Raw genomic sequence first — 261,740 nt, 5'->3', positions numbered from 1 at the left:
CTCCAATTGACGTATATCTGTATCACGGATACATGTATACATATCCTCGATACCCCCAGAAGTTATGTTCACTCCTAAGATAGAGTATTGTGATTGTAATGAATTTCGTGGTTAAACCCCGCCTACTAGAAAAACTACACTATTCTGTACGTCAATCAAATGTTTTTATTCACACTTGTGATGTGGTATCGCTGGCACAGCTCGTTACAATACAACCTGAGGGTGTCTGGAGCAGTGAAGTGGAGCAAAGTAGAGTGTGTGTGCTCCTAGTTTCTAATTAAAATTTTAAAACCATTCAATTACCTGGTGAATCAAAAGTAGAATGTGTTGAAAATTACCAATAGCTTTAGTTGAAGTATCTTCTACGATCAAAACTTTAGGGGGAAAAAAAGATAGTGTATGACATATGGTGAATTTTATATGTGTCACTAAACAGTACAGATAGTCTACAAATTTAATGTTGTGTCTCCTGGTTAAGATGTGAAAACATTGGGGTAAGAATTCATAGAGACAAAACTTGTAAGTATACTTTTGAGACGAAGGTCATTAAGATATCTCACAATGTGTTTGTTATATGTGTCTTTTAAATTCATGGATTCTGTTTGTTCTCGTTAATGAATGTATAGAGGCCTGAAGGTAATATAGTACATAAAAATATCATATCAATTTATAAATCCTAATTAATACCTCTGCTTGATGCCGAACACTCAGTTTACTCTAGGCTTTATATTGGAGGGATTTTTCACTATAGCAATATTATTACTATTGGGGAGATATATCAGCACTATTGTTAAATATGGTGGCCAACTAGTGTGATACCAAGATACTATGACAGTATGGAATGGGAAAATGTGAGGACAGTATGTTTTAGAATCAGATATTTAAAGAAAGGAATAAATGGATTGATGTCAGATAAAAGAGATAGAATGGAAGACAGAATGTTAAGAACAGGGTGTTATTGTTAGATAATGTATGATGTAAAAGAAAGGCAGGAAGCTGGATGAAAGAAGGAGAGAGATTGGCATCATTATGTATAATTAAAAAGGTATGGGTTAGCCTGGGAAACTCTGGACAGAGTAGTGGACAATGGACCACCTAATAGCTGTCCATCTCAGGAAGATAAGCCCACACATATCATGTAGTTAACCAATAGAAACATCAGTCAGATCATTTGCATTTCAAGTAAATCCTAACTTAAGTAAAACTTGAAGAGAGTCTGAGAGGGAGAGAGTAGCAAGACAGTACGAGTAGCAAGACAGTACGAGTATAGCAAGACAGTACGAGTAGCATGACAGTACGAGTAGCAAGACAGTACGAGTATAGCAAGACAGTACGAGTATAGCAAGACAGTACGAGTATAGCAAGACAGTACGAGTAGCAAGACAGTACGAGTATAGCAAGACAGTACGAGTATAGCAAGACAGTACGAGTATAGCAAGACAGTACGAGTATAGTAAGACAGTACGAGTATAGCAAGACAGTACGAGTATAGCAAGACAGTACGAGTATAGCAAGACAGTACGAGTATAGCAAGACAGTACGAGTATAGCAAGACAGTACGAGTATAGCAAGACAGTACGAGTAGCAGGACAGTACGAGTATAGCAAGACAGTACGAGTATAGCAAGACAGTACGAGTATAGCAAGACAGTACGAGTATAGCAAGACAGTACGAGTAGCAAGACAGTACGAGTATAGCAAGACAGTACGAGTATAGCAAGACAGTACGAGTAGCAAGACAGTACGAGTATAGCAAGACAGTACGAGTAGCAAGACAGTACGAGTAGCATGACAGTACGAGTAGCAAGACAGTACGAGTAGCAAGACAGTACGAGTAGCAGGACAGTACGAGTATAGCAAGACAGTACGAGTATAGCAAGACAGTACGAGTATAGCAAGACAGTACGAGTATAGCAAGACAGTACGAGTATAGCAAGACAGTACGAGTAGCAAGACAGTACGAGTATAGCAAGACAGTACGAGTAGCAAGACAGTACGAGTAGCAAGACAGTACGAGTAGCAAGACAGTACGAGTAGCAAGACAGTAAGAGTAGCAAGACAGTACGAGTATAGCAAGACAGTACGAGTATAGCAAGACAGTACGAGTATAGCAGGACAGTACGAGTATAGCAAGACAGTAAGAGTAGCAAGACAGTACGAGTATAGCAAGACAGTACGAGTAGCAGGACAGTACGAGTAGCAAGTCAGTACGAGTAGCAAGACAGTACGAGTATAGCAAGACAGTACGAGTAGCAAGACAGTACGAGTAGCAAGACAGTATGAGTAGCAAGACAGTACGAGTAGCAAGACAGTACGAGTATAGCAAGACAGTACGAGTATAGCAAGACAGTACGAGTAGCAAGACAGCAAGACAGTACGAGTATAGCAAGACAGTACGAGTAGCAAGACAGTACGAGTATAGCAAGACAGTACGAGTATAGCAAGACAGTACGAGTATAGCAAGACAGTACGAGTATAGCAAGACAGTACGAGTATAGCAAGACAGTACGAGTATAGCAAGACAGTACGAGTATAGCAAGACAGTACGAGTATAGCAAGACAGTACGAGTAGCAGGACAGTACGAGTAGCAGGACAGTACGAGTAGCAAGACAGTACGAGTAGCAAGACAGTACGAGTATAGCAAGACAGTACGAGTAGCAAGACAGTACGAGTATAGCAAGACAGTACGAGTAGCAAGACAGTATGAGTAGCAAGACAGTACGAGTAGCAAGACAGTACGAGTAGCAGGACAGTACGAGTAGCAAGACAGTACGAGTAGCAGGAGAGGGAGAGTACAAGTAGCAGCTAGGAGAGACAGAGGCAAAAGTCAGAAGGGATAACATCAGGATTAGATTGTCATGCTTGTCCAATATTGAGAGAGTGAAGCAAGAGATAGATAGGATAACATCAGGAGTAGATTGTCATGTGTGTCCAATATTAAGAGAAGACCAATAAAAGCTGGAACTGGAAATATGACTTGAGTAATAATTCCCCTGACCAGACAGACACCCAACAACAACATACAGCGTCTGGTCACAATACTATTGGGACTTACATGGCAATCACTGTAGGTTCATTTAAGTTTTGTGTCTTTCATAAGCAAATATAAAGAAATAGATATAATGGTTTTTCTTTTCTGTATCATCTCCTTTTTTCAGGAATCCAAAATGTTCCTACTCAGCTGAATCTTTAATGAAGTATTTTCAACTTTAATTGTCCTAGACAACAAACACTGAGACTAATTAAGCCTGCATTGATTACTGCACTTGACACATGTATATATTGAACTTAAGAGAAGATGTGCCGCAGCAAAATTAATACAGCCAATTTTTTGTTCCTGTGTCAATCCTACTCCATTAGATACTTCTATCGTAGTTTATATAGAGGAGGCAATTCGTATTTTCAAATATCTATGTATATTTTGACAGATTTAGAAGAATGAAGGAGAGGCCCAAGGCAGACCACCATGCAAGGACCTTTACAGCCCCTTCACCTCCCCTTCATCATGTCCCAGCCTCTACATGCTGTACACAATGTAAGTTGGTTTGGTTTTATTTGTTTAACGTCCTATTAACAGCTAAGGTCATTTAAGGATGGCCTCCCGTGTTTGCGGCATGCATGCGTGGGTGAGCTAGTGCGTATGTGTTTTTTGGTAGGCTGCGGTATGTTCGTGTTAAGTCTCCTTGTGATAGGCCGGAATTTTTGCCGATTTATAGTGCTACCTCACTGAAGCATACTGCCGAAGACACCCAGCAGGACACCCCACCCGGTCACATTTTACTGACAACGGGCCAGCCAGTTGTACCACTCCCAAAATGCTGAGCGCTAAGCAGGAGTAGCAACTAGCAACTACCATTTTTAATGACTCTGGTATGTCTCGACCAGGGGACAGAACCCAAAGCATTCCCGACAGGGGCGAACGCTCAACTGAAGACCAAAAGTGAGGCATTGTCAAGGGAGACATTAGGAAGAAGAAAGTTGTTAAGAAGGAAGAGAAAAGATAAGATCCCAAATTTAGTTGCCTCTTACGTAACGATCATGCAATAGGGGCGTCCTACCTGCAGTGCTGACAATGTAAGTACTTGTTTATAGTCTTCTGTAAAATTTATTGCAAATCAGAATTGAATGATTATCGATTAATTGACGAGTGAATTATAAGCAAAACCAATCTTTGAGCATGTGGATATTACCAAAAATTGGTTTCCAAATGTCTCGATTGCATTGACTGATAAGCGTTCATGGCCTTAATGAACACCGAAAAATCAGGCATATTGCCTTCCTGTCTGTCTGTTCAATACATATTTTCCAGAGATATTCTCTTTCAGTTTTTGACCATAGAATCCGTCAACACTGTTACCACAACATTTAAATGTTTTTAGGTCATCTGACCTAAGGGGTCAAGATGAACTATATTTTGCCAATTGTTGTAGCTTCATTCATCATTCATGGTCTGCTGTACAATGTTCATAAACTTTTTGAACTTCTAAGTTCCTCTTGTAGGATTCAGCTCAGATTTGCCTGAAATGCTGATGAGATGGTCTTGACCAAGTGTTGTTACTTTTAAGATTGATCTGAAATCCAAGATGGCCATCATCTTGAAAAACATATTTCTTCTTTTCCATTTCCACTGCATGGTGCCTTTGAACTGAAAATTGGAGGGAATGTAAATGAAGGGAAGCAGACAAATTATTGTCCTTGTGAAAACTTTGACATGGCAGCCACTGCATCAATTTTGTAATATGATTGCACCAGTTCCACCAGTTGGATTCAGCTCAAACTTTCGTGAAATATTCCTGGGATAACACTGATGAAGTGTTACTATTTTCCAGGTTGGCCAGATATCAAAGATAGCTACATGTAACAGTAGCACTATACTTAGTACTATTAAATACAAAGTCCTGTATCATTTAACATAGTGTGTACTAGCACACATCCATGCTTAACTGGCAAATCTATCCAATGCTCAGAAATTGTCAAATCAATTTAACTTATAGATAGATTTAACTGAAGTTGACATGTGACAAGTTCTTAAACCGTCCATGAAAAACACATCTCGTTTTAAACAATTAGATATACCAGTAATTCAGATTATTGGATAGTTGTAATAAACAGGTACATGTATGTGGGCTACATTTTTTTCAGGCATTGAAAAGCAGATGCTACGTTTGCAAGTGGCAGAATGAATAGTGAATTAATTTATATCCAAAATATGTAGACATTTAGTATGGAGGAATTAAGTAATACATACATCACACTTTAAAGGGAGATTAATATAGAGATCGGATCATCATTTACCTGTTTGATATAATTACAGATAGGGGAGACAACTCTGACATGCCTCAGCACAGTAGTAGAGAGTGTACCAACTGTTGATTGTTGAAAAAATCGAATTATTAAAGAGACCAACCAACCAATTGTTTTCCCATAGGCTTTAGTGTTAACGTTTTGGATTATTTCATTCAAATTCTTGAATTGAATATGACGATTATGGTTTATAACAAAAGTTTAGGGTCTGATATAACACCTAATCAAAAAAAAAAGTTGGGTCCTTCAGCTCATATTTTCTCCAGGGTAGCCATTTTGAAAATAGGTGAATTTCGCAGTAAAAATTTTCAAAAATCGTAAATGTTTACCTGTTTACTATTATTACGTGAACTTTTGGGAAAAAAACCAATCGGACTTACGAAATTTATATCAACATTTCTTATTGATGGTTACCTATCAGGCTACATATCTATTTTCTCACTTCATAACATACTGGCCAATCAGTGGCTGCCAGACATTTTATCCTTGGCTCAACGTTCTATACACAGGGGCTGTTTCAAAAATATATTTTTTCAATTGGTTGGTTGTTCCCTATAAAGGATTTTTGTAAAACAGTTTACATACAGGAATTTTCTCGATTTCTTTTCTGGTATCATTGAGCCTGTTTTTATAGATTTATTGATGACCATGTAGTGAATTCGGGGGATTTGGACCTACTTTATATATATACTCTCACTATTAAACCTTGTTGACTGATAAATGCATGCATGGTTATGGAGAGAAATCTAGGAAATTAAAAATTTAGGAATGTCAATGAGGTGATTTAATTGAACCTTTTACTCAAATTTAAAGTCATGGGCCAAAGTTGTGAAAATGAGCCTGCTGCTAATTCTGTATTGGGCCAACAGAGACCACTATACACTTGGATCATAACCCTTGCCTTACAACAAATAGAAATATACCTTCAGGATAGATATTCTGGCTTGGATGAGGTAATGTACATAACAAAATGAAAAAAACAAGTTAAACTACATGTATGTATTTGCTTTGGTTTCTCCATGAAGTCTATCATCTGAGCAAATATTGACTCAGATTTCTGACATATATACCAATACTTAACTTAGAGTAGAGGATAGTTTTGACCAAACAATTATTATTCTAAGTATGATGTGACAGCCTAGTCCTTGGTCGAGTTTAAAAATGTACAGGTAAGTGCTTAAATGGGTCCATCTATCTCTTATGACATATTGTCATGGGCACCTTCGTCTTATGTACAGATTGTTTTATTAAATAAATTTCTGTTCTTGGCTTTGATCTACTTTCTCAAAACTGTTAAATTTAGTTATAGAAGATTTTAAAGGACATCATAGTGTTTTATTAAAGAAAAGGTTTAGAAAGTTGAGGTTAAGTTGAGGGGGTCATCTCATAACACTCTGGAAACAAGGTATGTACGTAGTAGGTAGTTACAACCACAATATGCACCTGTTGTCTGTTAAAGGAGAGACATTTTATTGACAACAAGGGAAATTTGGCCAGTCCAGAAGGTAAGCTGTCATGGTGGAATATTTTTAAAAACAATTCATATACTAGTATACATATTTATTTATAATTTTAAAGAAATATCTACATCATCTTAATGTAAAACCAGTCATTGAGTACATTTTAGTCGTATATATGTTTACTAAAATTTATAATTCTGTCATCCACACTGAGTAATCTCTTGTGGCATTCATGTCAATGTTCAGAAAATTTGTTTTACTGAATTTCTCAAAGTAACTATAGCAACTTACTTTAGTATGTAGGTAATATTAAATCATAGGATGTTACAATTCAAATCAGGACTAAAATGTACAATTGAAAGATTTTATCATTATATATTTTAAAGGATAGAAAAATGATACATGCAAAATTAAATTTAAAATAGTCTATTGTCAAAATTATGACAATGAAATCACAATCTCAGGAATTTTTTAGGTTCATGTACGTATTGACTTGAGTTCTTTCTCTGAAAACTGGACATGTATATGTTTTTTTTTAATATCGTGGATCCTATGACCTGAAGGAATGTTGAAACCAAATCATGTCAAAGTTTATAAGTAAATTGGGGAGAATGTGTTGCTGCAATGAACCCCAATATATCATGCTGGTGTCACTTTTATTACATTGTGACTCTATAGGTAGGGGACCTGGGACCTTCTCTAATCTTTATATGCATTAGAGAGTTATTTGTGAGGGAGGATAAGATAAATGATCCCAATAAGTGTGATAGCTTTATTATAAAGGTAACTCTACGCCTTGTTTATATCAACATTTCTTTTCATAAATCAATGTGAAATTGTCCTGCTGACCGTATTATAACATTGTATCTGATCCTTCACTCTTAATAATAGTCCTTTCTTTCTGTGATGTTTCTAGTAAGTTAGCTTCAAATGACCCAGTATACAAGGATAATAATCTAGGTCGATTTTTTTACTGTTTATGGGTAAAACTCAAAGAATTCTCTAATGATACCTCATAAAATTCCCTCTTTAAGTTTACAACTAACATGGGAGTGTGATATGGAAATATATTATAGTAACTTAAATTTGTCCTCTTTTTTGAGTGATTACAGTTAATTAGCCCACCATCATCAGGTAGTGGGCTATTAAAATTTCCATACGTCCCTGGTCCGTTGTCCGTCCATCCGTCTATCCCTCCATAAACAATTCTTGTTTGCTATTTCTCAGAAAGTACCAAAGGGATCTTTATCAAATTTCATGTAAGTTTCCATTAGTCTGTAGTTGTGCATATTGCATTTTGGGACCGATCTGAAAAGAACATGGCTGACACGCACCCATCTTGCATTTTGACAATTGAAGTTTGTTATTGCTATTTCTCAGAAAGTGCTGAAGGGATCTTTCTGAAATTTCATATGTAGGTTCCCCCTGGTCTGTAGTTATGCATATTGCATTTTGGGAGCAATTGGAAAACAAAACAGTTTCTCAAACACTTGTAGGTTTGCAAAGATGTTCAACCCTGGACAATGTAAAACATCAAATATCATACTGACTGTATATGAAGAAAAGATACGATGATGATACTGTATTTGATCTTAAACAAGCATACAGAGTACCCATTCAAAAACACAAGCACTTCATAACACAACAACCATTTACAGTAAAATGTTTTATGTGAAGGTTTAGATAAAACAAAAAAAAATCATAAATGAATTGTGAATATCACCTCTCTGGAAAAATCTGTTCACAAGGAGTTATTAGACTGTATATTGAATGGCATACATACAAAATGTATTGTTGTACAAATCATTGAGACAAACAAACATCAACAATTTCTTCAAACAACTTCTCCTTCTCTAGCAATTTAAATGTTCAAACCCAACAGGGAATTGAAGGGTGGAGCCAAAGTGGGGTAATTAGGCTATATTACTATAAACAACTTCTCTGGAGCTAAGCAACTTGACTCATATTTTACTTGTAGCATCCCTACAATATAGGTGGTAGGGATAATGTGCAACTAGTGGGTCTGGTCACCCAGGGGTCTGAGAGGTCCAGGAGCCAAAAGAAGACAATTTGTCTATTGTTGTCCTCTAATTCTCACAGGATGCAGACAAATTGAATAACCTCATTGACCTACATTACCACATTATGATTAATTTGTCACCAATCCTAAGCTGTGATAAATATAGGACCACAACTTTCCAAAGAAGGCAGTGTAATACTTATATTTCCATTCTAAATTTCAGTTTTTCTTACAACCAACCTTTAACAGTGTTAGTGCATTCCAAAGTCGAATTCCGCGCTGTCAATGGGACCTGTTCTTGTGATGACATGACTTATGTTGCTGAATATATACAATATTCATATAGATAATTATGAACATTCCTTTTCGTGCTATTTTCATTGAACTTGTATTAAGACCTGGGGTCATATGTACATTTTTTATTGTCTCCCTTGGAAGGTCGATCTGAGGTCATATGTAAACTTTTTATTGGCTCCCTTGGAAGGTTGTATATGTCAGGTTTAAATGAGATGAAGTGTCAGTACCAGCTGCAGACATGTTACAAACACAGGAAGCTGTGCCTGAACTAATTGACAACCTTATGTGGTCTTCAACAACCTTTGTCGTGGTCATATCGTATAGAGGTCGTACTGAGAACTGTATTGACGTAGAAAGAAAGCTAAAAACGCAATTAGGTTTTGGTTATATCATCACTACATCAATGGTGTCCTTCCTACGTCATATTTGGTTGCTACATCCTGATTCAACCACGTCTAGACTTTCTGAAATGTTTAAGTTCATCGACCTCCACAAAGGGTACACTGCAGCCTTATCCATTTCTACTGTGCTCTACTATGTTGTACAATTTCTTACTCATTCCATCCTCCAAAATTTTCCAGGACATGACTGGATGCAGAGGAAATGTGGCTGAGTCAGTGATGGGGGTTGGATGCAGAGGAAATGTGGCTGAGTCAGTGATGGGGGTTGGATGTAGTCTAGGAAATGTGGCTGAGTCAGTGATGGGGGTTGGATGTAGTCTAGGAAATGTGGCTGAGTCAGTGATGGGGGTTGGATGCAGAGGAAATGTGGCTGAGTCAGTGATGGGGGTTGGATGTCGTCTAGGAAATGTGGCTGAGTCAGTGATGGGGGTTGGATGTAGTCTAGGAAATGTGGCTGAGTCAGTGATGGGGGTTGGATGTAGTCTAGGAAATGTGGCTGAGTCAGTGATGGGGGTTGGATGTAGTCTAGGAAATGTGGCTGAGTCAGTGATGGGGTTGGATGCAGAGGAAATGTGGCTGAGTCAGTGATGGGGTTGGATGTAGTCTAGGAAATGTGGCTGAGTCAGGGATGGGGGTTTGATGTAGTCTAGGAAATGTGGCTGAGTCAGGGATGGGGGTTTGATGTAGAGGAAATGTGGCTGAGTCAGTGATGGGGGTTGGATGTAGTCTAGGAAATGTGGCTGAGTCAGTGATGGGGGTTGGATGTAGTCTAGGAAATGTGGCTGAGTCAGTGATGGGGGTTGGATGTAGTCTAGGAATGTGGCTGAGTCAGTGATGGGGGGTTGGATGTAGTCGAGGAAATGTGGCTGAGTCAGTGATGGGGGTTGGATGTAGTCTAGGAAAATGTGGCTGAGTCAGTGATGGGGGTTGGATGTAGTCTAGGAAATGTGGCTGAGTCAGTGATGGGGGTTGGATGTAGTCTAGGAAATGTGGCTGAGTCAGTGATGGGGGTTGGATGTAGTCTAGGAAATGTGGCTGAGTCAGTGATGGGGGTTGGATGTCGTCTAGGAAATGTGGCTGAGTCAGTGATGGGGGTTGGATGTCGTCTAGGAAATGTGGCTGAGTCAGTGATGGGGGTTGGATGTCGTCTAGGAAATGTGGCTGAGTCAGTGATGGGGGTTGGATGTCGTCTAGGAAATGTGGCTGAGTCAGTGATGGGGGTTGGATGTAGTCTAGGAAATGTGGCTGAGTCAGTGATGGGGGTTGGATGTAGTCTAGGAAATGTGGCTGAGTCAGTGATGGGGGTTGGATGTAGTCTAGGAAAGGTGGCTGAGTCAGTGATGGGGGTTGGATGTAGTCTAGGAAATGTGGCTGAGTCAGTGATAGGGGTTGGATGTAGTCTAGGAAATGTGGCTGAGTCAGTGATGGGGGTTGGATGTAGTCTAGGAAATGTGGCTGAGTCAGTGATGGGGGTTGGATGTCGTCTAAGAAATGTGGCTGAGTCAGTGATGGGGTTGGATGTCGTCTAGGAAATGTGGCTGAGTCAGTGATGGGGGTTGGATGTAGTCTAGGAAATGTGGCTGAGTCAGTGATGGGGTTGGATGTAGTCTAGGAAATGTGGCTGAGTCAGTGATGGGGGTTGGATGTAGTCAAGGAAATGTGGCTGAGTCAGTGATGGGGGTTGGATGTCGTCTAGGAAATGTGGCTGAGTCAGTGATGGGGGTTGGATGTAGTCTAGGAAATGTGGCTGAGTCAGTGATGGGGGTTGGATGTAGTCTAGGAAATGTGGCTGAGTCAGTGATGGGGGTTGGATGTAGTCTAGGAAATGTGGCTGAGTCAGTGATGGGGGTTGGATGTAGTCTAGGAAATGTGGCTGAGTCAGTGATGGGGGTTGGATGTAGTCTAGGAAATGTGGCTGAGTCAGTGATGGGGGTTGGATGTAGTCTAGGAAATGTGGCTGAGTCAGTGATGGGGGTTGGATGTAGTCTAGGAAATGTGGCTGAGTCAGTGATGGGGGTTGGATGTAGTCTAGGAAATGTGGCTGAGTCCGTGATGGGGGTTGGATGTAGTCTAGGAAATGTGGCTGGGTCAGTGATGGGGGTTGTAGACTGACAATGTTATTTAAGGTTGCACTTCATAATTAATTCTTCTATCGATACATGTAGACCATTAACTGAAGTGTACCCACAAGCAGTACTTTGTGTACTACATCATCAAAAATGGCATCTTTTTTTTATCTATCGCTTACCGGTAATAAAACAAACAATTAAAATGTGCAAACAAAATCAAATTATTGAAAAAGGAGCAGTTTGGCTTATTAAGGTAATTTAAATTGAGAACTCCTTTAAGGACAACAGAGTTAGTTTTCAACAGCTAGGCAGATTTTTATAATGATTAAAGAGAATATTAACAAATGTAACAAGTTACTGGGGTTAAGCTGAGTATTCTTTTGACAACAAGTCAAGACTAATACTGCATGTTGATGTGTTGTTTAGGGCAAATTAATACTTGATGACTGGCATCTCAAATAACTACAGATCAATGAGTTTGTGTGAAGTGGCCCAACCATTGCTATACTGCCACACTGTCCAGTCATTGATCCTGTATCTTAGACCACAGCAATGTATATATACAGCTGATAAAAACTCCTTTTCTACTTCTAGTCAGTATTTCTCAAAGGATGATGAAAACATCTTTCAGAAGATAGGAAGAATTAATTGGAGTGCCTTAATTCAGGATTGACAACCCACATAGATATGTAAGTGTTTAGTTTGTGTACAGTTCAGTCCTGTTAATGTTTCTGAAGGAAAGCCATCTGCATGGTCAACACTGTAAATTATATTTTATATTGTACATCATAGCTACAATTTACATCATTAACAATAGACAAAATATATAAGCGCTTTGGTTAAAATGAAGCAGGTGGGTGTGGCTTGTATATATAGTGTAAAATATGGTCTTTCTGTCACTCAGCTGATGGATCTGTCAATCAGCAACAGAGCATGCTTCTTTAAATTGGGTCATTTGATACAGTCACAGAATCGTCAAGACAGAGATCCAGGTTTGATTAAAGTCAAAACTCTAAAACCACCTGTGAACTCAAATTCAATGGTGTATCGATTCATTTGGCTTTAGTTTAAATTTCAGTGTCAAATCTTCATATGTAGGAATATATTGGAGAATGTCCATACTGGTGTCAAACTTTCGACCAGCTCACTCTCATTATACCATATTTCATTTCTATACCCATTTCTTCCCCCACACCTAGGTAGCATTTACCTGTAACATGCTGAAGGGTAGTAAATACCGTCACTTTATTTGTACTACCTCTATATCCCACCAAAGACTGCTTCCAAGTCTTGAATAATGAATAGTCTTCTTCTATGTCAAATACATGCTGATGATCGAACATTGTATATATAGGATTGCCAGGTTAAATTCAGCTCATTTTTTGAGTTTAAACGTATTTTATTGTAACAAATTTACAACAGGATTGGGCACAAATTATTACATTTTTATCCCCCAACCAAAGAGAAGTCCATAGAATATAGTGTTAATAAAACTACCCCAGGCCAGTGTCCATGTATCTTTCCATCCTCACAACAGTGTAAAAGTTTTGTAGAGTTTTTCATTCAATCATTAAGTGTGATAGAATGCCAGCCTTTTTGGGTTGATCTCTGCAGTCAACTTGGATTAACTTTTTTCTCATTTTGACATCCTTGTACTTCCATGTTGGCCATAATTAGCTGGGTTGAAGGTTCTTGTTAAAATGTGATGTTTGCGGCCTTCTATACATAATTGGGGCAACCAACTACGACTCTGTTACTTCAGGTGAAGATCTGAGGGCCATGGTACGTTCCTTGCATGAAAGTTATTTAAGGTAAAACATCAATGCTTTTTAAAACATGTTTTAACTGCCTTCAAATGATACCTTATAAACAAGACAGTCTACACAATTTTGAACAGTCTTATCAAAAGTATATATGGTGTTAATTGGGATATTTAATGTTGGCAAATATTGTATTTTCCCCTGGGCACATATATCACACATATCTATTCCTATACATAGTCATGGTATAGCCAGTGCAAGTGGCAGAAACCTGATAATTATTGGATCACAGAATCAATCAAATCAGTGGGTCAACTTGCTAGAGCTACAGTACAAACAAAGCTCATGTTTACACAAACAACATTGCAAACAAATTTGAATACCATACTTTTTTTGAAGAATACCAAAATGACACTTTTTATGCAAAAATGCCAATAATTAAAACCAAATTACCTAATTATCAAGTCAGAAAATGGTGCATCTGGAATATTCAGCATTTATATCGACAATGGTGTTATTTGGTTACTTAAATATTGGCACTTTCATGCCAGATTCTAAATAAAACAAAATATAACCACAGCCAAATATCCCAATTATGTCCAGTCAATAAACCACTCTTATAATGAAGTAAAAGTGTTAATATGTACTTTTAATTATCCTGCAACAAACCCACCCGTTACTTTGAGTTATGATATATATGTCTCTAAGGTCGACTCATTACTGGATAGTTACTGTAAAGAAGTACAGGAAGGTATAGTCACAATGACCTTTAAATAGCAGTGATATAAATCCTAATTTACAGCTATAGGTTGAAATATATAGATAGACGAAGTCATTGAAGAATAAACAATCACGTTGTTTACAGATCAATGGATAGCACATTGTTAAAATACTTATCTATATATAGCATCTGTAAGGTAATGGGGGAGTGTATCAGTATAATAGGAGGCACTCAGAAATCTTTAGTAACACATACTTTAAACAGTTGTAAATTTTTAGTTACAAGATTTTGAAAACTGTTGTAGTGAGTAATTTCATTTATTTGCACAAGCGCAAATAATGTGGTGTTCGTATTTTTTTGGAATTTTTTTTATTATTTTTCATTTTGATTTGTTTGAAAGACATTGAGGTGTGTGTACCCTGTGGACCTTAATGTTTGAATTGATGTCACTCCGTCCACTCGGGAGACAAAATGATGTATGCATGTAACGGAAGTCAGACAATCTTATAGTCATGGTAGGGAGTACCATTTCTGTTACATGGAAATAAGTCCAGTTTTACGGGAGGAATTACAAGTAAGAGACACATACTCAGCAGCTTGGTTATCTATCGCCCATTGATGCAGGAACCCCATTACTGTGTGGACACAATTAGGTAACAAAACACCTGCCTGACTACATAGGATCAACATGTAGATACTCTTGTGATTGGTATCATCATCCTGGCTTACCTTGATATGGTCCTATCAGAGTCCTTACATCTGTGGAGTGGCCAGCAATGATGTTGACATAAAAAGTGTTCTACATGTACAATGACTGTTAAAGGGAGATAACCAACAGGTAACCATGGGTTAACGGAAGAGAAAATACATCATGTAGTTGTCGTATATCTCAGATGAGGTTAGATAGACAAGGGAACTTCCATGGGCTCAGCTAGCTCAGACATGGCATCTGGTGACATTGCCACAACAATGAGAGGTAGTATCCAAGGAGTTTACATCAAGACAAGTTTATACGATGTAGGTATTTCAATGGTATTATTGAAAAATAAATTATGCTATCAAGTCTGTTTGATAAGTGACCTTGAGAGTGCAAGGCTGAAATTTTAAAATAGTTAAAACAACCTCTTCTGAATAACCAAATGACCCAAGGTTGTTGTATTTGGATCGTAAAATATTGGGATGAAGGGCTATAGCTATCAAGTTTATTCAAAGGAATGATCTTGACCTTCTCTCAAGTTCCCAGATCCTATTGGTGTTGTGATGTACCCATAAAGAGGTTCATAAGATTAGTAACAGGTGAAATATTACATGTCCATTGGGCCTCTTGGTTTTTCATCTGTTAAGTGCTGTTGATGTCCAGGTAACAGCTAGTCCACAGTACAACAGGCTAGATCTTGAATCAGGGGATCATTTATGTAATTTATGTTTGCTACATTAAGTATAATACACTATTTTAAAACAAATGGTGTGTGACAGTGCTATTCTTAAACAGGCTGGGATTAAGGATGGTAATTTATTTCTTATAATTATTATAATGTCAAATAATATGTTGAATGATCTCTAGTAATGATTGACATGCAAAAAGTCATAATAAATAAAAACGTTAATGTACCCCATATACACTAATAGACACAACAATATTCTATATATTGTTAATAAACCTAATTACATAAATTCATTAGTATGATTTGTATGTGTGAGACACAATGAGTGTATGTGACAGTACATGTATGTCTACCTGTATGACATCATGAGTGATGTTAGGTGTGTTTATGACACTTCTGTGACACATTAACATATAGGACTGATTGATAATTAGGCCTCAACACCAGCTAGGCATGCATTAGGATAGCTATATTTTATCTGAAAAATGATGGAGAAGTTGTAAAAATGAGAAGATGGTTTATTTGTGGATTTATCAACTGACAATGTAATTCCTGTAGACTAAACTTGTCCGTAATGTTGTATAAATGTGTCTTTGGAGAATGTGTTGGGACACCAGAAGCTGCACATGTGAGTATGATGTTTATAATCATATTCAGTTCAGTAAAAAATATTGTTCAATGATAAATCTCTGTTGGAATAATTTTATATAAACACTACCTAAGTTAATTTAAATGACATGCATGTATTCAAGTGGAATTTACTAGGATTTTCCCCAATTTTACATTCAGCAATGTTATTTTTGTGAAATTGATATGCGAGTGCATTTCCATTTGTGATATATTCATGTGAGATTTTCCTGGGTTTTACTTTAAAAAATTACATACACTATGATATTTTTGTAAGATTTACCCATAAAGTTATATCAATGCGAAATGTGGAATTTACCTAGATTTTGCCAGAGTAAATTACATCAGTGTTTACTGAGTAAATTCATCAGTGTGATATTTATATGAAATTTAACTTACTATATACCAATATAATATGTGTTTTACCTGAATAAATGTGCTATATTATGATACTTCAGTGAAATTACATAAAATACCTATATATCTAGCTGGCAATGTTATTTGCTGGTGTAAGAATATTAATGAGACCTTCAGGTTGTTGATATTTTTGGGTCTTTTAGGACTCCATTGTCTGGATGACCATACATTATATGTAGCCTCTGTGAGTCCTTGATTTTGACCTTTAATCTCACCAGATTTGTATAGTTGAATTTCATGTTATAAGTCCATACAAATTAATCCCTGACTTGCTGAAATTTAATTGTTACACAAGTCACCTACTTTATCTAACACAACACAGTCTTGACTAGACTTTCATTTGTAGAGGTAGTCAGTGTTAAATGATTCAAACTTATGTAACAAATTACTTACTTTAAAACCTCTACCTATTTTGATGGGGGATTCTTGAATTTTGGACCCAATTTAAAACATAAATTATCAGGAAAACATTTTCATTGTTCAAGATTTCAAAAATCCAATAAGTTCATCAGAGAGGGCAGTTGTTTAAAGTGATTTTTCTTGAGGCTTAATTAATTAAAATTGTTAATTTGGGCATCCCCCCCCCCCCCCCCCCCCCCCCCCCCAATTGCAGAGAGAAAACCACAAGTTCTTCTAACCTTGAAGTATATAACTAGAAAGGTGCTACAATTCCAGGCCTTAGGAAGGTTTTAGGTCATTAAAATCAAATTATATCTATAAATCTAGGTTTCAGCTATTTTTATGTTGATTAGACTACATGTACAACTGGTGATAATTAGTTATCACACTACAATGTAGGATTAAGTATAGCTGTGTCCCGCACAAACTGACAAATACAAGATTTATTGATACTAAACCCAGCAGTGTTTCCCTGTCTATTATATAACTTTATATAATTATTTAAGCCTTATTTTTCCCAAACAAAATTTCCAATTCCTAATTAATTGTAATGCTTATTTAGAACTCTGACAAACCCAAAACATGTGATGGCAAAGTATAAGCATGAAATAAAATAAATGAAAATGCCATATATATCCGTTAGAACTAGTGTTTACACTGTCAACGGACAACAATATTGCAATATATCTTGTAAAACTAGTATTGACACTGTGCACTGCAAAATGAGTGTAAAATTTTATCAGTTCAGCAAATTTGATTTCCCTAAATAGCCAGGATATACACTGAGACATATTTGACACCAGAAGAACTTGGCCGAGTACTGTGGTGGCCGAGTACTGTGGTGGCTGAGTACTGTGGTGGCCACGTGGGGAGAGTGGATCGATCCACCGAGAGTTTGGTGGTTGTTGGTTTGAGTCCCAGTCTGGTCAGCTTTTACTGTTGTGCCTGTTACTAGACATTGTTTTCAGTACATGTTATGATGTATGTTTTGATTAGGGCATACCCAATCAAATGTTTGTTATAATCAGGCCCCGTTTCATCAACATTCCTAATTAACCTAAGGAAATCTTTTAACCCAGATTTTCAACATAGGATAGCAAATATTGGAACTTTCTTTAAATTGGATAATGCTTTCCTATTAATTGAAAAATTATAAGTTCAGAATTTTCTTACGGTTTTAAAACATAATGAAATGAGGACAGTGATGAAAACTTTGAAAACGAAAGAAAGAATAAATTTAAATTCTGTTTTGGTAGTTCACTGACAAGACACAATGTCTTTATAAAGGATTAGTCAGTTGGAAAGTAAGTCAAGTACAGAAATATTGTGGAAGTCCAATTTTTAGACCACTCTATACAAGTTCCTTTTTTCATACATATATGGACTATATACATCCATATAGGTTCCTATGTGAAGCAGCCATACACAATATACACCTATATATCTAACCAGTCTCATGTGGCTACTTAGTGGTCAGTTAGTGTATGTGGCCTAATGAATAAGTAATTCCCTAAATCTGCTTGCTCCACTCCATGATCCATTGTATAGTTATTAGGAGCATGCTATTTCACTGTCGAGGTTTAAATGTTAAGCACCATAGAAAACTGGTCCTGCTTAGTAGCAGAGTAAACATTGTAGAAATCAGAAATTCTTTTATTTTTACTGCGAGTTTGTATGATTTCTTATCAACAACAGCCGTTATAGACCTTTGTTTGGGTTGGAGTGGAACTATTTGAAACATTGTTAGTATTGTGTTGTTGATTCATAGTCAAGTAAAATATTTGGTTAAAAGTGTTACCTGGAGAAAACATCTTCAATGAGGAACAAAGACGATGCATGAATCGATTCATCGAAAACAGGTGAGTATTACTGAACTTAATGTTTAAATTATATACTGGTGATAATGGAGTGTCTGCAAACTCCACATGTCATGTGAGATTTGAATATCAGGGTCTCTCAAGACACTAAGACATGGGATTTAGATGTCAGTGTCTCTCTAGACTGTGTGACAGGATGTTGGAAGTGTCTCTCTAGACTGTGTGACAGGATGTTGGAAGTGTCTCTCTAGACTGTGTGACAGGATGTTGGAAATGTCTCTCTAGACTGTGTGACAGGATGTTGGAAGTGTCTCTCTAGACTGTGTGACAGGATGTTGGAAATGTCTCTCTAGACCGTGTGACAGGATGTTGGAAATGTCTCTCTAGACTGTGTGACAGGATGTTGGAAGTGTCTCTCTAGACTGTGTGACAGGATGTTGGAAATGTCTCTCTAGACTGTGTGACAGGATGTTGGAAGTGTCTCTCTAGACTGTGTGACAGGATGTTGGAAGTGTCTCTCTAGACTGTGTGACAGGATGTTGGAAGTGTCTCTCTAGACTATGTGACAGGATGTTGGAAATGTCTCTCTAGACTGTGGGACAAGATGTTGGAAGTGTCTCTCTAGACTCTGTGACAGGATGTTGGAAGTGTCTCTCTAGACTGTGTGACAGGATGTTGGAAATGTCTCTCTAGACTGTGTGACAGGATGTTGGAAGTGTCTCTCTAGACTGTGTGACAGGATGTTGGATGTGTCTCTCAAGACTGTGTGACAGGATGTTGGAAGTGTCTCTCTAGACTGTGTGACAGGATGTTGAAAGATCAGTGTCTCCAGACTGTGACAGGATGTTGAAATATACGTGTCTCCAGACTGATTGACAGGATGTTGAAATATACGTGTCTCCGGACTGTGTCACTTGATTGTTGTGTATTCCAGTGTCTCTGGACTGTGTGACATGATCATTGTATATATATCAATGTCTCCGGACTGCCACAGACCTGTCAAGTTCTCATGAACAAAATGCAGGTCATTACTCATAAAAATGCAGGTCATAGCACTCCAATGCAGGTCATTGCGCGTAACGGCATTTCACTTGAAATAAAAATAATAAAACTGAAAAAATTTATCAACATGTGTCATTTAATAAGCATTTCTATGCACACTTCATTCATCTGAATCACATATAACACGGGATTCTGGAAATCCAACATGAAAGTTAAGATAGAGACAATATTTTTTTTCATTTGCCCAGGGCAAGTACACCAACATTTTTCACTTGCCCGAACTCAAAAACTACTTGTCCCGGGCGTCGGGCAAGTGGATTTTTACACCCCTGTTAAAAATTTAGTATTAACACTTACCTGTGCAAGCCTTCGTACAAGCCATTTTTGTTGTTGTTGGATTATCTGTTCTTTGTCTCAAATTGTGTTCTTACGCGTCAAAGAAAAAATCCGAGGTAGCTCGAACGAAAACGAGATCTTACTGAAATGCGGGAGATTCAAAACACCCGTCGGGTGCTATTTCTGTCTGCGGGTTATAGACCAATTTTGCGGGAGTGACCCGCAAAATGCGGGGCACTTGACAGGTCTGACTGCGTCACATGATCGTTGTATATTCAAGTGTCTCTGGACTGTGTCACATAATGTACATAATGAATTAAAAAGAGTTCTTCATTGACGTAGCAGATGCTCCCTTTCTGGAAAGAGCTTGCTCTTGAGTTTTCCAGGGACAACACAGTAATGCATGTGAAAGGAGGATGGGCAGTTTTGTCAATATTTCATAATTTTCTACATGAAAAAGAGGTCCATTAATTAATATACACATTTTTCAATCCATACGCTAAGTTTTGAAACCATGACCCCTGGCTTGCTAGATAGTAATGTAATGCTACTTAATGAACTTCATAGGAATTCTCAGCTGCCAAGTTGGTAGTAAGCAGCTCACTCTGGGAGCTATTATCAAGGGCGACATATTCATATTTGTTGAAAACATCCCAAGCTGTCTCAGTTTTTGTTTGTCCTAATGGTTGAGTATTAGATTATTTTAGTGTATACCAAAACTGTTAATGTCATGTGACCCAAATACCAATACCAGACCTGTATTACTATAAATTCTACTAATATTGTGAACTTCTGTGGTGATTTTTACCATCTGATGAATGTCTTGTAAATATAATTAGACCAAACACTATATACAGCTTTATTGTATTAGCTTACCTTTTGGCTTTTTTATGATTGAGCTAAGCACATTATTTATCTTCCTTCCAATCAATACAGCACTCGTTAGTCTTGAATTCTGCTAATCAATGTTGAGTTCTGTTACATTGGTAGATGGTTGATCTTAATGTATGATGTATGTGACTTAAGATTAAGGACTGTCATTATATATATATATACATGTATAGTGAGGATCCAGAAGCTCACTTAGAGATGCCGTTGAGTGGGTGTCTTCAGCGGTATGCTTCTTATGAGATAGCACTTTAAAGTTGGCATTAGTTCTGGGCTTCTATAAAGACACAAACAAACTGCAGCCTGTCAAAATTACATACATGAATTCACCACATGCAAATATGAGTCCATCTTTAAATAACCTATAGCTCAAACCAAACATCCAGGCTTACATTTGGTCCATTTGTATCCTTATACAGTGAACTTGTAATCCACACTCTCGCTATCTGTTTGTTCCACTGTTTGTGTGACTTAATATGATTTATATATATTTTATATCAGTTTCTATTAATGTAGTTTGATTAAGATATAAGGTATATTGTTAAGTCAGATCATATTTGATAGTATTGTGACTGCTCCACATGTTTGTACTAAGAACATTTCAAGGGAGACAACTGCAGAATATTACATTATAAAATGTAAGCTAAAGATATAGTGACAAGGTTTAGTGACCCCAAGGTTAGATATCCTGTAAAAAATAGAGGTGTTTGATGTGTGATCTGGTGTTGTGATATCTATACACACATAAAGACACGTTAGAAACTGGTTAGACATGTAGAGATAACTTCAGATAATAGTGGAGGTGTGAAGACATATACTTTGGAAATGTGTAGACACCTATTTACATGTGTAGACACCTATTTACATGTGTAGACACCTATAGACAGGTAAGACACTAATACATGTAGACACCTATAGACATGTGATATCACTAATACATGTAGACACCTATAGACATGTGATATCACTAATACATGTAGACACCTATAGACATGTGTAGACACAAATACATGTAGACACCTATAGACAGGTAAGACACTAATACATGTAGACACCTATTTACATGTGAAGAAACAAATACATGTAGACACCTATAGACATGTGTAGACACAAATACATGTAGACACCTATTTACATGTGAAGAAACAAATACATGTAGACACCTATAGACATGTGAAGACACAAATACATGTAGACACCTGTAGACATGTGTAGACACTAATACATGTAGACACCTATAGACAGGTGTAGACACAAATACATGTAGACACCTGTAGACAGGTGTAGACACAAATACATGTAGACACCTATTTACATGTGAAGAAACAAATACATGTAGACACCTATAGACATGTGAAGACACAAATACATTTAGACACCTGTAGACATGTGTAGACACTAATACATGTAGACACCTATAGACAGGTGTAGACACAAATACATGTAGACACCTGTAGACAGGTGTAGACTCAAATACATGTAGACACCTGTAGACAGGTAAGACACTAATACATGTAGACACCTATAGACAGGTGTAGACACAAATACATGTAGACACCTATAGACATGTGATATCTCTAATACATGTAGACACCTATAGACAGGTGTAGACACCTATTTACATGTGTAGACACCTATTTACATGTGTAGACACAAATACATGTAGACACCTGTAGACATGTGATATCTCTAATACATGTAGACACCTATAGACAGGTGTAGACATCTATTTACATGTGTAGACACCTATAGACATGTGTAGACACTAATACATGTAGACACCTGTAGACAGGTGTAGACACCTATTTACATGTGTAGACACCTATTTACATGTGATATCTCTAATACATGTAGACACCTATAGACATGTGATATCTCTAATACATGTAGACACCTATAGACATGTGTAGACACTAATACATGTAGACACCTATAGACAGGTGTAGACACCTATTTACATGTGTAGACACCTATTTACATGTGTAGACACTAATACATGTAGACACCTATAGACAGGTGTAGACACAAATACATGTAGACACCTATAGACAGGTGTAGACACTAATACATGTAGACACCTGTAGACATGTGATATCACTAATACATGTAGACACCTATAGACAGGTGTAGACACTAATACATGTAGACACCTGTAGACATGTGATATCTCTAATACATGTAGACACCTATTTACATGTGTAGACACAAATACATGTAGACACCTATAGACAGGTGTAGACACAAATACATGTAGACACCTATAGACAGGTGTAGACCCAAATACATGTAGACACCTATAGACATGTGATATCACTAATACATGTAGACACCTATAGACAGGTGTAGACACAAACACATGTAGACACCTATAGACATGTGATATCTCTAATACATGTAGACACCTATAGACATGTGATATCTCTAATAGATGTAGACACCTGTAGACATGTGATATCACTAATACATGTAGACACCTATAGACAGGTGTAGACACTAATACATGTAGACACCTGTAGACATGTGATATCTCTAATACATGTAGACACCTATTTACATGTGTAGACACAAATACATGTAGACACCTATAGACAGGTGTAGACACAAATACATGTAGACACCTATAGACAGGTGTAGACCCAAATACATGTAGACACCTATAGACATGTGATATCACTAATACATGTAGACACCTATAGACAGGTGTAGACACAAACACATGTAGACACCTATAGACATGTGATATCTCTAATACATGTAGACACCTATAGACATGTGATATCTCTAATAGATGTAGACACCTGTAGACATGTGATATCACTAATACATGTAGACACCTATAGACAGGTGTAGACACTAATACATGTAGACACCTGTAGACAGGTGTAGACACAAATACATGTAGACACCTATAGACATGTGATATCTCTAATACATGTAGACACCTATAGACATGTGATATCTCTAATAGATGTAGACACCTGTAGACATGTGATATCACTAATACATGTAGACACCTATAGACAGGTGTAGACACAAATACATGTAGACACCTATAGACAGGTGTAGACACAAATACATGTAGACACCTATAGACAGGTGTAGACACAAATACATGTAGACACCTATTTACATGTGTAGACAGCTATTTACATGTGTAGACACCTATAGACATGTGATATCACTAATACATGTAGACACCTGTAGACATGTGTAGACACTAATACATGTAGACACCTATTTACATGTGAAGAAACAAATACATGTAGACACCTATAGACATGTGAAGACACAAATACATGTAGACACCTGTAGACATGTGTAGACACTAATACATGTAGACACCTATAGACAGGTGTAGACACAAATACATGTAGACACCTATAGACAGGTGTAGACTCAAATACATGTAGACACCTATAGACAGGTGTAGACACAAATACATGTAGACACCTATAGACAGGTAGACACAAATACATGTAGACACCTATAGACAGGTGTAGACACTAATACATGTAGACACTTATAGACAGGTGTAGACACTAATACATGTAGACACTTATAGACAGGTGATATCACTAATACATGTAGACACCTGTAGACAGGTGTAGACACTAATACATGTAGACACCTATAGACAGGTAATATCACTAATACATGTAGACACCTATAGACATGTGTAGACACTAATACATGTAGACACCTATAGACAGGTAATATCACTAATACATGTAGACACCTATAGACATGTGTAGACACAAATACATGTAGACACCTATAGACATGTGTAGACACAAATACATGTAGACACCTATAGACAGGTAAGACACTAATACATGTAGACACCTATAGACAGGTAAGACACTAATACATGTAGACACCTATAGACAGGTGTAGACACTAATACATGTAGACACCTATAGACATGTGTAGACACTAATACATGTAGACACATATAGACATGTGTAGACACTAATACATGTAGACACCTATAGACAGGTGATATCTCTAATACATGTAGACACCTATAGACATGTGTAGACACAAATACATGTAGACACCTATAGACAGGTAAGACACTAATACATGTAGACACCTATAGACATGTGATATCTCTAATACATGTAGACACCTATAGACAGGTAAGACACAAATACATGTAGACACCTATAGACATGTGTAGACACAAATACATGTAGACACCTATAGACAGGTGATATCACTAATACATGTAGACACCTGTAGACAGGTGTAGACACTAATACATGTAGACACCTATAGACAGGTAGACACAAATACATGTAGACACCTGTAGACAGGTGTAGACACTAATACATGTAGACACCTATAGACAGGTAATATCACTAATACATGTAGACACCTATAGACATGTGTAGACACTAATACATGTAGACACCTATAGACAGGTAATATCACTAATACATGTAGACACCTATAGACATGTGTAGACACAAATACATGTAGACACCTATAGACAGGTGATATCACTAATACATGTAGACACCTATAGACAGGTGTAGACACCTATAGACATGTGATATCACTAATACATGTAGACACCTATAGACATGTGTAGACACTAATACATGTAGACACCTATAGACAGGTAATATCACTAATACATGTAGACACCTGTAGACAGGTGTAGACACTAATACATGTAGACACATATAGACAGGTAAGACACAAATACATGTAGACACCTATAGACATGTGATATCACTAATACAAGTAGACACCTATAGACAGGTAAGACACTAATACATGTAGACACCTATAGACATGTGTAGACACAAATACATGTAGACACCTATAGACATGTGTAGACACAAATACATGTAGACACCTATAGACATGTGTAGACACAAATACATGTAGACACCTATAGACAGGTGTAGACACTAATACATGTAGACACCTGTAGACATGTGATATCACTAATACAAGTAGACACCTATAGACAGGTAAGACACTAATACATGTAGACACCTATAGACAGGTGTAGACACTAATACATGTAGACACCTATAGACAGGTAATATCACTAATACATGTAGACACCTATAGACAGGTGATATCACTAATACATGTAGACACCTATAGACATGTGTAGACACAACTACATGTAGACACCTATAGACATGTGTAGACACAAATACATGTAGACACCTATAGACATGTGTAGACACAAATACATGTAGACACCTGTAGACAGGTGTAGACACAAATACATGTAGACACCTATAGACAGGTGTAGACACTAATACATGTAGACACCTATAGACATGTGTAGACACTAATACATGTAGACACCTATAGACATGTGTAGACACTAATACATGTAGACACCTATAGACATGTGATATCTCTAATACATGTAGACACCTATAGACAGGTGTAGACACAAATACATGTAGACACCTGTAGACAGGTGTAGACTCAAATACATGTAGACACCTGTAGACAGGTAAGACACTAATACATGTAGACACCTATAGACAGGTGTAGACACAAATACATGTAGACACCTGTAGACATGTGTAGACACAAATACATGTAGACACCTATAGATGGCTAAGACAGGTGTAGACACAAATACATGTAGACACCTGTAGACAGGTGTAGACTCAAATACATGTAGACACCTGTAGACAGGTAAGACACTAATACATGTAGACACCTATAGACAGGTGTAGACACAAATACATGTAGACACCTGTAGACAGGTGTAGACTCAAATACATGTAGACACCTGTAGACATGTGTAGACACTAATACATGTAGACACCTATAGACATGTGATATCTCTAATACATGTAGACACCTATAGACAGGTGTAGACACAAATACATGTAGACACCTATAGACAGGTGATATCACTAATACATGTAGACACCTATAGACATGTGTAGACACAAATACATGTAGACACCTGTAGACATGTGATATCACTAATACATGTAGACACCTATAGACAGGTAAGACACTAATACATGTAGACACCTATAGACAGGTGTAGACACAAATACATGTAGACACCTATAGACAGGTGATATCACTAATACATGTAGACACCTATAGACATGTGTAGACACAACTACATGTAGACACCTATAGATGTGTGTAGACACTAATACATGTAGACACCTATAGACATGTGATATCTCTAATACATGTAGACACCTATAGACAGGTGATATCACTAATACATGTAGACACATATATACATGTGGTATCACTAATACATGTAGACACCTATAGACATATGTAGACACAAATACATGTAGACACCTATAGACATGTGATATCACTAATACATGTAGACACCTATAGACATGTGATATCACTAATACATGTAGACACCTATAGACAGGTGTAGACACTAATACATGTAGACACCTATAGACATGTGTAGACACAAATACATGTAGACACCTATAGACATGTGTAGACACTAATACATGTAGACACCTATAGACAGGTAAGACACAAATACATGTAGACACCTGTAGACAGGTGTAGACACAAATACATGTAGACACCTGTAGACAGGTGATATCACTAATACATGTAGACACCTATAGACAGGTAAGACACAAATACATGTAGACACCTGTAGACATGTGTAGACACAAATACATGTAGACACCTGTAGACATATGAAGACACTAATACATGTGGACACTTATAGACAGGTAAGACACAAATACATGTAGACACCTATAGATAGGTGATATCACTAATACATGTAGACACCTATAGACATGTGTAGACACAAGTACATGTAGACACCTATAGACATATGTAGACACTAATACATGTAGACACCTATAGACATGTGATATCACTAATACATGTAGACACCTATAGACATGTGTAGACACTAATACATGTAGACACCTATAGACATGTGATATCACTAATACATGTAGACACCTATAGACAGGTGTAGACACAAATACATGTAGACACCTATAGACATGTGTAGACACAAATACATGTAGACACCTATAGACAGGTGTAGACACTAATACATGTAGACACCTATAGACATGTGTAGACACTAATACATGTAGACACCTATAGACATGTGATATCACAAATACATGTAGACACCTATAGACAGGTGTAGACACTAATACATGTAGACACATATAGACATGTGTAGACACAAATACATGTAGACACCTATAGACAGGTGTAGACACTAATACATGTAGACACATATAGACATGTGTAGACACAAATACATGTAGACACCTATAGACAGGTGTAGACACTAATACATGTAGACACATATAGACATGTGTAGACACAAATACATGTAGACACCTATAGACAGGTGATATCACAAATACATGTAGACACCTATAGACATGTGATATCACTAATACATGTAGACACCTATAGACAGGTGATATCTCTAATACATGTAGACACCTATAGACATGTGTAGACACAAATACATGTAGACACCTATAGACTGGTGATATCACTAATACATGTAGACACCTATAGACATGTGTAGACACAAATACATGTAGACACCTATAGACAGGTAAGACACTAATACATGTAGACACCTATAGACAGGTGTAGACACTAATACATGTAGACACCTGTAGACATGTGATATCTCTAATACATGTAGACACCTATAGACAGGTAAGACACTAATACATGTAGACACCTATAGACAGGTGTAGACACTAATACATGTAGACACCTGTAGACATGTGATATCTCTAATACATGTAGACACCTATAGACAGGTAAGACACAAATACATGTAGACACCTATAGACAGGTAAGACACTAATACATGTAGACACCTATAGACATGTAGACATGTTAGCACCTACAGAGATTTGTATATATATATATATATATATTGGCACAGGTAGCATGTTAAGTTTGGACACTACTGGAGATTAATATGTAGGTATGGTATACAAGTTAGCGATGTTAAGTTTGGACACTACTGGAGATTAATATGTAGGTATGGTATACAAGGTAGCGATGTTAAGTTTGGACACTACTGGAGATTAATATGTAGGTATGGTATACAAGGTAGCGATGTTAAGTTTGGACACTACTGGAGATTAGTCTGTAGGTATGGTATACAAGGTAGCGATGTTAAGTTTGGACACTACTGGAGATTAATATGTAGGTATGGTATACAAGGTAGCGATGTTAAGTTTGGACACTACTGGAGATTAGTCTGTAGGTATGGTATACAAGGTAGCGATGTTAAGTTTGGACACTACTGGAGATTAATATGTAGGTATGGTATACAAGGTAGCGATGTTAAGTTTGGACACTACTGGAGATTAATATGTAGGTATGGTATACAAGGTAGCGATGTTAAGTTTGGACACTACTGGAGATTAGTCTGTAGGTATGGTATACAAGGTAGCGATGTTAAGTTTGGACACTACTGGAGATTAGTCTGTAGGTATGGTATACAAGGTAGCGATGTTAAGTTTGGACACTACTGGAGATTAATATGTAGGTATGGTATACAAGGTAGCGATGTTAAGTTTTGACACTACTGGAGATTAATATGTAGGTATGGTATACAAGGTAGCGATGTTAAGTTTGGACACTACTGGAGATTAATATGTAGGTATGGTATACAAGGTAGCGATGTTAAGTTTGGACACTACTGGAGATTAGTCTGTAGGTATGGTATACAAGGTAGCGATGTTAAGTTTGGACACTACTGGAGATTAATATGTAGGTATGGTATACAAGGTAGCGATGTTAAGTTTGGACACTACTGGAGATTAATATGTAGGTATGGTATACAAGGTAGCGATGTTAAGTTTGGACACTACTGGAGATTAGTCTGTAGGTATGGTATACAAGGTAGCGATGTTAAGTTTGGACACTACTGGAGATTAATATGTAGGTATGGTATACAAGGTAGCGATGTTAAGTTTGGACACTACTGGAGATTAGTCTGTAGGTATGGTATACAAGGTAGCGATGTTAAGTTTGGACACTACTGGAGATTAATATGTAGGTATGGTATACAAGGTAGCGATGTTAAGTTTGGACACTACTGGAGATTAGTCTGTAGGTATGGTATACAAGGTAGCGATGTTAAGTTTGGACACTACTGGAGATTAATATGTAGGTATGGTATACAAGGTAGCGATGTTAAGTTTGGACACTACTGGAGATTAATATGTAGGTATGGTATACAAGGTAGCGATGTTAAGTTTGGACACTCACTACTGGAGATTAATATGTAGGTATGGTATACAAGGTAGCGATGTTAAGTTTGGACACTACTGGAGATTAGTCTGTAAGTATGGTATACAAGGTAGCGATGTTAAATTTGGACACTACTGGAGATTAGTCTGTAGGTATGGTATACAATGTTAGACTATTGTTATAGTGGCTGTCAGGCTTTTCAATGTAGACACAAACCTTTATAATCTCTTTCCTGTATTTGGATTATACCCGATAGGTTGTAACCGTTCAAACATATAAAATAATTAACTCATATCCAATACACATCCTATTATATATGCAGAGTTCAAATATTCAATTAAAAAACAAAACTGTGTTTTTCAATTTGAAGTAATTTGTGTTTTGTTGACACAGTGTTAAGCTGCCTATTCCTTGTTAACAGAGACTCCAGACAGAATCAATGCATTGTCTCCGTATGAAAAATATACATTTAGTCTTCATGTATACCACCAGTGTATTGTCTCACATGCTAAATAGGCAGGGAACAGTATAAAGACCATCTCAATCCTAGCGTGAACAATTCAATACCATATCGTCATGATCTGGGCACTGCAAAATGGCCTACCCATATATACCCGATAATAGGTATTGATGTTAGACCGTTTGCTCACACAGTTTGTAAAACTGTTAATGAATTTAGATGGATTTTTTCGCCCTTCATCTAAGTATATACCCTTGGGATATCATTTCTAGGTAAACTGAAGTACTGTACCTACAGGAATTTAAAAGAAAACTTAATAGTCATTCATCCATAGAATGATCTGTATTTTTGTGCGGACTGATTGATTTCTATCGATATCGTATCAGTGTATTGTGAAGTTATTGTATTCAGAGAGATATTATATGGCTAAGTTGATGTGTTGGGTGACACATCGTGAGTTGCTTGACGTGGCCTTACGTTTCACATTCATTAGCAAGTCTCAATAACAGCTTTAAATCACCTGCTGTCCTGGATATCTGTTTATACTGATGGCAGTTTCTCAAAATACATATACATAAGGATGGTTACCAAGGAAGCTGAGGAACACTTCTATGTGTGATACCTCTACAAGACAAAGCTGAAATGTAGTCAGCTGAATCTACAATCTCAACGTGATACTTCAATGGATTCCCTATGAAATTTATCAATTTTTATCAAAATTGATTTAATATTTGGACATTCAAAATTGCGGGGTTAAAGCCTGTCGACACTTACGGAATGCGGCTTCCCCTAGTGGAAACAAGCCGGAGGCGAAAGCCAGAAGGGGAGGCTAGTAAGCCAGCACTGATTGATGTCAATGTTGTAAGTATCTATTGTCACTTTTTTTGTATATATTTATCCTCTGCTACTTTTCTGAGTTGTCTGACTATCCAGTCAGTGTTGTAGAAGTTTTGACTTGTATTTGATAAGAAATTGATAGAGAAATCAAGCTGTTTCATAATACAGTTATTTTTGTTTGGAACTAAGGTGCCTGGATTACAAATACATGTTCTCCATTGTAGATTTACAATAGATTCATGTTATACTACAATAGAAAGTGTCTATGCCTTAACCTGAGTGTCAAAAGGAGGAAAGCTCATGTTGGGTAATATTGTCACAAACACGTCAAATAAAGCTGATGTTGGGTAATATTATCAAAAACACGTTGAGTAAAGTTGATGTTGGCTGATATTGTCACAAACACGTCAAATAAAGCTGATTTTGGGTAATATTGTCATAAACACGTCAAATAAAGCTCATGTTGGGTAATATTGTCATAAACATGTTCAGTAAAGCTGATGTTGGGTAATATTGTCACAAACACGTCAAATAAAGCTGATGTTGGCTGATATTGTCACAAACACGTCAAATAAAGCTGATGTTGGGTAATATTATCACAAACACGTCTAATAAAGCTGATGTTGGGTAATATTGTCACAAACTCATCTAATAAAGCTGATGTTGGGTAATATTGTCATAAACAAGTCTAGTAAAGCTGATGTTGGGTAATATTGTCACAAACAAGTCAAATAAAGCTGATGTTGGGTAATATTGTCATAAACACGTCAAATAAAGCTGATGTTGGGTAATATTGTCATAAACACATCAAATAAAGCTCATGTTGGGTAATATTGTCATAAACATGTTCAGTAAAGCTCATGTTGGGTAATATTGTCACAAACAAGTCAAATAAAGCTGATGTTGGGTAATATTGTCATAAACATGTCTAGTAAAAGCTGATGATGGGTAATATTGTCACAAACATGTCTAATAAAGCTGATGTTGGGTAATATTGTCACAAACAAGTCTAGTAAAAGCTGATGTTGGGTAATATTGTCACAAACATGTCTAATAAAGCTGATGTTGGGTAATATTGTCACAAACTCGTCTAATAAAGCTGATGTTGGGTAATATTGTCATAAACACGTCAAATAAAGCTGATGTTGGGTAATATTGTCATAAACATGTCTAATAAAGCTGATGTTGGGTAATATTGTCACAAACACGTCTAATAAAGCTGATGTTGGGTAATATTGTCACAAACAAGTCTAATAAAGCTGATGTTGGGAAATTATTGTCACAAACATGTTGAGTAAAGTTGATGTTGGCTGATATTGTGACAAACACGTCAAATAAAGCTCATGTTGGGTAATATTGTCACAAACAAGTCTAATAAAGCTAATGTTGGGTAATATTGTCACAAACACGTCTAATAAAGCTGATGTTGGGTAATATTGTCACAAGCACGTCTAATAAAGCTGATGTTGGGTAATTATTGTCACAAACATGTCTAATAAAGCTGATGTTTGGTAATATTGTCACAAACATGTTCAGTAAAGCTGATGTTGGCTGATATTGTCACAAACACGTCAAATAAAGCTGATGTTGGGTAATATTGTCATAAACACGTCTAATAAAGCTGATGTTGGGTAATATTGTCACAAACTCGTCTAATAAAGCTGATGTTGGGTAATATTGTCATAAACACGTCAAATAAAGCTGATGTTGGGTAATATTGTCATAAACATGTTGAGTAAAGTTGATGTTGGCTGATATTGTCACAAACACGTCAAATAAAGCTGATGTTGGGTAATATTGTCATAAACACGTCTAATAAAGCTGATGTTGGGTAATATTGTCACAAACTCGTCTAATAAAGCTGATGTTGGGTAATATTGTCATAAACACGTCAAATAAAGCTGATGTTGGGTAATATTGTCATAAACATGTTGAGTAAAGTTGATGTTGGCTGATATTGTCACAAACACGTCAAATAAAGCTAATGTTGGGTAATATTGTCACAAACAAGTCTAGTAAAAGTTGATGTTGGGTAATATTGTCACAAACTTGTCTAATAAAGCTGATGTTGGGTAATATTGTCACAAACTCATCTAATAAAGCTGATGTTTGGTAATATTGTCACAAACATGTTCAGTAAAGTTGATGTTGGGTAATATTGTCACAAACACGTCTAATAAAGTTGATGTTGGGTAATATTGTCACAAACACGTCTAATAAAGCTGATGTTGGGTAATATTGTCACAAACAAGTCAAATAAAGCTGATGTTGGGAAAAATTGTCATAAACATGTCTAGTAAAAGCTGATGATGGGTAATATTGTCACAAACATGTCTAATAAAGCTGATAATAGGTAATATTGTCACAAACAAGTCTAGTAAAAGCTGATGTTGGGTAATATTGTCACAAACATGTCTAATAAAGCTGATGTTGGGTAATATTGTCATAAACATGTTGAGTAAAGTTGATGTTCGGTAATATTGTCACAAACATGTTCAGTAAAGTTGATGTTGGATAATATTATCTCAAACTTGTCTAATAAAGCTGATGGTGTGGGTAATATTATCTCAAACTCATCTAATAAAGTTGATGTTCGGTAATATTGTCACAAACATGTTCAGTAGAACTGATATTGGGTAATATTATCACAAATAATTAAATTGCTCCCTGACAAATTCTTTAATGAAATCACAATGATCGTCTGGCATTGAGGTAATTGTACCCATAAATACCATGCTCTGTAAATGATTTGTATGTTAATTCATTCCTGCATGTATCCCCTGGAGTTCATTATACGAGTTTAATGTAGAGAATTAATTTCCTAGGTCTTCTCAGGCCAGGCCCGTGATCAACTTGTATCATATGTCCTGTCAACAGTGTTAATAGATCCAGGGAATTTATATAAAGTATATCTTATTAGATAGATCATCCTTGTTTCTGTCTATTGCAAGATTTTATCATAACTGGCTGAAAGCTATGACGGTTAATTAAAATAACTGATTCCTATCCTGCTGTATCATCCCTGTAGAGACAGGACTAGGACACTAATGTCCACTTCTATCCCCACCTCCTTAGCTCCACCCCCTCCTTATCTCCACCCCCTTATCTCCACCCCCTCCTTATCCCCACCTCCTTATCCCCACCTCCTTATCCCACCTCCTTATCCCCACCTCCTTATCCCCACCTCCTTATCTCCACCCCCTCCTTATCCCCACCTCCTTTTCGATCCCCACCTCCTTATCCTCGATCCCCACCTCCTTATCCCCACCTCCTTATCCCCACCTCCTTATCTCCACCTCCTTATCGATCCCCACCTCCTTATCTCCACCCCCTCCTTATCCCCACCTCCTTATCTCCACCCCCTCCTTATCCCCACCTCCTTATCTCCACCCCCTCCTTATCCCCACCTCCTTATCCCCACCTCCTTATCTCCATCTCCTTATCCCCACCTCCTTATCTCCACCCCCTCCTTATCCCAACCTCCTTATCCCCACCTCCTTATCGATCCCCACCTCCTTATCCCAACCTCCTTATCCCCACCTTATCCCCACCTCCTTATCCCCACCTCCTTATCGATCCCCACCTCCTTATCTCCACCTCCTTATCTCCACCTCCTTATCCCCACCTCCTTATTCCCACCTCCTTATCCCCACCAACTTATCCCCACCAACTTATCCCCACCTCCTTATCGATCCCCACCTCCTTATCCCCACCTCCTTATCCCCACCAACTTATCCCCACCTCCTTATCCCCACCTCCTTATCCCCACCTCCTTATCGATCCCCACCTCCTTATCCCCACCTCCTTATCTCCCCCCTCCTTATCCCCACCTCCTTATCGATCCCCACCTCCTTATCCCCACCTCCTTATCCCCACCTCCTTATCGATCCCCACCTCCTTATCCCCACCTCCTTATCCCCACCTCCTTATCGATCCCCACCTCCTTATCTCCACCCCCCTCCTTATCCCACCTCCTTATCCCCACCTCCTTATCCCCACCTCCTTATCCCCACCTCCTTATCCCCACCTCCTTATCCCCACCTCCTTATCCCCACCTCCTTATCCCCACCTCCTTTTCTCCATCCCCTCCTTATCCCCACCTCCTTTTCTCCATCCCCTCCTTATCCCCACCTCCTTATCTCCACCCCCTCCTTATCCCCACCTCCTTATCCCCACCTCCTTATCCCCACCTCCTTATCCCCACCTCCTTATCTCCATCCCCTCCTTATCCCCACCTCCTTTTCTCCATCCCCTCCTTATCCCCACCTCCTTATCTCCACCCCCTCCTTATCCCCACCTCCTCCTTATCCCCACCTCCTTTTCTTAACTGGTGGTCTCTAATTACAGGTAATATCTAATGACAGGTGACCTCTTATAACTGGTGGTCTCTAATGACAGATAATATCTAATGACAGGTGACCTCTAATGACAGGTCATCTCTTATAACTGGTGGTCTCTAATGACAGGTAATAACCCAATGACATGTGACCTCTTATAACTGGTGGTCTCTAATGACAGGTAATAACCCAATGACAGGTGACCTTTAATGGCAGAATCTCTAAGGACAGTTAATCTCTTATGACCGGTGATATCAGATGACAGGTGCTCTCTAATGATGGGTGGTCTCTTATGACTGGTGACCGCTGATGACAGGTGACGTCTAATGACTGGCGACCTCTAATGACAGGTGACCTCTAATGACTGGTGACCTCTAATGACAGGTGACCTCTAATGATTGGTGGTCACTGTTCACAGGTGACCTATAATGGCAGGTGACCTAATGACTGGTTGTCCCTGTTGACAGGTGACATATAATGAAATGTGATCTCTAATGAATGGTGGTCTTTAATGACAGGTCATCTTGTATGACTGGTGGTCCCTGTTTAATGGTGACCTCTAATGACAAGTGACCTCTAATAACACGTGATATCTAATGCTAGGTTGTTGTCAATACAGATGACTCTATATAGAAAGTATCTTTTTTGTAGAGCTACTATTTTTTTTTAATTCAAGATCACCTGCATATACATACCTGAATTTAGTACTCACACTACCTTTCCACAGGTAGAACAAATATAATCTGATATAATCTACTGGATCTGATATACATATGATGAGATATTACGATTAGACATTGTACAATTCTACCTAATGCTCTTAGTATTGTGTTTGTGGATTAAAAACAGAAACGTTTGTTTGGAGAATAGATGCTTTGTTCAAAATTACAAAGTGTGAAGCATAGAGATGATTAAGTTTACAAGGTTTTGTCGACCTGAGCACGGACAAGGATATTGACGTAGACTGGCCACACACAGAAGGGCTACTGTGGGGAGCCACAACTTAATTCACACTTACTCTCACACATTATGTCGGTAGTCAGCTTCGGTTCACCTAAGGAACTAGGTAACCTTATGACACGGCACAATATTTATCATCCATCTATGTAATTTTCCTAAATCAATCAATTTTCGTATTTTTTAAAGCCCTGTCCTCATGAAAAGAATACATCTTAAGAGAAGTTCCTATTTATTATCTTAGATATTTTACTTAAAATACAATAATGCTTTTTACTATAGAATAGATTTAACTTAAGGAATGTTCTTAAATTACATTGATGAAATTGGGGGCCTGATTTGTTAAGAAATTTAGGTAAGAATTAATTAGGGCCCCATTGTCCAGTGGAGTCAATTACAGAACCAATAGTGGAGAGTCAATTACAGAACCAATAGTGGAGAGTCAATTACAGAACCAATAGTGGAGAGTCAATTACAGAACCAATAGTGGAGAGTCAATTACAGAACCAATAGTGGAGAGTCAATTACAGAACCAATAGTTGAGAGTCAATTACAGAACCAATAGTGGAGAGTCAATTACAGAACCAATAGTGGAGAGTCAATTACAGAACCAATAGTGGAGAGTCAATTACAGAACCAATAGTGGAGAGTCAATTACAGAACCAATAGTGGAGAGTCAATTACAGAACCAATAGTGGAGAGTCAATTACAGAACCAATAGTTGAGAGTCAATTACAGAACCAATAGTTGAGAGTCAATTACAGAACCAATAGTTGAGAGTCAATTACAGAACCAATAGTGGAGAGCCAATTACAGAACCAATAGTGGAGAGTCAATTACAGAACCAATAGTTGAGAGTCAATTAGAACCAATAGTGGAGAGCCAATTACAGAACCAATAGTGGAGAGTCAATTACAGAACCAATAGTGGAGAGCCAATTACAGAACCAATAGTGGAGAGTCAATTACAGAACCAATAGTTGAGAGTCAATTACAGAACCAATAGTGGAGAGTCAATTACAGAACCAATAGTGGAGAGTCAATTACAGAACCAATAGTGGAGAGTCAATTACAGAACCAATAGTGGAGAGTCAATTACAGAACCAATAGTGGAGAGTCAATTACAGAACCAATAGTTGAGAGTCAATTACAGAACCAATAGTGGAGAGTCAATTACAGAACCAATAGTTGAGAGTCAATTACAGAACCAATAGTGGAGAGCCAATTACAGAACCAATAGTGGAGAGTCAATTACAGAACCAATAGTGGAGAGTCAATTACAGAACCAATAGTGGAGAGTCAATTACAGAACCAATAGTTGAGAGTCAATTACAGAACCAATAGTGGAGAGTCAATTACAGAACCAATAGTGGAGAGTCAATTACAGAACCAATAGTTGAGAGTCAATTACAGAACCAATAGTGGAGAGTCAATTACAGAACCAATAGTGGAGAGTCAATTACAGAACCAATAGTGGAGAGTCAATTACAGAACCAATAGTGGAGAGTCAATTACAGAACCAATAGTGGAGAGTCAATTACAGAACCAATAGTTGAGAGTCAATTACAGAACCAATAGTGGAGAGCCAATTACAGAACCAATAGTTGAGAGTCAATTACAGAACCAATAGTTGAGAGCCAATTACAGAACCAATAGTGGAGAGTCAATTACAGAACCAATAGTGGAGAGTCAATTACAGAACCAATAGTGGAGAGTCAATTACAGAACCAATAGTGGAGAGTCAATTACAGAACCAATAGTGGAGAGTCAATTACAGAACCAATAGTGGAGAGTCAATTACAGAACCAATAGTTGAGAGCCAATTACAGAACCAATAGTGGAGAGTCAATTACAGAACCAATAGTTGAGAGTCAATTACAGAACCAATAGTGGAGAGTCAATTACAGAACCAATAGTGGAGAGTCAATTACAGAACCAATAGTGGAGAGTCAATTACAGAACCAATAGTGGAGAGTCAATTACAGAACCAATAGTTGAGAGTCAATTACAGAACCAATAGTGGAGAGTCAATAATTCTCTGAGTGACACAGCAGTTAGAAGTTCAGTCCCCTGTGACTGACAGAGCTCAGTTGACGACCTTAGAAACAATGATAATTCACGTTAATATCTTATAGATTGTGCAATAACTATACACGTATGTGGTGTTCACAGCTATGTCTTGTTATAAAGTTATAAAATTGTCGGATACTTCATACCTTACAGGTTAGTAAATATACACATGGATACGTACAGTTCCTTTATACAAACTCTAATTATATCACTGAATTAAGGTCACCTAAACACTTTCGGAGATTTAGGGGCAATGTAATCCTCTGGACATGGATTCAATCACAAGTTTACATTGGGAAATTGATGGATTTGCGAACTTATTTATTGGGCCATAGAATATTGTGTTAATCCTATAAGTACATTAAGGCGCTATAACGGGGTATGTTTCATATACTTTCAGATTGAAAATAATTTATCCAAGTGGATATATACATGATCCTTGCGTCATTTTGATGTAATTGCCTTGTGGTAATTGTAAAAATTCAGTCTGAATTGGATTATAAGTATAATCTTTTAAATTATTTTTCATTGGTAGAAAAATAGTCCCATTTGGCTTTTTCTTCATGCATAACAATAGCTGTCCTCTTTTGCTTTTACATGTTCTAGATATTTTTTCAAATATGCATGATGAGATGATATCATTAATTCTATGATTTCCATTGAATATAATTTGGATATCATTGATTGTGATAGTAAACAACTTTAAATATTTCCATAACGAAAATTGAGAAATCAAATTATATGGGAAATTAAATCTTTAATTTGTGTATATATGTGTGTGCAAAATATTAAGATATTGTTTGTAATACCAGATGAAATAGAAAGAAATATAAATTAATATGAATTAACAGAAATTAACAGAAATTTAATTGAAATTTGAAAATTGGTGGTTGCAGTGGTAACAGTGTCGTTCACCTTTAGACTTCCCAGTCTGTCTGGAGACCATACAGGGTTTGATTACCTGATTGGACATGAAAAGGTTCATGTACAATTAATGTAACTGTGGTCAACAGCCCAGTGTTGGCACCACATACTTACTCCAGGTTACTACCACAACAGCCCAGTGTTGGCACCACATACTTACTCCAGGTTACTACCACAATAGCCCAGTGTTGGCACCACATACTTACTCTAGGTTACTACCACAATAGCCCAGTGTTGGCACCACATACTTACTCCAGGTTACTACCACAATAGCCCAGTGTTGGCACCACATACTTACTCCAGGTTACTACCACAATAGCCCAGTGTTGGCACCACATACTTACTCCAGGTTACTACCACAATAGCCCAGTGTTCGCACCACATACTTACTCCAGGTTACTACCACAACAGCCCAGTGTTGGCACCACATACTTACTCCAGGTTACTACCACAACAGCCCAGTGTTGGCACCACATACTTACTCCAGGTTACTACCACAACAGCCCAGTGTTGGCACCACATACTTACTCCAGGTTACTACCACAACAGCCCAGTGTTGGCACCACATACTTACTCCAGGTTACTACCACAACAGCCCAGTGTTGGCACCACATACTTACTCCAGGTTACTACCACAACAGCCCAGTGTTGGCACCACATACTTACTCCAGGTTACTACCACAATAGGACCCCGTTTTTCCATCTGAACCAACAAAAGTGATAAATATAAGTTGATGTTACTTGTTAACTAATTGTTGTAAAATTGGGAAAGTTTATAGAAAGTTGGAACTTTAAAGGGAAACTTGACAAGGGGCTGTGAGAGATACATGTGTAGATATAATGTATTGAGACCAAAGTGCCTCCAGGAATACCAACGAGTATTGTATCTGATGGTTTTTAAATTAACTAGTCAAATATAAAATCCAGCCCCAATACCGAGTAATTCTGTTTAAAGTGCCATTGATATTGGTATCTGTTTATGTTACAGATAACATGTACTTTTAGTAACAACGGCCACTGACCTTCACCTTTATCTCACTGGGGATTATTTAAAACACATGCTTACTTTATAAACACAATGGTAGAAGAATGTAATTGTATGTTCCAAAACCTAATTTTCATTTCAGTAATACATTACCATAACTTTATTATGCATTAGTCCACCAGTACCCCATATATTTGTATAAGAAAATACAAGGTAGAAATCCCACACACACACCCCTTGGGAGGCCCCACTAATCCTAGGATGTGCACACATACCCAGGGTACTCCCTCTTCTTTTTATGGCCACCATTTTGGGAAGACCTGTCTCAACTCTCTCCTGCTATATGAGCCGGATAACTGATACAGATAAGTTTTTCAGGGTCAATTGGTATCCTTTTGTGAATTTGACCTCTTATACAAAGCCCCATACCAAATTTGTTACTGTGCCTATAGTTTTGGCTTGTTTGTTACTGCCGTGTATCTACACGTGGTGGTGACCTATATAAAACTCACCTGTGATTTTCACTGTGTGGTATACCACTCACAGGTCTTTTTTGTTATTGTATTGCAGCACAACTGTTTCCTTCATTCTTACAGTGTGTTTACATTGTAATTATTTGAATTTACAGCAGTTTATTAAATTTTATTTTATAAATAAATTGTTGTCAGTTTTGTTGTGTTTGGGTCTTATTTAGATATAATATGTCCCATTCTGGTCTCCGGCGTGGCTCTGCTCATGGGTGCACTCACTTCTTCAGTGATATGGACCCTCATGAGTCTTGTCAACAGTGCCGGTCCTGTAATGAAGATGCGCCATGTGATGTTTGTTTGCTGGCTCCTCTTGATGAGTTACCCAAACCCTCTAACCCTCCTAGGAAACCCAGGGTTTCTGAGAAGGTTAGGGGTAAGGGTAAACGTAAGGTTTCCTCGGAACCCTCCAAGGAGGGACCTTCGAGGGACCTTATTTCTGTCCCCTCCTGTCCTGTGTCTTCAGGTTTAGTAGGTGAGTCTCAGGTGGCCCCTTCCTCCCAGCCTCAGTCTGGTTCTTGGGAGGGTCAGCCTAGCATGGGGTTGGCACGCCCTTCAGCTGAATTGACTGGGACTCCTCGTAAGCCTTTTCAGAGCTTGCCTTCGGGTAGAGTGATGTCCCAGTCACCAGTCGCTGGTTTTTCCGGTGGCTCAGGTGTTCCGGTTGCTTCTGGAATCGGGGTAGGTCCTTGTCAGGACCCTGGTTTGGCACGACCAGGCCCAGAGGTTCTCTCTTGCAACCCCTCGGGTTTGCAGTTAGCTCCTTTGGTCAGTGTTGCAAGGCAACCTGATGTCCATGCAGGTCCTCAGCCTTCTTTCCCCCCCAATTATTCTTTGCCTGGTCCTAGTCACACTGTGTCTGCTCCAGGTGTATCGGTGATTGGGAACCCGGCGTATTCGTCGGGCTACGGGTCAGTCGGTCAGTCGGGTGGTGTCCACCCGGCGCCCTCCCCAGGCTTTGGGTTTAACTCTGCGGGTTCGCAGGCGTTCCCGGGCCATCCAAATCAGCCTGCGAGTGGTTTGGAATTCCAGAATCCTAGCAGTTGCGGACAGGGTCCGTACATGTCTGGGTTTGCAGCTGGAGGGAGTGGCGGTTCCTCTTTGTCCTTTGGGCAGGGGTTCCAGCCCCAGTCTCAGGCAGGTCAATTTGACCATTCCTGGGGTCACTCCCAACCCATGGGACCTCCAGCCTGCCCTCCGGGGTTTGGTTTCAACCCATATGTTTTTCCTCAGTGGAATCCTTGGGGTTTGGTCCCTCCCTCGCAGCAGCGTTTTAGTGGTTTGTTGGTTCCCCCTCCACAACAATCCTCTAGTTCGGGAGCCTTTAAGGCTGGTTCCAGTAGACGACACCGGTCTTCTGGTGCTTCCGCTTCTCAGACGGTCCCTGCTGCTATGCAGTCTCTAGGAAAGGGTGTGACTCGGACTAAATCTATTTTTGTGTCACGTCCCAAGGCCAAGGTGGGTAAACGTTCACAGAAGCGTTCCCATTCAGAGGCTATGTCTGAGCCACGGCTCCAGATAGCCCCTTTGGTTAATTCCTTATCTCCTTTAACAGTCCAGACTGAAGTTTTGGACTCTCCGGAGACCATGGATTGCGAGGGATCGGGTCAGGCAGAGCATGACATTCTGCATCTGTCCCCTGGTTGTTCCGATTTGGACAACTCACAATCGGTTGCTCCATCTTCTGATGGTCAGTCTTCTGATGATGAGTCTAGGGAATCAGATCAGGCCGAGGATGTTGTGGCTGAAGCCTCCCATCTTGTTGCCGGCATGCGTCAGCTCCGTGCTGACGTTGCTTGCATTCTCGGCGAGAAGGATTGCCCACCTCCTTCTATGTCATCGGTCCCTGAGGCTACTACCTTGCTTAGCTCGGTGGTTCCTCCTAAGCCGGCTCCTAGGAGCCACGGGACCCTGCCCGAGGGCACTATTGTGTCCTCTGCTTTGGCCGCTGCCCAGGGTAGGGTCGTTGAGAAGAATTCTTCTTCTACCCGTTTCCCTGGTTTTCCCGGTCTTCAGATTGGATTGGCAGATTTGTCTGAGGTTAAACCGTCAGATTATGCTATCCATGATGGGAAGCTTTCCCCTCATCCAGCCAAGCTGGAATCGAGGGACTTTGCTTCTTGGCCAGGGAAGCAAGTCGACCAGGTGGTCTTCCAGCCTAAGGAACACCACAAGGTGGAGAGAATGCTAAGACTTTCTCTCCATGTCCTGTCTTATGTGGACTTTTTCACGGTTTCCCTCTATAGGATATCCGATCTGCCTGAGGATCGTTTATCCGAGGAGGAAAGACAGGACATGCAGGACAGACTTACATCTGCCCTGAATGCTGCATTGAGGACGGTAGCTGCTCTGCAGTGCTCCCTCCTCTGTAATGTAGTTCTCGCCCGACGCTTCTCTGTCCTGAAGGGCATTGAAGTGAGCGAACCTTACCGCTCTCGCCTCTTGACGGCCCCCTTCACAGGTTCTTCTTTGTTTGGGGGCACTTTGCCTTCCGTTCAGAAGGATCTGAAGGAGGATTCTGTGGCTTCAGGCGTTCTTTTTGCCAAGCCTAGTCAGACTCCTAGTTCCTCGCAGGGTGCTGGGTCTGCTGTGAAGAAGGCTAGACCTAATCCTAAGCGTCGTGCCTCTGGGACTAAGTCTAAGCCTCTCTTCAAGGCCAAGGGCAAGAAGGGTAAGGGTGGCAAGAAACCTCCTTCAAAGGGCAAGCAGGGTTCCTGACTGTCCCTCCGTCCACCCTCCAGCTGTCGCTTCCAGTCTCGGTTCGGGTCCAGCTGCACTCGTTTCCGATCCTTGGAAGGGGTTAGACGTTCCCTTACCAGATTTACCGGTAGGCGGTCGTCTAACTTCCTTTCTTCCTCAGTGGAAGGAGATCACCCAGGACAGCTGGGCCTTGTCGGTGGTGTCAGAGGGTTTGGGGATTCCACTCGTGTTGGAACCCCCTCTGTCAGCAGAGCCAATTTTCTTTTCTCCGCCAGGAGATCCAGAAAAGGCTCTTGCCCTGAGGGAGGAAGTAAGGACCATGCTTCTCAAGGGTGCGGTCGAGGAGATTTCTTCGACGGACTGCACACCCGGCTTCTACTCCAGGATGTTCCTGGTTCGCAAGAAGTCGGGTGCTTGGCGTCCGATTATCGATCTCAGTGCTTTCAACAAGCACGTGGATTCTCCTCACTTCAAGATGGAGACCCCCAGGGGCATTATTGCCGCCGTTGGGGATGGAATGTGGGCAACTTCAGTAGATCTGAAGGACGCGTACTTCCATATTCCTATCAAGAAGTCGGCACGGAAATACCTTCGTTTCACTTGCGAGGGCAAGGTATTTCAGTTCCGGGCCATGCCTTTTGGGCTCACCACTGCTCCCCTGGTTTTCACCAAGCTGTTGCAAGTCCTGGTGAGTTACCTTCACTCCAGAAGCATAGATATCCATATCTACTTCGACGATTCCCTCATGTTACACATGGTTCGGGACTCGTTAGTGGAGGATACTCGATCGGTTCTGAAACTCTTCCTCAAGGTCGGTTTCATTCCTTCCAGAGAGAAGTCAGAGGTGGTTCCTTCCCAGGATTTTGTCTTCCTGGGCAACCGTTTCAATACGGTCCAGGGTATTGTTTTGCCACCAGAGGACAAGTTTCTGAAGGCTCGAGATTTGGCTCTTTCCTTCATGAACATGCCTCGGGTTCAGGTTCGTTGGTTCCTCAGATTTCTGGGGTTCATCAACTCCCTGGCAGATGTGGTCCCTCTGGGACGGCTTCACATCCGGCCCCTGCAGATGTTCCTTCTTTCCAACTGGGTCCCGGCTTCAAGGGACTGGGAGGCTATGCTTCCCTTAACCCAGTCAGTAAAGGACTTTGCAGCCTGGTGGACACTTCGGGACAATGTCCTTCAAGGGGTACCTCTGCACAAGCCAAGCCCTACCATGACCCTGTACACGGATGCGTCCATGTCGGGCTGGGGTGCATATCTGAACGGTCGATCCCGTTCAGGTGTTTGGACCGGCAATCAGCTTTCGGAGCACATAAATGTGCTGGAGATGAGGGCGGTTTTGTTGGCACTGCAGTCTCTTCGGCAGGTTCTGCAGTCTCAGGTGATCTGTCTTGCGACGGACAATTCGACAGTTGTGGCCTATCTGGAGAGGCAGGGAGGCACCAGGTCTCATGTACTGTGCGCTCTCGCTATCCGAGTCCTTCTTTTGTGTCAGGAGATGAATTTGACCATCCAAGTCAAACATCTTCCAGGCAGACTGAATGTCTTGGCCGATACCCTCTCCAGGCGTCGTCAGCCAGTTCTGACGGAGTGGCAACTGAAGCCTGCTGTGTTCAGGGCAATCTGTCAGGTGTGGGACAGACCTCACATAGATCTGTTTGCTACCTCCCTAAACTTTCAAATTCCGACCTTCGTCTCCCCGATTCCGGATCCTATGGCTTGGGCAGTAGATGCCCTCTCTCTCGATTGGAACGGGATGAGCGCCTATGCGTTTCCTCCCTTCAATTTGGTGGGCAGGGTGCTTCAGAAGTTCATGGAACATCCATGTTCACTGCTTCTGATAGCACCGTTATGGCCGAGGCAGCCTTGGTTTCCACAGTTGCTGTCCCTTCTGGTAGATCAACCTCTACAGTTACCTCCCAGTTGGGACCTTCTCCGGCAGCCTCGGTCAAGGTCAATGCATCCACACCCAGGGATCCTCCACCTTCACGCGTGGAGGCTATCAAAGAAGGCCTCTCTCAGGCAGGCTTTTCTTCAGAGGTGTCGGATCGCATCGCACGATCTCTTCGATCTTCCTCATCTGCCATCTACCAGTCCAGATGGCGAATCTTCTGTGATTGGTGTGGTGGACGGCAGGTTGCTCCAGTCAAGGCCTCTATTCAGTTGATAGCAGATTTTCTGCTTTCTCTGTTCAGAGACAAAAGCCTTGCCCCCGGTACCGTTGCTGGTTACCGTTCGGCTTTGGCTAGTGTTTTTTCTGTTCTGGGCAGACCAGAAGTGGGCTCTTCTCCCTCTTTGTCTGCCATGATCAGAGGCTTTAGCCTTGACCGGCCCAGAGTCAGGCAGTTAGCCCCACAGTGGGATCTGTCTTTCGTCCTGGATTCCTTGACTAAGGCTCCTTATGAGCCGCTAGGCAGTGCTTCCATGAAATTCATCACTCTTAAGACTGTTTTTCTTGTTGCCCTTGCCTCAGGTCGTAGACGTAGTGAAGTACATGCTCTTTCTTGTCTTCCTTCCTGTCTTCGATGGTCTCGGAATTTTTCTGCCGTGTCTTTGTGCACTGATCCTGGTTTTTTAGCCAAGAATCAGGTTCCTGGATTTTCTCCTGAACCCATCAAGATCCCTTCTTTGAATTCTGTAGTCAGCTCTGCTAATGGGGACATTTTGCTTTGTCCTTGTCGGTCCTTGAGGTTTTATCTTGATAAAACCAGGGGGGGGCGGGGCTCTCGAACTCGTTTGTTCTTGCCTATTAAGCAGGGTCAGAAGAACATTTCTTCGCAGTCTATCTCCAGATGGATTTGCGAAGTAATTCGTCTAGCTTACGAAGCTTCAGATGAAGGGACACTTGATGGAGTTCAAGTTAGAGCTCATGAAGTTCGGGCCCTTGCTTCGTCTTGGGCACTTCTTTCTGGCTCTTCTTTTCAGGAAATTATGTCTGCTGCCTTTTGGCGTGGCCAGACCACTTTCACTGACTTTTATTTGAGATCTATGGCATCAGTTTCTGATGACCTATTCTCTCTTGGTCCGGTGGTAGTTGCACAGCAGATTGCAGCTCCCCCTTCCTCTAGTCAGTAGGTTTTTTGCGTTTTCATGTCCCACGTTGTTTAACCACGGGCAGTTTCAAACATCTGGGTTTGCTTTTTGGTTTCCCCTTTTGTTGGCCCTGGAGTGATGTTATTGTTCGGCTGATGGCGCTGGGATTCGGAGTCTCCTCTACGGTAAGACGAATTCGCATAATAAAGTTATGGTAATGTATTACTGAAATGAAATTGAGGTTTTTCTTGTAAAACCAATTTTCATGATGTAATACTTACCATAACTTTAGTGAGTCCCACCCTTTTACATTCCTCCCCTTGACTCACTTTATCCTACGCTTCATCAGTTCCATGTTGGGATAATGAAGAGGAAGTACCCTGGGTATGTGTGCACATCCTAGGATTAGTGGGGCCTCCCAAGGGGTGTGTGTGTGGGATTTCTACCTTGTATTTTCTTATACAAATATATGGGGTACTGGTGGACTAATGCATAATAAAGTTATGGTAAGTATTACATCATGAAAATTGGTTTTACAAGAAAAACCTCAATTCTGTTTATAATGGCAATTTGAGGAATTCTGATGACTGTGTTTCCCTTTTCTTTTCCAATGGCCTCTGACTTTCAGCTTTTGTAGTTAGTTGGGAGTTATAGCCTGTCCATTTCTGGGCACTGAATGGTATGTCGTAATTCTCACATCCTACAACTAATCTCAAAGAATTTTTCACATCTGTCACTAAAGATTAAGATGGCAGTATATGTCTATAATAGCCTTCTTAAAAAGTCTATAGCTTTCATATTGTTTAGTAATCTTCTCTTTGTCTTTACTACATGTATGCTGAGGATAAGTTTGTTTGTGGTACAATGATATATCAATAAAAATGTCACCTTATTATTAGATGTTATTTATACCTTTTTAGTACCTTTTCTGTACCTTTTTCAAAGGTTATAACTTTTTATAACTTATTTTGGTATAATCATATTTCTTTATATTTTACTGAAATATTTTTTCAGTTGTTTCTGAAGTTGGATATAATCATGCAGATTCATTTAGGGGGGGTCAGAATTACTCAAGGTATTACAAACCAGGGGGTTAAGTGATTGTGAGCGAGGCGATTATATGTTATACATTGAAGCTTTCTTTTCTCACCTGTCTGCTGTGATATTGTACAGGTGGGCTGTTTGTATACTGGATTAAGATTGACACATGGAATGGACATGTATATAATTACATGTCATATAATCTGTGTGCTCAACAGTGCAGTCTGTCTGTTAAAAAATATTTGTGTCCCTCGATTGTGCTGGCTTACATTGGGCAACTTAAATGCAGAGGCATTATAAAATGGACTTCTATGAGTAAAGCCAACAATTAGAAGATATGTTTAACTGAAATGTTGATGATCAATATTGATGGTGGAGATTTGTATACACATAAAGAAATTTGGGAGTTTCCACACAGATCTGTGGCCATTGCTCAGAGTGCCAACTCTATGTAATGGGAATGATATAGCCATGAGGGTATATTTTAGACTGAATTCAAACTGCTGGTGAAAATGACACGAAATGACACGTACTGCTGATGATTTCTGATAATATCATGCATTTGGAAATGTACTGATATCTGTTTTCATGTGTGATCAACTTGATGCATGAATTAATTAATGTATTATATGAAGATTTAAAAGCAAATACATTACCTCAAAGGAAGTGTATTGTATGGGTGCAAACACTACAGACTCCCAGAGGAAATGTGATTTATCAAATAGAGAAAAAACGTCTGTGCTCAAAACCTCCACAAAGTGCCATTACAAAATGTCCATCCAGGGAGGAAATCTTAAGAGTGTAATCACCAAGACCATACCAAAATAAAGAAGAGAACTGCATACAAAACTTCTTAGAGTGCTAGATCTGGAGAAAGCAGGATTCTAGGAAAACAGGATGTGGGGAACATAGAATATTAGAATTCCAGAAAAACTACAAAAACTTCATGCCAAGCTGCTACCAAAATATTATAAAATGTAGTGTCTTTGAGATACAGGGATTTGGAAATATTGAAGGATTGTTAGCAAAACAATATTGTCAGCAAATACTACGTGTTGTACGCCATTGAAAAAAAATGGAATTAATTCGTTTGGATAAAACAGGGTTTTAGGAAAATAGGATTGATACTTTATCTTAGGAAAAGCTGGGTGACCTCAGAATAAAGGATCTGAAAGTACAAGATTCTAGTATAACAAAATTCTCAGCAAATTACAGGTCTGATATTGTACCTTAACAAGGAATATTATCCATAAACCAGATGACAGGATTTTCAGAAAACGGAACGTTCTAGGGAAGGTAGAATGTGTGCTGCATGCCATGGTCTTGTTTAAGATCCATTCAAGGAATCAGCCAATCTGTATAAAAACTTTGTCAGTTGTTAAATCAAGATTGAAGTTATTTATTACAAAATTTTAAAGATTTTATCTTAAAATTTAAAAAGGGAATAAAATTTATAATCTGGGAAATAGGAACCTGAATGAACATCGATGAGGACTTGACTTGAATGTGTAAGAGAGTGTTACTTTGATAAATGACCTGGCATTGGATGATTGGTAGTGGAGGATTCACTGTGTACTAAACCTTCAATCAAACTACATGTAGATGTAGGTAGTGTATTAATTTTTAGAATTGGAACAAAGCAGTTATTTGGTTAATTAATTTAGATTTACCATAATTAGTCTTGATCTGCGACTTCCAAAAGGGGCACTGAACCATATAGGCAGTTTTAATGATCTATTGTATCTGTTAGACTGACTTGTTTTTATAGAATTGTGTTATGGTCAAAAGATAATACTCAATATTATCCCTGTCAAACTTCAAATTCAATACCCTCCTTTCTAACTTAATAACAGGATATTATTGTTTACTGTACAGATAAAATCATCAAAAATCTAATTTAATTTAAGAAACATCTTAACGTCATTACTGTTTATTACTGTTATTATATATTGATCAAGGTCAGTGTAACGTTTTGAGAAAAGCAGGATTACTGTAGATAAATGAAAAAATCATTTTACGAAAGTAGTATTGAGTTATATCCATAATTTTGATATCTAGAACTTCAAAAAGTTCCTAGGCTGGTTTTGGTAATGAAAGATGATATATTATTGTACAGTATGAGGATAGATTTGTTGTTAGGGAATATATATAAGGTTAGAACGTCAGAAATACTGTATTAAGATTCATATAATCTGTTACTGCTTCATGAAATATTGCTTGTGACTTAAAAAAATTGATGATGAGGAGTTATGACACGCATTCCAGGAAGAAACTGTATAGGTATGTTATAGGCATGCCTCAAAGTAGCTCCTTTTAGCCTGGGCTATTCCAAATTTTGTAAGCATCTTTAATGGTATACAATAGAAACTTTCTTTTGAAGATGACACTTTAAGTAGCCGAGAAAACTGGTGCTTAAGTTCAAATCTGCAGATGAGAAGAGATTGAAGGTTGTGTTGATAAAAATAATAGTGCTTATTATGATCAATATAAGATAGAATTACTGGACATAGATTTTGTCTTTTCATCCCTGGATATAACAATAAACAATGACAGAAATACGACTCCTGAAGTTATCAGTGTCCACACGAGATTTACACTCGGCCCTCCAACGAAATTATGGCCGGGGATCAGTAAAAAAGGAGCGAAAGGAACCTCTGTCCATCCAAGGTCATCTGGGTCTTCTTAAACAGGTACAAGCTTAATTAAGATTGAAACAACAATGTTAGTAGAAATATTTGTTTTACTTGTTCCAATTTTGATAGTTTAAAACATACAGTTATCACATCCAAGAAAATAGTCATTTCTTGTGAACAACAATGATTACTTAATTAAAGTCTTTGAGAGAGATCCAACAGCTCTGTAAGTATGTGAATAACATCCTGATAAGCTGAAGGAAAATGGTATCATAATTGTCCACCGTCACAGCCATCAAATCTATCTACATAGGAAATAGGAGGGTGTGGATATGGCATCAGGGCAGATTTATTATTTTCTTTATTTTCTTCAGGTTGTTCAAAACCTTTTTTGAATTATTTCAATAAGTATTTGCACTTAATTTTATAATGCGTTCTGTTTGTACTGTTAGTGCTCCTTATTACCAGTATACTATGTTTTTCCCTAAAAAATGGTGAAAATTGATTTTCTAGTCTTGGTCAGAGACTAGTGAGAAATTATATCCCCCTCCTTTGAGAAGTGCCATAAACATGTTGTAATGATTTCTAAGTTTGACTTTATTCCTGGTCTGTAATGAATTCATTGACATTGGGCCACTAATGTTCGTCTTATGGTGAAGATCCATGCAAGGCTACCAGACTGATTTGTAACTGAGCCCTATGTTATTATAACAGAGTAGATATTTTGGGCAAACAGTCTCTCAGCATTTAAAAATAATACAGTTTGATCTCATCAATGATATGACAGCATAACTCAGGTGGAGTTAGGTTACATGGTAAATACTGGTAGGAAATTCGGTGAGCTTTTATTGTGAGGCCATTGTTTTGTTATAGAATCTCTGACATGGGGACAAAGAACATGTACCTACATATAGACGGGCCTGTGGTGGCCTGGTTAGCTTTAACATATAGCTTAACAAATGTGTAATACTTAGGTTTATTATATTGTTTAATGTCATATTAACAGCCAGGGTCATTTTTAATACATTTCATATTTATTTCTTGATGTTTATGAAAAAGATATGTTGTTTAGAAAAAAAAAAATATTCATATTGGGAAAATTGTAAATATATTTTAAAGGAAAAAAATTAATTACAAGTTAAATTTCTATAACTTCGTGGCTATAATAACATGGTAAAATTTGAAACCATTTTTTTTTTCACTTAATGTAAGACTTTTATAAAATTTAATTGATAGTGCTAGTTGGGTTATTCAGTATAGATATTTGTGACTGAGATGGTGTCGAGTTTCTATACCCCTATACATGTTACAACTCGGGCACTTGAGGGACATGAATTGGCAATTTTTTATTACAATGTTTTATTATACTTCAAATTTATTCAAATCATACAGGACCAAGGTATTTTTCATGAAATGTATACATTCTATTACTGATATCCAGGGACCATGCATAATCTATGGAAAGGTAACTTCAAGCTGGTATCAAATTGTTCTCAAACCTCACCCTACCAGTAGTAGTTTAAATATGACTCTATATAATTTATCAGATTTATTTTTTTTGTAATTAAGAAATAGCTAAGAAATTCTAGAATGAAAATAGAAAAAGATGTGTTTAATATCATCAACTCTGATCAACTCACATGCATTACATAAAAAAGAGATATTTTCAAATAAAAAATTATAGAGAAGTAATTTTCACTTTTCATGAAGATATTTCTTCATGAAAAGTGAAACTTCTCTATAATTTTTTGTTCCTATAAGCTTGAAGTTTTAGTAAAAAATTGGAAACATTGAAAAAAGCATCCTATTTAGCTGGTGTAGTTATCATACACCAAACACTAAACCAAGTTGGCAACCTCAGTACCTCGCGGACTATCAAATAGATTACTGTTGTGTATGGTGTGTAGGCAGGGGAGGTAAACGTTATACATGTAAATTGTTATACAAATTATTATATAAATTGATGAAAAATGTCAAAGTTACACAAAACTTTCAAATTAATTAAACTGAAATATATAATGTTCCATCATTTATGTAACAGTGATAGCAACAAATATAGTTGTTTATTTTACAATAAATATAAAACCTAGTTTCCTCTATCTGACCATGATGGTTTTGGATGGGAGAACTAAGAGAATATGGTGATATTGTCAGGTAACTTCACAGTTATTCATGTCTAGCTAACCAGAAATGAGAAGTCTGACTATCGAGAAGTCTGAATATGATATATTTGGTCATGTTGATGAGAATTGACTTTGCTTTCTGTCCACTCTGAGTCATGAAAGAGATTTCCCCTAAAATCTTTTATTCTTGTTTTACAAAATAGTATGGTAGTAAATGATGGATGAGCGAGAAAACTCAATTTAGTTTTTTATATCAAGCAACAATACTTCTAAAACATGAAGGGCACAAAGAATGTAGTGAAACTAGCGGATGGGAGATAACTCAAATTTATGTAACAATTGAAATTTGGAGGCAGTATAGGCTAAAGATATCCGAGAAAAAGACTTATTGTCATTTTCTGTTATCTACATGTCTTTGATATCAATATAATGATAAGCCCAACCAATACTTTCCTACTAAGAATCCACTTTAAAACTGTTGTTTTTACAGTAATAGTGTGTAGAGCATGAGCTTGTGGTTTAATTAATTAATGGTTGGTCGATTTACTACCAGAATTCTGGACATAAACCTCCTACAATATAGGGACTCACTGAGATGTATGAACTTTACACGGGTGATTTACACTGTTTTACTATGTAAAGTCTGACATATTGACTACTCCTGAGACAGGTGGTGGACACATTATATCCACTGGTAATAACACATCTATTTTGTCTTAGATCAATGACTTCCACAGACCTCCTATAATTGAGGGGTTGTAGACTTTGAGGGGGAGACAAGGGGCTTTGGATTTGAAGGAAGGAATAGGGGAAACAAGGCCAGTTTCTATAACTGAGTGGCTTCAGATTTTGAAAGAGGAAATAAGAGGCTTAAAATTTGGATTTGAAGGCTGGAAGAGGGAGAAATAAGAGGTTGGGAGTTGGAAGTTAGGTTCTGAAATTGAAGATATAGTTTAAGGGGTGGGTAATAAAGGGTTGAGAGGCTCCTGTATTTTACAGAGAGAGAAGGGGGAAATGAGGGGCAGTAAACTAAATGTACAGATAATAGGTGGAAGTGCAATTGGTGTAATTAGAGGTTCAATGGAGAGAGGGATAGAGGAGCTCCTATGTCATGTCAGGGATATGTAGGGGGCTCCAATGGAGAGAGGGATAGAGGAGCTCCTATGTCATGTCAGGGATATGTAGGGGGCTCCAATGGAGAGAGGGATAGAGGAGCTCCTATGTCATGTCAGGGATATGTAGGGGGCTCCAATGGAGAGAGGGATAGAGGAGCTCCTATGACATGTCAGGGATATGTAGGGGGCTCCAATGGAGAGAGGGATAGAGGAGCTCCTATGACATGTCAGGGATATGTAGGGGGCTCCAATGGGGAGAGGGATAGAGGAGCTCCTATGTCATGTCAGAGATGTAGGGGGCTCCAATGGAGAGAGGGATAGAGGAGCTCCTATGACATGTCAGAGATATGTAGGGGGCTCCAATGGAGAGAGGGATAGAGGAGCTCCTATGACATTTCAGAGATATGTAGGGGGCTCCAATGGAGAGAGGGATAGAGGAGCTCCTATGACATGTCAGAGATATGTAGGGGGCTCCAATGGAGAGAGGGATAGAGGAGCTCCTATGTCATGTCAGGGATATGTAGGGGGCTCCAATGGAGAGAGGGATAGAGGAGCTCCTATGACATGTCAGGGATATGTAGGGGGCTCCAATGGAGAGAGGGATAGAGGAGCTCCTATGTCATGTCAGGGATATGTAGGGGGCTCCAATGGAGAGAGGGATAGAGGAGCTCCTATGTCATGTCAGGGATATGTAGGGGGCTCCAATGGAGAGAGGGATAGAGGAGCTCCTATGACATGTCAGAGATATGTAGGGGGCTCCAATGGAGAGAGGGATAGAGAAGCTCCTATGTCATGTCAGGGATATGTAGGGGGCTCCAATGGAGAGAGGGATAGAGGAGCTCCTATGTCATGTCAGGGATATGTAGGGGGCTCCAATGGAGAGAGGGATAGAGGAGCTCCTATGTCATGTCAGGGATATGTAGGGGGCTCCAATGGGGAGAGGGATAGAGGAGCTCCTATGACATGTCAGAGATATGTAGGGGGCTCCAATGGGGAGAGGGATAGAGGAGCTCCTATGTCATGTCAGGGATATGTAGGGGGCTCCAATGGAGAGAGGGATAGAGGAGCTCCTATGACATGTCAGGGATATGTAGGGGGTTCCAATGGAGAGAGGGATAGAGGAGCTCCTATGACACGTCACAGATGTAGGGGGCTCCAATGGAGAGAGGGATAGAGGAGCTCCTATGTCATGTCAGGGATATGTAGGGGGCTCCAATGGAGAGAGGGATAGAGGAGCTCCTATGTCATGTCAGGGATATGTAGGGGGCTCCAATGGAGAGAGGGATAGAGGAGCTCCTATGTCATGTCAGAGATATGTAGGGGGCTCCAATGGAGAGAGGGATAGAGGAGCTCCTATGACATGTCAGAGATATGTAGGGGGCTCCAATGGAGAGAGGGATAGAGGAGCTCCTATGACATGTCAGGGATATGTAGGGGGCTCCAATGGAGAGAGGGATAGAGGAGCTCCTATGACATGTCAGAGATATGTAGGGGGCTCCAATGGAGAGAGGGATAGAGGAGCTCCTATGTCATGTCAGAGATATGTAGGGGGCTCCAATGGAGAGAGGGATAGAGGAGCTCCTATGACATGTCAGAGATATGTAGGGGGCTCCAATGGAGAGAGGGATAGAGGAGCTCCTATGACATGTCAGAGATATGTAGGGGGCTCCAATGGAGAGAGGGATAGAGGAGCTCCTATGACATGTCAGAGATATGTAGGGGGCTCCAATGGAGAGAGGGACAGAGGAGCTCCTATGACATGTCAGAGATATGTAGGGGGCTCCAATGGAGAGAGGGATAGAGGAGCTCCTATGACACGTCACAGATGTAGGGGGCTCCAATGGGGAGAGGGATAGAGGAGCTCCTATGACATGTCAGAGATATGTAGGGGGCTCCAATGGAGAGAGGGATAGAGGAGCTCCTATGTCATGTCAGGGATATGTAGGGGGCTCCAATGGAGAGAGGGATAGAGGAGCTCCTATGTCATGTCAGGGATATGTAGGGGGCTCCAATGGAGAGAGGGATAGAGGAGCTCCTATGACATGTCAGAGATATGTAGGGGGCTCCAATGGAGAGAGGGATAGAGGAGCTCCTATGACATGTCAGGGATATGTAGGGGGCTCCAATGGAGAGAGGGATAGAGGAGCTCCTATGTCATGTCAGGGATATGTAGGGGGCTCCATTGGAGAGAGGGATAGAGGAGCTCCTATGACATGTCAGAGATATGTAGGGGGCTCCAATGGAGAGAGGGATAGAGGAGCTCCTATGACATGTCAGGGATATGTAGGGGGCTCCAATGGAGAGAGGGATAGAGGAGCTCCTATGACACGTCACAGATGTAGGGGGCTCCAATGGAGAGAGGGATAGAGGAGCTCCTATGTCATGTCAGGGATATGTAGGGGGCTCCAATGGGGAGAGGGCTAGAGGAGCTCCTATGTCATGTCAGGGATATGTAGGGGGCTCCAATGGAGAGAGGGATAGAGGAGCTCCTATGTCATGTCAGGGATATGTAGGGGGCTCCAATGGAGAGAGGGATAGAGGAGCTCCTATGACATGTCAGAGATATGTAGGGGGCTCCAATGGAGAGAGGGATAGAGGAGCTCCTATGACACGTCAGAGATGTAGGGGGCTCCAATGGGGAGAGGGATAGAGGAGCTCCTATGTCATGTCAGGGATATGTAGGGGGCTCCAATGGAGAGAGGGATAGAGGAGCTCCTATGTCATGTCAGGGATATGTAGGGGGCTCCAATGGAGAGAGGGATAGAGGAGCTCCTATGTCATGTCAGGGATATGTAGGGGGCTCCAATGGAGAGAGGGATAGAGGAGCTCCTATGTCATGTCAGGGATATGTAGGGGGCTCCAATGGGGAGAGGGATAGAGGAGCTCCTATGACACGTCACAGATGTAGGGGGCTCCAATGGAGAGAGGGATAGAGGAGCTCCTATGACACGTCAGAGATGTAGGGGGCTCCAATGGAGAGAGGGATAGAGGAGCTCCTATGACATGTCAGGGATATGTAGGGGGCTCCAATGGGGAGAGGGATAGAGGAGCTCCTATGACACGTCACAGATGTAGGGGGCTCCAATGGAGAGAGGGATAGAGGAGCTCCTATGACACGTCAGAGATGTAGGGGGCTCCAATGGAGAGAGGGATAGAGGAGCTCCTATGTCATGTCAGGGATATGTAGGGGGCTCCAATGGAGAGAGGGATAGAGGAGCTCCTATGACATGTCAGAGATGTAGGGGGCTCCAATGGATATGAATTGAGATTGGTTTCAATTTATTTCCCTAGGGATTTATGTTGAAGACAAAATGAATGTTGAGGAGGGTTGATGGAGAAAGGTTTCCAGCAGGGAGGCATAAGTATAAAAGATTGAAAGGGTGGTGATATGAGAGGATTTGAGAGTAGAGTGAGGATGATAGTAAGATAATAAGAAGGATAATATTGGAACTATAGAAGGAAGGATCAGGTAGAGATATAGAGATGATGGAGATTTTAAATGACTTGTTGTTATGAGAATGTTAAACCTTAAACAAGCCTGTGATATAGGTGAAGATGCTATTTTGGGCTCCAGAAGATACATGTAGGGGGAAAGAACCATATTATTATTCTGGATTTTAATTTTTTTTTTTAATATTTTCTATTTTACTTGAAAATATTATATATATATTTATATAGGTTTTTTAAATGTGACAACTGAAATTTGAATAAAAGATATATTTTGGAGATTCTGTTGATTAGATTGCTATTTACAGTACCATATAATGTAACTTATAATTAGCTACTGGTAGGTTACATCAGCAACATTTACCCTGCTTTAGCCTCACATAAGTAAAGAATCAGGGGAAATATTGACAGAGACCAGATAGATCTGCATTAGGATTCAGAAAGAAACCTTGAGATTAAACTTGACACTTTGTTATTGAGGAGGCTTAGTGTTTTATCACACCTACACCATGTGTTTTGAGTCTGAAGTTGCAGCATTTAATCCTGATATTCCATGGCTGATCCATCTGGGCAGGAACTTAACATGTGTTAGAAGCAATGGTTTCATTAATTTGGCATAGCCCATTTAATCTCATTAACCGAAAGGAATCTAGTATATTTGGATTGGTAAAAAACTGGAGTTTATCCGTGTAGACATTTTTTCTAGTGTACGATAGTGAAGAAAATTGTCCTGGGGTATGATACACGAGATTCAGATATGGCCTGGTTAGTCGATGTTTGGATGATATTATCTTATTCTTTTGAAAATGTCATTGTCCCAAGAAAAAAAGGCATGTCATCTACTGTGGAAATGTTTTCAGTAAGATTCTAGAATGGTCTAGAATGATTTTGGGTATGAAATTAGACAAGGGAAACTAGAAATATTTGTATGTAGTGTTTTAGCATATGTTTGGTGGACTCTGTAACCTTTACTGTTATATATATTTGTGTCATGTAGTTTGGTTATAGTCTGACATATTGAATATAAACACAATTTGGCACCCATCCTTGTAAAACAAGCCACATGCTGATGTTGCTGAGGTTCTATGCCCTCCTCGTCATCACCTTCACTAAACAGCTGGTTTTTACTGCCATTGTCCATATGTAATAAATCTCTCGGGGTATACCATTACTTTACCATTTACAATTTGCCCTGAACATCTCAAGAGACCATCTTAAGTGACCACCTGTGTTCTGGGACCACCAGTATTAAGAGACAACCTTTAAGATATTGTTCACAATTTGCAGATGTGATACTCTTTAATTATTTAACAGTGTAATATTTATCATCATTCATTACTGAAATGATCTTTTTATTCTCCATATTTTGTCTCCCAAAATAAAATTATTATTTTCAGGTAAAGCTTCTCAACTTAGCTAGAATTCCTTTTGACCACCAAACATTTACAGGGAAATCTTTTTATCCTTCTATTGAAATAATCACTTTTTTTTTATTCCATGTTTTTTTTCGAAAAAAAGTCTTGATTTTGTGAATATTGATATGGAAAGTCATAGTAATTTCTTTGCAACATTATTTCCTGACTGTGTTGTCCCCTTGATCAGAGAATAGGTAACATAATTTTATCTTCTGTAAGCTCCACTGTGCAATCAAGTGCAGTTTATATTTTCCTATCATTCTCTGAAGTCTGGCAGATTCCACATTTTTGTTTCACAAGAGATGGTCACATTCTGGATGTGTGTTATGCCTCTTGGTTGTGTTGTGTGAGCTAATAAGATTTCTGTGTCCACCCAGCTGTGGCTTGTGTGATTCAGTGCAGGCTGTAATTGACATAAACTTCCCATTGAAGATAGTTACAAATGAATAGCATTTGCTGCACAGAGAACATCATAATCTCTATTACAATTAGGAGCAAACCACTTGTCTGTATGGTAAAATGTGAAATAAGAAATAGTTTTGTTACATGATGCAGTCATTTTCTCATCAACGAAACGTGCAAACTAATGGTTAACACTGTCATGGCTGGTATGGGCATTAGCTAGACTGGTCCCTCCTCCTCCTCCTCCTCTCCTCCTGTTATTTCTCTACTTTTGAACACCCAGAGGAAATCTGGGCTGGAGAATTCTAGAGTCATGACTTTCACTGTCTGTCAGATTGCTGGTTGTTTTTGTGGGAGGCAGTGAGGTGAAGTGGGGTTGAAAATTAACAGTGTTAGTGCTGGTGTATGTATGATTAGCAGATCACTCGTCAGTCATCACCAATGTTTATATATATTTATAGTATTGGAGAGCTAAGTAACCAATGTAACAGGGGGGGGGGGGGGGGGGGGGGGGGGGGGGGGGGGGGGGGGGGGGGGGGGGGGGGGGGCTAAGTAACCAATGTAACAGGGGGGGGGGGGGGGGAGAGAGATTGTGGTGAATTAAGGCCTGTGTGCATATTCAGTGTTGGGCTGGTACTGGCCTAAGTTTTCATACAAAGAATTGTCCAGCTAAATTCCTACACTAGAAGCTTTTTTCCTCCTCAATTTGAACTCAAGATTATATAGCTCAATTTCATTTATAAATTTAATATTAGAGATATGAGCCAATCTAATATACTGTATAATAAGACATTTGTAGGTACTTAATTGTATAGTTTAAGATTTCTAAAGATTTTCATATTTTGACTAGCTTGTGTTTTTATCCGTGTATATCTTGTTATATTTCTTGATTTGATATATCTGCCTGACATTCAACATTATCTTTCAACTTCTTTGACATGTTTTACAATAGAGCTTCATCCTTCATATCCCACTGTGACTTCTGCCCCAATTCATTTATAATCACTTGCTGATTTACATGCCAAGCTCCTCATCTTAGCTGCATGCTTCCCCTACATACAGATAGGGCAGCAGCATTTCGTATATAGCCGGGGAGAGGCCAGTACATAATGTGAGAGAGGGGTGGCACTGTGATAGTGGCATTGTGATAGTGGCATTGATGGTGATGTGGTGGTGTGGTGGCAGTGATGTAGTGGCTTAAAAGTGACATCGTCTCAGGTGGTGACAGGATATCTCTCAGTGACATCGTCTCAGGTGGTGACAGGATATCTCTCAGTGACATCATCTCAGGTGGTGACAGGATATCTCTCAGTGACATCATCTCAGGTGGTGACAGGATATCACGCAGAAACTAACCAATTCTTTAATCAAGAAATTTACAGAAAGAAATATCATGGCTTCCAAAATTTATGTTATATTGGAAATAAGAAGATGATTTAATTTTCATTTCAAGGATACCTTATCACATTTCATATGAAGTGATAGTCAATTTAGGAGCTTCATTTAGACCAAGGCACATTGTCATTGATTCATGGAGAAAATGCATTTTTGAAGGATAAGGTCCGGCAATTGCATTTCTACATCTGAAGAAAGTATAGTCTTCTAGTTTAACACTGGTATACCATCTGTCTGATCATCATACACTTCAACTACCAAACTTGCTTGTTAGTTAAATATCAACTAAGTTTGTATGTGTCACTCAACATTTTACTTTGTGCATTATTAGTAATTAAAACTAATGTGTATTAGACCTAAATGTTTTTTAAAGAAAGATTACAAAACATTTGCATTAAAAAAATTCCAAAGTAATTGTATTTTCAAGCTTCATGGTACTTTAAAAATGTTTTTTTTTTTAAATCTACATTAAAAATGCAATTTCCACAATTATAAAAAATTGAATTAAATTAAAATAGACATTCATCTTTTTTTCTTTTGAATGTAAAGCATAAAAAATTAGCCAAATTAATACAGAGACTAAATCATGTTTTAAATTTTATTAAAATCTTCACACAAACTTTATATAAAAGGTTTAGTTTCTTCATCTGATTTATAAAAACCAACGTCAAAATTGGATTTTGGAAAAATCAAGAAAATTGGTTTCAGTGATAGAAGGAAATGGTTTTTTTTTAACTTATGAGAGGATGTTCATATCTATTCTTTTTGATAATATTCTTATATATCTTATCTTAGTATATGTCACAAGTACCCAAGGTGAATTGGCCTTGTTGATGTGTGGTAAAGTCTTAAGTTTGGACAGGTACAAATACTGACAACTTCAACTATTTCCGTTTTGTACAAGTTGAACCCTTGTTTTTAAAAGTTGAGATTAAATGTGAAGTGGGTAGAATGGATGTTGACTGATATTGTACAACTTGAGATTCAGAGGAAGGCCAACATATAAACTGGTGACATCAGCGATATAGACTTGAGATCAAGTTCACACAGATTACACTTAATTTAAGGCTTTCTCAAAAGCTGGAACACAAGTCTGTGTGACAATTCTTAAAGTCTACATGTTTTGACAATATATACAACAACTGGATGCTAGCTAAGCATTTGTGATAGTGATTATGAGGGAGTGACAATCTGATCAATTCTTGGACATATTTATCCTGGAATAATACATGGATTTGTTTGGAAGTCTGAACACTGGCCCAGGTTGGAAGATATCTGTTTCCTGTATCCTTTACTAATGTACACTATGAATACAGTAATAGAAGCATGTGGGGATAAATATAATTACAGGTTAGTAACAACAGTCTATAGGGAAACTTTACAGCATATTAACTTAAACTCCTTTTGCCATCTATATTAGCTATGATGAGGCAAGTTTTTGTCTGTAAAAAAAAGTTGAAGAAAAATGATTTTTGATGCATTTATGTCAAGAATACATGCAGTTCTTCCCTGCTATATTAAGTTTTGTAATCATAATAATAATTCGTTGTATGATACATAATTGAATTTAATTCAGATGCATTGAATTCTACTGATTTCTGAAGTTAAAAATAAGGTAGAAATGTTCTAATTCTATATCTGTATTAGTGCGTCATAGATTCCCAGTTGGGATATAATATGACAAAATTCTATCTACCTCTATAAATAAAGGGAAACTTCTGCTTTACCAAGAACATTTTGATCATCCCAAATGTATTACAAGTTATAATGGTACAACAGCAAGTACATCAACTACGTTAAGTAACATTAAATTATACTGGCATAATATCGTTTTATGCTGTACTAGTATTCAGCTACCATGCAATTAAGGTAATTTAACAAATTCTATTTTTCCAATTTTTTTTATTTTTTTTTTTTCAGAAAATGAAACTTAAAATCATGCCTAAAATTTACCGTAAGCAAATGGCTATGTTATTTAACACATGTATGACGTACGTATACGTAGGCAAGCTTAACTCTTTGATATAAAAAGTTGAAATGTCCCTTTTCACAGTGACATGATGAGGATGGTTTCCTGTCAGTAGCAAATATTGAACTATATAAACATAGAACATATTATCCAATAAATGTTTAAGACATTAGTTGTATTTGCTTGAAAAAAAGCAACAAAAACATGGCACAAAGGTTTTAGATTGTAAAACAATAATCTGTTCTTGTCAGTGTTTGTCTTGTTCCTCTTTTGAGACATGTGTTACCAGGGGTTACCAGGGGTTACCTGGGGAGCACTAATTTGATGGAATCTGGTATTCTAGTTAAGCCCTGGGAGTAGAGAGCAGAAGGATTATTTTTGGTTAGCTAACACCTGAATAAATAAAATAAACGGAGTTATTCTTTGTAAATAAGAAAAATGGATGGCGAAGTTGTGAAGGTGCAATGTCTGCTCTCTCCAGAGGCATGTTCAGGATGGCACGTGCTCCCGAAAGTGCTCGCATGACAATAAATCGGTGATCCTGAATGGTAGAGTGTGCTCGTGCATACATTCAAAATTGTGGCCTCCTTTGTAGGTTAACAGTGTAAGTACATGGTGAGGTGTTTTTGTTATTTTTCCAGTGAAAAATTCATTTATAGTGCATGATCATGAGTGGCGTTATTTTTAACAGTAAATCCTTCTTACTGGAATGACAGCGGCCACTGATTTCGACGGTCACAAAAATTGCATATGATAAGATACCGTCATCGCTTTTTAAGTCAGTTTCTCCCTGTTCAATATATTGGTCACCATCTTCGTTTTTCTGGCGAACAGTTTGGTGGGTTGGTACACATTGCCAACGCTCGCATGTACATCAGAAGTCAGCGCTCGCTTTCACTTGCAAGTGCTCGCCGTCCTGAACACGCCTCCGGATTGTGGATTAGACAGTCCTTGTTTAGGTGCTGTAACAGCTGTCCCACAATTTTGTGTTTGACCATCAATATCTATAGCACCTTTTATATTGGAAAGAATTCCTTTGAATGAAATTATATATTGACAAAACAGTTTAAAGGTAAAATGCAAACCTTGTTTTTTTATCAAAATGGCTGACTACATGTCTTATTGATCTGTTTTGTTTCCTTAACTGTGCCCAGTTATACAGAAAGACTGACCAGTGGATTGGACAGACTCTAGAGTCAGTGAGACTGCACTGGATTCAATAGATGTTTCATGAGGAAGATAGTCTTACAGAAAATGATTGATGCAATGAACTAGAAAATCTGATTTTGAATTTAACAGTGATACACGCGCTGTACTTTATTCTAGATTCTCTAATGATGATTCTAGATAATACTGACCAGTAATCAAAGAGACGTGTCTAAAGATAATACTGATCTGTCATCACAGGGACTTGTCTGTAAATAATATTGATCTGTCATCACAGGGACTTGTCTGTAAATAATACTGATCTGTCATCACAGGGACTTGTCTGTAAATAATACTGATCTGTCATCACAGGGACTTGTCTGTAAATAATACTGATCTGTCATCACAGGGACTTGTCTGTAAATAATACTGATCAGTTAACACAGGGACTTGTCTGTAAATAATACTGATCAGTCTGTATAGGGAGTTGTCTGTAAATAATACTGATCAGTTAACACAGGGACTTGTCTGTAAATAATACTGATCTGTCATCAAAGAACTTGTCTGTAAATAATACTGATCAGTCATCACAGGGACTTGTCTGAGGGTAATTGGTACTGATTCCTGTTTATTTACCTGACATTACAATGAAGGGGAATGGCACCAGGAATTTGTAATACAGTGTATATAATACAGTGCATGCAGACTCAGATCAATTGAATTGACCCTCTGGAAATTCTCCATTCAGACCCTATTGAATTGTTAAATAATTGACAGAAATCAATCAGGCTCACATCCACCAGAGGATAAACAGCGCAGTAATTTGTGCTAAAGTTTGTGCCGACCTGACATCTGTTGGAGGAGAACAGGTTGAAGCAATTTGTGATCAGTATTAGACCTGAGTTTGTCAATGAGTGATGGTGATGTGTTGGAGGACATTACGGAGGTTAACTATCTCATAGAGGTGATTTGATTGGTTGATTGGTGGTCACATGGAATTATTGACACTGGTGTTATAATATGAGATATTTTCTTTATATGTTGGAATTGTTCCAAAATTTGCTAGAATTGGCCTAAAATTTGGATATCTATATGACAACTTTTGATTATCTATATGTTGACTGTGTTGATGAAATATTTTCATTTTGATAAGATAATACAAAATATATTGATAAAACCTTCAGGATGTTTAGAGATATATGACATGTTTACTGTGTACTTCAGTTTATGATGAGATAGTACTCAGAATTGTAAAGGTCACATACACAGAATATGTACTGTCGAAACCTGTTGGAACGTTTGAGTCACCTGTTTTGTTTTTAGTATCGGTCAGTAAAATTTGAAAAGTAACATTTCTTCCAAGTAAAATAAGTTTTAACATAATTTCAGATTGTAATATATTGTAAAGATTTTATGATGAAAATTATGTTTGAAGTGCATGTGGTTTTCTTCTGTGATGTTTAAAGTCATTGACCCAATGGATAAACAAGAATATTTGGCTGAACATCAGGCCATCAGGCCCAGGGCTGGTACAAGGCTTTTCAGACAACAACAGCATAGGCGCTTTGGGCAAAGAGGTCTGGATAATTTAAATTCCTCTAAGGATACAATATTGACACCAACAAATGCTGGAAGTGCTTCTGAGAAACAGCCTGGCAAATTAAAAGAATTTAAAGATTGTAGAAATAGAAATCATATTTTAAAAACACCTTCTCATGAAAGGCTTGTCAATAAGTATTTAGTGTTTATTGAACACAAGAGTAAATTTACTTCAAAACTAGATAGTTCAAACTCTGACAAAGGTCACTGTGATTTAAACTCACCAAGTAGCACTCTTGCTCAAAGCACTAACATAAATGGTCTAAAAATAAAATTACAGTCTAAAAAAATTCAAGGTCATCAAAACTGTCCTGATATTGGGTCCAAGACAGAAAACAAAACAAAACAGTTCTTTGGAAAGTTATTGAAATACTCATGTACAGGACAAAACCAGAAAGATACGAAGTGTAAGAAAATTAATCAAACATTTTCTAAAAGTAAATTGAAGAAAAATAGATGTTGTGATGAACAAAACAAGTATGACACTGACCTTGGTGGCTTTGACCTTCAGAAGGAGTCTGAAGATCAAGAGCTATGGTCAGTAGTCTCTCCAGAGAGTTATGGTAGTGACAATACAAGTTTGGGTGAGAAAGTGTATGATCAGGCAGAAAACATTCAACAGGAAAGTCCAGGACAATATTACCTTTGTTCTGATGAAGTTGACCTTGTCTGGGTCAGAAAAGGTCAAATACCAAAGCTCAAACATCAGGATTTTATTGTTCAGAAGAATGTTACCAGAAAAAGTGGTATTCAAACATGCAGGAATATGATTCGATCTGAAAAGGCATATGATGATCAATTAAGTAATCCTGACATTCAAATTGAAGATAAGAGGCATGATGATGACCTGGAAATGAAGGTCAGATATTGGAAGGAGACATGTAAAGATGGTAGCTTCAGTCCTTCTCTGGGAGAACAAACACGGAGTAGTGATGACCATTTACAGCCGGACAAGAGAAAACAGAGCAGCAGTGTGTACAAACGTGTTAGGCCAATTCTGTCACCTTTGTGTAACAACATTTCTTACAGAGAAAGTCAAGGATTTGTGAACAATGGCAACAGAACTACTCATATTTCACCAATACAGCAGAGGAGGAGTGGGAATGGAGACTTTCATGGGTCATCCCTAGTAAGACCTATGATGGTATTTGATCGGGGATATCAAACATGGTCCAGGACATCACAATTGATCCACACAAATCGGAGTGATACCTGTCAGGATATAGATAATGGTCACACACAGAAAAGATATGTAGATGGCTTTGAGGACAATGTGTGGAGGAAAAGTATGAACACAGGTGATTTGAATTGTGATAGCAGCAATTCACAGAAAGGCTCTCTTGACAGAGTCTATAGTGGAAATGAGACAGAGACCAGTGTCAGGTGTGGCCCTAGTCTTTACAGGGTTAGGAAGGTCAGGAGGCCAACCATCTCCACCTATGATCAGAAGTCAGGACTAAACCAAGGAATATACAGCACAAACACATTAACTGGCCAGGAGTCATGGCATGGACAAGGCAGTACTAGTCATGAACTGGGTCACAGAGAACAAAGTGTGTCGTCTGACAAAACACACAGCACAGACACATTAACTGGCCAGGAGTCATGGCATGGACCTTGCAGGACAAGTCATGAACTGGGTCACAGAGAACAAGGTGTGTCCTGTTTTTACCATACCAATAGCTCAATAGATTCTGGGTATGATACTTCATGCCACCAGAGGGATTCTGTAGAGCTGGTTGGGGAGAGGATCTTGCAGTTGATGGATGGCTGCAGCCCTAATCTTAGCTGTTGTCAACCAAATCTAAGCTGGCAAAGGCAGATTTCCACAGGATCTGATTGCTTAAGTGACCAAGAGATATTTAAGGGGAAGTACCCATCTCACACTCCAGATAATGTAACAGTCTTTCCGGATCCATCCTGTCCAGCGTCATACCACCAGCAGCAAGGATGGCGTACCACAAGCCACACACCACATCACCACCAGCGAGGCTTAAATACCCAGTGGCCTCAGGATCAAAGTCCTGGAGTAGACCAAAAGTCACCACGATTATGCATTCTTTGTCCTGAAAATGTTTGCCGTCATCATACACATGGTCATTTTGGGATGTATGGAAACCACTTTCGAGATTCTGGAAATGAGAAATTCAACATCCTGCCAAAAATCTCAAAATGTCACCATCACAGCCAAGTAGCAAGAAATGACGAGCAGACCAGGGGCATCTATCCTGGAAGCCCTAGCACAGGTCATACAGAACCTTGTATTGGTCAGAGAGCAAGGAGCTCTCATGGCAACACAAGTGAAAATTACAGGGGTGATTTCTACAGGAATCAAACAGATTGTCTGCCCATGATGACTGATGCAGTTACTTCATCACAGAAACAAAATTTCAGAAGAAAACCGTCAAAATACAACTTTGACAAATCTAATGTATTGAAATCGCCCTCTCAGCAACATTTTGATGTGGATACTTCAGAGTACAACTCACTCTGTAGAAATAAGTCCCCAGCACTACAATCTTCTGTCTGCAGCAATTGTAGCAGGAACTTTCGAAACGGGCAGAACAATTTTGGCTCCTTGTCAAAGGTACACTTGGCATGAGTTTTGCATGTCTGAAAAATAAATGTGGATTCTTGATTGGATAATGATGCAAAGCTCAGAATCAGTCGGATCCTAATGGATGCACTTGTACTGCTGTTTGAGGTTAATTCTGTATACAACATGTGTTTATAAACCAATTCGATTTTAGGTCAACTTCATATTACACTTATAGATCTGTGTCATGAAAGAACAGTAAAACAGTAAAAGCAGATAATTATTTCAACATATTAAGGGTTCATGTTACCTCACCTTTTTATAATATATGTTTCTCCTTTACCAAAGAGTTTTTATCTAAGAATCTGTTAAATATCAGAAATCAGTTAGTGACAATAACTAAAAAGATTCATTTTAAGAGTGTACTCTTTGTACCGATGGTATATATATTTCATGAATATGAATATGAATCATTCAATGAAATAATGACACATTTCAAAGTGCAAGCAGTTCTGATAATCCTTGGTAAATTGTACAAGATCAACTGAATTACATGTAATGTTTGCCATACATAATGTTTGATACAAACAAATCTTTGTGAAGTTACTGTCTAATTCCTATAAAGAAGGCTATTGTTTCATTTCTATATCTTTCAAATTCTATGCAGATGCTTTACAATTATGTTGACCGGACACTGTTGTCACTGAGGGATAGGCTGACCTATGGTCAACTTCACAATAGTAATGTTTATTGTGACTACCTAAAAACCCTTGAGAATTCGCAGCATCTGTTGTGGTGATGAACTGGATTAGATCCCTTAATTGTCAATAATCATTTGATTGTACTCTGTGTATAGCTCGTAGAGTTAGCACAGGAACATAACGATTATCTGTGCATTACTGAACTTGTATAATCTCTGGTCATTGTTCATGGTGGCTACCTAACAGCAATACAGAATTGACAGTAGGTATTTTCCGAATATATCATTTATGTATCCAAAAATTGCATTTTCATATTTTGATCCACCTTAAGTCTGGAACATGATTTACTTTCAGATTTAAGTTTATCTACTCGGTACATTTTTGCACATGTTCATTTTGGTTTTATTTGATTGCAGAGCCCACAGCATGCTAATATACAGCGCTCCAATAGGCTAAATGGGGAGGGCAAATACCAGTCACAGGTCAGTGTGTCCAGTCACAAACCATCCTCGAAACACAAGGCAGGAGTCATCCATCAGGAGGTATGCTATCAGGTCAAGGGTCAGACACTCTGGTTAGGATCAGAGGTCATCTATATAAAGATTCAGGTATTCATGTCAGAGCTGCAGGTCACATATAGTCTTTCACTCGGAACGAAAGTCAAAGGCAATTGTTGAAAGGGTCATGGGTTATAAATAAGACAGTTCTAATCTGTAGCTCAGAAAAAAGGTCAAATGTCAATGTTCAAGAGGTCAGGATAATATAGATAGATTCAGCACATATCCTTCTGAAGTTTTGTTAGTTTTTTTTGTTTGGAAATGTCACTTTTAAAAAGAACTGTGATTTAAATATTTTATTATTGAAATGTGATTTTTTTTTGCAGATTAGAAAATACTCATGTGTTCTTCATACTTATTTTCAGGGTGGTAAGCTAGTTGCCACTGTCGCACCCACCACACTGCCTCATCTTAGCCACCAGAAAGATCACCATCATAGCCACCACAAACATGGTCACCATGACAACGATTCCAATACATTGCCACAGCTGAACAAGTCGCAACCCGAATCAGTCACGCGGCAAAACTCCTTCTCCACCACCGCCACGCCCGATCGCACAAAACGCGATCAATATGGCAACAAGCTTCCTATGTCTCCATCAGGTATGGCGATGTCTTACTTTATGTTAACAACAGAGAATATTGGCATCAAACAAATCTGTGATTCTTACCCAGAATCAACAAAATGAGTGAAAAATGTAAGCAAACAAATATAGATTTACATGGAGACCCTTTAAAATGTACAAGGAGGTTAAGATCAGGTGTTTGGGAAGGGTCTTCTGCTTCCGTGGTGACAACCTTGAACCATGACCTTTAGGGCTGGGTATTGTGACATTGTATAATTGCATTATACTGTGGGAACCGTTCGCAGTGATTTTGCTCTGATTTGTTACTGTTTGATAGTTGATTTTGGAGTTGGTTTACTTCATATACTTGTCTATTATTAATGTAAACCTGAATATGTTTTCTTATTCTCAAAATTAACAGAAATGGTGATGTGAAAAATGAATTATCATGAATGATAAAATTTCAGCTATTTGATAGTTTTGTTGCTCTTACCCATTGCCAAGCATATCTCTGTTAGTGCTGTTCTGTTGCTATTATCATTGTCCTGCATTTCTCTGTAAAGGTTTGCCACTTAAGAGCAAGACTAGAATCTAGTAACTGTCCCAGACAATTTTACAACATTATGCCATTCAGATTTGGTTCAATGTGCTGGCGACGAATGTTGAATATGAGATAAGTAGTTCCCTAAAGCATTTTACACATCTGTTTTTTTAACGCATACATTGGTATCATCTTAACGAAATCTTCCCATCAACTTCTTTCAGTCTGAGGTGTCTCCATTGTTTTATTTAACACGTTTTTTCAGCTTCACTATTTCATCGTTCTGTATGTTGAGGAAGCCGATTTCCGGTTATAAACTCCGTCTCAGAGACACTTGATTTAGGTATATCTTCAGTGTTAAACGAATGTTACGATGACCAAGATGAAAAGGGTCGTCCAATGTTTGATTTTGAGAATGAAAATCAACATTTCTCATTGTTTTTACCATGTAAACACACAACAAAATGGCAGTCAGGGTATATTTTATATATATTGTATTGACCTTGTCATATTGCAATATACTGATTTTTCAATAATACTGCCCGGCTCTATTGAGTGTAAAACTAAGTGGGATACGATACTTTTGTTCAAAATCAATTACTTTTGCTAATGAAATATAACTATAATTCCTTGTAGGTACGTATTCCATGTCATATCTAACTGTCCCTTGAGTGGAGTTATGTTTTCTGAATTTCATTGGCAAAACTCTGGTCCCAACCCCTGGAATATTGATAGATCAAATTATTCTTCTACCAGACATGTATCACAAAAACCTTTTAAAAAGCAATCATGTCTCTAATAGAAAAAGAAATGGTCTCGGAGTCCTTGCAATTGTCCGTAGGCAAGAGCACAATAAAAATGTTAGGATTTCAAATGATCAATGCCATATACAGAAAGATGTTATAACTTTGATTTCAGAGGCCCTAAAGCTGTACAGGAACAAGCTTACGGCCTTTGAGCAGACAGAAATCCTTGACTACCCTGAGATTTGGTTCTTGGGTTTGGAAGCGAAGAAGATAGAGGGCGTTCCGGGCGGTGCGCAGAATAATGGATACGATGATGAAAATGGGTCTTACATCAAGGTACATCATGTTTTATTGTCCGAAATCCCACATCAGATTTCTGATTTAAGATTTTGCCGATAGTTTTATTTTTTCTGTACCTTCTCAAGTAAGCAAGTTATAAATGAATCATTTTATGATGAATTATTATTTTGACGGAGAATTTCAAATTCAATATGGACACTTTAGCCTCTGATTTTCCAAAAGTATTTTTTTTTCTGGCCCTGACTATGTAAGTGTTGTTGCTATTTATACAAATGATAATCAAAATTGGCTGCCTTTCCCTTGATCAGTTCAGACATGTGCTCTGATTGACTGAGATAAATGTATAGTCAAACCTGTTTATAAAGGCCTTTGTAGGGACTGGAGAAAAAATACCTTAAGGGTCATATATATGGACAATCAATCGTGATACATTGGAAACCTAAGCAAGTGGTCTTTATAGACAGGCTTTGTTGTATACACGTGTCCTTTATAGATCAAATTTTATCATATGAAAGTGACTTTTAGGACAGGATTCAACTATACGAATCTTCCAAAGCAACATATATTGAACCATAGTCTTATTTACAAATTTATTTTTAGCTTGTTAACGACCATCTTGCATTCCGTTATGAAATTTTGGAAGTTCTGGGAAAAGGATCGTTTGGTCAGGTGATCAAGGCTATTGATCACAAAAAGGGTTCAGAGGTCGCAATCAAACTTATCAGAAATAAGAAGAGGTAACATTAGATAGTGTGTATACCTAGCTGTACTCCTCGCTGGACATAGTTTATGTTTATAACCTAGCTGTACTCCTCGCTGGACATAGTTTATGTTTATAACCTAGCTGTACTCCTCGCTGGACATGGTTTATGTTTATAACCTAGCTGTACTCCTCGCTGGACATGGTTTATGTTTATAACCTAGCTGTACTCCTCGCTGACATGGTTTATGTTTATAACCTAGCTGTACTCCTCGCTGGACATAGTTTATGTTTATAACCTAGCTGTACTCCTCGCTGGACATAGTTTATTATAACCTAGTTGTATCCGCTGAATGGTATGTATAACTAGTGTACCTTACAGTTGTTATAACTATGTGACTCCTCGTGAATGTTAGATAACCTAGCAGTACTCTTGTAGGACAGGCTTTGTTGTAAACCTAGCTGTCTCTGTGGACATAGTTTATATTTAACCTAGCTGTACTTCGTAGGACAGGTTTAGTTTAAACTACTGATCCTCCTAAGACATATTTGTATACCTAGCTTATTTGACAAGTTTATTTTATAACCTAGCTGTTCCAAGCTGACCATAGTTTATGTTATAAATGTATTTGGACAGTTTGTTAAACAGGATCCTCGTTGATCAGTTATGTTATAACAGGACTCTGCTGGATCAAGTTTATTTTAAACAGGGTTCCAGTATAACCTAGCTGTACTCCTCGCTGGACATAGGTTTATGTTTATAACCTAGCTGTACTCCTCGCTGGACATAGTTTATGTTTATAACCTAGCTGTACTCCTCGCTGGACATAGTTTATGTTTATAACCTAGCTGTACTCCTCGCTGGACATGGTTTATGTTTATAACCTAGCTGTACTCCTCGCTGGACATAGGTTTATGTTTATAACCTAGCTGTACTCCTCGCTGGACATAGTTTATGTTTATAACCTAGCTGTACTCCTCGCTGGACATAGTTTATGTTTATAACCTAGCTGTACTCCTCGCTGGACATAGTTTATGTTTATAACCTAGCTGTACTCCTCGCTGGACATAGTTTATGTTTATAACCTAGCTGTACTCCTCGCTGGACATAGTTTATGTTTATAACCTAGCTGTACTCCTCGCTGGACATAGTTTATGTTTATAACCTAGCTGTACTCCTCGCTGGACATAGTTTATGTTTATAACCTAGCTGTACTCCTCGCTGGACATAGTTTATGTTTATAACCTAGCTGTACTCCTCGCTGGACATAGTTTATGTTTATAACCTAGCTGTACTCCTCGCTGGACATAGTTTATGTTTATAACCTAGCTGTACTCCTCGCTGGACATAGTTTATGTTTATAACCTAGCTGTACTCCTCGCTGGACATAGTTTATGTTTATAACCTAGCTGTACTCCTCGCTGGACATAGTTTATGTTTATAACCTAGCTGTACTCCTCGCTGGACATAGTTTATGTTTATAACCTAGCTGTACTCCTCGCTGGACATAGTTTATGTTTATAACCTAGCTGTACTCCTCGCTGGACATAGTTTATGTTTATAACCTAGCTGTACTCCTCGCTGGACATAGTTTATGTTTATAACCTAGCTGTACTCCTCGCTGGACATAGTTTATGTTTATAACCTAGCTGTACTCCTCGCTGGACATAGTTTATGTTTATAACCTAGCTGTACTCCTCGCTGGACATAGTTTATGTTTATAACCTAGCTGTACTCCTCGCTGGACATAGTTTATGTTTATAACCTAGCTGTACTCCTCGCTGGACATAGTTTATGTTTATAACCTAGCTGTACTCCTCGCTGGACATAGTTTATGTTTATAACCTAGCTGTACTCCTCGCTGGACATAGGTTTATGTTTATAACCTAGCTGTACTCCTCGCTGGACATGGTTTATGTTTATAACCTAGCTGTACTCCTCGCTGGACATGGTTTATGTTTATAACCTAGCTGTACTCCTCGCTGGACATAGTTTATGTTTATAACCTAGCTGTACTCCTCGCTGGACATGGTTTATGTTTATAACCTAGCTGTACTCCTCGCTGGACATGGTTTATGTTTATAACCTAGCTGTACTCCTCGCTGGACATGGTTTATGTTTATAACCTAGCTGTACTCCTCGCTGGACATGGTTTATGTTTATAACCTAGCTGTACTCCTCGCTGGACATAGTTTATGTTTATAACCTAGCTGTACTCCTCGCTGGACATAGTTTATGTTTATAACCTAGCTGTACTCCTCGCTGGACATAGTTTATGTTTATAACCTAGCTGTACTCCTCGCTGGACATAGTTTATGTTTATAACCTAGCTGTACTCCTCGCTGGACATAGTTTATGTTTATAACCTAGCTGTACTCCTCGCTGGACATAGTTTATGTTTATAACCTAGCTGTACTCCTCGCTGGACATGGTTTATGTTTATAACCTAGCTGTACTCCTCGCTGGACATAGTTTATGTTTATAACCTAGCTGTACTCCTCGCTGGACATAGTTTATGTTTATAACCTAGCTGTACTCCTCGCTGGACATAGTTTATGTTTATAACCTAGCTGTACTCCTCGCTGGACATGGTTTATGTTTATAACCTAGCTGTACTCCTCGCTGGACATGGTTTATGTTTATAACCTAGCTGTACTCCTCGCTGGACATAGTTTATGTTTATAACCTAGCTGTACTCCTCGCTGGACATAGTTTATGTTTATAACCTAGCTGTACTCCTCGCTGGACATAGTTTATGTTTATAACCTAGCTGTACTCCTCGCTGGACATAGTTTATGTTTATAACCTAGCTGTACTCCTCGCTGGACATAGTTTATGTTTATAACCTAGCTGTACTCCTCGCTGGACATAGTTTATGTTTATAACCTAGCTGTACTCCTCGCTGGACATAGTTTATGTTTATAACCTAGCTGTACTCCTCGCTGGACATAGGTTTATGTTTATAACCTAGCTGTACTCCTCGCTGGACATAGTTTATGTTTATAACCTAGCTGTACTCCTCGCTGGACATGGTTTATGTTTATAACCTAGCTGTACTCCTCGCTGGACATAGGTTTATGTTTATAACCTAGCTGTACTCCTCGCTGGACATAGTTTATGTTTATAACCTAGCTGTACTCCTCGCTGGACATAGTTTATGTTTATAACCTAGCTGTACTCCTCGCTGGACATAGTTTATGTTTATAACCTAGCTGTACTCCTCGCTGGACATAGTTTATGTTTATAACCTAGCTGTACTCCTCGCTGGACATGGTTTATGTTTATAACCTAGCTGTACTCCTCGCTGGACATAGTTTATGTTTATAACCTAGCTGTACTCCTCGCTGGACATGGTTTATGTTTATAACCTAGCTGTACTCCTCGCTGGACATGGTTTATGTTTATAACCTAGCTGTACTCCTCGCTGGACATAGTTTATGTTTATAACCTAGCTGTACTCCTCGCTGGACATAGTTTATGTTTATAACCTAGCTGTACTCCTCGCTGGACATAGTTTATGTTTATAACCTAGCTGTACTCCTCGCTGGACATAGTGCTTGCTGCATCCTAGTCTGTAGGACACCAGTAGCTATGTAGAATTGTGTAGTAGAGAGTGAAAAATATCCTGCCTATCAATATACACATGTAAATATCAAATAGTTCTGTTCTCGTTGTCTTCTGCCTGCATATAGATATCTGAAATCTGAAAAAATGAGTGTTGAGGGTGATTACCTTCTGATTGTAGAGATGTGAAAATATGAGTGTGTGTACAAGGTGAGGGTGATTAAACATGTACCTACTGTTTGTATATAGAGATGTGAAAATATGAGTGTATTTTCTGTCAATAAATATGAGGGCTTCAGGTGCAAGATGATGGAGATTATCGACTTTGTGTGGGTATAAAAACTTAAATACAGTGTAATGTGAGTGACACTATCTTTTGTTAGTCCCCTGCCGTTTGAAAAACGGGGGGACTATAGGTTTACCCTCCGTCCGTCTGTCTGTCTGTCTGTCTGTCTGTCCGTCTGTCTGTCACGCAATAGTTGTCCGGACAACTCCTTCTAAAGTACTACTCCGATTTTAATGAAACTTGGTATACATGATCAGTATAACATGTAGTTGTGCATACCACATTTGTTGTTTCGAAAAACCAATTTTCAAAATGGCCGCCGGCTTCTCATTGGTTAAGGCTGGTCCGGACAACTCCTCCGAAAGCACTACTCTGATTTTAACGAAACTTGGTATACATGATCAGTATAACATGTAGTTGTGCATCCACCATTGTTTTTTTCGAAAAAACAATTTTCAAAATGGCCGCCGACTTCTCATTGGTTGAGACTTGTCCGGACAACTCTTCCTAAAGTACTTCTCCAATTTTAACGAAACTTGGTATACATGATCAGTATAACATGTAGTTGTGCATCCACCATTGTTTTTTTTGAAAAACCAATTTTCAAAATGGCCGCCGACTTCTCATTGGTTGAGACTTGTCCGGACAACTCTTCCTAAAGTACTTCTCCAATTTTAACGAAACTTGGTATACATGATCAGTATAACATGTAGTTGTGCATCCACCATTTTTTTTTTCGAAAAACCAATTTTCAAAATGGCCGCCGACTTCTCATTGGTTGAGACTTGTCCGGACAATCCTAAAGTACTACTCCCATTTTAATGAAACTTGGTATACGTGATCAGTATAACACGTAGTTTAAAAAATGGGAAATAAATAGTTGCACCCCTGGGTCAGGCAGGGGACTTTGTATTGCAGTTGCAATACTATCCATCCTTGTTTGTAATATTGTAGATGCACAGTCCTCATTAACAGAATACCTGGGGTATAAATACCTGGTGTATAAATACCTGGTGTATAAAATACCTGGGGTATAAATACCTGGTGTATAAATACCTGGGGTATAAATACCTGGTGTATAAATACCTGGGGTATAAATACCTGGTGTATAAAATACCTGGGGTATAAATACCTGGTGTATAAATACCTGGGGTATAAAATACCTCGGGTATAAATACCTGGGGTATAAATACCTGGTGTATAAATACCTGGGGTATAAAATTCCTGGGGTATAAATACCTGGGGTATAAAATACCTGGTGTATAAAATACCTGGGATATAAATACTTGGGGTATAAATACCTGGGGTATAAAATACCTGGGGTATAAATACCTGGTGTATAAGATACCTGGGGTATAAATACCTGGGGTATAAAATACCTGGTGTATAAAATACCTGGGGTATAAATACCTGGTGTATAAAATACCTGGGATATAAATACCTGGGATATAAAATACCCGGGGTATAAATACCTGGTGTATAAAATACCTGGGGTATAAATACCTGGGGTATAAAATACCTGGGATATAAATACCTTGGGTATAAAATACCTGGGGTATAAATACCTGGGATATAAATACCTGGGGTATAAAATACCTGGGGTATAAATACCTGGGGTATAAAATACCTGGTGTATAAAATACCTGGGATATAAATACTCGGGGTATAAAATACCTGGGGTATAAATACCTGGTGTATAAAATACCTGGGGTATAAATACCTGGTGTATAAGATACCTGGGGTATAAATACCTGGGGTATAAAATACCTGGTGTATAAAATACCTGGGGTATAAATACCTGGTGTATAAAATACCTGGGATATAAATACCTGGGATATAAAATACCCGGGGTATAAATACCTGGGGTATAAAATACCTGGGGTATAAATACCTGGGGTATAAATACTTGGGGTATAAAATAACTGGTGTATAAAATACCTGGGGTATAAATACCTGGGGTATAAAATACCTGGGATATAAATACCTGGGGTATAAAATACCTGGGGTATAAATACCTGGGATATAAATACCTGGGGTATAAAATACCCGGGGTATAAATACCTGGTGTATAAATTCCTGGTGTATAAAATACCTGGGATATAAATACTTGGGGTATAAATACCTGGTGTATAAAATACCTGGGATATAAATACTTGGGGTATAAATACCTGGTGTATAAAATACCTGGGGTATAAATACCTGGTGTATAAATACCTGGTGTATAAAATACCTGGGATATAAATACTTGGGGTATAAATACCTGGTGTATAAATACCTGGGGTATAAATACCTGGGGTATAAAATACCTGGGGTATAAATACCTGGGGTATAAATACTTGGGGTATAAAATACCTGGGGTATAAAATACCTGGGATATAAATACTTGGGGTATAAATACCTGGTGTATAAAATACCTGGTGTATAAATACCTGGTGTTTAAATACCTGGGGTATAAAATACCTGGGATATAAATACCTGGTGTATAAATACCTGGTGTATAAAATACCAGGGATATAAATACTTGGGGTATAAATACCTGGGGTATAAAATACCTGGGATATAAATACTTGGGGTATAAATACCTGGTGTATAAAATACCTGGTGTATAAATACCTGGTGTATAAAATACCTGGTGTATAAATACCTGGTGTATAAATACCTGGGGTATAAAATACCTGGGGTATAAATACTTGGGGTATAAAATACCTGGTGTATAAATACCTGGTGTATAAATACCTGGGGTATAAAATACCTGGTGTATAAATACCTGGTGTATAAAATACCTGGGGTATAAATACCAATACTTGGGGTATAAAATACCTGGTGTATAAATACCTGGTGTATAAAATACCTGGGGTATAAATACCTAGGGTATAAATACCTGGGATATAAATACCTGGGGTATAAATACCTGGTGTATAAATACCTGGGGTATAAAATACCTGGGATATAAAAACTTGGGGTATAAATACCTGGTGTATAAAATACCTGGGGTATAAAATACCTGGGATATAAATACTTGGGGTATAAAATACCTGGGATATAAATACCTGGGGTATAAATACCTGGGGTATAAAATACCTGGGATATAAATACTTGGGGTATAAATACCTGGTGTATAAAATACCTGGGGTATAAATACCTGGGATATAAATACCTGGGATATAAATACTTGGGGTATAAATACTTGGGGTATAAAATACTTGGGGTATAAAATACCTGGTGTATAAATACCTGGGGTATAAATACCTGGTGTATAAAATACCTGGGGTATAAATACCTGGTGTATAAAATACCTGGTGTATAAATACCTGGGGTATAAAATACCTGGGGTATAAATACTTGGGGTATAAAATACCTGGTGTATAAATACCTGGTGTATAAATACCTGGGGTATAAAATACCTGGTGTATAAATACCTGGTGTATAAAATACCTGGGGTATAAATACCAATACTTGGGGTATAAAATACCTGGTGTATAAATACCTGGTGTATAAAATACCTGGGGTATAAATACCTAGGGTATAAATACCTGGGATATAAATACCTGGGGTATAAATACCTGGTGTATAAATACCTGGGGTATAAAATACCTGGAATATAAATACTTGGGGTATAAATACCTGTGTATAAAATACCTGGGGTATAAATACCTGGGGTATAAAATACCTGGGATATAAATACTTGGGGTATAAATACCTGGTGTATAAAATACCTGGGGTATAAATACCTGGGGTATAAAATACCTGGGGTATAAATACCTGGTGTATTAATACCTGGTGTATAAATACCTGGGGTATAAAATACCTGGGATATAAATACCTGGGGTATAAATACTTGGGGTATAAAATACCTGGGGTATAAATACCTGGGGTATAAAATACCTGGGGTATAAATACTTGGGGTATAAAATACCTGGTGTATAAATACCTGGGGTATAAATACCTGGTGTATAAAATACCTGGGGTATAAATACCTGGTGTATAAATACCTGGGGTATAAAATACCTGGGGTATAAATACCTGGGGTATAAAATACCTGGTGTATAAAATACCTGGGATATAAATACTCGGGGTATAAATACCTGGGGTATAAAATACCTGGGGTATAAATACCTGGTGTATAAGATACCTGGGGTATAAATACCTGGGGTATAAAATACCTGGTGTATAAAATACCTGGTGTATAAATACCTGGTGTATAAAATACCTGGGATATAAATACCTGGGATATAAAATACCCGGGGTATAAATACCTGGTGTATAAAATACCTGGGGTATAAATACCTGGGGTATAAAATACCTGGTGTATAAATACCTGGGTATAAAATACCTGGGTATAAATACCTGGGTATAAATACCTGGTGTAAAATACCTGGTGTATAAATACTGGGGTATAAATACTGGTATAATACCTGGGTATAAATACCTGGGGTATAAAATACCTGGGGTATAAAATACCTGGGATATAAATACTTGGGGTATAAATACCTGGTGTATAAAATACCTGGGGTATAAATACCTGGTGTATAAAATACCTGGGATATAAATACCTGGGGTATAAATACCTGGTGTATAAATACTTGGGGTATAAATACTTGGGGTATAAAATACCTGGGGTATAAATACCTGGGGTATAAATACTTGGGATATAAATACTTGGGGTATAAAATACCTGGGGTATAAATACCTGGTGTATAAAATACCTGGGTATAAATACCTGGGTATAAATACCTGGTGTATAAAATACCTGGGATATAAAATACCTGGGGTATAAATACCTGGTGTATAAAATACCTGGGTATAAATACCTGGGGTATAAATACCTGGTGTATAAATACCTGGTGTATAAAATACCTGGGATATAATACGTGGGGTATACAATACCTGGGTATAAATACCTGGGATATAAATACTTGGGTATAAATACCTGGTGTATAAAATACCTGGGGTATAAATACCTGGTGTATAAATACCTGGTGTATAAATACCTGGTGTATAAATACCTGGGGGGTATAAATACCTGGTGTATAAATACTTGGGGTATAAATACTGGGGTATAAATACCTGGGGTAGTAAATACCTGGGGTATAAATACGTGGGGTATAAATACCTGGGGTATAAAATACCTGGGGATATAATACTTGGGGTATAAAATACCTGGTGTATAAATACCTGGTGTATAAATACCTGGTGTATAAATACCTGGGGTATAAATAACCCTGGGATATAAATACCTGGGGTATAAATACCTGGGGTATAAAATACTTGGGGTATAAAATACCTGGGGTATAATACCTGGGGTATAAATACCATTGGGGTATAAATACCTGGTGTATAAATCCTGGGGTATAAATACCTGGTGTATAAATACCTGGTGAATATAAAATACCTGGGGTATAAATACCATGCGTTGGGTATAAAATACCTGGTGTAGAAATACCACTGGGTATAAAATACCATGGTGTATATAACTACTTGGGGTATATACCTGGGATATAAAATACCTGGGGTATAATACCTGGGGTATAAAGATATCTGGGGTATAAATACCTGGTGTATATACCTGGTGATATAAAATACCTTGGGGTATAAATACCTGTTGATATAAAATACCTGGGGTATTAAATACCTGGGGTATAAAATACCTGGGGTATAAATACCTGGGGTTAAATACCTGGGTGTATAAATACCTGGGTATAAAATACCTGGGATATAAATACCTGGGGTATAAAATACTTGGGGTATAAAATACCTGGGGTATAAATACCTGGGGTATAAAATACCTGGGTATAAATACTTGGGGTAATAAATACCTGGTGTTATAAATACCTGGGGTATAAATACCTGGTGTATAAATACCTGGGGTATAAATACCTGGTGTATAAAATACCTGGTGTATAAATACCTGGGGTATAAAATACCTGGGGTATAAATACCTGGGGTATAAAATACCTGGGATATAAATACTTGGGGTATAAATACCTGGTGTATAAAATACCTGGGGTATAAATACCTGGGATATAAATACTTGGGGTATAAATACTTGGGGTATAAAATACTTGGGGTATAAAATACCTGGGGTATAAAATACCTGGTGTATAAATACCTGGGGTATAAATACCTGGTGTATAAAATACCTGGGGTATAAATACCTGGTGTATAAAATACCTGGGGTATAAAATACCTGGGGTATAAATACTTGGGGTATAAATACCTGGTGTATAAATACCTGGGTATAAATACCTGGTGTATAAATACCTGGTGTATAAAATACCTGGGGTATAAATACCAATACTTGGGGTATAAAATACCTGGTGTATAAATACCTGGTGTATAAAATACCTGGTGTATAAATACCTGGGGTATAAAATACCTGGAATATAAATACTTGGGGTATAAATACCTGGTGTATAAAATACCTGGGGTATAAATACCTGGTGTATAAAATACCTGGGATATAAATACCTGGGGTATAAATACCTGGTGTATAAATACTTGGGGTATAAATACTTGGGGTATAAAATACCTGGGGTATAAATACCTGGGGTATAAATACTTGGGATATAAATACTTGGGGTATAAAATACCTGGGGTATAAATACCTGGTGTATAAAATACCTGGGGTATAAATACTTGGGGTATAAATACCTGGTGTATAAAATACCTGGGATATAAATACCTGGGGTATAAATACCTGGTGTATAAAACCTGGTGTATAAAATACCTGGTGTATAAAATACCTGGGGTATAAATACTTGGGGTATAAAATACCTGGGGTATAAATACCTGGTGTATAAAATACCTGGGGTATAAATACCTGGGGTATAAAATACCTGGGGTATAAAATACCTGGAGGAGGATTTGTTTCTTCCCTACAAGCATTTCATTCTACTAAAATTGTTCATGCTTCTTCTATTAATTATATGATATCTTTGATAGATAAAACAAAAACTAAATTCAGAATATGAAGTGATTAGTATTGGAACATTTGAATGGCTGACAAACCATCATACACCATAAGCTATAGTCACCAGGTATCTAATGACTGAAATTGGCCTTAACATAGATTTAACCAAGGGAGACCTGGTTATTTTATTTATCGAGTAATATGAGCTCTGGAAACCAATTTAACATAAAACATTTGATTGAAAATAGGGACAGGGTTATACTCAAGGACAATGAAATAGATTTTGACTTGAGTAGGCTTATAACCAGATATGGCTCAGTATAATTATAAATGGCACATTATTGGATTACCATCCTTTTGATTGGCCTTTCCAGATATTTGTAAATGAAATTAAGATGTACAGATGACCATTAAAGAACAACACCAGTTGCAGATGAGGTATTTAAATGATAATCCATTCCCCAGGTGAAAGTGAGGCTGAGAATCTTATTTGACAATTTGGTATGGGTACCTATAGATTAAACTGATATTATCTATAGAAGTTTGTTATTGAACTTAAACTAACCATTTCTGCAACTTGTATGCCCACTTGCACAATATACATAGCTTTTTCCTGTATATGCTTGCCTGTTTACATGACCTTGACCTTCCTGTATATGCTTGCCTAGTTATTACCTTGCTGTTTTGCACTTGTTTTGAAGGTCATGCATGACCACATGGTGTATCGCTATGAGATCCTGGAAGTCCTGGGCAAGGGGTCATTTGGTCAAGTGGTCAAATGTTATGATCACAAGACTGACCAAATGGTAGCAATCAAAATCATACGAAACAAGAAAAGGTTTGTAATGTACATGTTTTTTGTTTGAATGCTGATTGTTTAAAAAAGAAAAAGTTGGTTGTACTGAGAAATAGGAAATGTGTCAACTTTAACTTGTTTGTTTACATAAATGTCCTAATTAAATCAAAGGTCTGAAAGTAATGAGGTTCCAATTGAAGAGCAAATTTGGAAAAAAAGAGAAAAGAGTTGTTTTACTGTGTTCTCAACCAGTGGGCAAATTCACAGAACAATTCTCTAGCTAGATTTTGTTTTCAATGTTAAGTCTAATTGAAAAATGGCTTCTTAAGTATTGAATGATTAGGATTTCTACTGAACACAGCAAAGTAAGCTTTTAGCTATCATTGCATCTGGTTATAGATAACCTCTTCTTATGCACATCTATGAATCACTTGTATTAAGATAGATTGAGCATGTTTCTTGAGTTTAAAATCCACCTGATAGTGATTACAATGTTCTAAAAACAGCCAAATTACACTTGTACGCTGAAAATCCCAATCATGATTACATGTACATGTGCTGTAAGTGTATACATATGATAGTGGAAATGATATGTTTGTGCTTTGGAAGCATCGAGCTAAATTATGTGTTTGCTAATTATGTTTCTGTATACATTGTACTCTATTACTATAGCAAATCAGGTAAAGGTGCCGTATCATTTTGATTATCTATTTTATTTCAAACAATTAGAACCGAAGACAAAAATTAGTACTTGGTATTTTTGTAACCTTGATTACAGTATAATTTGTAATATATTCGCAGCCATTAGATTTAGTGTGAAAATGAATAAATATATACACACAATTATATACTGATAAAGCATGTGTGTAGTTTTGTCACATGTAAGGTTACAAAATGTAGTTAGTTTACCTCACATATAAACATCAGGCGAGGAGGTAGAATATATAGTAATTGAACAAATTGCTGGATAGTATGAGTCAAATTTGTACCTGTATGTATTTGTTTTGACATCCTCTGATGAACCTGTCTCATGTTTAATATATGTTGTGATTCTCCAAGTCTCCAGTAATGTAAAATCTGGAGACACCATACAAGGCTTCCCCCTGGTAAAAATAAAATAATGATGTAGGCTCCCCACACCCAGCCAGATTGTCATTGTAGTAATGTATGATCCTAACCCTTCGATAAACACCTCAAAAATGTATTGCCTCCAGATTAATTCTTCAATGATGTAAATAACTTCTCTTCCTAAGGTAAACACCTCAATAACATATGTCTGGACTTCCATGCTCTCGATTCCCAGATAAATTCCTCAATAATGTATGCTCCCTACCCCCAAGATAAATTCCTCAATAATGTATGCTCCCTACCCCCAAGATAAATTCCTCAATAATGTATGCTCCCTACCCCCAAGATAAATTCCTCTATAATGTATGCTCCCTATCCCCAAGATAAATTCCTCTGTGTTGTAAGCTCCCTACCCCCAAGATAAACTCCTCTATAATGTATGCTCCCTACCCCCAAGATAAATTCCTCCATAATGTATGCTCCCTACCCCCAAGATAAATTCCTCTATAATGTATGCTCCCCATTGGCAGGTTCCACCACCAGGCGTTGGTGGAAGTGAAGATCCTGGATGCTCTGAGGCGTAAAGACAAGGACAACCAGTTTAACATCATACACATGGGGGAGTACTTCTGCTTCCGTAATCACTTGTGTATCACCTTCGAGCTCATGGGGTAAGTGTCTTCTTCTGTGTGATTATGACTGTCTGATTTATCGCACCTCGGACAGAATTATTGTGTTTGATTGGTTAAGATTGGGTCATGTGATGACCCACTATGAGACTAAAGGGGTCAGTAAAATATCTTGGGGGCAATATGGCGGCCCTTGTCTGTCGCTTCAAAATTAAAACAAATCAGGTCTTACATACCTTTCCAAACATATCCCTGGAACGAACACATTCTTATGTATTTTTTCGTGTAGAATCGTCCTGAAATGGTTGGAAACATTGATAGGGGTTGTCTCTCCTGTTGATGTCTGGTACTATCTGAGAGGGTCTCAGCACCTCAGCATGTTGACAAATATTGCACGATTTCGGCAGACAACACGAGTAGAAATTGATGAAAAAAAGGAAAAGATTCATATGTAGGAGACAATGAACTGAAACAATCATTCTGCAAAAAGTGAAAGGGGGACAGGATGTAGAGCTTGAGAACATCAATAAGATGAAGCTCAATAACGTATTTAAATAACGTATTTACCTGGATGCTAGAAAGACTGATGGAATGGGTTAAATACACAGATTTATCAAAAAAGGGCAAGGGGTATAAGAAGGTCCTTGGTGCGATTAATTCGTTATATGGTATCGGCTGAACCTTCTATACATTTGACATGCCCTCTTTGGTTCCATAGTAGGTCAGCAACAAACCATATAACTAATAGTATTTGTTGAAATCATTTGATTCTGTTAGACAGAAAACTGAAGTAAGTGTCTGTTGTGTCTGAGTTTCTAAAGCATTCTCCATTCAACAGTAAGACATCTTGGTATTCCATTTCCAAAGAATGAAGATAAATTTGTTATTGTTGATCTGGACCCTGTTGCTCTTAAGGAGAAGAGGCTAATTGCAGTTTGACCATAATTTAATAATGATTTCTAGTAAAACTAACTTACCGAAATGTTACAAAACTCTATAGCAGTCTTCAGTTTCTCCCTGCCTGTCTGAAGGAATATACATACACAGGTTTTGAGGTAAAGGAGAAATGAGATTTTAACTAATCACCAATCAAGTAATCTAATCACCTTTTGAACACCTTGGCCCTGATCTGTTAGTTTTGAATATAAAATTGACATTACCTGGGTCTTATTGGCTGTTATGGGCTGTAATCCTCAGCTCTGATTGGCTGATGGGCTGTAATCCTCAGCTCTGATTGGCTGATGGGCTCTGATTGGCTGATGGGCTGTAATCCTCAGCTCTGATTGGCTGATGGGCTGTAATCCTCAGTTCTGAAATTGGCTGATGGCCTGTTATCCTCAGCTCTGATTTGCTGCTGGGATGTAAGCCTCAGCTCCGATTGCCTGATGAACTCTATATGATTCCTAATTCGATGATGGATTCTTCTATTTTCCTTATCAATTAAATAATGTGATTCGTCAAAATTCTGTCTGGCTGACTCCAATCTTTAGATAATATTTATTGGTTGTCCTGGACTCGCTGACTGATTTCTTATTTGCTGGTTGATTCTTCCCTAGCTCTGAATTGCTAGCCCAGGCATACTTAACTCTGAATGTCGGATTGTCTGTTATCTCTGATTTGCTGGCCAACACTTTCTAACCCTGAATGTGTCATTGACTCTTCCTTATCTCTGATTTGCTGGCCAACACTTTCTAACCCTGAATGTGTCATTGACTCTTCCTTATCTCTGATTTGCTGGCCAACACTTTCTAACCCTGAATGTGTCATTGACTCTTCCTTATCTCTGATTTGCTGGCCAACACTTTCTAACCCTGAATGTGTCATTGACTCTTCCTTATCTCTGATTTGCTGGCCAACACTTTCTAACCCTGAATGTGTCATTGACTCTTCCTTATCTCTGATTTGCTGGCCAACACTTTCTAACCCTGAATGTGTCATTGGCTCTAGCTAGCTTCCTTATCTCTGATTTGCTGGCCAACACTTTCTAACCCTGAATGTGTCATTGACTCTTCCTTATCTCTGATTTGCTGGCCAACACTTTCTAACCCTGAATGTGTCATTGGCTCTTCATTATCTCTGATTTGCTGGCAATACGTACTTCCTTAACTCTGAATTATTTCTGATTGGCTATTCCTTATAGATCTGACAAGTGAATAACAAATAGAATTCTTCCTAGGTCAAGAGGATTTCTTAATTCTGATTGGCTTTTTAAAATCATGATTTCAGTCTGTTAAACAAATATGATATCCTTTAACATTGGTTTTTTTTGTGTTTTTTTTTTATAGTAAATCCATCATTAAAGCTTTGTGTGTTTAAGATGACTTTTCTTGTTGACAGGATGAATCTGTATGAGCTGATTAAGAAGAATAACTTCCAAGGTTTCAGTATAGCACTGATACGCCGATTTGCCTTCTCCCTACTACAGTGTCTCAAGTTGCTGCAGAGGGACCGTATAATCCACTGTGATTTAAAACCAGTAAGTAACTCTGTATATCATTTTTATTACAGATCTAAATACTGTTCTATAGGCTTGAAGTTTAAATTTGATCCCCAAAAGTTTGTTTCCTCAAATTAATCATGATATTATATGGACACTGTCTTCAGGTAACATTAGTGTTAATGTAAAACCCCAACAAATAAATCATGGTGTATCATTATCATAGGTAATGTGTACAATTTATACTGTATATATCTGGCAATACTAGGGATTTGTACTGTGTCCGTCACCTGTCCATCCATCCGTCCGTTTGTCCATCCACATATTATCTTATTCAGGCTCTAGCTATCTCCTAGTACACTACTTGACAATAGAATTCTATTCTTGAGATGTAGGTCAACCTAGGTGATGTGTCAAAATTAGGTGACTGACCTACATTTTGACATTTGACCTACATAAAAAAAAAAAAAGTTTGTCAGTGCTGTATCTCTTGGAACAAGCTTTCTTTGTTTGGAATATATCATCTTTCTTAATGCATTCTTGGCATATAATTATACATCTCCCCCTCGGTAGTGGGGGACTTATTTACTGAATTGTCTTGTTGGAAATATTATACTACATTGTGAACTTCAATTTAAATACTTTTATCTGTATTGCAATTCTTTCTCTTTTTCATAGGAAAATATTTTATTACGGCAGAGAGGTCAAAGTTCAATAAAGGTCATAGACTTTGGGTCAAGTTGTTATGAACATCAAAGAGGTAAGTATATTTCTGACAGCTGGTTCAGTGTCACAGTTCATAAAGGTCAAGGTCACAAACATGTATTGATTTATATCTGAAAGAATATTTTTTGCAAGTTTTGCTTATAAGGAATCTTACAAAATGTCAAATAAGTTAAAAAATTTTTTTTCAAGGTATAATTAGCTTTGAGTTTATTATTATAGTAAGAAGTATTTGATAATTTTTACTTTCTTCTTTACAGTATACACCTACATTCAGAGTAGATTCTACCGCTCCCCTGAAGTGATCCTTGGCTACCCCTACTCCATGCCTATAGACATGTGGAGTTTTGGCTGTATCCTGGCAGAGCTATACACTGGTTACCCACTTTTCCCAGGGGAAAATGAGGTGGAACAACTTGCCTGTATAATGGAGGTGTTAGGGTTACCTCCGTCACAAGTCTTGGACCAGGCCACCAGGAGGAGACTGTTCTTTGGTAGGTTGCCTCTCCTCATACACATAACATCCTTAATACAATATTTTTTTAAAAACTTTTCAGGTTAGTTTCGAACCCTTTTCCAAAATTTTGATGATTCCAAGTACTAACAGATATAGTGGAAACATTCTAGGCCCTGGCAGGGGGAGATAAATCCTTGTTTTTCATAAACCTGGACAACCAGGGGAAATTACTTTTTGTTTTTCATAAACCTGGACAACCAGGGGAGATTACTCTTTGTTTTTCATAAACCTGAACAACCAGGGGGAGATAAGTATTTGTTTTTCATAAACCTGGACAACCAGGGGGAGATAAGTCTTTGTTTTTCATAAACCTGGACAACCAGGGGAGATTACTCTTTGTTTTTGATAAATCTTGACAACCAGGGGGAGATAAATCTTTGTTTTTCATAAACCTGAACAACCAGGGGCGATTACTCTTTGTTTCTCAGAAACCTTGACAACCAGGGGGAGATTACTCTTTGTTATTCATAAACCTGGACAACCAGGGAGAGATTACTCTTTGTTAATCATAAACCTTGACAACCAGGGGGAGATTACTCTTTGTATTTCATAAACCTGGACAACCAGGGGGAGATTACTCTTTGTTTTTCATAAACCTGGACAACCAGGGGGAGATTACTCTTTGTTAATCATAAACCTTGACAACCAGGGGGAGATTACTCTTTGTTAATCATAAACCTGTGCAACAAGGGGGAGATTACTCTTTGTATTTCATAAACCTGGACAACCAGGGAGAGATTACTCTTTGTATTTCATAAACCTGGACAACCAGGGGGAGATTACTCTTTGTTAATCATAAACCTTGACAACCAGGGGGAGATTACTCTTTGTATTTCATAAACCTGGACAACCAGGGGGAGATTACTCTTTGTTAATCATAAACCTGGACAACCAGGGGGAGATTACTCTTTGTATTTCATAAACCTGGACAACCAGGGGGAGATTACTCTTTGTTAATCATAAACCTTGACAACCATGGGAAAGACTACCATTTGTAAGGTCCTTAACCTTGCCACCAGGAGATCATACATCTGACCCCAAATCACTCAACAGGAAAACTTTGGGCATATAACTGATCTTCACTGTTTTATTACAATATATTTGAGGTTTGTTATAGTTTAACTAGACAACTGAACAATGTATATCATCATGTAATGATAATGTCTAAATGTCTATATTGTATACCTTGTTGTAGACTCCAAGTGCAATCCACGGTGCATCACCAACAGTAAGGGTAAGAAAAGACGTGTGGGCTCTAAGGACCTGCAGCAGGCAGTCAAGACCAGTGATGCTAACTTCTTGGACTTCATCCGGAGATGTCTAGAGTAAGTCACAGTACTGTGAAACACAGACAGATCTTTGTAACACTGTTTAGAGTGCAGTGTTGCTAAATTATACTAGCCATCATATCATACACGAATTTATATCCTAAGCCCATGCTCATGAAACCATTCTCATGTTCAAACATGAGATCTGTACTCGACCCAACATTCTCTGAACTCACTTAAATGAGGAAATAGCAGTTTAAAAGAAAAATCTATTAAAATATTACAAATAACCTACTTGTCTTCCCAATTAAACATTGAAAAAATAGCTCGCCTGTCTTCCCGATATTCCTTTAAATCATTGAACAAATACTAATTCAGATATCAGATTCATACCCAAATATACTTGAGCTTGAACAAAAAATGTGAATTTGATTATGAGAATAGTTTGATGAATATGCAATTGGAATTTGAGATTTATGTAGTCAACCAATTGATTTAACTTGTTAGTGATATTTGCTATTGCTGTTTATAGGTGGGACCCCAGTATAAGACTAACACCAGAGGAGGCTCTTCAACATGAGTGGATCAAAGAAGGACTGGTTCATCGGCGTGGACGAGAGTCTAACCGTAACCAGAAGTCCACACATCGAACATCTCCAGCTGTGTCTGAATCCACTAATGCTTCGGAGGCTTACAAGCCTGATCCTTATAAGGTTCCAGCACAACCCCCTGTCAAAGGTTACTACATATAGTTCTAACAAACCCTTTGACCCCTGATTTTAAACTCGGATATCCTTTTATCTGGAATGAATCACAGATTTTTAGTGGAGTGAAAGTATTTATGTTTACAATGTACATAATGCAATGCTATGTAAAATGGTATGTAATAAGATTTTAAAGCAAAATTTGAGCACTAAAGTTCAGTTAACATTGCAAAAAATCAGAAACTATGAAAAAGTGACAATCAAAGCACCATAAAGTCCCCTTCTGCTTCACTATATACCTTTTATAGATTGAAAACAACTAACTCTAGAATGACTATCGTAACTTTTTTCATGGTCCCTAGAATTTCTGTTTTGACTGTAAACAACTGTTGAAATATGGTAGATTATTTTTGTAGCATGTTGGACGTTTGTCTGTTTATAGAACGTCAAAAGAGCGGGGAGAACTGGAAGGTGAATCTAAAGGAGAGAAAGAGTGCCAAAGTACGAGAACGTGTTCCTCCGGTGGGAGCATCAGCTGAACAAAAACATGAGGAAGTCGCTCGAGGTATGTAGATTAATAAATTGGAAAAAAATTCCTCATAATCAATCGGATTTAAAAAAAAAAAAAAAAATATTATCATTTCCTATAAATATTGGAAAATAATTGATGTCTTGTCAGCCTGGTTATAAATATGTCAAATGTAAGTGTAACATCTGCAATAATTACTGTTAACTATTGTGATCTTTGAACTTTGTACAAATGTGTCATTTGTGACGTCACTATACTTATCCAAACCTTTTAATTGTTCTAATAAACCTATCCTTATCGTTATCCTTTGTTTAAATGTACTAACCACCTGTTCATACCATAACCAAAACGTTACCTTTATCATAAGGTCACTTTGACCTTTGATATAACTAATCAATGTTTTGACCTTTGTGTAATGTTGTTGACTGTCAATATTGTTACTGAATTTTTACTTCGACTGTTTGATCACTATATACTGTCTACTTAATAGATTTTAATTATTGTGTTGACCTTTATGTTTCTAATGCTGACCTTGACTTTTGTTACTAACTCAGACTTTGACCTTTATGTTTCTAATGCTGACCTTTACTTCTGTTACTAACTCAGACTTTGACCTTTATGTTTCTTATGGTGACCTTGACTTTTGTTACTAACTCAGACTTTGACCTTTGTGTTTCTTATTCTGACCTTGACATTTGTTACTAACTCAGATTTTGACCTTTGTGTTTCTTATTCTGACTTTGACATTTGTTACTAAGTCAGATTTTGACCTTTGTGTTTCTTATTCTGACCTTGACTTCTGTTGCTACAAAAAAATAACTTAGACTTTGACCTTTATGTTTCTTATGCTGCCCTTGACTTTTGTTACTAACTCAGACTTTGACATTTGTTTTTCAACTGCTGACCTTGACCTTTGTTATTTACCCTGACCTTGACCATATTTACTAGCCCTGACCTTGATTTTTGCTACCAACCCTGACCTTGACCATTCTTACTAACCCTGACCTTGACCTTTATGTTGTAGACTGTCTGTTGTTTTCCTGTCACATTATAAGTACGTAACGTTTCTGAACACTGTTGCTCATCTGCAACACCTTTAGCTCCTGAATTTTTAGACCTTGTAGATAGAAATTGCATAGTATATGTGAAAGCTTCATTTTATCTGCTTCGTATATTATATCCAATCACTATCTTTCTTTGGTATAATTATTTATATGCTTAATGTAAAATTTGATAGAATTTAGTAAACAGAATATTTTTGTTTTTTGAGATTCTAGTCTTTTATCCTGAAGAAATTTAGAACATTCCCACAACATTAAGTGTCATTTGAGATGCTCTATCAGATTAAAAGCCTTCAAAAGCTTAAGAGGATGAGGTTATATAATTAGCTAGGTTGCTAGGGAGAAATAAACCACATATATCAATCGTAAAGAATCACTTTTATGACAATGACTGAGAAAAGAATCTTATCTAATTAAGGGAAAAAGCTGTAAGAAGAGGAAAAGGTAGAATGTTTGTGTTGGATTGGAAAGTGATTGATTGGCAATGATTGATTACATTAAGATTTGTTGTGTCAATGATAACATAGGTCATATGGGTTTGTGTCTAGATAATGTGGGTGTACAGGTGTCTGATGTTTAGAGTTTGGCTTGTTTAATGACTAACTCTTTATTAGAGCTAAACTGTCTTAATAGAGACAGAATTCCTTACATATACATAGAATTGTATGTTTAAATTCCAGAAATAAAATGAAACAACTACCAGAGATATTATGGCATTAACTTACAATTGCATAAATGGAAAAACAACATTATCAAATGAAAGAAAATGATCTCAACTGAAATAAGAGTAACCTAACAATATTATCTAATGAAAAGATATGATTTCAACTGAAACAAGAGGAATCTACACAGCTATGATAGTCATAACTCCAAAAGTTGTTACCGACGTGTGGTACGGCCATGTGTGGTACGTTATATATTGATGTTAGTGGGTGTTATGATACAGAAGTACCGATTACAGGGAATAAAAAAACATACACGCGATGTACACATCAGTCAACAATCTTATCAGATCACACTGTTTAAATCTTGTTCCATCTCTGTACATCTTTCTCTTTTTTTTATAGGAGTTAAATGTCTACATAGTCCAAATCATTAACATAGTTTATTTTGAGATTATTCTAATTCAGCTATTTTGTGACTTGTTGCCATTGTATAACTTACTAATACTGATTTAACATGGAATATATTTCTACTTGACAATATATTTAAGAAAACTAAACATACATATCTGTTACAATTCCATTTTAAAAGAATGTTAACTTCTCAAAAGTATATTCATTTATATTATGTTCTAGTTTCTTGTACGAGTTAATTATCTTTCACAATATATTCTTTCTTTGGTTCTATCAATATTATTTTTATTTCTTTTGTTCTCTTAAGGAAAGATATTGTAATAAATTTAATTAACCTTAATCAAACATGTCAATCAAATTAAAATTTTAGATTAAATTAGATTATGAATGTTTGAAACTTTACATTTGAATATTTTGATATCAAAGAATATTGAGTCATTAAATTAATTAAATATCTTAAATTAATATATCAACTCAATCTTATTGAAATTTAGAAGAAGTTTTTGCAATAGAGAATTTGTTTCAAGATATATTTCATGAAATTATGGCTTATTCATTTGAATTCAAACTATCTTTCCAAAGAGAACATGAATTTTTGAACTGCTTGTTTTAGATTCTTGGCTTTGCTTTAGTACTGATATCTTAGCTCATTGGCCTGTGTATAGAATTTAAGGTGGTGTTCACTATAGGAGGTACAGTTCTATTGTAAAGTTACAACCTGTCCTGTTGAGCTTGTTTGATGGGTTTCCTGCCCAGTAAACACCCAGTGTCATTTTAAGGCAGAGTCTCCCTAAAAATCATCAGCTTACTGAGAAACAAACTACCAATAGTCAGCTAAAGTGGGTCTGTAGAGCAACATCTTCAGACAAGCTTCAATTCACTTTTCTGGAAGAATTTTGGAAGATGAGATATCTATCTGAAACAATTGCTATGTTTCCACATTCCTTAAATAAACATGTGCTATAGATGTGTTTACACCAAATTTTTTGTCATATCTGGATCAATAAATGCTAGAGCATTAAGTGAGGATTAATTCCTGTGGTAAACTCAAAAATTCTCACTCTCCTTTCACCAAAGGAGACTCTAGGGTCGGATTCCCTGATTGGCCATGAACAAATTTGTAATCAAACTTAGATGTCCGACTATATATGGTTTGTCACATAGAACTCTCGTTCCTTCCCATGTAAGACTCTGCATTCTTGTCATCCATGTCAATTAGAGTGATGAAGAGTTTAGAATTAGTGGGCTGTAATGTGTAGTACCAAGGTTTGATTGCTGGGCTTACCACCCAGTGAACTGCCAGGGTCTTCTTGTAGGTGACATCCAGGTTTATACCTCACTGAACGACATACCTGTATGGTACAAAGGGCCTGTCACATGATATCCATAGTAATTGCACCACGTGACAACACATTTTATAGATCAGTTCACGATCTTAGTTTCCCAAAAAAACAACCGCTCTGGTTATAGGGTCGACCGTACCACATACTGCAGCCTCTCTCCTGAGAATGCATTGTCTGATACTCTACAAACTGAATTATGGTGGCCCCTGTAGCCAAGGTTGAAAAAAGAGGCATAAAAGGACTGTATCTCTATAGTGCCAATCGACACAAGGCCAGCGAGCTGAGATGTTTTAGTATTCCCTGCATGTGCATGCTTGGTGGTGGCGTTGTTACAGTTGTGTTGTTCCTACTCTGTTTTTATACAGGCCCGAATTACTTTACAGCTCCTAGTGCTAAGTCGGTCACCAAAAGTGCTCGCAAACCCGCAGTCAACACGTCCGACACCGATACCGGAGGTCAAGTGGTCACTGAGGAGGTGGTCAAACTCAATCTCAGTCAGCAGCTACAGAAACAAGACAGCGGATTGGCTGATGATTCTTCGTCCAATAAATTCTTGCCACCCATTGGGAAATAATTTTAAAAACAAGCTCACATTGTATGTGTTTAAACTGAAGGAAATGTTTCATATCCTAATGACATTTTATGTTCTGCAAACTGTCATTATATATAAAAAAGATATAATTTCACCCCGAGTTTATTTAGAGATGATTTGTACGAATGATCTTATTGAAACTGTGGACTACCACAGTTGAAAAGGCATAATTGTATTAAAATGTAATTGCTTTTTATGGTTTTGAAGTTTTTTAAGGATTTTGAAGCTTAATCCATTTGTTTAGAACATTATATGAGCAGGGAAATACAATATTTCAACTTGTGATATGTTCTAAGTTTCACCATTATTAAACGTATACATTTTATACCAGTCCCGCCCACGACATCACAGCAGTCTAGAGTATTATATATCGATATCATTTTGCAGTGCAAGAGGCTGGCCAATTAGTTTTATATATAGCGCAAACACTAGCTAATAACACTGGACAATCTTTGGATGACAATCATATTTTTACCACATTTGTTGTATTTAAGGTACACTCATGAATGTTTTATTATGTTAGAAGATCATATGTACATGTTTTTGAATGTTCAACAGTTATATGTATATATATTCAAGGTTTTATGATTATTTTTCTTCGCATATATTGTGCATATTTAAAAATAACAGGGAACATGTTTATATTTGACATACCTAACATAGTAAATATTCAAATACATTACTGTATTCTAAGAAAAATTGTTTTACTTTCAAAGTAAATATTCAAATACATTACTGTATTCTAAGAAAAATTGTTTTACTTTCAAAACAAGTTTGATGCAGTGCTAGTCCACCATGCATCTGTTTAAATTGTTGTCCATGGTCTGTCTGTTGTCTGTATCAGAAACCCTTGTTATCGCTGTCTCTCAAGTCCTTCATCAAGCTTTCTCATATTTCATTGGGTTGTTTCTTCTTGTCCCTAGTTGTGCATTTTGAATTTTGAGGTTGATCAGAAAACAAAATGGCTGACAGTTGAAGTTTGGTTATTGCTATTTCTCAAATCTCTTCCCTTTATCTCTGTTATATAGTTATGCATATTGAATATGGAGGCTGATCGAAAAACAAAATGGCTGACAAGTGGCTATTTAAAATTTTTGACTGTTTAATTTTGATTACTATTGATCAGATCATTTGAATTTGGAAGTTGATCATTATCTCTCAGAAAGTTCATGGATCTTTCTCAAATTTCATATTAAAAGGAAAAGAGGAAAAAGGAGAAAGTAGAGAAAAGATCAGTCTGCCATAGATTGGATAATGATCATTCAGGGACGAGTGCCAAGATCCCTCTGGGATCTGTTATCAAATCAAATACCATATTCAAACCTATAAGCACACCAGCCCCTATATAAACTTTTTCTTTTCTGGGAAAGATAATTAAGCTCCTTAATAAGGTACTTGATTCATTGATCTGCAAATTTATTACAGTATTTGTATGTGAGACTTAATTCTAAAGAAATTGAATAAAAAAAAAAAAAAAAAATCAAAGTTTGGTTTGGAAAGATTTCCTGTTACTGTATATGATGTCTTTTTAATTGCATCCCTGTTTTCATTAGCATATAGTGCATTTATCAGGTGGCATATGATGTTATTTTAAAGGTATATTATTGTCATTTTGTTTTTGCTAGCTATTTTGTATTGTTACCCATTAAATTCTGTGATAGCTTTGTTAATTCTGTTGGTTTTTAATCTAAAGTGATCTATTTTAGTAATGAGCATGTTGTGATTATCTGTTATCTCTGTAAGAAGCTGTATTCTAAATTACTTTTGTTTTAAGAGTATACTACCTGTTAAAGGTAATATAACTTAATGAATTAATGATAATTTGAAATTCTAATTACATAAGTTTTTATAGCTATATAGCCATCTAAAAATGGATCACAAATCCTTATACTTGGTTATTGGGTTTTCAGCAACCAGCCAATATCTGTCTCAACTCCCTGAGGAGGATACAGCCGGAGCTGCCATTTTGGCTCCTACATTTGTATAGCTTACACACAACACTTCATGCCCTGCCATACCTCACACTTCTTTACAGCCAACTGGAGCACAATGGATTATCTTGTTAAAGGATCTCATTATGGAACTACTACCACAGTGATTCCAAATACAAAGTTTTACTCTTTAATTTAACAAAAGTTACTACAGGTAATGTATGTGTAAAACAGTGAGCCCAACACAGTGGTTCTAGTGATGGCCCAATTTTATATTGGCTCTCCAATAAAAAATTGGACCTTCAATAAACCACCATGTTGGACTCGCTGTTTTACATACACCAAATACATTACCTGGATTAATTTTTTGTGGGACCTCTTGTATACACCTGAATCCATGGCTGGTTCACTTAGATTTCTGCAATATACTACCTATCTAGGACATAGTATCTACACTCCTACCCCATCTACACCCACCCACACCCCCCCACCCATCACCACCAGCACAGCCACACATACACCCCCCCCCATCTACAACACCCCCCCCATCGACACCCACCCCACCCCCCACCCCATCGACACCAAACCCACCGTCACACCCCTACCCATCTACCCCCCCAGCACACACACCACCACCCCCACTATACCCACCACCCCACTACACCCCACCCACACCCCACACCCATACCCCACCACCCCTACCCCCCTACCCCCCACCCATCGTACCCCCACCCACCAACACCCCCCACCCCATCCGACCCCCACCCCGCTACACACCCCCACCCCCTCAACCCACCACCCCCCTACAACCCCACCCATCTACCCCCACCCACCCCATCTATCAACCCACCACCCCCATCTATACCCCACCCCCATCTACACCCCCACCCCATCTATACCCCCACCCCATCTACACCCCCACCCCATCTATACCCCAACCCCATCTACACCCCCACCCCATCTACAACCCCACCCCATCTACACCCCCACCCCATCTACAACCCCACCCCATCTACAACCCCATCCTTCCAAACATCTTTTAAAGCACTAATTTATAGATTTATTGACAGTTGGATGCAAGATTAGCATAGTTTAAAGATTGTTGGATACGTTTGGTTCAAGGAAATGTTGAATACCTTTGGTTCAAGGAAATGTTGGATACGTTTGGTTCAAGGAAATGTTAGATACCTTTGGTTCAAGGGAATGTTGGATACGTTTGGTTCCAGGGAATATTGAATACCTTTGGTTCAAGGAAATGTTTGATGAGTGAGACATTAAGGTACATGTATAAGATTATATAGGACAGCGTTGTTTGTTTTTTTTCGAATGTTTCGATAAAAGCTAAATTTCGTCTATCTAATATGTAGCAAAATTACAACATGTAATTAGCACCTATATTTTTTTTCCCGCTATGTATACTTTAGATCATTTTTGATTTATTGATAAAAGACCTCTTTTATCCATGATCAGTATGATGTTTTTGGAGTTGTACTTTGCTTGAAGTTTTGCTAGCTTCATATAGTCCTACATAACCTGCTTTTGTTGTCTGTGTAGAAACTAACAGCTGAATCCAGTTCTAGGTTAGGTTGGAAAATCCAAGCACATAAGAAGCAGAGTAATGAAATAGTTTGTGCAACTTTCATAAAATTAGCTTTGATGAACAAAAAACTGCCTGTGCTTGTTTTTGTAAAGTGATAATTAAATGAGTTTGTGTTGAAGAGAAAGGATAAGTTAATATATGTTGGAGTGTGATATGGTACGCAGGATCTAGAGGGTATGAAGTGTGCTGATGAAGAATACTATATATCTTATTTAATAACCGCACTTCACTCTGAAAACAAAATCAGTATTGCTCAGTTACTTGTTAATTTATCAAAATACTAATTACGGTTTAGCTTTTGACACAAATAAATACATACACGTATACATATATGCTTTTCTTGTAGTTCCTGTAGACAATGTGTGTGTTGACTTTTATCAACTTATACAGATGTCGTAATTTGCATCATAAATCAAATTCAAAATGATTATCAATAAAGATATTTTCAGTATTATTTTCAATAATATTGAGTTTAATATACAGCTATATCACAGCAATATAACCATCTCAAAACGGTGTATAAATTATCCATGGTTATTGGCACTTTATAACAACAAACCAATATCTTTCTCAACTCCCTGGGATTTACAGCTGAGTAGACTGCAACACAATGCATTACTTTTCAAACTTTTATCATTTACGAAGATACAGCTTAAATAGAACCTCTTATGGCAAGCCACAAACATCACTAATTTTATTCAAAAACACAAAGAGTAATAGCTGGGCCTATAGATGAAGTAAAAATATGTGACCCAGAATTTGATTTTATGATGCAAAGATGACACTGTTTGGAATCCATTTACCAAAGTCAGTATTTCCTATGTACATAGATATTTTTGTTGTTATAGCCATTTTGTTATACAGACTGTAATTTTTTTTTTTTCATTTGTGTTGACCTTTGTTATTTCCCTCTTATACATGATAATTGGGAGATTTTAAATGTTATGAAAAATGTACTTGATAAAAGGGAGATGATCGAATCAAAAATTGATGTTATCATTGAAGATGATTCATTAGAAACTCATACAGCTAGAAATTGAAAGTATCCCAACACTACCATCAAAAGAAAATGATATTTTACATATCTTACACTTTTTAATCATTAAAGAAGCAACAAAGATTGTCCTATATCAGTAATTAAGGAGTCAGCAAATATTTCAAGGATTTTTTTTTTTCAATTAAAAGTTTAAACGAGAATTTTCAACCCACCTACTCCCTAAAAATGTAACAATTTAAGGCCTTGAAATGTTTTCGATCGGCATGCATATGTGATAAATGCTTACTAGGCAAAGGCAAAATCAAGTGAACTTGTCAGTGGGTTGATTTTTAAAGAGGATTACTCAAGCTAATTATACCCCCGCAACGAAGTTAGGGGGGTATACTGGAATCAGGTTGTATATCCGTCCGTCCGTCTGTCTGTAGACACATTTTGTCCGGACAACTCCTCCTAAACCGATGGGCCGATTCCAATGAAACTTCACACAAATAATAATGATCATGTGTAGATGTGTATGCCACTTGCTTTTCCTCAAAATTATGGTTGCTATGGCAACTGGTCACTATAAACAGGTTTTCAGATAAGAACCATAACTTTAAGGTTGTCCGGACAACTCCTCCTAAACCGATTGGCCGATTCCAATGAAACTTCACACAAATATTAATGATCTTGTGTAGATGTGCATGCCACTTTCTTTTTCTCAAAATTATGGTTGCTATGGCAACTGGTCACTATAGTACTGGGTTATCTTAGTTAGCCTCTATTTCCAAATCCAACCGTTCCAATTCACCATTCACTCGTGCAGATTGCGGGGGTATTATTCAGCCATCCTGGCGACAGTTCTAGTTAACTCTCCTTGATGATTTTTTCCATTTCTCGAAAAAGTAGTTGAATTGTGACATGAAAGGTTTGCTTTGAATAATTTGTATGGTAAAAGGTGAATACGTTTCTAAGATGATCAAATAATAATAGTGTGGCCGACAACCTGGATTTAATCAAGATTATACACCATATAACCTAGGTTTCCAGCCTCATTTGTCCTAGGCCTCGAGTCCATGTCCTCGCTATCATTAATTTCTAAGGAATGTCTCGCCTATCATGTCATCTTGTGTTACATCACATCAAATTAATTTTAATTAATTTATTAAAATTTGCTCAATATTAGTGTGAATTGTTTCTCAACAAAACTTGGCATTTATTATTGGTATTATATGTGCGTCTTCCTTTGTATAAAATTCAATTCTTAGTTGCAATCATTTAATGTTTAATTTGTGTGTACTTAAGACATATAGAAAATTCCAGTTGGCTTAATTGTGGTCCGTGTCTCCCCCTAGCATATGAAATACATCATTATACAATATTTATTTTCTTTAACACCATATCTACAAAATGTCATAGCTTAGTTTACACAATCACATAATTACATAATTTGTGTTAGGGTTAAGGTTTCATGCTACCTTTCACATTATACCTGTAATTTGTGTTGGGGGTTAAGGGCATATGCTACCTTACACATTATACCTGTAATTTGTGTTGGGGGTTAAGGGCATATGCTACCTTACACATTATACACATTATATCTGTAATTTTATGTTAGGGTTTAGGGCATATGCTAGATTACACATTTTACCTGTAATTTGCATTAGAGTTAAAGGAATATATGCTACCTTGCACATTATACCTGTGATTTGTGTTAGAACTAAGGTTAGATTTTATCTTACACATTTTACCTGTACTTAAGTGTTAGGATTAAGGTTATATGCTACCTTACACATTATACCTGTGATTTGTGTTAGAACTAAGGTTAGATTTTATCTTACACATTTTACCTGTACTTTAATGTTAGGATTAAGGTTATATGCTACCTTACACATTATACCTATTTTTGTAAGAGTCAATGTTATATGTTTACCTAACTATTGTTAAGAGATAGAATTGTGTCTTGAGATAAGGTTGCATGCTACCTTTCACATATTTATATTGTTATATTTAAGGGTGTATGCTATGTTAGACATATCCCACCTTTAATATATAAGATCCAGTACATTTGTTATAACTTATTTATTACCCTTCTGTTTGTCATAATTTAATTCCGTCCTTTTACAATTAAAATCCAAGTCATCTTTTGTATATTCCACAATTTTATCTTAGTGTGAAACTCTTTTTAAAGGAGACAGATGGTAGAATTTCACTATAATATATTTTCAAAGTGTCATCTTGTTAAGATGTCACAACACACAATGTCTCACAAATAGAACAATGTCATCCATTCAACTTTCACACACTACTCTAAACAAAACTAATTTAAAAGGTATTATAAAAACGATAGTTTTATTGGGTATATGCAAAGTAATTGATTGTTAGAAAAGCTAGATATTTCAAACATTTTATGCATGATCGAAATGACTTATATTTCATGTCAATAAAATTTGTATTTATAAACCCTATTTAAAAAAAAATAACTGCTTTATTTTGTGCATTTGTGCAATATTCATAGAAATACCAGTTATACCATTATATTTCTTAACATTTCCTCCCTCCGAGATCTTTGACTTTATAAACATATTCAAATGAAGATATAGATACAAGATTTTAATCCAAATAGATTTGGACTTGTTTCTTTTTCTTCAAACAGACGATATCAAACTATAGTTGCTGCACACAGAACTGTTCTCTCAGGGAAACTTACAAGTATATGTAAGGTGCATCAGTCATGATGTCACGTGATGAAACAATTTTTTTTTTAATATTAAGAAAAAATGACAATTTTGTTACAATTCCATGATATTCTATCTGAAACTGGCTGAAATCTGAAAACTAAGGTACCATTAATGATACAGAAATTTTCTAGAGTGAAAGTGATGGAATATTTTTTTAGCAATGGTTTATTTATTACTGTATATATGTAAGACATTAGTGTATATGCAATGCTGTTACGTTTGTATAATTCCGTCTCAAACTAAAATGTGGTTACAATTGTTGTCCTCTCACACAAAAACGGTATTAACTGTGTGTTACTGATGCCGACAGCCTTTTACCATGCCTGTCTATATATATATAGTCATCCGACATCTATGTCTGCAGGTCCCAGCCGAATCTTTTGTTGACATAAGGATCCTTTGGTCATAGACCACTTTGATCAAAGCAAGCCAAATTTTTAAATTAATATGTACAAAATCAATTGAAATTTGATAATACATTTCATTTTAAAATTTCAAGACATTGGAAGTATGTTTTAGGGTCACAGGGTTCTGCATTTTAACTATTTATAAATAAGTTTGGATATACAATGTACTGGGTATTTCAAGTATTCATGAATGAGTTAAGATATGCTGGGTCCTGTTCGACTGTTCACATATCGTCCGAGATACTACATGGTGTGATTTTAAAAAGATTATTATTATGTGTACTATTTCCTTTCAAAAACAGGAAATTACACTAAAATGAAAACAATTAAATGGTGTAAAATACTTAAAATCTGGTTGTTTGTTGTTTGTTTTAATTGAAGAAATGGATATCACAAAACTATCAAACAGAAGGACTAAATGACCTTGACCTTTCAAGGAAAAACACTTTGTAACACAATACTAAAACATCTTCTTCACCAGTTGTTATTTTCGACAGTTCAAATTTTCAAAGTTGTATCAAAAGTTGGAAACAAAAAGTTAAAGGATGTCTTTATTTTTTGCTTTCAAGTTATCTACAGGTACTTCTAACGGTTTTGATCCTAAACAAGAGCTGTTGGAGAATAGCATAGCTCGTCTCGCAAATGTTTGTCAATAAATTATCAAAATTTGCAGTAATAATATCTATATTGTTTACTTGATCATCAGAACTTGTATTCTGTATTCATGCAATTTTCAAAACCATACCAATATATATATATATATATATGGGGCAAAGAAGTAATTCAAACAGTGTGGACAATGAGGCTTTTTAAATTTTCGAGGCAATCAGCCCCTTTATCAAAACACAAAAAATACAAATACAATCACATAATATATATAAGAAGTACTGGAAATACAATAAAATACAATAAGAATAATGTTTTAGTAACTGGATATCTATTACTTCTTTGACCCATATATATATATATATGTAAATTATTTATTGACAAACATTTGGAAGACAAGCTATGCTGTTGTTAAATGAACAAGTATATTAAATAATTGCTTTTAGATCAATTTCTTTTAAATTTTGATAAAAACCTATTTTAATGAGTTGTCTCCCTTGAAAAATAAGGAACAGTATCAATTGTCTAACATGAGGATTTTCACATTGTTTTTTTCAGTTTCATTCCAAGAAGAGAGTGTTATCATGATCAGCACCCTAGTATATTCAACACTTTCCCAAGTTTTTTTTTTTTTTTTCCAAATCTTTCATTATAACTCCGGCAAGGGATAGTTTAACCCTCACAGGGACCCTAATACCATGGCATGTATTACTATATATGTATTGCACCAAAATCTTAACATTTGAAAAACCAACGCCGACACCGACGCCAGGTGACAACATAAGCTCTCCCTTTTCTTCGAAGAGACAAGCTAAAAAGAGAGCAAAAAGCAGACTATTATGAATGCAAAAATCTTTAAGTAATATTCCAAAGTAATATGCACACTTTTAGTTTTCATTCCAACTAGTACTACACGAGATAAATTAGGTCAAGTTTTGACAATAATTATATTTCTGAAATATAAATCATATTTTTAGTTTTGAGAATTTTCTGCCCGACCACTTGTGTAGATGTTAATACCATTGGGCCTAAAATAAATAAATACTTGTGTTCTAACCTTACTGACCCCATAGTTCTGTGACTACCATATGTTATTTTACCATTCAAAGGAAAGGCTATTAAAGTGAAGATTCCTTGTCTACACCTCGGTAAAATCGGACCATAAGATAAATAGAGGATATCTAACAGTGTATCCCATTTCTTTCCGATATGTTGCTAGAAAAGGGGCCGTGGTGGCCGAGTGGTGTCCCGACACTTTATTACTAGTCCTCCACCTCTGGGCTGCGAGTTCGAAACCTATGTGGACCAGTTGCCTGGTACTGACCGTAGGCCGGTGGTTTTTCTCCGGGTACTCCGGCTTTCCTCCACCTCCAAATCCTGGCACGTCCTTAAATGACACTGGCTGTTAGTAGGACATTAAAGTAAATAAACCAAATGTTACTCGAAATGTGTACATGTATTATTTTTCTAGGACTCGGTGAAACTGTCTACATTGTAAGGGAAATAACTCCAATATACAGATGAAGGAATTATTTACAATTTCGTCTCCTCTATTATACACTGCAATACAAGATTGTAGTGCATCACAAAGGAGCAGAACTAACAAGTCTTAAATGATTTAATTGATGTAATATTTTATTACATTTGAATTATGATATACATATATTATACAAATGTAAAACTTACAAGAAATTGCAACAATAGGGACAAAAATTTGAAAATCAATGTGAGGAATGGTCATCATATGCATTTTACCTTGTAAATGACCCGGTAGTAGTGACAAGTAGCACAAGGAATCAACACTGTATCAATGAACAGATCTAGATGCGATAAAAACAAAAACATAAAAATCATACTGAAAGAATTTTCAAGGTTATCAATTTTTATTGACATTCAAAATTTTATAACCTAATAACAAAAAGAAGATGAGACTTTTAAGGAAACACATTTACAATGACAGGTAATTATTTTCAACCTAATTATTACATAATAAGCTCGGTCTGATTCTAGCACCACGACTTAAACAAGCCTTTAACACGCAGGATAGGTTAACTTACCCTAGTTATAACAATATACATTATCATCTATTGTTCAAAATTAATCACTGTAAATAGGCTCCAGAGAAGGTTTCAGTAAAAGCATACATGTTCTGGCACTACAGGTCTGAAATAGGACCGACTCGACCCTGTACTACAGGTCTGAAATAGGACCGACTCGACCCTGTACTACAGGTCTGAAATATAGGACTGACTCGACCCTGTACTACAGGTCTGAAATATAGGACTGACTCGACCCTGTACTACAGGTCTGAAATATAGGACTGACTCGACCCTGTACTACAGGTCTGAAATATAGGACTGACTCGACCCTGTACTACAGGTCTGAAATATAGGACTGACTCGACCCTGTACTACAGGTCTGAAATATAGGACTGACTCGACCCTGTACTACAGGTCTGAAATAAGACCGACTCGACCCTGCACTACAGGTCTGAAATAGGACCGACTCAACCCTGTACTACAGGTCTGAAATAGGACCGACTCAACCCTGTACTACAGGTCTGAAATAGGACCGACTCGACCCTGTACTACAGGTCTGAAATATAGGACTGACTCAACCCTGTACTACAGGTCTGAAATAAAGGACTGACTCGACCCTGTACTACAGGTCTGAAATAGGACCGACTCGACCCTGCACTACAGGTCTGAAATAGGACTGACTCAACCCTGTACTACAGGTCTGAAATAGGACCGACTCGACCCTGTACTACAGGTCTGAAATATAGGACTGACTTGACCCTGTACTACAGGTCTGAAATAGGACCGACTCGACCCTGTACTACAGGTCTGAAATAGGACCGACTCGACCCTGCACTACAGGTCTGAAATAGGACTGACCCGACCCTGCACTACAGGTCTGAAATAGGACCGATTCGACCCGGTACTGTAGCTCTGACTTAGAACAGTATACATGTTCTGACCCGGCCTGGCACTACAGGTCTGAAATAGGACCGACTCGACCCTGTACTACAGGTCTGAAGTAGGACTGACTCGACCCGGTACTACAGGTCTGAAATAGGACTGACTCAACCAGATCCTATATATAGCTCTGAATTAAAACTGTTCACAAGTTCTGTCCTGACCTCTGATTTTTACACATGTAGACCTTGAGAATGTACAGTTTGTATATATGTATCCTGTTTAATAAAGCAACTGAATCAAGTACGTATTGCAGGTAATGACTTTTACCAAGTCTACAGTTCTTCAAGTGATCTGTAAAGGTTATGTCTCCAACCAAGTCAGTTTACATTTCAATGACAACTCCAAACATTGCTCAAAATATTCCTTGGTACAGGAACATTACACTTTAGACAGCCTAGGTCCTTATTCTGAACATGGCTACACTCCAACAATTCAATATTATCTTAAGACCCGATTTGACTTAAATTAGCAGCGCTGATCAAATGACTTAACTATACCTATCCTGATGAGTATAGTCCTTAACGAATGTTAGACTTAAAATAACCATGCCATATCACCTGACTTAACTCGGTCCTGATAACGGTAATCCTTAATGAATGTTTGACTTAACTAAGGCCAGATCACCTGACTTAACTCGGTCCTGATAACGGTAATCCTTAATGAATGTTTGACTTAACTCAGTCCCGATGACCGTAGTCTTCAATGAATGTTTGACTTAACTTATCCCAGATCCTTAATGAATGTTTGACTTAACTCAGTCCCGATGACCGTAGTCTTCAATGAATGTTTGACTTAACTTATCCCAGATCATGTGACTTAACTCGGTCCTGATAACGGTAATCCTTAATGAATGTTTGACTTAACTCAGTCCCGATGACCGTAGTCTTCAATGAATGTTTGACTTAACTTATCCCAGATCATGTGACTTAACTCGGTCCTGATAACGGTAATCCTTAATGAATGTTTGACTTAGCTCGGTCCTGATGACCGTAGTCCTTCATGAATGTTTGACTTAACTTAGTCCAGATCGCCTGATTTAACTCAGTCCAGATCACTTGACTTAACTGGGTCCTGATGACCGTAGTCCTGATGAACATAATCCTTGACATTGAGGTTGATGATCTGACACAAATGACTTTAATCCATGACATCTAACAGGTCAACAAATATGGCGTATGACAACTTGACCAGGTCTACCTTGATATCTTCTCGTCCCAGAGAAGCCAGAGTATCACAGAATTTTTTCTTCATTTCTCCTGAATTATCAAAGGGAATGAAGGGCTCTTCAAGCAAATTGCTGGCACATGTGAACCTAAACCACTGCATCGACTTAAGTTTCCCCACAGAACGAGTAATGTCCAACAGATTGTTTTCTGTAAGGATATTTCCAGAAATGTCTAAAGCTTTCAGCTTGGTCAAATTCTGTGTCAATATGGTACAAAACTCAGAGATACAGGCATCCGGTAAATGGTTTTGAGTTAAGTTGAAGATATTCACATTGGGGAAATGTTTTGTAATTCTAAGCAGATACACTGGGGAGATACGATCATTTTCGTAAATTGAGAACTGACACACTTTACTTAAATTTAACTCTCTCAGATGTTTAGCATGGTTGGACTCTGCTAATGCTGCCAAATCTTCTTCATTTAAGTCACATCCACGCACACTCAGGTACTCCAAAGGAGTTTTAAGAGCGTCTAGAAGTTCTCCGAGGCATCCTAGTAAGTAGTTAAATCCAAGATCAAGTCGAGTGAGGTGTGCGAAGGATCCTAGAGTACTGACCATCTGAAGACGACCAGACGTCCGACTTCGTGTGCGACCTTCTTGTAGGTAAATGTTACAATCTTGAAGGTCAAGGGCACGCAGGTGAGAGAATTTCTGAATGTCTGAACAAACCATAAAAAATATACCATCCTCAAGTTGCTTCAGGGAAATCCCCTCCAGATACTGCAAATGATAACAAAAGTCCAATGTTAATATGTGTAAGAAAGCGATATATTGGTCAATGAAAGCGATTTGCTTAACTATCACAAAAAAAAACCCTTAAATTTCTCATTTTCATATTAAGCCTAATGACTAAAGCCTAACTTCAATGAACAATGAAGCGATTCAGAAAGGTAATTGAAATACCAATTTAAATATTACTGATGTCATAAATCCTTTGTAGAATGACACAAATTTCAGAAAAGACACAAAAACAACTGAAACAATTGTGTTTTCACTAACATTTAAGGTAATATCATTTGCTGACACACATCATACCGTCGCAAATATTCCTCTTGCTCCATTACCTGTCAGCATGAAAGTCTATCTCTGAGAGTACAATCGTATATCACAACAAATATCAACATACAATAGGCCTATCACTCTAATAACAGTCGATATAAAATTATTTCTAGTAAAAGCTCGGTGCCCAACAGGTGTTTACACAGAGCAATTTTGATCAAAATTCATTTACCATGGCAGGCTGCTCCCAAATTATACTCCAGACTGATCGAAATTCCTCAGGCTATTCAGATGAAGTATTTTGAGTTTACCTTGAATATCCCATTTCTAAACCATAGGGAGCCAAACCCACTATTCATACAGAATTAGTTCCCTTTCACCAAAGAAGAAGTCGCTCAAACCAACTGCAATGTAACAAAATAACCCTATTGGGCACTGCCCCTTCGCCTCCTGGGAGACCAGCCCCTCCATTTGTACAATTTTGAATCTCTGACTCCCCTGAATGCTTCCAACCAAATAAGAGTGATATCAAATTTATAGTCCTAAAGAAGTTGTCCATAGGAATATAGCCATATACACATTTTGCCACACACCTCAGCCCTACAATTTGAAAAATTTTAAATCCCCACCACTTAGATACTTATATTAGTCAAGATGAAATTTCAATACATGGTAACTAAGAATAAATTGTATAATAAATTGTTGCGGTATGGACCGAAGACAGACACCAAAGTATAATCACACAATGGCCCTTTGGACGAAGGAATAAAACCAAACCTCCATATCTTGTCCTCGTAATACAATGAATGGTGCTAATGATTCTGTGATTTCATCTCCAAGTGAAGGGTCAGATCTGTAACAGATAACACATGTATACAAATATTATTATGGTATATGTTTTTTTCTCTTGACGATTCAAATTTTCTCAGTTTTACCAAAGTTTCAAGCAAATAGGATGTTTTTTTGAAAAAAATGTTGAAATAATATTTTTTCATTTATTTATATCATTGTTTAATTTTTTGCAATAACATGATTTTCAAAAGTGTACTCTGTACATCATTAAATTATCTAATGTGTGATAATGACAATGATGACAAAGTATTTTTCTTTTGCTAAAAAATATTTGTATCAAAATACATGTGACATGTACATTGTAATAAGAATTTCATGTAATTTTATATTTTAAGCAAACTTCAAAATTCACTAAAATTTCAGTATTTTTTTGAAAAGTGTTAATACTGATGCATTGCAAAACAAATATCATATTTGGCAAAATTATGTACATTGTATTCTCAAAATTCCCCTGAATATGTTTTCACCCCAAATAACACTCTTTCTGAAAAGTGAGAAGACTATTCCGATTGGGTGCTATAAACTAATTTGTAAATAAATTGGAGAAGCAATAAAGATTTTATATCAATTTCTTAAAATTGAAGGTTTTTAACCCAAAAATGTAGCAAGACATTAATTCATGTAATATGTAGGGTGTGTTGAGATGCCCATATCACAATGCAAGTATATATATTCTAGGTTTGGTTGGAACAACAGACACTTTTTGAGAAACTGAGCTAAACACAAAACTTTAAAAGTCCAAATTCCCAGCATCTCCAAGTTTTAGAGTCACTACACCATAAACTCTTGATAATATTCTGTAAATGAAGGCCGTTGAGATGTCGTCTATGGGATCTAACTTATTTTATCAAGTTTGGTTAAAGTTGGACTTCAATTTTTGAGAAATGGATCTGAACACAAAACTTCGGAAGTGATAAGTAACAACGTCACTGTCATCAATTGAAAAAATACACCATTGTCTCGCTTTGTGACTTTGTTACAGGCGAGACAATAACTATCAGAATTTCACAAAAATCTGACTGAATTACCTCCCTTGTTGGTTATGCATCAAAAAGGCAAATACAGTGGAACCTCTATAAACCGAACATGCATGGGACATGACTATTTGTTCGGTTTACAGAGGGTTCGGTTTGGAGAAGTTGATCGAAAAATGACCGGTCAAATTCCGGATATAATTGGTCGGACGATGTTTTATTAGAATGCACCCGATTACAAACCGGCACGTACACACGTAGACAATATTTGGTTTGTCTGAATAATATGCATATTATGAAAGTTAATCAATGTATATATTGCAGAATATATAAGAAAGGCAAATGACTTTAACTACAGTTTTAAACAGTTTTTTCACATGTACAACTACACTTTACGATCGACCTACATTTTGTTACATCCCGTGAAGCTTCCGTCATGTGGATGGGGCCGATAGTCCAATACGGAATATTTTACATATCGACTAATATTAAAGGGTGTGAAGATGTTTTGTTTCAATATCAATTACAATTGATCAGTTGATACTGGTCGTATTTCCGACATCGCTGTTGTCTAAAAAAACATCAGTGGCTTCTTTTACGAAAACAACCCCCTTTGGGCCTCATTTAGATTAAATGCGAAACTCAGGCTTCTAGCTCTACTTGCATTGAGAAGATAAACGAACTGACGCGCTTCAATGAAGTGTGACATTGTTTCATAATTATCGTGTTGATTATACACTAGGCCATCCGTCATAATGCCCCCTTGGGATATATATTGGATACCTGTACAAATCACCTACGTAGGTCCCGAGACAATAAGGCTTCACACAATACCCGTCACAGTTGTTGTTTCACGGTTGACTGGCCTGACCTCGTGTCATAATCGCTGAGGTAAGGCCGGTTTTCAGAAGTAATTTTTGGTATATTTTAACAGGAACCGGACGCAAAATCGGTCCGGTGTTCGGAATTCAGAGGGATCGGTATTTGGAAGTTTTTTAATACTATAATAAAGAAGGACCAATTCCGTACAATGTCAATTCGTTCGGTATTCAGAGGTGTTCGGTTTTTAGAAGGTTCGGTTTTCGGAAGTTGCACTGTATTTCAATTATGGCAACATTTTCCCCAAATGTTGTGTAAAGGTAGCAGTGGTGTCTGATAGATCAGAAAGACAGAAAATTCACAATTATCACTAAGGTTTCTGGGTCTCGTGTACGATAACTCTACATCTCAGTGGGAAGATTTGTTGAATTTATTTTCCATATCTATTCCATAAGTGTCCATACCTGATATATATGTTGGACACGGACACATAGACAGGGGTGATGCTTCGTAGACAATTACAAATGAGGTAGTCTAGAAACAATGTGTTACTGTTGGTGAACTGGATGCTGTCTAGTTTTACAACCATACGCTCTCCTGAAACAGAACAAGTTTAAGGGTCATTTGAATCCCGAATAATAAACAACACAAATTGTAATCTACTATACTATTAACATACTGTTTTGGTGCATTACCAAACCTGAACATGTTGATGAACCAATAATATTTGCTATAGAAAGTATGATTAGCATTCCATAATTTATACACAACACAACAATAAGTATGAGTTGATTACAGTGTACTTACACATGATCACTTTACTCAGATTTTAGTATGTAACTAAATTGAAATAGATTAGCAAACCACCAATATACCTTTCCAAATAATGAACCAAACTACAATTAGCACAATTATAATTCAACGAGATGTTTCCCATGTGAAAATCACTAAAATAAAATCAATGCTATTATATGTATGTTAACATCAGCAAGATTACATTTAAACTTTATTCTACATCAATTATTAAACAAGTTACATGCTATATAAATCATTCTTGTTGGCCCAGATAGATACGTGTTAATGGTTTTATTGTCCAGTCTGTCTGAAGTTACACTGACCTCGGGGAATGTGTCTTAACTCGGGGAATGTGTCTTAACTCGGGGAATGTGTCTTACCTCGGGGAATGTGTCTTAACTCGGGGAATGTGTCTTAACTCGGGGAATGTGTCTTACCTCGGGGAATGTGTCTTACCTCGGGGAATGTGTCTTACCTCGGGGAATGTGTCTTAACTCGGGGAATGTGTCTTACCTCGGGGAATGTGTCTTAATGTGTCTTAACTCGGGGAATGTGTATTACCTCGGGGAATGTGTCTTAACTCGGGGAATGTGTCTTACTTCGGGAAATGTGTCTTAACCTCTGGCAATGTGTATTACCTCGGGGAATGTGTCTTAACTCGGGGAATGTGTCTTAACTCGGGGAATGTGTCTTAACCTCTGGCAATGTGTTTTACCTCAGGGAATGTGTCTTACCTCAGGCAATGTGTCTTACCTCGGGCAATGTGTCTTACCTCGGGGAATGTGTCTTACCCCGGGGAATGTGTCTTACCTCGGGGAATGTGTCTTACCTCGGGGAATGTGTCTTACCCCGGGGAATGTGTCTTAACTCGGGGAATGTGTCTTAACTCGGGGAATGTGTCTTAACTCGGGGAATGTGTCTTAACTCGGGGAATGTGTCTTACCCCGGGGAATGTGTCTTACCTCAGGGAATGTGTCTTACCTCTGGCAATGTGTCTTACCTGGGGGAATGTGTCTTAACTCAGGAATGTGTCTTAACTCAGGGAATGTGTCTTACTTTGGGGAATGTGTCTTACCTCGGGGAATGTGTCTTACCTCGGGGAATGTGTCTTCACTCGGGGAATGTGTCTTAACTCGGGGAATGTGTCTTACCCCGGGGAATGTGTCTTACCTCAGGGAATGTGTCTTACCTCTGGCAATGTGTCTTACCTGGGGGAATGCGTCTTAACTCAGGAATGTGTCTTACCTCGGGGAATGTGGATTCTGTATCTGGGTTCTATTGTTCTATCAAACAGTAACCGTGGTAACACCTCCTCTGTCAGCTGACTTGCTGCTACACCTATGAAAGCAAAGACATAAATTTGCTAATCAAGTGTTACAAGTTGGACCACTTCGTGACTTCATATTGCCACAAAAACACAACATGAGATTGTGTTCAAATCTTCAAGTTATTTTCAATTAATAATCCAACAAAAGATTGTGATCAAACTATTTAACAATTAATAGTGACTGGATGCAGACGGAAAAGTAAAGCTTTCATTTTCATTTCCACTCCTTTGCCATGGTGGGAAAAAATGAACAGCGCTTTAACTGATTTACAGCTTGTGAAAATCTCTGAACAAACGCCATACTTATCCTCAGATAATTTCACCCTCTCCTGGTGTTAAAACCACTATTAGCTTATTATTTTAAAATTGATGATTCTGCAAAAATGAAGTGGGCTTATTTGTGGGAAGGGGCTTATTTTGGGATAAACAAGGTAAAAAATGATTTGCACTCTTACAGATATACAGTATTTACAAAAAAATATGTTAAGTGTAAAACTCAATGACCTTAATGGTGGTTTTCATCTGAAAATCGTTCAGTCTAATAATAGATATCTTACCTGCTGTTTTAGCTATGACCTTAGCTAAATACTTTGGTTTCACTTGTGACTTTTTCAATGACATAAGGGGCCACATCTGGATTACAAGCTGACAGAAAGTTGGATCTAAATAAACAAAGACAAATGGATATCATTTAGTGACAAATTCAGTAAAGGTGAGTAAGTTTTAACAAGAACCTAATAACAACATGGTATAACATTACCTTTAACTATCAATGACCATACCTGCCAAATTTTTAGAAATCTCATGGGGGGAAAAAAGTATGTGAGCGACATTTGACTCATATACCTATCACAGGTACTTGTGGACATGATTATCATGTTTTTAATCAAAATGTTACATTATAGACGAGTAAATTATTGTCCTACAATCGCATACTTAATTTGTAAAAAAAAAATTGTACCTTGGCCTTATAACAGTCATTCAGTGTTCCTTTACTCCTACTGACCGACAACACAGTTAGTAACGCGCTACTAACTGCGTTGTCGGTCGGTCGTAGGAGCAATGTCTATACCACTTCCGTAAAGGAACACTGTTGTGATCGTAGCTGAATTTGAGTTCGGATATAAATTTCCGAGCAATGTGTGCACAACAGCAAATAAATTATGGCCAACTAAGAAGAAAAACAATTTCCAATTCAGAGTTATCAAAGCTACAAGTTTATGTGTGTACATATACAGTGTATATACATTGTATAAATCATAACAGAAATATGAAAAACACAGTTAAATGCAAATTCAAACAAATCTTTGTAAATACAGATCACAGTGACCTACTAACCTACATTTCAAAGAACATTCAGTCTTATGACAATGTTTGCCTTATAATGTCAGAGTAATGGATTGAACTATAAGTTTTAAACAAAGTTTGTTAAGCATCAAATAAAGGTCATGGTGACCTACATGTTATATACATGTATTGCTATTGTGCAGCACTGCTCCTCCAGATAACAAAAGTGTTATGGATTTAAATGTAAGGTCAACCAAGACGCCATACTGAAAGACATGTGTAAGTTTTGATTTGTCTATGTGAACACAAATGTTTATTTAACCACAACCATTAAAAACCTACTGAGTTTGAACCCTCGGAAATCCACTGTAGTAATTTTACATGACTTTGTGCGGTTCCTTATCCCCCGAAACACTACCAGATCAAAGTGAAAACCAGTCCCTTCCTGGAAAATGTCTGGATGGTCCGAACCTAGGATCTCTTTAAAACTGAAACAAACAAATCACATGTATAATTATATAATAGAACTTAATGTCTCATTTGTGGATTTCAAAAAACTCTCTATTATAGATAAGCTAAAACAATAACATTTCTTATGTCCGTTAGCTGGCGAGCTTATCATCACTGTACTTCACACACTGACAGAGTGAAGTAAAGGGCAGTAACTCTGGTACAGGACATCCAGTACAATGAATATAAATTAATGTAGGTCCTTGAGAGAATGACATTGACTTCCAAAAATTAGATTTGACTCTTTGGTTTGACGGGACATATAGCTTTAGGTCTATTGTCATTTTCTGATCCTTCAGATTTCCAAGAAAAGGTGATTTGACTTCTAAAATTGCTAAAAATGTATGGTTGACTGGTGAATGCCCAGACGATACATTGAGAGAGATAATTTAAATTATAATTATCTGTCAAAAGATACATAACAAATATTGCATGTCAGCCAAACTCATACAAACATTTCAAGCAAACCATTTTAGATTATATATCATTGCTGTGATGCATGACTGAAATGAAATTATATAACTATACTTTTTTCTTACTCATTTGGCATCTCTGAAAAGAGACAAAGCAATCATAAAATAACACCTCTGGGACAGGTTTTCAAACTTCATATTAAACCAAGTCTTTTTCTGTGTTTTTTTTTTTAATCAATAATGCACCAAAATCCTAAATGAATTTGTTTCATTTTAAAGCCTACTGGTAATTATCAAAGTCTGAAGTTTACTCCTACAAATTGTCTTCACATTTCACCAATTTTCTTCCAAAAATGAAGTAAAAGGGCTCCATTACAAATAAAACCAGTGGCGGTATTAAATTTCCATATATGTATGATTGAAGAATTATAATAATAGTATTGAATAAATGTGAATATGAATGTTTAGCAAGAGTTATCAGACACATTTCTGTACTACGAATGCTTTGGTAAAATTCAGCTTTTTGAAAAATGGAAAGGATTTGCATGTACGTACATGTATATGTCTAATTGATGAATTTTTTCCAAAAGATTTTCAGTCAAAAATCTAAAGATTTCACATCATATATATATTCCCTAGTGAAAGATCAACATAGTATTAAGCATTACCATAGGTCTTTTAGGGGCCAGTTAGACAGAATAGCACTCGCTGTCTCAGACTCTTTTTTCTCTATAGCCGCTCGTAACACACACGGAGCTAAGTGGGCCGGTATGGTTTTGATTGCTCGTTCAGCATTGCTTGGGTTCTTGTTCAAGGCAAAGCAACTCAAATTTACAAGGTTGTTTGGCTTGAGAGCTTCTTTGACCTTGACAGTGTTCTGGTTCAACACAAGGTTGTCATAGTTGACTTTGTCCAGTGCCTTGAACATCTTGACTGTCCTTTGGTCTGTAATAAAATAACATTAGAAAAGCATTCTTTTAGCTACCATACAGTACCAACAAATAAATCATAGTTACACTTACCAATAAACATATATGATTCTACTGTATATTTCATGGTTGTCATTGCAGTCGGAACAAACTTATCAGCATTAAATGTTGTACATCCCCGCTGTGTAAACATTCTGCAGTAAACAGACAATTCATTAGATCTATACATTGTTATGTATATATATCATATCATTTATATTTCTCTCGGTACAACTACGACAGGAAATTCAAATCTATATCTTCGGATCACCATATACTAGTGCTATTCTGATATAGGATTGCCTCGAAAATTTAACAAACCTTATTGTTTACACTGTTTGAATTACTTCTTTGCCCCATATATATATATATATATGTGTGTGTGTCTCAAAGAAGTAATATATATTAACGGTAATAATCCAGGTTACACTGGATCCTTGTTAAGATTGTCTGCAGGATACAAATTACTTGAAATGTTAATATGGGACAAAGTAGTAATTTTAACAGTGTGAACAATGTCAAATTTTCAAGGCATTATATATATATATACAGTTGTAAAATCATATTCCCTTGATGACCTTGACCCAACAACCCCAAGAAACTTGAACTTGTCCGAGATATTATGTGACATAATCTATGTCTATGTCCCTCAGTCTAATTCAAGGAATGAAGCTCTATACAGGTGTAATGTACATACAAATACAAGACAGACTGAAAAGAAACCTATAGTGGTACTGGGTTGTGTACCAGACTCTACCAGACTGTAACTCCTTTATATGTATAGGTCTTAGCCTGTCTGATAGCAGCTAGCTATATAGCATGCAGCCTGTCAAATGTTTCATGTAGTTGAACCTCCAGATCTAACATCACTGACCATGAAGTACCAGACTGGTTCAGATAAAAGATATCATAAGAGGTGTAATTATAACTGAATTAAAATAAGTGTAGTTAGTGCATGTCATGTTGGCTAAAAGATATATTGTGTTACTTATGGTGAAACATGAGGATGTCTGTAAACAGTCCAACTCATACAGTTCACAGACTTCCGTACATTTATATAAGCTCTATAGTTTAAATTGTAACTATGCTAGACTGTCCAATCACCATTTCATAGTTCATTAGTGTATGCTTTGTTTATTAATTACTCCATGAATCAATATATACCAGATTATCAATAGACCAAGGAGCAAATCCCACTACCAGTATTCCCACTGATTTTTTTAAACAGGGGTTTTTGCACCCCATGTCCATCAAAAAGTCGGTACAGCAAATTTATTTGGGGTACAGCTTTTAAAACATGCCAAATAAGTCCGGATCTTTGAAAGTTTGTGCATCCATCCACAAAACTATTAGAACAAGTTTTAGTTTTCTCGCACAAAGTACAAAACATTACCCCCTCTGTACATCTAAGCCATGGGAATTCCTCAAGCCAGCTCGTTTGAAAAAAATGTTTTCGCTTGTTGACAGCATTTGGCAATGTCTTTGTATCATCGCTACTCTTAGACGATGAACCCTTAGAATCGTCGGACATTTCTTTAGGCTTTACTGCAGCCGTTTGGGTTTCGTCCGATCCCCACATTTTGTAGAGCGTCTGCTGTTGCTTGGACGCCATGTTTGATTTTATTCTGCGAGCATGCGTAGGGAGTGCCTAAATGCCGCATATGACCGGTAAATAGAGAATACATGGTCAGTGTCTTAAAATATAAGCTGTATTTTGGCGAGGGTAAAGAAAGACAAAAGTGGCGAGCCTTGGCACTTAAGACACTGACCATGTGTTCTATTTATCCTGCAACAGATCTAGACATAAAAATAATCATTAAAAATAATCATTTTGAAGTGAAACGGTGTCAAAAATGACAGAAATATGTTTGTCTTTTAAACGTAGTTTTACTTTGAAGTAGGTCAGTCGAACTGACGCACATGCTATGATTCCAAAATACAGCTGTTTTCCTTCACTGCCGTATACAGCAAAAATATATACGGCGGGTGTATTCCGACAATGCGGGGGCAGTTGCAGGATAACAACCAATATGACCTCAGTCTACTCGTGAACTAAATTCGCCATTTTAAATGAAAACATTAGCAACAATTTTAAATATAGACACTAGTTTACTGATAAATATTTCAAACTTAATTATCAACGATATTTTTTGTAAATGGAAATATTTTGCACAATGCCAAGTGCTGTGTGGTAGCAAACGCTTGCATAAGGCGGTCTAGTGGGTAAATATGTAAACTTAAGTGGATCAAATCAGTGTCCCGAAAGCGTTTTGAACTTACGTAAAGAGTACGTATCAGACAGAAGTCTAAGCGTGGCAGTAGTAATTATATAACGAGGCCTAAAATTCGGAACCAACTGATTATGATGCGACTGCCGAGTCCCATAAAGTTTAGATTTACATTGAATTTTATTGAGTAAGAGTTCAATCACCAGTTCTTGTTATTAAGCAGATTTTTGCATTAATAATTCTACCAGTTTTTTCGCGTGAATGCATGCACTGTCCATGTTTTCTTTGCGTGATTAAAGTTCAAATGACGTGATTCACGCAGGATCCTGCGTGTTGGAACACTGACTACCAATACATGTATATATATATATATTCAATCATATGGGCAAAACTATAACAATTTCGTTTTGAAATTGTGTGAAGCAGGAATGCCATATTGTATCCATTTGCTGATGGTAAATTAATCTGTTAAATTAGTCTGACTGGAGTTGACAGAGTGATAATCATGTTTGTCTCTATAGCTATACTAGAGCTTATACAACAACACATGCATGTAGACATATTCTTGTGTTGAAAACGTTCGTAATGAATCCAAATCCATTGGGTATATATCTGTTCAGACATTTGTAATGATCGCGAGCTTCCGTGGTTTTTGATGTTGACATAGTGAGTGTACTGCAGTAGTCTGCATCATGATGAACATGTTTTTAAAACTCAACATTTTGCATCTTTGCACAGTGATGAGGCGACAGTCTTTTATAAAAACCCTAATTCTGCAAACCATTAAAAACTTTACCTTTTCTCCAAACATGTGATAAAACAATGTAATTACATCAACAAACGTATTTTCCGACTCCGCTGCTGATCATTGTGGATTACAAACGTTTTTCCACTAAAATTTACGGTTGAGTAAATTATCAGAATCGAAAGTAATATGGAAGTATATTGGATTGTATTTTCACATACATATAAAAAATAATATTTAATTAATTAAATTATATAGACTCCTATATATGCATATATATTTTATCGATGTTTTCATTCTTGCAAATAAGATGTAAAAATATCAATGCTGATTTCGTTTCGAATATATTTTTCTAATTATGAAATAATAACCGGAAGTAAATGAATTTGTTGTTATTTGATACAAAAAGTAGGCTATGCAATTTCCCTGGAATATCATCCAATATTTCACTAGGTCTGATTTAAAACATATATAGATTGATCATTTGTATTTCGATATTCGGCTAATGCCATTTGGAAAATAGTTATAATTAACATTTCGTATGTTGAAACTATGGACATAAGTTGCACATGCGCACGTCAACTTTCGGTTTTGGAAACTCCACCATTCATTGTGTCTCCTTCCTGGAATCAATGTAACGGAGCAACATATCGGATGTTTGTAGGACGTTTTCACAGGTATAATTCAGTCTACTTAAATGTCAATTTCTACCTGTATGTTTTTTACGTAGCGTTGAAGTGGAGTACATTCATTTCTGATGGCCACTCATGATCAGTATGGAAAGTTTGTAGGCCTGGTATACGTAGCTAACAGTTAGCTACCCAGCGAATCAGGACGACAGCTATCTTTCTGTTAAGCTGTCGGATTATTAGTATGTGGCATTTGTATTATTATAGTACGTGAAGTGTTGGAAAATTGTCCTTTTTATATTATCTATAAGGTCCGAACGTAGGTCGAGAATATTTATAACATGCAGTACATTTTTAAAGTCCAGGCAATCTGGAGTTTACTTTTGAATTTCTGCGTATTACATGCTTTTAGTTTCACTCCCATATGCCTTTGTGTTGGATAATATGGTAAATGCATAGAGCTTTTGTTTTTAGGCAATTTCAGCAATTGCGAAATATATCTTTTTTAAAGCAGCTAATTATATAAATGTATTTGAAGAGCTGTGGACGCACTCGGGAGATCTACAAAACATATATTTTGTTTTAAAGTTATTTTTTATTTGTATGCATATGTGTGTGTTTGTCAGTTAAGATTACTTACTTAAACATTTAAGATACAAACACACATATTTCAATATTCGACACGTTTCCCATTTCATGTTCCCAGTTCATGTTAAAGTGGATCTGGCATCATTGTAAAATATGCTAAAACTTCAAATAATATCTGTTGCATTGTAAATGATCAAACAGCCCAGAATTATGACAATTTTACCTGTAAAAATGATTAGGTATTTATAATCCACAGTACTACAATGTAACTAAGAACTGTAAAAGTCAAGGAAACAAAATCTCCCAGCAGTATTCTGTTCCTGTACAGGTGCACAGAGCAAGACAGGTCCATTGGGCATCTTGTTCTGTATTGCTGCACTGAAACTTTAAGTATGTCTTGCAATGTCCAAAAGGACCCTAAACACATGTCTGCAATAATTCAAAAGATTTTGTTTTAATATTTTGGCTGATTTTTTGAAAAAAATGTACAGTATATATATGATGATTATGTCAGAAGAAGAGGAACAAGAAGCATGGCAAAATTATCATGATATATGACATGACATATAGTTATGTTTGAATGCATCACTTCTTTGTTTTAGATTTTAGATTTGACGTTAGCATGATACATTTCCAATTTATATGGTAACTGAAGATGGCAGGAAGGAATCCAGTGCGCGAGAAGAAACGTTGCAGAGAGATACTTGGTGTCTCAGAAGGCGCTAACGAGGGTAAGACATTACAAATTACGTTGTTGAAAAGGAGTTTCAAGACCAAAGGTCGACCAAAACTTCATGTTTAGGAATCTAAGAACAATTCACCTGCTCTTCTTATATATGAAGTTTTAGAAATATTCTTACAGTACTTCTATAAGAAATACTGAAATAGTGATAACAAAATTCAAAAATCTTATTCCAGAAGGCTGTCTGTTGGCTATTTTTGTTTTCTCAAACAGATTAAATATTGAATGTCTTCAACTAGGGAGCAAATGGAACATAATATATAGTTATTTGTGTTTGTTTTTGTTTCAGATGAGATCAAAAAAGCTTACAAAAAGCTGGCGCTTCGCTACCATCCAGATAAAGTAAGTATCAACTGCTATAAGATGTGAAGAAAATACATAATTCAAATATTGATTGAAATGTTGTAAAAGTTGTCATATGACAATGTTTAACATATAGCTGACCATAACATTAAATACATCAGAACAAATGTCTCTGTCAGATAAATATGCTTCAAGCTCACATAATATACAGAGCAACCCGCTTATTTTCATAGCCCTTTTTCCATGACAAAATATGCAAATAACCGAAGTATTCATATAGGCGGAGTTGGTTTTTGGCCCCTCTCATACATATGTAGATCGTCAGGTAGATATGATTGTTTACGTTATTTGCATTAAAAATATATTTAAAAAAAACATTATTCAAAATATAAGAGTAAATACGAAATACATGGGTTGTTATTCTTTGTAAATGTACAAATAAAAATATTTGCATACACTTCATTCTACTACTTGTCACTCTGGTTTGGATCGATGCTATAATAAATAAACAAATCTCATCAAAAGATGAGGCATAAAAATATTTTATTCAGTAATTCTGCACAATGCTACTGATATGGTCTGGATAATAACTAAATGTCGATATTGATGCATCGAACGTAACCTGTAATGACGAAGTGTGAACCAATAATTAGATAACGTTGTACATCGTGTCAAATCAATATGTAAGTTAAAACACATTTCATAAAAGTTTTATTACGGGAAAATCACACAAATACCATAAAAACAATTAAATTTTTTCGATTTTTTTGGAATTTTTATATGCATATAAGCGGGAGTCGGTGTTTTAGTCGATGCAAATACACGGGATTAAAATACAAAGATAAAGAAGAAGAAAATCGGGACCTGAGAATTTTATGCAAATAAGCAATATGGAAATAAGTGGGCTCCTCTGTATGTATAAAATTAATGTTATGCTTATTACTTTTTATTCATTTCCTTGTTGGTCCTTAAGAGGCTGTTTAAAGGTAATCTGTATATGGAGTACCAATGATGTTCCTGAAGTACATGGTATCAATCTGTATATGGAGTACCAATGATGTTTCTGTAGTACATTGTATCAATCTGTATATGGAGTACCTATGATGTTTCTGTAGTACATTGTATCAATCTGTATATGGAGTATCAATGATGTTTCTGTAGTACATGGTATCAATCTGTATATGGAGTATCAATGATGTTTCTGTAGTACATTGCATCAATCTGTTTAAGGAGTACCAATGATGTTTCTATAGAACATTGTATCAAGTAATCTGTATATGGAGTACCAATGATGTTTCTGTAGTACATTGTATCAATTTGTATATGGAGTACCTGTGATGTTTCTGTAGTACATTATCAATCTGTATATGGAGTACCAATGATGTTCATGTAGTACATGGTATCAATCTGTATATGGAGTACCTATTATGTTTCTGTAGTACATTGTATCAATCTGTATATGGAGTATCAATGATGTTTCTGTAGTACATTGTATCAATCTGTATATGGAGTACCAATGATGTTTCTGTAGTACATTGCATTAATCTGTATATGGAGTACCAATGATGTTTCTGTAGTACATTGTATCAATCTGTATATGGAGTACCAATGATGTTTCTGTAGTACATTGTATCAATTTGTATATATATAGTCCGAGTATCAAGGATGTTTCTGTAGTACATTGTATCAATCTGTATATGGAGTACCAATGATGTTTCTATAGAACATTGTATCAATTAATCTGTATATGGAGTACCAATGATGTTTCTGTAGTAAATTGTATCAATCTGTATATATGGAGTCCGAGTACTAATGATGTTTCTGTAGTACATTGTATCAATCTGTATATGGAGTACCAATGATGTTTCTGTAGTACATTGTATCAATCTGTATATGGAGTATTAATGATGTTTCTGTAGTACATTGTATCAATCTGTAAATGGAGTACCAATGATGTTTCTGTAATACATGGTATCAATCTGTATATGGAGTTCCAATGATGTTTCTGTAGTACATTGTATTAATCTGTATATGGAGTACCAATGATGTTTCTGTAGTACATTGTATCAATCTGTATATGGAGTACCAATGATGTTTCTGTAGTACATTGTATTAATCTGTATATGGAGTACCTATGATGTTTCTGTAGTACATTATCAATCTGTATATGGAGTACCAATGATGTTCATGTAGTACATTGTATCAATCTGTATATGGAGTACCAATGATGTTTCTGTAGTACATTGTATCAATCTGTATATGGAGTACCAATGATGTTTCTGTAGTACATTGTATCAATCTGTATATGGAGTACCAATGATGTTTCTGTAGTACAAAAAATATGGTATCAATCTGTACATGGAGTATCAATGATGTTACTGTAGTACATTGTATCAATCTGTTTATGGAGTACCAATGATGTTTCTGTAGTACATTGTATCAATTTGTATATACATTCTGTATATAGTCCGAGTATCAAGGATGTTTCTGTAGTACATTGTATCAATCTGTATATGGAGTACCAATGATGTTTCTATAGAACATTGTATCAATTAATCTGTATATGGAGTACCAATGATGTTTCTGTAGTACATTGTATCAATCTGTATATGAGTCCGAGTACCAATGATGTTTCTGTAGTACATTGTATCAATCTGTATATGGAGTACCAATGATATTTCTGTAGTACATTGTATCAATCTGTATATGGAGTACCAATGATGTTTCTGTAGTACATTGTATCAATCTGTATATGGAGTACCAATGATGTTTCTGTAGTACATTGTATTAATCTGTATATGGAGTACCAATGATGTTTCTGTAGTACATTGTATCAATCTGTATATGGAGTATTAATGATGTTTCTGTAGTACATTGTATCAATCTGTATATGGAGTACCAATGATGTTTCTGTAGTACATTGTATCAATCTGTATATGGAGTACCAATGATGTTTCTGTAGTACATTGTATCAATCTGTATATGGAGTACCAATGATGTTTCTGTAGTACATTGTATCAATCTGTATATGGAGTACCAATGATGTTTCTGTAGTACATTGTATCAATCTGTATATGGAGTACCAATGATGTTTCTGTAGTACATTGTATCAATCTGTATATGGAGTACCAATGATGTTTCTGTAGTACATTGTATCAATCTGTATATGGAGTACTCCTATGATGTTCCTGAAGTAAACTGTATTTAGCACAATGATAATGAAAGAATGACATACATGTTTTATTTATCTGACAAACTAGATATTGAATTTATATTATTTCATGTCTTTCTAAAATTTAACTTTAAGTCTACTTCTTCAAAACAGCTTAATTGATTTTAACTACCCAGAGTATGAGGACTATTCCTAGGCCAAGGGGACTTCATGTTTTCTGGGTCTTAGTCCTTAGTCCTTCAATATCTATATCCACTCTTTGTCTTTTACAGAATGATAGTAAAGATGCAAAAGAAAAATTTCAAGAAATCAGCTACGCATATAAATATCTTACAGAAGGTAAGTCAAAATCTTATTACCTTGTTTATCCTCAAATAAGCCCTCTCCCCTGGTGAAAAACTGAAGTACCATATTTACCCTCAAATTAGTCCCCTCCCCTAATGTAAAAGTTAAGTACCATATTTATCCTCAATTAAGCCCCTTCTCCTAGTGTAAAGTTTACCATCGATGTTGGGGAAGGATGTGTAAACCACATTAAGCTTACTATTTCCAAATCTATGATTCTGTGGCTTATTTACAGTTGAATATGGTACTTTTAGTTTACCTAAGAAGCCCTCTAAAGTAACCTTCTGAAGGCTGTGATTAAGCACACCTTTCTTCTATTCCAAAATGTATTTTGTGTGGGAGAGATGCACTATTTAGATCCAATAAAGGTTAGTTGTGGGGCGATTCATCCCCTACACGTTGTGGGGAGATTCATCCCCTACACGTTATGGGGAGATTCATCCCCTACACGTTGTGGGGAGATTCATCCCCTACACGTTGTGGGGCGATTCATCCCCTACACGTTGTGGGGAGATTCATCCCCTACACGTTGTGGGGCGATTCATCCCCTACACGTTATGGGGAGATTCATCCCCTACATGTTGTGGGGCGATTCATCCCCTACACGTTGTGGGGCGATTCATCCCCTACACGTTATGGGGCGATTCATCCCCTACACGTTATGGGGAGATTCATCCCCTACACGTTATGGGGAGATTCATCCCCTACACGTTGTGGGGTGATTCATCCCCTACACGTTATGGGGAGATTCATCCCCTACATGTTGTGGGGCGATTCATCCCCTACATGTTGTGGGGCGATTCATCCCCTACACGTTGTGGGGAGATTCATCCCCTACATGTTGTGGGGAGATTCATCCCCTACACGTTGTGGGGCGATTCATCCCCTACACGTTATGGGGAGATTCATCCCCTACACGTTGTGGGGAGATTCATCCCCTACATGTTGTGGGGAGATTCATCCCCTACACGTTGTGGGGCGATTCATCCCCTACATGTTATGGGGCGATTCATCCCCTACACATTATGGGGAGATTCATCCCCTACACGTTGTGGGGAGATTCATCCCCTACATGTTGTGGGGCGATTCATCCCCTACACGTTATGGGGAGATTCATCCCCTACACGTTGTGGGGCGATTCATCCCCTACACGTTATGGGGAGATTCATCCCCTACACGTTGTGGGGAGATTCATCCCCTACACGTTATGGGGAGATTCATCCCCTACACGTTATGGGGAGATTTATCCCCTACACGTTGTGGGGCGATTCATCCCCTACACGTTGTGGGGCGATTCATCCCCTACACGTTGTGGGGAGATTCATCCCCTACACGTTATGGGGAGATTCATCCCCTACACATTATGGGGAGATTCATCCCCTACACGTTGTGGGGAGATTCATCCCCTACATGTTGTCGGGCGATTCATCCCCTACAAGTTGTGGGGAGATTCATCCCCTACAAGTTGTGGGGTGATTCATCCCCTACACGTTATGGGGAGATTCATCCCCTACACGTTATGGGGAGATTCATCCCCTACACGTTGTGGGGAGATTCATCCCCTACACGTTATGGGACGATTCATCCCCTACAAGTTGTGGGGCGATTCATCCCCTACACATTATGGGGCGATTCATCTCCTACATGCTACAAGGCAACACTCAGTGATTGTACTGTTGTATTTTAGGACCAACTTCCATGGGAGGAGATCATGGCGGAGAGGAAGGCGAAGGTATTCCTGTAAGTACATTTTGGAGATTGATGTTTCAGTACTCAGATATTTTGGTACCCAGACATTTTGATGCCCTGATATTTTGGTACCCAGACATTTTGTTGCCCTGACATTTTGGTATTCTGACATTTGATGCCCTGACAGTTTGATGCCCTGACATTTTGGTATTCTGACATTTGATGCCCTGACATTTTGGTATTCTGACATTTGATGCCCTGACATTTTGATGCCCTGACATTTTGATATTCTGACATTTGATGCCCTGACATTTGATGCCCTGACATTTTGATGCCCTGACATTTGATGCCCTGACATTTTGGTATTCTGACATTTGATGCCCTGACATTTTGGTATTCTGACATTTGATGCCCTGACATTTGATGCCCTGACATTTTGATGCCCTGACATTTTGGTACCCAGACATTTACTTTAAGTCGCTGTTCATGTCAACAAATCAATAGATTGCTTCCATCATAACTACATTAAACACCACAAAATACATCAACACCATATATAAAGTAAAAAACAACAGCTACCAGAAGGGTCAGGATGACCTATAGCCATTGTGCTCCGTCGGTGGTCGTCCGCTGTCTGCCGTCAGCCAATGCACCGTTAGACTTTTACTTTCAAAACACTACTCCTCCTTAACCCCAAAGTTGAGTACATCCAAATTTGGTATGAAACATCATTGGGGGAAGGCAATCATATTTTTAGCCCACCATCATCAGATGGTGGGCTATTCAAATCGCCCTGCGTCCGTGGTCCGTGGTCCGTCCGTCCGTCCGTCCCTCCCTCCGTCCGTCCGTCCGTCCGTCCGTAAACAATTCTTGTTATCGCTAATCCTCAGAAAGTACTGAAGGGATCTTTCTCAAATTTCATATGTAGGTTCCCCTTGGTGCCTAGTTATGCATATTGCATTTTGGGACTGATCGGAAAACAACATGGCCGACAGGCAGCCATCTTGGATTTTGACCATTGAAGTTTGTTATCGCTATTTCTGAGAAAGAGCTGAAGGGATCTTTCTCAAATTTCATATGTGGGTTTCCCTTGGTGCCTAGTTATGCATATTGCATTTTGGGACGGATCGGAAAACAACATGGCCGACAGGCAGCCATCTTGGATTTTGACAATTGAAGTTGTTATCGCTATTTCTAAGAAAGTACTGAAGGGATCTTTCTCAAATTTGATATGTGGGTTTCCCTAGGTGCCTAGTTATGCATATTGCATTTTGGGACCGATCAGAAAACAACATGGCCGACAGGCAGCCATCTTGGATTTTGACCATTAAAGTTTGTTATTGCCATTTCTGAGAAAGTACTGAAGGGATCTTTCTCAAATTTCATATGTAGGTTCCCCTTGGTGCCTAGTAATGCATATCGCATTTTGGGACTGATCGGAAAACAACATGGCCGACAGGCAGCCATCTTGGATTTTGACCATAGAAGTTTGTTATCGCTATTTCTCAGATTGGATCTTTCTCCAATTTCATATGTAGGTTCCCCTTGGTGCCTAGTTATGCATATTGCATTTTGAGACCAATCAGAAAACAACATGGCCGACAGGCAGCCATCTTGGATTTCGAAAATGGAAACTGGTTATCACTATTACTAAGAAACTAATGAAGGGATCTTCCTGAAATTTCATATGTAGGTTCCCCCAGGTGCCTAGTTATGCATATTGCATTTTGAGACCAATCGGAAAACAACATGGCCGACAAGCAGCCATCTTGGATTTTGACAATTGAAGTTTGTTATCACTATTTCTCCGAAAGCACTGAAGGAATCTTTCTCAAATTCCATATATATAGGTTCCCCTTGGTGCCTAAATCTTAAATTTTATATATAGGTTTCCCTTGTTTGAAAAGTACTAGAGGTTTCTTCTGAGTTTACACAGATTAGTAAGACTTAGAAGAAGAGAAAAGTAGAGAAAAGATCAATCTGACATGGAACCTATGAAGAACATTCAATGGTGGGTGCCAAGATCCCTCTGGGATCTCTTGTATATAAATTCGGCTGGTCTGACCCCTGGGGCCCAAGTGGTGGGGTCCCAAAAGGGGAACTTTGATGAAATTTTGCTTTAAAACTCTTCTTCTTAACCTTTGGGTGGATTACATCCCAATTTGTTTTGAAACCTGATAGAGGGAGGGCAGTGTTGTTTTATGTAAATGAGGCCTGTGTGACCCATAGGGCCTCAATTGGTGTGGCCCCTAAAGGGGAACTTTGCTATAACTTTGCTTTCTATTTATAATAATCACTCAATTGTCGGATGACTGTAAAGGGCCTTGGCCGTCTTGTTTTGGTACCCAGAAATTTTTAGGTGAAGATGTAATTTCTCACTCCCAGATATTTCAATGCCCAGATTTTATTAGTAAATATGTACCCAGATATGCTATTTGGTGCAAAGATGTAAATTTTGGCTCCCAGACATTTCAGTGCCCAGATTTTATTAGTAAATATGTACCCATATATGATATTTCGATACAAAGATATAAATTCTGGCTCACAGCCATTTCAGTGGCCAAATGTTTGGGTTCCTAGACATACTGTAAATCTGATTGTTCAGCATGTTCGGTGTATTGATTTACATAATGTGTTTGTATACATTCAGTTTCAGATAGCTTTGCTTATTTCTTGTAACTACACTCAAGTACAGATTAAGCAATGCCTGTTTATTCAATGTTTGTTTATTTATTTTCTTGCCTTTACAGTTTGACATCCTTGTGAGGCTGTTCCCTTGGCTAATACAAGGTAAGTGTGGCCGTGTAGTAACTATATACCGTATATCGGTTTTTTTTAGCGTATGCCAAATTTCGCGTTTTCTGTACAAAATGACAAGTTTAATTTTTAGCGTATTTCATTTTTAGCGTTTTCACAACGTGTAATTCAAATTTTAGCGTACATATGTTTCATATACAACAAAAACGAAGAAGTACAGTAATAATAATGTATCTACACGTTTGTTTGCTTCAGCAAACTCAGGTCTGTCCCTGACCGGATTTTCTTTGTTCTTCCGTGTAACGATTACAAATCGTAGCATGGCCATGTTTCACTTGGCAATGCGACACTCGTTATGATTTCAAATAGATCTATACAAAGGACAAAACATATGGTCAACTGTGAGTACATTTTTATTGAATAATACAGTTCAGTCGAGTCACGGCCAATTAAGCACACCTGTATACGGCATGTGTAAACAGGTGATCGGTTCATGAAAACATCCCTACAAGGGAGCTAACTCTTACTGTCAAATGTGATCAATTTTAGCGATATCTTATAATTCGCGACCGAGTCGAAAATTAGACACTTGCTAAAAAAAAACGATATACGGTATATATACAGCTTTCTGGATCAATCTAAAATATAAATGTGATAAGTATAACATTTACAGTATAGATATATCACATTCTAAATCTAGAGTTAAAATATATGTATTATAAAACTACATAAATCACGAGTAAAAATACAATATCACAATATTATAACATAATAAATCAGGAATAAAAATACGATATCACAATATTATAACACAATATATCAGGAATAAAAATACAATATCACAATATTATAACATAATATATCAGGAATAAAAATACGATATCACAATATTATAACACAATATATCAGGAATAAAAATACAATATCACAATATTATAACATAATATATCAGGAGTAAAAATACGATATCACAATATTATAACACAATATTTTTATCAGGAATAAAAATACAATATCACAATATTATAACATAATATATCAGGAGTAAAAATACGATATCACAATATTATAACACAATATATCAGGAATAAAAATACGATATCACAATATTATAACATAATAAATCAGGAATAAAAATACAACATCACAATATTATAACACAATATATCAGGAATAAAAATACGATATCACAATATTATAACACAATAAATCAGGAATAAAAATACAATATCACAATATTATAACACAATAAATCAGGAATAAAAATACAATATCACAATATTATAACACAATAAATCAGGAGTAAAAATACAATATCACAATATTATAACACAATATATCAGGAGTACCGGTAAAATACGATATCAAAATTTAACGAAAGGAATAATTCTTGTGTTTTATCGTTTACTGCTGTGTAAACTGCATTGTTTTTACTGATATTAAAATGACATATGTTAGTTTACTCAACAGTAAACAATAAAAAACCTTCTTTTAACATATGCATTAAATTTGCATGATGTTTACACACTTGTAGACAATGTTTTCATCAGTAAGGTTATACAGTGGAACCTCTATAAACCGAACATGCATGGGACATGACTATTTGTTCGGTTTATAGAGGGTTCGGTTTGGAGAAGTTGATTGAAAAATGACCGGTCAAATTCCGGATATAATTGGTTGGACGATGTTTTATTAGAATGCACCCGATTACAAAACGGCACGTACATACTTAGACAATTTGGATTGTCTGAATAATATGCATATTATGAAAGTTAATCAATGTATATATTGCAGAATATATAAGAAAGGCAAATGACTATAACAATAGTTTTAAACAGTATTTTCACATGTACAACTACACTTTACGATCGGCCTACATTTTGTTACATCCGGTGAAGCCTCGTCATGTGGATGGGGCCAAAATCCGATACAGAATATTTTACACATCAAATAATATTAAAGGGTGTGAAGATGTTTTGTTTCAATATCAATTACAATTGATCAGATGATACTGGTCGTATTTCCGACATCGCTGTTGTCTAAAAAAACATCACGGGCTTCTTTACGAAAACAACTCCTTTTGGGCCTCATTTAAATTAAATGCGAAACTCAGGCTTCTAGCTCTACTTGCATTGAGAAGATAAACGAACCGACGCGCTTCAATGAAGTGTGGCATTGTTTCATAATTGTCGTGTTGATTATACACTAGGCCTTCCGTCATAATGCCCCCTTGGGGTATATATTGGATACCTGTACAAATCACCTACGTAGGTCCCGAGACAATAAGGCTTCACACAATACCCGTCACAGTTGTTGTTTCACGGTTGACTGGCCTGACCTCGTGTCATAATCGCCCAGGTAAGGCCGGTTTTCAGAAGTAATTTTTGGTATATTTTAAAAGGAACCGGACACAAAATCAGTCCGGTGTTCGGAATTCAGAGGGATCGGTATTTGGAAGTTTTTTAATACTATAATAAAGAAGGACCAATTCCGTACAATGACAATTCGTTCGGTATTCAGAGGTGTTCGGTTTTTAGAAGGTTCGGTTTTCGGAAGTTGCACTGTATAACAAACACACACCAGAAATGTAAATAAAATATTGTAAACCAAGAGAATAAATTCATTATTACAATATTATCACAGAGGTTTTAAGATTTTTAGTAACATATTACATCAGTTAACAACATCAACACCATAAATCAAGTATTCATATATATTCTGAATCTTTATAAAAATCAGGGTTAGTAATGTACAAAAACCTTCATATTCACAAAAAATTTGTCAGTTCATGACTTATTAAGTTACATTTTGACCGATTTAGTGTCAGACAGAATTGTTTCGAAGCCCACCCTATCCCTCTTCCTTGACTCAAGTATTGTATATACGTATGTATTGGTCTTAGCTTATTGCAGGAAAATACAATGTACAAAGTTACGGAAAACTGCTATCTTGTTGTAGATATGGGAGTTAGCTCCCCTTTCATGTTTGGTGGCCCATTTGGTGATGGTGGCTTGTTTGGAGGCAGTCCATTTGGTTTCCAGCGGACTTCAATCTTTATGGGATTCGATGAAGGCTTCTTTTTAATAGACGATGACAACGACCATTTGTTTGGAGCGCCATCAGGATTTTCTGGAAGGTCACATATACAACATTGTAACCATAGGCATTCCTCTGGATTACGCTCTTCAGGGCAAAACAGACATTCTAGACATTTTAGCAGCCTTTATTCACAGGGACAGAACATGTCTCCATCACAAGCATATGGTGCGGCAAACCCAAGGAAAACTGCAAACAAAAATGACACTAGTTCTAGTTTTAATCAGAAAGAGTTCGAAACACAGCTACCACCACAGAAATCGGCACCAGAAAACAATAGAAAGAAAAAGAAAAAGAAAAAAAAGAAATCTGCTAATCAAAATGAAGGTACTACAGTTAAGTATGCATTGTGTTCTTATTTGCTGACCTGGCCTGAAGGGTCAAGTGAGATTAATTAGGCCCATGTACATTGTATGGCCGTCCGACATCAACTTTTTCCTTTAAACAACTTCTTCTCAATAAACAAAACTCCTAGAGTCAAAATATCTGGCTGCTAGGTTCCTGGGATCAACACTGACAAAGTTTTCAAAAAGAAATGACCTTGAGCTTTATTCAAGGTTACTTGGGGCAATTTTTTTTAAACGTGCACTTTAACAACTTTTTTTCAATAACCAAAAGTCCCAGAATCAAGAGATTTAGCTGTGAGGATCCTGGGATAGCCCCCATTTGTGAAAAAAAATTACCTTGACCCATATTCAAAGTCACAGATCAAATTTGTTGAAACACTTGAATGATTTCATATGAACAACCGAAAAGCCTAGAACCAAGATATTTGGTTGAAACCCGACACAAAACAAAAAATGACCCTGAGCCATACTCATTGTAGCAGAAGTCAACATTGCTAATACACTGGAGTTACTCTTTTTGATCCACCGAAAGGTCTTGAATCATTATAAATCAATGAATAACAGATGAGCAATGTAGGCCCATTAGGCCTCTTATAATTGCATTCTTTTAAAACTCCATGGGTCAACTTTGCTTTCTCTCTCTGCTCTACTGGAATATATGAAAGACTACTTGGATTATTTGATGTAAAAGGTTGCCATACTATTAAAGTGATCTCCCATATAATTGGCCCACATTCCTAATTGTGTAAAATTCTTATTTTCCCCCATAAAGTCATCAAAGTTCCCTAAACATTTAAATCTAGTATTTTATATTTTTATAGATCCTTCCCAGATTTCATTGGCTAATGGATCCTTCTCAGATTTCATTGGCTAATGGATCCTTCTCAGATTTCATTGGCTAATGGATCCTCCTCAGATTTCATTGGCTAATGGATCCTTCTCAGATGTCACTGGCTAATGGATCCTTCTCAGATTTCATTATGTAGATTTTTCTTAGTCCATAGTTGTGTATGTTTAGTTTTGAGACTGTTTGGAAAAATAAAATGGACAATGGAATGCCGTTTTGAATTTTGACAGTGAAAGTTTGTTACCTCTATTTTTCAGAGAGTACTTTCTTAAATTTCAAATGTAGGTTTTCCTTGACCCCCATAAAATGAGTCAATATTGACTTATCATAGATGTCTTTGGATACAGTGTTTTTGTTTTAATTTGGTTTTAAGACCAATTAGGAGAAGCAGAAGAAATACCTGTTCCAGAACCACCTAGTCACCCAGAGGAGGAAAAGATTGAAACAAAAGAAGCTCCAGACAGTCCGGTATCACAAAAGCAGGAACCAGAGTCTAAAAAGGAGGTATGCTCTCGTGAATATCTTTCCTCATGAAGAAATCTCAAGGTTTGCCATTTTTAGCTCACCTAGACAAAGTCATTTTGTCAGTCATCGTGCATCTGTAAACAAACAATTGATGTTTTCAACCTCTTCTCAGAAACCCTCTCAGATAGGGATGACAGTTTGCTAACATGTTGACCCTGACTGACCCTCGGGGGCTGATACATTTCTTGTAGTCAGGGTTAAAAAGGGTCAAATTGACTGATATTTAAAAAATCTTCTCCTCAAGACCCAAATAAAGTAGAATTAAATACTCTTTATAGATGGAAGGGTCTTAAGGTGTTTTACCAAAATTATTAGTTTCATGACCCTGGTCTTACATTTGCCCCTGGGGAGGGGATCAAATCTACTATTGTTTATATAGGGAAATCACATTTTTGACTATGATTTATTGGATTTCTAATGGAATGGTTAAGAATTTCTGTAAATAATTTAAAAACAATATAAGGTTATGATGATTGATGATACTTACCTATTTGGAGGTTTTGCTGTTAGCAGTATATTTACATGATGTTCTATTTTCTTTGTACTAAAGGTTCCACAAAGACTGAATAAAAAAGCTAGAAGGAAATTACAGCGGGAACAACAGAGGAAAGAAAAGGTAAGGGTCCCCTGGTTCTTGAATTAACGTTCTTAATTTTTAAGATAAGAATGTTAACTGAAAAAGAATTAAGAATGGTTAAGAATTTCTGTAAATAATAGCTGCATTAACTTGAAACATGGGAGGAATTTCTGGTACACTTTATATTGGATAGGGAATGTGAATTTTAAGAATATTTAAGTTATTCAGAATATTCAAATTCATAACTGCATGCATTCTTTACTGCCATAATATTAGTTTTCCTTGTCACCTGTTTCAGGTGATAAAAAAAATATCACAGTCTTCAGGTGTTAACAGTTTCTATGATAGTCCTCGGGTGTTAACAGTTTCTGTGATAGTCCTCGGGTGTTAACAGTTTCTGTGATAGTCCTCGGGTGTTAACAGTCTCTATGATAGTCCTCGGGTGTTAACAGTTTCTGTGATAGTCCTCGGGTGTTAACAGTTTCTATGGTTGTCCTCGGGTGTTAACAGTTTCTGTGATAGTCCTCGGGTGTTAACAGTTTCTGTGATAGTCCTCGGGTGTTAACAGTTTCTGTGATAGTCCTCGGGTGTTAACAGTTTCTGTGATAGTCCTCGGGTGTTAACAGTTTCTGTGATAGTCCTCTGGTGTTAACAGTCTCTGTGATAGTCCTCGGGTGTTAACAGTCTCTGTGATAGTCCTCGGGTGTTAACAGTCTCTGTGATAGTCCTCGGGTGTTAACAGTTTCTGTGATAGTCCTCGGGTGTTAACAGTCTCTGTGATAGTCCTCGGGTGTTAACAGTCTCTGTGATAGTCCTCGGGTGTTAACAGTCTCTGTGATAGTCCTCGGGTGTTAACAGTCTCTGTGATAGTCCTCGGGTGTTAACAGTCTCTGTGATAGTCCTCGGTGTTAACAGTCTCTGTGATAGTCCTCGGGTGTTAACAGTCTCTGTGATAGTCCTCGGGTGTTAACAGTTTCTATGATAGTCCTCGGGTGTTAACAGTTTCTGTGATAGTCCTCGGGTGTTAACAGTCTCTGTGATAGTCCTCGGGTGTTAACAGTCTCTGTGATAGTCCTCGGGTGTTAACAGTCTCTGTGATAGTCCTCGGGTGTTAACAGTCTCTATGGTAGTCCTCGGGTGTTAACAGTTTCTGTGATAGTCCTCGGGTGTTAACAGTTTCTGTGATAGTCCTCGGGTGTTAACAGTTTCTGTGATAGTCCTCGGGTGTTAACAGTTTCTGTGATAGTCCTCGGGTGTTAACAGTTTCTGTGATAGTCCTCGGGTGTTAACAGTTTCTATGATAGTCCTCGGGTGTTAACAGTTTCTATGATAGTCCTCGGGTGTTAACAGTTTCTGTGATAGTCCTCGGGTGTTAACAGTTTCTGTGATAGTCCTCGGGTGTTAACAGTTTCTGTGATAGTCCTCGGGTGTTAACAGTTTCTGTGATAGTCCTCGGGTGTTAACAGTTTCTATGAAAGTCCTCGGGTGTTAACAGTCTCTGTGATAGTCCTCGGGTGTTAACAGTTTCTATGATAGTCCTCGGGTGTTAACAGTTTCTGTGATAGTCCTCGGGTGTTAACAGTTTTTATGATAGTCCTCGGGTGTTACCAGTTTCTATGATAGTCCTCGGGTGTTAACAGTTTCTATGATAGTCCTCGGGTGTTAACAGTCTCTGTGATAGTCCTCGGGTGTTAACAGTTTCTATGATAGTCCTCGGGTGTTAACAGTTTCTGTGATAGTCCTCGGGTGTTAACAGTTTCTGTGATAGTCCTCGGGTGTTAACAGTTTCTGTGATAGTCCTCGGGTGTTAACAGTTTCTGTGATAGTCCTCGGTGTTAACAGTCTCTGTGATAGTCCTCGGGTGTTAACAGTTTCTATGATAGTCCTCGGGTGTTAACAGTTTCTGTGATAGTCCTCGGGTGTTAACAGTCTCTGTGATAGTCCTCGGGTGTTAACAGTCTCTGTGATAGTCCTCGGGTGTTAACAGTCTCTGTGATAGTCCTCGGGTGTTAACAGTCTCTGTGATAGTCCTCGGGTGTTAACAGTCTCTGTGATAGTCCTCGGGTGTTAACAGTCTCTGTGATAGTCCTCGGGTGTTAACAGTTTCTATGATAGTCCTCGGGTGTTAACAGTTTCTGTGATAGTCCTCGGGTGTTAACAGTCTCTGTGATAGTCCTCGGGTGTACAGTCTCTATGATAGTCCTCGGGTGTTAACAGTTTCTATGATAGTCCTCGGGTGTTAACAGTCTCTGTGATAGTCCTCGGGTGTTAACAGTTTCTGTGATAGTCCTCGGGTGTTAACAGTTCTGTGATAGTCCTCGGGTGTTAACAGTTTCTGTGATAGTCCTCGGGTGTTAACAGTTTCTGTGATAGTCCTCGGGTGTTAACAGTTTCTGTGATAGTCCTCGGGTGTTAACAGTCTCTGTGATAGTCCTCGGGTGTTAACAGTTTCTATGATAGTCCTCGGGTGTTAACAGTTTCTGTGATAGTCCTCGGGTGTTAACAGTTTCTATGATAGTCCTCGGGTGTTAACAGTTTCTGTGATAGTCCTCGGGTGTTAACAGTTTCTGTGATAGTCCTCGGGTGTTAACAGTTTCTGTGATAGTCCTCGGGTGTTAACAGTTTCTGTGATAGTCCTCGGGTGTTAACAGTTCTCTGTGATAGTCCTCGGGTGTTAACAGTTCTCTGTGATAGTCCTCGGGTGTTAACAGTCTCTGTGATAGTCCTCGGGTGTTAACAGTTTCTGTGATAGTCCTCGGGTGTTAACAGTTTCTGTGATAGTCCTCGGGTGTTAACAGTCTCTGTGATAGTCCTCGGGTGTTAACAGTTTCTATGATAGTCCTCGGGTGTTAACAGTTTCTATGATAGTCCTCGGGTGTTAACAGTTTCTATGATAGTCCTCGGGTGTTAACAATTTCTATGATAGTCCTCGGGTGTTAACAGTTTCTATGATAGTCCTCGGGTGTTAACAGTTTCTATGATAGTCCTCGGGTGTTAACAGTTTCTGTGATAGTCCTCGGGTGTTAACAGTTTCTGTGATAGTCCTCGGGTGTTAACAGTTTCTATGATACAGTCTTCAGGTGTTAGCAATCTCCATGATACAGAATGCAGGTTTTAAACTTTCTGGGTACTTTTTCCAGGTAATCAAAATGTCCATATTCTTGTATCCAGGTGTAAAAACGTCCGGCAGCTGCTCATAAAAAGGAGTTTAGCTGCCCCTAAATTTCAGTTGAATCTTCTCCAAGAAATCTGTATCTGTCAATCAGTTGGTTAGTCAACTCAGTTTCCCTGTCAGAATTAACAAATTGTTTCCGTTGTCTACGACAGACTGCCAGTGATTTAGCCTATCAATCTAGTGGTGGTAACATCAAAGACAAGGAACAACAGCGCCCCCTGGTAGAAGATCTTGGTGACATAGATGATAAGGAGGATTTGATGAGTGAGGAAAGTGACAGCGATGAAGATACTAAAGACGATACAGAATCCTCAGCATCCGTAACCAACAATGACCCTGACATTATGGCTGAAGGTAGGTTATAAACAAACATTGTAGATATTTCAACAGACATTGGGGTTAGGGAATTTTCAAGTTGTCAATGTCATGCATTTAAAGAAGGTATGTATTCATTCACAAAAAAATCTAAATTTCTTGAAAGTTTTTCAGATTGTTTTATTTAGTGTCGAGGGCAATTCTGTTCTTCTGTTGCTAATACAAACTTTTGTTTCTTTTAGATCCACAGAACTTGTATGAAAAGAAGTCCAGGAGGATGAGAAAAAATGGTAAGGATAGGAATAAACTCCGTCCTTTTACTTTTTTTTTTTTTTTTTTTTCACTTTTCATCCATTCAAAAGGTTACTATAGCCGAGTGGGCTAATGGGTTAGTCTTTCAATAAATTTTAGGGGCCGCGGTGGCCGAGTGGTTAAGGTGTCCCGACACTTTAACACTAGCCCTCCACCACTGGGTTGCGAGTTCGAAACCTACGTGGGGCAGCTGCCAGGTACTGACCGTAGGCCGGTGGTTTATCTCCGGGTACTCGGCTTTCCTCCACCTCCAAAACCTGGCACGTCCTTAAATGACCCTGGCTGTTAATAGGACGTTAAACAAAAATCAAACAAAATCAAACAAACCATTCATTTGAGGAGTTTTAGTCCATCATCAGGGCTGTTCAAATCACCTTTTGTCATTGGTCCATCTGTAAGTAATGTTTGATACTGCTTTTTCTGTCTAAAGTGATGTATGGATCTTTCTCTTTATATGTAGATTCCCTATGGACCCTAGTTTCATTTTGATTCCTCTTGTATTATTTGAAGTTTGTTGACCCTTGTTCTCAGAGTTCTTGATGGATCATTCTCAGATTTGATATGTAGATTCCTCTTGTTTTCAAATGATTGACAGGAAGAAAGAGAAAGGTAAAGGATAAATCAGTCTTTCAGACATCCAATAAAGGTCATTCTATGGTAGTTATCAAGATTCTTCTTGGTTGTCTTGTTAATTTTTGATATGTTGTAAATCTCCCTACAACATTAGAGACAGGAGCGAAATTTGTTGACGTCTTATGGTTACTTCAGTTGTAATATTAACTTTGTAACAGTTTTATATGATATTTCAATAGAGACTATAGCCCTGATACAATATTCCATTTTGATTTAGACTATAGGCAAATGTTTCATTTCTGATATAGACTATAGTTTTGATACAATATTCCATTTTGATTTAGACTATAGTCAAATGTTTCATTTCCGATATAGACTATAGTTTTGATACAATATTCCATTTTGATTTAGACTATAGGCAAATGTTTCATTTCTGATATAGACTATAGTTTTGATACAATATTCCATTTAGATATTGACCATAGGCAAGTCACATTTTGAAATGTTTCATTTGATTATCATTTCTGATACAGACTATAGTCCTGATACAATCTTCCACTTTGATTACGTGTAAGGTAGAGCATAGTTTTAAAATCTGTAAGATATGGCTCCCATTGTGTAATACGTGTTCATTCCAATAAACCCAATTAACGTTTAATTCTGAGTTGTAATAGACAGTTAAAAATAAATATCCATTTGAGAAATACAGGATCTCTGGACCTCTTATTTATTTCATATAAATTTTAATTCTGGTTTTAGCTACTCCAAATGTCTCATACAACTTAAATAGTCTGTGATGTTTTTTTCCTGACTTGTCATTTTTGGCTAGTTAACCCAGCATTTTGATAGCCTGACTGTGAATCTACCAGTCCAAATGATGGACTACTAAAATCTGGGACCAAGTCTTGCTCATTGAAATACTTCAAATTCTAATGCTTTGATGAATTACTTATTATTTACGAAAGGATTTACATTAGTTCAATCTGACTAGTTAGATATTTTCATTACTAGTCCAGACTTAAATTTACTTATCGAGAACAGCAGACTTAGTGTTTTATGTCGTAGACTGCTGTAATAAACTTTTAAAATGTATAAATGTTCAAGATTTATTTTTCGTTTTACAGAAAAGAAGAAGCAGAGATCTGAAGAGGAGGATCTTCTCAGACGAAACACTGTAAATGAAAAATATAATGACTTGCTCCCTAAGTCTGAACAGGAAGAAGAGGAGATGATTCGAATTGCTCTGGAGATGAGTAAAGTGGACGACAAAACTGATGCTGAGAAGACAGGCCGACATACTTCATCTAAAAAGAAGTCAGGGAAAAATATACATGATGATACTGGCCTAAATGGAATTGAGGATATTGGAAATATCAATTTATCTGGGAATTCAGCAAACGATAATTTACTGTTAGGCGAGACATCCACTTTGCTAATTAATTGTAAAGATGTGCATAATGGTTCACAACAACATGGAAATGTAACTGGAGATGAAAATTCTCATGAGAGAAAGTGCAGGAATTGGTATGACAGTATAGGTTCTTTACCTCCTAAAGATTTGGATGATTCAGATTTTACAAAGACTTACTACAAGGAAGTAACCAGCCCAGTAGATGAGGGGGTGTCCTCTGTTGGCCTCGGTAAAGATTGGAGGACTACATCAAGCCTGTCGCGATTTTCCTCTGTTGACTCGGATTCGGGATCAGGGATCAGTGCTGCTGACTATTTTGACAATTCTGAATTCTTCAGATCTACCGGAACTCCCGACACTTGGAAAGAAGCTGCACCGAAAAACACAAAATCAAGACTCTACGAAAAAAGTCCATGGCAACCTATGCCCGAAAAAAATCAGTCAAAGGATAAAAATGATTCTCAAAATTCATCTCATGTGAATCAAGGGTATAAGCAGAATTCATATCAAAATACATACGGATTTGATGTGAGTCAGATTCCTAAATCTTCCTTTCCACGTAATCCACATAGTACAGACTACCCAACAGGCTTGAACAACGGGCCTGTTCGTACAGACTTACCTACAGGCTTGAACAAAGGGCCTGTTCGTACAGACTACCCAACAGGCTTGAACAAAGGGCCTGTTCGTACAGACTACCCAACAGGCTTGAACAAAGGGCCTGTTCGTACAGACTACCCAACAGGCTTGAACAAAGGGCCTGTTCGTACAGACTACCCAACAGGCTTGAACAAAGGGCCTGTTCACAGTCTGTCTGATGATCCTTATACCATCAACCAACCAACCAAGCCAAGTCCAATCCAACCACCCTTCACAGACCAGGGATCAGAATGTCGCACACAGAAAGCTACTTATCCATTCTTGTTCCAGACGGCTGGATCTGGAGAGACTGTTCCAGAACTGTACAGTTCACACAGTGCAAACAAGTCATTCCACACAGGGCCAAGTAGGCAGGAACAAAAACAACAAAATGCAAACAACTTCATGTTTCAGCAGGATTCAAAGAATGATCAGACCCATTTTAGTTTTTACAGAGATCCAAAAGTTTCCCCTCATAGTTCTAAAGGATTCGGGAAGGGAGAAACGCCATTAGATTTGTATGGAAGTTCTATGTATGCTCCAAAATATACCAAGGAAACAAGTACAGACATGGATGCAATGAATTTCTATAGAGATAAAATATTATTCCAAACGAGAAATTCCAGTCAAGAACAGCCAAAACCGAGTGAGTATGGCTCAGAATTCACCCCAAACACTGACATACACAGCAGAAGTAACACAACTTGTCAAAGCACTAGAGCTGATAGTGTTGAGCAATCTAAGTTGTTTGAAAACCCCTTAAGGAACCCCAACAGTCACATTGGTGACAGAAAACAGAGTAGTGGGGGATTGTTTGAGGCCCCTCAAGGGGTTCATCCAGGTATACAAATCAACATGGAACAGAAAAGTGGGGGTTTGTTTGGGGGCCCTCAAGGGGTTCATCTGAGTATACCAATCAACACGGAGCAGAAAAGTGGGGGATTGTTTGGGGCCCCTCAAGGGGTTCATCCAGGTATACCAATCAACACGGAACAGAAAAGTGGGGGATTGTTTGGGGCCCCTCAAGGGGTTCATCCAAGTGTACCAATCAACACGGAACAGAAAAGTGGGGGATTGTTTGGGGCCCCTCAAGGGGTTCATCCAAGTGTACCAATCAACACGGAACAGAAAAGTGGGGGATTGTTTGGGACCCCTCAAGGAGTTCATCCAGGTATACCAATCAACACGGAACAGAGTAGGCTTTTTGCAGGTGCTTACGGTTCAAACATCAACCTTAACAAACAGACTCCAAATACAATCACAAGTCAAATGTATGGAAGCCCCCAGGTTAATCCTCAGGGTGTCAAACAAAGTGCACCTTATAGCAACCCTGGTCATCTGAATGGTGGCTATGTACCGGGTGACACTGGCAGGCTGTATGGTAGTCAGGTCGGACCCCCAGTCAACCCTATTGGTAGGTCGTACAATGCTCAGAACACACCACACTCCATACCTGGCCACATGTATGGAAGTATGTATGGACAAAATATCAACGGTGGAGGACCTGTCGGTATGCCTAGTCAAAATGGCAGCCCTGCAGCGGCACATCACCAGCCGTATGGTAACAAGTATGGTTACCATAGCAACAATTCCACATCCGCCGTAGGTGACAACATCAAACAGATACCCACAATTCCGAGGGAGTATCCTGTTAAAAAAGGTTTGTCTGGGAAACTAACTCAGCATATGGATGATATGGACGATATAGACGATGTAAATCTCAACTTCAGTGAAAGGTCACAGCTCAGAGGTGAAAGTGGCACCGGTATGAACTCTGACCTGTCCCAGGTTCTAGGTGGTGGCAGTCTGTACATTCCCGCCGGAATACAAGAGGACATGTATAAGGGTGCATATAGAGACAAGTGATTAAAGCACTGCAATCTTGTACTTTAAATTATTTTATATCGGTTTCAATAACAATTACACATGGACAATCACAGCCTTATAACAGTAAAATATGGTGGGGTCTCAAAATGTAGTTCTCACTAACTCTGGTTCATAATTTTGATCAACAGATATTTGTCACAAAAAGTGTGAAAATTTACAATATGTGTTCCACTTGTTGGAATTAATCAATTGTATTTAAATAGAAAACATTTTTGCCTCTAATTTGTTGAACTGCATATCATTCAGGTTCAAATATTGTATTCTCCATCAACACATGGCCAGATAGAATATCTTAAGAGGAGGCAAGCATGCTTAACTTGTAGAGATATTTCCATACTGTAGTTATCCTGTAATAAGCCCAGGGGCCCAATAATAAGATTTCATTCAAAATATTGTAGTGGGGCTTAATTATCGTAAGACAAGTAAATGGTGTTGGTTAGATTACAAACCTGCAAGAGTTGGCTAATGACTGGACATGGGCCTATTTCTGGATAAATACGGTTGGTTGTATAGCATGTCTTTCCTTGCCAACTTTTTATTTTGCATATTGTTTATAGACTCTGCAGTGTAAATGATGTCATTTTTCAGTGTTCTATTCTTTTCACTATTTTGCAGGGTAAAAAAAAAATCAGAAAAGAATGGTTATCATAAAATGATATCAAGATATCTTTCTCATTTATATGAAATATCCTTTTTTTTTTAACTTTTGGTAAAACTACAAGAAAAACAATGACACAAAGAAAAACCTTTACTGTTATTTTCTTTCCTTTAACTGTGTCAAAATTTGAACTCCATTCTCATTGGTATATGATAATTTTTATATTGGTTATTTTTTCCCTATGAAGCTTCGCTCTGGTGACCTTTTCCAATCTGGTTTTATCCATCGTCAGTTATCCATTGTAAGTTAACATTTTCACATTTTCGAATTCTTTTCAAAAACTTTTGAACCAATTTTGTTGAATTTTTGCAGAAACTTTCCAAAGGTCAACCAAAGTTGTAAATTATATGGCCCCATGGTTTCAAGTTTTCTCCTGGGTAAACTTTACTTTATAGAGGAAAACCACATTTTTGTGCTTAATTGTTTTCACTTCTATTGGAAATCATTCAAAGTTTATTAGAATTATTAGTATATAATTAGCAGTTTGTTGGGGTGCACATAATGACCCTGGCTGCCCGCAGGGGATTGAGGGGCAGGGCCAAAAAGGATCAAATTGACTGAAATCTCAGAAATCTTCATCTCATTAACACAATGTTGTAGAATCATATTCTTTTTATTGATGGAAGGACCTTAAGGTTCTTAACCAAAATTATAAATTTCATGGCCCTGAGTTTCACATTGTAAATACATTTCGACTCTTGTGACTGTTCAGGCTCATGGGCCTATTGTTTTCACTGCTGCACAAATAAAAAAAAAATTGTCAAGTGACAATTTCCAAAATGGCCAGGAAAAACTTTGAGCGGACACTGAAATACCTTCTAGTTTTTTTTTTTTTTATATACCGGTATATATATTGTTTTCTTTGTTATATACTTCAGCATTACATAAATAAGGTGTTTTATTTGAAATAAATTACTGAGCCAAAAAACATTTTATGCAAGTCTGCATGTTCTTTGAATGTGTGAGTATATAGTATGAAATTTTTATCATGGAATCAAGCTTAAGTTTGTCAATTTTTTTGATGTGTAATGACTTTTTAAATATTCATAAGATTGGTATGGTCTATCAGGAATCAATGAAATTATCAAGTCAGTATATAAAAAATGATGTTGATGTAGGATATTTTATATATATTACATGTCAGCCACCAACTGTCAAACTGGTTTTGGTGTTAGACTCATTATAGACATCCATTTGACTTTTATGTTGAAGTGTTTTTAAGTCTATGGGAATCTTTTCAGACATTTGTTTGTCAACTGCACATGCTTGAATTTTTGTCATGCTTTTTCCCCCCAATAGAAATGCTCTTCATTAGCCTTGTATCCTCTTTCAGTAACACAAGATCATAAAAAACACACAAAAAACTGTTTACTCTTGTTTCTAACCATACAATGTTAAATTACTCTTGTTTCTAACCGTACAATGTTAAAGTTTACCAGTGTAGATCATACCTTCTTCACTATTGGTCTATGTGTGCCAAATTGTGTCAACATCAGATTCACAGCTTTTGGCAAGATGATTGGTTGTCTAAGATAACAGTAATTACATTTTTGTATTCCTTTAGATCTTGCTAATGTTACTGGAAAATCAGCAGGTGGTATAGACCATTTGTAGCATAAAGTTTGTGAAATAATTTATCTTTAGTTAAAGAAATGATCAATTCTTGCTAGGGATTTCATAACCTACAGCTTGTACATCCAATTATTTTGACCAAAATATAACTATGTAGCAGAACTGATTGTGCTGAATGGTCAGGTAGCATGAATGGTCAGATCACTTGTCTAGAGTGCGGAGGTCCTGTGTTGGAGTCCCTGTCTGGTTGTTGCATTTCCTCTCTTCTGTTACATTAAGCACCCATCTAAATACTCACAGAGGTGGTATAGGGTCTTGTGTGTCTTCATGGTCGAAGACTTTGTTGAAGCAAGGAAGAATGTAGCAGAACTGGACTGGCTTGAATGTCAGTGGCCAGGTAGCTCCCATGGAATGAGGGTATCTAGTGTTTGGAGGTACAGAGTTTGAGTCCGAGTCTGGTCGTTGCATTTTTAGCTCACCAGTTACGAGTAACCGAGAGCTAATGCTGTCACCCCGGCATCTGCGTCGGCGTCGGTGTCGGCGTCGGTGTCGGCGTCGGTGTCAGCGTCCCACCCCAAAACTTTAAGGTTTTTGGGGTAAGTTTTTGGAAAGCTCGTAAGTCCAAAAGTATACACCTCATGCCCTTCTAATTTGGTTTATACATCATTAGAGGTAGAGAAATGATGTTATGGACAATTCATGCAGAAAAAAATTATGATTTTTTCGCATTTTACCATTTTGTGGACTTAACTTACGTTTTTGACACCAAAACTCACTTTAAAGTTTTTGGGGTAAGTCCAAAAGTATACACCTATCACCCTTCTAATTTGGTTTATACATTCATTAGAGATCCAGGAGTGATGCTGTGGCAAAATCATGCAGAAAAAATTGTAATTTTTTTTGGCATTTTACCATTTAATGGACTTACTTTTTTTGACACAAAAACCCACTTAAAAAGATTTTGGGGGTTAGTTTTGGAAAGCTTGTAAGTCCACACCCTTCTTATTTGGTTTATACATCCATTAGAGGTCTAGGAGCAATATTATGTGACATACAATTTCAAAATGACATACTTATACATACATAAAAAATGAATGCATAGTGTGATTGCTGTCGCCGGTGAGCTTTCGCAATCATTGATTGCTCTTGTTTCCTCTCCTGTAACATTTGGAGCTCAACTAATGGTATAAGATCTTGTGTGTATGTTTGGGAAAAATTACTTTGTTGAATGGAGGAGGAATATAGCAGAACTGGACTGTGCCTAACACATGTGTACGTAGGTAAAACTGAAATTAGTAAGGTAAAGCTGAAATTAGTAAGGTAAAGCTGAAATTGGTAAGGTAAAGCTGAAATGGTATCAGGTTTGAAGTTAGGTAAAGCTGAAATGGTCTCCGTTTCTAGTTAGGTAAAGCTGAAATGATCTCCGGTTTCTAGTTAGGTAAAGCTGAAATGGTCTCCTGTTTCTAGTTAGGTAAAGCTGAAATGGTCTCCGTTTCTAGTTAGGTAAAGCTGAAATGATCTCCGGTTTCTAGTTAGGTAAAGCTGAAATGGTCTCCTGTTTCTAGTTAGGTAAAGCTGAAATGGTCTCCGTTTCTAGTTAGGTAAAGCTGAAATGATCTCCGGTTTCTAGTTAGGTAAAGCTGAAATGATCTCCGGTTTCTAGTTAGGTAAAGCTGAAATGATCTCCGGTTTCTAGTTAGGTAAAGCTGAAATGATCTCCGGTTTCTAGTTAGGTAAAGCTGAAATGATCTCCGGTTTCTAGTTAGGTAAAGCTGAAATGGTCTCCAGTTTGAGTCCAGGTCTGGTCACCTGTTACATAATTCCAGTTGTGTTTTACTATATTTGTTATGAAAGTACAGACCAGAGTTTCCAGACACAGGGACCAGGAAAATTGGTTTCAGTCTTTTGTCCTCCTCAGGTGTTATAACATCGTTAGAAATGTTAGAGATTACATCAACATATCATGAAATGACATATTTTATGTCTGTATAAAAATACATAAAGACTGTAACAAATTCTCAGGTCCCTGTGCTTCCAAATGATCACATCACTTTAGGCCTAGAAGTAAACAACTTCAGTGTTAAATACCTTACCTAGCTAGCACGCAGGTTAGTGATCTATGTTTCTTACCAGTAAAATAATTTAGCCCAGAAAAAAACTTTGGTATTAACTTTTATGTATGAGAAGGGCTCTGAAGTGAGTATATCAATTAAATGTGAAATGATTTGATATAAATTGTACCATGTACTATAGGAAGATCAACTGATATTATAATTGTTTGATTTGTTGGTGTTACCCATGTATGACATATGACAACCAATAAACTATCGAAAGATTTACATCACGAAGAAAAGTTGTTGATGATTAGTATTAGAGAGAGATGCTAAATGTTTTATAGGAAAGGTGATAAGAAAATTCAGCGTGATGGAGGAGAAAATTCAACAGGATGGACAAAAACATCCACACGTCAGAATAGATAGAATGGTCACCAGAGAGAACAATTGTATGTACACATGACTGTGGACGATATTTCCCAGTGAACGATCAAACATATGTTTTCTGGTAAGATATTGTAGCAGCTGGTGGCTACACCAATGAACAACAAACAAGAAGTCCATTGCATGTTCTCCAGATCACTTACTGCCCAAGAACAAAACCACAACACCGGCGGCCTGTGATCATGATCGACTTCCTGAGAAACACCAGCCGCCCAGAGTAGCAATTGAAGTTTTTTCCCCGAGACCCAATGTCCTATGTTCTACATACAGAAATTCTCTATCAGACTATTTCATAAGTATCAATGGCTTTTTGAACATGTGACTGCAGGATTTATAAAATATAAATATCAAAACAGAAACGTTGGCAGAAAGAGCAAAAAATATACTGAACTTTGTAGTATTGTCAGTACAGTACAGACTATATACTATGGGCCAATCTCTCCGCCTCTCCAGCTCTGCCTTGATAAACTTTTTCTAGGTCTTCCCCTGTCTCTTTTCCTTGTGAGAACTTGAACTTGAAGCTGAGCACAGATTTTCTAAGGATATGTCTGATCCAGCCCTAGAACGAATAGTCATACCCCGTCATCACTGCTCTCTGGCAGGTCACCAGCTGCCGTCCAGATAGATCTTTATGTTAACCGGGGTGTCAATTTTACCAAATTTTAATCTAGTCACTCAAACAGTCTCACAATGTGCTTTTCACACAAGGGAAGGTCCAAATATATGTTGACTGTAACTAATTCTCAAGTCCCTGTGATACACACAAGGGAAGGTCCAAATACATGTAGATTGTAACTAATTCTCAAGTCCCTGTGGTATACACTAGGGAAGGTCCAAATATATGTTGACTGTAACTAATTCTCAAGTCCCTGTGGTTCATACAACAATGGTCGCCATATATTTGTCACTTTGGGATCTTGTTTTTGTTTAACTTTGAATTGTAATTGTTTTCTGTTATATTAAATTTCTTTGCAATTACAGCTCATTTCATCAATCTATATAACTAATTCTTACATTGTTCAAATTAAATGATAGCAATTTCATGATGAACAAACAAGAAAAAAGAAGGCGATGTCAAAAGTTCAATGGAAGTGTATCTATGCCCAAACAAAAATGAGCCCATACCCCAAGTGTACCCATACCCCAAGTGTACCCATACCCCACGTGTACCCATACCCCACGTGTACTCATACCCCACGTGTACCCATACCCCACATGTACCCATACCCCAAGTGTACTCATACCCCACGTGTACCCATACCCCAAGTGTACCCATACCCCAAGTGTACCCATGCCCCACGTGTAATCATACCCCAAGTGTACTCATACCCCACGTGTACCCATACCCCAAGTGTACCCATACCCCAAGTGTACCCATACCCCACATGTACCCATACCCCAAGTGTACTCATACCCCAAGTGTACCCATACCCCACGTGTACCCATACCCCACGTGTACCCATACCCCAAGTGTACCCATACCCCGTGTGTACCCATACCCCACGTGTACCCATACCCCAAGTGTACCCATACCCTACGTGTACCCATACCCTAAGTGTACCCATACCCCAAGTGTACCCATACCCCACGTATACCCATACCCCACGTATACCCATACCCCACGTATACCCATACCCCGTGTGTACCCATACCCCACGTATACCCATACCCCGTGTGTACCCATACCCCAAGTGTACCCATACCCCACGTGTACCCATACCCCAAGTGTACCCATACCCCACGTGTACCCATACCCCGTGTGTACCCATACCCCGTGTGTACCCATACCCCACGTATACCCATACCCCACGTATACCCATACTCCACGTGTACCCATACCCCACGTGTAATCATACCCCACGTGTAATCATACCCCAAGTGTACCCATACCCCACGTGTACCCATACCCCAAGTGTATCCGTACCCCAAGTGTACCCATACCCCGTGTGTACCCATACCCCACGTGTACCCATACCCCAAGTGTACCCATACCCTACGTGTACCCATACCCTAAGTGTACCCATACCCCAAGTGTACCCATACCCCACGTGTACCCATACCCCACGTGTACCCATACCCCAAGTGTACCCATACCCCACGTGTACCCATACCCCAAGTGTACCCCTACCCCACGTCTAATCATACCCCAAGTGTACTCATACCCCAAGTGTACCCATACCCCAAGTGTACCCATACCCCACGTGTAATCATACCCCAAGTGTACCCATACCCCACGTGTACTCATACCCCAAGTGTACCCATACCCCAAGTGTACCCATACCCCACGTGTACCCATACCCCACGTGTACCAATACCCCGCGTGTACTCATACCCAAAGTGTACCCATACCCCACGTGTACCCATACCCCACGTGTACTCATACCCCAAGTGTACCCATACCCCAAGTGTACCAATACCCCGCGTGTACTCATACCCCACGTGTACCCATACCCCAAGTGTACCCATACCCCAAGTGTACCCATACCCCACGTGTAATCATACCCTAAGTGTACCCATACCCCACATGTACTATACCCCAAGTGTACCCATACCCCACGTGTACCCATACCCCACGTGTACCCATACCCCAAGTGTACCCATACCCCAAGTGTACCCATACTCCACGTGTACCCATACCCCACATGTACCCATACCCCAAGTGTACCCATACCCCAAGTGTACCCATACTTCAAGTGTACCCATACCCCAAGTGTACCCATACCCCAAGTGTACCCATACCCCACGTGTATCCATACCCCACGTGTACTCATACCCCACGTGTACCCATACCCCAAGTGTACCCATACCCCACGTGTACTCATACCCCAAGTGTACCCATACCCCACGTGTACCCATACCCCACGTAATCATACCCCAAGTGTACCCATACCCCAAGTGTACCCATACTTCAAGTGTACCCATACCCCAAGTGTACCCATACCCCACGTGTACTCATACCCCAAGTGTACCCATACCCAAACAAAGATGAACTCTTACCACAAGTGTACCCATACCACAAGTGTACTCATACCCCACGTGTACCCATACCCCAAGTGTACCCATACCCCGTGTGTACCCATACTCCACGTGTACCCATACCCCACGTATACCCATACCCCAAGTGTACCCATACCCCACGTGTATTCATACCCCAAGTGTACCCATGCCCAAACAAAGATGAACTCTTACCACAAGTGTACCCATACCACAAGTGTACTCATACCACAAGTGTACCCATACCACAAGTGTACCCATACCACAAGTGTTCTCATACCACAAGTGTACCCATACCACAACTGTACCCATACCACAAGTGTACTCATACCACAAGTGTACTCATATCCGAAGATGAACTCGTACCCCAAATGTACTCATACCCGAAGATGAACTCATACCCCAAGTGTACCCATGCCCTGAACTCGTACCCCAAGTGTACTCATACCCGAAGATGAACTCATACCCCAAGTGTACCCATGCCCTGAACTCGTACCCCAAGTGTACTCATACCCGAAGATGAACTCGTAACCCAAGTGTACTCATACCCAAACAATGATGAACTCGTACTCCAAGTGTACTCATACCCGAAGATGAACTCATACCCCAAGTGTACTCATACCCGAAGATGGACTCGTACCCCAAGTGTACTCATACCCGAAGATGAACTCGTAACCCAAGTGTACTCATACCCAAACAATGATGAACTCATACCCCAAGTGTACTCATACCCGAAGATGAACTCATACCCCAAATGTACTCATACCCGAAGATGAACTCGTACCCCAAGTGTTTTTTTTCCCATTAAAATAAACGTGCACGCAACTACGTTTTTACGTCAATGGGAGCTACGCAACTCCTTTAAGATAAGAGCTTATGTCTGCCTCAATAGATTTATTTTGGAGTTACCTGTTCTAAGGATAACAGATTACAAAGAAAGAATTTATTCATCGTAAACGTATATCCCCCATTTTCACATCAGGTAAATATATTATCTTCTCCATCGCGAATTACAGAAGAAAATACAACAATAAACCATGAAATTTCCTATTAAGGAGAACATTTTACCGATCGAGTTTGTACGTATAAGAGCCAACGATAAAAACCACGACATCGTGATAGAACATGTCTTAAAATCGAAACGCGTGGACAAAGGTAAAAGATAACGGCCCCTGTCCTATTGTCATATGTTACGGCCAGAACGATTCCCAAGGATCATAAGATATACTTTCATGACGATTACAATAGATAATTATTGTTCTCCTAGGCGTCAGACATGAACGGATTGGCTTTGAGTATTGTCTTCTGTGCTGTTATAGGTAAGTAATCACTTCGCCTGACTATCTACTTAACTAATAAAAGATCAAAAGGAAGATTCCTTGTCGTAATTTGCAGATAAATTAAAAAAGTATATGTAAAACACTAGACTGGATGGAAATGGAACAAAATGCTACTTTGAGGTTACATTTTTGAATCGTCCCCTTTTCCTTCCTGTAAACTAATTCTTATCACTACTTTTAAACGTACGTGTGAATGACATGTGTGGCGTATTATTTTGTTATAAATTTATGTGTTATACATAAATGCTGTTTATGAACTAAGACGATCTGTTGCTAATATCTACGATCCTTGTATCATGCATGTATAGTAGTAAGATAGTTAGTAGTAATAGCAGAGGATACATAGTGATTGGTCAGCTTGATAGCAAGTACGTGATTGGTCAGTCCAGTCACGTGATTGGTCATTCTCTTCAGCAGTTTTTTCGGTGAAGATAGAAGTTTTGCGAAAAAATTATTATTGCCACTTTTCTTGTGTTTATGAACGTATTTCACATCACGAGTTACACTAGTTACACTGAAGTGTTTGTAGTGTCTTCGACGAGTGCCTAGAGGAGTTACGATGCTAATTTGTGCATAATGGAAATTAACGTAATTACACCAGTTTGCAGAAGTGCATAAACAATGGCCGGACGATCGCGACGCGCTAACAAAAGACTCAGTACGGAGCAGTTGTATGATATGGAAAATCCAAACAATTGGACCGTGGGTGTTCTACGACAAAAACTGCAAGACATGGGTATTTGGACACCTTCATCCATGTCTAAAGCAAATCTCAAAATATTGTTCATCGAAAATTCTAAACAAAGGGAGGACTCGCAGTCGTCAAACGCATCGGTTTCGACAAATAATCGGCCAAGTGGTAATGTACCGGTTGCACGAACAGGAATAACACAACCTGATACGAACAATGTTACACAACCAGATACGAACAATGTTGGGGCAAATGACGATAATTCTAGATCTGTGTACGAAAATTCTAGAGACTATACTGTAACTCGGGCGGAAGTGCGTGTAGCAGATGGTAGTGACAGCGTTGCGCGCGCATCCAATATGGCGGCGCCCATTACAAATTCACTTGAGCAACTACAGGCCACGGTAAACCTGTTACTGCAGCGAGATTTGGAGCGTAATACGACAAGCAAAGATAATGCAGACAACTCCAACAAGCTAGACGCGGCGATGAACCTATTACAGGGAAACAATACGGCGACAGACCAACTGGGGAGACGAGAAATCTTAACCACAGGTGCGTACTCACATGCGTCGTATGGCATACCCCCCGACTCCCTGCCTCCCATGGATATTATGTCAGACAATGTTAGAAAGCAGATATTGGAAGGTAGGGATGTTAATTTAGCTTCATTACTCATCCCGGATTTCGATGTGGCTCGAGACAGGGTAGTACATACTGAGGGGGTCCAGCTGAATATCAAAGCCCCAACAGACCCACGTCTCTGCAAAACTTTAACAATTAGTGAATTCATCACCGCTTTTAATAAATATAAGCGTGTTATGTGTGACAGACATCCAAACCGGCGCATAGAATTGGATCGATATGAGGAGAATATCATAGAAATCCACAACTTATATGGCTCAAAATTTTATGAATATCATAAGTTTTTTTCGGCCAGAAGTGCATATGCCCTGCATCATCTAAATCTCAAAGTGGACTGGTCCTTGAAAGACAATCAACTCCTCTCTATGTTAATGGCAGGGGCCAAAACTTTGGCTTGTTCCTGTGGCTCTAGTGCACACACACAGCCATTTTGTCCAGGGCTACAAGGAAACCAGCAATCCAAACTACCCGTATCCAACAATATACACAGTCAATCAGCTAAAGGGGACCAGGATAGATATGGGAGAACAAGAGTGGTTGTGGAAGGATTAGAACTGTGTAATAATTTTAACAATGGCAAATGTGTCAGAGCTGTGTGTCGGTACAGTCATGCCTGTAAAAATTGTAAGAATGGAGCACATCCAGCTGTGGCCTGCCCACTAAAGAAGAGGTGACTGGAGAGTTCAGAAATTCCAATTACAGTAACCACACCTATCAACGTGGTCAATTTGAGAGCAGAACTTTCTAATCACCCTGATCAAGATTGGGTCAAATATCTGTGCTCTGGACTAGAACAAGGTTTCGATACAAAGATAAGACCGTGTGTAGAACTTCAAAATAAGGAATGTAAAAATTTGAAATCAGCCTTAATGGAAGAATCAACAGTGACAGACTTAATTCAACAAGAAATTAAAAAAGGCTTTCTATCAGGACCATTTCAAATACCACCATTTAAACAGTATCGTGTTAGTCCTATCGGGCTTGCGACCGGTAAATATTCTGGCAAAAAGAGGTTAATTGTGGATTTGTCTGCCCCGCATGAAGATGAGAACAACCCCAGTGTTAATGAACTTATCAATAAAGAGGAATGTTCTCTTTCTTATGTACGTATCGAGGATGCTATCGATATCATAAAGAAAATAGGACCTGGTGCAGTGATGTGCAAAACAGACATATCCGATGCATTTAAATTGATACCTATACAGCCATCACAATGGCATCTTTTCTGTGTTAAGTGGGACAATCAGTATTATTACTACAAGCGCTTAGCCTTCGGATGTAGGTCCAGCCCTAAAATATTTGACAATCTATCACTAGCTATTTGTTGGATAGCAAGTGAAAATTACAAGGTGCGGAATATCTTGCATCTGCTAGATGACTTTATAACTATCAATTCACCAAAGGTAGATGGCAAGCTCACCATGGATACTTTATTGCACATATTTGAGACTTTAGAAATTCCTCTGGCGTCTCACAAAACTGAAGGTCCTTGCTGTGAGGTGGAATATTTAGGAATTGTGTTAGATTCAGTAAAGATGGAAGCTAGATTGCCTGTTGTTAAACTTGAGAGGTTACTTCAGATGTTGAAAGAATTCGACGGAAGAAAATCACTGACAAAGTTAGAGTTGTTGCAGTTACTTGGGCATTTAAATTTTGCTTCGCGTGTGGTTCCTGTGGGGAAGTCTTTCATCTCTTACCTGATCACACTTTCGACAACAGTAACTTCTATGAGACATCATGTCAGACTGAATTTTGATTGTCGAGAAGATATCCATATGTGGATCTACTTTCTGACACATTGGAACGGGATCTCTCTTTTTCGTGATTCCAATATATCACAGGCAGCAGACATGGAACTGTATACGGACGCTTCGGCCACTTTAGGTTTTGGAGGATACTTCCAGGGGAAATGGTTTTCTTCGGAATGGCCAGTTAACCTACAACTGCACGGCAAACAGTCTAAAAAGGCTAGCTCAGTGTCTATAGCATACAGAGAGCTTTATCCTATAGTAGTAGCTTGTATTCTGTGGGGCCGTTATTGGGAGAGGAAACAAGTGTTATTCTGGTGTGACAATATAGCTACGGTAGATATTATAAACAAAGGTAGATCTAAAGCCCTGAATATGATGCCGCTTATGAGGAAATTGACTTTATGTGCTGCTCAGAACAATTTTACTGTATTAGCTAGGCATATACCGGGTGTACATAATGACATTGCTGACGCCTTGTCTCGTTTGCAGATGACCCGTTTCAAGAAACTCGCCCCTGGTGCAGATCAGTTTCCATACAGAGTCCCACCTATGGAGGAGGTGTTATGGAGCTCGAAGCAGTAGTACAGTCTTTGTGGAGCAGTTCAGTGGCACAACGCACAAAGGCAGCATATGAAACAGGATTTAGAACATATCTCAATTTCCTGTTAATGCAGGGAATCGTTGCTGTTATTTTACCACAGCAAGCCCCTCCAGTCACAGAACAACTACTAGTCTTGTTTGTTGCCTATTGTTACCAGGTGTTAAAACTGAGTTATACCACAATTAAATTATACATGTGTGGCATCAAATACATGTGCATGCAGTTCAGTAACTGTCCAGAGTTTTTCAACAAATCTCAAGTTTCCCCTCGACTTACAGTAGTCCTCAATGGTGTTAAGAAAGCACAGGGATGTACAACAAAAACAAGACTTCCTATTACAGCTGACATTCTAGCACAGCTTTGTGCTAAATGGAAACAAGGTTTTCTTGGAGAGTTCACCGATCTTCTTATGGAAACAGTATGTACAGTAGCCTTTTTCGGATTCCTTAGGTGCGGTGAATTCACGTGTACACAGAAGTTTGATCCCAGGGTAAATTTATGTTTAGGTGATGTGTGTATTAAGGATGATCATATTGAAGTGCACTTGAAATCGTCAAAAACAGACCCTTTCCGTAAAGGGGTAAATGTGTGTTTATTCAAAACAAAGAAAAGTATATGTCCATTTGACAGTATATCTAGGTACCTCAGTGTGCGAAATGTTTCAACTGCTCATCCACGTGATCAACCATTTTTTGTTACCAACAAGCTTAAGGACAATGCAGCTTTAACACGAACTATATTTATAGGTTATTTGAAAGACACACTGACAGCTATAGGGTTAGACCCTGAACTCTACAACGGACATTCGTTCCGCATCGGGGCAGCCACATCAGCAGCCTCTAGTAATGTACAGGACCACTTAATTAAGACTTTAGGACGTTGGTCGAGTGATACATACTGTAGATACATTCGTACCCCTAGACACACCTTAAAAAATGCACAACATGCCATGGCCAAGACTATACATTGATTGCTGTATCTCAACAATACAGTCCAGTGAAGTTATGATAGCAAACAGGCGTTACATAATTTGTTTTAGTGGTGACCGCAGTTGCCATCCCTTAGTATTAGTTAGTGGTGACCGCAGTTGCCAGCCCTTATGATATAGTTAGTGGTGACCGCAGTTGCCAGTTTTCGTTTAATTTGATTTAGTTGTTGTTATAATGCATAGGGTGACCGCAGTTGCCAGTCCTTATTTATAGTGGTGACCGCAGTTGCCATTCTTTGTTTATAGGGTGACCGCAGTTGCCAGTCCTTGTTCATATTTTGATAGTGACCGCATGCGCAGTTGCCAGTTCTTGATATAGTGGTGACCGCAGTTGCCGGTCCTTGTTCATATTTTAGTGGTGACCGCAGTTGCCAGTCCTTGTTTATAGTGGTGACCGCAGTTGCCAGTCCTTGATATATGGTGACCGCAGTTGCCAGCCCTTGTTTATAGTGGTGACCGCAGTTGCCGGTCCTTGTTCATATTTTAGTGGTGACCGCAGTTGCCAGTCCTTGTTTATAGTGGTGACCGCAGTTGCCAGTCCTTGATATAGTGGTGACCGCAGTTGCCAGTCCTTGTTATATTTTAGTGGTGACCGCAGTTGCCAGTCCTTGTTTATAGTGGTGACCGCAGTTGCCAGTCCTTGATATAGTGGTGACCGCAGTTGCCAGTCCTTGATATAGTGGTGACCGCAGTTGCCAGTCTTCGTTTATAGTGGTGACCGCAGTTGCCAGTCCTTCTTCATAGTTTAGTGGTGACCGCAGTCGCCAGTCCTTATTTTAGTGGTGACCACAGTTGCCAGTCCTTATTCTAATTGTGACCGCAGTTGCCAGTCCTTGTGTATAGTGGTGACCTCAGTTGCCAGTCCTTGTTCATAGTGGGGACCGCAGTTGCCAGTCCTGGTTATATTTTAGTGGTGACCTCAGTTGCCAGTCCTTGTTTATAGTTTAGTGGTGACCGCAGTTGCCAGTCCTGGTTATATTTTAGTGGTGACCGCAGTTGCCACTCCTGGTTTATATTTTAGTGGTGACCGCAGTTGCCAGTCCTGGTTATATTTTAGTGGTGACCGCAGTTGCCACTCCTGGTTTATATTTTAGTGGTGATCGCAGTTGCCAGTCCTGGTTTATATTTAGTGGTGACCGCAGTTGCCAGTCCTATTGATGGTTTAGTGGTGACCGCAGTTACCAGCCCTTACTCTTAGTTTAGTGGTGACCGCAGTTGCCATCCCTTACTCTTAGTTTAGTGGTGACCGCAGTTACCAGCCCTTACTCTTAGTTTAGTGGTGACCGCAGTTACCAGCCCTTGTAGATAGTAAGTGGTGACCGCAGTTACCAGACCTTATTAATAGTTTAGTGGTGACCGCAGTTGCCAGACCAGACCTTATTGATAGTTTAGTGGTGACCGCAGTTGCCAGACCTTTGATAGTTTAGTGGTGACCGCAGTTGCCATTCCTTATCCGTACTAGAGTTGACCGCAGTCCTCAGCCCTTATGGATTGATGGTGTTGTGGTGACCACAGTTACCAGTCCTTATTGATAGTTTCATATGGTGTTAACCGCAGTTGCCAATCCTTTATTATATTAGATTGTGTATTTTTGTTTGGTTGGAACTACAGTATACATTATAAGTAATATATATATATATATATATGTAGTAAGTATGTATGCTTGTACGATTCCTCTGCAGTTCAATGGCATGTTGAACTTTTGGTTTTAATAATAACATGTACATTATTAACCCTCTAGTATTATTGTATCACCTGACTTGGTCGTCTGTTATAATTATTGTATGTTCAATTAGGTACTTTGTTTGATACTTTATAGCATTATTCTATTCTTGGGGGTATTTCAGCTGTGGTCCATCTTCAATTTGGGCATTTTACATCATTTGTAATTCGTAAGTCCCCCAAGAATTCGTTTATATCTACTAATAAGTTCACTCGACTCAGTTACATGGCCTGGCCAACAGGAACAGCTTTTCTATATATATAGCTACATATACAGTCTACGCTAGCTTAAATTCAGTTTTAGTGTAAATGTATCTATTATAATTATATTGGCCAGGTCATCTACAAGAGAGAGTTAAGCACCACAGCTGTTATAGCCCTTTAGCCCAATGTATTAGTATAATAAATAGTCGTATAACTTCAGTCTGTGTTTGAGTTCTTTGTTCATAAATATAAATTTATGTGTTATACATAAATGCTGTTTATGAACTAAGACGATCTGTTGCTAATATCTACGATCCTTGTATCATGCATGTATAGTAGTAAGATAGTTAGTAGTAATAGCAGAGGATACATAGTGATTGGTCAGCTTGATAGCAAGTACGTGATTGGTCAGTCCAGTCACGTGATTGGTCATTCTCTTCAGCAGTTTTTTCGGTGAAGATAGAAGTTTTGCGAAAAAATTATTACCGCCACCTCCCCACCACACGACCATTTCAGGTGATGCCTGGGGTTATAGCAGCTGTTTTTCTATTCGAAATTCATAAGGCAGTCTAAGTGAGTAAACACTTGCCAGCTGTTTCCGAGCATGGACAAATCGTACCGTTTTTCCCCCTTCCTTATTAAGGGAGTTAGGGTTTATGGCACCCCGCTCTGCAGCAATTAATGATTACCGAGTGGGGCATTTTACATCATTTGTAATTCGTAAGTCCCCCAAGAATTCGTTTATATCTACTAATAAGTTCACTCGACTCAGTTACATGGCCTGGCCAACAGGAACAGCTTTTCTATATATATAGCTACATATACAGTCTACGCTAGCTTAAATTCAGTTTTAGTGTAAATGTATCTATTATAATTATATTGGCCAGGTCATCTACAAGAGAGAGTTAAGCACCACAGCTGTTATAGCCCTTTAGCCCAATGTATTAGTATAATAAATAGTCGTATAACTTCAGTCTGTGTTTGAGTTCTTTGTTCATAAATATAAATTTATGTGTTATACATAAATGCTGTTTATGAACTAAGACGATCTGTTGCTAATATCTACGATCCTTGTATCATGCATGTATAGTAGTAAGATAGTTAGTAGTAATAGCAGAGGATACATAGTGATTGGTCAGCTTGATAGCAAGTACGTGATTGGTCAGTCCAGTCACGTGATTGGTCATTCTCTTCAGCAGTTTTTTCGGTGAAGATAGAAGTTTTGCGAAAAAATTATTACCGCCACCTCCCCACCACACGACCATTTCAGGTGATGCCTGGGGTTATAGCAGCTGTTTTTCTATTCGAAATTCATAAGGCAGTCTAAGTGAGTAAACACTTGCCAGCTGTTTCCGAGCATGGACAAATCGTACCGTTTTTCCCCCTTCCTTATTAAGGGAGTTAGGGTTTATGGCACCCCGCTCTGCAGCAATTAATGATTACCGAGTGGGGCATTTTACATCATTTGTAATTCGTAAGTCCCCCAAGAATTCGTTTATATCTACTAATAAGTTCACTCGACTCAGTTACATGGCCTGGCCAACAGGAACAGCTTTTCTATATATATAGCTACATATACAGTCTACGCTAGCTTAAATTCAGTTTTAGTGTAAATGTATCTATTATAATTATATTGGCCAGGTCATCTACAAGAGAGAGTTAAGCACCACAGCTGTTATAGCCCTTTAGCCCAATGTATTAGTATAATAAATAGTCGTATAACTTCAGTCTGTGTTTGAGTTCTTTGTTCATAAATCTGACTTTGTTTATTTGTTGATTTTTGCTGAGTTAATCGCCCCGTGAACATGATCACTATGATAGATATATATCTAAAGTTGTAGTCTATGAATAGGTAGTTGAATTCAGCAGTAAAACGGAAACTCTTTGAATCGGTCGTAATTCTAATATAAATGTTAACCAGAAAATGTATCATTTTCAATTGTTCGATATACAAAGGCATGTTTTAATTATCGCGATTTTTTATTCGACACAGTTTCGAGATATCCAAGATGATAAACACGAACAGTCTTACGATCTTCATCAGGATCCCTTCCTGAAATTTTCGATTTTTATTTGTGATATAAAGATAAACCTGTTCGAAGTTTGATGTTTGTTGATAGACCTGGTGGTTCTGTTGTCACCTCCCTGGTTTGATATTCGTTAATAAGTCTGGTGGTTCTGTTGTCACCTCCCTGGTTTGATATTCGTTAATAAGTCTGGTGGTTCTGTTGTCACCTCCCTGGTTTGATGTTCGTTGATAGACCTGGTGGTTCTGTTGTCACCTCCCTGGTTTGATGTTCGTTGATAGACCTGGTGGTTCAGTGGTCACTTCCCTGGTTTGATGTTCGTTAATACACCTGGTGGTTCTGTTGTTGTCACCTCCGAGGTTTGATGTTTGTTAGTACACCTGGTGGTTCTGTTGTCACCTCCGAGGTTTGATGTTCGTTTATAAACCTGGTGGTTCTGTTGTCACCTCCCTGGTTTGATGTTCGTTGATAGACCTGGTGGTTCTGTTGTCACTTCCCTGGTTTGATGTTCGTTGATATAACTGGTTGTTCTGTTGTCACCTCCCTGGTTTGATGTTCGTTGATAGACCTGGTGGTTCTGTTGTCATCTCCCCGGTTTGATGTTCGTTCATATACCTGGTGGTTCTGTTGTCACCTCCCTGGTTTGATGTTCGTTGATAGACCTGGTGGTTCTGTTGTCACCTCCCTGGTTTGATGTTCGTTGATATACCTGGTGGTTCTGTTGTCACCTCCCTGGTTTGATGTTCGTTGATAAACCTGGTGGTTCTGTTGTCACCTCCCTGGTTTGATGTTCGTTGATATACCTGGTGGTTCTGTTGTCACCTCCCTGGTTTGATGTTCGTTGATATACCTGGTGGTTCTGTTGTCACCTCCCTGGTTTGATGTTCGTTTATAAACCTGGTGGTTCTGTTGTTGTCATCTCCCTGGTTTGATGTTCGTTGATATACTTGGTGGTTCTGTTGTCACCTCCCTGGTTTGATGTTCGTTTATAAACCTGGTGGTTCTGTTGTCATCTCCCTGGTTTGATGTTCGTTGATATACTTGGTGGTTCTGTTGTCACTTCCCTGGTCTGATGTTCGTTGATATACCTGGTGGTTCTGTTGTTGTCATCTCCCTGGTTTGATGTTCGTTGATATACTTGGTGGTTCTGTTGTCACTTCCCTGGTCTGATGTTCGTTGATAGACCTGGTGGTTCTGTTGTCACTTCCCCGGTTTGATGTTTGTTAATAAACCTGGTGGTTCTGTTGTTGTCACCTCCCTGGTTTGATGTTCGTTAATACACCTGGTGGTTCTGTTGTCACCTCCCTGGTTTGATGTTCGTTAATACACCTGGTGGTTCTGTTGTTGTCACCTCCGAGGTTTGATGTACGTTTATAAACCTGGTGGTTCTGTTGTCGCCTCCCTGGTTTGATGTTCGTTGATAAACCTGGTGGTTCTGTTGTCACTTCCCTGGTTTGATGTTCGTTAATACACCTGGTGGTTCTGTTGTCACCTCCCTGGTTTGATGTTCGTTAATACACCTGGTGGTTCTGTTGTTGTCACCTCCGAGGTTTGATGTACGTTTATAAACCTGGTGGTTCTGTTGTCGCCTCCCTGGTTTGATGTTCGTTGATAAACCTGGTGGTTCTGTTGTCACTTCCCTGGTTTGATGTTCGTTGATAGACCTGGTGGTTCTGTTGTCACCTCCCTGGTTTGATGTTCGTTGATAGACCTGGTGGTTCTGTTGACACTTCCCTGGTTTGATGTTCGTTGATAGACCTGGTGGTTCTGTTGACACTTCCCTGGTTTGATGTTCGTTGATAGACCTGGTGGTTCTGTTGACACTTCCCTGGTTTGATGTTCGTTGATAGACCTGTTGGTTCTGTTGTCACCTCCCTGGTTTGATGTTCGTTGATAGACCTGGTGGTTCTGTTGTTACCTCCCTGGTTTGATGTTTGTTAATACACCTCAGTTGTCACCTTCCTATTTTTCATTTTGAGAACGTGATATGTCCTTGATTTGACATTGGTTGACATGGCGGGCGTCGATCCCGAAGCAGTAATCCCTTGCCCTTCCGTACCATTCGTATTCTTGTACCCTTTTTTAATGGTTTCAATGTAAATCCAAATTGCGTTTATATATTGCATTTTTTAAAATTTAGAATTAAGATTACGATGTTTGTCGGTTTTCTATATCAAATACCTTTACCACTCTTTCCTACAGCCACAGTGACATCTGAAAACTGTAACGTAACATCGGATTCATGTACACATATTGATTGCGTCAACGGTGCAACTGATACCTGCATAGATGGGATTTGTTCATGTCGCCACGAAACTCAACCCTTTGGTAGGTTCATAAACAAGTTGGTTTGGGTGTGGATTATGTAACGTCCTATCGCCAGCTGTGATGATTTAAGGACGGCCTCCCCATGACCATGACATAACAACAGATACTCTCTGTTGAGGTGATCTGAATATCTCTCCTTATGACATAACAACATCTATGTAGAGGTGATCTGAATATCTCTCCTAATGACATAACAACAGATACTCTCTGTAGAGGTGATCTGAATATCTCTCCTAATGACATAACAACAGGTACTCTCTGTAGCGGTGATCTGAATATCTCTCCTAATGACATAACACACAGATACTCTCTGTAGAGGTGATCTGAATATCTCTCCTAATGACATAACAACAGGTACTCTCTGTAGCGGTGATCTGAATATCTCTCCTAATGACATAACAACAGATACTCTCTGTAGAGGTGATCTGGATATCTCTCCTAATGACATAACAACAGATACTCTCTGTATAGGTGATCTGGATATCTCTCCTAATGACATAACAACAGATACTCTCTGTAGCGGTGATCTGAATATCTCTCCTCCTAATGACATAACAACAGATACTCTCTGTAGAGGTGATCTGGATATCTCTCCTAATGACATAACAACATATACTCTCTGTAGAGGTGATCTGAATATCTCTCCTAATGACATGAAAACATTGCAGGCACTTCCTTTGAATGTCGGGTAGATTAAATTGATCCACTATTTCTCTTTCTATCTCAATGTAATTATAGCATCCAAATATTCTTGTCCACTCATCTCATATATATGTATATATTTCTCTCGTTACAACTGCGACAGGAAATTCAAATCTATATCTTCGGATCACCAACACATAGTGTATATGATACATTGTGCTAATAAATAGATATGTAACATAGTACCACAAATGACGAAGGAAGACAACCTTTTGACTCGTGCCCTGACCGGTGTCATGCATAATATGTACCTCCTGTATAATAAGTATCCGGATACTTTTTATTCTTATTTTATTTTAATTTTTATTTAGGGGGAGGGGAAGTTGCGAGATGTCTTTTCTATGCATATGAAGGTTTCCAATGTTGTCATATTTGGAAAATTAAGCAAAAACATTTTTTTGGCCCTGGGTTGGGGATTTGGTGGGATGGGGTGAGAAACATTGAAAATGACATCCCTTGGGTCCTCTTATCATATCTTCACAATTTCACATTGATAAAGTCAAAATTAAAAGTTTTTGGTAGGGGGTACTTTTTATGCAGGAGAATAAAAAGTATCCGGGGGGTACATTTTATGCAGGGGAATAAAAAGTATCCGGGGGGTGGGGAAGTTGCGAGATGTCTTTTCTATGCATATGAAGGTTTCCAATGTTGATCCCAAGTCATATTTGGAAAATTAAGCAAAAAAAAATGTTTGAAAAATGACATCCTCTGGATCCTCTTATCATATCTTCACAATTTCAGATTGATAAAGTCAAAATTAAAAAAAAAATGGTAGGGGGGTAGTTTTTATGCAAGGGGGGGGGGGGGGGGGGGGGGGGGGGGGGGGGTACATTTTATGCAGGAATAAAAAGTATCCGGATACCTTTTGGTAGGGGGGTACATATTATGCATGACACCGGGCCTCGAACTCACGATCTACGGCACCCAATCGCCTAGCCAGAAATACCCGCAGCTTATACCGCTGCGACACATGGGCGATCTTAAAAAAAAAACGTTTCAATGGCGCAGTGATGGTCAGCCCAATACCCTGACATGATCATTGCGGAAGTCGTCTATAAGATGATATGAATACCTGGATCGCAATGTATTTACATACATGGATACGAATTGTACATATATTATAACTAGAAAACTTCTCTTATGAATTTTCCGCCCACTAAATGACTTCTCTAATGAATTTTCCTCCTTTAGATGACTTCCCTTGTGAATTTTCTGCCCCTAAGGTGACTTCCCTTGTGAATTTTCTGCCCCTAAGGTGACTTCCCTTGGGATTTTCTTGGTTCCCAGATGACGTCCCTTATGGATTTCATGCCCCCGAGGTAATCGTTATTTCACCTACACTGAATCGGGCACTAGTGACCGTTACGTGTGTTCTGTATGAAGTCCCTGTAAGTATATACGATTATTCTTTTCAGCGTGCAACACCGCCAGTGACTGTCATATCCACTACGGCGACGCCGGGTGCCCACATAGCATTTGGGTGTGTTACAACGACCAAACATGTCATTGTTTCCATTTTAATGTGGGTAAATGAACCCATCTGGTGACGTTTTCACTTATTAAAACAATGTATACACCCTACTTATGGTTCATCGTGTTGTTAAGTACCAACGTCTATCGTTCTTTTTGTCAATATTATCATTCATCATTTATACCAGAACAACATTGATAGAGATAGGTTGGTTTCATATACAGGAAGAAACTAAGCCATCGGGATTGATACGGATTGGCGAAAGCAAACTAGGAACAAGGTACGAATTTACACTCAAAATCGATATTAGAGGATAAACTATGAACAAGATAAAGATTTACACTAAAATCGATACATCGATGACAAAATATGAACACGATAAAGATTTACACTCAAAATCGATATTAGAGGATAAACTATTAACAAGATAAAGATTTACATTAAAATCGATTCAATGAAGACAAACTACGAACAAGATAAAGATGTACACTAAAATTAATACAGCGAGGACAAACTATTAACAAGATAAAGATTTACACTAAAATTAATACAGCGAGGACAAACTACGAACAGACTGTTCAGAACAGAAGATTACATAATTCACGTCAACAGATAAACTACTATTGACTATTGATTTATCATTACAGTATGTCAATATATTGACTTTACGTAGATTTTATCTCCATACATGTCACTATGTCATAGTATTGACTTTACGTAGATTTTATCTCCATACATGTCACTATGTCATAGTATTGACTTTACGTAGATTTTATCTCCATACATGTCACTATGTCATAGCAGTGGCGTAGGAAGTCGTCAAAAAGTGGGGGGGCAAAATTTTTTTTAACCTTAAATTTTACGCACTAAACAAATCGTATGCCATCTCCGCAAAATTAGCCAATAATTATCATTTCAACATCCCATGATAATTTTGATAATTTATGTAGTACAAAATAAGTTTTTTACGCAAATCAGAATATATATATTAAATATAGCAAAACATGAATTACCAGGCCCGGCCAGGATTTTCGAAAGGGCGGGGTGGGGGTGGTGGGGGTCGAGTAATTTAGTAATAATGCGAGCGCCGTAGGCGCGAGACGATTTTTTTTTTGCGGGGTCCGAGGGGCCGCCCAGCGGGTCCAGGGCAGCGCCCTGATATCGGTTCAAGGGGGTCTAAGCCCTCCGCGAAAACTGAATATAGCACATTTCCAATAATTCGGGATCAGGCGCGGATCCAGGAGTTTTCGAAAGGGGGTTCAGTAATTAAGTGATCAAGCGAGCGCCGTAGGCGCGAACCGATTTTTTTTCCCTTTTTGCGAGAGGTCCGGGGGCCGTCCAGCGGGTCCCAGGGTGGCGAAGCCCCCCTGTAGATCTGCAATCGAAAGGGGGGGGCAGTAATTTAGTGATAAAGCGAGCGCCGTAGGCGCGAGGCGATTTTTTTTTGTTATTTCCTCGTACCTGTCGGTAATTAGTATCACTCTATTCACGTTAAAACCGCGCATTCTTCTTCATGTTGTGTTTCTGTCTTTTTCTCATTATGAACTCAATTAACTTCACAAATTATCATCAACTTATTGAATCTATGTGATGAAGTTAAGCAAAATTGCGTATTAAGATATAAATATTGACTTACCAGGCTATTGCAGACGACCGACACACAGGTCTGAGGATTGATATACTAGTATAAAAGTCGGAATGTTCCGGATGTACAAGATAAAGTTTTTATCGCTGCCTTCAAGAAAACATTATCGGTTCGGAAATATACAGATATTTATCGAAATGAATATATAAATTCGCGTTTTATCCCCTTTTTTAGATTTTGGATGTCAAAAAGTGGGGGGGGGCAAAAAGATATGTTTGCCCCCCCACTGAAAAAAGTGGGGGGGCAATTGCCCCCCCTGCCCCCCCGCTTCCTACGCCACTGCATAGTATTGACTTTACGTAGATTTTATCTCCATACATGTCACTATGTCATAGTATTGACTTTACGTAGATTTTATCTCCATACATGTCACTATGTCATAGTATTGCACCAACACATGTTTGCCTGGTAGATATATACTTTAGGAATAGATAGGATATCTTGATTAATGACCTGCATTTTGATAAGATAGTAAACGTTGACATTTGGTGTCCGGAACATACTGAATGTCAATGATTTTCTCCGGGTACATGTGACAGAGCTGATCTTATTCTTTGTATACGAAATACTGTTTAGTTATTAATAAATAGAGCTAAACTCTTCGTGTGTATAAAAATTTGTAAAAAATATTCTGCTTTATCCTGTAACCGCCACCGCATTATATGTTTTGCTGTATACGGCAGTGACGGAAAACAGCTGCATTTTGGCATCTTAGCACGTGCGTCAATTCGACTGACTTACTTCAAAGCGAAACTACGTTGAATATATTTCTATCATTTTTGACACCGTTACACTTCAAAATGATGATTTTTGATGAGTATTTTTGATGATGATTTTTGATGACTGTTGCAGGGTAAATAGAATACATGGTCAGTCTCTTAAAATATAAGCTGTATTTTTGGCTCGGGACAGAAAGACAAAAGTGACTCGCCGCTTTTGTCTTTCTTAATACAGCTTACACTGACCATATTTTCAGTTTACAAATCAAGTTATATTGGTCTTAATGATGCATTGTATTATTCTAACAATAAAACACGGTTTAAGAACATTTGATTAGGGTGCAAACGTTACCTTGTACGTTAACAGTAGCGTAACCTTGTTACAGATAACGCGTGAAAACGTCTTCAACTTTCAAGATGTATTCCTACGAGGTAAGCGCTCTAATGAGTGATTTCTCACCATTGAATGCCATATTGTGCCCCCCTCCCACACACCTATTGATATCCCAAATTTTTCTATTGGGAATAACCACATTTTTAGTACGAGGGATGATTGATATGCTGTGAGTCTCGTTTTGAAGTATGTTCTTTTTTAGTCCATTCTCTGACTATAATGGGCCGCGTATCCAAGGACTGGTCTCATTTGGTTAGTTTATATCGACGAGGTAGCACTCTAAATTTAACAAGACAAGCGACTTTTGCAAAATGGACAAAATCGGTAAAAGAGCAGTGATCCAATATTTTCAAAAAAAATGTTTAACACCTAAAGATATCCATAATGATATGATAGCAACACTAGGGAAAGATGCCCATTTATTTGCTACAGTGAAAAGGTATGAGTGGCGGAATTTAAGCGCGGCCGACAGAGCCTTGAGGATAAACCCCGTCCTGGAAGCCTGTCATTGGTGCAACCCCAGAAATGGTCAATAAAGTTCATGATATTGTTATGACTGACAGACGAGTCGCAGAAAGATATATAGCCAGTAGATTTGGCACTTCACAGGGAAGAGTACATTCCATTCTAACCGAGGATCATGTGATGAGAAAGCTTTCGGCCCTATGAGTACCAATATTTCTGACAGGTGATCAGAAGCACACCAGGCGCATATTATCGCTTGCAAATCTTAACCTTTTTGAGGAAGATCCCGTCAACTTTCTTCAGTGATTTGTAACTATGGATGAAACATGGGTCCAACATTTTACCCCAGAGGCCAAACAACAATCGAAACAATGTAAACAACGTGGTTCTCCCCGCCAAAGAAGACAAATACTGTTCCATCAGCTGGGAAGGTTATGGCCTCGGTTTTCTGGGATGCAGATAGTATGCTACTTATAGATTATCTCCAAAAGGGACAAACAATCAATGACACAGGATATGCTTCACTTCTGAAGCAGTTACGGGAAAATATTAAACTTAAGCGCCGCGGAAACCTCAGTAAAGATGTGTTATTCCATCAGGACAATGCTCCTGTTAACAAGTCAGTCATGGCCATGGCTGCTATTCACAATAGTGGCTTTGAAATTGTTTGAACATCCGCCTTATTCACCTGATCTCGCTCCATCAGACTTTCATCTATTTCCAAAACTGAAAACAGCTATTTCAGGCACCAACTGTCTGTCATATGATGACGTCATACATGCAGTGGATGTCTCTCTGAACAGCCAAGAAAAGGAGTTCTATAAAAGTGGCATTCAGGCCATTAAAGACTACTGGCAAATGCGTACAGATACTGAAAGGGGATTATACTATAAAATGATACAATATATCTGGCAATATTCCAATCCTTCAATATGAGTACCACAGCAAATCAACCAGCCCTCGTATAACTAATCGCTATATAAGCCCTAGTTCTCCATGCAGTGTATTATAACCACACAGCAAAGCGGTAGACGAATCGGACTGGGGGCTGGGATATATAAACAATGTACAATACAATTCAGTTATATAAGGTTTTTGCATTTTTTATTCTATTTATACACAGCAATGCCAAAAAGCCGCACATCGTGTTCATGGTCGCCGATGATTACGGTAAGTACGTTTAACAGTTACACAATCATTAGGCCTGGGTGTCATATTTTACCCTTCTGTAAACATTTCATTAGCATGGTTATTAGAACTTTGAAACGAGCCGAAAAGTATTTTCTGTGGAATTCTAAACTACCCCTTCCCCCACCCGGGGGTTTTACAGTATCCATTCTCAAATACAACAGTTCATGTATCTCTCGCAGTATTTGTGTATGTTATGATTCAAAATATATCGAGCGATATTCTATTTACCTGTCATCAAAATTGTATTTATTTCTAGTAAGAGTTCAAAATTTCAATGTTTCTTACACACAGGTCATCAGGGCATAATTTTATATTGGATATTTATATTCTTCAATTGAAGCATTTTATAACACTAAAATAGTCGCAGAAGTATTTGTTATCTGATATTCTAAAATTGGCACTGGAAAACACATTCTAACTTCGGTGGTTAATACTTGTGTATGTAGATGTCTACCTAGGGCAGTAATAACAGGATGTTCTTCTCCGTCTTACCGGTACCGTTTTTGTTTTTGTTTTCCCAAAAAATAAAGCTTTCTTTCTCTACCTGGGGGAAAGTTTTTTTCCCTTAAAATTTTGAAAGTAACAAAACTTTGTATTTTGTATTGTTATAGGCTGGAATGATGTAGGTTTCCACAATCCTGATATGATTACACCAAACATTGACAAGCTAGCGTATGAGGGAGTTATACTCAACCAGTAATACGTACAACCTGTCTGCTCACCGTGACTAACGCGATTTACTGTAAAACAACCTGTCTGTTTATCCTTAGTAACGCGATTTACTGTAAAACAACCAGTCTGTTTATCCTTAGTAACGCGATTTACTGTAAAACAACCTGTCTGCTCACCGTGACTAACGCGATTTACTGTAAAACAACCTGTCTGTTTATCCTTAGTAACGCGAAATACTGTAAAACAACCTGTCTGTTTATCCTTAGTAACGCGAAATACTGTAAAACAACCTGTCTGTTTATCCTTAGTAACGCGATTTACTGTAAAACAACCTGTCTGTTTATCCTTAGTAACGCGATTTACTGTAAAACAACCTGTCTGTTTATCCTTAGTAACGCGATTTACTGTAAAACAACCTGTCTGTTTATCCTTAGTAACGCGAAATACTGTAAAACAACCTGTCTGTTTATCCTTAGTAACGCGAAATACTGTAAAACAACCTGTCTGTTTATCCTTAGTAACGCGATTTACTGTAAAACAACCTGTCTGTTTATCCTTAGTAACGCGATTTACTGTAAAACAACCTGTCTGTTTATCCTTAGTAACGCGAAATACTGTAAAACAACCTGTCTGTTTATCCTTAGTAACGCGAAATACTGTAAAACAACCTGTCTGTTTATCCTTAGTAACGCGATTTACTGTAAAACAACCTGTCTGTTTATCCTTAGTAACGCGAAATACTGTAAAACAACCTGTCTGTTTATCCTTAGTAACGCGAAATACTGTAAAACAACCTGTCTGTTTATCCTTAGTAACGCGATTTACTGTAAAACAACCTGTCTGTTTATCCTTAGTAACGCGATTTACTGTAAAACAACCTGTCTGTTTATCCTTAGTAACGCGAAATACTGTAAAACAACCTGTCTGTTTATCCTTAGTAACGCGAAATACTGTAAAACAACCTGTCTGTTTATCCTTAGTAACGCGATTTACTGTAAAACAACCTGTCTGTTTATCCTTAGTAACGCGATTTACTGTAAAACAACCTGTCTGTTTATCCTTAGTAACGCGAAATACTGTAAAACAACCTGTCTGTTTATCCTTAGTAACGCGAAATACTGTAAAACAACCTGTCTGTTTATCCTTAGTAACGCGATTTACTGTAAAACAACCTGTCTGTTTATCCTTAGTAACGCGATTTACTGTAAAACAACCTGTCTGTTTATCCTTAGTAACGCGAAATACTGTAAAACAACCTGTCTGTTTATCCTTAGTAACGCGAAATACTGTAAAACAACCTGTCTGTTTATCCTTAGTAACGCGAAATACTGTAAAACAACCTGTCTGTTTATCCTTAGTAACGCGAAATACTGTAAAACAACCTGTCTGTTTATCCTTAGTAACGCGAAATACTGTAAAACAACCTGTCTGTTTATCCTTAGTAACGCGAAATACTGTAAAACAACCTGTCTGTTTATCCTTAGTAACGCGATATACTGTAAAACAACCTGTCTGTTTATCCTTAGTAACGCGAAATACTGTAAAACAACCTGTCTGTTTATCCTTAGTAACGCGAAATACTGTAAAACAACCTGTCTGTTTATCCTTAGTAACGCGAAATACTGTAAAACAACCTGTCTGTTTATCCTTAGTAACGCGAAATACTGTAAAACAACCAGTCTGTTTATCCTTAGTAACGCGATTTACTGTAAAACAACCTGTCTGTTTATCCTTAGTAACGCGATTTACTGTAAAACAACCTGTCTGTTTATCCTTAGTAACGCGATTTACTGTAAAACAACCTGTCTGTTTATCCTTAGTAACGCGATTTACTGTAAAACAACCTGTCTGCTCACCGTGAGTAACGCGAAACACTGTAAAACAACCTGTCTGTTTATCCTTAGTAACGCGATTTACTGTAAAACAACCAGTCTGTTTATCCTTAGTAACGCGATTTACTGTAAAACAACCTGTCTGCTCACCATGACTAACGCGATTTACTGTAAAACAACCTGTCTGTTTATCCTTAGTAACGCGAAATACTGTAAAACAACCTGTCTGTTTATCCTTAGTAACGCGATTTACTGTAAAACAACCTGTCTGTTTATCCTTAGTAACGCGATTTACTGTAAAACAACCTGTCTGTTTATCCTTAGTAACGCGAAATACTGTAAAACAACCTGTCTGTTTATCCTTAGTAACGCGAAATACTGTAAAACAACCTGTCTGTTTATCCTTAGTAACGCGAAATACTGTAAAACAACCTGTCTGTTTATCCTTAGTAACGCAATTTACTGTAAAACAACCTGTCTGTTTATCCTTAGTAACGCGATTTACTGTAAAACAACCTGTCTGTTTATCCTTAGTAACGCGATTTACTGTAAAACAACCTGTCTGTTTATCCTTAGTAACGCGAAATACTGTAAAACAACCTGTCTGTCTATCCTTAGTAACGCGAAATACTGTAAAACAACCTGTCTGTTTATCCTTAGTAACGCGATTTACTGTAAAACAACCTGTCTGTTTATCCTTAGTAACGCGATTTACTGTAAAACAACCTGTCTGTTTATCCTTAGTAACGCGAAATACTGTAAAACAACCTGTCTGTTTATCCTTAGTAACGCGAAATACTGTAAAACAACCTGTCTGTTTATCCTTAGTAACGCGATTTACTGTAAAACAACCTGTCTGTTTATCCTTAGTAACGCGATTTACTGTAAAACAACCTGTCTGTTTATCCTTAGTAACGCGAAATACTGTAAAACAACCTGTCTGTTTATCCTTAGTAACGCGAAATACTGTAAAACAACCTGTCTGTTTATCCTTAGTAACGCGATTTACTGTAAAACAACCTGTCTGTTTATCCTTAGTAACGCGATTTACTGTAAAACAACCTGTCTGCTCACCGTGAGTAACGCGAAATACTGTAAAACAACCTGTCTGTTTATCCTTGGTAACGCGATTTACTGTAAAACAACCTGTCTGTTTATCCTTAGTAACGCGATTTACTGTAAAACAACCTGTCTGTTTATCCTTAGTAACGCGAAATACTGTAAAACAACCTGTCTGTTTATCCTTAGTAACGCGATTTACTGTAAAACAACCTGTCTGTTTATCCTTAGTAACGCGATTTACTGTAAAACAACCTGTCTGCTCACCGTGAGTAACGCGAAATACTGTAAAACAACCTGTCTGTTTATCCTTGGTAACGCGATTTACTGTAAAACAACCTGTCTGTTTATCCTTAGTAACGCGAAATACTGTAAAACAACCTGTCTGTTTATCCTTAGTAACGCGATTTACTGTAAAACAACCTGTCTGTTTATCCTTAGTAACGCGATTTACTGTAAAACAACCTGTCTGTTTATCCTTAGTAACGCGATTTACTGTAAAACAACCTGTCTGTCTATCCTTAGTAACGCGATTTACTGTAAAACAACCTGTCTGTCTATCCTTAGTAACGCGATTTACTGTAAAACAACCTGTCTGTTTATCCTTAGTAACGCGAAATACTGTAAAACAACCTGTCTGTTTATCCTTAGTAACGCGAAATACTGTAAAACAACCTGTCTGTTTATCCTTAGTAACGCGATTTACTGTAAAACAACCTGTCTGTTTATCCTTAGTAACGCGAAATACTGTAAAACAACCTGTCTGTTTATCCTTAGTAACGCGATTTACTGTAAAACAACCTGTCTGTTTATCCTTAGTAACGCGATTTACTGTAAAACAACCTGTCTGCTCACCGTGAGTAACGCGAAATACTGTAAAACAACCTGTCTGTTTATCCTTGGTAACGCGATTTACTGTAAAACAACCTGTCTGTTTATCCTTAGTAACGCGAAATACTGTAAAACAACCTGTCTGTTTATCCTTAGTAACGCGATTTACTGTAAAACAACCTGTCTGTTTATCCTTAGTAACGCGATTTACTGTAAAACAACCTGTCTGTTTATCCTTAGTAACGCGATTTACTGTAAAACAACCTGTCTGTTTATCCTTAGTAACGCGATTTACTGTAAAACAACCTGTCTGTCTATCCTTAGTAACGCGATTTACTGTAAAACAACCTGTCTGTCTATCCTTAGTAACGCGATTTACTGTAAAACAACCTGTCTGTTTATCCTTAGTAACGCGAAATACTGTAAAACAACCTGTCTGTTTATCCTTAGTAACGCGAAATACTGTAAAACAACCTGTCTGTTTATCCTTAGTAACGCGATTTACTGTAAAACAACTGTCTGTTTATCCTTAGTAACGCGATTTACTGTAAAACAACCTGTCTGTTTATCCTTAGTAACGCGAAATACTGTAAAACAACCTGTCTGTTTATCCTTAGTAACGCGATTTACTGTAAAACAAACTGTCTGTTTATCCTTAGTAACGCGATTTACTGTAAAACAACCTGTCTGTTTATCCTTAGTAACGCGAAATACTGTAAAACAACCTGTCTGTTTATCCTTAGTAACGCGAAATACTGTAAAACAACCTGTCTGTTTATCCTTAGTAACGCGAAATACTGTAAAACAACCTGTCTGTTTATCCTTAGTAACGCGATTTACTGTAAAACAACCTGTCTGTCTATCCTTAGTAACGCGATTTACTGTAAAACAACCTGTCTGTTTATCCTTAGTAACGCGATTTACTGTAAAACAACCTGTCTGTCTATCCTTAGTAACGCGATTTACTGTAAAACAACCTGTCTGTTTATCCTTAGTAACGCGAAATACTGTAAAACAACCTGTCTGTTTATCCTTAGTAACGCGAAATACTGTAAAACAACCTGTCTGTTTATCCTTAGTAACGCGATTTACTGTAAAACAACCTGTCTGTTTATCCTTAGTAACGCGAAATACTGTAAAACAACCTGTCTGTTTATCCTTAGTAACGCGAAATACTGTAAAACAACCTGTCTGTTTATCCTTAGTAACGCGATTTACTGTAAAACAACCTGTCTGTCTATCCTTAGTAACGCGAAATACTGTAAAACAACCTGTCTGTTTATCCTTAGTAACGCGAAATACTGTAAAACAACCTGTCTGTTTATCCTTAGTAACGCGGTTTACTGTAAAACAACCTGTCTGTTTATCCTTAGTAACGCGATTTACTGTAAAACAACCTGTCTGTTTATCCTTAGTAACGCGAAATACTGTAAAACAACCTGTCTGTTTATCCTTAGTAACGCGAAATACTGTAAAACAAACTGTCTGTTTATCCTTAGTAACGCGATTTACTGTAAAACAACCAGTCTGTTTATCCTTAGTAACGCGATTTACTGTAAAACAACCTGTCTGTTTATCCTTAGTAACGCGAAATACTGTAAAACAACCTGTCTGTTTATCCTTAGTAACGCGATTTACTGTAAAACAAACTGTCTGTTTATCCTTAGTAACGCGAAATACTGTAAAACAACCTGTCTGTTTATCCTTAGTAACGCGATTAACTGTAAAACAACCTGTCTGTTTATCCTTAGTAACGCGATTTACTGTAAAACAACCTGTCTGTTTATCCTTAGTAACGCGATTTACTGTAAAACAACCTGTCTGTTTATCCTTAGTAACGCGATTTACTGTAAAACAACCTGTCTGTTTATCCTTAGTAACGCGATTTACTGTAAAACAACCTGTCTGTTTATCCTTAGTAACGCGATTTACTGTAAAACAACCAGTCTGTTTATCCTTAGTAACGCGATTTACTGTAATGTGTCTACCGTTTGTATTTTCTCATCCGCAATACATATATACTTTTGCACGTAACATTGGTTTTTTTTGCTTTTTTTTTTTTTTTCGAGGGGTCTGAGGGGCCGCCCAGCGGGTCCAGGCAGCGCCCTGATAGGGGGTTCAAGGGGGTCCAAGCCCTCCGCGGAAAATGAATATAGCACATTTCCAATAATTCGGGATCAGGCGCGGATCCAGGAGTTTTCGAAAGGGGGTCCAGTAATGAAGTGATCATGCGAGCGCCGTAGGCGCGAGTCGATTTTTTTCCCCTTTTTGCGAGAGGTCTGGGGGCCACCCAGCGGGTCCCAGGGTGGCGAAGCACCCTTTTGGATCTGCAATCGAAAGGGGGGGGGCCCTAATTTAGTGATAAAGCGAGCGCCGTAGGCGCGAGCCGAATTTTTTTTGTATTTCCTCGTACCTGTCGGTAATTAGTATCACTCTATTCACGTTAAAACCGCGCATTCTTATTCATGTTGTCTTTCGTCTTGTTCTCATTATGAACTCAATTAACTTCACAAATTATCATCAACTTATTGAATCTATGTGATGAAGTTAAGCAAAATTTCGTATTAAGATATAAATATTGACTTACCAGGCTATTGCAGACGACCGACACACAGGTCTGAGGATTGATATACTAGTATAAAAGTCGGAATGTTCCGGATGTACAAGATAAAGTTTTTGTCGTTGCCTTCAAGAAAACATTATCGGTTCGAAAATATACAGATATTTATCGAAATGAATATATAAATTCGTGTTTTTTCCCCTTTTTTAGATTTTGGATGTCAAAAAGTGGGGGGGCCAAAGATATGTTTGCCCACCCTGCCCCCCCCCCCCCCCCCCCCCCCGCTTCCTACGCCACTGCTACAGTACTAGTTTCTTAATGTATTCTAGTTTGAATTTTCGAACATTTAGTACAATGCCAAACGAAACTGTCTCTTGAAAAATGAAAATCTGACTAATCACAAACACATCTATTATGAAACCACCTATCACAACCAGCGTCACAACTTACGGTATCATCAAAAACATTAGAAATATGACATCCATCTGACTCACAATCGATAAAAATATCATAAGTTAAGGCTTGGGAAACTTTCTTTTTTCTGTATTTACTAAGTTTTTTCTTTGGAAATTTAGAAAAACCTACCATTTGAAATACTATTTACTAGATGCTGTCTTATATAATCTATGTCGAATTCTAATTCTTCACTACCTTTAAACCCATTAAAACAAATCTCTACTAAATTAGCGTTGGCAAAAACCCCACTGTCAACCCCATTTGTTTGCTGTTGTATGCTAGGTAAAATTGTTTTTAAGATTTTCCTATTTTCCCCGTATGATGAACTTACCTGCATTTCTAAGGACGCTGACAAATGATCTTTCTGCTTAGTTATACCTATCAAACTATCAAGAATATAAACTTCGTTACCACTTACCTCCTGTACTGATACTACCCAATGGTCCTCACCTGTATGATGGATTTGTGCTGCTGATGCTGTCGTCGGTTTCATTCGTAAAGCATAATCCCACTTACCGTTTCTCAAAACTGGAGCGTAGCCTGTATCTTGCATACCGTTTATATTAGGAAATTGTTTCTTTAAAATGTCCTGAACATAACACATAGTATTTCCGCATAATTTTCTATCCTTTAAAATATCATCTTTTTCTTTAAAACTTATTGTACTCTTACCGTTATCCATCCAAATACGTTTTGTTTCCACTGGCTTACAAATTGACGGTCTATCATCTGAAAGATCTTCTAATATATCACTTACCTTTGGTTTGTGTCTTTTTGGCAACGAAAGTCTTTTTCTATTAGGTTTTACCTTAGGACTAGTGATGTAACGTCCGCTCTCCATGAACACGGGACGTGAAAGTTCTTTTTGGGATGGTTGTGGTGTGATAAACATAATTCAACACTGGATATAAAGTTTACTTATATTTATTAATCCACAGGAAAATCCCGAAGGTACAATACAATCCAATGAAGTTTCATCCATCTTCCACACTATCGCCGGCGCATTCACACTTAACAGTTCACACACATTTAAACAAAACTAAGTCCTCACATCCTAAATATGTACATCCAAACGGCACTAAGTCCGTTTAGACTGAAAGCTGCTGGAGAACTCCTTATGCTTGATTGATTGATTGATGGGGCTTAACGTCCTTGTTCCGGTTATAACCGAACTCCTTATGCAAAACGCGCAAGTCCTTTTATATCCCCTAAGGGTTAATTAATATGTATGAATTGAGGATGTGGTCAATTGACCAATCCTGACCTTTAACCCGAAATATGGGCGTATCTAAACCCCTATTTCGTCATTTCCAAATATAGCCCTAGGCACTGACCACTGGTCCCACAGACCGTGTGCTACCTAATAACGACTGACTTTCAGGTTCTACCGTTTGGTTATATTTTACCTTGATATAGAATGAAGGGTGTAAACCTAAAACGGGTTAATTAACTACTGATCTAAGGGAAGCAACTCGAAGAGATTTGGCTGACTATAGCGTATAGCTTTAACTACTCTAGGTAACTTTGAACACATAACATATAAAACTTGTCTATTTCCTAGTTCACTACACAACCCCCTTCTTTCGAAGAGTTTGTGTCCCCACAAACGTCATACATAGTTAATAGTTTTCGTAACAAAAGCAATCTATCTATTCTAACGTGAAAACATAAAACATATTAAAATACCATTTTGCGTTTGCATTAACAAAACTTTTCTTACGACATGTACGAGTCTAAACTTCAATGTCAAATATTTTTTCCTGACATTCTACACGCATTTTAAAAGGTTTTGGCACTAAAACTTCTAAGTAATAAAAATAATGTTTACAAGCCTATAGCTACCATCGATCGCTTACGAGCTCCTGGCGGCTATATATCCGCAAAGTTCAAACAAACATCGTAAAATTAATGTCTACCAAAATATTAACATACATTTTACTATTTTACCGTAACGTTTCAAAAATGTACCTAGTCTACAAAATCATTCAACAACTCGTACTCTTCGTATACACCTACATCTTTATCACACGTTATACCCCTGCACACATAAAACGTCATCAGACTGTATATAAATTCTCCATTTTACATCGATATCCTACCTATTTGGCTACACGGACACAATCGAATATCATTTTTCAAGTATATTTCTGATATGAAATCACAAATATATATATGGTTTAGTTGTAACGTCCTAACCCCCAAGTATACGTATCCACTAATACGATATACTACAATATTGAGATAAAATCCACCCATAACCCTTAATTTGAGTTACATCTAAGATAGAAATCTAACATTGGAGGCAATACTCACAACTATAATATTAATGAACATGCTATTCGTACATTACCTTTGACACAGTGAAATAAATTCCAAAAATTCACATGTATAAATGTGATCCACGGAAACAATAACTAATAATCACAGTTAGTGTGTTTGTCCTAAATAATATCTCCATCGGAAATTACTTTAAGTCACTTTTTGATATCACAAAGTTCAGTTATAAAATGTCACTGTAAAGTATCCACGCACGTAATAATCCTTTGGTAATTCTGCATAGTTCAGTCCATTTAAAAGTTACTAATCCAAAAGTAACCAATTTCCGTATTTCACTAAATGTTCTAATCCAAGTCGAAAGTTTGAATTAATATCACAGTTCAAACACCAGATCAAAGTATCAACGTTTAAATCCCTTGATAATTTTGCACGGTTCCTATTAAACAGTTAATAATCCATTAAAAGTCCTGAATGTTCTCTGATAATGATCCAAAATAACAGTTCAACGAACATCACTATTCAAAGTCCAAAATCATCTACATGTACAAATATCATCCTCACTAGCTGAGACGTAACGAACGCGGACTTGGCTCATTAATCTGACATCGATGAAAAGAGTCAAATTAACAAATACAAGCGAATTAAACCACAGCTCCACTGAATGCGACCAAATATCATCTATACGACCAAATACGTGTAGGATACACATCATCTGCTATGTTAACACATATTCTCCAGGAATTCTTCATTTTCTATACCAAAACCACGAGCTAAAACTTGTCTCTTCAATTCCACAATTTTTGAATAATGCACGTTTCTCCATGACATAAGTAGTTTCAAATCGCGTGCGAAACGGTACTAACACAGGGCGTTCTTCTGGTGTTACATTGTATTCGATGATACGCCAATAGATGTTTCCATCATGGAATTACTCCTGGCCCCAGAGTCTAATTTCCAATTAAGTTAACGGCTATTTTGCTATCAACTTCCTATTCGCGTTGCTTCGAACATCACGAATTTAGCTTTCACATCTTCCTGTCTGCGACTTTGCGCGGAAGATTTTAAACTTTTCCACTTTCTCCCAATGTCTGTTTTAGCACCACCGTTCGCTTTCCCCGTTTGGTCGACCCCATCAACCTTACTGTCTTAGGTCCAGAAATTGGCGATACTTGACTTTGGTTATTCCCTGATTTGAGCCTTCCCGAATCTAGGACTGACACACGATACACTGATCAAGTTCCTGCTCATTTTACTACTTATTCTGAGAGTCGTCAAAATCTATGAACGATCATAGTTTCCTAAATGGTCAAAAACATTTGTCTAAAATGCTTAATCATTTTATTTAGCAATCCGAAAGTTCTTTGACACCGTCACAGCTTTTATAACCGTTATTCAACAATATTTCGATGATTTTTAAATGTACTCACGGTTCATTGGATAAAATTTCCTATACATGTCCTGTATATATCCTGTATATAATCCCGGAAAATTGTCGGATTTTAACTTCCAAGTAGCGAAAATATTCACTTTTAATTTCCTAAATACTTCTCCGTTAGGCACTATCAACGCGAGAAAACACAATGAGTTAACTTCCATAGTAACTCGGAAACCACTAGAAAAATCCTCAGCTTCCCGATGGTAAATATCCTCCGAAAACCCCAGACCTATGTCCTGCATCATATCCCGAGTAAATAGATTTCTCATTACAACTTCAATATAATAGAGAACACAACTGCTAAACACACAGTCAAAACGTTCCATTACTCAACATTTCTTTGTGAAACACACAACTATATGATGTGGGTAGCGGAGATAAATCCACAAGCTGGAGGCAAGCACTTCTAGGGTTAAAATCCATTTCCGAACAAAGTTTCCGAATATATGCCGTTCCTTTGTAAATTAAGAGTAACGGACTTAAAACACACAGTTTTCGTGCTCTCGATAGCACTACAGGATTTGACGAGTTGTATGAATCCAATCGTACCAAACTCCATCGAACGAAAGACATCACAGTTTTTCGTAGAATTCAAACATCCATAGTGTTAGTTACAGTTTATCACAACCACATTTTAAAACCATCCCACCGCTGCCACCAATTGTAACGTCCGCTCTCCATGAACACGGGACGTGAAAGTTCTTTTTGGGATGGTTGTGGTGTGATAAACATAATTCAACACTGGATATAAAGTTTACTTATATTTATTAATCCACAGGAAAATCCCGAAGGTACAATACAATCCAATGAAGTTTCATCCATCTTCCACACTATCGCCGGCGCATTCACACTTAACAGTTCACACACATTTAAACAAAACTAAGTCCTAACATCCTAAATATGTACATCCAAACGGCACTAAGTCCGTTTAGACTGAAAGCTGGAGAAACGCGCAAGTCCTTTTATATCCCCTAAGGGTTAATTAATATGTATGAATTGAGGATGTGGTCAATTGACCAATCCTGACCTTTAACCCGAAATATGGGCGTATCTAAACCCCTATCTCGTCATTTCCAAATATAGCCCTAGGCACTGACCACTGGTCCCACAGACCGTGTGCTACCTAATAACGACTGACTTTCAGGTTCTACCGTTTGGTTATATTTTACCTTGATATAGAATGAAGGGTGTAAACCTAAAACGGGTTAATTAACTACTGATCTAAGGGAAGCAACTCGAATAGATTTGGCTGACTATAGCGTATAGCTTTAACTACTCTAGGTAACTTTGAACACATAATATATAAAACTTGTCTATTTCCTAGTTCACTACAGTGATAACAATAGGCTCGTTTATACTTAACATCATCACTCGGGGCAATTTCCTCTGGTTGATTTATACTCACGTGATCACCACTTAGTGTATTTTCTTCTGACTGTTTAATACTCACGTCTTTGGATATATCTTCCTTCTCTTCCATTATATTTGATAATCTCCTATTTGTTAAAGATAATCTAGACCTAGGTTTGGGCTTTTTAGGAGTGCCGATGTCTGAAATATCATGGAGGGGAGAGATTTGATTAGATTTCACTGGAGAAACTATTGTTGTGCTTGGCGTTGAACATAGTACAGAATCACCTAACTTAGTTAACTTACTGCCTGGCGCGGGAACTATATCAGTTTCATCTCTATCACAAGGTCGTGGTCGTTTCCTACCTGCTTTCTTGTCTACACGTTTCCTGGAATTACGTTTAAGTTGGGCCATATGAAGTTTTCTCTTACCTACTGAATCATCTATTCCTATACTTAACTTAGCAGCTATAATGTGATAATAAGTAAATGTATCTATAGACGGACACTGACAATTCTCTTTGGGATGTAACTGAACTGCATACTTATCTCCCTGCGAACCTTCAACTAAAAATGTCTTGGCAGATGGAACATGAGTTACCTTGTTATCCCTTAATGCGGCTACTGCTAACGACTTTTGGGAATTATACTTACCTGCTTGCGGAATATTAGAGTCTGTTGCGGCGTTAACATTGTCATCACTTACCTCTTCGTCGGTTATCTCGTCGTGTACATCTGGCTCTATATCATTGATCTTACTCTGAATTAAATCTAATATACCATCGGAAAAAAATAATCACATTAAACTTTGTATTCATCATTCTACTTTGAATATTGTTTTTCTTTTGATGATTTTTGTAATTTAGTATTTGAGTTAATAACTTTAAATGTACGATAAATATACATATTTTATTTTTTGTCTTAACAATAACACTCAATTTGAATAAAGTTTAATCTCAAGCCATTTTTATGTTTTAATCACAATCAATTTTCACATATATAGCTCGGCACTACACTAAAGGCCCGGTTTTACTAATGTACAGTCACAAAGCTCGGGATCGGTAGAGTTACCTGCCCTTAGCACGGGCTCGGTGAAAGCTCGGTAAATACGGCGAGTTCGTTGATCGTCGGCGCGGTTAAAAAATGTCAAAATTTGACACCAAGTCACAATAAATAGATGTTGAAATTTATATGTTTGAAACCAGCTATGTTTACTTGATGTTTGTATCTAGTTATATATCTAAATAAAAGCATGTATCAGAAATAATTAGCAAAAAACATGAATAGTCACGCTTGATTGCGGGCTACACAAATTCTCCCCCTGGAAAATGAAAAATGTGTATTTTGGACGTTAAAATACATTTCATGAAAATCCACTTACACTGATTGATTTAAAACATGAAATCAAATCTTGGTAGAAAAAATCACTTTAATCCATTCAGTAATGAAGGAGAAAAACGAAAATATCCAAAGCTCGGGCTCGGGTCAAAAGCACGGGCTCGGCTCGGGATACACAAATTCTCCACCACCGTATTTTTGGCTCGGGACAGAAAGACAAAAGTGGCTCGCCAAGGCTCGCCACTTTTGTCTTTCTTTACCCTCGCCAAAATACAGCTTATATTTTAAGACACTGACCATGTATTCTCTATGTACCTATACATATCAAGTAACGAGAGCTATCTGATTATATAGATTGTATGGCAGACGGTTTTATCGCTTCATCTGATAGGTTTGTCCATTTAACCCCCCGTTACTCCCGGCTTGACTTTTTACTCAAATACACTCAAATACACATAAAATATACTCAAATACACAAAAATATACTCAAATAGGCTACAAATGTATTTCACACACATAACCTCATTTTGTGCGTAACATGGTCGTTAATAAGCGATCAGGCTACGATTGCCATTTACTCCAGGCTTGTTTTGATCCGATTCTAAATATTATAGCACTCTAGCTAGTCTACCTCGTTTTCAAAACGAAACCTGACCTCTTGCTAGTCAAATAAGCCAAGGGGTGAAGGGCGGTAGATGCATGAGCTCGGAGTCTAGGAGCGAAGCACAGGTAGGGAGGTTGGGGCAAAGCTGAAAGGAAATTAGGACAACTTGGAAATTGTTTCCTTCGATTTAAATTTTAAGCATATCTATGACACATTACATTGTAACGCCAGTTTAAATGATCAGTTAGCCCGAGATTCCTCTGGCCCTGACACCATTAGAACGAATATTCATACCCTGCCAACACTGCTCTCTGACGACGGCCATCTGTCAGAAATTGTCCGTCCGTCGTTCAGAGCTACGTTATCGCAGCTACGTTTCTCCATGCTACATATGTTTATAAACAGTCCTACTTGAAAATACTAATGCTTCCTCCAGCACCTAAAGTGGGGTTTTACAACAAGGGGTCAATTTGCGTCTTTTTCTCAAGTGATTTTGTTAGCACAAGTGTGAGTGTTTGCATTGGCATGCTTGGGTGTATGGTGGAGGACAGCAATCGAGTGTAATTGAGATTCCTTATCCCCTCCTTACTATTATCAGTCCCCTACCGGGGAGACTATAGGTGTTGCGTCCGTCCGTCCGTCTGGTTAAAGTTTTGGTTAAAGTTTTATAATGGCACACCATTCACTTAATAATGGTATTAGGATGCTGATTCTTTGCATAGAGGTTCTTTGGGTGTAAGGCATTACTTTCGTACAGTTAAAAATTATTTTCATTTTTTGAATTTTTTTCCATATAATGGACTTAACCGTTTTCTCTGTATTCTTGAGGTTAAAGTTTAGTAATGGCTCTCCATTCACTTAATAATGGTATTACTAGTATGCTGTGCTATATATGCAGAATCATGTTTTTATTTCAATCCAAGGCTGTTATTACACATTTCACTTTAAATTCACTTTAAATTCTTTTACTCTGTACAGTAGACATACCAAAAGAATACTTGAATATCTTTTAGGGGCAGGAAACATTGTTTATTCAACCCAATAGAGTTGAATTTACACATTGTTTGGAAAGAACTTATTTTCATAAAAATTAAAATGATCATGTTTCAGTTTTGGCTAAACATTTTTACTCAAATTTGGCTGAAGTTTTAACTTGAGGGCACTGGTAGGGGACATGTATTGGTTTAGCAATACTCACAGAATACTTGTTAAAACAGCAATACTTTCAAAGAATCTTCACTGAAATAAGTCTTGGAAAGATCAGGATATAAGGATTAATGTACTAATGTTTTTCTCTTGGGGTCATGAGCCCCCCCAACCCAAAACTTTGGTTTTCTGTTCAAACTATTATAGAAAATTAAACATAGCAATAAAACTAATGATATTTACGTACGTTGCTTGAAATAAAACTGAAATGCATTGATTTTTGGCTACACAGAGGCATTTCCCTATGAACCAGTAAATAGAATTGATTTGAAAACTGCTCAATAAAATCTAGTCACATTTTAATTGTTGGTCAGAAGGTTTAATATCTTAATAACTGATTCTGCTCTAACATTATTTCTCTACAGACACCTGGTCTATTATTAATGACTCCATTAAATGTGATGAGTGATCAATATGTTTCAACTTTACAGATGGCGTTGAAGGGTGTTCGAGTTGTTGAGTTGGCGGGGCTCGCCCCTGCTCCGTTCTGTGCTATGATATTAGCTGACTTTGGTGCCAAGGTGGTACGTGTTGACAGAGTAAGTGTTGGAAAAAAAAGGAAAGAAACGAAAAACAACAAAAACAAACTAAAAATGCCTGATTTAAGACCTCTAGGATTTTGTACAAGGTTATTGATGATATATTTTATATATTATTTATAGCTAGTTTTAAAATCCAAGTTTCAACCTTTTTACTATTTTTCATGTCTTTGTTGCAATAACTGCTACGATAACCACAATATAGGTGAAGTCAACCATGGGAACAGATCGACTAGGACGAGGAAAACAGTCGGTAGCTGTGGACCTGAAGAAGAAGGATGGGGTGGAGATAGTGAGGAGGATGTGTTCCAAAGCAGATGTCGTTATAGAACCATTCAGGACAGGTATTTCTATTGTTATCGGTCAAAAATATGTAATTAATCTATCAGACTGGCATGCTGAAAATTTGGGTGGGTAGAATATTTTCATATTGACAACTCCTCATCACTCTGTCATATTTACAGATAGATCTGATAAATCTCAAAGGTGATTGGAATGGTTGTAATTTATCAGTATAAATTATATAATGGCATTGGATGTGGAACAGTCTGACCATAGTAAATGAATGATGATTGAACTCATCTGATAAAAAAATTATTTTATTATAGGTGTCATGGAGAAGCTTGGTCTGGGGCCAGACAGACTTTTGTCAGAAAACCCTCGTCTTGTGTATGCCAGATTGACCGGCTTCGGTCAGCAGGGACCATGGTCAGCAAAAGCTGGGCACGATATCAACTACATATCTTTGGCAGGTATTCACCTTTTAAATGTGACAGGTTCAGACTATACACTATCTAAATGTGACAGAGTCAGACTGTACACTATCTAAATGTGACAGGTTCAGACTGTACACTATCTAAATGTGACAGGGTCAGACTGTACACTATCTAAATGTGACAGGGTCAGACTGTACACTATCTAAATGTGACAGGTTCAGACTGTACACTATCTAAATGTGACAGGTTCAGACTATACACTATCTAATGTGACAGGTTCAGACTATACACTATATAAATGTGACAGGTTCAGACTGTACACTATCTAAATGTGACAGGGTCAGACTATACACTATCTAAATGTGACAGGGTCAGACTGTACACTATCTAAATGTGACAGGTTCAGACTGTACACTATCTAAATGTGACAGGGTCAGACTGTTAACTATCTAAATGTGACAGGGTCAGACTGTACACTATCTAAATGTGACAGGGTCAGACTGTACACTATCTAAATGTGACTGTCAGACTGTACACTATCTAAATGTGACGGGGTCAGACTATACACTATCTAAATGTGACCGGGTCAGACTGTACACTGTCTAAATGTGACAGGGTCAGACTGTACACTATCTAAATGTGACAGGGTCAGACTGTACACTATATAAATGTGACAGGGTCAGACTGTACACTATCTAAATGTGACAGTGTCAGACTATACACTATCTAAATGTGACAGGGTCAGACTATACACTATCTAAATGTGACTGTCAGACTGTACACTATCTAAATGTGACAGGGTCAGACTATACACTATCTAAATGTGACAGGGTCAGACTGTACACTATCTAAATGTGACAGGGTCAGACTGTACACTATCTTAATGTGACAGGGTCAGACTGTACACTATCTAATGTGACAGGGTCAGACTGTACACTATCTAAATGTGACAGGGTCAGACTGTACACTATCTAAATGTGACAGGGTCAGACTGTACACTATCTAAATGTGACAGTGTCAGACTGTACACTATCTAAATGTGACAGGGTCAGACAATACACTATCTAAATGTGACAGTGTCAGACAATACACTATAGATCTAATGTGACAGGGTCAGACTATACACTATCTAAATGTGACAGGGTCACACTGTACACTGTCTAAATTTGACAGGTTCAGACTGTACACTATCTAAATGTGACAGGGTCAGACTATACACTATCTAAATGTGACAGGGTCAGACTGTCCACTATCTAAATGTGACAGGGTCAGACTGTACACTATCTAAATGTGACAGGGTCAGACTGTACACTATCTAATGTGACAGGGTCAGACTGTACACTATCTAAATGTGACAGTGTCAGACTGTACACTATCTAAATGTGACAGGGTCAGACTGTACACTATCTAAATGTGACAGTGTCAGACTGTACACTATCTAAATGTGACAGGGTCAGACAATACACTATCTAAATGTGACAGTGTCAGACTATACACTATCTAATGTGACAGGGTCAGACTACACTATCTAAATTTGACAGGTTCAGACTGTACACTATCTAAATGTGACAGGGTCAGACAATACACTATCTAAATGTGACAGTGTCAGACTATACACTATCTAATGTGACAGGGTCAGACTACACTATCTAAATTTGACAGGTTCAGACTGTACACTATCTAAATGTGACAAGGTCAGACTGTACACTATCTAAATGTGACAGGGTCAGACTGTACACTATCTAAATGTGACAGGGTCAGACTGTACACTATCTAAATGTGACAGGTTCAGACTGTACACTATCTAAATGTGACAGGTTCAGACTATACACTATCTAATGTGACAGGTTCAGACTATACACTATATAAATGTGACAGGTTACCTATCTAATGTGACAGGGTCAGACTGTACACTATCTAAATGTGACAGGGTCAGACTATACACTATCTAAATGTGACAGGGTCAGACTGTACACTATCTAAATGTGACAGGTTCAGACTGTACACTATCTAAATGTGACAGGGTCAGGACTGTTAACTATCTAAATGTGACAGGGTCAGACTGTACACTATCTAAATGTGACAGGGTCAGACTGTACACTATCTAAATGTGACTGTCAGACTGTACACTATCTAAATGTGACAGGGTCAGACTATACACTATCTAAATGTGACAGGGTCAGACTGTACACTTGTCTAAATGTGACAGGGTCAGACTGTACACTATCTAAATGTGACAGGGTCAGACTGTACACTTATCTAAATGTGACAGTGTCAGACTATACACTATCTAAATGTGACAGGGTCAGACTATACACTATCTAAATGTGACTGTCAGACTGTACACTATCTAAATGTGACAGGGTCAGACTATACACTATCTAAATGTGACAGGGTCAGACTGTACACTATCTAAATGTGACAGGGTCAGACTGTACACTATCTTAATGTGACAGGGTCAGACTGTACACTATCTAATGTGACAGGGTCAGACTGTACACTATCTAAATGTGACAGGGTCAGACTGTACACTATCTAAATGTGACAGGGTCAGACTGTACACTATCTAAATGTGACAGTGTCAGACTGTACACTATCTAAATGTGACAGGGTCAGACAATACACTATCTAAATGTGACAGTGTCAGACAATACACTATAGATCTAATGTGACAGGGTCAGACTATACACTATCTAAATGTGACAGGGTCACACTGTACACTGTCTAAATTTGACAGGTTCAGACTGTACACTATCTAAATGTGACAGGGTCAGACTATACACTATCTAAATGTGACAGGGTCAGACTGTCCACTATCTAAATGTGACAGGGTCAGACTGTACACTATCTAAATGTGACAGGGTCAGACTGTACACTATCTAATGTGACAGGGTCAGACTGTACACTATCTAAATGTGACAGTGTCAGACTGTACACTATCTAAATGTGACAGGGTCAGACTGTACACTATCTAAATGTGACAGTGTCAGACTGTACACTATCTAAATGTGACAGGGTCAGACAATACACTATCTAAATGTGACAGTGTCAGACTATACACTATCTAATGTGACAGGGTCAGACTACACTATCTAAATTTGACAGGTTCAGACTGTACACTATCTAAATGTGACAGGGTCAGACAATACACTATCTAAATGTGACAGTGTCAGACTATACACTATCTAATGTGACAGGGTCAGACTACACTATCTAAATTTGACAGGTTCAGACTGTACACTATCTAAATGTGACAAGGTCAGACTGTACACTATCTAAATGTGACAGGGTCAGACTGTACACTATCTAAATGTGACAGGGTCAGACTGTACACTATCTAAATGTGACAGGTTCAGACTGTACACTATCTAAATGTGACAGGTTCAGACTATACACTATCTAATGTGACAGGTTCAGACTATACACTATATAAATGTGACAGGTTCAGACTGTACACTATCTAAATGTGACAGGGTCAGACTATACACTATCTAAATGTGACAGGGTCAGACTGTACACTATCTAAATGTGACAGGTTCAGACTGTACACTATCTAAATGTGACAGGGTCAGACTGTTAACTATCTAAATGTGACAGGGTCAGACTGTACACTATCTAAATGTGACAGGGTCAGACTGTACACTATCTAAATGTGACTGTCAGACTGTACACTATCTAAATGTGACGGGGTCAGACTATACACTATCTAAATGTGACAGGGTCAGACTGTACACTGTCTAAATGTGACAGGGTCAGACTGTACACTATCTAAATGTGACAGGGTCAGACTGTACACTTTATAAATGTGACAGGGTCAGACTGTACACTATCTAAATTTGACAGTGTCAGACTATACACTATCTAAATGTGACAGGGTCAGACTATACACTATCTAAATGTGACAGGGTCAGACTGTACACTATCTAAATGTGACAGGGTCAGACTATACACTATCTAAATGTGACAGGGTCAGACTGTACACTATCTAAATGTGACAGGGTCAGACTGTACACTATCTAAATGTGACAGGGTCAGACTGTACACTATCTAATGTGACAGGGTCAGACTGTACACTATCTAAATGTGACAGGGTCAGACTGTACACTATCTAAATGTGACAGGGTCAGACTGTACACTATCTAAATGTGACAGGGTCAGACAATACACTATCTAAATGTGACAGTGTCAGACTATACACTATAGATCTAATGTGACAGGGTCAGACTATACACTATCTAAATTTGACAGGTTCAGACTGTACACTATCTAAATGTGACAGGGTCAGACTGTACACTATCTAAATGTGACAGTGTCAGACTGTACACTATCTAAATGTGACAGGTTCAGACTGTACACTATCTAAATGTGACAGGGTCAGACTGTTAACTATCTAAATGTGACAGGGTCAGACTGTACACTATCTAATGTGACAGGGTCAGACTGTACACTATCTAAATGTGACAGGGTCAGACTGTACACTATCTAAATGTGACAGGGTCAGACTGTACACTATCTAAATGTGACAGGGTCACACTGTACACTATCTAAATGTGACAGGGTCACACTGTACACTATCTAAATGTGACAGGGTCAGACTATACACTATCTAAATGTGACAGGGTCAGACTGTCCACTATCTAAATGTGACAGGGTCAGACTGTACACTATCTAAATGTGACTGTCAGACTGTACACTATCTAAATGTGACAAGGTCAGACTACACACTATCTAAATGTGACAGGGTCAGACTGTACACTATCTAAATGTGACAGGGTCAGACTGTACACTATCTAAATGTGACAGGGTCAGACTGTACACTATCTAAATGTGACATGATCAGACTATACACTATCTAAATGTGACAGGGTCACACTGTACACTATCTAAATGTGACAGGGTCAGACTGTACACTATCTAAATGTGACAGGGTCAGACTGTACACTATCTAAATGTGACAGGGTCAGACTGTACACTATCTAAATGTGACAGGGTCACACTGTACACTATCTAAATGTGACAGGGTCACACTGTACACTATCTAAATGTGACAGGGTCACACTGTACACTATCTAAATGTGACAGGGTCACACTGTACACTATCTAAATGTGACAGGGTCAGACTGTACACTATCTAAATGTGACAGGGTCAGACTGTACACTATCTAAATGTGACAGGGTCAGACTGTCCACTATCTAAATGTGACAGGGTCAGACTGTACACTATCTAAATGTGACTGTCAGACTGTACACTATCTAAATGTGACATGGTCAGACTGTACACTATCTAAATGTGACAGGGTCAGACTGTACATCTAAATGTGACAGGGTCAGACTGTACACTATCTAATGTGACAGGGTCAGACTGTACACTATCTAAATGTGACAGGGTCAGACTATAAACTTATTAAATGTGACAGGTTTAGATATATATTATCCTTGTGTGCTATAATTGGGTATAATGATGCCTATATTAATCGTTTAGGTAGAAACTACATTTTGGCCAAAGATTGCTACTTTGCAGAGGCATACTCCAAGATGGATGTCACTTTATAAACTGAATATTCTATCTACAAATTATGTAATACAAGCTTCCAGGAGAGTTACTTGTAAAGTTAACCTTAAACTGTCTCTAAACTATAGGTAACCTTAAACTTTCTCTAAACTATAAGTTACCTCAAACTTTCTCTAAACTATAGGTAACCTTAAACTTTCTCTAAACTATAGGTAACCTTAAACTTTCTCTAAACTATAGGTAACCTCAAACTTTCTCTAAACTATAGGTAACCTCTAACTTTCTCTAAACTATAGGTAACCTTAAACATTCTCTAAACTATAGGTAACCTTAAACTGTCTCTAAACTATAGGTAACCTTAAACTTTCTCTAAACTATAGGTAACCTCAAACTTTCTCTAAACTATAGGTAACCTTAAACGTTCTCTAAACTATTGGTAACCTCAAACTTTCTCTAAACTATAGGTAACCTTAAACGTTCTCTAAACTATAGGTAACCTTAAACTTTCTCTAAACTATAGGTAACCTTAAACTTTCTCTAAACTATAGGTAACCTTAAACTTTCTCTAAACTATAGGTAACCTTAAACTTTCTCTAAACTATAGGTAACCTTAAACTTTTTCTAAACTATAGGTAACCTTAAACTTTCTCTAAACTATAGGTAACCTTAAACGTTCTCTAAACTATAGGTAACCTCAAACTTTCTCTAAACTATAGGTAACCTCAAACTTTCTCTAAACTATAGGTAACCTTAAACTTTCTCTAAACTATAGGTAACCTTAAACTTTCTCTAAACTATAGGTAACATAAACTTTCTCTAAACTATAGGTAACCTTAAACTTTCTCTAAACTATAGGTAACCTTAAACTTTCTCTAAACTATAGGTAACCTTAAACTTTCTCTAAACTATAGGTAACCTTAAACTTTCTCTAAACTATAGGTAACCTTGAACTTTCTCTAAACTATAGGTAACCTTAAACGTTCTCTAAACTATAGGTAACCTTAAACTTTCTCTAAACTATAGGTAACCTTAAACTTTCTCTAAACTATAGGTAACCTTAAACTTTCTCTAAACTATAGGTAACCTTAAACTTTCTCTAAACTATAGGTAACCTTAAACTTTCTCTAAACTATCACTACTGCATACCCAAGCCCTTAAAACGGCCATTAAAAACCCCATTAAAATTTCCCATCATAAAACCATCAATCATGCTATTAATTTTGTACCTTTAATTGCTATTAATTGAAAAATTTTAATACAAGTTTGATAGTCTTTAAATGTGACAGTTTTCAATTTTAATGATCATCAAAGGGTTGAAACAAATCAATTAGTTCATGGTACTTAATTAATACATTTTAATGGCTATTAACAAAACATTTATAATGATCATTAATTATTTTAATAATGGCTTTTAATTTAACAGTAATGACTATTAAAGGTGCAAAATTAATGGGTCTGAAAAAAAAACAATAAAATTTAAATGCATTTTAAGGATTTTAATGGTTTGACAAAAACATTAATAGTCATTAACTCTTATCACTACTGTCAAATTGCCCATTACAAACCCATTAAAGTTTTCACTAAGTAATTGCCATTACAATGTAATAGGGCCATCAATAATTAGTTTTCAATGTAATGGGCATCAAACCTTATGGTGTAATGGGCATTAAACATTTTGGTGTAATGTAATGGCCATTAGGTTTGGAGCAAAACCATTTTTGTAATGCCCATTAACGGTGTCATTACTTTCTGAAGTGTACTCTGTAATGGCCATTAAAGGTGTACAAAACTAAAAGACCATTACAAGAAAATACACTTTAATGGCCACAATTTTTACAAATATAATGACCATTACTTTTAAAGTACAAAAACTGTTTAAAGATCAACACAATGGTAATGGCCATTACGTTTTTACAAACTAAAGTGTAATGGCCATTATATATATACAGGTATACAAAATTAATGGACCTACATGTGACCATTACATTAGACGCATTCAGAAAATTTAGAAAATGCATTTTACCACTTAATTTCATAAAAGTTCATCATGAACTGCATCATGAACTGTATCACTATGCATGTTTGACAATATCGTTGTACATGTAGTCCTTCCATTAAAAATTGCATTCAAAGTGATCCATCATTTGTTTCAAATTGATAACTGCTTCAAAAATGGATATTCACAGTACACAATCATGTGGACCCAAAATCCTTTTAATATTCTTCAGATACATGTAAGAGTGATTTATGTTCATTATTGCATTAATTCTCAATGTACATATGATGTGTGTTTGTACAATTTGGTTGAATAGGCAATACAATTTAAGAAATGCCAAAGCTGTTTGAATATAATGTACACTATGTAAATTTAGGTCACATGCATGGTGATTGGTTTTAAGCTAATTCTTACCTATAAACAGGTTGACATACTTCCTGAGTTGAATATTTCATTTCCTGGTAGTCTTGTATTAATCATGAACCAGGTATTAAAGATAAATACTTCCCTTCATTTGTAAAATAACATGTTGTTTATATGCGTGAGAAAAGCCTCATGGCTGCCATGTATTGGAACTCTCCTGCTTGAAGTTATTTGGCGGGAAAATTTGGCGGGAAATTTGAAGTTTTTTTTATTGTGAAGGGGTTTAGTAAGCCTGTACAGTTTCCTTATTCTTCTTTAAGCCAACAACAAAATTGTTATATAGACATGGAATTCAACAATAACAATATAATGAAAAATAAGATACTGAAATAATACATTAATTTAAGGTCAACAATTCATGGTAGTATATTAAACATTGTCATATATATTACAATATGATGTGATGATATTTGTAATATTTGTAATGGCCATTACAAGAAAAAAAATGTTACTTATGAGGAATTGCACATCGGAATAACAAATGTAAGGGCATTACATAAAGGTACCATTAAGTAATGGCTATTGCATTATGACCATAATTTGTTATGGTCATTAAATGGAAAATGTAATGGGCATTACATGAAGGTACCAATAAGTAATGGCCATTGCATTGTGATCATAATTTGTTATGGCCATTAAATGGAAAATGTAATGGGCATTACATGAAGTTACCAATAAATAATTGCCATTACATTGTGATCATAATTTGTTGTGGCCATTAAATGGAAAATGTTATGGAAGTACATAATGTACATAAAATCCACAGTTAGTAATGGCCATAACATTATGATGACTCCACTCTAATGGCCATTACAAACAGAATAAAGGCCATTAAGAAAAATACAAAACATGAAGTAATGGCCATTATTTTGTTAATGACCATTACAAAAAAATATTAATAGGAAAGTAATTGAAATTTAGAAAAATAATGCCCATTACATTACTTAACTCCAGGTTTGTCCCAAAAATGGAAACAAGAAAAAATGGCCAATTTTAATGGAATCAGTGTTTTTAATAGTTTTGTAATGGGTTTGTAATAGATTTTTAATGACTTTGCTGGGCAGTAGTGTATAGGTATATATGATTAGGTGAGAATGTATCTTTTATCACCACTTGATACACTAACTACAAGCTACATTTTTAGCTCACCTGAGAGTCTCAAGTAACCTATTCTAATTGACTTTTATCTGTCTTTGTGAGATGTGCATCATGCATTAGTCCGAATTATTCTGAATATCTATCCTCTTTACCCAGTAATATACTGTAATGGGTAGATGAGAGTCAGAATTCCTTCCTTTATGAAATTGCCAAATTTCTCCGATCTGGTCTGTGGGTGCACATCTGAGAATGATTTTTTTACTGTTCAGACTTAGTGAGCTTACTGTATAGATAAGTCAGATAAAGCACATAAAAATATCTGTCTACTTCCTAACCCATTCCAGTAAACATATAATCGAACATTGATATGTAAAACCATCAGATTTCTGTGTAGGATTTCATTGTCATTTTTATAATGCCTGCTGTAAAAATTCACATGGGATATATATATTTCCTTATCCTGCAACTGCGACCGCATTTTTTTGCTGTATACGGCAGTGACGGAAAACAGCTGCATTTTGGAATCTATGCGTCAATTTGACTGATCTACTTCCAAGCGAAACAACATTTAAAAGGCGAACATATTTGGATCATTGTTGATACTGTTTCACTTCAAAATTATTATTTTTGACGACTGTTGCAGGATAAATAGAATACATGGTCAGTGTCTTAAAATATAAGCTGTATTTTTGGCTCGGGCCAGAAAGACAAAAGTGGCTCCCCACTTTCGTCTTTCCTTACGCTCGCCAAAATAAAGCTTATATTTTAAGACACTGACCATGTATTCTTTATATACATGTACATCGACCCTGTCTGTACAGCATAACTCATTCAGGCGTGCACCACCAGGCCAGGAGAATTTGACGTTTTTGCATATACATGAGTTCTGACTCCCACCTGCCTCTAGGTTGTACTATCAATAGGATATATAATTCTTACTCCTCTTTGTTTGTCTTTTTCAGGTATACTCGGACAGTTGGGAAGAAAGGGAGAGCATCCATATCCTCCAGTTAATTTGGTAGCAGATTTCGCTGGAGGTGGCCTGACTTGTGCTTTTGGAATCACCATGGCTTTGTTTGAAAGGTCAATATCTGGCAAGGGTCAAGTGATTGATTCCAATATGGTGGAAGGCTCGGCTTACGTTGGTAAGTTAGAGTTGATGAGTAGTCGAGTTTTGAAATGTATATTGTTAAACACTATTTATTTTCTGCAAAAATCCTATTTCAGAATTTTTCTGTATGTCCCAAAGATAACATTTTTAAAAGCTGTAATTTTCAACTTTCTTATTCTGAATTGACCTCATCTTTGTGTCTATAGTATTTTATATAAATTTCAAGGCTCGTCTGAAATGGACCTGTGAATATTAATGACGATGATTTGGCTATTTCACAGGATCATGGCTATGGAGTTCTAGAGGTATGCCTATCTGGGGAAAGGGAAGAGGAGAAAATGTGTTGGATGGAGGATCCGCCTACTATGACACTTATGAGACAAAGGACGGGAAGTTTGTAGGTGTTGGTTCTCTAGAGCCACAGTTTTTCAATGATTTAGTAAAAGGTTTGTAACTTTGGTTAATACACATTACCTAATCACCATAGCTTTGAACATTTGCTTGTGAATAATCTTAGACTAATGTAGAATATAAATGATATAGAAAAATATAAATATTTATTACATTTTTACCAGTGAAATATAAAAAATTGTTCATTCTATAAAAGTGATATTTTTCACTAGTGAAAAATATCACTTTTGCTGATTTGACCAATCAAATTAATGATTAGAAAATACCAAAATAATTGACCAATCAGAAAGCCCGACATATATCTCTGCACCTGGACAGGGGGAACTACATTTTTTGTTTACAAATTATAGCTGTGGGCCTAGTTAGCATACGGGGTAGGTTTTTCGTTGATAAAATATGTAATAAACAGAATATCTAACAGTGTCTTCAGTAATACCAAATATATTTCACTCGTGTGGCTAATATTTTGATATTTTGCACTCGTGCTGCGCACTCGTGAAAAATATCAAAATATTAGCCCCACTCGTGAAATATATTTGGTATTACTGAAAACACTGTTAGATATATCCTCTATACATGTAGTCGAATCTGTATTAAGCGACCACTCAAGGGAAGTTGAAAAACGGTCTCTTAATGGAGAGTGGTCTCTTTATAATAGAGATGGTATCTTAAATTTAATAAATGTTCATAAGCTTTTTATTCACTTTATAAATTGGCAATAATGATTTATAATATATATGAACAAGGGCCTGTTGGAGGGCCACAACATACGCCCGCCGCAATATTTGACCCTTGGAAGGGGGTAGTTTCACAGATCGTAATGCTTTAAAATGAAGTATTATTGTTGGAAAGTTGGAAGGAGATATTGATACACATAATGGTGTGTAGTCGAAACTGAAGGGCAACTTTAAATGATGAGATGTATATATGTTGCAAATATGGGAAACCTTGGTTTAGACACAACAACACAAAAATTAGTTCACATGTTTATATACAGAATATATACATTAAATGAACCTCTTTGCAAAGAATCAGCCTCCTAATACCATTATTAAGTGAATGGTGAGCAATTACAAAATCATCAAAGGGGAATAACTCCACAAATACGGGGCTAAGGGGCATGATTTTGATATGCGACACTCCAGCTCATCAAGATGTATATTTGTGTCAAGTATGGAGAGCCTGGGTCGAGTAGTATTGGAGTTATGGTCCGGACAAGTAAAATCATCAAAGGGGAATAACTCCACAAATACGGGGGTAAGGGGCATGATTTTGGTATGCGACACTCCGGCTCATCAATATGTATATTTGTGTCAAGTATGGAGAGCCTGGGTCGAGTAGTATTGGAGTTATGGTTCGGACACCATATGTGCCTGCCCGCCAACATGATAACAAGACGTCCCGTCTTCCGTCGGGCGTATAAAAATGAGCCACTTCTTTGAATAAAACAAAACAAATTTTTTTTTTTTTATATAATTATTAGTCAACTGTGCTAATTTTTCATCATTATATATATTTTTTGAAATTCTGTATAAATATAAAGTATATCAATATTGTATATATATGTAAACTTTAACATGTTTACAGGCCTAGGTTTGAGTAATGAAGTATCACAGTTTGACGATCCTGATGAAATGCGACAGCAATTCAAGGCAAAATTCCTGTTGAAGACACGTGATGAGTGGGATGTTGTCTTTGATGGTCTGGATGCTTGCTATAGTCCAGTACTGGACTACAAGGAGGCACCATTGCATCCACACAATGTGTATAACAAGAGTTTCCTGAAGGATAACCAGGGAAGGTATTCACCAGCGCCCGCCCCTAAACTCTCCCGGACTCCAGGGGTGGACAAAGTGTACCCTACTCCGAGGATCGGTGAAAATACATCAGCGGTGTTACATGAGGTTGGCTTCTCACAGAAGGAGATAAGCAGTTTCATCCGGGATGGGGTGGTAGAGGAAAGTAAGGGATCATCCAAATTATAATTATAAACAATTTAGGAGTTTGTGTGTTACATTCCTCTCCACTAGTTATCTGTATGGGATGGGTGGGAGGCATTTGTATTCAGATTTGATGAGCGATGCGGGTAAAAAGACAATGTTTTCTATATATCCTTATACTAAATATGTTTTAATATTTTTTATTTATAAATCCCTCCAACCCATCCTAAATGGATAATTTTGGAACAGCCCTGAGGTTCAACTAAGTGACTGCAGTGAAAGTATACTATCACTATAGAGGCAGTAAACTGGCTAATTCAGGACGTAGGGAGTTCACTGAAATTTTATGATTAAGAATGATGGGAGAATGAGAGAGAGAGAGAGCAAGCAACATGATTATATAAAGTGTATACAGTATATGTAATTATATGTATATAGACCCAATGTATGGCATCAATGAATTACGGTTGCTTTGTGATATGACAAAACAGGAGTATGAATGTTGATTTTTAATAAATTTCAAGTCTGATAAAATCTAAAACTTGCTCATGTTCTTTTCAACATTGAGACGAGGCATACTAATTGTTATATTAAGTAACAACACAATATACTCTCTATTTAATTTCGAATCAATGTACAGTAAGTCAGTGGTTAGCTTGGACAGTTAAATTTCATGAACACAAGTGAATGTGATCAAATTGTAATGAAGTGTATAATGAAGTGTATTTCATTTCATAATTCATAACTTAATAAACACAGGAAATTGTTTGAGGAGTTATTTATTTATGGTTATCTGTCTCACTAACGGGGCCGCGGTGGCCGAGTGGTTGAGGTGTCCCGACACTTTATCACTAGCCCTCCACCTCTGGGCCGCGGTGGCCGAGTGGTTAAGGTGTCCCGACACTTTATCACTAGCCCTCCACCTCTGGGCCGCGGTGGCCGAGTGGTTGAGGTGTCCCGACACTTTATCACTAGCCCTCCACCTCTGGGCCGCGGTGGCCGAGTGGTTGAGGTGCCCCGACACTTTATCACTAGCCCTCCACCTCTGGGCCGCGGTGGCCGAGTGGTTGAGGTGTCCCCGACACTTTATCACTAGCCCTCCACCTCTGGGCCGCGGTGGCCGAGTGGTTGAGGTGTCCCGACACTTTATCACTAGCCCTCCACCTCTGGGCCGCGGTGGCCGAGTGGTTGAGGTGCCCCGACACTTTATCACTAGCCCTCCACCTCGGGGTCGCGGTGGCCGAGTGGTTGAGGTGTCCCGACACTTTATCACTAGCCCTCCACCTAGTTTGTCTACTATAAATGATGTAGAGATACTGGGGACATGGACTATAGATGTATGTATTGTTTGTCTACTATAAATGATGTAGAGATACTGAGGACATAGACTATATATGTAAGTATTGTTTGTCTACTATAAATGATGTAGAGATACTGGGGACATAGACTATAGATGTATGTATAGTTTGTCTACTATAAATGATGTAGAGATACTGAGGACATAGACTATATATGTAAGTATTGTTTGTCTACTATAAATGATGTAGAGATACTGGGGACATAGACTATAGATGTATGTATAGTTTGTCTACTATTAATGATGTAGAGATACTGAGGACATAGACTATAGATGTATGTATTGTTTGTCTACTATAAATGATGTAGAGATACATAGACTATAGATGTATGTATAGTTTGTCTACTATAAATGATGTAGAGATACTGAGGACATAGACTATAGATGTATGTATTGTTTTTCTACTATAAATGATGTAGAGATACATAGACTATAGATGTATGTATAGTTTGTCTACTATAAATGATGTAGAGATACTGAGGACATAGACTATAGATGTATGTATTGTTTTTCTACTATAAATGATGTAGAGATACATAGACTATAGATGTATGTATAGTTTGTCTACTATAAATGATGTAGAGATACTGGGGACATAGACTATAGATGTATGTATTGTTTGTCTACTATAAATGATGTACTGATACCTCTATGTGCACAGAGCTGTAAAGCAGGAGAATAAAACACATTTCAGTTAGTAAATTTATTTACGATGAAAACATATCACAGGATTTTTTTTTTTCAATGTTGAGAGATTTTGGTCCCTTCACTGTTGTAGAGTCAGTCCAGGTTTAGGGGCTGAGGAACATTTGTACTTTCAATGTAAACCTTGTCGCCATGAAGGAATAGCTCTGAAACAAAAGTTTTATTTATATTGATAAAAATTTGTACAAAAAGAGAATGATAATAGTATTTTGGAACAAGAGGCCCAGAGGGCCTGTACCGCTCACCTGGTTATTTCAGTAATTATGGTGAAATAGTCTAATTTCAGCTAAATTTCAAATATTTTACTTTTAAACAGCCTCTTCCAACATTGGTTCAAAATGCATGTGAAGACCAGTCATTTGTGAAAATGTTTTTAATTTTTAGCTCACCTGGACCGAAGGTCCGGTGAGCTTATGCCATGGCGCAGCGTCCGTCGTCCGTCCGTCCGTCCGTCAACATTTGCTTCAAATCACTACTTGTCATAAAGTTCTTATTGGATTTTGACCAAATTTGGCCAGAAACATCCTTGGCAGAATGGGAACAGATTTTGCATAAATGGTGACTCTGACCCCTGAGGGGCCAAAGGGGCGGGGCCCAATAGGGGAAATAGAGGTAATTCCTTTAAATCGCTACTAGTCATAAAGTTATGAATGGATTTCAACCCAATTTGGTCAGAAACATCCTTGGGGGAAGGGGAACAGATTTTGCATAAATGGTGATTCTGACCCCCGAGGGGCCAAAGGGGCGGGGCCAAATATGGGAAATAGAGGTAATTCCTCTTAATCTCTACTAGTCATAAAGTTATGAATGGATTTGAACCCAATTTGGCCAGAAACATCCTTGGGGGAAGTGGAAGAGATTTTGCATAAATGGTGGCTCTGACCCCCAAGGGGCCAAAGGGGCGGGGCCCAATAGGGGAAATAGAGGTAATTCCTTTAAATCACTACTAGTCATAAAGTTATGAATGGATTTCAACCCAATTTGGTCAGAAACATCCTTGGGGGAAGGGGAACAGATTTTGCATAAATGGTGATTACGATCCCCGAGGGGCCAAAGGGGCGGGGCCAAAAATGGGAAATAGAGGTAATTCCTTTAAATCTCTACTAGTCATAAAGTTATGAATGGATTTGAACCCAATTTGGTCAGAAACATCCTTGGGGGAAGGGGAAAAGATTTTGCATAAATGGTGGCTCTGACCCCAAAGGGACCAAAGGGGCGGGGCCCAATAGGAGAAATTAAGGTAATTCCTTTAAATCGCTACTTGTCATCAAGTTAAGAATGGATTTGAACCCAATTTGGTCAGAGATATCTTTGGGAGAAGGGGAACAGATTTTGAATAAATGGTGGCTCTGACCCCAAAGGGGCTAAAGGGGCGGGGCCAAATATGGGAAATAGAGGTAATTCCTCTAAATCGCTACTAGTCATAAAGTTATGAATGGATTTGAACCCAACTTGGCCAGAAACATCCTTGGCAGAAGGGGAACAAATTTTGCATAAATGGTGACTCTGACCCCCGAGGGGCCAAAGGGGCGGGGCCCAATAGGGGAAATTAAGGTAATTCCTTTAAATCGCTACTAGTCATCAAGTTATGAATGGATTTGAACCCAATTTGGTCAGCGACATCCTTAGGGAAGGGGAACAGATTTTGCATAAAGGGTGACTCTGACTCCAAAGGGGCCAAAGGGGCGCGGCCCAATAGGGGAAATAGAGGTAATTCCTTTAAATCGCTACTAGTCATCAAGTTATGAATGGATTTGAACCCAATTTGGCCAGAAACATCCTTGGCAGAAGGGGAACAAACTTTGCATAAATGGTGACTCTGACCCCCGAGGGGCCAAAGGGGCGGGGTCCAATAGGGGAAATAGAGGTAATTCCTTTAAATCGCTACTAGTCATCAAGTTATGAATGGATTTGAACCCAATTTGGTCAGCGACATCCTTAGGGAAAGGGAACAGATTTTGCATAAATGGTGATTCTGACCCCCGAGGGGCCAAAGGGGCGGGGCCAAATATGGGAAATAGAGGTAATTCCTCTTAATCTCTACTAGTCATAAAGTTATGAATGGATTTGAACCCAATTTGGCCAGAAACATCCTTGGGGGAAGTGGAAGAGATTTTGCATAAATGGTGGCTCTGACCCCCAAGGGGCCAAAGGGGCGGGGCCCAATAGGGGAAATAGAGGTAATTCCTTTAAATCACTACTAGTCATAAAGTTATGAATGGATTTCAACCCAATTTGGTCAGAAACATCCTTGGGGGAAGGGGAACAGATTTTGCATAAATGGTGATTACGATCCCCGAGGGGCCAAAGGGGCGGGGCCAAAAATGGGAAATAGAGGTAATTCCTATAAATCTCTACTAGTCATAAAGTTATGAATGGATTTGAACCCAATTTGGTCAGAAACATCCTTGGGGGAAGGGGAAAAGATTTTGCATAAATGGTGGCTCTGACCCCAAAGGGACCAAAGGGGCGGGGCCCAATAGGAGAAATTAAGGTAATTCCTTTAAATCGCTACTTGTCATCAAGTTAAGAATGGATTTGAACCCAATTTGGTCAGCGACATCCTTAGGGAAGGGGAACAGATTTTGCATAAAGGGTGACTCTGACTCCAAAGGGGCCAAAGGGGCGCGGCCCAATAGGGGAAATAGAGGTAATTCCTTTAAATCGCTACTAGTCATCAAGTTATGAATGGATTTGAACCCAATTTGGCCAGAAACATCCTTGGCAGAAGGGGAACAAACTTTGCATAAATGGTGACTCTGACCCCCGAGGGGCCAAAGGGGCGGGGTCCAATAGGGGAAATAGAGGTAATTCCTTTAAATCGCTACTAGTCATCAAGTTATGAATGGATTTGAACCCAATTTGGTCAGCGACATCCTTAGGGAAAGGGAACAGATTTTGCATAAATGGTGACTCTGACTCCAAAGGGGCCAAAGGGGCGCGGCCCAATAGGGGAAATAGAGGTAATTCCTTTAAATCGCTACTAGTTATTAAGTTATGAATGGATTTGAACCCAATTTGGTTAGAAACATCCTTTAGGGAAGGGGAACAGATTTTGCATAAATGGCGATTCTGACTCCCAAGGGGGCAAAAGGGGCGGGGCCCAATAGGGGAAATAGAGGTAATTCCTTTAAATCGCTACTTGTCATAAAGTTATGAATGGATTTGAACCCAATTTGGCCAGAAACATCCTTAGCAGAAAGGGAACAGATTTTGCATAAATGGTGATTCTGACTCCCGAGGGGCCAAAGGGGCGGGGCCCAATAGGGGAAAAAGAGGTAATTCCTTTAAATCGCTACTAGTCATAAAGTTATGAATGGATTAGAACCCAATTTGGCCAGAAACATCCTTGGCAGAAGGGGAACAGATTTTGCATTAATGGTGGCTCTGACCCCAAAGGGGCGGGGCCCAATAGGGGAAATAGAGGTAATTCCTTTAAATTGCTACTAGTCATAAAGTTATGAATGGATTTGAACCCAGTTTGGTCAGAAACATCCTTGGGGAAGGGGAACAGATTTTGCATAAATGGTGACTCTGACCCCAAAGGGACAAATGGGCAGGGCCCAATAGGGGAAATAGAGGTAATTCCTTTAAATCGCTACTGGTCATAAAGTTATAAATGCATGTTCTAAAAACAATTCTTGAGGTCTTTCAGACCTTAGAGAGTCTGGACTTCATTAATCTTTAAAGCAGTTCGGAATCCCACACTATAACCATATATAGCATTGTTAGAGATTTACAAATAAAACAAATTGAATATGAACATTATTTTGACATTTGGTCTAATCCATCCAGGTGAGCGATACAGGCCCCATGGGCCTCTTGTTTACACAACATTATCTGTCCTTTGCCCAACAATGCTCCAGACCAAATTTCATCAAAATCCATTAAGACATTCAGGACAAGTAGGGATTTAAAGGAAATGTTGACGGACGCCAGACGCCGCACCATGGCATAAGCTCATGGTCCTTTGGACCAGGTGAGCTAAAAAAGTTGAATATATAAACTTTTTATAAAGTTTTTCAATAACTTATCTGGGATATTTGACTTGCAATGTTTTTTTGTTTTTTTTTTCAATTTCTTTTTCATTAAACAAACAAATTTTTCAACAGTGAAAAGATCCTGCACAAAAATTGTCCCCAAAGAGAAATTGTTTTTGTGTAACAAACAAATAGGTAACAGTTTTGTAAAAACAAATGAATTAAATTCTTTTTCAATATCATGGTAACCATAAAGCAGTCAAAGAGTTTTCCTTTGAATCAAGGTTTAAAGGACAATCATGATAGCAGATCACCTACAAATGTTCAGAATTATAACACTCCGTTACGGAGAGATATAACTATTAATAGCTATGCATTATCATCAGTAACATAAACCTTACCTGTGCTGCATGTGCATCACCTGACCTGAGCCACTTGGGCCGATCTCCTTGGTCCTTGACTTCCACCCAGCAGTTGGCTGTAGAAGTCTGTTTGGGTCCCGATCGATCTCTATTTCCACCTAATTTGATAACAAAAAAATAACCATACCAGTATTGATTACAAGAGGCCCATGGGCCTTAACGGTCACCTGAGATTTGAAATATTTCAGTCAATTTAATTAAGGGTCAGTGAGGGCCAACATGTGTATACCATTAAACTGTATCGTCCCATGCTGATAATGTTTACAAAGTTGGAATGAATTCCAATAGAAATCAAACAAATCATAGTCAAAACTGAGATTTCATTATATAAACTATAGTAAAATTTACCCCCTCCTAGGAGGTTAACGTGTGTCCCTAGAGTCGTGAAATTCATGATTTTAGTAAAGCACCTTTAGTCAAGACCCTTCGATCTATGAAGGGTATTTGATTCCAACTTATTTGGTTCTTTAAGAAGAAGATTTCATTCAATTTTACCCTTTTTAGCCCCACCCATCAGCCCCTGGGGGTCAGTCAGTGCCAACATGTGCATACTATCAAACTGCCATCACAAACTGATAATGTTAACCAAGTTAAAATGAATTCCATTACAAATCCAACAAATAAAAAAGTCAAAAATGTGATTTCCCTACATAAACTATAGGAAAGTTTACCCCCTCCCCAGGGGCAAACATGCGACCCCTGGGTCATGAAATTCCCACTTTTGGTAAAGCACCTTAAGACCCTTCCATCTATGAAGAGTGTTTGATTCCACCATATCTGAGAGTAGAGAAGAAGATTTTTGAAGTTTTAGTCAATTTGACCCTTTTTAGCCCTGCCCCTCAGGACCCTGGGGGGTGGGGACCATATAATTCACAATTTTGGTTGACCTTTAGCCATAGAAGCTTCCAGGGATTTTGGAGAAGTCGAAAATGTAAATTGTTACGGACGGACAACGGACGACAGACAAAAGGCGATTAGAAAAGGTCACTTGAGACTTCGTCTCAGGTGACCTAAAAATACCATGCATGGACTATTTATCTGCTAATCATCCATTACAGGTATGACATTTAATTATATCCTAGAATTTCAATGCTTACAACAAAACTTTGACTTGGCAACACTGACAACAGGGTGATCCTACTATTCAAATAGGAGAGCTAAAAATTACAAAATAAAAGAATTAATTTAATATTAAAGATCACATGGTCAGGAATTCTTTTTTTCAAATTGCAAACTATGCATACTGAATACCAGGTCAGGGTTACCCTCGTTGACATTTGTAATGCACAAACCTGACTTTTTAATCGGGCTAAGCGCTTTTCTTTCTCCCTCTGCTCCTCTTCTTTTAATCTATCTTTCTTCAATTTTTCAACCAAAGATTTCTGATCCTGGAAAAAATGTTCATACACTTTATATTTTCCTAGTATGTCTTATACTACTGAAAGTAAAAAACATTCAACTCAACTCCGGTTATTCAACTGTACTCGTGTGATTCAACAAGTCATGGTCACCGGAACAGATAAGGTAGGCCATCGGGGAACAAGTAAAATTTCCGAGACGAGTTTCTTCTAACAAAAGTTGTCTGATCTCTAATCAGGATACAGATATCAGTTAATTACACGAAGTTAAAAAAAGAAGTAAATTGAGTACAATTTAAAAACTTAGGAACGAAAATAAACTGGGAGAATAATTCACTGGAAATTTACATACATGTATATTGGGAATCGAGATCGATGTGGTTTATCAAGAAAGATGAGGGACGTCACAGACTAATCGATCTAAGAGTTAAACTTAATCATAGTATGCCAATTCAAATGAGGTTTAAAAACTAATTCTTCAGTGTTTCACAACTTGTACACAATTACAGCTTTATAAAGTAAATAATATTCCTTAAAATGCCAGGATAATCATCAGTAAAACATTCAGGAATGCACCTAAAAAAATGTCTTGTTATTACATGTCATTTTATATTTATTATATAATATTTGCTTTTCTCCTGTATTTCAATCCCTCATCACAGGACCTCTAAGTGGCCTCTTTTCTCCTGTATTTCAATCCCTCATCACAGGACCTCTAAGTGGCCTCAACACTTTGATTTTCTTGAATATGGCCAACACCCTACATTTACGTGCTCACCTCAAGATAGAAATCAGACAGTTCCTCTGTGGAACAATAATTTGTAATGTTATCAAAAAGCAAACTTGTATTAAAAATAACCTTTTTTGTGTGCCCTTCCATTATATAGCAAGTTGATTTATATAGATATATTTTTCATAAAATTTCTCGATTGTCGCAAGCTCAGCGCAATGTGCCTATCATAATGCTCTACTGTAGTGTAGACCTAGTTTTGAGCAAGTAATGATTATAAAACTATGAGTTTTTAGCCCACCATCATCAGATGGTGGGCTATTCAAATCGCCCTGCGTCCGTGGTCCGTGGTCCGTCCGTCCGTCCGTCCGTCCCTCCGTCCGTAAACAATTCTTGTTATCGCTATTTCTGAGAAAGTACTGAAGGGATCTTTCTCAAATTTCATATGAAGGTTGCCCTTGGTGCCTAGTTATGCATATTGCATTTTGAGACCAATCTGAAAACAACATGGCCGACAGGCAGCCATCTTGGATTTTGACAATTGAAGTTTGTTATCACTATTTCTGAGAAAGTATTTAAGGGATCTTTCTCAAATTTCATATGAAAGTTGCCCTTGGTGCCTAGTTATGCATATTGCATTTTGAGACCAATCTGAAAACAACATGGCCGACAGGCAGCCATCTTGGATTTTGACAATTGAAGTTTGTTATCGCTATTTCTGAGAAAGTGCTGAAGGGATCTTTCTCAAATTTCATATGTAGGCTCCCCTTGGTGCCTAGTTATGCATGTTGCGATTTGAGACCAATCGGATAACAACATGGCCGACAGGCAGCCATCTTGGATTTTGACAATTGAAGTTTGTTATCGCTATTTCCGAGAAAGTACTGAATGGATCTTTCTCAAATTTCATATGAAGGTTCCCCTTGGTGCCTAGTTATGCATATTGCATTTTGAGACCGATCTGAAAATAACATGGCCGACAGGCAGCCATCTTGGATTTTGACAATTGAAGTTTGTTATCGCTATTTCTGAGAAAGTACTGAATGGATCTTTCTCAAATTTCATATGTAGGTTCCTCTTGGTGCCTAGTTATGCATATTGCGATTTGAGACCAATCGGAAAACAACATGGCCGACAGGCAGCCATCTTGGATTTTGACAGTTGAAGATTGTTATCGCTATTTCTGATAAAGTACTGAAGGGATCTTTCTCAAATTTCATATGAAGGTTCCCCTTGGTGCCTTGTTATGCATATTGCATTTTGAGACCAATTGGATAACAACATGGCCGACAGGCAGCCATCTTGGATTTTGACAATTGAAGTTTGTTATCGCTATTTCTGAGAAAGTGCTGAAGGGATCTTTCTCAAATTTCATATGTAGGCTCCCCTTGGTGCCTAGTTATGCATATTGCGATTTGAGACCAATCGGATAACAACATGGCCGACAGGCAGCCATCTTGGATTTTGACAATTGAAGTTTGTTATCGCTATTTCCGAGAAAGTACTGAATGGATCTTTCTCAAATTTCATATGAAGGTTCCCCTTGGTGCCTAGTTATGCATATTGCATTTTGAGACCGATCTAAAAATAGCATGGCCGACAGGCAGCCATCTTGGATTTTGACAATTGAAGTTTGTTATCGCTATTTCTCAAAGTACTGAATGGATCTTTCTCAAATTTCATAAGTAGGTTCCCCTTGGTCCCTTGTATTGCATTTTTGGACCAGTCTGTCCTGAAAACAACCTGACAAACAAACAGCCATTATCGTTAAATCTCAAATTTCTTATATAGCTAGGATTCCCTTGTTTGAAAAGTACTGGAGGGATGTCTCAATTTGCACAGATTAGTAAAATGAAGGGAAAAGTAGAGAAAAGATCAATCTGACATGGAACCTATGAAGATCATTCAATGGTGGGCGCCAAGATCCCTCTGGGATCTCTTGTTTTTTCATGTTGTGGAATTCCTCGGGAAGGATTTACCTTAGGCTACTAGACTTACCTTACCGAACATTAAAAAATCCGGCAAGCAGCTCAAACGGGTCCATCAGAGACGTAACAACATCCTATTCCTTACAAAAATAGCTAGATTTAAAACCATGATTTAACATGCCAACTTTTAAAAACATCCAGCTGGTGTAAACGGTGACCTTAGGACAAGAGGCCCAATGGGCCTGTATCTCACCTGACTCTACAGCAACTTTGAAGTTGTTTGAGTCATTTCTACAGATACTATGCTGATTACCACTTATTTTATTCATGTCAATAAAATTTCTAGTCCTTTATTAACGTCAGGATGCCTTTGGCACCTGCCGTTATAGTCGTGGTGGGTAAATTTTGTTAGTGATCGACACTTTTGTTTTCGGCTAACAATTCCTCTTTTCTGTCATACAAATTATATACCGCAGCCTAATTTAGTTCCTATTTTGACAGCAATTATTGACACAATTCAACTGATGGTTCCCGTGTTAACTGCAATTATTTAAAATGGAATATTTATGTTTGGTGTTCTAGACCATTTTAGAGTATAAATATAAACATTTTCCTCGTCAGTATATGCAATTTTGCTGGCGTAGGATTACGTAGTTCTGTCTCAATCCTGCCTTGAAAACGAAAGTAAAAAAATCAGTTTGAATTGAGTTTATATCCTCTTTATATTCACCTTCTACAGTTTTAATTTGATGCCATACTTTTTCCATCGCTTGTTGCTTCTCTAAACCAAAAAAGTATCTAGTTGATCGTTCATTCTCCTCAAATTCGTATACCCTTGCTCTTACTCTTAATCCTATAGGCTTGTTGCTATCACTATAGTGTTCTTTTAACACATTTGTTATTTTATTGATTTTTTCATCATTCCTGTTTTCTATTTTTGTTAGCAAACTCAATTCTTTTTCCATTTCAGTCCTTATAGTTATGATATAAAAAAATACATTCATCATTAGATAGTATAAGAATTTGCAATTCACATAATTATCTTAAAATAGCATAACCTGTTAATGTTATTGAACATGCTTAATCATTTATTGGTTATTGACAGGCGTATCAAAACTAGGAATTCCTTTAAAGATAAAAATATACTGAAAAATGGGTTTGTTTACAGGCAGCAACGTGGTTTTCCACACTGAAGAGCTCCGACAGATAGATACGGGAATCATAGTTTTCTACACTGAAGAGCTCCGACAGATAGATACGGGAATCAATATGCACGTTGCCATAACAGTGAAAACATTTTGACTAAGTTTAGTCTCAGCTAAGATTATGTTAGCACATTCATGATCCACGTAAAATTGTGGTATTGGCTATTAAGTAAAATCTTAAAACTTATGTCCAAATTTAGTCTAGACTTAAACCTGCTTCATGATCTTAGGGCAAGGTGAGCTAAAAATGTTCAACCGAAAACCAGTTTAATAAATAAATATTTAATATAACTTTTGAACTTGGTACACTATGTACTTGCTATTTTTATCAGTTTTTCCCCAAAACATCTTTTTTAACGAAAATATATAAGGCTGTAAATGTTACATTTCCATTGATTAGATTTTAATTGCAAGATATATCTGTCTCAGAAAGTGATGTGAAGTCAGCTCAGGTATGCAAAGACCATTTATATACTATTTATTACAACATTAAACAGTTACCCAGTGCCAAAACCTGTTAATTTCTCCTGCTCAGATGGTAATTTCTCCTGCTCAGATGGTAAATCTCTAAGTTAACATGTTTATTTTTGGCTGAGATAGATAACCTCTGTCTATACCTTGTCTAAATCTGGTTATTTCTATGGCTGAGATAGTTATCCTCTGCCTAAACCTGGTTATATCTCTAGCTGAGATATATACCCTATGCATATAACCTGGTTATTACTCTGCCCGAGATAGATAACCTGTGTCTAAACCTGGTTATTTCTGACTAAGATAGTTATCCTATGTCTCAGTAACCTCTGTCTAAACCTGGTTATTTCACAGAATGAGATAGTTATCCTCTGTCTAAACCTGGTTATTTCTCAGACTGAGATTGTTATCATTTGTCTTGACCAGGTTATTTCACAGGCTGAGATAGTTATACTCTGTCCAAACCTAGTTATTTCACTAGCTGAAATAATTACCCTCTAACTGAACCTATATATATCTCTGGCCGAGATGGTTACCATCTGTCTAAACCTGGTTATTTCTCTGGCTGAAATAGTTACCTTCTGTCTAAACCTGGTTATTTTTTTTAGCTGAGATATTTACCCTCTACCTGAACCTTTTTATTTCTCTGGCTGAGATAGTAACCCTGTCTTAACCTGGTTATTTCTCAGACTGAGATAGTTATCCTCTGTCTTAACCTGGTTATTTTTCTTGCTTAGTTATCCTCTGTCTTAACCTGGTTATTTCTGACTAAGATAGTTATCCTAGGTCTCAGTAACCTCTTTCTAAACCTGGTTATTTCTCAGACTGAGATAGTTACCCTCTGTCTTACCTGGTTATTTTTCTTGCTTAGTTATCCTCTGTCTTAACCTGGTTATTTCTCTAGCTGAGATATTTACCCTCTGCCTAAATCAGGTTATTATATATAATTACTCTAGCTGAGATATTTACCCTCTGTCTAAACCTGGTTATTTCTCTAGCCGATATTTGCTTCTGTCTTTCTTTCTGTTCTTGTTCCCATTCTTCCTGTTGAATACGTACAAATTCCTCCTCTTCTTCTCTCTTTTTCCTGTATTCCTCTACCTGGGCCTTCATCTCTGTCTGTAATAGAAAGATATTAATCAATATGAAAATTAAGAAGACTTTATGGTAAATTATTGCAATGTTTATCTTGATACTATAATATTTACATTCTGTGTGACAGTCTCCCATTACTCCTGTGTTAAACTAGAAGGTATTTTTACTTTAAATTATTGAAACAAACATACTATAATTGCAGCTTGGTAAAACCATGTTATCAATAGAAGTCTATTTTTTGATAAATGCATGGAATGCTGTGATGTTTTTGAGCACAGAGACGCTTAACGAAATAGAGTTTTGGTTATGCAAAGCACAAGTTTTATTTGATTGATTTATGTAACAAAATTTCTGACAGCAGGGATTTGCTCGTTATTCTTGATTTGTCTATGACTTTATTGTGTTTTTCTGGGGTTTTTTTGCGCTTCAATGAACTAAGCAACCTGCTTTGTTCAGATCTGAAAATTGTTGGTAGTCATCTCGTTTTAAAGATCAGGAAAAGTAAAACCGATCAATATCGCCATGGTAGCAAGGTAGTTATCAGAAAAGGCCAGACAGTAGCATGTCCTTATGCTATGATTCTCAAATACACAGAGATTGCAGAAATTGAACTTTGTTCAAATATATTTTTATTTAAACCTATTTTCCGCTCTGGTTCAACTAGTAAGCTTATAAGTATAAGAGTTTAAGTTACACAGGGGCCAGGCAAGCCATTACGAGACGTTAGGCTTTAGTTTGTGACGGTACGAATGTAGAATTAGATTTACACAGCTAGCGGGCTGGGGGTGCCACCATCAACGACAGATGCTTCAAGAGGCACGGTTGATGAAAGAGCAAAACTTTCAGGACGGGTATGTTGCAGACTCGCTACAAGCTAGGTCAAAAGTAACCCAAAAGTTTGGTTTGTAAATATTTCAGCTCAAAGAGCGTGCGTTAACATATATTTTAATCATTTAATTGATTCTTGGTTCCTCCTTTCCCTCTCTTTGTTATTTCTATGAAACAGGCACTCTTAGTACGGTAAATCTATATTTGCTCTTTTAGTTGTCTTTTCGGAAGTAGTGGAGGGAAGATTTAAATATCCCCGCATTTCGACAGTATAGCGTGAATTGTTTGTCTTTAACAACATCGCAGGACTATCGTGTTAAGCGCACGATCCGTGGGAACATGTATACGTTCTCGGGTACGTGTCTGTATGGTCATTTTCTAGTTGCCATCTCAGCAGAGCGTACACAGATATTTTTTCATTCGTTTCCTTTTGATCTGTATGATGTAACATGATATACTTTCTTGATAACGCAGGTCCAGTGTTACCCCTACGTCCACCTGTAAGGATGTCATTGGTTTCCTGCCTTTAAATACAGGTTTACAGGGGCTATCCCTGGTTTTTTCTGGGCGCCAAGTATTTAATAAAAAGAAATGCTTCATGTACATCGGTATTATCCAGTTATGTTAGTGAGAGGAGCATGGTAGTGACAGATCTTTATATTATGTATACATGTATATAATTAGACGCCGGCTGCTACATGGGCACGCTGGTACGGCATATCTATATTTGCTCTTTTAGAAAGTAGTGGAGGAAAGACATATACATCATTACAGCACTGTAATATGGACACTACTTTTAGCACAACTCTACACATATATACAAGCATGTTGATGAGGACAAAAGCGAAAATAAATCAATTCAAGATTAACTGTTTATCACTCAAGCTTCAAAAACAATATTGACCTGTCTTTTCCATATGCAACAAGATTTGGAAAAGATGAAGACAAACGGACCCTTTGATTTTTAGTTATCGGGCCCACAAAGTCTTTAACCAGACATGATAGCATAAGCTAGTGGGCTTTGCCTACCAGCTAAAAATAATCCAACATGCTCTCAGTACCTGTCTTTTTTTGAAGTCATCTTTTTTCTTTGAATTTTCAAGTTGTGATCTCAGTAATTTTTCCTCTGCTTCTGTCCTTTCAATTTCTTTCTGAACCTGAAAGATAACAGTCACCTGAGTTTAAAAACATTTTAGCAAACTTGGACCCTGTGACCTTGAATGAAGGTCAAGGTCATCCATTTGAACAATTTGGTAGCCCTTCATCCCAGCATGCCACAAACCTAATATTGGGTCTCTGGGCCTTTTGGTTATCAAAAAGAAGTTGTTCAAAGATTTTAGAATATTTGAGCCCTGTGATCTTGAGTCAAGGTCAAGGTCATCCATTTGAACAAACTTGGTAGCCCTTTATCCCAGCATACTACAGACCTAATATTGGGTCTCCGGGCCTTTTGGTTATCAAGAAGAAGTCATTTAAAGATTTTAGCATATTCAACCCATGTAACCTTGAATGAAGGTCAAGGTCATCCATTTGCACAAACTTGGTAGCCCTTCATGCGAGTATGCTACAGACATAATATTGGGTTTGTGGGCCTTTTGGTTATCAAGAAGAAGTTGTTTAAAGATTTTAGCATATTTGACCCCTGTGACCTTGAAGGTCAAGGTCATCCATTTGAATAAACGTTGTAGTACTTCATCCCAGCATGCTACAAACCCAATATCAGGTCTTTGGGCCTGTTGGTAATTGAGAAGAAGTTGAAAATGTTAATTGTTTACGACGGACAAAGCATGACACCAGACAAAAGGCAATCGCAATAGGTCAACTCAGTTGACCTAAAAATGTGCGATATATTAATTAATAAAATGAGATTTCAGGATTGATAGGGGAAGATATCAGCAGATTATGGATTTATTGACAAACTCAACAACATATCAAATTAAAAATATGAAATAAAAGATTATCTACCAGTTAAAAGGATGCAATGTGAAACAAAAACTCAAAAAATTCTACCTCCATGTCACGTCAAGACGTTAAAATTACTAATGTATCAGATTGCATGACATCCATGCAGTGTCAATCATGTCTGGTCTTTATCAATCTGAATCAGAACACTAAGACCACGGCTTGTTTGTGTATACAAAGTAAGTGTGAAGGTAATAAGTCTGACATATATAATTAGAAGTGGGCTAATCAGTAGTCGGGCCGGCTGGGATCAGCCATGGCGTCTCGGACCCTTTGGTCATTTAAGCAAAGGCACGATTACTTAATAATGTTTGTGATGAGAATTAAAGACAATCACTTCAAAAACAAACACTTATAACGACTGACATTGACTTACTCATGAAAATGACATGATGTGGAAACATGATACCGACAGTAATAAAACATTTGCACCAACCCCCATCTTTGAAAAACCACTGACCTACGGTCAGTACCAGGCAACTACCATACGTTAGTTTCGAACTCGCAACCCAGTGGTGGGGGGCTAGTGATAAAGTGTCGGGACACCTTAACCACTTGGCCACAGCAGCACCAGATATACATAATTCATTGAAATAGAAATAGACCCATTCCAGTTTCTATTTCAATGAATGATTAAGTAATAATCCTATTCTAATGACTGATCAAGTGGAAGTCCAACCTACTACAGCTGATTAAGTGAAATTGAGAGTCCATTCAGATTCTATTAACTGATCGAGTAAAAGCCCCATAGAACAGACTGATAATTAAATAAGTGAAAGTCCCATACTACTGACTTATTAGGTAAAAGTCCCATACTACAGACTTATTAGGTAAAAGTCCCATACTACTGACTTATTAGGTAAAAGTCCCATACTACAGACTTATTAGGTAAAAGTCCCATACTACAGACTTATCAAGTAAAAGTCCCATACTACTGACTTATTAGGTAAAAGTCCCATACTACAGACTTATTAGGTAAAAGTCCCATACTACTGACTTATTAGGTAAAAGTCCCATACTACTGACTTATTAGGTAAAAGTCCCATACTACTGACTTATTAGGTAAAAGTCCCATACTACAGACTTATTAGGTAAAAGTCCCATACTACAGACTTATCAAGAAAAAGTCCCATACTACTGACTTATCAAGTAACAGTCCCATTCTACTGACTTATTAGGTTAAAGTCCCATACTACAGACTTATTAGGTAAAAGTCCCATACTACTGACTTATCAGGTAAAAGTCCCATACTACAGACTTATTAAGTAAAAGTCCCATACTACAGACTTATCAAGTAAAAGTCCCATACTACAGACTTATTAAGTAAAAGTCCCATACTACTGACTTATCAAGTAAAAGTCCCATACTACAGACTTATTAAGTAAAAGTCCCATACTACTGACTTATTAGGTAAAAGTCGTATACTACAGACTTATTAGGTAAAAGTCACATACTACTGACTTAGCAAGTAAAAGTCCCATACTACAGACTGATCAAGTAAAAGTCCCATACTACTGACTTATTAGGTAAAAGTCCCATACTACTGACTTATCAAGTAAAAGTCCCATACTACAGACTTATTAGGTAAAAGTCCCATACTACAGACTTATTAGGTAAAAGTCCCATTCTACTGACTTATTAGGTAAAAGTCCCATTCTACTGACTTATTAAGTAAAAGTCCCATACTACAGACTTATTAGGTAAAAGTCCCATACTACTGACTTATTAAGTAAAAGTCCCATACTACTGACTTATTAGGTAAAAGTCCCATACTACAGACTTATTAGGTAAAAGTCCCATACTACTGACTTACTAGGTAAAAGTTGTATACTACTGACTTATTAGGTAAAAGTCCCATACTACTGACTTATCAGGTAAAAGTCCCATACTACTGACTTATTAGGTAAAAGTCCCATACTACTGACTTATTAGGTAAAAGTCCCATACTACTGACTTATTAGGTAAAAGTCCCATACTACTGACTTATTAGGTAAAAGTCCCATACTACTGACTTATTAGGTAAAAGTCCCATACTACAGACTTATTAGGTAAAGTCCCATACTACAGGCTTATTAGGTAAAGTCCCATACTACAGACTTATTAGGTAAAAGTCCCATACTACTGACTTACTAGGTAAAAGTCCCATACTACTGACTTATTAGGTAAAAGTCCCATACTACTGACTTATTAGGTAAAAGTCCCATACTACAGACTTATTAGGTAAAAGTCCCATACTACAGACTATCAAGAAAAAGTCCCATACTACTGACTTATCAAGTAACAGTCCCATACTACTGACTTAATAGGTAAAGTCCCATACTACAGACTTATTAGGTAAAAGTCCCATACTACAGACTTATTAGGTAAAAGTCCCATACTACTGACTTATTTGGTAAAAGTCCCATACTACTGACTTATCAGGTAACAGTCCCATACTACAGGCTTAATTAGGTAAAAGTCCCATACTACTGACTTATTAGGTAAAAGTCCCATACTACAGACTTATTAGGTAAAAGTCCCATACTACTGACTTATTAGGTAAAGTCCCATACTACTGACTTATTAGGTAAAAGTCCCATACTACTGACTTACTAGGTAAAAGTCCCATACTACAGACTTATCAAGTAAAAGTCCCATACTACTGACTTATTAGGTAAAAGTCCCATACTACCGACTTATAGGTAAATGTCCCATACTACAGACTTATTAGGTAAAAGTCCCATACTACTGACTTACTAGGTAAAAGTCCCATACTACAGACTTATCAAGTAAAAGTCCCATACTACTGACTTATCAAGTAAAAGTCCCATACTACTGACTTACTAGGTAAAAGTCCCATACTACTGACTTATTAGGTAAAAGTCCCATTCTACAGACTTATCAGGTAAAAGTCCCATACTAAAGACTTATCAAGTAAAAGTCCCATACTACTGACTTATTAGGTAAAAGTCCCATACTACTGACTTATTAGGTAAAAGTCCCATACTACAGACTTATAAGGTAAAAGTCACATTCTACTGACTTATCAAGTAAAAGTCCCATACTACAGACTTATTAGGTAAAAGTCCCATACTACTGACTTATTAGGTAAAAGTCACATTCTACTGACTTATCAAGTAAAAGTCCAATACTACAGACTTATTAGGTAAAAGTCCCATACTACAGACTTATTAGGTAAAAGTCACATACTACTGACTTATTAGGTAAAAGTCCCATACTACTGACTTATCACATAAAAGTCCCATACTACAGACTTATTAGGTAAAAGTCCCATTCTACTGACTTCTTAGGTAAAAGTCCCATACTACAGACTTATTAGGTAAAAGTCCCATACTACTTACTTATTAGGTAAAAGTCCCATACTACTGACTTATTAGGTAAAAGTCCCATACTACAGACTTATTAGGTAAAAGTCCCATACTACAGACTTATTTGGTAAAAGTCCCATACTACAGACTTATTAGGTAAAAGTCCCATACTACTGACTTATTAGGTAAAAGTCCCATACTACAGACTTATTTGGTAAAAGTCCCATACTACTGACTTATTAGGTAAAAGTCCCATACTACAGACTTATTAGGTAAAAGTCCCATACTACTGACTTATTAGGTAAAAGTCCCATACTACTGACTTATTAGGTAAAAGTCCCATACTACTGACTTATTTGGTAAAAGTCCCATACTACTGACTTATTAGGTAAAAGTCCCATACTACAGGCTTATTAGGTAAAAGTCCCATACTACTGACTTATTTGGTAAAAGTCCCATACTACAGGCTTATTAGGTAAAAGTCCCATACTACTGACTTATTAGGTAAAAGTCCCATACTACAGACTTATTAGGTAAAAGTCCCATACTACTGACTTATTAGGTAAAAGTCCCATACTACAGACTTATCAGGTAAAAGTCCCATACTACTGACTTATTAGGTAAAAGTCCCATACTACTGACTTATTAGGTAAAAGTCCCATACTACTGACTTATTAGGTAAAAGTCCCATACTACTGACTTATTAGGTAAAAGTCCCATTCTACAGACTTATTAGGTAAAAGTCCCATACTACAGACTTATTAGGTAAAAGTCCCATACTACTGACTTATTAGGTAAAAGTCCCATACTACTGACTTATTAGGTAAAAGTCCCATACTACTGACTTATTAGGTAAAAGTCCCATACTACTAGACTTATTAGGTAAAAGTCCCATACTACAGGACTTATTAGGTAAAAGTCCCATACTACTGACTTATAGGTAAAAGTCCCATACTACTGACTTATTAGGTAAAAGTCCCATACTACTGACTTATCAGGTAAAAGTCCCATACTACAGACTTATTAGGTAAAAGTCCCATACTACTGACTTATTAGGTAAAAGTCCCATACTACTGACTTATTAGGTAAAAGTCCCATACTACGACTTATTAGGTAAAAGTCCCATACTACTGACTTATTAGGTAAAAGTCCCATACTACTGACTTATTAGGTAAAAGTCCCATACTACTGACTTATTAGGTAAAAGTCCCATACTACTGACTTATTAGGTAAAAGTCCCATACTACTGACTTATTAGGTAAAAGTCCCATACTACTGACTTATTAGGTAAAAGTCCCATACTACAGACTTAGGTAAAAGTCCCATACTACTGACTTATTAGGTAAAAGTCCCATACTACTGACTTATTAGGTAAAAGTCCCATACTACTGACTTATTAGGTAAAAGTCCCATACTACAGACTTATTAGGTAAAAGTCCCATACTACAGACTTATTAGGTAAAAGTCCATACTACTAAGACTTATTAGGTAAAGTCCCATACTACTGACTTATCAAGGTAAAAGTCCCATACTACAGACTTATCAAGTAAAAGTCCCATACTACTGACTTATTAGGTAAAAGTCCCATACTACTGACTTATCAAGTAAAAGTCCCATACTACAGACTTATTAGGTAAAAGTCCCATACTACAGACTTATTAGGTAAAAGTCCCATACTACTGACTTATTAGGTAAAAGTCCCATACTACTGACTTATTAGGTAAAAGTCCCATACTACTGACTTATTAGGTAAAAGTCCCATACTACAGACTTATTAGGTAAAAGTCCCATACTACAGACTTATTAGGTAAAAGTCCCATACTACAGACTTATTAGGTAAAAGTCCCATACTACTGACTTATTAGGTAAAAGTCCCATACTACAGACTTATTAGGTAAAAGTCCCATACTACTGACTTATTAGGTAAAAGTCCCATACTACTGACTTATTAGGTAAAAGTCCCATACTACTGACTTATTAGGTAAAAGTCCCATACTACTGACTTATTAGGTAAAAGTCCCATACTACAGACTTATTAGGTAAAAGTCCCATACTACAGACTTATTAGGTAAAAGTCCCATACTACTGACTTATTAGGTAAAAGTCCCATACTACTGACTTATTAGGTAAAAGTCCCATACTACTGACTTATTAGGTAAAAGTCCCATACTACTGACTTATTAGGTAAAAGTCCCATACTACTGACTTATTAGGTAAAGTCCCATACTACAGACTTATTAGGTAAAAGTCCCATACTACTGACTTATCAGGTAAAAGTCCCATACTACTGACTTATTAGGTAAAAGTCCCATACTACTGACTTATTAGGTAAAAGTCCCATACTACTGACTTATTAGGTAAAAGTCCCATACTACTGACTTATCAAGTAAAAGTCCCATACTACAGACTTATTAGGTAAAAGTCCCATACTACTGACTTATTAGGTAAAAGTCCCATACTACTGACTTATCAAGTGAAAAGTCCCATACTACTGACTTATCAAGTGAAAGTCCCATACTACTGACTTATCAAGTTAAAGTCCCATACTACTGACTTATCAAGTGAAAGTCCCATACTACAGACTTATCAAGTGAAAGTCCCATACTACAGACTTATCAAGTGAAAGTCCCATACTACAGACTTATCAGGTAAAAGTCCCATACTACTGACTTATCAAGTGAAAGTCCCATACTACTGACTTATCAAGTGAAAGTCCCATACTACAGACTTATCAGGTAAAAGTCCCATACTACTGACTTATCAAGTGAAAGTCCCATACTACAGACTTATCAGGTAAAAGTCCCATACTACAGACTTATTAGGTAAAAGTCCCATACTACAGACTTATTAGGTAAAAGTCCCATACTACTGACTGATTAGGTAAAAGTCCCATACTACTGACTTATTAGGTAAAAGTCCCATACTGCTGACTTATTAGGTAAAAGTCCCATACTACAGGCTTATTAGGTAAAAGTCCCATACTACAGACTTATTAGGTAAAAGTCCCATACTACTGACTTATTAGGTAAAGTCCCATACTACTGACATATTAGGTAAAAGTCCCATACTACTGACTTATTAGGTAAAGTCCCATACTACTGACTTATTAGGTAAAAGTCCCATACTACAGACTTATTAGGTAAAAGTCCCATACTACAGACTTATCAAGTAAAAGTCCCACACTACAGACTTATTAGGTAAAAGTCCCATACTACTGACTTATCAAGTAAAAGTCCCATACTACAGACTTATCAAGTAAAAGTCCCATACTACAGACTTATTAGGTAAAAGTCCCATACTACTGACTTATTAGGTAAAAGTCCAATATTACAGACTTATCAAGTAAAAGTCCCATACTACTGACTTATTAGGTAAAAGTCCCATACTACTGACTTATCAAGTAAAAGTCCCATACTACTGACTTATTAGGTAAAAGTCCCATACTACTGACTTATCAAGTAAAAGTCCCATACTACAGACTTATTTGGTAAAAGTCCCATACTACAGACTTATCAAGTTAAAAGTCCCATACTACTGACTTATTTGTTAAAAGTCTCCCTCTATTGACTGATCATCCCACTAGTGTTTCTATGACACTCTTGGACCAGTTTGTGAAATGCCTGATTTACCTTCCATGCATTCAGTTTTGAAAATCTTTCCATTTTCTCATTTTCCATTTTTTCTTTCATTACTTGCTGCTTTTCCTCTTCCCTCTTCTTTTTGCTGTTGAGGTTGTCATCAGCTAGCGATACTAGGTCATCTTTTTCCCTCTGTTGAAAATACAATATGCAATACATTTATTTAATTTTCTAAACTGAGTGATACTATCATAATGATATTACAGGCTAATATGTCTTATTTTCCAGATTACACAAAGAATTTTCAGAAATAATATATCTTATAAAGGTAGCATGCAGATAAAAAAAAATTCATCAAAATACCAATCACTATACGGCCACAGGCACCACAAAATTTAATGGTACAATCCTTATAAACCACAATCCTAACTACAATAACAATATGGTTTTAAATGTTTGGTTTGGAGCAGTATATTATATTAAAATATGACTGCTCCAAACCAAACATTTCATTATTTTCATTTACCGGTACCTGCGTAATCAGATACAAATCTGGACTAAATTTGCCATAGGAAATTATTCTATAACCTTTTGAATTATTCACTTACAATCCTAAATCAATTAATCCTATTTTCTCTGTACAACTTCATATTATTGTATCAAATAACAATTAAATCAATCATATCTCCTCTGTACAACTTCATATTATTGTATCAAATAACAATTAAATCAATCATATCTCCTCTGTACAACTTCATATTATTGTATCAAATAACAATTAAAGGGACATCACAGTAAAAATGTTGTTATTTTCATTGAATGTACATGTTTTGTTCCTTTCCAGTTATGTTTCCATGCTCACAATATTCACAGTCGATCCCTATGTCCAGAGTGACCACTCGATTTAGTTGGGACACCCCCTCTAAATTTAGCTCGGAAATTATTTTTAAATCATCACGTGACTGTTTTGAAATCAAGGCATTTTCATTCGTAATCACAAACACACGATAGTTTACAAGTCGAAATATTCCATCTGGGTTAGTTGGATAACGATATTATACAGTGGTTTAGATGTTAAATAACACATTCTGTATATATTCCAGCACAAATATTAATGTGTAAATAAGTGTAAACACAGTACATATAGTATAGTGACAGTAGCGATGTACTGGTACAGACTGTATAAATATTACTGAGTTTGTGTAAATATTACCGAGTTTGTGTAAATATTACCGAGTTTGTTATGGCCTACTATCCAGCAATCAAGCAGAATACGAGCAGCGTCCGTATTACTGCTGTTTTCATGTTTGAACTGTTCCAATCTATTGTACTTCTTCCCCAGTATAATTCTAGGATTGTCTTTGACCCATTTGGCCATTATTCTCTTTATTGCGGAAGCTGTTATCGTTTTCAATCGCACAAAATTTATATATCCAGACTATTGATCAATGAATTGTGATAAACTTTTATAATTAATAATTGATATTTTTTATGAACATATATCATCAAATTTGAATGGTTCTTGTTCATAAGGTTATTTTTTTTAAAGATATACCTAATAATATGAAAAAAAAATAAATAAAAATTGGTTTACCGTGATGTCCCTTTAAATCAATCCTATCTCCTCTATACAACTTCATATTGTTATATCAAATAACAAGAGGCCCAATGGGCCTGTATCGCACAGCTGGCTCTACAGCAAATTTGAAGTTGATTGAAGTCATTTATACAGGTACTAGGCTGATTACCACTTTATTCAAATATCAGAGTAAGCTAGGTTTATTCATGTAAATAAATTTTCTAGTCCTTCATCCCAGCATACTATTGGCCTAATATCAGGTCTTGGTGACTCGATCTTGGCTATCGCAAAATCATTGTTTAAAGATTTAAGCCTATTTCACCCCTGTGACCTTAAATGTAGGTCAAGGCCATTCATTTGAACAAACTTGGTAGCCCTACAACCCAGCATGCTACAGACAGGTCCACCATCAAGTACTAGTACCTGGGCCTCTTGGTGTTTGTGAACAAGTCGTTTGAAGATTATAGCCTATCTGACCTATGTGACCTTGAATGAAGGTCCAGGTCATTCATTTTAACAAACTTGTTAGCCCTTCACCCCTGCATACTACAGGCCCAATATCAAGTCCCTTGGCCTCTTGGTTACTGAGAAGAAGTTGTTTGAAGATTTTAGCCTATTTGACACAGATGAACTTTAATATAGGTCAGGGTCATTCATTTGAACAATCTTTGTAGCCATTCTACTGGTCCAATACCAAGTCCCTGGGCCCTTGGTGATTGAGAAGAAGATTTTTAAAGATTATAGCCTATTTGACCCATGTGACCTTGAATGAAGGTCAAGGTCATTTATTTGAACAAACTTGGTAGCCGTTCACCCTAGCATGCTACATGCTAAATATCAAGTCCCTGGGCCTTATGGCTATTGAGAAGAAGTCGTTTGAAGATTATAGCCTTTTTGACCTTTGTGACCTTGAATGAAGGTCAAGGTCATTCATTTGAACAAACTTGGTAGCCCTTCAGCGTAGGATCCTACAGGCTCAATATAAAGTCCCTGGGCCTTTTGGTTATCAAAAAGAAGTCGTTAAAGATTTTAGCAAGTTACGGCATAGACATAGCTGAGATGTGTTCTCAACAGCTTCATTTAAAATTTGTTATTCTCGTGTACGATCTATATCGGACTTAAAAATTTGTTTTTATTAATAAGCTCTTGTAAAAAATGCATCCAGATTGTGAAGAGGCTGACTTTTCCTTTGTTGTAATAAGTAATTGAATAGCTGGGGTGTACATTTCTTTGTTTTAAATTAAAGTAAAAACACATTTCTCAGATGCTGATTATTACCGATCTGTATAAACCGGACACCTGTGCTGATTATTACCGATCTGTATAAACCGGACACCTGTACTGATTATTACCGATCTGTATAAACCGGACACCTGTGTAAACCAGCCTAATCATCTGGTCCCAGTGACATCAGGTTTAGACATGTTACACTGTATTGATTTTTCATAACCAAACTACCTTGTTATACTTAGAAATAGCAAATTATACCCGTTAAGTGACCACCTTCCTGATATACATATATGTATACTCAATATTTCTTCAGCTCCTTAGATTGGATGAATGAAATCAAAAAAGGTGGCAAAGGGAAGTCATTCCATATGAGTCTTGTCCATAAGAATTGTACATAAAGTGGAACAATTGTCAACAAAAATAAACATAATCCTTTCACCTTGTTACTTTTACCTTTAGCTAGTTAGATAAATTATCAAATCTTACCTTCGGAAAGTTAAAAGACAGTCCAACAAATAATTAACTTTGCAGACAGGTTTTTGTATTCCAGCTTCTGTGTGACATATATGTGATGACGACAAACAATTACCAAGGTCCGTATAATAAAACAGGCCTTATTGTTAAGACAGAGGGTTGTAATATTTCCTAACAAAACATAGCACCTGCTATATTGCACTACCATTTAACATATATAACCTTAATACACTGTACATTATGTAACTTGATATGTGTCGTCAATACAAAGATGTCTTTCTTTCATTAGATACAACTAGCCATGAAGTTGTTTTTTTAAGTTTACAGTATACCTGGAGATTGGTGTAGTACAGAGATAACTAGTTATATATGACTCAATGTGTTGCCAGTTTTCATAACATACCGTATAACGGTTTTTTTTAGCGTATGCCAAATTTCGCGTTTTCTGTACAAAATGACACCTTTTAATTTTAGCGTATTTAATTTTTAGCGTTTTCACAACGTATATTTCAAATTTTAGCATTCATTTGTTTCATATACAACAAAATCGAAGTACAGTTATGATAATTAATCTACATGTTTGTTTGCTTCAACAAACTCAGGTCTGTCCCTGACCGAATTTTCTTTGTCCTTCCATGTAACAGTTACAAATTGTAGCATGGCCATGCTTCACTTTGCGATGCCACTCTCGTTATGATTTCAAATAGATCTATACAAAGGACAAAGCATATGGTCAACTGTGAGTTCATTTTTTATTGAATAAAACAGTTCAGTTGAGTCACGGCCAATTAAGCACACCTATGTATACGGCATGTGTAAACAGGTGACCGGACAATGACAACACTCCTACAAGGGAGCTAACTCTTACTGTAAAATGTGACCAATTTTAGCGATATCTTATAATTCGCGACCGAGTCTGGTCGCGAAAATAGCGAAAATAAGACACTCGCTAAAAAAACCCGATATACGGTATGTGACTACCAGTACTCATAAGTCTGCAATATCTTTCATACTTTGTTTACTGGTACAAGAGATCTAGACTTGCTATGTAGGAAGCAAACAACATATATATTTTACTTGTGTTTTATTTGGTGAGAAATTATCTTAAAACCTATGAATTGTGGAAACTGATTCATCAACGGAAGCTATTTCTTTGGCTAAAATTGTCTAAACTGTAAATGGTGTAATTAAAATGCTTATTACTGTTAGTAACTGCTCTGGACGAAGGACAGACAACTTCTGACAGATGGTCGTCGTCAGAGTTAGATTCCCTTCCATTGAAGTTAGTGTTGCAAAACAATGAACCTCGACATTGCTACAAATAGTGGATGTGGTGTAGTAAACTTTGTAGTATTATTTGGTATAATTAAACATTTCTTATGCAAGTCTTGTGAAGAAAGCGCATCTTACTTTTTGTAATTATTCACTTTCAGAATGTTTGACCTTGCTCAATGAGGTATAGTACGTATAAACTCTGAATCTGTTTATCTGTTGAAATCTTACGGAAAATATTGCATCAGCATCAATTAGTTTTCAGTGACTTATAAGGAAATTGACCTTTACTTTACACTTGTATAAAAAATGGCAGTATGTCTGAACTGATTTCTCTATGCGTCTTGCTCTGCGACATGTTTTAACTTATTTCTCTGCGAGTCTTGCTCGTTTTGGATTTTACCATTGTCAAAGAAATGAATTGAATATAGATAATAGATACCAGAATCATCAATTTACATGTGTTTTTTTATCTAAAAAAAACTATGATCATAGCTTACGATGTGAATCACATCAGGGCTTGCTACACTATCGGCAATATTCATACTCTGCTGGAGAGCAGTGTAGGCAGGGTATGAATATTCGTTCTAACTATGTTTACTTAAGATATTCAATAACCCTAATATTTTGTAGTCTTTTTAGTTTTGATTGTGTTGCTTATTTTAAATCATTCAGATGTCAAACTTCCCTGTAACATATGTGATAAGATACTGCTATTTTACTATTGTCCTAAATCACATATGTTAAACTTTTCTTCACATTTTGACATGGAAATTATTTTTGTTATACTTATCAGAGACATATATACAGAGAGATTGGCAGCTCTCTATTTGCCCTTGTGTTTACATAGTGGCCCCTGACCTTCCCACAATCCTTTGCGGTCGCTCGGTTCAGTCTTCACTAGTCGCCATATTGGAGAAAACTTGAAAACCAGACACATAATTATCGATAATTTCTATTTGAAATCATCACCAAGATCCAATTATGTGCTTTAATTTTATTAATATCAAAGTGCAGAAGTGTCATCAATATGAAATATATCACAATTTGCTGTCCAAGTGTTTGTATTTTGAGTATGAAAGTCAAGCACAACGCAGGAAAGATCGGCGGGAATCTCCAATTTTCGAAAAGTCTTTATGGGGGTTTTCGAGAATACGGATAAATGACAACAATGTGCATGATAATCAAGACCACATTCCATAAGTATGATAGTTTTTGGTTAATGTGGTAACTTTTGTAGTGGCCTAGATAAAACAATGTGCTTTTTGTGTGCGTTTAAAATTGACGATGTTTTGGTCGGACGTAATGGCGGCTTAATTACAAAACTTGGACATGTCGAATAGGACCCAATGGATTTTCGAAAATACGGATAAATGGCAACAATGTGCATGATCAATAAGACTATATCCCATAAGTATGATAGTTTTTGGTTAATGTGGTAACTTTTGTAGTGGCCTAAATAAAACGATGTGCTTTTTGTGTGCGTTTAAAATTGACGATGTTTTGGTCTGACGTAATTGCGGCTTAATTACAAACTTGGACATGTCGAATAGGACCCAATGGATTTTCGAAAATACGGATAAATGACAACAATATGCATGATCAATAAAACTATATCCCATAAGTTTGATAGTTTTTGGTTAATGTGGTAACTTTTGTAGTGGCCAAAATAAAACGATGTGCTTTCTGTGTGTATTTAAAATTGATGATGTTTTGGTCTGACGTAATGGCGGATTAACCAGAACATGTCGAATAAGTTCCAATACTACGATACACACATGCGCATAGCCCGATTTACCTGCGCTCGCGTGTGTTTGATAGGAGACAGGACGCTCTCGATAAGGGATATGCTTGAGTGGTCACGAATAAAGGGAGCCACTATGTGTACGGGGAAATAGCGATGTTACTAATCTCTCTGTATATATGTCTCTGTACTTATATGTAATTATTACTACAGCCACAGCATGAGATTTCAGAAAGATCACTTCAGTACTTTCTCAGAAATATATGCATAACAAGGGACCAAGGGGAACCTACATAAGAAATTTCAGAAAGATCCCTTCAGTACTTTCTCAGAAATAGCAATAACAAACTTCAATTGTCAAAATCCAAGATGGCTGCCTGTCAGCCATGATGTTTTCCGACTGGTCCCAAAATGTAATATGCATAACTAATTTTAATAGCCAATCATCTGATGATGGTGGGCTAAAAAGAGGTCGTTCATATCAATTAGCCAATTGACCCCTTTTGGCCTTGCCCCTGGGGGGACAGCCCCACTATTTGTACAATTTTGAATCCCCACCCCATAGGGATGCCACCAGGCTAATAGGAAAAATATCCATTGCTTGGTTTCAGAGGTAAAAAGGGGCCCATGGGTCTTACCAGTCACCCGAGTTTTGAAGTACGTATTTAAGTTAATTTGACCCTTTTGGGCCACGCCCATCAGCCCAGGGGGTCCGTCAGGGCCAACATGTGCATACATGTACCATTGAGCTGTCAGGACATGCTGATAACGTTAACAAAGTTAGAATGAATTCCAATAGAAATCAAACAAATGATAATCAAAATTGTGATTTCCCTATATAAACTACAGTAAAGTTTACTCCTCCCGAGGGGCAAACGTGAGACCCCAGGGTCATGAAATTCACAATTTTGGTAAAGCACCTTAAGACCCTTCCATCTATGAAGAGTATTTAATTCCATAGCTACCTTTTTTTGGTCTTGATAAGACTTTAGAAATTTTAGTCAATCTGACCCTTTTTAGTCCCGCCCATCAACCCCTTGGGGTCAGTCAGGGCCATATAATTCACAATTTCCGTTGACCTCTAGCCATAGAAGCTTCCTGCCAAATTTCAATGACTTTGAAAGAAGAGAGAAGAAGTCGGAAATGTAAATTGTTTAGGGACGGACAACGCACAACGGACCACGACGGACAAAGGCCATTAGAATGTTTCAGGTAACCTAGAAATTTAAGTATTATGCAACACCTGATTGTTGATGCGTTTCTTATGCCATCATTTCCAACAAGGTTTGATGATATCATAGAACCAATTGTTCTTAGTACTACCATCTGGTCTATTTGTTTCATAAATATATGTTCAACAGAATTTCTAGATAAAGATTTATTAAAAGTAAAATAGCATTCAGCATGTTGTGGTAACTTTCCTATGACAAGGTTTTTCTGTTAAATAACCTGTTACCAAAGTCAGAAATCATGTTTGAAATCAGTACCTGTTTTCTTTCCTTCCATTTGCGTATACTTTCTTTCTTACTCTCGTTCATGTCCAGATAAGTTTGGTACCATTCCTCATGATTCGTGATTTCTTCCTCCGTGCGGGTTGGTATAGCTATGAGACATTGCTGTAGGAAGCTTGGTCGGCCCTGAAAAGTTCATCTCATTTATAGACTTACACATCTTCATCAGTTTTTTCTCATTTAAAAGCAATAGAAGACTCAATTCAATAAACAGAACATCAGAACAGACCTCTAGTTAATCCACACAATTTAAATTCCACAAAGACAGGACACAGTTGTTCACGTTTATCTGAATGAAGTAAATTTTAAATCTGAAGTGTTTTGTTTGGTATTAGATTAATCTAACTTAAAGAGAAGTTATACACAATCCAATCATTATAATCACCGTGTGATATTGATAATAGCTATGGAAGAATTTAAATCAAAGGTCTAGTAATTACTGCTGCAGTAGATGTTAATTGACAAGTATGCCTCTTAATCACAGAGTAAATTGTGGCAAAAGTCATAATACAGTGGACTCTGTCTAAACCGTACACCATTAGGATCACATAATTAGGCTGTATAAACCGTACACCATTAGGATCACATAATTAGGCTGCATTAGGATCACATAGTTAGCTGTCTAAACCGCACACCATTAGGATCACATAATTAGCTGTCTAAACCGTACACCATTAGGATCACATAATTAGCTGTCTAAACCGTACACCATTAGGATCACATAATTAGGCTGTCTAAACCACACACCATTAGGATCACATAACTAGGCTGTCTAAACCACACACCATTAGGATCACATAATTAGGCTGTCTAAACCGTACACCATTAGGATCACATAATTAGCTGTCTAAACCGCACACCATTAGGATCACATAATTAGGCTGTCTAAACCGCACACCATTAGGATCACATAATTAGGCTGTATACACCGCACACCATTAGGATCACATAATTAGGCTGCATTAGGATCACATAATTAGCTGTCTAAACCGCACACCATTAGGATCACATAATTAGGCTGCATTAGGATCACATAACTAGGCTGTCTAAACCACACACCATTAGGATCACATAATTAGGCTGTCTAAACCGTACACCATTAGGATCACATAATTAGCTGTCTAAACCGCACACCATTAGGATCACATAATTAGGCTGTCTAAACCGCACACCATTAGGATCACATAATTAGGCTGTATAAACCGCACACCATTAGGATCACATAATTAGGCTGCATTAGGATCACATAATTAGCTGTCTAAACCGCACACCATTAGGATCACATAATTAGGCTGCATTAGGATCACATAACTAGGCTGTCTAAACCGCACACCATTAGGATCACATAATTAGGCTGTCTAAACCGCACACCATTAGGATCACATAACTAGGCTGTCTAAACCGCACACCATTAGGATCACATAATTAGGCTGTCTAAACCGCACACCATTAGGATCACATAATTAGGCTGTATACACCGCACACCATTAGGATCACATAATTAGGCTGCATTAGGATCACATAATTAGCTGTCTAAACCGCACACCATTAGGATCACATAATTAGGCTGCATTAGGATCACATAACTAGGCTGTCTAAACCGCACACCATTAGGATCACATAATTAGGCTGTCTAAACCGCACACCATTAGGATCACATAACTAGGCTGTCTAAACCGCACACCATTAGGATCACATAATTAGGCTGTCTAAACCGCACACCATTAGGATCACATAATTAGTCTGTCTAAACCGCACACCATTAGGATCACATAATTAGGCTGCATTAGGATCACATAATAAGCTGTATAAACGCACACCATTAGGATCACATAATTAGGCTGCATTAGGATCACATAATAAGCTGTATAAACTGCACACCATTAGGATCACATAATTAGGCTGTCTAAACCGCACACCATTATAGGATCACATAATTAGGTCGGTTTGTAGAGAATTCCGGATTGTAGCGAGACTGCTTCTATATCGTTGTTGAATGAATAAATGATATATTATAAGGAACATGTCATTGTGTTTTATTTATGTAAATATACAAAATTTGAATTTAATAACAATTTGTACATTTAAGTCAACATAGGCAATAAGACACTATGTGAAACATTAGACTAACGTACGTAACGTACATGTACAGTACATTACATTGGTTGAAAAAAATTACCAATTGTCTTTTATTTTGACTCAACCTTCTTTAATATTATCAAATCCTCCGTGATTCTTTTCATTTCAGCTAAATGTGAAAGGTACCGGTCATCTTCCTTTTTCGCATTTTTCTGTTTTCTAAATTAGGTCGAATATGTCACCGTAGCCAAGATCAGTCTCATTGTTACTTTCTTCTTACGTTTCAAATTCAACGTCCGAATCTGAAAAATCAACCGATCTGCCACTTTCTATAAGTGCATATTCTCAATCCGAGGAGTTATCTATTAAATCTTCTCCTTGCTGAAGGGACCTTAGACACTGTATTGACGTCTAAGTTCATCTTTACGACGCAAAATGTCTGACGCTGTAAAAGTCCCTATCCCGTATTTTTTTAGATAAATACATCTGTGTAGGCTTAAGAAAACCTTCAGATGGTTTTATAAGATCCAATTTCATATCCAAGGATAATTCCTTCTTTTCCCTTTTAGGTGATGAAATTTCTCCATTTGTAAATAACCGTTTAATGGGTGTGCGTGTCGCCATGTTTTCAGTCAATATGATACATTTACAAACACATAACACTATGGGTATACATTGACAAGAATGCATTCTTTATTGTACGTAACAACTATTTAGGTGTTTATCCAGCTGTGGCCACCTGTGGATGGTGACGTCGAATGGTCAATGGATAATTTACCTGTGCGATAATTACAACTGTATTTATATATAAACATTCGTCGGGAGCCCATGAAGCCACCGTTACAGGCGAAACATGAATGGTACCGGGGCCTGGTTATACATAGTAGATTAACTAGTATACAGAATGAATGGGGCCGGATTACAGAATAGACAGAGTCCGGATTATGCAGAGTTTATTTACTATAAATGAAGATAAAAAGAGAAGAGTTTTTGGGACCAAATTATTCAACCGGTTTTGGCAAATATCCAGATTGGACAGAGTGCACTGTACTACTGGCTATATATAGAACAGGGGGCATCATACATACATCATATTTCTGTATGTTTTTAACAAATGCAGAACAGTGATTCAACGAATGCCATTTTTATTTTGACTCGTACAAACAAAAGACTATCATATCAATTTGATATAAAACACCAAGTAAGGATTTTTATTTTGGTCAACAAACATTTAATCCTGGGTCAATATCTTTTTCTTCAATCTTGTGCCCATATATGGTAACTATATATATATATGTATACATACAAACATAAACAAAAGTATTTTTTGTAATGATTAACCAAAACCAATGTGATACCTTGTTCCTATGTCTAAACTTCAGGAATGTCTGATGATCATACTCATCCCATCCACCTCGTACACCTCCAGTTTGCTCAAGAAATTTCTAGAAATGGCAGAATACACAACAGTTTCATTAAAGCATATCATTCTACTATTACATTTTTAGATATGATATGAACAGTAACAATCATATATGTTAAAATTACAGTCAAACAAAATAATAACTGAATGTAAGACATTAATGAGAGGCCCATGGGCCTTAATGGTCACCTGAGTTTTGATTTATTTTAGCATATTTGACCCCTGGAACCTTGAATGAAGGTTAAGTTCATTCCTTTGAACAATCATTATAGCTAGCCCTTTACCCATAAATGCTAGAACTCAATATCAGGTCTCTGGGCCTCTTTGTTATCAACAAGAAGTTGTTTAATGACTTAAGCATATTTGACCCCTGTGACCTTGAATGAAGGTCAAGGTCATCCATTTGAACAAACTTGGTAACCCTTCATCCCAGCATGCTACAGACCTAATATTGGGTCTCAGGGTCTTTTGGTTATCAAAAAGAAGTCATTTAAAGGTTTTAGCATATTTGACCCCTGTGACCTTGAATGAAAGTCATCGGCATCCATTTGTACAAACTTGGTAGCCCTACATCCCAACTTGCAACAGACCTAATACTGGGTCTCTGGTTCCCCCTTTTGGGCCCCACCCCTCGGACCCAAGGGGTCAGACTACCTTCATTTATATAAAATATGACTGCACTTCCCAAAGGATGTTTCACATGAAATTTGGTTGTAATCTACCCAAAGGTTAAGGAGGAGTAGGATTTTATAGCAAAAATTCACCAAAGTTGATCCCCTTTTTGGGCCCTGCCCCTCGGGCTCTAGGGTTAAAACCAGTCTCATTTATATAAAATATGATTGCCCTCCACCAATGATGTTTCACACCAAATTTAGTTATAATCCACCCAAGGGTTAAGACGGAATAGGGTTTTAAGCAAGAATTCACCAAAGTTCCCCTTTTGGGGCCCCTCCCCTCAGGCCCCAGGGGTCAGACCAGCCTCATTTATATAAGATATGATTGCCCTCCCCTAATGATGCTTCAAACCAAATTCGGAAGTAATCCACCCAAGGGTTAAGGAGAAGAAGCGTTTTGAAATTAAAAAGTTTTACGCACGGCACACGATGATGGACGGAATACGATGGCTATAGGTCATCCTGACCCTTTGGGAACATGGGCTTATACCCGGTAAAATATGGTAGGGTGTTGTTAGTATTTTTGGGGAAGAATAATTTCTGGTCCCATCCTCAACCTATCAGGATTATCATAGAAATAAGTGATATTATGATTCCCAAAAAAGTTCCTAATGAATTTTTTCTCCGTAAATTTGGCGATCAAAGCTATAGGTGAACGTGTTCCACAGCACCTTAAGATATTCATGCTAATCTGCATCTCTAACATAGTCTGAATAATTTATAAGAAAAATCCACAGACTTGAGCAAGAAACACATGTACAGAGTATATAACAATCATTATGGTTCTTTCTCAGATTTTGATATTAAATTGTGAATAGGATTTTAAGACAAAAATAAATGGTCAGGAAAATAAAGAGATGTAAAGTGTTATACATGTACATAACACTAGTGGTAAATTCTGGTGATCCTAATCCACAATACAGTGGAAAACTTTACCTCAAATACAGCAACCTCTGGGGGTAGATCCTTGGTAATATCCCTAGCACTAGTTAATGGAGCACCAGGGGCAGCCTTCCTGGTGGATGGTAGCTCATCCCCCATCTGAGTCCATGCCTCAAACTTCTTGTCCAGAGCCAGTATCTCCTGTGTAGTTGTCCGTTCATCTCGCATCAACTCCTCATACCTAGTCACATGGACAATAATAATTTACACACTCAGGTGGAACTTTTTTCACAGTTAGCCAGAAATTCATGCTGTACACTTTTAGAATGCTAAAGACATTTACTGTAGGTGCGCAACAATCTTAAATGCAAAATAAATTTTGCAAACCATCCTTGCCAAGCTTTTGATGCCGCATCCACTCATTATCTGTTCACAACTTGAAAAATCCAATAAGTCCATCAAGTTTATCAAAAGGAGGGCGACAAATTGTCTTTTCTGAGACTTGAACATCTTAACATATCTCTCCCATGGAAAAAGCTGGCAGGGATGATAACTTACCAAACTATGAAGTTTGCTTGATGCCATATTGCACAAAAAGGCAGACAAGATGATAAGCCACATAAATACATTTACCTGGAGATATAAAATCACATATCCATGGTACTCACTGTTTTCTCTGCTGTTCCTTAAAAGCATTTATTGTGCTTTCGATTTCTTCCATAATGATTTTCAGCTTTTCTACAACTGCAAAGTAAAGGATTTCTGATTCAAAACTAAATCAATCTCTATTTTTCTCAATTAGTTTATATGTACTTATAACAAGTAAAAATACAAGTTTCTGGTAGAAAATGCTCTATCAATATGGACCTTTCACACTAGCTCCAATAAAAGTGTTATCTTGGTCAGAACAATTAAGACAGGGTAAAAAGATTATTCTGAATATTTTGTACTAAATATATAGAGGATATTGAATGGTTTCCCGTTTAATATTATAACATATACATGTATTTCACGAGTATGACAGAATATCGATATTTTCATGAGTGCGAAGCACGAGTGAAAAATATCGAAATATTCTGTCATACTCGTGAAATATATGTTATATTTAACGGGATACCATTCAATTTTCCTTTTATTGCATTTCATAAACTTAAAAACAAAATTAAAAACATCAAAAAATTAATAGTGTCAAAAAGTGTGGGAGTTAGTAATGACATCATCTCTATGTGACGTTACTCCATGTCAACATGACGGCACCATTTTGAAAGGACTGATCAGCGAAATGTAAGCGTTTTCTGCTGTTATCGGAGAATATGTGCATGAATAGTTAACGTCAGGTGAGTATTTAGTAAAAAAACTGGTCAGAATATTTCAAAAATACAGCAAAATAAACAATTTATCTATCTCCGCTTCGATTGGAAAAATCGGCAAGTTTCAACAAAGTGAATACAAAGGTCTGCTCTGACTGGTCAAAAACGGAAAACTTATATTTTCACTGCAAAAACTTTAGCGATGAACAGTGAAAATATAAGTTTTATTAGTTTCATAAATCTCTATATTTCACTGGCAAAATGCAATAAGTATATATATATGTGTGTTATATAATGTACAAGACCTACACTCTGGTGTGGGCTTCACATCCTTGAGTTCTGTATGAAATCTCTTCACCATATGGCTGATCTTCTCAAGCTGCTGTTTTAACTTGATTTCTGAAAATTAAACAATAATTAATACTGAAAGCTGCAGACTAACAAATAACCTCACTGTTATGCAAAATAATGAAAAGTAGAGGCAAAATTTTCTTTAAATATTAACTAAAATTGAAAAAGAAAACACAAGGTACAAATTCTTAAACTGTACACACACTTTATACTTGATGTATTTTCATTTTTTTGTGAACAAAAAGAGATTTGACTATTTTAAAAAGCAGCATTTCAGGCTTAACTCTCATCAACAGACACACAGATGTTGATACAGGCCTTCAAAGTCTTTATCAAGGCTGTCGGAAAGTAAAGTACAGTCAAACCTTGATGATTCGAACTTCATTGATTTGAATTTCTCGCTGTATCAAACTTTTTGCTTGGTCCCGTATTTCCTCTCTATATAACGCTTGTAACGAACCTATGTATGATTCAAATTTTTATAAATCGAAGTTTTCGATGTATATAACTTTTTTCATGGTCCGTTAGCTATGATATTATAGGTAATTGACATCTCATGATTCGAACAATTTTTTTTATCTGTACTGACCACTGGACAGGTGTTTGTTGTCACCCCCGTGGTAAGATTTCACACCTCTCCCTCAAATGCCCTGACTGACAATATATAGGGATAACAATAGTGTGTGTTGTCACTCCCGATCATGGGGTTAATTAATAATCAGACTCAATTGATAGATAAATGGTGTATTTAGAAGCCATGGCATTTAATCACTCTGGTAGATCTCTGCCGCCATTGAAATCAGCGGTCGGTGAGTAAATTTTACGGAACAGTAAAACAAGCAGATCAATTTTAAACACAAACAATTAGCGTTGTCTTCACTCATACTCAAAGTATCATGTTTCAAACTTATTCATAAATATCCATGTAAATCGATTATTTGTCATTCAATCATGCATTCTCCAACTGATCGGCATTCCGTATTTTATATGCACATAATGTAAACAAATATGTCTTTAGCAGAAAAACGTTAATGTAAGTGTACATTGTACTTCTTTTGCTTTATCTGTCAGACATGATATAAGTGTTTTGTAACCGATACATAGTTTGTTTAATTAATAAAATGCTAAGGTATAATTGATGAAAAGTATTTTCATTTTGTTTGGTTTGAGGTAAATTCCCTAAACTTTTCGATGTGAGCCTGACAGGCGACGATCAACACGAAGATATCGAGGACATGTAACGTTAACAGATATGGTCATTATCAAGAAAACATCGATCTATTGTCAACCGTGAATAATTTGAAGTCCCGCTGTTTCGAAGTTTTTCTCTTAGTCCCTTGAACTTCGAAACATCGAAGTTTGACTGTAACATGAAATAATATAACCGCATGTGCTTTTAATTGCCGGATAGCATGATCTCTGAATAACTGAAATCTAATCATTTTCTGATGTTCCATGAGGCCAAGCAACAGTTCTATGGCATTATTATCTAATATTTCAATTTCTACTCAAGTTGGACTCAATGAAACTACCAAACTTAATCTGTTTCATTTGCTCATGAATTTGACCAGATTAACACTGATCAGTGCGTATGAATACATGGTTAAAATCCTTCCGCGAAACTATTTCACTTGTTCTACATTGTTGTTATAAACATGGAATAATCATTAAAATTATCAAATTTATAATGTATTCTTGTATTTTATGAAAGACCATATATATGCTAAATACTTCTATTTTGACAAAATAATGCCCTTTTTAATCCTAACATTGCGGACTATTTTACTCGACCGACTAGACATGCACAATCCGGAACTCCTCGGGCTTTTCCGCATTTGGACTTGCACAAGCTTCGAGACATTAATATCTAGACCGACTTTTTTATTAAAAAAAAACACAATTGAAATATAAGGATTGAATCTTGATTTGGTCGATTTCATGGGGTCATGAATTGAGTTGCTCTCGAGACAATTTCAACATGAACTGCTTCATTCGCAGGCTCGATGCGAGCCTGACAGGCGACGATCAACACGAAGATATCGAGGACATGTAACGTTAACAGATATGGTCATTATCAAGAAAACATCGATCTATTGTCAACCGTGAATAATTCGAAGTCCCGCTGTTTCGAAGTTTTTCTCTTAGTCCCTTGAACTTCGAAACATCGAAGTTTGACTGTAACATGAAATAACCGCATGTGCTTTGCCGGATAGCATGATCTCTGAATAACTGAAATCTAATCATTTTCTGATGTTCCATGAGGCCAAGCAACAGTTCTATGGCATTATTATCTAATATTTCAATTTCTACTCAAGTTGGACTCAATGAAACTACCAAACTTAATCTGTTTCATTTGCTCATGAATTTGACCAGATTAACACTGATCAGTGCGTATGAATACATGGTTAAAATCCTTCCGCAGAACGATTTCACTTTTTCTACATTGTTGTTATAAACATGGAATAATCATTAAAATTATCAAATTTATAATGTATTCTTGTATTTTATGAAAGACCATATATGCTAAATACTTCTATTTTGACAAAATAATGCTGTTTTAATCCTAACATTGCGGACTATTTTACTCGACCGACTAGACATGCACAATCCGGAACTCCTCTGGCTTTTCCGCATTTGGACTTGCACAAGCTTCGAGACATTAATATCTAGACCGACTTTTTTTATTAAAAAAAAAAACAATTGAAATATAAGGATTGAATCTTGATTTGGTCGATTTCATGGGGTCATGAATTGAGTTGCTCTCGAGACAATTCAACATGAACTGCTTCATTCGCAGTTCATTAAATTTGTCTCGAGAGCAACTCAATTCATGACCCCATGAAATCGACCAAATCAAGATTCAATCCTTAATTGAATCATATGCCAAATTTAATGAAAAGTTATCTGTCTATTGATGGAGACCATTTCCATTGACATATCTGGAACAGTTTGTCGACAATCACAATTTTTTCAAAATTGGGTCAATTCACTAGGCTGACATTGATTGTATATATATTGGGTGTATAGTTGACAGACAAGGATAAACCGTTTATACAAAACTAGTTCCCCCTTCATAATAGGATGCTATAAATGCTTTCATTCCTACAGAAGAAGAAGAAGAAGAAGAAGAAGAAGAAGAAGAAGAAGAAGAAGAAGAAGAAGAAGAAGAAGAAGAAGAAGAAGAAGTGGTGGTGGGTGGATGTGTTCATGACTTGTAGTGTAAAGTTGACAAAGGACGGATGTAGGACAACAGAACCACTGTGCTACAGCTCAAGCTCTCCGGTCTTTCAGACCAGGTGAGCTAAAAAGTAATGAGGAATCCAACAAGTTTTCCTGCAAATTGTTCTCACGTTCTGTCTTTCTACTCTCTGTAGCCTTTGTTTCCATTTCTTGCAGTGGAAGAAAATCTTGCCGGAAGTCATTTCTCTTGCTATATAGATGAGTTGATTTTTCTCTATCAAGAGCGACAATCCTGAAACAAACAACCTAAGTTTTATACAGGTACTCATCCTAACCAGGATTTGTTTTGTGATGAGGAAAACTACTGTACATTGTATGTAATATGCTTTCATTAATAAGACTAGTAGTGTAAACATGATATTTAATACATTCAAATCAATTTCTGATACTTGGTTCGCCACTTTTGATTACATTCTTGAAATGTGTTACAAGGCTCACTCATCATTCACCTGGATATTTCAGCAATCATGGCAAAATACTCTCATTTAATTATGTTACAAATATTTTCCTACTTTTTGAGCTGTCCCAATATTAGTAGTTCAATTCTATCATTCTGAAGAAGGATTTTAAAGCTTTTTGTTAATTCTACTATTCTCTCCAATGTAAGGGGAGCTACAGTTCTCATTTATAAAACATGGAATCTCTTTTGGTCAATAATGCTCCCCAGACCAAATTTCTGCAAAACCCTTTCAGTTATTTAGGCCTAGTAACTACATACTTAAATGATTTGCCTCTATATTCCCTCTTGGGCCCTGCCACTCAAGCCCCAGTATATAGCTACACTCTCCACAAAATAACCATACCATTTCGAGTGTCTATATATTGTATGCAATAGGGACCATTGTCTGACTGATATAGACTTTAAAACCGGCATAAACATTCATTCTCTTTTGAACTTAAAATGAAAATGGCAATTATTAATAATTATCACATAAATATGGCATATAGGCAAGTATTCATCAATCATTAGAAATACACTTTATCATGAAGTGCCAGTGTCAAGTAATGTAGGAGATAGAGCCCAGACAATTTTTGCTTTTATGCAGGTCAAAGGTTATAATATGTAGGTATGAAAGAAGACCTTGTCACATGGTTTATGATCAGGTGATTATGTGGATAAGCACTAGTGCTGCAAGACCACTAGTATCAAGTGCATACTATGGAATGAGTATTCATCATAGATTGCTTCTGTTGACCCACATTGACAATAATGTACAAAATTAATGTACTTACTGTACACGCAGTTTATTGAGTTCTTTAAGGATTTCTGATTTCTTTGCCTTCTCTGTCTTGCGTTTCCATGCTTGGATATTGTTTTCATTTTCAATCCCTGTATCCTGCGTAAAGAAAGATTAATCATTTATCAACATAGAATATAGAAAATCATAGCTTATTACTTATGTTCCCACCACTAGAAACACTAACTCTAGTCTTGTCCTCATCACCAGGTATACATGGTCAGTGAATTTATTGTATTGGAACTGGATTTGGTTGAATACTGGTTGTATAACGGCACATATTAGCTAAAATGGTTAGAGCATCTACCGCTCAAGTGTTGGAGATCTAAGGTTTGAGTCCGGGCAGTCTATGGTTAGAGCATATCTCCCTCAAGTGTTGGAGATCTAAGGATCAAATCCCAGTTTATGGTTAGAGAGCAGGTGTTGGAGATCTAAGGTTCAAATCCCAGTTGATGGGTAAGAGCATATCTCCCTCAAGTGTTGGAGATCCAAGGTTAGAATGTGTTAAATTAACATTTAATGAACGCGTGTTTACGTTTAAATAACGTTGGAGAGCCATAAATTGCCATGTAGTAATAAGGTTGCTTTAACATGTATGTTTAAGGGTTTAAAATAATGTTAAAACAACATTCAATAAACGTTATGAAATGAAAGTTTAGGTCAGAACCTTCATACAACGTGATGAAAACATATTTTGATATTATCTAGGAACGTCACAAGAGAAAGTTACAATACTACGTTTTGGAATGTTGCATCAACATCTTTCTATCAACATTGCAAAAATGCTGTGTATTTGCTGGATATGCACTACGAATGAAACCAACTACAGCGGCACAGAGATGTGTGATATACTCTCTGAGCAGCAGCAGCAGCACAAATCCTACTCCAACAACAACTGTTAGGGGTTTTACATGGCGAGATACCTTTGACAGGCGCCGTGTAACCTTTAACTGCCCATAGCTGATTTTCCCGATGCTGACGATGAAATTTTCAAAGTTCGTATTTTGAAAATATATAGCGTGTCAACTTACATTAAAATGATTAAAAGGGTCCAATATATATTCCTTTCCATAATTCCATGATTAAATGAGAAGAATTGTGTAGCAAACACACAAATTATGAAGTTTTCTTCATCCGAAGCGAAGAAGAGCTCAAGCAGACAATACTGCTGGTAATGAAAGTAGAAATACCCCGTGATTTGCTGGTTAATACAAAAATGGATTACCAGCTATGTCCTACAAGCAGAATACAATAAAATCTGTATCATTTTGTTCCGTTTGAAATGCTCAAGACTATTTTGTATCAACCTTTAGGCAGCCATTTTTAAAAACGGCTAGAAAAGTGCTACGACATGGACATGTATTTTGTGTGTTCTATACCGGATAATACTATATATTTGTGTCTATGACATACATATGGGATATATATTGCATAAATGATGCGTAGACATCGTTGTAATGACCTGTCAACCACTTAAGTGTTTTTTTTCAAGCATATTTCCTTGTGCCTGGATTTCAGGTTCAAGCTGCATCAAAGAATTGGTGCTTCGGAAATAAGAGGTCGCAGTCGGCAAAATCATATCCGATAGAAAGAGCCAACCAGCGGCCTCTTATATGGTCAGATAAACCTTCTCGAGGAGAAGACTTTGCTGCTATATTTGAATGGCATTTTTGTTTGCCAGTCTTTACCACGCTCAGCTGGAGGGGTTGGCTCAGTGGTATAATTATGTTATAGGAGTACACAAATCCATCATACAGGCAAGTCCCATTGAGTGGTGTCGGTAATAGATGCTAAAACTAAACATAAGGGCCATTTGTCAGCTTCTTTAGAAATACAGGTATCGTATATGGGGGAAAATAATTTGAATATGAATTTTATAAGTAAAAAAAGCGTCAGGTATTTGCTGTGATATATATCTTTATACTGTATATCTAAATTATCAATATATGACATTATGTATTGTCTTTATTGTAGGTCATATAAAGGTGATGTCACAAGTAAAACAAGCTACACCTAAACCAGTAGTCTTAGAACGGGCGGTGGATCGGGAGTAAATCTGCCCTTGGTACGGGACCGGACGTAAACCAAAAAACCCATCATCGCCGCGATCTCAAAAAAAGTAGTTTTTGTGATTAGAACTTATATTGGAATTAACATATATGTTTACTTAAAGAGTGGAATCGAAAGAGAAAACGATGTGTTTGAATGATTGAACTTCCGAAGCAAAGGAGCGAAAACATGATGCTCCTTCGTCATCGTGTTTTCGCTAACTCGCGTTTAGGTCGAAGGAGCGATATTGGAAATTTGGCCCTAACGGAACACCTTACAATTACGACATGATTAATGTTATCCTTTGCACTAAATACAGTCTACTCTACTGTAAGACAAGCCCACGAGGCAGGTCAAGGAGAAAAAACATGTTCTCAATGAAGGAGACCCTAGATGCTATATACCTGTTTGGCAGCCATGATGTAAATAAAGAACTGGGCATTCTGATTGGTTGATACGGGAATGGTGTGGGTCATTTCTTGTATGCTGAGCCGAACTCGTGCTTTTCACCCGAGCCCGAGCTGTGGATATTTTCGTTTTTCTCTTTAACGGATTGACTGATTTATTTCATTGGAAATTGTGACTTTTTTGTAACCGAGCCTAAGATCACCGGACTAGCCTGGCTCGCCATGTTTACACCGACCCCGTACTAAGGGCAGACAACTCAACCGAGCCGGAGCTTTGTGTAGATAGGCCTACCGAGCTACAGAATGTATGTGCATTGTCAATGAATAATACCTGACAATGGGTTAAATTAAAGTTTCTTTAATATATTTTGATAGGTTATGAAAACAATTAGTCGTATCATATATTTAAGTTATAATTACGACAGATATGCAATTATTATATTCTTGTTTGTAATTAAAATTCACACGGTATTTTTTATCAAACTTTTGAAGTTAGAAAATAATAAGTATACAAAGTAATTATTACTATATCATAAAAAAAAATCTTTTCAAAATAGGATAACAGATTTATGCAAACTTGGGTTTAGTGTTTGATTCTGAACGACAATTCTCTTGGGCATCCTGCTAATTATGATTAGTTATCATGCTATAATTACTGACATGATTAATTAATCACGACCCAGCAAACACAATTACGTTTTTACAATGTTGTGACAACGTAAAACTTAGGTTTCGAAAACGTTATATACTTTCGTTAAGGCAACGTGACGCTGTAGACTCCCTGAGTCGGCACGACGAATTACCCAAATCCACCCTACCCAAATCTACCCAAATCTACCATTATATTCCACACAAATCAATATATATTACATCAATAACGTATCAAAACGATGTTTTTGACATTTTTTTAATAATTATTACGTACGGTCTTTGTCGATTGGTTTAAGAATCAATATTAAGTAGGGGTTACCTCCCTTTTAAGAACTTTACTAAATACTATTGAACCTATAGAATTTGACCTCCTTACTTGGATGGACATCTATTGAAGCATACATAGATATCAAAAAACTTTTGTTTCTAGGTAGGTTGTGTAGAATGAAAAGAAGTAATTTAACCAGTAACATTTTTATTTTAAGATGTTTTTTGTATGAAACAAATGAATGTGTTCAAAATGGTTATATACCAGATATGTTAAAAAGTATGAATTATTTGTATTCTTTAAACTGTTACTAGATGATGGTACATTTCCTAACCAAGAATATTGGAAAAAATTGTTTCCTAACCAAGAATATTAGAAAAAAATTGTTTATGTGTGCAATCGTATCTATTTCTGATATTGAATTTATTTCATTTTTGCATTCATTGTCAAAATATATGTTAGTTCACATTTTACTGGGAGGCTCTATGGCTTATCCATTGGAAACAGCTATACTAGAACAGTTCAATACAATATCTCATATAAAGTATATGCTTGACCTGTACGATGATCATCATATTCAAATCTAGTTCTTCAAAATAATCTATAATTTTGCTCATTTTCAAACTTAAACTAATAATCATACCATTTATGTTTACCAAGTGTATTATCATATTGCCATGCATTTTCTGTAACATATATGTGTTTTGAACATTGTTTTGTTATTATGTCATGCTCTTCATTTTGGAGGAAATAAAGGCAATGATAATAATAATATAACTTTACTAAATACTATTGAACCTATAGAATTTTACTTAATACTATTGAACCTATAAAACTTTACTAAATACTATTGAACCTATACAATATATTTATATGGATGTAATTGCGATAATATAGTTCATTTTCGGAAATAAATTTATTTTTTTTTCTAAAGGAAATTAAATGGAATTTTCAATAATTGGTTAAAGGTGTTGTAAAAATAAATATCACTAGATTTTGCGTAAATTCGAGGCTTGCTTGGCACTTTTTAAAAAATATTGTTGGCCCTAATAAGGGCCGTTTGTGTTAGTCCCGAAAAGGACCGTTTTGGATGGCCCTGAAAAGGGCCGTTTGGTGTCTTCAGCAGCTGGCCAGTAATCTTCTTATTCTAGATGCGTACTTCTTCATTCCCGTATTGGTGTTTGGAGTATCTGTGGTGGCGAGATGGACTTTATCCGTGTGGTAATCTTGTGGGTATTTTATGTCTTTTAATGTGACGAAGTTGTTACCATATTTCTTCTGTAGAAGTTGGTTTATTCTTTTTCGTTGCCGGTCAAATGACATCTTTGTGAGGCTGGACATTTCTTGGCGCTGGGCTCCCTCGTCAGAATTTCTGCAATGTATACATTTCGTATGCCAGACGCGATGAACTGGTCAATTAATTGAGCTATGTTGTTGAAGATCTCTTTGGGGTATGAATCTGCCGCTATTTCATTTCCTCCGATGTGGATGAATGCCGTGTCGACATTGCATTCTAATGCTCTCTGGAGTAATGCGCTGTCCATTCTATCGCTTCGTAGACCTCCTTTCCAGAAGAAGTGTGTACCTCCTGGTGTCTCTATGTCGTTGTTGCAGTATCGTCTCAATCGCTCGATGTAGCTGCTGCCGAAAAGAAGTGATGTCATGTTGAATTATTAACTAGCAATGGATACAGCGTCAAATAGGGGCTTCTGATATATACTGGTCTATGATCTTACGAAGCTCCGCCCTCTAATTAGATGGGCGTGGCTTGAACTGCAATTACACCAATCGCGGTGCGTCTGCGTAGCCCAAGACATTTTGTAGGTGTCCCGCCCACGTTTATCAGTTTTTTAAGGATTTTTAATTATTATTCCGTAATTCGTGAACGTACAATTGCATTTTTTGATTTTGTAAAGTTTATTATATCAAACGATATTAGTTTCTGATAAAGAAAAGAACAATTGAGAATAGATTTATTTCGAATTTAAAACAATAGATAAATATTGAATTTAAAAGAATTTTATTGCTAACAATACCCAAAAGGACTGGGCGCAAATTCAAATTCACAACTTTTTAATGTCCTCTCCGTAATACAACTATACATATAACTTATCAATGTCCTCTCCGTAATACAATTATACATATAACTTATCAATGTCCTCTCCGTAATACAATTATACATATAACTTATCAATGTCCTCTCCGTAATACAATTATACATATAACTTATCAATGTCCTCTCCGTAATACATATAACTTATCAATGTCCTCTCCGTAATACAATTATATATAACTTATCAATGTCCTCTCCGTAATACAATTCTACATACAGTATACAAACTTAGCAATTTAATTTACTCTCAAAACAATATATATAGCAAACATTAGACCAGTATTAGAATACTCAGATAAAGTTTGGGATAACTGTACAAAAACGATTCCGATTTACTTGAATCTGTTCAACTGGAAGCTTTAAGGTTTATAACAGGTTTAAATTGTCAATTACGAAACAAAGCTAGTGATTTAAATTATTCAAATTACGATAAATGTATGGATAATTTGGTTGATGACTGTTCCTGTATATGGATGTTAATATTAAAAACGAAATTCATTTCTTCTTCCAATGTCCACTTTACTTTAATATTTGACATCACACCATAACAGTTTATAACCTACTGCCAGCTGATATATATAGACTCTTATTAGTTCTTATCTAAAAACGTTAACGCTTTCAAAATTATAAGTAATGTAATATTATTATGTCTATATACTCATTTAATATTTATATGAAAGTTATATCAATTGAAAATACATCATATTTTCCTACTTGATACTAATTTTGTAATACTCATATGTTCATTAAACTGGAAATCTATAGGAACAGACTAATAAAAGCTGAGCCTGTTGTCCAATCCCCTTTGCCAACACCAATTGTATATTCTGAACTTGTAAGATTGAACAACATCACAAGAGGAAATAGAATAGGTAGTATGTTACAACCAGAACGAAATAGCAAATGAGTTCCATTATTTATTTAATTGAAGCGACCAACAAATCTCATTTATCTAATGCATTTATATCGACATGAAAATTAATCTTTATTTTAAATATTCAAACTTTTGATTGCTGACTATATCTTATATATTCAATCAATAAAATTTAAAAAAAACAATTCAGTAAGAGATAGGAATGTAAACCTTGTACAAACAGCAAGTATACATGTTTGGCTATCAATTTTCTTGTAAAAATTGATTATGATTTTAGTTGAGCGGCAAATGTAAGCTTCTGCTAAAGTTGAAAACAAATGGAAATGCGGTTGTTTTGTAATTCATGTCTTCTTTTCAAACATGGATGCAAACTTATATCTACACAACTCCGTTCAGACAATAACGCGTGTACCTGACTGCGATCGGGTATACCGCTAAACAATCAGCAGGTGTGAACATTTCGGTCCACGCTCGTCCACCTGTCACAGCATCACGGGGGTCTGTGATTTCGAGTATACTAATTGACACGCGCATATAATTGTTTCTGATTTGATGCATGTGTATGGTTTCACGACATCAAATATATCCCGCCCAACTGCTTTTACTAGTAGCATTTAATAGAAGCTTGGGTTTGTAATTGAATTTAAGGTGTTTGTTTTTTTCAACAACCAATCAGAATTCGTATTAGAGAACATTACCTATATAACAAATAACTTATGTCCATTTGTGCAACACATCTTACCATGCCACGTGGTAAGAAAACCAATCAGCCTAAATGGCCATGCGGTGACTGTAAATTGAATACGCATGATACTCAAAGTTTATTGTGTGAATCTTGTGATATTTGGTACCACTCCAAATGCCAAGCTGTGACGGCCACGCAGTTCGAGTCTTTTTCAATTTCACCAGAAGCGTACATCTGCCGATCATGTCGCTCCAATGGATCAGAGTTCGACTACCTGTGCGGTCTTACAAGACTTAAATTGGTAAGTCAAATATTCATGCAAATTAGACCGAGAATATAAGCAGATGTACAATTCGTGTTTTGTTTATTATTGTTTCCTATATATAAGTATATACCGCAATATTAAATAAATGTAAACAATACATACACTTTTTTTAATGTATGTGAATTCTATGATCACCTGCTTATAATCTCGTTCAATTTCCCTTTATTTTAAATGTAAATGTCACTTAATACATATCTTGTAGAAACTGTCTTTATAACTGAAAATGTCTACTTATATATGTGTCCCGTAAAACGTATATTTTAAATGTAAATGTCACTAAATACATATCTTGTAGAAACTGTCTTTATAACTGAAATTGCCTACTTAAATATGTGTCCCGTAAAACGTATATTTTAAATGTAAATGTCACTAAATACATATCTTGTAGAAACTGTCTTTATCACTGAAATTGTCTACTTATATATGTGTCCCGTAAAATCTTTTCACGTCGCCCCACATATTTGGCAAGATAAAACATCTGAAGAAAAGTCAATTCATTTCCATAAATTTTTGGCAAGCAAGAAACGTTCCCAAATCAGCAGCTTTTTTATGGCCTCAAATGTTGAGTTTCAGTGTCCGAGGCCAAAACAATCTTGCGGCAAAAGGCCATGTCAACGCAAACGCGTGAAATCATCAAAAACCAGGACATAGAAAAACTGTTGAAACCAGACCATTTTCTTCATGGGCTAGTTCAGTATACTGACTTGACATTGACATTTTAATTATTTATAAATTTTGCATTTTTTCATTTTAGTGGTAAATACAAATAAGTAGTCAATTTCAGACTCGTCACCTCGTCAGGTGCACTTGCGTAAAGTGAGAACTGAAATATGTCTACTGTCAATGACAGTATTGTATTTGTACATTTTAGAGCGTGTATGTTTTATATATATATATATATATATGCATTGTATTTGTATCTAACATGGTTTTTATATATGTGGAATAGATTCTGAGATTTACTTTTTATACGTATATTGTTGTTCGACATATTTTAACAATATTCGAAATTAGTTTAAACAGTATTTTAATTAACTCAGAGACAAATATACAAAATAACGCATAATTTGCAAAAGGATCTGGAAACAAGCTTAAAGTTTGTATCACTCAATACGGCTGTCAATTAAGTTTCGATTGAACAAGTGTTACAAATATACTGCAATGTAAGCGAAGCTTCATGTGTAAAATTTACAATTTTCACTTTCCATAGTTTTTGTTTGAGGACGTGTAAGATTTCTATTAAGGAATTTTTTAAAGTTTGTCAATACTTCTAAATTCTTGAGGTACCGAGTTCCATAATTTTACAGCTGACGGCAAACAAAAAAGATGCTTTATAATAGTTTGCTTTTGTCTGAACTGATGATCAGTTTGTCTGGTTCTATAATCATGAGGATCTGAGTGTAAGGAAGGTACAAGTGTGTTTTATTGTGAATGATTTTGAGATTAAAAAAAAAAATTTTCTTCGATCTGATAAGTTTGTCCCAACATAAGCCTTTATATAACAGTTCTATGTTAACAATTTTTGTAGCACTTGTCGCTATCCTGCCAGCTTCAATTTGAACTTGCTCTATTTTGTCTATAAGCTATTGTGGTAGTGCATCCAAAACAATATCAGCTTATTCTAATGAAAGATATATATAGAGTCTGTAGAGAGTTTCTATCAAGAACATATTTCAGTTTCCTCAGTGTACCTAAACGTATGAAAGTTTCAATGTGGTCAACCAAGTCAAAACTAGAGGACAAGTATACAACAAGATGCTTATGAGATGTCACATTAGATACGACTGTATTGTTCATAAAAAATATTGAAATGTACCGATTAAATACATAGTAATTTTATGAATGTTGGTAAAAAATTATGTGTATGTAACAATTGGATTTTAACATTTTTTAACATTCAACAGACGTTTATATTTACATGTAGGCTTTGCTTAGAATTATAGAAGACTTTTGTCTAAGAATTATTTCGTGGAAATCTACTATTTTTATACATCGACTTCACGAATTGCTTGTTATATAATCAATATTCTACGTAATAAATTGTCTTTAAATTAACCAGGTCTTTGTTGTTCCTTGACATTACATGCTACTGAAGTTAGAGTGTTTGTGTACATTATATCGATTCATGGTGCACTACGCGACAATGATGCACTAAAAATTGATTTAACAAGTTCACGTTCCCAAATTATCAGCTGTAAGTATGATTTTGTTTGATTTACATAGTAGATTAAGGTAGATTTGGGTGGATTTGGGTAGATTTGGGTGGATTTGGGTAGATTTGGGTAATTCGTCGCGCCCCCCTGAGTCGCGACCAGTTATCGTGAAAATTTTGTTGTTTTTCGACATTTTGTCGAACAAACAATCTTTAGTCCATGAGAAATGAATATAAAGAGATGTATTGTAATTTTGGTACCATTTTTCCGATTAGACGACAGATATTTCAGTCGCTAATTCCTATTGATTTGTGATGTTGACAGGACCAGTTATCGGGGTGAAGACAAAACCCGGAGCCCCACTCGATTTGCGGTGAAAAGAAGTAATAGTAGAAATAAACGACAGTGACGCCTGTAAATAGAATCACTTTATAGAGCTACGTATAGGCTAAATGTATGTCATTATACATTCGATAGATGTCATAATGGGTTCAAAAATATTAGCTAAAACGTTTACTTTAACGATTTTATTTAATAGATTTTGTTTTCACAAGGAAAAGTCTCTTTTAGATACTTACAATTTTTTCTGCGGTTCACCGAATAGCAGAAAAATGTTGTCTGTACGTTTCTGGTATTCATATTCTTATTAGGTAATGCACATGTATCAGTATAGGGGGCGCTCAAATATGGAGAGCGTGCAGCACGTGCATACGGGTAGCACGTGTATCGGTCTAGGGTAGATTGGTCATTCTAGCCCCGGACACAGAGCCGTACAGATATATGTGAAGCTTTCTGTAAATATTTTTATAGATATAGAATGTTTTCATCTAGCCTCTAATCACATAGGATAAAGATGTTTGGATTTCAATATTTGGAAATACATAATTCATTAAGATAGGATATCATATTCGACATATACTTTATGGCGCGGGAAGGATGTCATAATTAAATATTTTTGCCTAGGCAAAATTATTTTTGCCTAGGCAGAAATCGAATTTTGCCTAGGCAAAAATAAAATATTGCAGAAATATTTTTGCCTAGGCAAAAATAATTTTGCCTAGGTAAAATTCGATTTCTGCCTAGGCAGAAATAATTTTGCCTAGCCATCAATTGAATATTGCCTAGGCTGAAATATTTTTGCCTAAGCAATATTCGATTTTTGCCTAGGCAGAAATAATTTTGCCTAGGCAATATTTTATTTTTGCCTAGGCAACAATATTTAATTATGACATCCTTTCCGCGCCATAATACTTAGGATTTATATAAAATATGGTATTCAATCGCCCAAGGTTTTCCAGAGTTTTTCCTTTAAGGAGTTTTTCGGCATAGCCGTATAATATTCTTTTGGCCCCGGATATGACGCGACAGGTGGCGTTACTGGTCAAGATAAAGTATGTGATTGGTCACTGTAGCGGTCAATGCAAAATGCAGATATGCAGTTAAAAACGAAACAATGATAAGATTGAATGCAAGCTGAATAAGTGGATGTATCTTTTCAAATGACACATTAATGAAATTATATTCCTGATTCAAATGCAGTCTTATTATCACCAAAAATGATTCAAACTGATCTAATTTTGTTATCTGTGCTGAGACACATTAGCTCGTTGATTTATTTCACCAGCAGTATTACATTATAACCACCAGCATTAAAACTATGCCGTTTATCTTTTTCGGCATAGCCGTCTAATTTTGTTTTGGCCCCGGATATGACGCGACAGGTGGCGTTACTGGTCAAGATGAAGTATGTGATTGGTCAATGTAGCGGTCAATGCAAAATGCAGATATGCAGTTAAAAACGAAACAAAGTTAAGATTGAATGCAAGCTAAATAAGTGGATGTATCTTTTCAAATGACACATTAATAAAAACATAGTCCTGATTCAAATGCAGTCTTATTATTACCAAAAATGATTCAAACTGATCTAATTTTGTTATCGGTGCTGAAACGCATTAGTTCGTTGATTTTTTTTTTTTTGTATTTTTTTATTTTTGAAGCATTTTCATCAACAACATATGATGTACATAATAAAATAATTCATTCAAACAAATTCCCTTCCGTTAATCATCATCATCATCATCATCATTCATCATCATCCAGCATACACATCATCATCATGTCATCCGGACACATCATCATCATCATCATGTCATCTGGACACATCATCATCATCCAAAAACACATCATCATCATTATCCAAATACATCATCATCATCATCATCATCATCATCCAAAAAACACATCATCATCATTTTCCAAATACATCATCATCATCATCATCATCTTTCATCCGCACACATCATCATCATCATCCAAAAAACACATGAACATCATCATTTACCAAACACTTCATACTTCATCATAATCATCATCATTGTCCAAGCACATCATCATCGTATTTCATCCAAATACAAACATTATCATCATCATCATCAAAACACATGCATCATCATCATATTTCATCCAAACACATCATCATCATCATCATCATCATCCAAAAAACACATCATCATCATTATCCAAATACATCATCATCATCATCTTTCATCCGCACACATCATCATCATCATCCAAAAAACACATCAACATCATCATTATCCAAACACTTCATCATAATCATCATCATTGTCCAAACACATCATCATCGTATTTCATCCAAATACAAACATTATCATCATCATCATCAAAACACATGCATCATCATCATATTTCATCCAAACACATCATCATCATCATCATCATCCAAATACATTGATCTTAAATCTCATTCATATGTTGCTTTTTTATGAGAGAGAGAGAGAGAGAGAGAGAGAGAGAGAGACGGGACTTATAATGTAATGAAATTTGAATTGAATGTAAAAGCTGGATATAAGATATACTAAATAAGACTATGGCCTAGTAACAACAAATGACAGAGTATTAAAAATGCTATAATTTGACATATCATAATACTTATTTTAAAAATGAAGAGTCCTGGGACAGACTGTCAGGGTCAAAAAAGGGGGGGGAAACCAAAAAAAAAAACCCAAAAAAAACCCACATAAATCAATAGAACTAAACATACATATTGATAAAACAGAAAATAAACACTTTTTAAGCTTTTAGAGATCTTAAATAGATAATATGTTTTTCCATTTATTCCAATCCAGATTAAACTTTTCAAGAAAACAAACTCCCTTTGATGTTGCTATACATTTTTTCAGATTGTGGTGGTCCTTAATTACATTTATTAATGCATGTACATTTAAAGAGCTACTGGAACATCTGGTTTTATATATGTAATGCTTAATAACCATGGTAATTTCATTATCAATACTGTTATACTTTCCAAGTGGCAAAAATCCAAAAATAAATGATTCTTTATTGTAAGTGAACGGGATAACTAGTGCATCGAGAAGTGATTTCAAAACTTTGCAAAAAAAAAACTTTTTCACATTCCCAAAAAATATGAATTATTGTTTCAGGGTGCAATTGACAAAAAGTACACAACGGACTTGTAACAATGTTTGCTTTAAAAATAACTGAATTTAGAGTTAAAATATTGTGCAAGATTCTAAATTGAAACCACTGAAGTTTTGAGTTATTTGTTACTTTAAAAGGTATGGAAAAGATATTTGCCCATGTTGAATCTGTAAAACAAACACTTCATTCCACTTTTTTTTCCTGTAGCAATTTCTGTATTTTTTGAAAGACTTTTATATATAATTTTATTGTCCTGTTGTGATTTGAGAAATAAATATATATTATGTGGAATATATGGTAATATCAGGTCTTTATCCATGATCTCCTGTAAATGGAAGTTTTTACGGATAGAATTAATAACACCCTGATATTTAAGAAAGTTTGTTTGTACATTGTATTTCTGAGTAAATTCGTTGAATGTATGAAACGAAAGAGTATTCGAATCTTTTAACACATCATTAACTACTTGAACACCCTTCCTAAACCAGTCTTTATAGAAAACAGAGTGTCCACCAATACTAATATGTGGATTATGCCATAGTGGACTTTTTAGAAAAAAGAGTTGTTGATGTTTCGTATTAGTTTCTGATGTCAATAATCTTTCCCAAGCTTTGAAAACATCGGCCCAGAATTCATTTTTACATTGTTTTTGACATAACCTTATATAATCAATCCCAAAATTTATGCAATAGTTCCAGTTAAACAGATTGTTGAGTAAAACCTGCCATTTTCTTATACATGTATTATGGAGTAATCTTTTTAACCATCCTAGCTAGTTTAAGGGAATCAACAAAGGCATAGATATTTATCATTTTTAACCCACTCTCTGAATACTCCTTAGTAATTACTTTTCTCTTCACCTTATCAGCTTTACCATTCCATAAGAAATTAAAAATAATGGTATTGAGTTGTTTCAAAAAGGCCGTACTGGGGTTTGGGAGTGAAATAAATAAATGGTTAAATAGAGAAATAAGGAGGGATTTAATAATGTGTATTTTACCTATAGGGGTCAATATCCTTCTATTCCAAATTTTAATTATGGATTTTAGTTTAATAAGTTTTTTATCAAAATTAAGTCTAGGTATTTCATGTAGGTTGACACTAAAATCTATTCCTAACAGTGTAAATTTCTCCCTCCCCCATTGTAGGTTAAGATCAGGCAGATATGTTTCATTACTATATTTTTTACTCCCAATCCAGATTACTTGTGTTTAATGTGTATTGATCATGAGCCCAGATATTTGTGCAAAATCGTTTAATTCTTTAATAGATTCTAGCAAGGAGCTCTCAGATCCATCAAGAATAAGAGATGTATCGTCTGCATACTGAGATAGAAGTATCGGAATGTTATCAACGTTTATACCTAATATCTTTTTGTTATTTTTTATTCTAATCGCTAGTATTTCTACGCAAAGTATGAAGATATACGGTGCAATTAGGTCCCCTTGTCTACAACCGCGTTTAATATTAAAAAAATCTGATAGATTACCACCCTGATTAATAGTTGAAGAATCCCGAGCATGAAAAGTTTGAACCCATTGCCTAATACCCTCCCCAAATCCAAAAAAATTAAGAGTTTTGTCAATATATTCCCATGAGACTGAATCAAAGGCTTTTTGAAAATCAACCATAAGAAGCATACCTGGAACATCATTTACCTCTGCAAAATGCATAATGTCATAAATTAATCTGGTGTTTTCTCCAATATAACGCCCGGCCAAAAATCCTGATTGATCATTACTAATAAGCTTACCCAATACAGACTTAACTCTATTAGCTATAACACCTGAAGCAATCTTATAAACAATATTTAAAAGAGAAATTGGTCGCCAATATTTTATAAAATTTCTAGGTTTTTCCCCTTTTGGTATACAAGTAATGATTCCCTGCCTTTGAGTAATGGAAAGTTCCCCTTTTTGATAACCAAAATTTAAAGATCGAACAATAAAAATACCTAATTGGTTCCAGAAACACTTAAAAAATTCAGATGTAAAGCCATCTGACCCCGGGCTCTTGTTATTTTTCATTTTACTCAATGTTTTCCCTGCTTCTTCTACAGTAATGAGACCCTCTAATTTCTCTGACTCTTCATTAGATAATTTAGGAACATTACAATTATGTACAAAATCATTTATATCAATATCACTTATACAATCTTGAGCATCATATAGGTGTTCATAAAATTTCTTAATTTCATCTAAAATCTGAAACTGATCTGTTATTATTTCGTTATTCTCTTTTTGAATTTTGGGTATAATTTTTGATGTATAATTCCTGTTTTCTAACTCAAAAAATATCTGGTTGGTTTCTCACCTTCTTCCACCCATTTGGCTCTTGATCTAATAATGCTACCCCTCATTTTCTGCAGTCGAATTTCTTCTAGTTCTTTCTTTTTTCCTAGCAATTCATCTAATTCAGTCCCTTCTTCTAGTTCTTGGATAGTCTGTTTCAAATTTTCCTCCCTAATATTTTGCTGTTTTTTCAAATGACAAGAAAAAGAAATTGTCTTTCCCCTGATTTCCATTAGTAGTACATCTAGAAATAATTGATCATCAATTGAAAATTGCAAATCAAAATCTGATACTGTAGAGATAGAATTTAAATTGTAAACAGGCAAACAGTATTTGGTTTTCACTTCATCAATACAAGTGTTAACCATGTTAAGATAGTCTAAATTATGTAAAAGATAATTATTCATTTTCCATAAACCCTTTCCCTTCTTAAAAGTGTTAAATTTTATACTAATTTTCGGAAATGAGTGGTCTGACCTATAACCGGAATCTATTAAAGAATTTTCTACACTAGGTAACATTTCTTCTGAAACAAGAAAGAAATCTAACCTGGCTTGTTTTAGTGGGTTACTTTTTCTCCATGTATAACGTTTTGTGTGCTCATGATGTTCACGAAATATGTCAACAAGAATATAGTTTTCAATGATTTCTAATAACCTTTCCCGAGCTTTAGGATTATTTATATTTTTATAACTGTCATAATCTATAGCAGGATTCAAAACCAGATTAAAGTCACCACATATCACAACTTTGGAGTTATCAAACTCATCAATAGTATCAGTAATACAGTTATAGAATTCTGGACTGTCATGATTCGGTCCGTAAATATTAATAAGTGTTATTCTAGAGCCTTCAATAATGATATCAATAGCTAAAAAATTTCCAGAATTATCTCTTTTCTCTCTGATAACCTTGTACTCAAAATTAGTATTGATAAGAATAGCAACCCCTCTTGCGTTTGATTTGTATGAATTAAAAAAACATTCAGAACCCCATTCGCTTCTATAAATACTTTCCTTATCCTCGGTGAAATGGGTATCTTGAAGACAGAAAATGTTAAAACTTTTACTCCTTAAGTACGACAAAACATCTTTTCGTTTCGTAAAATCCCCAAGACCCTGACAGTTAGAACTCAATATGGTAATATCATTTGCAGTGAGAGCAAGTTATAAGTGAACCTGTAATTATATAAATGTCGTAACCCAGCCTACATACGTTCACCGCCTGACAGAAATCATTTGAGGACACGAAAGACATAGTCAAAAGAAGTGACATAAAAGAGTAGAAGGGAAGAAAGAAGAAAACAGGTAAAAACATACTATAGGTCTTAGTCAATAGCAACCACACCACTTACACGCTCCGTGAGACACATTTCTCCGCCTCGTGTAACACAGCTTCCAAACAGGAAATGAGATAACTTCATCTCGGTCAAACCGATTCTTATATATTCCCTAAAGCGTCCAACCAGGAAAGCGCCCGGCCGACTGGGACTATAATATAGTGAAACTACTATACCGGACTTTATTTCCGGACTGGTATAAATATATATATGTTAATTTGATCGTTCCAGTAAATTGTATATGAAACTACCCATATGGAGTTGTACACTATCAGGAAAAACTGAATTAAAGGTTTTTAATATGATCGAAACTTTTTGTCATAAAAATCATTTCATGTATTGAGATACACGTATACCATCTACACATGTATCGTGTAACAGCACATACTGATTATACTTTTTTTTTTTTTTTATAATTTTTTTATTTTCAAAAGCATTTGATAATAAAGACATATACATGTTATATCCACTCACATGCAAGTAAACAATTCATTCCATTATCATTCCCATCCTTCATCAAAATCATCATCTTTCTCGTTAATCGTCTATTATTTGTTTTATATTAACTAGAGCATATCATCATCATCATTATTCATCATCATCACATTCAACATTTTCACAATAATCATCATCATCATCATCATCATCATCATCACATTCAACATTTTCACAATCATCATCATCATCATCATCATCATCATCATCATCATGAGTTCTATCATCATCATCATCATCATCATCATCATCATCATTTTCATCAATCATAATCATTCATAATAATTATCATAATTATTGTCTCATCATCATCATCATGATCATCATCATGAACTCCATCATCATCATCATCATCATCATCATCATCATCATCATTATCATCAATCATAATCATTCATCATAATCATTCATAATAATTATCATAATTATTGTCTCATCATCATCATTATCATTATCATCAATCATAATCATTCATAATAATTATCATAATTATTGTCTCATCATCATCATCATCATCATAATCATCACAATCCTTCATCCTAATCATCATTACTATCATAATCATTTTCTCATCCTTGTCATCATCAACATCATCACAAGTTCTCATGTCATGATAAAATAATAAAAACAAAAAATCAAAAACAAACAGACATATGATGTTTGTGGTGTAAGGAACATATGGACAGCCATGAGTATTTCTGCAAAGCAGATAAACATGTATAACTTCCACACACAACCACACATATCCACACCCACCCTCCCACACAACCTAAACACTCATAACTCATCCACCTCACAAACACATAACACGCACATACACCCTCACCACATAGACAGTACAACCAGACACACATACAATAAACATTAAAGGGAAAGAGACATATATCTAATATATCCATTCAAATAAAGTGATCAACTTACAGAGAGAGAGAGAGAGAGAGAGAGAGAGAGAGAGATAAGCCACATTTACTTATACAAGGTATATTCTGTAAGTGTTAGATGAATAACAAAAAACTAGGAAACCTAAATAAACAATTAAAGCCAAATGTGGAGACTTGGGGTTAGCTGTGTACATATAGTAGGGAAAACAAAATTTAGTGTCGGATAAGCTACATTTCCAGGATAGGTTTCCATTTTCTCCAATTAATTTCAAACTTCCTTCTCATGTAGATGTTTTTCCTATAGTTGATAAAGCTTTGAATAATGAAGTGGTCTTTAATAACATTAATAAGTGCATTGAGGCTCAAGGACTTGTGAAGACATCTAGTTTTATATATATAGTGTTTAATAAGAATTAAAATTTCATTATCAACAGAACTTGCTTGAGCAGTTAATAGACCAAAAAGAAAGGATTCCTTATTTATCAACACAGGAATTAAAAGAATGTCACAAAGAGTTTCAAGTCCCTGTAGTAGTTTCTGAACTTCTTGACATTCCCATAAACAATGGATAATAGTTTCTCTCTCCATATTACACAAAGAACATAATGGACTAGGATATAAATTTATCTTGAAAAGAAAAGTATTTGTTACTAAAATATGGTGTAAAATTCGACTCTGAAACCACTGTAACTTGGAATTTTTTGTGAAAGTAAATGGGATTCTAAATATTTTTTGCCATTTCTCAATATCTAACTCATCATTAAACTCTTCATTCCATTTTTTCACTCCAGTAGGTGTTGATGCTGGTGTAATAAGGTAATTATAAAAATCTTTACACCCTTTTTTACTCTTATAGAATATTTCAATGAGAAGAGGTCTGAAAGGTTGGGATGGTTTTTCTATCTGAAAATCATATTTCCTAAGAAAACGCTTAGCTGCTGAGACTAATCCTTGGTACTGCAAGAAATTTGTATTAATTTGAAAATTATGCAGAAATTCATGAAATGAGTAAAAGGTCAGATTATTAGAATTTTTAATAAGGTCATTTACTGTATGAACAGATGCCTGAAACCAGTTTGGATAAAAAACAAAGTTATTTCCTACTTGTATATCAGTATTGTACCAAAGTGGAGTTTTTAGGATTGAAACTTGAGTAACTTCCCTCATCGAATTAGAATTATTCAACCTAATCCAGCCTTTAAAAACATCCTTCCAAAATTTATTTTTGCAGTTAGCTCGACACAGAGAAATATATTCCCTACCACAACTTTGTAACTTTTTTTTATTTATAACCAGATCTAACAGTAAATTCCATTTTCCTGATGAATGGAGTATTCTTCTTGCCCAACCTAGCTTAAGAGCATCTATAAAAGAATGCAAGTCTACCATTTTCAATCCCCCATCTATATAATTTTGAATTACTACATCTTTCTTAATTTTATGAGATTTACCATTCCACAAAAAGTCAAATAATAAGATGTTAAGTTTAGTAATACATTTTTCAGGTGGGTTAGGTAAGGTAATGAACAGGTAATTAAACTGAGAAATTAGTAGAGACTTAATAATACTAATTCTACCAATTGGAGTCAAGCTCCGCCTACTCCATAAGTTAATAAGAGATTTAAGTTTCACAATTTTTTTATCAAAATTCATTTTGGGGATCTCATTTAAATCAACAGCGAAATCTATTCCTAAGAGAGTAAATTTTTCCATTCCCCATATTAGCTTCAGTTCTGGCAAGAAAGTTTCCTGACTATACTTTCTACTACCTATCCAGATAACCTGTGTTTTGTTAGTATTAATATTTAGCCCGGAAATGTTTGCAAAACTGTTAAGTTCATAAATTGATTCTTTAAGGGACCTCTCGGAGCCATCTAGAATTAAGCCTGTGTCATCAGCACATTGAACATTAAGAATATCTACATTTTGAAGTTGTATCCCTTTAATATCTCTATTGTTTCTTATTCTTGCCGCTAGGACTTCAACGCAGAGGATAAAAATGTATGGAGCAATAGGGTCTCCTTGGCGACAACCACGTTCTATATTTATAGGTGCTGAAATGTTACCACCTTGATTAACTGAAGAAAACACATTATTATGCAAGATTTTTATCCAATTTCT

At 37.2% G+C, this 261,740-nt stretch overlaps 7 protein-coding genes and 3 long non-coding RNA genes across 14 annotated transcripts; 7 read left to right on the top strand and 3 right to left on the bottom strand.

Annotated features, from left to right (window-relative positions):
• Positions 1-11,067: 11,067 nt before the first annotated feature.
• On the bottom strand, positions 11,068-11,960 carry LOC117316977 (proline-rich protein 3-like). The gene is made up of 2 exons (XM_033871756.1): positions 11,956-11,960; positions 11,068-11,590 (listed from the first exon to the last, which is right to left on the bottom strand). The coding sequence occupies exons 1-2, from the start codon at positions 11,958-11,960 to the stop codon at positions 11,068-11,070; spliced, it is 528 nt and encodes a 175-aa protein (XP_033727647.1).
• Positions 11,961-18,434: 6,474 nt separating this feature from the next.
• Positions 18,435-97,805, top strand: LOC117317131 (dual specificity tyrosine-phosphorylation-regulated kinase 4-like). Of its 2 annotated transcripts, none has more exons than XM_033871926.1 (13): positions 18,435-18,719; positions 68,908-69,033; positions 69,414-69,651; positions 71,074-71,237; positions 83,364-83,500; positions 85,057-85,197; positions 87,493-87,631; positions 88,271-88,352; positions 88,576-88,809; positions 90,028-90,157; positions 90,633-90,838; positions 91,247-91,369; positions 95,179-97,805. In XM_033871926.1, exons 1-13 carry the CDS (start codon positions 18,693-18,695, stop codon positions 95,385-95,387), a joined length of 1,956 nt encoding a protein of 651 aa, XP_033727817.1. In that variant the 5' UTR covers positions 18,435-18,692; the 3' UTR covers positions 95,388-97,805. The 2 variants fall into 2 exon arrangements, with proteins under 2 accessions (XP_033727817.1, XP_033727818.1); XM_033871927.1 differs by having other exon boundaries at positions 18,436-18,719; positions 95,197-97,805.
• A 3,794-nt stretch (positions 97,806-101,599) lies between these two features.
• LOC117317129 lies at positions 101,600-102,684 on the top strand. The gene is made up of 2 exons (XR_004530103.1): positions 101,600-101,687; positions 101,787-102,684. It is a non-coding gene; the product is annotated as an uncharacterized LOC117317129 (long non-coding RNA).
• A 4,716-nt stretch (positions 102,685-107,400) lies between these two features.
• LOC117317128 lies at positions 107,401-119,945 on the bottom strand. Of its 2 annotated transcripts, none has more exons than XM_033871924.1 (8): positions 119,843-119,945; positions 116,519-116,795; positions 115,270-115,415; positions 114,198-114,302; positions 113,559-113,651; positions 111,983-112,115; positions 109,651-109,726; positions 107,401-108,594 (listed from the first exon to the last, which is right to left on the bottom strand). In XM_033871924.1, the coding sequence occupies exons 2-8, from the start codon at positions 116,776-116,778 to the stop codon at positions 107,785-107,787; spliced, it is 1,623 nt and encodes a 540-aa protein (XP_033727815.1). In that variant the 5' UTR covers positions 116,779-116,795; positions 119,843-119,945; the 3' UTR covers positions 107,401-107,784. The 2 variants fall into 2 exon arrangements, with proteins under 2 accessions (XP_033727815.1, XP_033727816.1); XM_033871925.1 differs by having other exon boundaries at positions 119,879-119,936.
• A 327-nt stretch (positions 119,946-120,272) lies between these two features.
• Positions 120,273-143,942, top strand: LOC117316145. 2 transcript variants are annotated; one of them, XM_033870654.1, is made up of 13 exons: positions 120,273-120,468; positions 121,611-121,739; positions 122,040-122,092; positions 125,498-125,564; positions 127,258-127,310; positions 130,010-130,049; positions 132,975-133,439; positions 134,680-134,810; positions 135,382-135,447; positions 138,736-138,937; positions 139,141-139,188; positions 140,908-142,938; positions 143,005-143,942. In XM_033870654.1, the coding sequence occupies exons 2-13, from the start codon at positions 121,664-121,666 to the stop codon at positions 143,697-143,699; spliced, it is 3,927 nt and encodes a 1,308-aa protein (XP_033726545.1). In that variant the 5' UTR covers positions 120,273-120,468; positions 121,611-121,663; the 3' UTR covers positions 143,700-143,942. The 2 variants fall into 2 exon arrangements, with proteins under 2 accessions (XP_033726545.1, XP_033726544.1); XM_033870653.1 differs by having other exon boundaries at positions 140,908-143,942.
• Positions 143,943-146,993: 3,051 nt separating this feature from the next.
• LOC117316146 lies at positions 146,994-148,303 on the top strand. The gene is made up of 2 exons (XR_004529831.1): positions 146,994-147,323; positions 147,422-148,303. It is a non-coding gene; the product is annotated as an uncharacterized LOC117316146 (long non-coding RNA).
• Positions 148,304-152,628: 4,325 nt separating this feature from the next.
• LOC117316566 lies at positions 152,629-166,022 on the top strand. Its single transcript, XR_004529885.1, has 3 exons — positions 152,629-152,761; positions 163,614-163,739; positions 165,857-166,022. It is a non-coding gene; the product is annotated as an uncharacterized LOC117316566 (long non-coding RNA).
• On the top strand, positions 153,282-157,872 carry LOC117316565. Its single transcript, XM_033871210.1, has 2 exons — positions 153,282-154,028; positions 156,359-157,872. Exons 1-2 carry the CDS (start codon positions 153,404-153,406, stop codon positions 157,438-157,440), a joined length of 1,707 nt encoding a protein of 568 aa, XP_033727101.1. The 5' UTR covers positions 153,282-153,403; the 3' UTR covers positions 157,441-157,872.
• Positions 166,023-184,765: 18,743 nt separating the features above from the next.
• On the top strand, positions 184,766-200,460 carry LOC117316665 (alpha-methylacyl-CoA racemase-like). The gene is made up of 7 exons (XM_033871369.1): positions 184,766-184,865; positions 186,378-186,485; positions 186,691-186,829; positions 187,094-187,237; positions 197,193-197,375; positions 197,623-197,787; positions 199,340-200,460. The coding sequence occupies exons 1-7, from the start codon at positions 184,836-184,838 to the stop codon at positions 199,735-199,737; spliced, it is 1,167 nt and encodes a 388-aa protein (XP_033727260.1). The 5' UTR covers positions 184,766-184,835; the 3' UTR covers positions 199,738-200,460.
• Positions 200,461-201,737: 1,277 nt separating this feature from the next.
• On the bottom strand, positions 201,738-258,342 carry LOC117316570 (coiled-coil domain-containing protein 112-like). 2 transcript variants are annotated; one of them, XM_033871214.1, is made up of 14 exons: positions 244,080-244,131; positions 241,622-241,725; positions 240,499-240,620; positions 237,107-237,196; positions 236,156-236,231; positions 235,542-235,728; positions 233,867-233,953; positions 230,406-230,555; positions 222,671-222,811; positions 214,833-214,928; positions 212,818-212,967; positions 207,449-207,544; positions 206,136-206,254; positions 201,738-201,900 (listed from the first exon to the last, which is right to left on the bottom strand). In XM_033871214.1, exons 1-14 carry the CDS (start codon positions 244,092-244,094, stop codon positions 201,867-201,869), a joined length of 1,467 nt encoding a protein of 488 aa, XP_033727105.1. In that variant the 5' UTR covers positions 244,095-244,131; the 3' UTR covers positions 201,738-201,866. The 2 variants fall into 2 exon arrangements, with proteins under 2 accessions (XP_033727105.1, XP_033727106.1); XM_033871215.1 differs by lacking the exon at positions 244,080-244,131 and adding an exon at positions 258,259-258,342 and having other exon boundaries at positions 201,793-201,900.
• Between the last annotated feature and the right edge of the window lie 3,398 nt (positions 258,343-261,740).

This window comes from Pecten maximus, chromosome 18, assembly GCF_902652985.1.
Source record: "Pecten maximus chromosome 18, xPecMax1.1, whole genome shotgun sequence".
In the NCBI taxonomy this organism is placed as follows: Eukaryota; Metazoa; Mollusca; class Bivalvia; order Pectinida; family Pectinidae; genus Pecten; species Pecten maximus.
Note: the sequence above shows the minus strand (reverse complement) of the source record. Positions and strands in the feature narration are given on the sequence as shown.

What these genes read in the sequence shown, in the direction of transcription:
- LOC117317131 (XM_033871926.1), top strand. Translation starts at nt 18,693, where the DNA reads ATGCATGAATCGATTCATCGAAAACAG. An exon ending in AAAATGGGTCTTACATCAAG is followed by an intron (nt 71,238 to 83,363) that starts GTACATCATGTT and finishes CTTGTTTTGAAG; the next exon opens with GTCATGCATGACCACATGGT. An exon ending in ATCACCTTCGAGCTCATGGG is followed by an intron (nt 85,198 to 87,492) that starts GTAAGTGTCTTC and finishes TCTTGTTGACAG; the next exon opens with GATGAATCTGTATGAGCTGA.
- LOC117317128 (XM_033871924.1), bottom strand. Translation starts at nt 116,778, where the DNA reads ATGTTCAAGGCACTGGACAAAGTCAACTATGACAACCTTGTGTTGAAC. An exon ending in TGGCCCCTAAAAGACCTATG is followed by an intron (nt 115,416 to 116,518) that starts GTAATGCTTAAT and finishes TGTTTGTTTCAG; the next exon opens with TTTTAAAGAGATCCTAGGTT. An exon ending in TACGAGGACAAGATATGGAG is followed by an intron (nt 108,595 to 109,650) that starts GTTTGGTTTTAT and finishes TATCATTTGCAG; the next exon opens with TATCTGGAGGGGATTTCCCT.
- LOC117316145 (XM_033870653.1), top strand. Translation starts at nt 121,664, where the DNA reads ATGGCAGGAAGGAATCCAGTGCGCGAGAAGAAACGTTGCAGAGAGATA. An exon ending in CCCTGACATTATGGCTGAAG is followed by an intron (nt 138,938 to 139,140) that starts GTAGGTTATAAA and finishes TGTTTCTTTTAG; the next exon opens with ATCCACAGAACTTGTATGAA. An exon ending in CAGGAGGATGAGAAAAAATG is followed by an intron (nt 139,189 to 140,907) that starts GTAAGGATAGGA and finishes TTCGTTTTACAG; the next exon opens with AAAAGAAGAAGCAGAGATCT.
- LOC117316565 (XM_033871210.1), top strand. Translation starts at nt 153,404, where the DNA reads ATGGCCGGACGATCGCGACGCGCTAACAAAAGACTCAGTACGGAGCAG. An exon ending in ACGAGAAATCTTAACCACAG is followed by an intron (nt 154,029 to 156,358) that starts GTGCGTACTCAC and finishes TCTCGTTTGCAG; the next exon opens with ATGACCCGTTTCAAGAAACT.
- LOC117316665 (XM_033871369.1), top strand. Translation starts at nt 184,836, where the DNA reads ATGAGCTCGGAGTCTAGGAGCGAAGCACAG. An exon ending in TATAGAACCATTCAGGACAG is followed by an intron (nt 186,830 to 187,093) that starts GTATTTCTATTG and finishes ATTTTATTATAG; the next exon opens with GTGTCATGGAGAAGCTTGGT. An exon ending in TTTCAATGATTTAGTAAAAG is followed by an intron (nt 197,788 to 199,339) that starts GTTTGTAACTTT and finishes ACATGTTTACAG; the next exon opens with GCCTAGGTTTGAGTAATGAA.
- LOC117316570 (XM_033871215.1), bottom strand. Translation starts at nt 258,327, where the DNA reads ATGAAGTTATCTCATTTCCTGTTTGGAAGCTGTGTTACACGAGGCGGA. An exon ending in CAGAGGTTGCTGTATTTGAG is followed by an intron (nt 233,954 to 235,541) that starts GTAAAGTTTTCC and finishes TGCCATTTCTAG; the next exon opens with AAATTTCTTGAGCAAACTGG. An exon ending in CAAAACTGAATGCATGGAAG is followed by an intron (nt 214,929 to 222,670) that starts GTAAATCAGGCA and finishes GTTATCTTTCAG; the next exon opens with GTTCAGAAAGAAATTGAAAG.